At 42.5% G+C, this 270,185-nt stretch overlaps 3 protein-coding genes, 1 long non-coding RNA gene, 2 other non-coding genes and 1 pseudogene across 10 annotated transcripts; 6 read left to right on the forward strand and 1 right to left on the reverse strand.

Moving 5' to 3' along the window:
• The first annotated feature begins 1,611 nt into the window (after positions 1–1,611).
• On the forward strand, positions 1,612–83,090 carry GXYLT2 (glucoside xylosyltransferase 2). Its single transcript, XM_033210463.1, has 7 exons — positions 1,612–2,096; positions 22,540–22,732; positions 36,624–36,755; positions 60,146–60,397; positions 62,260–62,383; positions 73,499–73,671; positions 81,151–83,090. Exons 1-7 carry the CDS (start codon positions 1,822–1,824, stop codon positions 81,331–81,333), a joined length of 1,332 nt encoding a protein of 443 aa, XP_033066354.1. The 5' UTR covers positions 1,612–1,821; the 3' UTR covers positions 81,334–83,090.
• A 12,834-nt stretch (positions 83,091–95,924) lies between these two features.
• Positions 95,925–102,701, reverse strand: LOC117083147. Its single transcript, XR_004436970.1, has 2 exons — positions 102,150–102,701; positions 95,925–95,956 (listed from the first exon to the last, which is right to left on the reverse strand). It is a non-coding gene; the product is annotated as an uncharacterized LOC117083147 (long non-coding RNA).
• Positions 102,702–102,746: 45 nt separating this feature from the next.
• PPP4R2 (protein phosphatase 4 regulatory subunit 2) lies at positions 102,747–177,067 on the forward strand. Of its 5 annotated transcripts, none has more exons than XM_033210464.1 (9): positions 102,748–103,028; positions 104,041–104,122; positions 155,114–155,284; positions 166,929–167,022; positions 168,937–168,974; positions 171,578–171,652; positions 171,908–172,051; positions 172,734–173,023; positions 173,279–177,067. In XM_033210464.1, the coding sequence occupies exons 1-9, from the start codon at positions 102,995–102,997 to the stop codon at positions 173,602–173,604; spliced, it is 1,254 nt and encodes a 417-aa protein (XP_033066355.1). In that variant the 5' UTR covers positions 102,748–102,994; the 3' UTR covers positions 173,605–177,067. The 5 variants fall into 5 exon arrangements, with proteins under 5 accessions (XP_033066357.1, XP_033066355.1, XP_033066358.1 ...); XM_033210465.1 differs by lacking the exon at positions 102,748–103,028 and adding an exon at positions 103,310–103,347; XM_033210466.1 differs by lacking the exon at positions 155,114–155,284 and having other exon boundaries at positions 102,747–103,028.
• Positions 135,010–135,075, forward strand: LOC117084663 (annotated as a pseudogene).
• On the forward strand, positions 169,864–171,230 carry EBLN2 (endogenous Bornavirus like nucleoprotein 2). Its single transcript, XM_033210469.1, is given in 1 exon segment — positions 169,864–171,230. A coding segment is annotated over 1 exon segment (819 nt). The 5' UTR covers positions 169,864–169,994; the 3' UTR covers positions 170,814–171,230.
• A 12,650-nt stretch (positions 177,068–189,717) lies between the features above and the next one.
• LOC117084713 lies at positions 189,718–189,821 on the forward strand. Its single transcript, XR_004437615.1, has one exon. It is a non-coding gene; the product is annotated as a small nucleolar RNA U13 (small nucleolar RNA).
• A 29,085-nt stretch (positions 189,822–218,906) lies between these two features.
• Positions 218,907–219,096, forward strand: LOC117084763. The gene has a single exon (XR_004437659.1). It is a non-coding gene; the product is annotated as a U2 spliceosomal RNA (small nuclear RNA).
• Positions 219,097–270,185: the final 51,089 nt, after the last annotated feature.

Genomic DNA, 270,185 nt, shown 5'->3' on the forward strand with positions numbered 1-270,185 from the left:
CCCACACTGAACTTGCACCCTGCCATTTTCTAGATGTCTGCTTGGCAAGAGCTTCCAAATTACTAAATATTCTCATCCCTAGAACTTTAAATACAATGGGTTCTCAAGGAATTAAAATAAAATGCTAATATGAGAATAATTCAGAATATAACTGAATTTTAGATTATTTATAAAGCAACATGGAATCTTGTAGAAACTCAGCGACAGGCTGGGCACGGTGGCTCATGCCTGTAATCCCAGCACTTTGGGAGGACGAGACGGGTGGATCACTTGAGGTCAGGTGTTCAAGACAAGCATGGCCAATGTGGTGAAACCCTGTCTCTACTAAATATACAAAAATTAGCCGAGTGTGGTGGCGCAGCCTGTAATCCCAGCTACTTGGGAGGCTGAGGCAGGAGAATGGCTTGAACGCAGGAGGCAGAGGCTGCAGTGAGAGCTGAGATCGCACCATTGCACTCCGGCCTGTGCGACAGAGCGAGAAAAAAAAAAAACTAAAAAACTCAGGGACGTTGTTATAACTAGTGTTCTTTGTTCTGTGGTGTGCTGAAAAGAGAGTTAATGGAGTCCTGGCTGTCAGTTCACCGTGAGTCATAAGAGGATGTGTCCTAATGTTTCATATTTGTAACTGGGGATCCCCTGGAAGAATCCTCTGGAAATTATGACCTTTATCTGGCGATTGTAGCTGTTAAAGTCTCCAAAGAAGCCATTCTTACATTGTGTTGTGAAATTATTACTCTATCTCAAATCTGTGCCAGAAAGAAAATAAAATGTGTGTTTATGTATATATGATAAGCTATGTTTTATTGAACTAATCATTACAGAACTTTTATTGGGCACTGACTGTGAGCCAGGCACTGTGCTAGTTTCTTTGAAGGCATTATTTAATTTAATGCCCACAAAATGCCTCTGTAGCAAGCAGTATCATCATTCCCATTTTGCATGTAAGGAAGTTAAGGCTTAAGAAAGTTGTGCAGCTTCCTCAGGATCACCAAGCCAGTTAAGTGACAGTGTCAGATTTCAAATCCAAACTTTGAAATTCATTCTCTAACTTCTTCAGACTACATGGATCTGTTCTGGCCAGTCTAGCTGCCCCAAGTTCTACTTTGGTGTTTTGAGTCTGAAGCCCCAACTACTAATCACGTGTTACTTTTACTCGCTTTGCCTTATTGCATGTGTCCTTGTTGAATATGTCCTCCTCCAGGAAAAAGGGAGGTGGCAAGACAGAGGCGGCAATAGGGGTTTATTCAACAGATATTTACTGGACACCACCACCCGCAGATCCCTGCACTGGGCAAACAGGACAGAGATGTTCCTGCCTGAAAGGATGTGTGGATAAGTGCACAAATGTGTGGATAGATGGATAAAATAAATAAGGAGGAAACACATGGAATACATCAGCAAATAAGTGAATCATGGCATGAGACAATCAGCGGGAAGAGTGGATGGCATGGGTGGGTGAGTGAACGGGGAGGTAAACGAACGAACGAATGAATGAACGGAGTGGTTTTGAGTGTGAGCTACCAGAAGTCCCAGCGCCTAGCGGCGGGCGGGCGGGCGGAGGGGCGGCTACTCCACACAGTACGGTAGGCTCAGGCTGCTCCTCCTGGAGCCCCGCTCTCACCGCCTCCCCCTCCTCTCCTCCCTCTCCTCCTCCTCCGCCGTCGCCGCCGCCGCCGGCCGCCCGCCGGCCGCCACGACCCCAGTCCCCGGCGGGCGGGCGGAGGAGGCGACCGCCGCGCGCTGCTGCACTCGTCCTGCCGCCGCCGCGATGCGCAGTGGGACCGAACCGCCTGGGGGCCGCCGCCGCCGCCGCGCCGCACCATGAAGCTCCGCAGCAAGGCGGCGGCGCTGCTCCTGCTCGCGCTGGCCGCGCTGCTGCTGGCGCTGCTGTCCCTGCGCTCTGGCCGCGCTGAGCCCCCAGCGCCTCCCGCACGTCCCGCATCTGCCCCGCAGCGCCACCCCGCGCCGGTCCCCGCGCGCTGGCCGGGACCGGGCGCCCTCCCCGGGGCCAGCCCGGGAGTTCGGAGGCGCCGGCCCCCGCGTCCGCGCCCCCGAGCGGGCCGCCTGGGCGCTGCGAGACTGGAGAAGTTGGCGAGGTGAGTCGTGGCAACCCCAGAATCCCATCTGCGGACCCGTGTCTGGCTCCCTACACCCGTGCCAAGTCCAAGGGAGGCTTTGGGCTGGAGAGACAGACTTCCAAGTTTCACCCACGGGCTGCCCGCTTCTGTTTCTTAGCCCGATAGAAAAGAAGACCCACCTCGGTGGAGTCCCTCTAACAGCTCAGTGCTGATAATCACGTACATTTTTGAAGTGCCAAGGAAAGTGGTTTCGTACATTAAATTTTTTAACTGTCTTTTTTGCACTCTTGCAAACATGCACCCTTTGTTTAATTTGTCAAAAGCCATCACGATGCAAGAATGCTTTATCTAATTCTCATGTTTCACTGGAGAATTTTGCCGAAACCTTAGATCTGATTGAGTTGGAAAAGTTAGATGTTTACCAAGGACTGGCAGCCTTTCGTTCAACCTGGAGTACCCCCATGCTTAGAACAGAAGAGACACTTGACCTAAGTTTATTAAAAAGTTCTCTCCTTGAAAGGACTGATGCGTGGCACAGAAAAGACAGAGTGGAGGTTTCCAGATCCTCATTCTGTTTCAGGCTCAAGTGTGGTCAAAGGGTTCTCCTACAAGAAAAACGTCTTAACCTTCGACCTTATTTTGATACTCTCTTTCCCTACCCAAAGCTTAACACGCGGAGGCTTTTCATCGGAGCGCTTTATCTTTGGCCTTAGGGTTGCTGGAACGCGCCGCAGGTTAGGGATTTGGTTCATTTCCTTTGTTGTGGAGGGCTTTTCAACAATCCCCTTGTCTTCTAGCGAGTCTGTTTCATCTGCCCTTTCAAAACTGTTGTTTCTAACCTTCAATGCAATGTCCTCGTTTGCTGGGCTCCTTAATTTCAACCTGAAGGGAGTTGAAAAATTCCTTTTAACCATAATGACTAAATCTCTTTGGTGCTTTTACTGTAACTAAGAGAAAAGACATGAAACCTCCAGAAGTAGCTGTGTCAGCTTTTGTTTCCCTTCTGCCTCACTACAGATGGGTACTGACAAGTTGTAGAGGGAAAAAGACCCCAACGATCTGTCACTTTAAAGTACTTATAACGCTTTACAGCCCCTTCTGGATGTGTACAGTCTTTAAGGATATGTCTGTTAGGAAATTAATAGGATTTCTCCTCTTCTATACTGGTGTTTCTTATGATAGATTAATTAGGGTTTAACTGCAAGTTTAATATGATTGCTAAGTTTGATGGGACGACTGGTAAGATAATAATAATAATGTCACCCTTAACATTGTTAACCTATTGCCAGGGATATTGCTAACCGCAGTACATACAAATAGTCACAGTTAACACTTACATATACAACTACATAATCCACACCATAATCTCCCCCATGATCTCTGCTCACTGCAACCGCCACTTCCCGGGTTCAAGCCTCCCAGGTTCAAGAGATTCTTGTGCCTCAGCCTGCCAAGTAGCTGGCACACAGGCGTATGCCACCATGCCCAGCTAATTTTGGTATTTTTAGTAGAGGAACGGCGTTTCACCATATTGGCCAGGAACTCCTGAGCCCAGTGATCCCCCTGCCTCAGCCTCCCAAAGTGTTAGGATTACAGGCGTGAGCCACCGCGCCCTGCCCACACCATAACCCTTTGATAGTGGTTCTCAAAGTGTGGACTTTAGACCAGTTGCATGGGCATCATCTGGGAACTTGTTAGAAATGCAGATTCCTGGGCCCCAGCCCAGCCCTACAGAATCAGAAGCTTTGGGGGGGCGGTGGTCAGCAACCGTGTTTTAACAAGTCCCTCCCACTGTTTCTCATGCACAACAAAGTTTGATAACCTGCTTTGCAAAGTAAGCACCAATGGTATCCCCACTTTTCAGATGAGGAAAATATTGCACAAGGGTTAGCAATTTGTCCAAAGTTCACAGGTAACCTGGTAGAGAAAGATAAAGATCCAGGCGGTGTGGACTCAGGTTGAGCACTTACGTGCTATGCTGATGTCATGCCATAGACTTGCCTGCAATTCGTAATTTTACTGAGATGTTTTTTAAAGAAACACTAGATTTTTGGATCTGTCTCATTCTTCAAGGTGTTGAGAACAGTGGCGCAGCATCTTTTTGTCTCTGTCTGAACAAAGTGGCTCTGACTAGGAGGAGATCATGAACAGAATCCAAATGGGTGTTTTAGGGAAGGACTATTTCCAGGAGCAACAGTACCCTTGAAGCCATTTTTCTTTTGAACATATCTCTTAGATTATCATGGAAATCATGGCCAACACCATAGGAATAAAGAACAAAATTGTAAAACTGGAAAAGGAGTAAAAAACAAAAGCCACAGGAAGTCTCAGGCTCAAATGCATAAACAGTTGACATTTTCTGGGACTTATTTATTGTTTCTCTTGCTACCTCGACAGAAGTGGCAGCAGAAGACTCTGAAGTTGTGAGGGAGTAGGAGGAAAGATCTCTGCTAGGTCTCCTTTATTGCTTTCCTAATTCTGCTTGGGTTAAATTTTTGTGGTTTAGGAGGAATTTCATTTAGGGAGGGAAGAGAAAGCCTCGTGTTTTCAGAAAACGAGTGCTTTAATCTCTTTACATGGCTAGAATCCAGAAGAGATGAAGGCTACGTGATCTCATTTCTCTGGTCTGGGGAGGGTCAGGCTTGTGGTTGTAGTTAGCTGAGAGCCTGGAGTTGGATGTGACACAGTCCACCACCTGCTTACCATCCACAGCCTGTGCTGCCTCGCCTCCCACAGGGGGCTGCTGTAAGTGAAGTTCTGCCACGTCAACGCAGGAAACGTAGCACTCTCCTTCCACATCTTGTTTTCATTTCACAGAAGTTTCCAAGGACTTGCCTCGTTAGTAGGCAGACCCTTCAATTTTATAACTAGTCATTTGTATACAATCTGTCCTGTGGTGGCCTCCTTCTCTATAAATATAAGGCCAGGAGGTAAGTAAGGTCTGAGCTTTTCTGTCAAGGGGGGGATTTGAAAACGGACACCATTCTGGAAGCAGCAGTCCCAGTGCACAAAAGAAATGAAATCTTCCTTCTATTTTGGCTTATTGGTGATTTATAGCTGGCTGACTTCCAAAAAGAATCTGAGACGACGTATAGTAAAAGACACATATACAATAAGTCCATTGAAATGGTATGAAAAATGAAAAGTCATAAAGAAGAGGGGTAAGTAAATACTGTTAATCAAAAATAAACAGTACTTTTGTTAGTAGGATTAAGTGTTAAATTTAAGCCTGGCAGCCATTTCAAAAAGGGAACCTTGAGGGGCTGCCTCATTTTCACTGAATAAGAGGAAAGGTTTATCAAGAAAGATCTTTTTTTTTCCCTGAAACTGAATCATAAAATGAGAATTGTACTTGGGAATAGATTTTAGACATTAGAAGACTTGCTCTAGGTCACTTCTGAAAACTCCTCCTTGAGCCTACATGTGGAAAAGGAAGGTTAACTGCTAATCAGTGCAATATAGGAAAGAAGTTGGCATGTGGAGTTCAGCAAATTGGGTTCTAGTCCAAAGCCATTTCACCTTATTTTCTTCATCTGTGAAATGAGCAAATTAATCCAAAAGTTGTCTAAGATATCTTCCAGCTCAGACATTTGATGATCCTGTGATGAGATCATCAAGTTTAGCAGCAAAATCCCAGCAGTGGCTATTGCATGGCCCTTTGTGCTAACTCTTGCAAAATCACTGTTTCCCATTTATGGGCTCCATCCTAGGGCTCTTACTGATTACTCAACCACAACCCTGTCCTGAACTTTATTCTTTTTCTTCTGTGTTGGCCTGGATATTGCTGTTTCTCTTAAAATATGGCTTCTAAGGGAGACTTAAGCTACCTTTAAGCCCTGTAGTTTTCTTCTGCCATTTTGTTCCATAGTCATTCAGCAAATGTGATTGCACATTTACTCTGTCAGGCACTCCTGGTACAATGGTGAATGGAGTTGCTGCCCTCCCAGAATTTGGGGATGAGGGAAAGGAGACAATACAGAAACACATTACACTTGGCAGCCTCCCCAGCTACTCCAATGAAAGGAAGCATGTGTCTCATCAAGAGGCACCATTTCCTGCAGTTCCCTTTAGTGTTTGAGATAAATCTTCTCAGAGTGTTCAAACCTGAATAAAGGTCTCACTAAAAGGGATGGTGTTCTGCAGCAAAATGCTTCATCTATGTCCATCCTATAATTAGCTAATAGCCCCAGAGCACATTAAAGGTGTCTGGATCTTGAGTACCGTCTATGATACTATGTAGTGTGAGTCTTGATTCTATCCACAATTCATTTTTGTTGATTGGTCCATGAATCCCCTCGATCACCCTCCACACCTACTCAGTCAGTAAGCCCTATTGGTTCTGTCTCAAAAATATATCCCCAGTTCCACCATTTCCACTCCATAGTTACTTAATGAGGTCCTAACCACCATCATTCCCTAGCTGGACACCTACAGGTGCCTACTCTCTGGTTTGTGTGGTTCCACTCTAGCGCCCTCTACAGTCCATTTTCCTTACGGCCGCTAAAATAATCTGTTAATAGGTAGACCTGATGGGGTCCACCTATTTGCTGGTTAAAGCCCTCCAGTGATTGACTTCCTATCACACTAAGAATAACTTTAAGTTTCCCGGTGTGGCCTTTGAGCCCTTGCTTGATCTCAACCCCATTTAGTTTTCTGGCCTCCTCTTCTACCACTCCCCATTCACTTGCTCTGCTTCAGCCACACTGGGCTTCAAATACACCAAGCCCATTCCTGCCTCAGTAGTATGCATCTCTCTAGTGCTGGAATGTTTGCGCACATCCTAGCATGGCTAGCTCCTCCGTTTCTTTCAGGACTGTTCTCAGATATTTTCTCCTAAGGGTGTCCTCTCCATCACTCTCTTCTTCCTTACCCTATTTAGTCTTTTGTTTTTCAGAGCACTCATTGTGTGAATGTTGTATGTTATTTGCTCCTGCCCCCTCATGTACACCTAACAGTGTTCTCCTTAAATCACTATTTCACTGACTCCTAAAACAGAGATGATCTCATAGTAGATACTCAACACATATTTGTTGAATGAACTAATTAATGGGTGCAGGACCTGCCTGTGCCAGCCCTGTTCCAAGATTTACTTATAGTATTAAGTTCCTCATTATCTAGTAATATTCAAAATGGTCCCATACCCTTTTGAAGAACAGTGAGTGTCTTTAATAGTAACACCATTAAAAGAGAGGGACGTTTTTCCTTTTAAATAGGTTGTATTATTTTTTATTACTTTTATTATTTGGGTTTTTTTCTTTTTTGGGATAGTGTCTCACTGTGTCGCCCCGAGAGAGTCTAAGCCCACCATGATGATCCGTGCCTTTCATAATGTGAGCTTCTTGTATCCAGGACTAAGCCTGTCAATACACTCATTTCTCTGCCAACAGCTATTGGTCTTACAGGTGTGTCATATGACCCAAACTGGCCCAATCAGCCAGAAGGAAAGAACTTATTTTACATTATTAAACAAAAGACTCCATCTTCTAGATATAACCAAGGAAATAAATAGCCCCAGCTGCCACCATGATTGTAAAGGAATCATCTTTAGGATGAAGCCATCTGTTTGGGCAGTAGAGAAAGAAAATACAGGTCCTCGAGGACACCACTGAGTCCCAGAACCAAGGCATCCTGAGGTCTAACGTTTCTTGGGCCCTGTGTTGGAGTTGAGAGTTCTGTTGTTGCATCCAAAATCATCTTAGCTGAACCAGATGATTCTTTTAAATCAAAATCTTGGGACTATTGATGGAGAGAAAGGGGAATAGTTGGGTGGGGGCACCCAGGAAGTGAGCATCCACCACACCCCAGAGCAGCCATTATGTGCACTTGACCTTATCAAAGCCTGCGGGTGACTTACCAGGGGTAGGTTCCTGAGCAAAATCAGAGCTTTTCTTAAGGATTTTTAAAAATTGGGATCAGAGACTATATGGTAAATTAGCAATAGCTTGAGCATACCTTAGAATGACCCTGCATGCCAGATACACCTGAATATGTGTTCCAACCTAGGGAATCCTGGAGTGGCCAACCCAGAGATTCATGCTTATGTTCTATGAGGAACATCTGAGCCCTCGTCCTGCCCCGTGGAACACGGGCTATGCAGGGGATTAAGGCCTTGAGTTTTGGGTTGCATGAAGATTGCCAGGTGGAGGTTGTTGAGGGGAGGGTGGTAAGTGAAAACGCTATAATATGTAAACTGCACACCTTTTGCAAACAGTTGCGGTTCTTCTGTCCAGCCCTTCCCCACTGGGCTGTGCAGTCATCTTGTCCAACCCACCGCCACTGGACTGCATGTAAGGCGGTCCTCCTGCCCAGCCCACTGCCACTGGACTCTCTCCCTTATATGGAAGCCCCCAGTAAAACCCCAGGTCTCATTTGCTGGCTCTGGGTCTCTTCTTCAGCCTCTTGAACCTGGTGCCTTCCCCATTGAGGTTAATAGGGGTTTGGTACAACGGAGACCTAAGGGAACAGCATAAGGGCAGATTGTTTCTAGTGGCTGAAGCTGTAAGTTAAGCAACTCAGGGACTGCAACTGTATTTCTGCCAGTAGGGAAGGCTGTTCTGCAATAGGAGCTAATGGAAACCAAGATGGTATGGAGAGATGAGAAATGATGCAGAGCAACCCAGATGGGGTGGAGTGGGGTGGGGTCAGGTGGGCTGGCAGCGGTGTGCAGGCCAGCGGGGTGGGGCCGGAGCAGGGGGTGGCGCGGTGGGCAGCTCCCAGCACTGTTCCCAAGGCCAGCTTCATGCCTTTCACTGTCTCAACCATTTCTAGATTCTGTGATGTAATGAATTCCCCTTTTTTTCTTAATCTAGTTTGACTTGCATTTGTTACTTGCCACCAGAGAGTCCTGACTAATTTGAATATGTACCTTTACTAAATTCAGTAAATACTGGCCACATTGACACTGTTACTTTTTAAAACTCACAGGTGAGAGTCTTTGGAAGAGAATTTGAGAACAGATTTGTTTTCCTTAGGAATACTTCATTTGTAATTCCCTGTAAAAAAGACAAAATTTTATGTTGTACATATTTTAGCACAATTTTACAAATAATATAAAGAAAATAAGATACTTCTGTTGAAGATAATATTCATTTTACATTTCCCTTAAATATTCCCCAGCATTTGTTTCAGATTATGAAGTTCTGAAAACTCCTCCTGGAAAAAGAAGTTTTTTGACATGATACCTTCATTGGGAGTTGCTGATTTTGTGCCAGAAAAGAGTGCCATTCATATATTTCAAGTGACTTTTAGATGATCCCCTATCTCTTTTAGCAACATGAGATACTGTAATCTCATATGGTACAATTTATAAACCAAGCTTTACATAAGACAATAGAGAATACATAATCCAAAATATGACCCTCTTTTATGAGTGAGAAAAACTGACATCCGAGAGGTGAAATAATAATGTACATAAAGCACCTAGCACAGTAGGTTAGCTCATAGGAGTCACCAAATCATTTGCTGTTCTGAGTACTATTATTATCCATCATTGCATTGTTAGGAATTGAGCCATAACTAGACCCAGCTAAGTACCTGTGTGACTTTGAACAAGTCAGTCCTGAGCAAATTGTGGCTTTCTCAGAAATAAGGTCAGTGACAAAATGAGACAATGCAGGTAAAATGCTGACACCAAACATGCCATGCCAGAAACTCCCGGCAAGTGTTAGCAAGGGCCAAGATACAGATTCAAGGCTGGGCCTGGTGGCTCATGCCTGTAATCCCAGCACTTTGGGAGGCTGAGGCAGGAGGATCGCTTGAGCCCAGGAGTTAGAGACCAACCTAGGCAACATAGTGAGACACCCATCTCTATTTCAGTTTTATATATTTTTTTAAAAATGCAGATTCAAGCAGCCTTTTCTTATTGGGGTAGGTATGACTTGAGGAAGCTGAGACTCAGCTTCTGTATATAATAAAGGATACACCAATCTCAGTCTCCTGGTACTCATTAAAAGCTGAAGGAGTGTGGCCAGGTGCGGTGGCTCATGCCTGTAATCCCATCACTTTGGGAGGCTGAAGGCAGGCAGATTGCTTGAGGTCAGGAGTTCAAGACCAGTCTGACCAACATGGTGAACTCTGGCCTCTACCAAAAATACAAAAAGTAGCTGGGCATGGTGGCAGGCGCCTGTAATCCCAGCTACTCTGAAGGCCGAGGCAAGAGAATCGCTTGAACCCGGGAGGCGGAGGTTGCAGTGAGCCGAGATTGTGCCTCTGTACTCCAGCCTGAGCGACGGAGTGAGACCTTGTCTCAAAACAGAACAAAAGGTTTACTAGCAGTTCAAATCCGGTTTGTAGTAAGATAGAGTATTGATACATAAAATAATGTGCTTTTTGCTGTCCTGCCTAGCCTGGTTTTGGCATGGATATAACGTATTTAGAGGAAAATGAAGGCTTCTGATGAATTTCACATTAATACTTAATTATGATGATAACTAATATTGACTGATGATTTAAAATATGCCAGGTACCTTATTAAGCACTTCACTGCATTATTTCATTTAATCTTCATAATAACCTAGGAGGTAGGAACTCATATTGGATAAGGCAGAACTCTTTCAGTTGCACGTGATAGAATGCCAGCTCATCCGTTTGTATCGCTTAGTCATAAAAGGGGTTTTAACTGGCTCGTAAAACTGAAGTGCAAAGAGATAAAGCTTCAGTCACAGGTGAAGCCAGGATTTCTAACCATCTTGCCTCCTTTTAGCTCTGCTTCCTTCTGTGTGGGCAACACTCTCAGGTCAGTTTTCTCCATGTAATGATTCCCAATAGGTCTGGGTGTGCAACCTCCTCTTCTAGTAGCCCCTAAGGGAAAAATTCCATCCAGCAAAAGTCCCAGGGCTGCCTCCGTTGACCTCACTTGACTAACATGTGTTTCCAATCACCGACGGCTACACATGAGATGTGCCTACAGCTGGTGGGGTGAGGGGCAGCTGATTCATCCCCTCCAAGCCTCATGAGCTGAGAACAGAAAAAGAGTGGTGTCCCCAAAATAAAAGTAAGGCGCTTTTACCAGAAAGTCCTAAACATAGATGCCAGTGAGAAATCCCAAAACCCAAAGCAGATGTCCATTACCATCGGTATGCCCATTTTACAGATGAGGAAACTGAGGGCTAAAGGGGGTTAAAGCACTTGCCCAAGATAGGACAGTCAAGTGGCAGGCCTAGAATTTGAAGCCAGGTCTATGTGCTTTTAGAGCAAAATTGCTAACCACCATGCTGTAGCTGAGAACAAATGTCACAATTTGAACCATTTGATAGCTTTCTAGAACCTCTCTAGTTTTTTTTTTTAATTGTTCAGATTTGTAAGAAAAAAACAAATTATGAAAATGATCCTACTTCAAGTTGAAAAGTTTTTATATATTTACATATGTATATACACACACCCACGTATATTGGGTATAACTCTGGAAGACAGCATACCAAAATTTTAACAGTAGTTATGAAATTGGAATTGAGTGTCCCCCACTTTTGCTAGTGGTATTTAAAATTTTTTCTATGATATATGCACTACTTGTATATGCATTAAATAACTTAAAGTATATAAATTACCATAAAAATTAAAAATCCCTTGATGGCCTGAGGCTTAGGAAGCTGGAAATTAGTTGGGGAGACCACTTTTCTTCATTTCCTCCCTCTAAGCTTTAAAGTCCTTCATGTTCTTCTTCAGGAAATGAGACAGAAGTGCCCCTTTGCGGAATATGTAATCCTCATCTAGTTCTTCTCCCTCATATGTCAACAGCCATTTATTTCAAACTAGCACTGCCGATTCATATTTTAAAATCTCAATAGCATGTTAATTTGGAAAGAAGAAGGAGATGGAGAAATAGAATCTGCTATATGTCAGGAACAATCATAAGGGAAAAAACGAAATGAGAATAGTCCAGGTGCCTTCATAGAATTCTAGAGGGGGAATAAATCGACACAAACGTGAATAACCTCTGCGAATGGCAAATGGGTGGATTAGGAAGGTAGAGTTGGCAAAGGTCTGTTGTGGAGATCGTTCCCTGCACACGAGCCCCTGGGGAGGCATGGGAGACTGAAATCCAGTCCATGCCAGGAGCCCTGCGTAGGGGCTGCATCTGCTCAGAGAGGGCTCTTTTTCTTTTCTTTTCTTTTCTTTTTTTTTTTTTTTTTTCAGGTGCAGTTTCACTCTTGTTGCCCAGGCTTGAGTGCAGTGGTGCAATTTCGGCTCACTGCAGCCTCCACCTTCTGGGTTCAAGTGATTCTCGTGCCTAAGCCTTCTGAGTAGCTAGGACTACAGGCATGTGCCACCACGCCCGGCCAATTTTGTATTTTTAGTAGAGACAAGGTTTCACCATGTTGGTCAGGCTGGTCTTGAACTCCTGACCTCAGGTGATCCACCTGCCTTGGCCTCCCAAGGTGCTGGGATTACAGGCATGAGCCACCGCACCCAACCAGAGAGGGCTGGTCTTTTTCTAACTTACTTGTGTGTGGTTCCAAATGCAACATAATGACTAAAAGCATGGCCTCTTAAGTCTACCTCTCTGTGTTTGAATCCTTGCTGTGACACTAGTTTTAAAGCTTATGTATGTGCACAATGATGTCTAAAAGCAAACACACACACATATATACATAGTTGTAATTACCAACTTTAGGCTCTGAACACCTACCATGCGTTAGACCTAGACTTTGTTTAAGAATACAGCCTCATTTCAGATATCATGAGCCAAGGTAAATATGTACTATTAATAATTAAATGCATTTATCAAATAATGTCATGAAGCCCCCCATGGAGTTTTTTGGCACTCTCTTGGCATTATTCATATAACACCATGACTTCAAGGCAAATGCCAGCTCTTCTATCTTGAAAGATTTATGATATTTGATTTAACTCGAAACCATGGGTCATTAAAAGTTATTTAACTGTTAGCAAAGTCCTTAGTGTCATGTGTGGGTTCTGAGTGATGAATCTAATCATGGCATCAGGGGAGAAAATTTTTGTCAGGGGATTCATGCTTTCCAAAGCCTGTGGTTTGCAGGGAACTTTAGTAGTGACTCTCACTGCCAACACTTGACATGGCTATAATTATCGCTCTCCGGACTCTTCTTCCAGGGGCCATATCAAAGTGTTGTTTCCGCTTCCTGAACTGCCACTCTTTCCTCATTTGCAGACTTTCTCCATGTTAAAATAGCAAAAATGGTTTCATCTTGCAAAATACTCCACTAGGGAGGGGGACATCACTAATCTATTCTTCCCATAAGGTGAGCATATTCAGCTTCTTAAAATTCATGTTCTACCATTTTTCCCCCACGTATTTCTGTTTCCTTCTGTAAGTAAAACTAGTTGCCAACAGCGCAGTTTAGGGCTGTATTTGAAAGAAGTGCAATTTTCCATCCAACTTTCCCCGCCAGTCTGTATGGCAGCCTCAGGTTCACCTGAGTTAATTTAGCTTGACAGTTCAGGAGAAGCACTGATAAGAGAAATAGCAGGAGATGGCAGAAAAGAGGGTCTGAGTAGAACCAATTACTCGCTTTAATAATTCAGTGTGTTTTGCAGTAATAGGCTACAAAGTAAATAGCACTACACATAAATGCCGTATTTCATTATTTATACACTCCAGAAATTGAAGTTTAATTAAGTCGCACGCTTGAGACTTCTAAGCGATTAAGGAGACGCTTGTCTCAGGCACCATGGAGAGGAAGCATGGAAGTTGCTACTCCCTCCGAGCCTTCTGTGTTGTTCTGAATATCATTTTTCATTTGAGCTTGGGGAACACTTGAGCCAGGACAACCAGGGCAACGTTTTACAAACCTCACTCACTCCCACATGGCATCACAATTCTTTTTTTTTTTTTTTTTTGAGATGGAGTTTCCCTCTTGTTGCCCAGGCTGGAGTGCAAATAGTGCAATCTCGGCTCACTGCAACCTCCACCTCCCCAGTTCAAGCGATTCTCCTGCCTCAGTCTCCCAAGTAGCTGGGATTACAAGCACCTGCAACCACACCCATCTACTTTTTTTTTTGTATTTTTAGTGGAGACGGGATTTCACCATGTTGGCCAGTCTGGTCTCAAACTCCTGACCTCAGGTGATCTACCCGCCTCAGCCTCCCAAAGTGCTGGGAATACAGGCGTGAGCCACCACACCTGGCCCACAATTCTTATGATATTGCTATACTACCATTACCTGCTTTAAAAATTTTTACAACATCTATCCATGTTATAAATGTTAAGTGCATTGATGTATTTTATTTATTTAATAACAACTTTATTGCAGTTTAACTCAAGTACCTTTTAAAAGTATACAATTTGGGCCGAGCACAGTGGCTCACACCTGTAATCCCAGCACTTTGGGAGGCCAGGGTGGGCGGATCATGAGGTCAGGAGTTCAAGACCAGCCTGGCCAACATGGTGAAACCCTGTCTCTACTAAAAATACAAAAAATTGGCCGGGTGTGGTGGCTCACCCCTGTAATCCAAGCACTTTGGGAGGCTAAGGTGGGCAGATCACCTGAGGTCAGGAGTTTGAGACCAGCCTGACCAATATGGTGAAACCCGTCTCTACTAAAAATACAAAAATTAGCCGGGCGTGGTGGCAAGTGCCTGTAGTCCCACCTATTCAGGAGGCTGAGACAGGAGAATTGCTTGAATCTGGGAGGCGGAGGTTGCAGTGAGGCGAGATCATGCCACTGCACTCCAGCCTGGGCGACAGGTCTAGACTCCGTCTCAAAAAAAAAAAAAAAATTAACTGGGCATGGTGGCACACGCCTGTAATCTCAGCTAGTCAGGAGGCTGAGGCAGGAGGATTGCTTGAACTGGGACCCAGGAGGCAGAGGTTGCAGTAAGCCAAGATCACACCACTGCACTCCAGCCTGGACTACAGAGCAAGACTCTGCATCAAAAAAAAAAACCAGTATACTATTTGGTCGTTTTTAGTTTATTCAAAGAATTGTGCCTCCATCACCCCCATTGAATTTCAGAACATTTTCACATTTTCTTTTTTTTTTTTGAGACAGAGTCTTGCTTGCTCTGTCGCCCAGGCTGGAGTGCAGTGACACGATCTCGGTTCACTGCAAGCTCCGCCTCCTGGGTTCACTCTGTTTTCCTGACTCAGCCTCCCGAGTAGCTGGGACTACAAGCGCCCGCCACCACGCCCAGCTAATTTTTTGTATTTTTAGTAGAGATGGGGTTTCACCGTGTTAGCCAAGATGGTCTCGATCTCCTGACCTCGTGATCCACCAGCCTCGGCCTCCCAAAGTGCTGGGATTACAGGCATGAGCCACTGCTCCCAGCCATTTTCACATTTTCATTACCCTAAAAAGAAACCCTGTACCTATTAAGCCATTAGTCACTTCCCATTTGCCCCTCCCCCTAGTTCCTGACAACGATTAATCTACTTTTTTACCTTTTTTTTTTTTTTTAGACAGTGTTTTGCTATGTCGCCCAGGCTGGAGCGCAGTGGTGTGATTTTGGCTCACTGCAACCTCCACTTCCTGCGTTCAAGCGATTCTCCTGCCTCAGCCACACAAGTAGCTGGGATTACAGGCATGCACCACCACGCCCAGCTAACTTTTGTATTTTTGGTAGAGACGGAGTTTCTCCGTGTTGGCCAGGCTGTTTTCAAACTTCTGGCCTCAAGTGATCTGCCTTTCTCATCCTCCCAGAGTGCTGGGATTACAGGCAAGCACCACCACCCCTAGCTAATTTTTATATTTTTAGTAGAGATGGGGTTTCTCCATGTTGGCCAGGCTGGTCTCAAATTACTGACCTCAAGTGATCCATCCGCCTCAGCCTCCCAAAGTGCTGGGATTACAGGGGTGAGCCACTGCACCTCACCTCATTAATATACTTCCTGTCTCTGTGGCTTTGCCTATTTTGGACTTTTCATATATGTGGAATCATAAAATATGTGGCTTTTTACATTGTCATTACGTTCACAGGTTTACTGTTTTCAAGTTTCATTTATGTTGTAGCACTCATCATATCATACTTGATTCCTTTTTACTGCCAAATAGTATTCCATTGTATGGATATTTGATGTATCAGTTTACCAGTTGATGGACATTTAAGTTGGGCTTTTTGGCTATTGGGAATCATGCTGCTATTTGAACATTTGTGTACAACCTTTTATGTGGACACATGTTTTCAGTTCCTGTAGGTATCTAACTAGGAAAGGAACTTCTGGGTCATATGGTACCTTCTATATTTAACATTCTCAGGAACTACCAAACTGTTTTCCAAAGTGGCTGTATCAGTTTCTAATCCCACCAGCAATGTTTGAGGGTCCTAGTTTCTCCACATCCTAAGTACATTTTTTTTAAAGGAAACTTTGTATCAGAAAGCCAGAAATTGTCAGTAATAACATTAATAGAAGGTAATTGTCAAACACTAAAAACACTAAATGTTGTTCATTTTTAGCTTGTTATTCTTTCCTGCTGATGGTTCTGGTGTCTTTTCAATTGAAAGGGAGGATTAGACAATATCAGAAAAGTGTTCAAGACATGTAAGCAGCAAGCTGAGCCGAGTGCAGTGGCTCACGCCTATAATCCCAATACTTTGCGAAGCTGAGGTGGGAGGATCATTTGAGCCCAGGAGTTCAGTCTGGGCAATATAGTAAGATCCCATCTCTACAAAAAAATAAATAAATAAGAAAGGCCAGGCGCAGTGGCTCATGCCTGTAATCCCAGCACTTTGGGAGGCCAAGGCAGGCGAACCATGAGGTCAGGAGTTCGAGACCAGCCTGGCCAAGATAGTGAAACCCCATCTCTACTAAAAATACAAAAATTAGCTGGGCATGGTGGTGGGTGCCTGTAATCCCAACTACTTGGGAGGCTGAGGCAGGAGAATCGTTTGAACCCAGGAGGCAGAGTTGCAGTGAACTGGGATCACACCATTGCACTCGAGCCTTTGCCACAGGGCGAGACTCCATCTCAAAAAACAAAACAAAACAAAAAGGAATAAGAAAATATTAAAATTCTTAAAAAGCATCAAGCTGAGACTTTATTGTTGTTGCTGTTATTGAAAAAGCACTGAAAATGGAATAGCTTTCTCACTGTGTAACTCAGTGTTACTTGCTGTATTGGAGTCTAAATGTTTACTAACACCTATGCATCACCCCATTGGAATACATGGAAATTAGGAGGCAGTAGGTCTTACACAAGACCATTTCCACTTGCATAGTACAAGTAATCCAGAGATGGCTGGGGTAGTGTTTGTTACGCTTTTTGCTTTCTTCTCGTAGTCTGATGCTTTCCTTTAGAACTTGGGTAAATTTGAGAAACTATCAAAATTGCTACTTTCTTGAAAGGATCATAGATATTAACCCAGTAATTCCATTTCTGGGAATGTAAGTCTTAAGGAAAGGAGGAGAGGTGAGATATGAGCTCAGATCCCTGGTTCCTGACCATAGCTGAACTATGAGTGGTGTGTAGTACAAGTGTGTTAGTATGCAAACTCCAGGGCCTCACCCAAGACCCATGGAATCAGAATCTCTGTGGGTTGGGAGTCTGCAGAATAACAGACACTGCAGATGATTATGATGCATGGCCAGGTAGGGAATCCCCTGCCCTACATGGTGTCTGGCATCTCTTCCAGCCACAAAACTGGAAGAATGGTCAGGATTTGGGTAGGGGTCATAGCAGTGAGCAACGAGGGGGGAATGGGTTCAGTGGGCATTTCAAAAGATAAATCAAGTGAATATGAGCAAGGCAGGAAGAGTCAAAGTTGATTAGAAACATCTTTTTAGGACCTATGTTATGACTCATTATTTTGATTGCTAAGTTGTAAGTTCGTTTCAAATTGGTTTAAGCGAAAGGGAGTTTACTGGTTTAGTAACTAAACTGCCCCAGGTTAGGGTCAGGTGCACCTAGATCCACGTAGTATCACGGGAGATCTGCCCTGCCATCATCTGACTCTGCTTTTCCATTGTGATAGGTTGACTCCTATTCAGGCTGTACCAGCATGGTTACCAGGATCGTTGCCATCAACCCCTCCCTTAGAAACAGGTCCTTAAAATTTCTGGACAGCAAATGTTCACTCCAGTCCCCTTTTATAAAGTAAAAATAAGAACGTAAATATTAACTATCAGTCACAGCAGTGCTAGAATTCCTTATCACCCATTCCCTGCCCAATCCTAGTCATTCAAGGGGTTGAGGAGTCCTAGGTCCCTAGACTGCACTCCCCTGGATCCTCACAGTCTTGAGTGACATTTGAGAGTGCCATCAGTAGGAGATGGTGAAAGGCACACCACACCCGTGTCCTTAAACTTTATTATGCATTGTGACTGCACAGCACTAACACTGACTACCTAAAGCCTGAGATTTTTCATGTAATGTGAGAAGTAATAGGGTGAGGCCAGCAGAGGTCTCATTAAATCCCAACCACTGATACTTGAACTGGCACCAGGAGAGGTTTTATTTTTCTTTTTAGTACCTGTCACCAGACACTGTGAAAGATTGTCGTCCCTAGCCCCTGCTTTTTGTGCTGTGCAGACCCAAATCACTGAAGCCTGCAAAGAAGAGAAGAGGTGACCTGCTGTCTTGCAGGGCAGTGCATACTTTTTTTTAATTAAAAAAAAAAAAGTCAAATACTTTGGGGCCACAAAAAATAAAGATAATAACAAAATGAAGTGCCCACCACTCGACTTAAGGAATAAGATTTTAATCAGAAATAACCACTATCCAGCCAGGCATGGTGGCTCATGCCTGTAATCCCAGCATTTTGGGAGGCCAAGGCGGGCGGATCACTTGAGGCAAGGAGTTCAAGACCAGCCTAGCTAACATGGCAAAACCGTGTCTCTACTAAAGATACAAAAAAAAAAAAAAAACCTAACCAGGCATGGTGGCCTCCCACTTGTCCCTGCTACTTAGGAGGCTGAGGCATGAGAATTGCTTGAGCCTGGGAGGTGGAGGTTGCAGTGAGCTGAAATCGCACCACTGCGCTCCAGCCTGGGCAACAGAGTGAGATTCTGTCTCAAAAAAAAAGAAAGAAGAAAAGAAAAGGGGAAAGGAAAGTGGAAAGGGGAAAGGAAAGGGGAAAGGAGAAAGGAAAGGGGAAGGAAAGGAAAGGAGAGGAGGGGAGGAGAGGGGAGGGGAGGAGAGAGGAGAGGAGAGGAGAGGAGAGGAGAAGAGAAAGGAAAGGAAAGGAGAGGAGGGGAGGAGAGGGGAGGGGAGGAGAGAGGAGAGGAGAGGAGAGGAGAAGAGAAAGGAAAGGAAAGGAAAAAAATAACCACTCTCCTGCATTTGTTTTTGAGACAGAGTCTCACTCTCACCCAGCTGGAGTGCAGTGGCACCATCTCAGCTCATTGTAACCTCAGTCTCCCAGGTTCAAGCAATTCTCCTGCCTCAGCCTCCCAAGTAGCTGGGATTACAGGCACATGCTACCACACCCAGCTAATTTTTGTATTTTTAGTAGAGACAAGGTTTCACCATGATGGCCAGGCTGGTCTCAAACTCCTGACCTCAAGTGATCTGCCCGCCTCGACCTACCAAAGTGCTGGGATTACGGGCATGAGCCACCGCACTGGCCTGTTGTTTTTCATCCTCTTTGGCCTTATGTTGGTACATGTCAGTCTGGTTTATTTTTTTTCACTGCTCTATGGTATTCACTTTAAAAACATAGCAAATATATTCACTTTTCTCCTTTGCATAGTCACTGAAGTTTATTACCTATTTTTCATTATCAATAAGCAGCGCTGCTGTGAACATTCTTGCATAGGTCTTGTGCAAATGTGCAAGAGTTTCTTCAGGTTATATATGCAGGAGTTGGACTGGAAGGATGGAAGGTGAACATCCATCTTCACCTGTGTTAAATGTTGCCAAATGGCTCTCCAAAGTGTGCAGTCCAACTTACACTGCCCCCACCAGCGCCTGAGCTGTCCCCTGCCCCATATCCACGTGAAAGCTCAATATGGTCCAGCTTCTATTTTACTTTGTAATTTTTGCCAGTCTGAAAATAAAAATAAATCTCTTTAGTATTTGGATTTGTACTTCCCTGATTACTAAGATTAAAACTTGTTATTCTTGCAGAAGCCCAATATGTAAAGCTAAACTAGATGGAGTCGTTCTGTTTGGGGGCAGGTGAGGGTTGTCGTATTTAAGATATCTAAGTGATTGCCTTTATGGTCTTAGTCCATTTGAATTAGATGCATATCCCTAAATACTGGGCATAATTTTAAGCAAATGAGTTTGCATTAAATCTCTTTCATAGCGTTTTTCAGCTAGTGTCTTGACTGATTTTTAGAGATTGGCTGTCATTTTAGCATCATCTTTAACATCTCCTTCACATCCCTTTACATGTGAATTGGGAGTTGGCTTAAATAGCAAACATGAAAACCCACCCATGAAGCCAAGGAAGAGACCAGGCCTGTGAGTCTTGCAGGCAGGGGTCCTCACATTCTTCAGGCAGATCCCTGATTTAGTGCCTTTGTTCTGCCGTCCCCTCTGCATGGCATGCTCCTCCCCCCAGATGTGAATATGGCTCCCTACCTCCCCTCCTGTAGGTTATTTGCAGAGCTCACCTTAGTTAGGCCTTTTCCAACTTGGCACTGTCGGGAATATGCTGCCCCAGCCCGCCAGCCGCTCCTGGTACCCCCATCCTGCTCCACTATGTATTCCCTTCATAGTACTTATTACTGTCTAGCTTTCTATGTAAATTATTTAGTTACCATCTACTTTGACTCTTATTTATTTTTGTGTTTCCCTTATTCCTTGCAGAATGTAACTTCCTCCAGTGCAGGCGTCTTTGTTTTGTTCACTACTGTCTTTCTATTATAATGCCTACACATAATAGTACTTAGTAAAGATTTGTTGATTAATAAATGATCTGGAGTTAGCAAGGAAAAGAGGGCAGAGAAGAGCATTTCTGAAATAAAGAGAGACAGACAATGTATGTGCCAAGACCTGGAGGCAACACAGCATGGTCACTTGCGCTGGAAGTGAAACAGAATATGACTATGATTATGAATGGCCGCCTCTCCAGATTGGGGTACTGGGGGCAGTTGTGAGAGATGTAAGTAGCAACCATAGTCAGCAGCTTTGACTTGATCTTGGGGGCAGTGGGGAGCCCTTGCATGATTTTAATCAAGAGAATAACACAATCCTATTTGCATTTTAGAGGAACATCACCCAGGCACCAACCAGGAGAAAGCATAGGCTGGGGGTTAAAGATAAGATTGGAGACAGGTGGACCACCCAAAGGGCTGTCTCAGTGATCTAAGCGAAGGGAGATGGTGGCCTCACCAGATAATGAATGGCAGGGAGAATGGAGAGAAGTGGACAATTTCTAGAGATACTTGAGATGTCTCTACTCTCTTTTCTTGTGATCCCCGAAGTAGATGGAATCCAAGTAACTCTCCGCATCTGGTCTTAGCTGAGCCATGAGACTGTGCTTCTGCTAAGCATGCTCATAAGTAATCAAATTGGGAAGCTTTCCAAAATGCTCCACCCACATCTTCAACTTTCCTCCTGGTGAAAGAAATCTGGAGCAAGACTGCCATTATTCAACCATGCAGTGAATAATGGAGCAGCAAGCTGATTGAACTCGAAGTTTTTGGAAGGAAGGTAGCATTTGACATCCAAGTTCCCCTGGTCTCCAAATCTTTTGTGCAAGTAAATTAGTTTCATTTGTCTCAGGGCACCTTTTCCAGGCCAACTTCTTCCAACTTGCCTGCAAATGTTTCTCTGTGGTGTGTTTGAGGCTTGGCTGCATCCCCTGGTCTGGAACAAATCTTTTATTACTAGGAAATAGCTGGATGATGATTCTGGACCCTTGGACCCTATCCCTCTGTCAGCTGTTGACTCAGTATATGATACCTTGATCATTTTCAGTTTAACCTGCCCCCTCTCCTGCCTGTTTCTCATTAATGTGAATTTCATACTGGAAGATGAATTTCATACCCACCACCTCACCAGTATTGGCGAGACAGTCAGGATTAACACCTGTTTCTTCAAGACTCTCCTGAGATGTAGTCAGGGCACATATGTTGTTTTCTTTTCTCACCTCCCAGACTTGCATTGGTCCAGTGGTCATGCATTCCACCCCAACCTAAAAACATCCAGATGATGGGAATATCATGTTGCTCGTTTCACATGGGAAAGCCACAACCCACCCTGCTCTTGTTCAAGTTGCATTCAAATCTAATTTCCACGGCCTGTGCGAGTGGGAGCTCCACAGCCCTTGTGTCAGCTGTCGAAGTTTAGCAATACTATTTCCAAACATGGGCCAGTAGGCAGCCAGCAGGCACTAGACAGCTGAGTGCTGGCAGAAAAAGCCTCAGACACCTATAGCAGTCCAAACAGTGACTCATCCTGCTATTGCCAGGATAAATATGGGAATAAATGGTATTTTTCTCTAAGCAGGAGGAATTGTCAAAATGCTTATCCCTTTATAAAATATAACAGATTGTGCCTGATCAGGTTTTGAAGTGTTCTAACCATTCACTCACTGGTTTTTTGTTGTTTTTACTTTTTTGAGTTTAGTAATAGCTTTCACTTGTCTTCTTTCTTCCTAGGAGGCCTGGAGAACCCAGGAGTTTCCAAGCTGTGCTGCCACCCGAGCTCTGGATCCACCTGGCTGTGGTGGCCTGTGGCAATCGGCTGGAGGAGACGCTGGTCATGCTCAAATCAGCTGTGCTCTTTAGCCACAGGAAGATCCAATTCCACATCTTCACTGAAGACTCTCTGAAGCCCGAGTTTGATAAGCAGGTGAATTTGCAGAAATCATGGCACAGTGTTCACTGAGTACAAACAGACTACATTTTAGGAACTGCATATTCTGTTGACTAATGTATTTTGCTGCATGTTCAATTGTGTGACCTTGAACACTTGACTCTGAGCCTCACTTTTTGGTAATACAGGGATAATTACACCTATCTCATAGAGATATGGTGAGGATTGAATGAGGACAGGGTCTCACTCTATTGCCCAGGCTAGAATACAGTGGTACAATCTCGGCTCTCTGCAGCCTCAACCTTCCAGGCTCAAGTGATCCTCCCACCTCAGCCTCCCAAGTAGCTGGGACCACAGGCACGCACCACCATGCCTGGCTAATTTTTGTATGTTTTTTAATAGAGACAGAATTTTGCCATGTTGCCTAGGTTGGCTTAAGCAATCTGTCCACCTCGGCTTCCCAAAGTGCTGGGATTATAGGCATGTACCACTGTGCCCAGCCCCTGGTTCTTTTTTTTTCTTTTTCTTTTTCTTTCTCTTTTCTTTTTTTTTTTTTTTTTTTTTTTGAGACAGAGGCTCACTCTGTTGCCCAGATTGGAGTCCAGTGATGCGATCTTAGCTCATTGCACCATCTGTCTCTTGGGTTCAAGTGATTCTTCTGCTTAGCCTCTGAGTATCTAGGATTATAGGCATTCACCCCCATGCCCAGCTAATTTTTTTTTTTTTTTTTTTTTGAGATGGAGTCTTGCTCTGTCGCCCAGGCTGGGGTGCAGTGGCCGGATCTCAGCTCACTGCAAGCTCCGCCTCCCAGGCTTACGTCATTCTCCTGCCACAGCCTCCTGAGTAGCTGGGACTACAGGCGCCCACCACCTCGCCCAGCTAGTTTTTTGTATTTTTTAGTAGAGATGGGGTTTCACCTTGTTAGCCAGGATGGTCTTGATCTCCTGACCTTGTGATCTGCCCATCTCGGCCTCCCAAAGTGCTGGGATTACAGGCTTGAACCACCGCACCCGGCCCTAATTTTTGTATTTTTAGTAAACATGGAGTCTCACCATGTTGACCAGGCTGGTCTTGTACTTCTGACCTCAAATGATCCACCTGCCTGTCCCTGCCAAAGTGCTGGGATTCCAGGCATGAGCCACTGCACCTGACGGTTGTTTTTTTTTCCATATACAGTTGTGTATCTGTATGTTTGTACATATAGATATGCATATGTGTAATTACATACATATGTATATATCCTGATTAAATTGTATTTCTTTTACAAAATCAGGATGATACTGTGTATATTGTTATGGAACTTGCTTTTCTGCACTGAAAACTGTATCATCAGCATTGCTCCCAGTCAGTACTCCTACATTCTTACCTCATTCTTTTTGGTGACTACATACTATTTTATTACGGGGCTATATCCTCATTTATTTGACTATTCCCATACTGAAGAATAGGTAATGAGTTTTTCCAGTACACAAGAAGAGCTTTGGAAAGGTCTCTTCCCCCAGGGTAGGTACACACATGACCTTTGCAGAACAGGCTTTGTTTTCCTTGAGAGTTTTCTTTTGTAGTACGTTCCCAAATGGTGGCAGAGCGAGAAGCTGTTTTGCTTTGTGGTCTACCGACTTGAGTCAACAGTGCTGTATGCTGTCACCAGGCTAGCTGCACTAATGAGAAATGCCCAATAAAAGCATGTTGGGCAGAGAAAGGCTAATAATAGAAAGATAGAAAATGTGTTATGTTTGAGTAGGAAAGAAAATCACCTTGACATCTTTACCAAGAGAAACCATGGAGGAAATAGTCTTGGGGCTTTGGAATTGATTGGAAAATGCCTTGTAAAGGATCTGAATCAGGGGAAGGGTGAAGGAAAAAGGCTGCAACTCTATACAGTTAGCTCAGAGGCTGAAGTGTAAGGGAAATGATAATGCGAGTATATAGCATTTGTTAAGGGCTTATGATTTATGAGTTCATCTCATTTAATCCTCATAATCTTCAAAGGTAACCTTTGAAGAAGGTAACTATTATATCCCAGTTTTACAGACTGAGATCATTGAGCTTAGAGAATTTTAGCGATTTGCTCATCAGGGTTCAGGTCAAGTTTATTGGCTCAACCTTCCATGGAATTAGTCGATATACCGTACCACCTCCTGAAGTAGTAGACAGAAGACTCAAATTCAGAACTCACCTCCAGTATGTACTTGCTATATGACCTTGGGTTAGTCTTTTGGCCTTTTTGAGCCTCAGTTCCCCACCTGCAACTTGAGGCTAGCAGGTTTGCTAAAAGAGATGGTAGATCTGTAATCTGGATAGGTCAGGTCAGGCTTCAGTAACAACTCCCCAAAACTCAGATACTTTTCATGTGCCTGCAGCTTGTCTCCCAGGGGGCAGAGCCTCCATTCTGCACAGCCTCAGGTTTGGGAAGTAGACTGAGGCTATTCATGTGTTAGCTACACTTACCAGAGCATTTGACATCGTTCGTGGGATGCCATGGCAGGAAAGAGACTAGAGAGTCATAACCCCGCCTTTCATTCCCTCAGTGTGGCAGGGACACAGGTCTTTCCATGCATGTTTAACTTGCTAGTAGTCACAAGCCCATCCAACTGTGGGGGGCTGAGAAGTGCTCTATGGGGCGGAACGAAGGGAAGCTGGCTATGCGCAAACACTACTCATATCTTGTAAAATATCCGTCTACCAAGTACTTAGTGATTACCTGCTGCATGCTAAAAAGCAAGGATGTGGGGACGGAGCAGAACAAAATACAGACTTGGACTTTAAAAGGGGAAGGGAAGGGCCGGGTGTGGTGGCTCACACCTGTAATCCCAGCACTTTGGGAAGCCGAGGCGGGCAGATCACCTGAGGTCAGGAGTTCAAGACCAGCCTGGTCAACATGGCAAAACCCTGTCTGTACTAAAAATACAAAAATTAGCTGGCATGGTGGAGTGTGCCTGCAGTCCCAGCTACTCGGGAGGTTGAGTCAGAAGAATTGCTCGAACCTGGGAGGTGGAGTTGCAGTGAGCTGAGATCGTGCCATTGCACTCTAGCCTGGGTGACAGAGAAAGACTCTGTCTCAGAAAACAAACAAACAAACAAACAAGCAAAAGGGAAGGGAAGGAAGATGTGTACGTGTAACCATATCTGTTTGTAGGTCGTACATTCCAAGGAGGCCCCCAGTGGTCCTACGTTCTGTTATTCACACGCTGGTGTACTTCCCTCCTGCACTGTCCCAGGGTCCTCTGTGTGACTAATAGGACAGGGTGGAAGGGATGGTAGGTCACTTCTGAGATCGGGTTACAAAAGGCACTTCACCTTCCATCTCGGATCAGTGGGTCTGGGGGAAGCCAGCTACCATGTCAGAGTAGCCCTCTGGAGAGGCCTACATGGCCTCTGCATGGAATGGAGACCCCTTGCCAACACTTGTGTGTGAGCTGGGAGGAAGATCCTCCAGCCCCTTCAAGCCTTCAGATGACCATAGCCCTGTAATCTCATGAGAGGCCCTGAGACAGAACAACCCAGCTCGTACATTCTCAACCCTAAGAAACTATGTAAAGTCATACATGTTTGTGGTTTTATTTTACATACTTTTTATTTTTTTGAGACAGGGTCTCACTCTGTTGCCCAGTGCAGTGGCACAATCATAGCTCACTGCATCCTTGAACGCCTGGACTCAAGCAATCCTCCTGCCTCAGCATCCTCTCCATGCCTGGCTAATAAAAATATATATTATATGTATTTAAATATATATAATATATAAGGTGTGTGTGTGTGTGTGTGTGTGTGTGTATATATATATATATATTTTTTTTTTTTTTGAGACAGCATCTTGCTCTGTCGCCCAGGCTGGAGTGCAGTGGCATGATCTTAGCTCACAGCATTCTCCGCCCCCTGGATTCAAGAAATTCTCCTGCCTCAGCCTCCCAAGTAGCTGGGACTACAAGCCGCACCACCATGCCCAACTAATTTTTGTATTTTTAGTAGAGACAGGGTTTCGTCACGTTGGCCAGGCTGGTCTCAAACTCCTGACCTCAAGTGTTCTGCCTGCCTCAGTCTCTCAGAGTGCCGGGATTACAGGCATGAGTCACTCTGCCCAGCACTGGCTAATATTTTATTTTTTGTAGAGATGGGGTCTCCCTGTGTTGCCCAGGCTGGTTTTGAACTCTGGGCTCAAGTGATCCTCCTGCCTTGGCCTCCCAAAATACTGGGAATTTAGGCACATGCCACCACACCTGGCCTGTTTGTGATCATACGCTACTAAGTTTTGGGGTAATTTGTTGTAAGGCAACAGTTAATATATTACATATATATGTACATACACATGTACATACATACACAAACATGTATGTATGTATGAAATACATTATGCCAAATGTAATGCTATGTGACATAAAAAGGATACAGTTTCTGCCTGGCTCTTTGTGAGGATGCCTGCCCCTGAAAAGAACTGAGGCCTCTAGCCAACAGCCAACCCCAAAGTCTAGACATATGAGTGAATCAGCTTTCAGAAGATTCCAGCCACCAGCCTTCAAGGCTTCCAGCTGAGGCCCCAGACACTGTGGAGCAGAGTCAACCTGTCCCCTCCTCTGCGTTGTCTGAATTCCTGATCCGTGAAATCTGTAAGCATAATAAATGATTGTTTTATACCACTAAGTTTTGGAGTAATTTTTTATGAGCCGTAGGAACTGGAACATTATAAATTAAGAGCTAAATTGTATGGAAGAATTATTGCAGATACTTGTGAAGTTGTGCTAGGTGTTGAATTTTTCTGATGACTTTATCCCTTTGATGGTTCATTTCCTCATGTTTTTATTAAACCAGTGAAGCTCATCTAACGAAGGAAATTATGACAGGGTGTTAAAAACTAGGCAGTGGACAGGCATGATGGCTTACGGCTGTAATCCCAGCACTTTGGGAGGCCAAGGCCAGTGGATCACCTGAGGTCTAGAGTTCGAGACCAGCCTGGCCAACATGGCAAAACCCTGTCTCTACTAAAAATACAAAAATTAGCCAGGCATGGTGGCATGTGCCTGTAGTCCCAGCTTCAGGGGAGTCTGAGGCATGAGAATCACTTGAACCTGGGAGGCGGAGGTTGCAGTGAGCCAAGACTATGCCACTGTACTCCAGCCTGGGTGACAGAGCAAGACTCTGTCTCAAAATAAATTAAATAAATAAATAAAAATAATTTTTAAAAAAACTAGGTAGGGCATATACTACCATCCCTTTCTTGTCCATGCAGGGATTATGTTGCCAGTTTAGATGCATACTGCCTTTGCCCTTATGTAAGCCATAGAATTTCTCTCAGCTTCAGTTTGTCATCTGGGTTATGGGGCAAATGATACCCTGCTTGTGGTGGTGAGGCCGAATCAGGTAAAGTATTTTTTTTTTTTTTATCCCACAAAGATTCTCTGAAACATCTCCTATATGTTGGGTACTTTGTTAGGTCTAAAGAAATAGAACAGCCGTTTTGGTTCCTGCCAAGCCACTGGCACATGCTGAGGAGGTGGGCTGTCACCCTTTTCCAGGGCATTGTGGGCAACCCAGGGTTTTTTGGGGATAACTTCTGGGAAGTTCAGGGCCACCTATTTTTTACCTCAGGGTGAAAACGAAACAAACTGCCAGTTACCGTCATGATTCCTCTGAAGGCTGCAGTATGGGCGAGTTCTTCTGTATTTAATTAGACTTTTTAAAGTTGCATATGTACAGGATGTCTGGTGGTATTTGCCGTCTACACGGTAGATACTTCATATTTTAAAGTTTCATGTATTTTCGTCATCTCTCAACAGAGAAGTGGGAGATGCCAGCTAGCTGGTTTCCTAGCCTTTTCTGGCAACTCGGGATCAGGCATGTGGTTGAGATTCGGCTAAACTATACTCCTGCCCAAATCAGAATCAGGAAGTAGTAGGACACACAAATAAGGAGGCTACCAATCCATTCTGGTGGTAGGGGCAGCCAGTATATATTTGTATATGTGTATGTGTGTGTGTGTGTGTATATATATATATATGCATGTGTGTGTGTGCGCGCATGTATGTGCGTGTGTATATGTGCATATGGGTGCACATGTGCGTGTGTGTGAGGGGGTGGCAAGAAGAGAGCTGCCATGGGAAGAATTGTCATCAGGAGGTTTCAGTGCCTGGAATCAGAGGGGCAAACTGTGGCACTTGTGGTGATAGTAGCTGGGGTTTCCTTACCAGACTGGCTTGTGGTAGGCTCTGACTAACAGATGGAAAAGACACAGGACGCCGTAGAGCCTGGGTCTGGCTTAAGCTGGATCAGGGCATGGCCCCTGAGTCTGGTTCTCCAGCCCTCCCACTGGTCTTCTGAGCTACCTAATATCCTTTCATTAAATTCTTTTTGGCTTAAAGAACCTGAATTGGACCAGACATGGTGGCTCACACCTGTAATCCCAACACTTTGGGAAGCTAAGGCGAGCTAAGGTCAGGAGTTTGAGACCAGCCTGGCCAACATGGTGAAACCCCGTTTCTACTAAAAATACAAAAATTAGCTGGGCGTGGTGGCACACACCTGTAATCCCAGCTACTTAGGAGGCTGAGGCACGAGAATCGCTTGAACCCGGGAGTGGAGGTTGCAGTGAGTCAAGATGGCAGCACTGCACTCCAGCCTGGGCAACAGGGTGAGACTCCATCTCAAAAGAGCCTGAATTGATTTTATTGTGCGCAACCTAGCATCCTGAGAGTACCACAAAGTAACTAAAACATGGTGAGGAGATGGTTTTTTTGGGTTGTTTTTCCTTTAAAGAAAGAAAGAAAAAAAAGCACCAAAGGGTTGCTTTTAAGTAGTATCACATGCTTTTAGAGGACAGGGACCATGCCTCTTCATTATTCATTTCCTTTTTTTTTTTTTTTTTTTTTTGAGGATTTAGGAAAAATAGCCCAGAGAAAGAGATGATAAGGTATTCTTCAGTAGTTTAAAGACATATGCAATTGGAATTAGATTTCTTCCGTGTTGCTCTGCAGGACAAAACGAGGCGTGATGTGGAGGAGGTCTCAGGCAGCTGGTTCTAATTCCATGCAAGGAGCCCTTTTTAAAGGTATTGGGGGAGCTGGGCATGGTGGCTCATGCCTGTAATCCCAACACTTTGGGAGGCCAACGCGGGCAGATCACCTGAGGTCGGGAGTTCAAGACCAGTCTGGCCAACATGGTGAAACCCCGACTCTACCAAAAATACAAAAATTAGCCCGTGTGGTGGCACGCACCTGTAATCCCAGCTATTCAGGAGGCTGATGCAGGAGAATTGCTTGAACTGGGGAGGCAGAGGTTGCAGTGAGCCAAGATCGCCCCACTGCACTCCAGCCTGGGTGACAGAGGGTGATCCTGTCTCAAAAAAAAAAAAAAGAGGTATTGGGTTTCTCATTACTAGAGGAGCAAGCTGAGGCTGGCCCAGCACTTTCAGGGACGTCCATGGAGGACTTGGGAAAGGTAAGGGCTGCACTTCACTGTCACTATGTGGTCCTTGTTGTCTTACCTTCGTGGTCATTATTAGAGGTTTCCTCCTTTTAGATGCATGGTCATTTGGCACCTCCCTGACTCCTCTGAAGTTGGGTGTGATTGTGTGATTTGCTTTGGCCAATGAACGTGGGTGACAGTGATGAGTTTCACTTTTAACATAAAATATGTCACTTCCTGGTGGAAACTTAAGATCTAGTGTGTGTTTTGCCACACTTGATTCTCTTGCATCTGCGTTCACTGATGTGAGTTGAGATGGAGCCTCCATGAGTTTGGCCCCTGAGTGAGAGTACTGAGCACAGCCCCTTGCCAGTCTGAAGATGTAGCAGGAGCAAGATAAACTTTAGGAAAAAAAGAAAAGAAAAGAAAAGAAAAGAAAAACACCTTAAAATAAACTTTTTGGGGGGTAGGGGGAGAGATGGAGTCTTGCTATATTGCCCAGGCTGGTCCCAAACTCCTGGTCTCAAGTGATCCTCCAATCTTGATCTCTCAAAGTGTTGAGTTTATAGGTATGAGCCACAACACCTGGCCATAAATTCTTGATAACCCTAGTTTATCCTGACTGATGCAACTGAGTTTGTTTTTTTGTTTGTTTGTTTTTGTTTTTGAGATGGAGTCTTACTCTGTTGCCCAGGCTGGAATGCAGTGGCGTGATCTCCACTCGCTGCAACCTCTGCCTCCTGGGTTCGAGTGCTTCTTGTGCCTCAGCCACCCGAATAGCTGGGAATACAGGCATGCACTACCACACCCAGCTAATTTTGTATTTTTTAGTAGAGATGGGAGTTTCACCATGTTGGCCAGGCTGGTCTCGAACTCCTGACCTCAGGTGATCCGCCCACCTCGGCCTCCCAAATTTTGGGATTACAGACATGAGCCACCTCACCCAGCCACAATTGAGTTTTGACGGCTTCATTGTATCTAGTGTGTTATTGTAAGCCAGCCAAACCCTTGTGAAAGCAATGTAATGGATTTGAGATCCTAAAAGTCTTCTGTTCCGTAACATTTGTAGATGCTCAAAAATATTTTTTTTATAACTTCAAAAGAATGAATGAACCTGCAAGAAAGGAGGAGTTACCTACTGAGGTAAAGGATGAGGTGGGCGGTTAGATTGACAAAGGTAGTTAAACCTTTCTGAAGATAGGATGCTAACAATCAGAGTGACAAGGATTTTTTTGTTTTTGTTTTTGTTTTTGTTTTTGTTTCTTTGAGACAGGGTCTCATGTCGTCATCCAGGTTGCAGTGCAGTGGCGCCATCACAGCCCACTGCAGCCCCAACCTCCCAGACTGTTAGAGGATGCAGAGAGCCAAGGGAGCCAGTAGACCATGTGAATTTCCCATTCTTTTTTGAGGGCTGATTTTGGGCTGTTGTGAAGTGGTACATTTGTACTGGTATTTATACCCAGTATTTGTGCCAGTGCTCATTCTGACTGGTCAGTACTGTCATACTGAGAGTTTATGCCTAGTGTCAGTTCTAATGGGTCTGTGCAACTATACTGGGTAAATACTAGGTAATACCTGGTGTGGGTTCTAATTGGTCAGTGCCCTTCATATATCAAATGTCAAATACTTTCTGTCACTCCTTTCCTCATTCAGAACGTTGAAGTGTTTCCAATGATGTATTTTAAAAAATGTTTATATCCCAGCCTGGGCAACATGGCAAAACCTTGTCTCAATAAAACATAGAAAAATTAGCCAGGCATGATGGCGTGCACCTGTGGTCTCAGCTACTTGGGAGGCTGAGGTGGGAGGATCACCTGAGCCCAGGGAGGTCAAGGCTGCAGTGAGCCTTGATTGTGCCACTGTACTCCAGCCTGGACGACAGAGTGAGGCCCCATCTCAAAAAAAAAAAAAAAAAAAAAGTTTATGTGGCTATATAAACAATATATGTACATGGTAAAAACCAGTAAATTCATAAATAATAAATGGAAAAAAACCCATTACACTAATGCTCAGGGAGAACAGTTTTGGTGTATATATATAATACTTATTTCCATTCCTTTTCTTTTCATATCACCATCAGAAATGGGATCTCTTTTGTATCACTGACGCTTATATTACTGAGTTTCCTCTAAAGTGAGATGACCAGTGTTTCCTGGAAAACAGCAGATAGTAACTATTTTAGGCTTTGCAGGCTGTATGGTCTCTATCCCAACTACTCAATGTGCTATTTAGAGCAGAAGCAGCCACAAACAATATATAAACAAATGGGTGTGGCTGTGTTCTGGTAACATTTTACTTATGGGCACTGAGATTTGAATTTCATATAATTGTCACAAAATAGTATTCTTGTTTTGATTTTTTAAAACTATTTAAGAATGCCAAACCATTCTTGGCATGGCTTGTGTACTCTTTGTGGCAGGCTAGATTTGGCTCTGGTACTACCATAATTTGCTGACCCCAGTTCTGTGATATTATCACTGATCACTACATTGTATTCTGTTATATAGACAGACCCTGGAGCTTATTTAACCAATCTCTTCTTTAGATTGTTTCTAATTTATCATTGTTACAAACAACACTAAAACAAACAACCTTGTAATAAACAAGTGTCCATTTTTGAAATTTTTCCTTAGGAATAATTCCTAAAATTGTTGTAACAATGGGAAGGCATTAACTCAAAAAAATTAAGAAGGTCCAGCCACAGTGGCTCATGCATGTAATCCTAGCACTTTGGGAGGATGAAGTGGGCAGATTGCCTGAGCTCAGGAGTTTGAGACCAGTCTGGGAAACATGACGAAACTCCCATCTCTACCGAAAATACAAAAAAATTAGCTGGGCATAGTGGTGCATGCCTGTAATCCCAGCTACTCGGGAGGCCGAGGCACGAGAATTGCTTGAAACCAGGAGGCAGAGAGTGCAGTGAGCTGAGATCATGCCGCTGCACTTCAGCTTGGGCGACAAAGCAAGGCTGTCTCAAAAAAAAAAAAAAAAAAAAAATTAAGATACACAGATGGCAAAAAAGCATATGAAAAGCTGTTCAGTGTCATATGTGATTTGAGCATTTGTAACTTAAGATGACAATGAGACACTACTACACACCTATTTGAATGGCTAAAATCTAGAACCCTGACAACACCAAATGCTGGTGAGGATGTGGAGCAACAGGAACTCTCATTCATTGCTGATAAGAATGCAAAATCATGCAGCCACTTTGGAAGATGGTTTGGCAGTTTCTTAGAAAGCTGAATATAGGCTTACCATATAATCCAGGAATAGACCTCCTAAGTCTTTACCCAAATGAGTTGAAAACTTATATCCACACAAAAACCTGTACACAGATGTTTGTAGCAGCTATATTCACAATTTCCCAAAACTGGAAGCAACCAAGATATCCTTCAGTAGGTAAATGGATAAACAATCTGTGATAGATTAATACCATAGCATACAGTATTATTATTATTATTATTATTATTTTTGAGATGGAGTCTCACTCTGTCGCCCAGGCTGGAGTGTAGTGGCGTGATCTCTGCTCACTGCAAGCTCCACCTCCCGGGTTCATGCCATTCTCCTGCCTCAGCCTCCCAAGTAGCTGTGACTACAGGCGCCTGCCACCACGCTCAGCTAATTTTTTTGAGCATATAGTATTATTAAATGATAAATTAAAAAATGAGCTATCAAGTTACAAAAAGACATGTGGGAGACCTAAATGCATATTGCTAAATGAAAGAAGCCAGTCTGAAAAGGCAATGTACTATGTGATTCTAATTATATCACATTCTGGAAAAGGTAACATGAAGAGCCTGTAAAAAGATCAGTATTTGGCCAGGCACGGTGGCTCACACCTGTAATGCCAGCACTTTGGGAGGCCAAGGCATGTGGATCATCTGAGGTCGGGAGTTCGAGACCAACCTGACCAACATGGTAAAACCCTGTCTCTACTAAAAATACAAAAAGTAGCTGGGGTCATAGTGGCAGTCACCTATAATCCCAGCTACTCAGGAGGCTGAAGCAGGAGAATTGCTGGAACCTGGGATGCAGAGGTTGCAGTGAGCTGAGATTGCACCATTGCACTCCAGTCTGGGCAACAGAGTGAGACTCTGTTTCAAAAAAAAGAAGAAGAAGAAATTCAGGTGAGAGAGGGCAGGAATGTTGAAAAGTTGGAGCAGAGAGGATTTTTAGGGTAGTGACACTATTCTGTATGATACTGTAATGATAGATATATGATGTGCATTTGCCAAAATCCATAGAAAGTGTGTACAACAGAAAGAATTAACACTAATGTAAACTGTGGACTTTAGTTGGTAATAGCATATTGATATTGACTTAGCAGTTGTAACAAATATACCACATGAATGCAAGATGTAAATAATAGGGGAAACTGTAGGGCAGGGGGAAGAGAGAGGCTATCTGGAAACTGATTTCTGCTCAATTCTTTTTTGTTGTTTGTTTTCATTGTTGTTCTTGTTTTTAAATTTTTTTTTTTTTCTGTCACCCAGGCTGGAGTGCAGTGGTCCCGTTTTGGCTCACTGCAGCCTCCACCTTCCGTGTTGATATGATTCTCCTGCCTCAGCCTCCCAAGTAGCTGGGACTACAGGCGTGCCTCACCACTTCTGGCTAATTTTTGTATTTTTAGTAGAGATGGGGTTTCACCATGTTGGCCACGCTGGTCTCGAACTCCTGACCTCAAGTGATCCACTCGCCTTGGCCTCCCGAAGTCACAGGATTACAGGCATCAGCCACCACTCCTGGCCTTGTTTTTAATTTTTTTAAGAGGCAGGTCTTGCTATATTGCCCTGGCTGGTCTCAAATTCCTGGGCTTGAGCAATCTTCCCACCTTGGCCTCCCAAAATGTTAGGATTACAGGCGTGAGCCACCAACACCTGGCTGACTTTCTGTAGACATTAAACTGCTCTAAAATCTAAAAGTGTATTTTAAAAATTTTGTTATAAAATTAATATATGCAAGGAAAGTAATATATACTCATTGTAAAAGTTCTAAAGAATATGGAAATGTAGTCCGAGGAAACGAAACCACCATCACCAGCTATAGAGGTGCCCACTTTTAATAATTTGGTGCATATCCATCTAGATTTTTCTCTACATATAGAATGTACATACATATGTGTGTGTCTATGTGTATGTGTGTGTATATATATATTTTAGTTAGAGTCTCGCTCTGACCCTCAGACTGGAGTGCAGTGGCACGATCTCAACACACTGCAACCTCCACTTCCGCCTCCCAGCTTCAAGTGATTCTCTTGCCTCAGCCTCCTGAAGTAGCTGGGATTACAGGCGCCCACCACCACGCCAGCTAATTTTTGTATTTTTAGTAGAGACGGGATTTTGCCATGTTGGCCGGGCTGGTCTCAAACTCCTGACTTCAAGTGATCCACCCGCCTGGGCCTCCCAAAGTGCTGAGATTACAGGTGTGAGCCACTATGCCCGGCCTCATGCATACATTTTTTCCTATAAGACAGAACTATTCATTCAGACAGTAGTGAAGAAATTAAAAAAAAAAAAAAAAGAACCATATTACAAGTTTTTTGCACTTTGCTTTTTCCAAAACCGAACTATTTGTTATAACCATTTTCCATGTCAGTACCTAGCTACATAACAGAATACAATGCAGTCATTAGTGACAAGGATATAGAACTGAGGTCAGCAAACTATGGGAGTACAAGAGCCAAATCCAGCCTGCCACAAATAACACAAAAGACATCTACTTTATTCTAACTGGACATTATTCTGTGTTTATTTTTTAATTTAATTTTATTTTATTTTTTTGAGACACAGTCTCGCTCTGTCACGCAGGCTGGAGTGCAGTGGCAGGATCCCACTGCAACCTCCGCCTCCCTGGTTCAAGCAATTCGCATGTCTCAGCCTCCCGAGTAGCTGGGACTACAGGCATGTGCCACCGCGCCCAGCTAATTTTTGTGTTTTTTAGCAGGGATGGGGTTTTGCTGGGTTGGCCAGGCTGGTCTTGAACTTCTGGCCTGAAGAGATCCACCCGCCTCAGCCTCCCAAAGTGCTGGGATTACAGGCATGAACTACCACCTCTGATCCCTCTAACTGTACTTTATTATGTAGTTCTATCATACTTAATTGTCCCAATTCCTTATCATTGGACATTTTGATTGTTCCCAAGTTTGCTGGGTTTTTTTCCTCCTTCCAAGCTGCTAAGTTCTCAAGTTTTGTTATTACAAACTAGGTTGTGGTGAATGTCCTTGTACCTCCGTCTTTTGGGGTGTTGTTACCAGTTTCCAAGTTGCCCTTTTGGAAGTTTGTTCACATCTATACTCACCTCTGCAGTTTCTCAACACTGTTGCCAACTCTGAATGTTATTTTTTAAAATCTTAGCAATTTTAGTAGGAGCAAATACTCTTTCATTTAGTGAACATTCATAGTGGTGATGAAGTTAGACTTTCTGTGTAAGTTGCCTGAATAATTTCCATTTGACCATCCAGAAGCTTCCCAGGTGTTTTCCCTATTTCCTGGGGCCTAATCACCCTTCCCTTGCTTTCCATGTTTTTCAGTTGCGCCAGTGGCCTGACTCATATACAAAGAAGTTTGAGCACAGAATCTACCCCATCACATTTTCTGTTGGAAACCCTCAGGAGTGGAAGAAATTGTTCAAACCCTGTGCTGCCCAGAGACTCTTTCTTCCGGTAGGAACACCTGTTTTTAATAAGATGTAGCTTGCTCTTGGAAATAAGGTAAAATTAGCTGAGATGTGTGTAGAAACATTTAACCACTGAAAACGTGTGTCTCTTGGATTCTGGAGCTGATGCTCTAAGTCTGCAGCATGTAGAGAGGATCCCTGTGTTCTGGAGGTTGTCATACTGAAAGACTGAGGGACTGTGAGCATTCATATCCTGTCTTGGATCATTGGTCTTTGTGACTATGGCTGCATCATTTACTGGCCCCTGTGAACCTTGTTAAATCCCCCAACTTCACTAACTTCAGTTTTATCCATAGGCTTGGCACATAGCTGGCCCTCAATAATATTAGCTTTGATTATGGTTATTTCTCTTATAACAATAACAGCTACTAGTTATGGCCGTGCTAGGCTATCATTCCAAAAGGGCCCAGAATTTTGGTTTAGTCTTTTAGTTTAATGAATTTTTAAGTTGCATGTTATTGTTTCCTTTTTTAAAATATTGAGGCCAGCAAGGTGGCTCACACTTATAATCCCAGCACTTTGGGAGGCCAAGGCAGGCTGATGGCTTGAGCACAGGAGCTTGAGACCAGCCTGGGCAACATGGCGAAATCCCATCTCTACAAAAAAGACAAAAATGAGGCGGGGGGCGGTGGCTCACGTTTATAATCCCAGCACTTTGTGAGGCCCAGTTGGGTGAATCACCTGAGGTCAGGAGTTCAAGACCAGCCTGGCCAACATGTTGAAACCCTGTCTCTACTAAAAATACGAAAATTAGCCAGGCGTGGTAGTGTGTGCCTGTAATCCCAGCTACTCAGGAGGCTGAGGCAAGAGAATCGCTTGAACCCAGGAGGCGGAGGTTGCAGTAAGCCAAGATCACGCCACTGCACTCCAGGTTGGACAACAACAGTAAAACTCCATCTCAGAAAAAAAAAAAAAAATTAGCTGGGCATGGTGGCGCATGCCTGTAGTCCCAGTTACTTGGGGGGCTGAGGTGGGAGGATCATCCAAGCTCAAGAGGTTGAGGCTGCAGTGAGTCATGATCGCACCATCACACTCCAGCCTACGTGACAGAGTGAGACCCTGTCTCAAAAAAGTAAATAAATAAATACAATTTTAAAAATCAAATAATAAAAATAAAATATTAAGTAGAAAAAAGATATATCAAAAGTGAGAATAATATTGTGCAGGGATGGCAACTTTGAACTGTCAGTTGCTGCTCTAAATTTTGTGAGGGATTCGTGCCTTCCATAGATATTTGTTGAGTGCCCATTAGGGTGCTGGGCTCTGGCTCAGTGATGGTGACATGGTAATAGACAGCCATGATCCTGTTTCCTTGGAGTTTGAGTCTAGTAGGGCCTTGAACAAACAATTAGAAGTATGACCAGTACTAAGAGGAGATAGTCTCATGGATGTATGTAACATGGGGTTCCATCCTGGTCTAAGAGAGATCACAGAAGGTTCTCTTGAGGCAGTGGCATATTTTTTTTTTTTTGTAGAGATGGGGTCTTGCTATATTGCTCAGGCTGATCTTGAACTCCTGTGCTTAAGTGATCCTCTCACCTTGGCCTCCCAAAGTAGTAGGATTACAGGCATGAGCCACCATGCCTGCCCAGCAGTGGCATTTATGCAGAGACATGAATAAAGGAGAAGTAAGGGTTACTAGGTGACAAGGGCCTTGGAGGTCATGAGAGAAAAGAGGGTTCCAGGCAGATGGAACAGTATATACAAAGGCCCTAAGGTGGGGAGGGCCATGTTTAAGAAAATAAAAGAACGTCATAGTAACCAAAAAACAGAAAGTGAGATGAGAGTGAAGCAGTCAGTAGAGACTGGAGCTTGCAAATCAGCAAGCCATCTTTGTCTTTTTTTTTTTTTTTTTGGAGATAAGGTCACTCTCTGTTTCCCCTGCTAGAGTGCAGTGGTGCATTCATGGCTCACTGCAGCCTCCAACTCCCGGGCTCAAGTGATCCTCCCGCCTGAGCCTCACAAGTAGCTGGGACTACAGATGTGAACCACCATGCCTAGCTAATTTTTTTATTTTTTGTAGAGATGATGTCTTGCTATGTTGCCAGCCTGGTCACATACTCCTGGGCTCAAGCGGTCTTCCCACCTTGACCTCCTACAGTGCTGGAATTACAGACGTGAGCCACAGCACCCAGCCCAGTCTTTTTCTTAAGGGTAGTGGGAAGCCATTGGATGATTTTTTGCAGCAAGTGGCATGTTCTAACTTGCATTTTAAAGAAGACACTCTGGTTTATGGCAGCGTGGACAGGGTTGGTAAAGCCAGTTCACTAACTTGGCTTGGGCTTTGATGGTTGCCTTAGAGATGGATAATGGACCTGCCTGAAACAGAATTTACCAACCTTCCTGATTGACTTGTTGTAAGAGTTGAAGGGGAAGTGATATGAAAAGGATTTACCAGGTTTTTTGTTTTTTTTTTTAACCTGAACAACTGTTAAGGTTGATCCTTTTGAAATTGCCAATATTCAACCATTAATGACCTACAAAAAGGCAGTTTCTTATGGCTCAACCTAAGAAATAAATGGCAGGATCATTTAGGGATAGAAAAGACAGGGGAAAGCATTTTTGGTAAATGGGTCAGATGAGCTTAATTTGGGTCATATTTTGATTTTGAGGTGCCTGAGGATACTCAAGCAGAAGGAATCTTCACATCTATCAGTCTGGAAACCCTAACTGGGGAGTAGCACTTTTAGCATTTCCTACGCAGAGACCTGTGAGCAGAATAAACCCTGGATGAACTGTTGGCAGCAATCAGCTGCCCAAGTTCACTTGCTCATTACGTCATCTATTTTTCTTTTCTTTTTTTTCTTTTTGAGATGGAGTCTCACTCTGTCTCCCAGGCTGGAGTGCAGTGGCACAATCTCAGCTCACTGCAACCTCCGCCTCATGGGTTCAAGCAATTCTCCTGCCTCAACCCCCCAAGTACCTGGGATTTTGGTGCATACCACCATGACCCACTAATTTTTGTATTTTTAGTAGAGACAGGGTTTCAACATGTTGGTCAGGCTGATCTTGAACTCCTGACCTCAGTGTTCTGCCCACCTTGGCCTCCCAAAGTGCTGGGATTACAGCCATGAGCTGCTGCACCTGGCCACATCATCTATTCTTCACATGTCACAGACCTTTATACATATGGTGAGATAGGATTAGTCGCATAAAAACTGGGGTAGGAAAAGATTCCCAACAACTGACACGAAAATCTCTAGGTTGGTGATATAAAAACTGATCACTCTTTGAGGTGAGAGAAAATGTTAGGTTTCTGTTTCTTGTCTCCATTTTTGCAAAAAGTAAGTATTAGAAAACCAAAGGTAATGTTGGGAAATGGTCTTCCCATTCTATCCAAAATATTAGCTACCCAGTGGAACTACATTTGAATTTTTGTTGACCTTGAATTGTTACTTTAGTACCATTATTAAAAAAAAAACAAATTCATCACCTAATGGCTTTAATTCTTTCCCAGCTAAGTAAGTGCTTGGTTTTGAATGACAAATGGGTGCTGGTATTCCTTATCTGCTTCTGATAATGGAAACGAGCCCTCTTTAAAAATAATAAGGAGAGATTGTGGTTGACACAGGACATTTACCTTTTCCTAGTTGTATATCACGACAGCAGATTATGAACGTCGCATTTTTGGGCATCAGTGAGATGTATTGATCTTGAGCGTAATTTGAAATAAAGTCTAGGTCGTGTTTTCCTTGGAATTCATCTCTACAAAAGCATATCAGGTGTGCTGCTTCAGGAGCACAGAGAAAATGGAGATCCTAAAGTGCAAACATTCTATCAGGTAGTCAGTTGACTGAGGACCATGGTCCCACCCATTTTCCAAGAGGTTGTCATCTACCCAAAACTGCGGAAGAGACCCTTTCTCAACTAAGATTTTACTGTCTGAATAATATCAGAGCATAAGTCTTTGCAACTCAAGCCTAATCAGATTCTCAAGTGCAATTAGTGTGATTCAGATCCCACCAATTCAAAATTTATGAACTCCTAGAAATCAGTGGACAGTTACTCATCTCCTTCTGTGAATAGTGGTCCTGTGGTATGGGACCATTATGAATGCAAACTAAACTGCAGATGGCTTGATTAAGCATTCTAAAATGCATATTTCTTTCAGGTAATTCAGAAGCTTAAAGTATTTAAAACAATATGCCAATTACAAATAAATCAAATGTGTTCATTAAAATTGATTCTGGAATACTTTTCTCTTTTTTTCTTAGTAAAGCCCGGGTATGAATTCACATCACCTTTCCCCCAATTAATTGGAAGTAGTGAGATTTTATAATAGATCTGTACATTTTGCTACACGCTGTGCCTGTTTAATTATGAAGACTTCTCTCCTTAATAACGGTGGTCCTCTGGGAATCCTAGAGATAGGTGAAACATGACAAACATCACTGGATTGCAGAGCCTTTAGAGACATTATTTGTAAGTGGTACCCAATATGGTAATTTGAGGTAGGGTAAGGTTCTATCCATACCTTACCCAGGGAGAAATGTTTTTGTTTTTGTTTTTACCAAGTTTTAATAAGCTCCAAGCTTATAATAATGTCTGATGTCTTTTTTTGCTCCCAACATTCACCCTAGATATCTATATTTAAGGAAGGAGTTAGAGAGGGTCTTACTCTGTTGCCCAGGCTAGAGTGCAGTGGTGCAATCATGGATCACTGCAGTGTCAACCTCCTGGGCGCAAGTGATCCTCCCACCTAAGCCTCCTGAGTAGCTGGGACCACAGGTACACACCATCATGCCCAGCTAATTTTTAAAATTTTTGTAGAGACAAGAGTATCACCATGTTGCCCAGGCTGGTCTCAAACTCCTGGGCTCAAGCGATCCTCCTTCCTAGCCTCCTAAAGTGCTGGGATTACAGGTGTGAGCCACCGTGCCTGATCAAATTAATTATGGCTTCAGCCAGGCTTGGTGGCTCACACCTGTAATCCCAGCATTTTGGGAGGCCGAGGTGGGCAGATCACAAGGTCAGGAGTTCAAGACCAGCCTGGCCAACATGGTGAAACCCTGTCTCTACTAAACATACAAAAATTAGCTGGGCGTGGTGGTGGGCACCTGTAATCCCAGCTGCTCAGGAGGCTGAGGCAGGAGAATCATTTGAACCTAGGAGGCAGAGGTTGCAGTGAGCCAAGATTGTGCCATTGCATTCCAGCCTGGGCGACAGGGCGACACTCCCTCTCAAAAAAAAAAAAAAAAAAAAAAATGCTGGGATTGAGCCACCGCACCTGGCCAAATTAGTTATAGCTTTAACCTGTAAATGTATTCTTAAAGTTTTCTTAGTCCATATTTCCAAGAAACTTGTCCCACTCCTTAACATTTCAAAGGACTACCATGCCAAATAAAGATAAATCTTAGATTATCTAGCTTTTGGATACTGTAGTGAAAGCGACAACATATAATCTTCTCTTTTCCACTTATGGCTTGTTAAAGAGACCCATAACTGGTTCCAATGTTTTGAAATCTGCATGCTTACCAATGATGTCTTCATGAGTTAGCTGTAGGCTAATGGAAAAGGGAGGCTTATCATACTTTTTAGAACTTTTTATAATTGAGGTCAGACCTTTATATTATTATTAATATTACATCTCAGTATTTGCAATTAACATTGAGACATCCTTGCAACAAATCCTTTGGATATTAACAAATATTGACACACATATAGGAATATATTAAAAATCCTTATTAAGGGGAACATCAATTAGAATCACCATAAAAGATGTTTATACATTTCATCAGGCATCAAGAGGCCATAAATTATTTGGATGAGATTAGCTACCTAAGTGATGACATGAAATGACCCTAGATACCAATTTTGTTGAACAAGCTTTCTACAGTGCTTATCATTTACTCATACACTATTAAAAGTTTGACATTCAGGATATTAGCTACAACTCTTGGTTATATGTGAGAGAAATTCAACTCTAACTAGCAAAGAAGGAAATTAATTTATTGGCTTATCTAACTACATAGTCCACACTGTAGGACTGATTCCAAGCACAGCTAGATCTAGAAGCTCACATAATGTCATCAGGACTCTGTCTCTCTCTTTCAGTCCCTTGCAAGGCTACTCCATAAGCATAATGATTGCTCAAAGCAGCCTGAAATCCAAATTCTAGCAGCTTAGCAACTATGGCAGAAAAAGAGCATGGCAAGGTAGCAACTTCCAAAATGGTGGCATTAGGAACCCTGTGGTGGCCGGGTGCGGGGGCTCACACCTGTAATCCCAGGACTTTGGGAGGCCGAGGTGGGCGGATCACGAGGTCAGGAGATCGAGACCATCCTGGTGGCTAACACGGTGAAACCCTGTCTCTACTAAAAAAAAATACAAACAAATTAGATGGGTGTGGTGGAAGGCGCCTGTAGTTCCAGCTACTCGGGAGGCTGAGGCAGGAGAATGGTGTGAACCTGGGAGGTGGAGCTTGCAGTGAACAGAGACTGTGCACCACTGCACTCCAGCCTGAGCAACAGAGCGAGACTCAAAAAAAAAAAAAAAAAAAAGGAGCCCTGTGGAATTGCTCCCCAGTGAAACAAGCATAACTTGTGAAAATTATTTTTAAAATAACTATCTAAAAACTTTGGAAATTGTCCTAAGGACCTAGGCAAATGAAGGAACATTTATTCAAGAAAATCTACTAAAACTTGGTAAGAAGAGTGAGAATCTGTAACATTTGAACCACAGCCTCCCTCCTTCCCCCTTCCAGTTCAGTGTGATTAAAATTCACTTTCAGGTAGTTCATTCAAGAACACAGGGATTCCTCTCTCTCTCCAGCTCCCAGTTGAGGAATATGGTATCTCCTTGGGAGACTCAGGCCATCAGCATTTCTAATTGCTACTAGCTAGCTATGTGTTGTAGAGCCTAAATTCCATGGAGGTGTGGCCAGAAGCCAGGGTGTTTCTTAATTAGAGGAGGCTTGCAGCTTCATGAGAACAGCAAGCTAAACCATAGGCCAGTTAGTTTATAAGGGAGAGCCAGAGGACAATGCAGGTAAAAAGTGCCCTCCTGGTGTCATAACAGACATCACAGACTGGCAAACATGGTGAAACTCTGTCTCTACTAAAAATAGAAAAATTAGCCAAGTGTGGTGGACTATACCTGTGGTCCCAGCTACTCAGGAGGCTGAGGCAGGAGAATCACATGAACCCAGGAGGCAGAGAATGTAGTGAGTTGAGATCATGCCGTTGCACTCCAGTCTAGGTGACAGAGTGAGATTCTGTCTCAAAAAAAACACGAAACAAATTAACAACATCAAAAAGAGTCATTAATTCCAGGAAAACAGGAAAATCACTTGTACAGAGAGGGAAAGTATTGCTACTCATTTTGTGGCTTCACTGGAAATAATGTTTGCATGGCCATCATAATACTGTATATTGGTCTAAATGACATTTTGATATAATTGTATTGGAGGATGGGAAGGTGTATGTGTGGGGTTGGGAATTTGTGTGAAAGAGAGCTAAAACCTATTCTTCCAGCGTAGGAAGTTAATAGATAAGGTATATTATTTAGAGACATGGAGGTATATACCTACAGAATAAATTTAAATAATTGGAATTGGTGGTTTTTTCTGGGAAGAAAATGTTGGAGAATATGGTGGAGGACATAGAGGAAGGTCCATTTTTACTTCTTTATCCATATGTCTGCCTCCCTATGTATGTATATTATTTACTAAGCTTTGGTTAACTATTTGACTATTCTGAGTTTCCCCTAATTGTGGGGAATAACCCACCAGTGACTCTTGAAACCAGTTTAGTGGATCATTATCAGCTTTTTAAAAACAACATGAAATAGAATAGAATGAATATGCATTACATTTAGTAAAAACAAGTATTATTTTTGACATTTCCATCTTATATATTTACGTATGCATAAACTGGAGTTGTGATGAAAATGCATTTTTTACTATGAAGTACAGTTGAAAATAGTTTAAGAAATGCTGCTTTAAAATATGTCTTCAGAAGCCGGGCGCAGCGGCTCAAGCCTGTAATCCCAGCACTTTGGGAGGCCGAGACGGGCGGATCACAAGGTCAGGAGATCGAGACCATCCTGGCTAACATGGTGAAACCCCGTCTCTACTAAAAAAATACAAAAAACTAGCCGGGCGTGGTGGCGGGTGCCTGTAGTCCCAGCTACTCGGGAGGCTGAGGCAGGAGAATGGCGTAAACCCGGGAGGCAGAGCTTGCGGTGAGCTGAGATCCAGCCACTGCACTCCAGCCTGGGCGACAGAGCGAGACTCCGTCTCAAAAAAAAAAAAAAAAAAAAAGTCTTCAGGACATAACACTGAAAAAATAGGAATGTATTGTAGGTGACCAATGACCACCCAATGCCTACTGCACTTAACCCAGGCTGCGATCTTTAGGTTTATGATTTCATTAACTCTTCCCAACTCTTTGAGGAATATGCTCATTTGCATCCTCTTTACAAATGAGGAAACTGAAATTGAGGAAAATTAAATCCTTTTCCTGAGGTAAATCTTGGAGTCTGGATTGAAGCCCAAGATTCTCCTATAGAATAGTCATCCTGCACAACTTCTTAGAATATGTTAGTACCAGCGTTTTCTCCTCTACTTGTAGAAGACATTCCTAAAGTGTTCCCAAAATACCTCCTTAGGAAAATTCCCCTGAACCTTCCATTCTTTAACTGTTAAGTGGGTAAAGAAAAAAGAAATAGAACATACGTCTTTGCTCAGACTTGCCAGTTTAGTGAGGTGTTTGTATTTATAATTGCTCCCCATCCCTGCTTTAGTTTTCCATATCCTACCATCTTCAAAGTTGGAATACTACACACTTTACTGATTTGTTTTATTTTTGGGCTTTTCTTAGGAACATGTAAACCCTCTCAGGGCAAGGATCTTTAATCTTAGCCAGGCATGGTGGCTCATGCCTACAATCCCAGCATTTTGGGAAGCAGAGGTGGGAGGATTGCTTGAGGCCAGGAGTTGGAGACCAGCCTGGGCAACACGTGAGATCCTGTCTCCACAAAAAATTAATTAAAAAAAAAGAAAAAAAATGTAAAAGGTCTTTGATCTTCTGCCCCTACAGTAATATCTGGTACATACTAACAGAAGGCACTTTGTAAAACTCTTTGGATAGATGAATTGGTGGAAGGAAAGATGGATGTATAGATGGATGGGGAGATGGACAATGGATGGCAAGACAGACAAATGAATGGATGGTCTTATGAAAAGGGCTTTAACCACTGCTTCAAAAAGTGAGAGAGAGAATTTAAAGATACAATACTTATAAAAGTGCCGAGCCCTGAACCCATTGTCTACTCAGTAAATGTTGGCTATATTAGAGTCTCAAATGTAAGAAAAGGGAAAAGCTTCTTTGAAAATCAGTCTAATTTGAGTGAAGAGCTACAGTTCCTTGTGATCCAATGATCCTGTTTTCAGCAACACATTCCCTGGGGAGGCACCATCTGACTAAGAAACTAGACTCTGCTTTAAATGACAGTTGCCATGGCTAACGGAATGTCTACAGCCAACAAGGAAAGATACTGTGTGCTTGCTGGCTGGGATTGCAACACCTGATAAGAGGAGGAAGCAAGCCGAAAGCAAGCATGGAAGCAGATGGAAGATCTTAGAGAGCCATTATCTGAGAACATGCCGGAGAAACCAGATACTTTCAGTTACGCAAGGCCTGTGGAACACACCCTGCATGCAGTTCTAACAGTTGGCCACACAGCTGAAATGAAATCAAAGACCAAACACAAGTTTAATGAGCCAGAACTTTAGAAGAACCGTCTTGAACAAAGCCATCATTGATTCGCTCAACTCAGAAGCAATCAGAATCTTGTTTGCAAAGACTAAAGTGATCAGAAGAGTCTACTTCATTGATTGGCGCATGCCTGAATGCAGCCATGACATTGGTACACCCTGCTCTTTGTTAGAAATGTCACAAAAATGAATATGTAAGTTATATGTAATTCCACAAGGGGGCACAATAGAAACAAAAATAAAAATGGAAAGGCTTTAATTTTCTCCTGTGCCACCTCATTTTAAGGTAATAATTTAACAAAATGAGCAATCTTAAAATCTCAGATTAAAACAGTGTGGAACATTACTTAATTAAGAATGTGTATTTATTTTTCTACAGACTCTCAATTACATATATATTTTAAAACAGAAAAGAATGTGACCAGCCTGGCCAACGTGGCGAAACCCCGTTTCTACTAAAAATACAAAAATTAGCCGGGTGTGGTGGCACCCAGCTACCTGGGAGGCTGAGGCAGGAGAATTGCTTGAACCCAGGAGGCAGAGGTTGCAGTGAGCCGAGATCACACCACTGCGCTCCAGCGTGGGCAACAGAGCAAGACTCTGTCCCAAAAACAACAACAACAACAGACAGAAAAGAAAGCATTATATAGCAAGATTATTTTCCAAGTATTCATTATTCTCTCCACTATCTTAAACTATTTCAAGAATATCGAAGAGGATACTTGGGAATATGCAGCATCAAACAAAATGTTCTTTGTTGTCTGCACACATAAAATTAAAGAGAAGTATCCCAAAGTAGACAATTAGAAAGTATAGCGTGTATAGTATGATTCTACTGGTAATCTTTTTTTTTTTTTTTGACATGGGTCTTAGTGTATTGTCCAGGCTGAAGTGCAGTGGTGCTGTCACGGCTCACTGCAGCCTCAACCTCCCCAGGCTCAGGTGATTCTCTCACCTCAGCCTCCTGAGTAGCTGAGACTACAGGCATGCACCACCATACCCGGCTAATTTTTGTATTTTTTGTAGAGATGAGGGTTCACCATGTTGCCCAGGCTGTTCTTGAACTCTTGGACTCAAGCAATCCACTCCACCTGCCTTGGCCTCCCAGAGTGCTAGGATTACAGACTTGAGCCACTGCACTCAGCCAGTATTTTTTAAATGCAAAGAAATGGCCAGGTGCTGTGGCTCACGCCTTTAATCCCAGCTACTTGGGAGGCTGAGGCAGGAGGATTGCCTAAGCCCAGGAGGTGGAGGCTGCAATGAGCCATGATTGTGTCACTATACTTCAGCCTGGGTGACAGAACAAGACTTTATCTCAAAAAAAAATAAGTAAATAAAATGAAAATGCAAAAATATATGTGTTCATGTGTGTGTTTGTAAACATTTACACATACAACCATTTATTCAGTAATATTTATTGAGCCTCAATTATGTGACTGGCTCTAGAAGTATGGCTGTGAATAAGATATCCAAATATCCTAATCTCATGGAGCTTATATCCAAGTCAGAAAAGAATGACAAAAAAATAAGTAAATTTGTTAATTTCAGGCAGTAATAAGAATTACAGAAAAAATAAAAGAGTTTTAAGAGTGATGGATTGATTAAGTTGAGATCTGACTTTCTGGCCATACAAAGACCCCATGTACAATGCATAGGAACAGACTGGGATGATGTTCACTGTTAATGTTGGTTAATTCTGAAGAGAGAGGGGGTTGGTTATGGGGGTTTGGAGTGGTGGTGTGGTGAGGACAGGGACAGGTAAAGAGCAACTTGAACTTACTCTGTTGATTGCTGAATTGTTTGTATGTTTTTACAACACACAAGCATGAATTTGTGTCTTGTGGAATTCAGACAACTTCTGTTTTTTTTTGTTTTGTTTTGGTTTTTGTTTTTGTTTTCTGAGACAGGGTCTCACTTTGTCACCCAGGCTAGAGTGCAGTGGTGCAATCATGGCTCATTGCAGCCTCCACCTCCTGGGCTCAAGGGACCCTCCTGTCTCAGCCTCTCGAGTAGCTGGAATTACCCACACAAACTACCACGCCTGGCTGATTTTTAAATTTTTTGTAGAGATGGGATCTTTATGTTGCCCAGGCTGTTCTTGAACTCCTGGCCTCAAGCAATACTCCCACCTTGGTCTCCCAAAGTGCTGGGATTACAGGCATGAGCCACCGCCCTGGCCCAATTTTTTAAAATAGCAAACCAATCAGAAAGAGAAAAAAGACAAAAAGCATCAGAGCTTTACGTAATGTATGCAAGCTATCTGTTCACATTTGCAAAGACAGTCACATGCACCAGAAGTACAGAACCATGAAGGTATAGGCCTTTTTCTGATCATGTGTTCTGGGTCTGCATGTATTTACAATTAAGACAAAAAATAAAGGTGGCAATGATAATAGAGAAGAGGGTTATTGTATTGTCCTGTTTATTCATCTCCCTGCTACGTGTGTCTCTTTTCTCCTGTGTACCACGCCTGCATTTTTGGTTTTTGAATGCTATTCTCATCAGATGGATTCTGGCCCAGAGTCTTCCTAGAGTCCCTGTTGCAGAGTCAAGTCCAGACCTCTGGGCCTGGTGTTCAGGGCCCTTTGCATTCTGAGTTTATGCGCTAACTTTCAGCACTATTCCAAGTCATGAATTTCCCATTCCAGCTGCTCTGGTGTGTGCCACTCTTTCCCAGAGGCTGTGCAGGTTACCCTCTGCCATCCTGTTGCCTGGAGACAATACCCTGGCCATTTGACTCCCCTGCCTCCAGCCTCACTTATTAAAACCACACCTAGTTCTTCAAAACTTAGCCCAACATTCTAAGCTAATAATCTAACCTAAGCTCAGAATTCTCTTTGCCTTTAACAAATTATTTCTCACAGACAGACGGACAGACAGACAGACACACACACAGGCACAGTCCTGAGATCGGTGTCAATGTGGACTCATGTTTTTTTTAAATAGATATATAGGTACAGATAAGTAGAGAAGTAATTATGGATATTCAACACCTGTGAAAAAAGGAAAAGATAAAAATAATAAAAAGAAGTAATTATGGATATGTATGTATACGTGGGTTTGTATACATACATGTATTTCCTAGCTCTGTCCACTGTTAGGAGGCTAGAAGCAGTGACACCTGAGTGGCAGTGAACACACCTAGCCCGTAGATACTGGTTTCTGAATTCCATCCTCCAGAGGAACCAGGGCTCCTGGGAGAACTGTTCATTCCTGACCGAAGGCAGGGAAAATGCAAGATGCCCCTGGAGTTAACCTTATGGTGCCAGAAAGTAAGGATGTGCTAAAAAATATTTTTTAATAATAAAAATAATTTTTAAAAGGAGGGGGTTCGTATTGGAAGGGGACAGGAACCAATCTGAGAGAGCTCCAAATGACTTGAGCTGGAACAAGTTGAGCCACAAAATAAATGATAGTATTTAATTATAACACTTAATTTTTCATAAGTCCATACTAATCTAAATAAATAACTGAATTTAAAAAATAAATACATAACTGAATAAATAAATAAATGGAGAAAAATCACACCTCTTCCTTATAGAAAATTCCAATTAATGCATGTAAAAAGAATAAGGGAAATAGAAAATCACTGTTAGAACACCGTAGTAATAATTACTGCAGGTAAGATCTGTGAATGCTAAAATTAAGGAGTGAAAGTTTAACCAGAAACAGGATATTTGTATGATTTTTAAGTATCTCCTCCAAAATATTTAGTAAAGAAAATGGGGAAATCCTTAGTTTACTGTGGAAAATATTGGCAGACTCCACCTTTGCCAAGCAATCAAGACTGACATCACTTGGCCCAGTCAACATCGTATGCGCCCAGGTGTGTTTCGTCTCTGTTCTTCCCAATAAAGCATAACCTCAATCTAAACATGAGAAAACATCAGACACCCAAATTGAGGGACTTTGTTCTAAATAACTGGCAGGTGCTCTTCAAAGCTGTCAAGGTTATGAAAAAACAAGGAAAGGCTGAGAAATTGTTACAGATTGGAGGAGACTAAGGATGTGACAAATAAATTCAATGTTTGGATCTTGGAACTGAAAGAGGAGATTTGTGGAAAAACTGGTGACATCTGAGTAAGTTCTTTAGTTTAATTAATAGTATTTATACTAGAGTTAATTTCTTAGATTTGATTACTGTTCTGTTGTTATGTGTAAGATGTTAACACAAGAGAAAGCTGGGTGAAGAATACATGGGAACTCTCTGAACTTTTTACACCTCTTCTGTAAATTTAAAATGATCTCACAATAAAAAATTTAAAAACACAGCCGACGCGGTGGGTGAAAATCAGCACAGTCAAGCAACTTTGACAACACATTTTACCCAAAGATGTGTGTGTTTGTGTGTGTTTCAGGAATGATGGATGCTTCAAAAAGTAAAAGGGGGAAAAAGGAGGACAGGGACCTGATGTAATTACAGAAATTAAGTATTATGTTGGAATAGCTTCTCAAAATGTATTTGGCTTAGGGAAGTGAAAATGTACAAAGATAAAAATAGGTGAATAAATACGATAGAGTACACATAAAGCAATCTTTATTTTAACTGAAAAAATGCAGTAATGGTATTTGTATTTCTCTTTTTCCTTTTTTTTTTTTTGAGACTCGGTCTCCCTCTGTTGCCCAGGCTGGAGTGCAGTGGCATGATCATGGCTCACTCTAGGCTTGATCTCCTGGTCTCAAGTGATCCTCCCTCCTCAGCCTCCCAAGTGCCTGGGACCACAGGAACGTGTGACTACACCTGGCTCTTTTTTTTCTTTCTTTCTTTCTTTCTTTCTTTTTTCTTTTGAGACTGTCTGGCTCTGTTGTCCAGGCTGGAGTGCAGTGACACAGTCTCAGCTCACTGCAACCTCCAACTCCCAGGTTCAAGCAATTCTCCTGCCTCAGCCTCCTGAGAGCTGGCATTACAGGCGTGTGTCACCACGCCCAGCTAATTTTTGTATTTTTAGTGGAGATGGGGTTTTACCATCTTGGCCAGGCTGGTCTTGAACTCCTGACCTCTAGAGATCCGCCTGCCTCAGCCTCCAAAACTGCTGGGAGTACAGGCATGAGCCACCACACCTAGCCCCAGCTCTTTGTTTTTTATGTATGTAGGTGATATCTTTTCTTGGCACAAAAAGAGTGTTTCTCTTTTTCTTCTGAAACTGTTCTTTGCTCTTCTCTGTTTCCACCTCCTGCTTTAATCCTCTTTAATATTTCTTCTGTCTCCTGATTATCACCAGGATCATTTTCCAAAGGTTCCCTCTCTGAAATTCATTTCTGCTTGAATCTAAATGGCACCTCTGTCTTTGCTTCTGTTCTTTTCCTCCCCTAGCTCCCTTTCTGCCCTTTAGTTTGTAAGGCATTTTCGAAACGCATGAGAGGTAATGCAGTGGAATGATGTGTGAAGCAGCCTAGCTGTCTTGTCAAGAGAGGCCTAGAGGGTGATGTCCCAGGCCATGCAAGCAACAGCAGGATATTCCTGTGGTTGGCGTTGCAGTGGTTTTCCTTCATGAACTTGAGTCTTCTGCACTTCATTGGTTCACAGATCTTCTCATCACTCAGAACCTGTCCTTCTCGTCTACAATCAGCCTCGAAGCATATTGAAAATTACAGTGGTTATGAGCGAGCTCAACAGTTGAATTCCTTAGCTCATGTAACTATTTATTGGATGCCTAGCATATATTATGTCAGGCATGGGCCAGGCACACAGATTTTAAATGTTACCTAGATACGGAAGGTCCCAGCCCTCAAGGGGCTTCTATTCTAGTTGGAGGAGGCAAGCAACAAATGAGAAAATAATTGAACCAAAGGCCGCTGACTGTGAGACATGACGGAAGGAAGGAAGTCAGGTGGTATGATGAAGAGAAAATGGAAGGAAGGAAGGGGGAGCCCTCGGGAAAGTCTTTCTGAGAAGGGATGAGTCAGATGTGAGTGTTCAAGAGTAGCGAGTGAAATGCTGTGCCTGGCGTTTGGGAAGCATTTGGTGATACTTCACCAGCAGGTCTGGGAAGTTGCTTATCATGAACAGCAGGAGCTCCATGGGGCTTTACCTGCAGACTCGGGGAAAGAGGGCAGAATGTGCAGTGACTGCTAATTCACCTACATCAGCAGGTATGATTTGGGAAGCATTAATTTTCACATTAATCACAGTTTTAGTACTTGAGGCAATGATCAAAAACAGGAGTTCACAAACCTAGAAACTGACTAAAGCATCGGGGCAGTACATGTATTTCATAATCAATAAAGATGCCCTTTCTTTTGGCTGGGCATGGTGGCTCACACCTGTAATGCTAGCACTTTCGGAGGCCAAGGTGGGAGGATTGCTTGAGCTCAGGAGTTAGAGATCAATCTGGGCAACATAGAGAGACCTCGTCTCTACAAAAAAAAAAAAAAAAATTAAATTAGCTAGGCATGGTGATACATGCCTGTGATCCCAGCTACTCGAGAGGATGAGATGGGAGGGCCACTTGAGCCCAGGAAGTTGAGGCTGCAGTGAGCCATGATTGTGACAGTGCACTCCAGCCTGGATGACAGAGCAAGACCCTGTCTGGAAAAAAAAAAAAAAAAAAAAGGATGTCATTTTTAAGTGCATTTGAGGGCTTTATCATCTTCATGAACTTAGGAAGTGAAGTGAGAGAGAAGACATCCCAGTCGTAGAGAAGACTAAGTCATTCCAGAAGGCATGTCTTAGTTTAGGTTACAAGAACACAAGACCATTGTTTTTTTAGTTGGGTAGCTTATAAACAACAGAAATTCACTTCTCAATTCCAGAGGCTGGGAAGTCTAAGATCAAGGCACCAAAAGATTGATTCAGCATCTGTCTGGTGAGGGCCTGCTTCCTGATTCATAAATGGCGCCTTCTCACTGTGTCCTCATGTGGTGGAAGGGGTGAGAGAGCTCTCTGAGGCCTCTTTTATAAGGGCGCTAATCCTATTCGTGAGGGCTCCTCTTAATGCCATCACCTTGTGGGTTAGGATTTCAACACATGAACTTGGGGGAAACATAAACACTTAGTCCATGATAAGATGATTCCTTTGTTAAATTAGAAATTTATAGCTTTAATTTTGTTTTTGTTTGTTTGAGAGACAGGTCTCCATCTGTTGCCTAGGCCTCTGTGCAGTGGTGTGATCATAGCTCCCTGCAGCTTCAAACTCCGGGCCTCAAACGATCCTCCCACTTCAGCCTCCCGGGTACACACTACCACACCCAGCTACTTTATTATTATTATTGTTACTACTATTATTATTATTATTGTTGCAGAGATGAGGCCTCTGTACGAGAGACACTCGTACAGAACTGATGGGTCAAAGAACAAGTCACAATGGAATTAAAAATCCCTTTGACTGCTCTGTGAGGAGTGGATTGGAGGGGGCAAGTGCAGACACGGAGAGCCTGGGGAACAGAATTTGCAGAATTCTAGGAGAACTGTCATGGTGCCTTGGACTTTGGGTGAGGAAGCAGAGAAGGAGAGAAATGGACAGACTCAGACATTTTGGAGGTAGAGCCTATGTGACTTGCTGAAGATTAGATGCGGGCAGTATGGGTAGGCGAGGAAGCAAGGATGACCTTGAGGTGTTGGGGTCAAGTCATTGAACATATCTCCGTGTTGCTCTCAGGATTAAGTCCAAATTTGTCAACACAGTTGCTGATCGGGTCCCTGCCCACTTGGACAGCCCTATCTCTCACCCCTCCTCCCACTGTAAACTCCAGCCCCGCACAGCAACTGGCAGTCCTCCCTTTGCCATGCTCTCTCTTTTCACGTGCTCTTCCATGTTTGCCCTGCTCTCCACTTATTTATCTCTTAGCTTAGATGTCACTTCTGCTGGGAAGCTTTCCTTACTTTTCCTCCAGCCTGGCGGAGGGGCTCTGCTCTGTGCTTCTGTGCTACCCTTCTCACCATCACTTTGCTTTGCCGCTTTTCTGTCTCCCCCATTAAAGCTCCTGTGAACAGGGAATTTCTTCCTTCCTTCCTTCCTTCCTTCCTTCCTTCCTTCCTTCCTTCCTTCCTTCCTCTCTCTTTCTTTCTCTTTCTTTCCCTTCTCCTTCCTCCCTTCCTCCCTCCCTCCCTCCCTTCCTTCCTTTCCTTTCCTTTCCTTTCTGTCCCTCCCTACCTCCCTCCCTGCTTCCTTCCTTCCTTCCTTTGATGGAGTCTCGCTTCATCGCCAGGCTGGAGTGCCGTGGTGAGATCTCAGCTCACTGCAACCTCCACCTCCCAGGTTCCAGCGATTCTCCTGCCTCAGCCTCCAGAGTAGCTGGGATCACAGGCACGCGCCACCATGCCCAGCCAACTTTTTTTGTATTTTTAGTAGAGACGGGATCTCACCATGTTGGCCAGGATGGTCTTGATGTCTTGACCTCGTTATCTGCCCACCTCAGCCTCCCAAAGTGCTGGGAGTACAGGCATGAGCCACCGTGCCTGGCCTCGTTCTTTCATTACTACTACTACCATAGCCAGTTGCTGGTTACCTGGGCTGTCAGTCAGGAAACCTAGCCCTCATAAGAGTGGGATGAAAATAAGATCACATAGCATTTATTGAGTCCTTGCTGTGTGTGTGCCAGGGGCTTCACACACATGACCTCTTTTAATCATCCTGGCAGCATTATGAAATGGGTTATCAATCCCATTTATAGGAAGAGGAAACAGACTTAGAAGGCTTAAGCAGGCCAGGCATGGTGGCTCATGCCTGTAATCCCAGCACTTTGGGAGGCCAAGGCAGGAGGATAACTTGAGCCCAGGAGTTCAAGACCAGCCTGGCAACAAACCAAGAGCCTGTCTCTAAGAAAAACAAAAAAATTAGCAGCTGGGCGCAGTGGCTCATGCCTGTAATCCCAGGACTTTGGGAGGCCGAGGTGAGCAGATCACTTGAGGTCAGGAGTTCGAGACCAGCCTGGCCAACATGGTGAAACCCCGTCTCTAATAAAAATACAAAAATTAGCCAGTTATGGTGGCACACGCCTATAGTCCCTGCTATTCCCAAGGCTGAGGCAGGAGAATCGCTTGAACCCAGGAGGCAGAGGTTGCAGTGAGCTGAGATCACACCATTGCACTCCAGCCTGGGTGACAGTGCGAGACTCCATCTCAAAAAAGAAAAGAAAAGAAAAAATTAGCTGGGCCTGGTAACTCATGCCTGTGGTCCCAGCTACACAGGAGACTGATATGAGAGGATCACTTGAGCCCAGGAGGTCAAAGCTCAGTGAGCTATGATTGCACCACTGCACTCCAGCCTGGGTGACAGAGTGAAACCCTGTCTTTAAAAAAAAATGGGCCAAAAGAGCTTGCTCAAGATCACACAGTTAATGGTGGAAATGGAATCTGAACATAGGTAGTCAGATTTCAAACCTAAAACTTTTAACCACCAAGTCATACTGTCAAATTCAGACTAGAATTACAACAAATTGAAAATGAATTTGAAAGTGCACTGGTGAGCCCCTGATCATCTTGCTGCCTGTGGCCAGGCTTTGGCTCACACTTGGTGCAGATGGCTGAGCAGGGTTCACTGGAGGTGGGCGCCCAGGTTAGGGTGGTGCATGGAGCAGGAGCAGGAAGATCCATTACATTATAGCTGGCACATCGGGTACAGAGTGCTATTGTGTGCTGCCTTTTAACCCCGCCCCTTACTCTAGAAAAACAAAGGCCTCATTGCTAGTGCTGGCTAATTTCCATAAAGGAATTTAGAATGGCTAATTTTATATCATTTCGGTAAATATTCCACATCCCAGTATAACATGGCCAACAATGATCCTCTTCAAATTAATACCAGCAGTACTTGCTGCGGAATTAGCCTCCAGAGATGCAATGTTATCAAAAAGTGATTTTTTTTTTTTGGTCTTTTGTTTTTTCAGATAAAGAGTAAAAAGTCCTTATGTACTTATTTTCAGTCAAGGTACTGAGTGGATCATATTAGGAAGGTTCAAGAACTTCATTGCACTGCTCGACTCTGACTACATAAAAGGCTTTTTGTGGTTGACACATGTTTTGAAGTGCTGTGAGCATTGATGTGAATAGTAACTAATTATACTTGACATTTTAAAAGTGAAGACACCGAGACTTCTTACAAAACCACTGTTTATTGAGTACTTACTATGTGCCAGCCACTGTACTGAGTACTTGTGGGTTTCATTTCAAACCAAATTGTTGCATCCTTGTAACAACCTGGGTGGGTGGTAAACTGAGGAACTTGTCTGAAGTCATGGGGGTAGTACCTCAGGCTGCCAAGACTTGAACTCGGGAATACCAGACTCACGATTCTTAAGTGCCATTTTCTCACATTTCTCTGGGATGTACCACTGAGGCTACTTTTGTGTGTTCCTTTGAAATATGATCTATATACCAAAATGAGCATGCTGAAACTTTAAATGCTTAGTTTAAGAAGCAGTCAATATACAAAATTCTTCCTAATTTTGAAATTAGAATCTTCAAATTCTGTTTTTTTGTTTTGTTTTTGTTGTTGTTTTGTTTTGTTTTTTGTTTTTGAGACAGTCTCACTCTGTCTCCCAGGCTGCAGTGCAGTGGCATGACCTCAGCTCACTGTAACCTCTGCCTCCCGGGTTCAAGGGATTCTCCTGCCTCAGCCTTCTGAGTAGCTGGAATTACAGGCACGTGCCACCACGCCCAGCTTTTTCTTTTCTTTTTTTTTTTTTTTTGAGACAGAGTCTCACTCTGTCACCCAGGCTGGAGTGCAGTGCCATCATTTCGGCTCACTGCAACCTCTGCCTCCTGGGTTCGATTGCTTCTTGTGCCTCAGCCACCTGAATAGCTGGGATTACAGGCACACACCACCACGCCCAGCTAATTTTTGTATTTTTAGTAGAGACAGGGTTTCAGCATGTTGGCCAGGCTGGTCTCCAACTCCTGACCTAAAGTGACCTGCCTGCCTCAGCCTCCCAGGCACCGTGCCTGGCTTAGAATCTTCAAATTCTTAAAATGGATGTTAAGATAATCTTCATTTATGAAATGATAGATGATCAGTATTTTAATTTCATTTTTTTGGTTTGTAACATTCATTCCTCTGGTAGATGAAGAACAAAAGATAAATCCTGTGGCTAACTATGTGGACTTCAGAATTACTCAAGTCTGAAATTCCTTTGATACTTGTATCATGTAGCACCCATGTTCATCAGTTTTAAATATTAAGAATCCCAGTGGCCTGTGTTACTAGTCTGCTTGGGCTGCCATAACAAAATACAAGACTGGGTGGCTGAAACAACTGAAATTTATTTTTTCACGGTTCTGGAGGCTGGAAGGCTGAGATCAGGGTGTCAGCATGGTCAGGTTGTGGTGATGGAGCCTCTTCCTGGCTTGCAAATGGCCACCTTCTCACTCTGTCCTCACATGGCAGAGGGAGAGAGGGAGAGCACTCTCTGGTGTCTCTTCTTATAAGGGCACTGATTCCGTCTTGAGGGCCCTACCCTTCTGACCTCAGCTAAACCCAATTATCTCCTAAAGGCCCCTATCCAAAAGCCATCACATTGTGGGTTAGGACTTCAACATATGAATGCTGGGGACACAGACATTCAGTCCGTAAGTGTTATGGTGTTAGGATGATGTTAGGCCAGGGATCCAAGAAGATCCAAATCCTTCCTTGGTTAAGCTACCCCCAAGTTTGGGGAACAATGACAAAACAAAGCAAATAATGCTACCACTAACTAAGGCTTTGAAGTCTCAAATCCCTGAGCAAAGCTCTGGAAAGCTAAGCAGTTCGTACAGGAGAACTCATTGACCTAAGGCGGCTTGAATCATCCACAGCAGAGGTCAGCAAACCACAGCCTGTGAGCCAGGAGTGGCTTTTACATTTCAAATGGTTGAAAAATCAAAAGAAGGATATTTTGTGATGTCTGAAAATTATATGAAATTCAAACGTCCATGTCCTGAAATAAAGTTTTATTAGGACACAGCCACTCTCATTATTATTATTACTATTTTGAGACAGAGTCTCTCCCTGTTGTACAGGCTGGAGTGCAGTGATGTGATCTGGCTCACTGCAACCTCTGCCTCCCAAGTTCAAGCAATCCTCCCACCTTAGCTTCCTGAGTAGCTGAGACTACAGACGCATGCCACCATGCCTGGCTAGTTTTTCTATTTTTTGATAAAGATGGGGTTTCACCATTTGCCCAGGCTGGTCTTGAACTCCTGTGCTCAATCTGTCTGCCCGCCTCGCCCTCCCAAAGTGCTGGGATTGAAATTAGAATCTTCAAATTCTGTTGTTTTGAAGAAACTGCGCCCGGCCCACTCTCATTGTTTATCTGTTATCAATGGCCGCTTTCATGCTACAACAGCAGATTTGAGGAGTTGCAACAGAGCCTGAAATATTTACTATCTGGCCCTTTAGAGGAGAAAGGTTGCCACATGCTGATATACAAACAAAGCTAGCCGATGACTTGCATTGCCTAATCCCAAGACCAAATCTTAGCTAAAAATATCGTTTTAGGCAGGTCACAGTGACTTACACCTGTGATCCCAGCACTTTGGGAGGCCAAAGTGGGAGGATCACTTGAGTCCAGGAGTTTAAGACCAGCCTGGATAACATAACAACACCTTGTCTCTATAAATAATTTAAAAAGCCAGGTGTGGTGGTGCGTAGCTGTGGTCCCAGCGACTCTGGAGGCTGAGGTGGGAGGATCGCTTGAGCCCAGGAGATTGAGAGTGCAGTGAGCCAAGAGCATGCCAGTGCACTGCAACCTGGACAACAGAGCAAGACCCTCATCTGCAAACTATATATTTTTCTTTAATTTTTTTTTGAAATGGAGTCTCGCTGTGTTGCCAGGCTGGAGTGCAGTGGTGCGATCTCGGTTCACTGCAACCTCCGCCCCCCGCCCCAGGTTCAAGTGATTCTCCTGCCTCAGCCTCCTGAGTAGGTGGGACTACAGGCGCACACCACCACACCCACCTAATTTTTGTATTTTTAGTAGAGACAAGGTTTCACCACGTTGACCAGGATGGTCTCGATCGCTTAACCTCATGATCCACCTGCCTCGGCCTCCCAGAGTGCTGGAATTACAGGCGTGAGCCACTGCTCCCGGCCTGTGTGTGTGTGTGTGTGTATATTTAATTATATATATTTATATATATTTTAAAAGATTCAGGGCCCCCCATTAACACTGGAAGAAATAGATCCAGAGACAGAGAATATTTACCCCCAAAGCTTGGTATGAGCAGGTTTAGAGATTGTCCACTTCAGGTTGCCATGAGCCAAGATCAGGCCACCGCACTTCAGCCTGGGCGACAGAGTGAGACTCCATCTCAAAAATAAATAAATAAATAAAAAGAGATTATCCACTTCAAGTTTTCTAATGCCACACTGGATGTTCCAAGGAAAACCTGAGAGAGAAAAATAAGTGGCCTTACTGGAAGATGGAAGAAGTGAGAGCCACAGTAATTTGCTGATGTTTTTATTTTTTTGTAAGTTCAACCCTTATGAAATGTAGTCCAGGGTCCCAGAATTGGGCTAATCCAGACCAAGATTTATCTTAAATCTCTACCTCTTGATCGACACTCATTCCTCAAGTCAAAGGCGAAGGCAGGAATGGAAGCTAAGAGTGGTACCTTTCCAGAATTTAATATGAATCAGCAAACGTTGGTAGCATTATTTACCTGTCAGGCTACTTTCTTTGTTTCTGACCTGTTTTTGTTTTGTTTTCTTCCCTCCTCTCCCCTTTATGCCCACTCCTTACACACAAAGGTGATTTTAAAGGATGTGGACTCACTTCTCTACGTGGACACCGATGTTCTCTTTCTGAGACCTGTCGATGACATCTGGAAGCTTCTGAGGCTGTTTAATTCCACCCAGCTTGCAGCCATGGCCCCTGAGCATGAAATCCCCAAGATTGGCTGGTACAGCCGCTTTGCAAGGCATCCTTTCTATGGCTCTGCAGGAGTTAATTCAGGAGTCATGTTAATGAATTTAACTCGGATAAGAAGTACCCAGTTCAAGGTAAATGAGTGCTTTAAAATTCCTTGTTTAGAGACTGGGAGTTGGTCTTGTCAACAGTGGCATTCCCCGAGTGTCAATATGCTGATTTTGGAAATTAGGTGGCCTATAGGTGAAGATAAAAGGAACCAGAGAAAATTATTTAGAAAATTATAGAATATTTGTTTATTCAGGAAAAGCCCAGATGGCTGTGGAATTTAAAGCTTCACCAGAGTTACCATTCAGGAATACTATGTTGCATTTCTGAATTCCGTAATGTTTGAACCCTTCATACCCAATGCTTCAAAGACTATGTAAAATTTCTTCAAATTACCCTAGGGATATATTTATATAAGTCCGTGACGATATTTATATAAGGATGTACATGATCTCATCTTTTATCCTAGCAAAGAACTGGGAAGAACCTAAAAGAACATCAGTAGAGAACTAGTCCAAAAAAATTATCCTCCTGGCCAGGGGTGGTGGCTCACACTTGTAATTCCAGCACTTTGGAAGACCAAGGTGGGTGGATCACTTGAGGCCAAGAGTTTGAGAGACCAGCCTGACCAAAATGGTGAAACCCTGTCTCTACTAAAAATACAAAAATTAGCCAGGAATGACGGCACACACCTGTAGTCCCAGCTGTTTAGGAGGCTAAGGCAGGAGAATCGTGTGAACCCAGACAGCAGAGGTTGCAGTGAGCCAAGATCACGCCACTGTACTCCAGCCTGGCGACAGAGACTGTGATTATTTGTATGCTTTAGAAATTTCCAGAAGAATTAGTGGGGCATGCCGGGACGTGGTTGTAGCTCCAGCTACTTGGGAGGCTGAGATGGGAGGATCACTTGAACCCAGCAGGTCAAGGCTGCATTTAGCCACTGCAGTTCACCCTAAACAACAGAGTGAGACCCTGTCTCTAAAAAAAGAAAGAAAGAAAGAAAAAGAAATGTGCAGAAGAATACCTAAGAGACCATTAATTGTTAATTGTGGATACTTCTGGGGAAAGTGGGAATGGGATAGGGAAGAATATTTTTACTTTTTTATTTTATATTTTTATGTGCTGTTGGAATAGTTCAGTCTGTGAAAATGTTACTTTTATTTTAAAAGTAAATCATTGTTTAAGACAAGGAAAGGTATTTTTCCTTAAGATACCTAAACTCTGTTATCTGTATTTTGTTCCTTCACCTCACAGTGAGGAAATAAGCCTAAGAAAGATGTTCACCTAAGAAAGGTGAAGTAGAGTAGAGAATCCTGAAGTAGAGGCTGCTGTTCAGAAAGACTTTGCCTCTTTCTTAGGTGTGGTGCCTCACGCCTATAATCCCAGCACTTTGGGAGGCAGGTGGATCACTTGAGGTCAGGAGTTTGAGAACAGCCTGGCCAACATGGGGAAACCCCGTCTCTACTAAAAATACAAAAAATTAGCCGGCCGTGATGGCGGGCACCTGTAGTCTCAGCTACTTGGGAGGCTGAGGCACGAGAATCGCTTGAACCCGGGAGGTGGAGGTTGCAGTAAGCCGAGATCGTGTCACTGCACTCCAGCCTGGTGACAGAGTGAGATTCTGTCTCAAAAAAAAAAAAGGAAGGAAGGAAGGAAGGAGGGAAGAGAAGGAAGGAAGGGGTTCAATTCCAGGCATGGTTTTCTGAGTAGAAGCCATAGGTTCAACTGTAAGTTCCTGGTCCATCTAGTATCTGTGTGTACAACTGACAAAAGCGATGCAGTCAACAGCCCAAATTTTGCTTTGTTCTGTGCCCTGAGAATAACAGGACCCCTCCTGTACTTGTTTCCCTCCACTGAAGGGAAGAAAACCAGTCCCTTTACATTGTTTCTCAGTGGACAAAATGTATTTGCTTTGCTTCAGCTGTTCTGATGGTTTTCTCTTTTCCAGAACAGCATGATTCCAACAGGCCTGGCTTGGGAGGACATGTTGTACCCTCTGTACCAGAAGTACAAGAATGCCATCACGTGGGGAGACCAGGATTTATTAAATATTATTTTTTATTTCAATCCAGGTAGGTTATCTTTGGAGAATGCTTTTTGTGTAGGAGTACACTCAGCACGCCCCATGGAGCACATTCCATGCCCGGATTGCTATTGACTAGGCTTGAATCGTGCACAGAGGAGCCTGTGTTCCCCTGCGAAGTTTGCCCTTTCATCCACCCCCCTGGATATCTGATGGAGGCGGGGCCTTGCACTACTGACACAAAAGGCCAAATGTTGAAACTTCCAACACTGGACTCATTTTTAGAGGATATCTTTTAGATTTTGCTCTACCATTCTTCTAAGAAGTGCAGTCAAAATTGATGTGAGGCACGAAACTAAATGGAAATATTATAATCTAGGCAGGAGACCCTGTAGCCTGAACAACTGCTAGATTGAAGGGAATTGATTCTCAGGGTCCTTGGAGTTAAGGAACATATTCAGGGTCAAAACAACTAGAAAAAGAACTCAGATCCCCAAATCCTTTTTGCTTTTCATCTGGGGCAAAAGAAATTCTTATATTGTTCGGTGGATGATTTGGTGGGGTAGAGGGAGAAAGGGAAATTTTCATCTCCCTTTCTTTGTGTGTTTATATTAACACGTAAAGCTAATGAAATTCTCTTTTCCTCTTCCTTGTTAAAGCTTTTTTTTTTAACTAAAACTTTATTCTTATTAAAAATTAAAACTGCCGGGCGCAGTGGCTCACACCTGTAATCCCAGCACTTTGGGAGGCCGAGGTGGGTGGATCACTTGAGATTGGGAGTTTGAGACCAGCCTACCCAGCGTGGTGAAACCCCATCTCTACTAAAAATCCAAAAAAGCCGGATGTGGTGGTAGGCGCCTATAATCCCAGCTACTGGAAAGCTGAGGCAGGAGAATCACTTGAACCTGGGAGGTGGAGGTTGCAGTGAGCCAAGATTGCTCTACTGCACTCCAGCTTGGGCAACAGAATGAGACTCCGTCTCAAAAAAAAAAAAAATTAAAACTATGTTTTCTTCTTGAGAGAGATCTTTTGGCAAAAAAAGCAATCCTTACCCTACCCTTTTCAGGCCTTTCCTTTTCATTTAAAAATCCTGAAGTCGGCCGGGCACGGTGGCTCACGCCTGTGATCCCAGCACTTTGGGAGGCCGAGACGGGCGGATCACGAGGTCAGGAGATCGAGACCATCCTGACTAACATGGTGAAACTTCGTCTCTACTAAAAATACAAAAATTAGCCGGGCGCAGTGGCGGGCGCCTGTAGTCCCAGCTACAGGGGAGGCTGAGGCAGGAGAATGGTGTGAACCCAGGAGGCAGAGCTTGCAGTGAGTGGAGATTACACTGCTGCACTCCAGCCTGGGCGACAGAGCCAGACTCCGTCTCAAAAAAAAAAAGTCCTGAAGTAGAGACTGCTGTTCAGAAAGACTTTGCCTGTGTTTGTTTGTATGTTACCCTTGGAACACATACTGTGCACCTTTTTAAAAAAACAAAATTCTGGAATAAAACTCAATTTCATTTGTCTTTGGATCAAAAAGGATCAAATCGTCGAAAAGAAAGAAAAGCAGGTTGATACAGAGTTTCTTGGAAAGATTCCCAATACTGATTTAGTAGAGGAAAGGGGAATGTCTTAGCTGTTCACTTATAGCTTTTTTTTTTTTTTTGAGACAGAGTCTGGTTCTATCGCCCAGGCTGGGGTGCAGTGGCACGATCTCAGCTCACTGCAATCTCCACCTCCTGGGTTCCAGCAATTGTTCTGCCTCAGCCTCCCAAGTAGCTGAGATTACAGGAGTGTGCCATTGTTCCTGACTGATTTTTGTATTTTTAGTAGAGACGGGATTTCCCTGTGTTGGCCAGGCTGGTCTCGAACTCCTGACCTCAGGTGATCTGCCCACCTCCTCCTCCCAAAGTGCTGGGATTATAGGCATCAGCCACTGCGCCCAAGCTTTTTTTTTTTTTTTTAATGAGATGAAGTCTCACTCTGTCTCGCAGGCTGGTATGCAGTAGTGCAATTATGGCTCACTGCAGCCTTAACCTCCTGAGCTCAAGTGATCCTCGCACCTCAGCCTCCCAAGTAGCTGGGACTATAGGTGTGCACCACCACACCCAGCGATTTTTTTTTTTGAGAGGGAGTCTTGCTCTGTCACCCAGGCTGGAGTACAGTGGCATGATCTCATCTCACTGCAACTTCTGCCTCCCACATTCAAGCAATTCTCCTGCCTCAGCCTGCCAAGTAGCTGGGATTACAGGCACCCACCACCACACCTAACTAATTTTTGTATATTTAGTAGAGACAGGGTTTTGTCATGTTGGCCAGGCTGGTCTCAAACTCCTGACCTCATGTGATCCACCTGCCTCGGCCTCCCAAAGTGTTGGGATTACAGGCGTGAGCCACTGTGCCCAGCCAAATTTTTAAAATTTTTAATACAGATTGGGGGGCAGTCTCATTATGTTGCCCAAGGTCATCTGGAACTCCTGGGCTCAAGCAATCCTCCTGCCTTGGCCTCCCGAAGTGCTGGGATTTCAGGCAAGTCACCATGCCCAGCCTCTTAGGGCATGCTTTAAGCCATTTCACTGTGACAGTAGGTCTGCATCTCTTCCTTTTTCTTCTTAGGTATGTTTCATCTTTTTTCTTTCTTCTTTTTTTTCTTGAGATGGAATCTGGCTCTGTCACCCAGGCTGGAGTGCAATGGCACCATCTTGTCTCACTGCAATCTCTGCCCCCCAGGTTCAAGCAATTCTCCTATCTCAGCCTCCCATGTAGCTGGGATACAGGCATGCACCAACATCCCTGGCTAATTTTTGTACTTTTAGTAGAGACAGGGTTTTGCCATGTTGGCGAGGCTGGTCTTGAACTCCTGACCTCAGGTGATCCACCTTCTTTGGCCTCCTAAAATGCTGGGATTACAGGCATGAGCTACCATGACCCGTTTTGTGTTTATCTGGTTCTTTGGTTGTTTGTTTTGAGATGGAGTCTTGCTCTGTCACCGAGGCTGGAGTGTGGTGTGCTCACTGCAACTTCTGCCTCCTGGGTTCAAGCGATTCTTCTGACTCAGCCTCCCGAGTAGCTGGGATTATAGGCGCCTACCACCACGCCCAGCTAATTTTTGTAATTTTTGTATTACAGGCATCCTCCACCATGCCCGGGTAATTTTTTGATCCCCCTTGTGGATCACTTGAGGGATTACAGGCGTGAGCCACCACACCCGGCCCTTTTCTTTAAATACTGTATTTTCCTCTTTGTCATGTGGCCGAAACGATCTAATGTAAGTCTCTCTGTCCATGTTCCCAAACTGAGGAATCCAAAAGATTCACACAGTTGCCTCCCCAGTTCCTCTTAGCCTGTTGCTGATTATTTGAGGATGTGATTAGTGAGTAAATAAATAATACTCGAAGGCAGTCGTAAGCAGCTTTGCAATTAAACAGGAGTCCCTTGTCTTTAATTGGGGCTGAAACCAGAGGAGTTTAATTGCTTCTTCACTCTCCATCTGAGATCCATTGAGTAAAACAGGATATTGGAAAATAATCGTGACGTTGTTCTAAATCCTGGTTCTGCACAGTATCAAGTAAATAATCAAGTTTTCTGGTTTTAGACGAGTGATTGTTGGGTTAACTCCCTGATTGTTCTTTGTGCAGCCTGCATTTGATCTTCCTATTTCATACTTTACCCAGGTACTTGATTAAACATGGGATCTTTGAACTGAGATCCAGCAACATCCATCACATTGTAAGGTTTCTCTTCATGTATATTGATTGCAGAGTACTTTCCACAAACCAGAACAAACTGTATTTGAAAAAAGGATTTGTCAGCTTTATCCCTGGAAAGGAGAGAGGGAGACAGTATTAGCTATGGCACAGCAGATAAACGTGTATTGTTATGGTTCTTCAGGTTGCTATGGGTGAACCAATGCACATAAAACCTGTAGCACACATCAGGAATGTTGTCATTATTATAGTCTCTTGTATCTGATAACACCGCTTTTTAAAATGTGTTTAAAAGTCATTAGCTAGAAAGTGTTTTAAAACTCTTACTATAATTAGATAGTAAATGCCTATGGGTGTATAATTGCAGTGCTGGGTAATAGACTGACTTAAGACAGCTGAAACCCATGGGGGCATGCAGGTCGCTCAGCTCACAGGACATTTCCTGGCAGGTGAGTCAAGACAGCTTCATCAAGGGGTGGAAAACTGAGTTCACACCCTTAAAGGTGAGTCTGAGTCAAGAGCAGAGTTCTATGGAAGGGGTAAATCTGACAGGAACCAAAAGAGAATTCTATATAGGAAGATGTGTTTAAATGAATGCACTTAGGTTTCAGGGAACACAGCTGCACTCAGACCAGCTAAATGAGTGCAGATATTGTAAGAGGACAGGGGCAGTCTCATGACCACACAAGTCAGGTCAAGCCAGGCTTCATAAGAACTGACCTTGGGAAGTTGCCAAGGACCAAAGCAGTTTCTTCATCTCTCAGAGGCCTCATGGTTTCTGTCATCTTTGCTTCTCCACATGCCAGTCTGATTCTATTCTGTCTCTCAGACCACATTTTCTGTTTGCCCACGGCCCACCCTGTTTGTCAACCCTAAGTGAATACATCTTCACAAGTCCACAATCAGTGATGATGGAGCTCCTCTATTTCCTAATTCAAATTCTTAGCAAAAAAGAGACTGGCCCAGCCCAGCTGCGACTGAATTCTCTTTAATTTGGGAGAGCACCCTTGATCAGGCTCTAGCAGGGCAAAGTCATGTGGCAGTTTCCTCTCTCAAACGTCACCACATAGGTCTGCTCTTTCTTCAAGGGCAATTTCTAGAAAACTGAGATGTGGGTGGGGAAGAAAATGAAACCAGCCAAGTACAAATGACAAGGCAGGGCATCAGGCTAGAGTAGAGGCAGTAGAATTCTGCCTGAGGGGAGAGAGAAGAGCTGAAATGCCCATGGAATACACATAGATTGTGAGGTGAGTGTGTGGTACTAGGGAGGCAGGAGGAGTTCATGGGAACCTCAGGGAGCAGGACTCACTCACATGGGACAAGTCTCTTCAGTGGCCCCAGGAGGGCCTTATTCTCATCCTGCCTGGGGTCTCTGGAGCTCTGCCCTTGAGCATGCAACCACATTGTATATTCACCACACCAAAGCACCCAGCAACAGGCAGTTATGAGTGCTACGTTGTGGGGTTGACAGGCCCAGTTACTTCATATTGGGACTGTTCTAGGAAACTGGTAACAAATCCCTGTTTCGGGAGTCTGGGAAGTTCATGAGCCCTGATGTAAAACACAAGAGAAAGGTAAAAACTGTACGGTCTATGTGAGAAGGGGTTGTGTCAACTTTGTGTCTTTCACAGTGCAAGGCTTAGTGCTTTAAATGGAGTTGGTGTTCAGAAGTGTTGTTTGATTCAATGAATGGAATTAAGAAACGGGAGAGAAGGGGCAAAGTATTAATAAATGGAAGAGAAAGAGCCACAGCAAAGAAAATGAGAGAAAAGGCAAGTTCGGGAGAGAAAGGAGAGATAGAAAGCCGGAGAAAGGGAAAAGATGCATTTGGTGAAAGGAGGTATAGTTTGCATTTCTTTTTTTTTCTTTTCTTTTTTTTTTTTTGAGACGGAGTCTCGCTCTGTCACCCAGGCTGGAGTGCAATGGCCGGATCTCAGCTCACTGCAAGCTCTGCCCCCCGGGTTTACCCCATTCTCCTGCCTCAGCCTCCCAAGTAGCTGGGACTACAGGCACCCGCCACCTCGCCCGGCTAGTTTTTTTGTATTTTTTAGTAGAGACGGGGTTTCACCGTATTAGCCAGGATGGTCTCGATCTCCTGACCTCGTGATCCGCCCATCTCGGCCTCCCAAAGTGCTGGGATTACAGGCTTGAGCCACCGCGCCCGGCTGCATTTCATTCATTCATTCAATCTCTAGTTTTTGAGCACTGTGTGCCAGCCACAGGGCTAGGTGCCAGGAATATGGCATCAGACGAGTTAAAGAAAAGTTACTGGTTTCACGAAACCTACCTTTTGTTGGAAGAGGTAGAAGGTAGACTCCTAAAGAATAACTAGTTGTTCAAAATCACAAATTGTGGTAAATGAGATGGAGGAAACAAATGAGTGGTTGAGAGAGAGACCCTCAAGGCTGGAGAGAAAAGAGCTTCCTTAGATTGTGTTATCAGAAAAGTCTTCTGAACAAAATTGCCTTTTCTGGAACAAGGAGTATTCTGAAATAAGGAAAAAGAGAATGCTGGGAAATCTCAGTTCCAGGATGGGACATTGAAAAAAAAAAAAATTAACAGTGCAGTTGAACAGCCTCCATTCTATTGATACAGAGCATTAAGAGAGGCCGGGTGTGAGGGCTCATGCCTGTAATCCCAACACTTTAGGAGGCTGAGCAGGGAGGATTGCTTGAGGCCAGGAGTCCAAGACCAGCCTGGGCAATGTGGCAAGACCCCCATCTCTACTAAAAAATAAAAATATATAAAAGTGTAGCAAGCCTATATTACCATGAAGTTAAAATGATCAGGCATAAACTAGTTCATAATCTTAGAGATCCCAAGAGTATGAAATAATCAGAAATATAAGGAGAGGAGTAGGCTGGGCACAGTGGCTGACACCTGTAATCCCAGCGCTGGGAGGCTGAGGCGGGCAGATTACTTGAGGTCAGGAGTTCGAGACCAGTCTGGCCAACATGGCGAAACCCTGTCTCTACTAAAAATAGAAAACTCTGGCTGGGCATGGTAGCTGATGCTTGTTTTTTTTTTTTTTTTTTTTTGAGACGGAGTCTGGCTCTGTCGCCCAGGCTGGAGTGCAGTGGCCGGATCTCAGCTCACTGCAAGCTCCACCTCCCGAGTTTACACCATTCTCCTGCCTCAGCCTCCGGAGTAGCTGGGACTACAGGCGCCCGCCACCTCGCCCGGCTAGTTTTTTGTATTTTTAGTAGAGACGGGGTTTCACCGTGTTAGCCAGGAGGGTCTCGATCTCCTGACCTCGTGATCCGCCCGTCTCAGCCTCCCAAAGTGCTGGGATTACAGGCTTGAGCCACCGCGCCCGGCCGCTGATGCCTGTTAATGCCAGCACTTTGGGAGGCCGAGGCGGGCAGATCACCTGAGGTCGGGAGATTTTTTTTTTTTTTTTTTTTGAGACAGTCTCACCCTGTTGCCCAGGCTGGAGTGGAGTGCAGTGGTATGATCTTGGCTCAGTGCAACCTCCACATCCCGGACTCAAGCAATTCTCCTGCCTCAGCCTCCTGAGTAGCTGGGATTACAGGTGTGTACCATCAGGCCCAGCTAATTTTTTTTTTTTTTTTTGAGACAGAGTTTCGCTCTTGTTGCTCTTGTTGATTCCAGGCTGGAGTACAATGGTGCAATCTCGGCTCATCACAACCTCTGCCTCCCAGGTTCAAGCGATTCTCCTGCCTCACCCTCCCGAGTAGCTGTGATTACAGCCATGTGCCACTATGCCCAGCTAATTTTTTTGTATTTTTAGTAGAGACGGGGTTTCTCCATGTTGGTCAGGCTGGTCTCAAACTCCCGACCTCAGGTGATCTACCCGCCTCAGCTTCCCAAAGTGCTGAGATTACAGGCGTGAGCCACCGTGCCTGGCCAAATTTTTTATTTTTGTAGAGACGGAGTCTCGCTTTGTTGCCCAGATTGGTCTCAAACTCCTGAGCTCAAGCAATCCTCCCACCTTGACCTCCCAAAGTGCTGGGATTATAGGCATGAGCCACCATGCCTGGCCTTGGCTTCTCTTTACTGCTGTTAAATCGAGGTGAAATGTTTTTCGAACTCACCACAGTTAACAGAGCTAGATGGGGGTAGAAGCCAGGTTTGCACCACTGTACTTCTGATTCCAGAGTCTCTGCCCTTTCTATTTGTTTTCTGCCTTGGAGTGCCTCTCACTGGGCTCAGTCCTCTAAGGAGGTTGCAAAGAGAGAAAAAGTTTCTTTCTTTCTTTTTTTTTTTTTTCTGAGACAGAGTCTTACTCTGTCGCTCAGGCTGGAGTGCAGTGGCGCGATCTCGGCTCACTACAACCTCCGCCTCCCAGGTTCAAGCAATTCTTCTGCCTCAGCCTCCCGAGTAGCTGGGACTATAGGCACACGCCATCACGCCCAGCTAATTTTTGTATTTTTAGTAGAGGCAAGGTTTCACCATGTTGGCCAGGCCAGTCTCGAACTCCTGACCTCATGATCTGCCCGCCTCGACCTCCCAAAGTGCTGGGACTACAGGCGTGAGCCAGCACACACCCCGCCAAGAAAAGGTTTCTTTTTGTAGTAGAGCCCTAAACTACTTGGAAAGAGGCAAAAATTCTCATCACCAATCTAAACTCCATAAAGGCAGGGACTGGATTGTTCCATTATTTGCTTTGTCCACAGCAGACACTCAACAAATATTCATTGATTCGATCAATCAGTATATTTACAAAAACAGACTCAAGCACAGTTCATTCAACAGGAAACTTTAGAAGGCGCTTAAGCAAGACAATGTAAATGCTTGGGTGAGCACCATTAATGAGTGATGTGACCCATTGGGTGACAAAAGGAAGCAGTTGGGCTGTGGTCAGGCACAGTTCAAAAGCACTTTTAGATATTTTCCTTTATTTAATCCTCACATCCAGCCTCTGCATTAAATTGCAGAGAAGTCAGGCAGCTAATAGAAGAGTTGTGATTCAAATGTAGGTAAGGTGACTTGAGAATGGCCACTACTCCATCCCACTTACGGACTACGTATGTGCAAATGTTCAGGTAAATGCAAGTAAGGGAATGTCATGGTGGAATGGAGTTCTCCTGAGAAAAGAGAAATGTCACAGTGTGTTATGAGCAATTAGGAATTTGAAAAAAGATGCCTAAATGGATCACTGTCCTATAAAAGACTGAGCCATGGAAACATACACAGCCTACCAGACGGGATGTGTGACAATCACTTCATTATTTGCTTTCCATCTTGAAGCTTTCTGTAAGTAATCACTAAGCAATGATTTTTCCATGAGACAGGAGTGCCATCAACCCAATGAACAAGCACATCTTGAAGTTGCTTTTCCAATGGTGGTGGTGTTACTGATTTGCTGTAATCCTGCCTTGTGCTCTGTCACAGGGCCTTTCTCATGATCAGCAACACACATGTGCAGAGAGCTTTGATCCATACTTCTCTGTCCCCAATCGTGAAAAGCGTCAAGCTGAGAAGCAAGAAAGCTAGGGGGTCATGAATTTATTGCTAATTGTATCATTCTGGTCACCAAGAGGTAACTTTCTGAATCCAATAGGATTAGGGCAGAGTTTCTGAACATCAGCACTGTTGCTATTGGGGGGGATCATCCTGTTCATTACAGGATGTTCAGAGCACCCACGAGATGCCAGTTGCAGCCTCCCCCATGTATAACAGTCAACAGTGTCTCCCTCCAAATATTGCCAAATGGCCCTGGGCTCAAGGAGTGGGGAGGGGGCAAAATTGCCCCTGGTTGAGAACCACTTGTTTAGAGATACAAACACACCCATGTACATATGTGCACATATGGCCATAGTGCATGTAGTTACCATGGCACAGGGCTTTTGTTTTTCTTTGCTTTTTTTCTTTGGGGTTTTTCTCTTTCCTGTTGTAGGTGGGGTTTTTTGTTGTTGTTGTTGGTTTTTGTTTTTGAGATGGAGTCTCACTCCATCACCCAGGCTGGAGTGCAGTGGTGTGATCTCAGCTCACTGCAACCTCTGCCTTCCGGGTTCTAGATTCTCGTGCCTCAGCCTCCTGAGTAGCTGGGATTACAGGCTCCTGCCTCCACGCCTGGCAAATGTTTGTATTTTTAGTAGAGACAGGGTTTCATCACGTTGGTCAGGCTGGTCTCAAACTCCTGACCTCAAGTTATCCACCAGCCTCGGCCTTCCAAAGTGCTGGGATTACAGGTGTGAGCCACTGTACCCAGCCGAAGATAGGGGCTTTTGCTGTTTATTTTTGTTGTTGTTGTTTTTTATTTGTTCTTAATCTGAAGCAGAATCTTTGCTTTAATCTTGACTCCTCTTTTTTAGATCTGTCCATTTTATAAAACCTTTCCAAAGAGTGATTACAACTGCTAACACTATTTTTGACATTTTTTTGTGTGTATCTTTTTTTTTTTTTTTTTTTTGAGACAGGATCTCACTCCGTCACAGGCTAGAGTGCAGTGGCATGATCATAGCTCACTGTAATCTCTAACTCCTGGGCTCAAGGAATCCTCCCATCTCAGCCTCCCAAGTAACTTCAAGTGTGCTACCATGCCTAGCTAATTTATTTTTGTCGTTTTTTTCAGTTAGTTAGTTTGTTTGTTTGTTTTGTTTTGAGACAGAGTCTCATTTTGTTGCTCAGGGTGGAGTGTAGTGGTGCAATCTTGGATCACTGCAACCTCTGCCACCTCCTGGCAATTCTCCCGCCTCAGCCTCCTGAGTAGGTGGGATTACAGGTGTGTGCCACCATGCCTGGCTAATTTTTGTATGTTTAGTAGGGACAGGGTTTTGCCATGTTGGCCAGGCTGATCTCAAACTCCTGACCTCAGGTGATTTGCCTGCCTTGGCCTCCCAGAGTGCTGGAATTATAGGAGTGAGCCAGCATGCCTGGCCCAGCTGCTAATTTTTAAAATTTGTATAGAGACAGGGGTCTTACTATGTTGCCTGAGCTGGTCTCAAACTCCTGGCCTCAAGTGATCCTTCCACCTTGGCCTCCCAAACTCTGGAATTACAGGTGTGAGCCACCATACCCAGCCAGTACAACTGCTAACATTACTGAACCCCTACTATATGTTTGATACCCTGCTAACATTTTACATGTATGTTTAAAGTTTAATCATCAAAATAAGATAGAGGTTGTATTATTCTCATTTACAGATGAGAAAATGGAAGTACAGGAAGTTAAGTGACTAGATACGGATTTCAGCGGTTTTGAGTGAGAGAGTTGGGATTTGGACCCAGGCTACCTGATACCTGTGTCTGCTTTCTTATTTAAGATGCTATACTCTCTTCTTTTTATAGATGAAACCTACATCATCACTGTGTGCCCCTTCAATTCTTGATCTCAGAATTTTGACAAATGGGGCAAAATTTGATCTATGAGTAAAAAAATCACACTCCTGTACCTTGAAATTATATGGTGTGTACAGTTAGCGGAAACAGTTTAATCACGGGACATGTGCATGAGAGCTGGCACTGACTGTGGACATGTATGTCTTCCTCTTTTTACCGCCAGAGTGTCTCTATGTATTCCCCTGCCAGTGGAACTACCGTCCTGATCACTGCATGTATGGAAGCAACTGCAGAGAGGCTGAGCATGAAGGTGTGTCTGTTCTGCATGGAAACCGAGGCGTCTACCATGACGATAAGCAACCGACATTCAAAGCACTCTATGAAGCAATACGGGATGTAAGTGTGCCCTTGCTGCTGTTAGCAGATGTGCTTAACAGCATGAAGCAATACTGGCACTTTAGTCACCTGTCCCTTTGGAGGCCAAATATTCCCAAAGCATAGAGTTATACCAGTTATTCCCAACCTCAGTCATGTTCTGTCACCATATCCACTTGCCACCTTGTACTATATCGTATCTACTTGACTTATTTCCACATACACCATTCATTATCTTAACTAAATTTAGGAGGAAATTTCTGTTTTTTGTTTTTGTTTTTGTTTTTTGAGACGGAGTCTTGCTCTGTTACCCAGGCTGGAATGCAGTGGTGGGATCTCGGTTCACTGCAACCTCAGCCTCCCAAGTAGTTGTTGCCCGGCAACTTTTTGTATTTTTAGTAGAGACGGGGTTTCACCATGTTGGCTGGGGTGGTCTCAAATTCCTGACCTCAAGTGATCCATCCACCTCAGCCTCCCAAAGTGTTGGGATTACAGGTGTGAGCCCCCTACTTTAGGAGGAAATTTCATGTCACAAAGACAACTTCTGTGCCTTTTGCCACAGTGGAAGGTAACACATAGGATCAAGATTAGACAATAAAAAGAAAATGATATTATTCAGTTCTAGCTAAATATGTAGCCTGGTTGCCAGCTCCAATCTGTTACTGAATCAGGGGTCAAGGTGTTCAGTTAGGACAAGGAGCCAAACTAAAAGTAACAGTCAAGCCTTTATTTGCTTAACTGCAGAAGTACATGTAAGCAGCAGAAAGAGGCCGTGACTCCCCAGTCTTCCATTTTTCTCCACCAAAGGGTACAAGATAAGAGTCAAGTGCATACAGCACAGATGGCAGGAACCTTCTCACTGCCAAGGGGCACTGAAGTAAAGGTTCTTGGCCAGGCACAGTGACTCACACCTGTAATCTTAGCACTTTGGGAGGCCGAGGCAGGTGGATCACGAGGTCAGTAGTTCGAGACCAGCCTGGCCAATATGGTGAAACCCTGTCTCTACTAAAAATACAAAGATTATGCTCGGCACAGTGGCTCATGCCTGTAATCCCAGCACTTTGGGAGGCTGAGGCGGGTGGATCACGAAGTCAGGAGATCGAGACTTTCCTAACATGATGAAACCCTATCTCTACTAAAAAATGGAAAAAAAAATTAGTCAGGCATGGTGGCGGGCGCCTGTAGTCCCAGCTACTCGGGAGGCTGAGGCAGGAGAATGGCATGAACCCAGGAGGTGGAGCTTGCAGGGAGCCGAGATGGCACCACTGCTCTCCAGCCTGGGCAACAGAGCAAGACTCCGTCTCAAAAAAAAAAAGGAAGGTTCTTGCCTCTTTATGGACTCATGGGCTAGAGATGGGAAAAGAGAGGAGAAAATAGGGTAGGCATGCAGGTATGTGTATGAACCATGGCTAGCTGGAGCCCTTTATGCAATTTCTCAAGAAAACTGCAACACTATAAGACCCCATCTGTATAAAAAATTTTAAAAATAAGGCAAGCCTCATGCCTGTAATCTCAGTGACTTGGGAGGCTGAGGCAGGAGGATCACTTGACCCCAGGAGTTCAAGGCTGCAGTGAGCTATGATTGCACCACTTCACTCCAGCTTGGGCAATAAAGCGAGACCCTGTCTCAAATATACATACATATATATATAATTTCATGACACAAGAAAACTATATAAAATTCAAATGTCAGCACTGGTAAATCAAGTCATATTGGGAACCAGTGACACCTATTCATTTATGTATTGTCATTTTCCTTTTGGTGGAGATGGGATCTTGCTTCGTTGCCCAGGCTGATTTCAAACTCCTGGCTCAAGTGATCTTCCCACCCAGCCTCACAAAGTGCTAGGACTACAGGTCTGAGCCATCGTGCCTGCCCATTTATGTATTACCTATGGCTGTGTTGGCACTGTAACAGCAGGATGATTAGTTGTGACAAAGGACATATGGTCTACAGAGTCTAAAATATTTACCATCTACTCCTTTACAGAAAAAGTTTGCCAACCCCTGACATAAAACATGTAGAATGTATTAGGCTTTGTTGTTAAGGATTGAATTCTCTAAGTTTCATGAACAGGCTCTGGTAGAAGTGAGGTAGGTGGTAAATCCCATAACATAGTAACATTTTTTTTGTGTATGAAAATGTGCATTTGCAAAAAAAAAAAAACATTTAAGTCCTGGCACAGTGGCTCATGCCTGTAATCCCAGCACTTTAAGAGGCTAAGAAGTGAGAGGATTGCTTGAGGTCAGGAGTTTGAGGTCAGCATAGCCAACGTAGTGAGACCCCATCTCTATAAAAAATAAAATCAGCCAGGTGTGGTGGCTTATGCCTGTAATCCTAGCACATTGGGAGGCTGAGGCGGGCAGATCATTTGAGGTCAGAAATTCAAGACCAGCCTGGCCAACACAGTGAAACCCCATCTCTACTAAAAATACAAAAATTAGTCAGGTGTGGTGGCACACACCTATAATCCCAGCTATTTGGGAGGCTGAGACAGGAGAATTGCTTGAACCTGGGAGGTGGAGGTTGCAGTGAGTCGTGATTGCACTACTGCACTTCAGCCTGGGTGACACAGCAACACTCCATCTCAAAAAAAAAAAAAAATTAATTAATTAAATAGGCCAGGTACAGTAGCTCACGCCTATAATCCCAGCACTTTGGAGGCTGAGGTGAGGAGTTCAAGACCAGCCTGGGCAACATAGTAAGACCCTGTCTCTGAAAAAACAAAGTAAAAACAAGAAATGAAATGAAAAAAAGAAAGTATGCATTTGCTAGGGAGAGTCCTGGAGAATTCTAACTCTGAAATTCCCAGAATTGGCTGAGTGCCATGGCTCACGCCTGTAATCCCAGCACTTTGGAAGGTCGAGGTGGGTGGATCACCTGAGGTCAGGAATTTGAGACCAGCCTGACCAACATGGAGAAACCCTGTCTCTACTAAAAATACAAAATTAGCTGGGCGTGGTGGCGCATGCCTGTAATCCCAGTTACTCAGGTGGCTGAGGCAGGAGAATCACTTGAACCCAGGAAGCAGAGGTTGCCGTGAGCCGAGATCGTGCCTTGCACTCCAGCCTGGGCAACAAGAGTGAAACTCCGTCTTAAAAAAGAAAAAAGAAATTCCTAGCGTTGACTTCCGTACAAGGAAGGTATTTAACATGCATCCAAGCTTTTTCTTCTGCATTTCCTGCTGTTTGGTTTTCAAAGACCGGGTGATTTAATTACGCAGAAAATTTGTTCTGTGCTTAATGATATCCTCACATTTAAATATCCAAACACTGACTCCAGGGGCAAACTCGTTCAGGAGTACAAGCAGAAGTTAAATAAGTACACAGCAGCCATGTGTCTATCAGAGCCACTCTTGGGTTTCTTTTGTGATCTGTCACCCCTGGTTTGGAGTTGAGCAGTTGTGGTTCTTGAGTTACAACTCATCTTGTTTGTTTTCTGGGGGATCAGAAAGAGGCTGAACAACTTTGTTTCAAAAATGATTCTGCTTAGTACACTCCATGATTTTCCTCAGTTGGGCTTTCTAAAAATACAGTTTTCATTCAGGCATTTCAATCAGAAAAATCATTAACCCTGACCCAAAATGTGGGTAAATATAAAGAGACTCCATCATAAAAGATGTATTTCCCCATCCTCTACAATGCTGTGAACCATTGTGTAGTGGGTCAGAGCTTGGCTTTGGGCCTGGGCAGATGGGTTCAAATCCCAATTTTGTCACTTTCTGGTGATTCACCATTAACTGTGCCCTTACCTTACTGGGCCTCAGTTTTTTCATCTGTCGAGTGTAGATAATAAGATTATCTACCTCAAACAAGTGTTATGAGAATTCAACAAAATGATAGTCTTTACACTTTTAGTAAAGAGCTTGACTTACCGTTTGTGCAATAATTAGACGTTGTTTTGGCCAGGTGCGGTGGCTGACACCTGTAATCCCAGCACTTTGTGAGGCTGAGGCAGGTGGATCACTTGAGGTCAGGAGTTCGAGACCAGCCTGGGCAAAATGACGAAACCCTGTCTCTACTAAAAATATGAAAAGTAGCCAGGCTTGGTGGCGCATGTCTGTAATCCCAGCTACTTGGGAGGCTGAGGTAGGAGACTGGCTTGAACCCGGGAGGCAGAGGTTGCAGCAAGCCAGGATCGCGCCACTGCACTCTATCCTGGGTGAGAGAGTGAGACTCCATCTAAAAAAAAAAAACCAAGATATAAATAAGTTGTTTTGATGATAACAATTTCACACTTTCTCTAGCTTTTTCACATCTCTCTCTCTTCTTGCTTATAAACACTTTCTCTCTATATTTTTTTTCTTTTTCTCCCTTCATCTGTCTCTGAAAATTTCTGTCTCTCTCTATTTCTCTGTTTCAGGTGTTCATAGACACCCTAACCCGTGTGGTACGTGTTTGTGTGAAAGGGTAGTGCAGCCTCCCTGCAAGAAGGCATCTATCAGATAGACATTTTTGCAGTAATTCTCTTGACAATCATTTATGAAACATCTATTTTATGCAGGAACAATTCTAGTTTCTAGGAATTTGGAAAGTAATAAGATGGACAAAGCCCTAGTCTTTAAGAAGCATATGGCCGGGCGCGGTGGCTCAAGCCTGTAATCCCAGCACTTTGGGAGGCCGAGACGGGCGGATCATGAGGTCAGGAGATCGAGACCATCCTGGCTAACACGGTGAAACCCCGTCTCTACTAAAAAGTACAAAAAACTAGCCGGGCGTGGTGGCGGGCGCCTGTAGTCCCAGCTACTCAGGAGGCTGAGGCAGGAGAATGGAGTGAACCCGGGAGGCGGAGCTTGCACTGAGCTGAGATCCGGCCACTGCACTCCAGCCTGGGCGACAGAGCAAGACTCCGTCTCAAAAAAAAAAAAAAAAAAGAAGCATATATTCTGCTGGGGGAAGCCAGACAATACTCATTGAGAAAAAGAAAGAAAGAAAAATCCAGCCTGGGCAACATAGTGAGATGCATCTCTACAAAAATTAAAAAAAAAAAAAAAAAAAAAAAAATTAGCCTGGTGGCACATGCCGGTAGTCCCAGCTACTGGGCGGGGAAGGGTTGGGGTTGGGGTGGAAAGATCCCTTGAGCTTAGGAGGCCAACGCTACAGTGAGCTAGGATGGTACCACTGTACTCCAGCCTGAACAACAGAGCAAGACTTTGCCTCTTTAGGAAAAAATAATAATAATAACTGGGCATGGTGGCAAGAGCCTGTGGTCCCAGCTAATTGTGAGGCTGAGATGGAGGATCACTTGAGCCCAGGAGTTCGAGGCTGCAGTGAGCTGTGATTGCCCCTCTGCACTCCAGCCTGGGTGACACAGCAAGACCCTAGCTAAAAAAAAAAAAAAAAATCCTCTGAGATAGTGAAAGAGTTCAAAAGGTGTAAAAAGAGTGGGCTGATGGGTCCAAAGTCCTGGACTGGAGAGGAGTGTTCTACCAGCTGGGGGGAGGGGCACCAGGAAGGCTGCTTGCAAGTCCTAGACTTATCAGATGGAGGCAGTCCAGGGGAAATCTGGGGAAGATCCCATGAAACAGAAGCAATAACCAGGGGAAAGTCCCAGAGACGGGAATGAATTTGGTGTGCTGGAAAGACAGGAATGGCCAGATAAGAGGAGAGAGAAGGAACTGAGAGGGGAGAGTTTCCAGGTCACCTTGAACCTTTAGAACAAGGGAGGAATTGGAATTGCATTCTAACGGCAGTGGAAAGCCCCTTCGGGAAAGTGATAGGCTCTGATTTATGCTTTAAAAATATCACCTTGGTAACGTGGTGGAAGAGATGCAAGGGTGAAAACACAAAGGCTATTTGTGAGACTAATCGCAGCCACCCGGGTGAGCAATGGGGCCAGCATGGGCTTGCGTGGTGGCAGGAAAATGGGAAGAAGTGGCCATTATTTGGGATATGTTGTTGAGATAGAGTTTACAGGACTTGCTGATGAACTGGGTAAGGGTTGTTGGGGGAAACAGAGGAATTGAGGGTGATTTCAAGGTTTTGACCTATCCTGTTCCCATTACTGGGGCTACAGTGGTGAAAAGGACAGATTCAGGACTGGCCTCAAGAGGTTTATCAATGGTTTAAATTTCGTGATTAAAGAAAAAGTATCCCAAACCTGGTCTGGGACAGAAGCTTCTTGCATTACATAATGCATAATCTCCTTCTGAGAAGAAATTGGCATCTCTGATAAACCTGTGTAAGCAGTATTTCTGATTAATTTAAAAGGATTAACATTTGTTCTAGGAAAGCAGACACCCACCTCTACTGTTAGGCAAGAGTGTACTGACCTTTAACCATTCTTCTTTCATTTCTCGCTAGTCTTTCCATATAAAATGTCCTGACCAAGAGTGGATCTTTGACTTGATCTGCTAGCAACCTTTTCCCTTTCAACAAGATTGTAATAAAACTTTTGACACATGTGCCTAACAAGTAGTCGGAAAGATTTATTTTAGGAAATACTGCTCATAGACGTATTCCATGAAAAAAACAAAAGAATTTTAAAAAACGACAATGATGATCTCAAAAGCCCCATATTAGGAGGGAAGTAAACAACCACTAATATTTGGTACCTGAATTATTAAAATATGGTTTATTGCCAATAAATTTTACTAGTAATTGTTAAACCCTGAACTTCACGAGATTACCATAGACATACCCTAAAGTTTCTTCATTAAGATTCAAGGCAAAAAAGATGAAGAATTAATTGTTTTGTTGTAGTAGATTTCAAGTATCTTGAGCCTTACTTCTACTCAGCATAAACATGCTATAATATATGGACTTTCCTGTCCTTAGAGACACGCATCATTTTTAGATTGTAAGAGCCTTAAGGACCCAAATTTTTTAAACATTTTATTACTATTCTTTTTTAATGAGATGGGGTCTTGCCATGTTGCTCAGGCTGGTCTCAAACTCCTGGGCTCAAGTGGTGCTCCCACTTCCTCTCAAAGTGCTGGGGTTACAGGTGTAAGCCACCATGCCTGGCCTTTTTCTTTTTAAAGAGGTAAAGAAACTGGCCGGGCGCGGTGGCTCAAGCCTGTAATCCCAGCACTTTGGGAGGCCGAGACGGGTGGATCATGAGGTCAGGAGATCGAGACCATCCTGGCTAACACAGTGAAACCCCGTCTCTACTAAAAAGTACAAAAAACTAGCCGGGCGTGGTGGCGGGCGCCTGTAGTCCCAGCTACTCAGGAGGCTGAGGCAGGAGAATGGCGTGAACCCGGGAGGCGGAGCTTGCAGTGAGCTGAGATCCGGCCACTGAACTCCAGCCTGGGCGACAGAGCGAGACTCCGTCTCAAAAAAAAAAGAAACTGAGGTTCAGAGAGTTTAAATGATTGCCTGGGGTTGCACAGCTGAGACAGGATGTTAACTTAGATCCTCAAAGGTCTTTTCACTTGTCCAAACCTGTGCCTGTGTGCTTATCGTAATTCCTGTGTCATTTCTGAATAAAAATGATCTGCATTTAAAATGGCATTTCCGTTACTAAAATAAACTTTTTTTTTTTCGTCATTCTTTCAGTTTCCCTTTCAAGACAATCTCTTTCAATCCATGTATTACCCCCTTCAGCTGAAGTTTTTGGAGACTGTGCACACTTTATGTGGACGGATCCCGCAAGTTTTTCTGAAGCAAATTGAGAAAACAATGAAAAGGGCTTATGAGAAACACGTCATCATCCATGTTGGCCCCAACCAGATGCACTGAATATTTTGTCTTGTTGCAAGTCAATTACATGTCTTGTGACCAAGGAAATATTAATCTCTAAGCTGCCTGGGTCTTTTTGTGTGAATATTTAATGGTGCTCCATGACTGTTGAGTTTTAAAAACCTCGTTAAATTTTGCCAAATCAGTTGCCCCCAAAAGAGAATATGCTTTTCCTTATTTTTTTTTTCTAAAATGCTATTTATCTCTAAGAAAACAAAAAAGACTATTATGCATTTAACATTGTTTAAGCAGGTTGAACTAGCTGTGAAAATAGCTTTTGTGAGCCTTCCAATTCCTAAATGTCTGAGACCATTTCAGTGGTACCTGAGGTGTTATATTGATCTAGCATTCCTGAGACTCTTTCTATGCAACTGACTCCCCCACACCCGTGTTATAAAAGTAATACACACTTGTGAAACAGACACACTTGTAGAGCATATGGATCAAGGGCTCAAAATCGAGATTACATTAGCCATAATCCTGCTGACCAGTGGAAAAGATTGTTTCCATTTTAATGCAGTTCCTTACAGCCTTTTTTTCTCCACTTTTGCATTTTCCACTCTAACACACATCTAAAACAGGTAATTTCAGTAAAAACTGGCCTTTTTGCTGAGATTTTTATGTGGGAGACTAAAATATTAGATGAGATGATTATGTGTACAGAATTTTATTTAAAATACATCTGAGAGAAGGATTCAGATTTCACTTACTTGGGCAGTGTTAAAGGATGAAGGATATATCTGGGGATATTTCTTTTTCTTTCTTTCTTTTCTTTTCTTTTTTTTTTTTTTTGAGACGGAATCTCACTCTATCGCCCAGGCTGGAGTGCGGTGGCACGATCTCAGCTCACTGCAACCTCCACCTCCCGGGTTCAAGCGATTCTCATGCCTCAGCCTCCCCAGTAGCTGGGATTACAGGCATGCGCCACCACACCTGGCTAATTTTTGTATTTTTAGTAAAGACACGGTTTTACCATGTTGGCCAGGCTGATCTCTATCTCCTGACCTCAAGTGATCCGCCTGCCTCAGCTTCCCAAAGTGCTGGGATTACAGGTGTGAGCTACCGCACCCAGCCAATCTGGGAGTATTTCTAAAGAAAAAAATTGTTTCGATTTGTGGAAGACTAAATCATAACACATTTCTATGCAACAATAGCTTCTGAGAGGAAATTCAGGAATTTTTGTGTTTACCACAGACAAAAACATTTGATCTGTTAATCATCAGTAGATGGTCATCTCTCTTTTTTAAACTCTTGAGCAATGGGTGAAAATCAGACACCAACTTCAAATTTAATGTGTAAAAAGCAAATAGTTCAGCTGCTTCTATTGGTAAGAAAATTCAACTTCCTACCAGCCTTAGAAAAGTCTCTTTAAAGAATTTCTTTCCCCCTAGGGTTACCCAGCTGGTCCATACAGGTTTTATCACCTCACTGCAGGGAGGAAGTTGAATATTCTATTCCCCAAGGGGATCTGGCTTAATCCCTAGTTGCTCATATAGTTGGTATCAGCATAGCAATGTTTTGCATAATGCTTTATTTTTCTCAAATGACTATTGAGTAAATGATCTTGATATTTGCAACAGCCTAGTGGATTTAGTAGGGTCCTGAATCATCTCTATAAGGTAAACAAGGAAATTGTAACATAAGAAATAAACATATTGAATATAATTGCTATTCTGTAAGACATACAGTCTGTGTAAGATGCATCTTATTTACAGAGACATTTTTGAAAATTAAAATATTAAATACCTTTTGTTATATAGAGACAATGATCTGAAAGTATAAAATGAAAAATATTATCTTGTTAATGTAAATATGATATCCTTATATATATTAGAATCCAGTAAGATATCATGGGCGCAATATTAGCAAAAGAAAGTCAGTCTTACCCTGAAAAAAAATAGATATGAAAATCTCAGCACTACACAGAAATGTTTAGATGTCAATCAGTTTTGGTATGCAGCATGATTATAGTAGCAACAAATTTAAATCTAAAATTTTAGGGTAATACTTTCCTTCTGATCAGTTGCTCTGTGGTTATTTTTGTTAAGGAAACTACCATTATGATGGGAAACTCTTATTTTTGCTGTTATATTTTGTTTCCTTATTTCACCACTAGAGGTGACATCATTATTTTGTTAAGTTTAGTACTAGGCCTTCCATTTGTGGTATGGACACGTATGATATGGAGCAATTTCTGAATTGTCTTTCACATAGGGGAAAATGCATCTTATATACCCATAAATTGGTTTTAGTGAAAGAGCCAGATTGGAACATAGTTTCCTAACTTCCATCCCAGTTTCCTTTCTACTTGTTCAAAATGGCCAGTGAAGCACACAAATGGCACTCAGATTTGTTGATGGCTCACAAACTGAAAGAGGTTCCTTCCCTCGTTTGGTAAGTCCCACAAAAACATCTGTTGTAAAGACTTGAAATACAATGCCTTTCTTTTTTATGAGAGCCAATTTACCCACAACTCACAACTACCGGTACTGGTCTGACTATGCAGAAAAGGGTTGCCCGCAAAGGCCAATGATATCACCCTAGAACATTCTAGAATGATGAATTTTGAGAATGTGAAACCTTAGAACCTCGTGTGTTTGTCTGCCTCGGAATTCCTGTGCTGTATCCTGAAATTTTAGGTGAATTTGGCCGATAATTTAGGGAAAATTTGCTTTTCTAATCCTTGCTGCCTAAAAGTGCTAATTATTTTCCATAGCTAGGATATTACCATGCAGCAGTATTTTCTCTGCCTTTGATAACTCCCAGCAAATTACTACATTAACCACCTTTGAAATCCAGGAGCCACAAATTTTAATTCAGTGGCCTGCTAAAACATGCGCTCTCTGGTCTAAAGTTTGCCAAAGGTGGTGCCGCCCCATATGCTGCATTGAATACTGAGAAGGGCTGGGCGCGGTAGCTGACGCCTGTAATCCCAGCATTTTGGAAGGCCAAGGTGGGTGGATCACGAGGTCAGGAGATCAAGACCATCCTGGCCAGTATCTACTAAAAATACAAAAAATTAGCTGAGTGTGGTGGCGCCTGTGGTCCCAGATACTTGGGAGACTGAGGCAGGAGAATGGCGTGAACCCCGGAGGTGGAGCTTGCAGGAAGCCGAGATTGCGCCACTGCACTCCAGCCTGGGCGACAGAGCAAGACTCCGTCTCAAAAATAAATAAATAAATAAATAAATAAATAAATAAATAAATAAATAATAAAAAATAATACTGGGAAGAAGGTGGGCCGGTTCTCTCCTCTCCTCCGGCCCTGCCTTTTCTCTTTTCCCTCTCTTCTTTACTCATTTCTTTTTAATTTCTGTTTAATGCATATAATGATGGAGTTTCATTAGAGAAGGAAAGAGCACTTTCTGATAGCAAAATGTGACAGTATTTTTGTATGCATCGAGATTGAGGTTTTTCAACAGCAGTGTCACTAGAAATGCTGACAATATTTTTCTTGCTCAGTATTTCTCCAATATAAATCTCAGAAATCATGACTTACATTGAAAATTCTAATATTTAAACAATTAACTGGCTAAAAAAGCAATATAAGTTTTTCTTCAACTTCCAAAATGGCAATTTAGCACTTTGGATACAAAGCTCCAAGCTTTACTATTTATGGGATATGTCTAGTTCATATTCAGTGCTTCCATTGCAAATTACTATGACTTTTACCAAAATTGAAATGGGTATTTATATGGACTCAGACTTTTCAGAGTATTTCTTTTATTTGCAGTTATGGTGTGCATGGCGAAAACAAACCAAATCATACAAAACATTATTATTCACAGTGATTGAAAACAAAATAATGATCCAATAACAAAATAATCACTCCAGCCCAGCCTGAAAACAGGACATTTGTACAAATTTAGATTTATGTATAAATATTATCTGATATTTATACATATAAAAGATAAATTACATGTGTTTGATAAACCAACATGAACATGATTTCATCACTGAAATCAGAAATATGTTGAGTTCTATGACAGCACAAATCATATTTTCTTTCTTTCTCTTTCTCTTCTTTTTCTTTCTTTTCTTCCTTCCTTCCTTCCTTCGTTTCTTTCTTTCTTTTTGTCTCTCTCTCTCTTTCTTTCATTTTCTTTCTTTCCTAAGCAAGCTAACCCAAGACATACTCTCTATTTTTTTTTTTTTTTTTTTTGAGATGGAGTCTCCATCTGTCACCTAGGCTGGAGTGCAATGGCACAATCTCAGCTCACTGCAGCCTCTGCCTCCCAGGTTCAAGTGGTCCTCGTGCCTCAGCCCCCCGAGTAGCTGGGACTACAGGTGTGTACCACCACGCCCAGCTAATTTTTGTATGTTTAGTAGAGATGGGGTTTCACCATGTTGGCCAGTCTGGTCTCGAACTCCTGTGCTCAAGTGATCCACCCACCTTGGCCTCCCAAAGTGCTGGGATTACAGGCATGAGCCACTGTGTCCAGCTGACATATTCTCACTTAATATAATTATAGGGAAATTTTTCATGTTTTTCTTTTTTTCTCCCACTTTTTCATATTCCTCTTTTTCATTTTTGCCTTTCCCTTTCTGTCTATGATGTAAGCTTCTGAGTAGTACCAAGACACCTGGCTTTAGTGGTAGGATGACAGAAATTAGGGATCCCTTGCAGGCTAGAACTAAGTTCTAATCCTTAGACCAAATCTTTATGTTAAGAGTTTCCCAGAATGTATTTTAAAAAATCAATCAACACAACACACACACACACACACACACACACACACACACAGAGCCTTTAAAAGGAGGAGCCAACATTTGTTGTACCTGTGAACTGAGGAATTATATAGTTAAACCTTAGGTCAAATCATTTCACAATTGCTTTGGTGGTATTGAAAACTGATGAGATTTCTCTGACAAAGAGCTTTGTCCTAGTTATTGTTCTTCACAGGTCAAAACTGGAAATATTCTCTTGTCTGCAAGAAAAAGTGTTTGTGCTTGTATCACCATATGCATGAACATGTAAGAATCAGGTGCAATTTCTGCTTTATCAGTTTCACATGTTCATGTTGTCACTGAAAAAGTGCATCCCCTGTTTATAGCTCCCAAGGAGACCCCAAATTCATTTTTTTTTTCTTTTGAAATGGAGTCTCACTCTTGTTGCCCAGGCTGGAGAGCAGTAGCATGATCTCAGCTCACTGCAACCCCCGCCTCCTGGGTTCAAGTGATTCTCCTGCCTCAGCCTCCCCAGTAGCTGGGATTACAGGTGCCCGCCACCATGCCTGGCTAATTTTTGTATTTTTAGTAGAGACGGGATTTCACCATGTTGGTTGGCCAGGCTGGTCTCAAACTCCAGACCTCAGGTGATCCACCCGCCTCAGCCTCCCAAAGTGCTGGGATTACAGGGGTGAGCCACCGCACCTGGCCCTGTATTCATTTTTTATGTTGGAAAACTTTTTGTAATTTTTCTTTGCAAAGAAATGAGCATAAAAATAATACTCCAAAGAAAAGGAATTATTACAGCAAATTAAAAGGGACACAGTACTATGATTTAATTACTGTCTTTTCTTTTTAAAATGTCATCTCTTGTTTTACCCTTTTTTTAAATAAAAGCTTTAAAAACATGTCTTCGGGTATTATTTTGGAGGTATGTTTCTTTTTTATAAAATTTCAAGTTTAAACATTTATAATAAGTAATATTTAAATTCTTATAACAAGTAATGAAATATTTGGTTTAGTAATCAGCTTAGTCTATTTTTAAAAATCATTAAAATTTACTTTGTTTTTAAAAATGTCATACTATAAATGATGTTATTTGGTTTTAATGGTGTTTTGTGTTTAAGATAGAATAGAGTTTGAAGAATGTGAAAATCAGTTATCTATGTTCCTACATTTTATTTAACAAAATTGAGCCTAACTTGCTAGCTAGTACACATATTAAAAATAACTGACGAAGCCAGATGTCGTGGCTCATGCCTGTAATCTCAAACTTTGGGATACTGAGGCTGGAGAATTGCTTGAGGCCAGGAGTTCAAGACCAACCTGAGCAACAAAGCAAGCCCCCATTTCTCAAAAAAAAAAAAAAAATTTTTTTTAAATTAGGTGGGTGCGGTGGTGCACACCTGTAGTCCAGCTACTCAGAAAGCTGAGGTGGGCAGATCATGAGTCAGGGAAGTCGAGGCTATGGTGAGCCACGATCACACCACTGCATTCCAGCCTGTGCAACAGAGTGAAACCCTGTCTAAAAAAAAAAAGGGCCGGCGCGGTGGCCCATGCCTGTAATCCCAGCACTTTGGGAGGCTGAGGTGGGCAGATCACAAAGTCAGGAGTTCAAGACCAGCCTGGCCAACATGGTGAAACCCTGTCTCTACTGAAAATACAAAAATTAGTCAGGTGTGGTGGCAGGTGCTTGTAATCCTAGCTACTCAGGAGGCTGAGGCAGGAGAATTGCTTGAACCCGGAAGGTGGAGGTTGCAGTGAGCCGAGATCATACCACTGCACTCCAGCCTGGGCAACAGAGCAAGACTCTGTCTCAAAAAAAAAAAAAAAAAAGAAAAAGAAAAAAAGAAAAAAACCTTCTATATTCAGACAAACTTGGACTCAAATTCTAGCTTATAAATTATTAGTCATGTAACCTTGTAGAAATAGCTTAACCTCTCTGTGCCTTAAACAATAGACATTAAAATATCTACCTTATAGGGGTTATTGTGACAAACGAGATGTAAGACTTTTAGCATAATGCTGATTCAAAACACTCGCTAGTTTTAGAAGCATGCTTTATTATCACGTCCACATTATTATGGTAGAAAAGTAAAGTCTGGATGCATTTGAGTTAAACATGAGGCCGGGCATATTGGCTCATGCCTGTAATCCTAGCACCTTGGGAGACCGAGGCAGGTGGATCACTTGAGCTCAGGAGTTCAAGACCAGCCTAGGCAACATGGCTACAAAAAATTAGCGGCACGTGGTGGCGTGCGCCTACAGCTACTTGGGGGAACTGATCATTTGAACCCAGGAGGTTGAGGCTGCAGTGAGCCCAGATTGTGCCACTACACTCCAGCCAGGGTGAGAAAGTGAGACCCTTTCTCAAAAAGAACAAAAACAAAACGTGAAATTTCAGAATATTAAAAATATCTTGTTCGTGCTCCCTGAATCCACTAAATAAATGGCTATTAGATTTTTTAAATATCAGATTTAAGGAATGACAATTTACCAGTCTACCATAGTGTCCCACGTTTACTTACCAGGGGGTTCATATGCAGAAGTTCTGCCTTCCTTATCTTTTTAGAGGAACTTAGGTAGAAAAGCGTGACCCTCTGGCTGCACGTTACGATTTTCAGGGCAATCCTGTTTCTGTTTGCTTCCTAATCAAGTCCTTTAGTTGGAACACAGCTCAAAAGCAGCTTCACCCTCTTTCATCACAGTCTCTTAATATGTCCCTTCCTTCTCCTTCTTCATTGTTCCATTAAGTCATAAATGTCACTAATACCTACCCCCTACCTTATCCCAGAAACCTGGGCATTATCCTTGTCTCTTTCCCCACTGGTTTTACATCATTGTCATCACTAAATCATTACTTTGCCACTAAACCACTCCCAGTACCAATTTCTGTGGTAAGTTAAAACCCTTTGAATTTCCAGTGACAGCAAACACAGCTCAAACTAGCACAGAAAAGAAGATAATGGACTATGTCTACCTCCTGAATATTAACTGTGTCAGCTTTCTCTTTTTATCTTTACTGCTATCTCTGCTCAGAACCCTTTGAGTCCCTGTCATCTCCAGCCTGCATTGTGCCCTATGTCTGTCTTCTCTCTCTACATTCACTCTGGTTTCCTGTAAACCATAACCCACCCACCCAATATTCCCCTTTGCTCTTAGGATAATGCCTAAGCTCCTTTCCAAACGTCTCAGAGGCCGGGTGTGGTGGCTCACACCTGTAATCCTAGCACTTTGGGAGGCCAAGGCGGGTGGATCATCTGAGGTCAGGAGTTCGAGACCAGCCTGGCCAACATGGTGAAACCCCATCTCTACTAAAAATACAAAACTTAGCCGGGTGTGGTGGTGCAACCTGTAGTCCCAGCTACTCAGGAGGCTGAGACAGGAGAATCACTTGAACCCGGGAGGCGGAGGCTTCAGTGAGCCAAGATTGTGCCACTGCACTCCAGCCTGGGCAACGGTGTGAGACTCTGTCTCAAAAACAAAACAAAACAAAACAAAAACAAAACAAGGCTGGGCGTGATGGCTCATGCCTGTAATCCCAGCACTTTGGGAGTCCAAGGCGGGTGGATCACGAGGTCAGGAGATCGTGACCATCCTGGCTAACATGGTGAAACCCCATCTCTACTAAAAATACAAAAAAAATTAGCCGGGCGTGGTGGCGGGCGCCTGTAGTTCCAGCTACTGGGGAGGCTGAGGTAGGAGAATGACATGAACCCGGGAGGCGGAGCTTGCAGTGAGCTGAGATGCGCCACTGCACTCCAGCCTGGGCAACAGAGCGAGACTCCGTCTCAAAAAAAAAAAAACAAAAGTCTCAGAAAGTTCCTATCTATCTCCTATTATAGGAGTATAATCTATCTCCTATCTCCCTATTCTCATCTTGAGTTACTCTCCCCCACAACACTAATTTCCATTTATGCTGGTTTGTTTTCTCTTTAAGTATTCAAGCTTTTTTCCTCCCACGGGGGTTTTGTATGTACCTGGAATCCTACACCTTGCCTCGCACCTTCTTTCACCTGGCAAATTTCCACTATCCTTCAGGTCTGAATTTAAATGCCGTTTCCTCCTGGAAACCACCTTATTATGCCATATAAGGGCAGGTCCTCCTTTTATATTGACTCATATCACCCTGCACTTTTTAATTAGCATTATCTACTATAACAATAATAATACTTATTTGTATGAAATTATTAGTTTATTGAATACCTGCCCCAGTAGACACATAGTTCCTTAAGGATATGGTCCTTGCTGATCTTGTTCTCTGCTCTATGCCCATCATCAACTCAATGGCTAACACATTTCTCATGCCGAAAAAATATTTAAGGGCCGGGTGCGGTGGCTCACGCCTGTAATCCCAGCACTTTGGGAGGCCGAGGCAGGCAGATCACCTGAAGTCAGCAGTTTGAGAGTAGCCTGGCTAACCTGGCAAAACCCTGCCTCTACTAAAAATACAAAAATTAGGCCGGGCGCGGTGGCTCATGCCTGTAATCCCCGCACTTTGGGAGGCCGTGGCAGGTGGATCACGAGGTCAGGAGATTGAGATCATCCTGGCTAACATGGTGAAACCCCGTCTCTACTAAAAATACAAAAAATTAGCCAGGCGTGGTGGCACGCGCCTATAATCCCAGCTACTCGGGAGGCTGAGGCAGGAGAATTGCTTGAACCTGGAAGGTGGAGGTTGCAGTGAGCCGAGATCTTACCACTGCACTCCAGCCTGGGTGACAGAGTGAGATTCCGCCTCAAAAAAAAAAAAAAAAATTAGCTGGGCTTGGTGATGGGCACCTGTAATCCTCCCTACTCAGGAGGCCAAGGCAGGAGTATCACTTGAACCGGGGAGGCAGAGGTTGCAGTGAGCCAAGATCATGCTATTGCACTCCAGCCTGAGTGACAAGAACGAAACTCCATCTCAGAAAAAAAACAAAAAACAAAAAACAAAAAAACACTAAAGAATAAATAAATGAAATTATTCATCTGCATCATGAATTGGGACCAATTCCTATTGGCAAAGCTTCACAATACCCTGTTACCCTGTATTGATTTTGAGTGTTCTCAGAAACCACTTTTCCTGTAAATGTTGGTGCTGGGATATAATAACCAATCCTATCAAGTCTTGGCCAGGCATGGTGGCTCACACCTGTAATCCCAGCACTTTGGGAGTGAAATCCCGTCTCTACTATAAATACAAAAATTACCTGGGCATGGTGGTGCACACCTGTAGGCCTAGCTACTTGGGAAACTGAGGTGGGAGAATTGCTTGAACCAGGAAGTAGTGGTTGCAGTGAGCCGAGATTGCACCACTGCACTCCAGCTTGGGCAACAGAGTGAGACCCTGTCTTACATAAATAAATAAATAAATAAAGTCTCATTCAGTTAAAGTATATTGAGGCCAGATGCACTCCAGCCTGGGCAACAGAGCGAGACTCTGTCTTACATAAATAAAGTTTCAGTCAGTGAAAGTATATTGAGGCCAGGTGTGCTGCCTGATGCCTGTAATGCCAGTACCTTGGGAGGGTAGGCAGGAGGATCATGAGGCCAGGAGTTCAAGACCAGCCTGGGCAACATGGCAAGATCCCATCTCAAAAAAAAAACAACAAAAAAAAACTTCAGTTTGCTGGGAGTGATGGTGCATGCCTGTAGTCCTGGCTACTTGGAAGGCTGAGTCAGGAGAATCACTTGAACCCAGGAGGTCAAGGCTGTAATGAGCTATAATTGTACCGCTATACTCCCACCTGGGTGAGAGAACAAGACCTTGCCCCTAAAAAAAAAGAGAGATAATGTATTGATTGATTGTTTATTTACTTATTCATAAAATGACATGGTTAGGTCAGATGAGGTTAAAGTTCCTTATTATGTAAATGCTATTTCCATAATCTGTTTTTTATAGCTCTGTAGTAGATATTTGTAGGATTTTGGCTACCTGGAAACCACCCCACTCCTGGTACCAATTTCTTTAGTCATTAAAACTGTTTAAATTGTAAGTGACAGCAAACACAACTCAAACTAGTACAGAGAGAAAAAAGGTCTTGTGTAAGTGAAAAATCCAGACATAGCTCTATATTCAAAGGCTCAAATGATACCAAGGGAAATGTATCATTTTAACAATGCTTTTTTCATTAATATTTTATTGAAAACCACACATCCTTCTAGGATTCCAGCCATAAAATTTTCATGTCATTTTAATAGAATCATTCCATCTTTGGAAAAATACCTTGTCTTCATGTTCAGATGAAAAATGGTATTGCCAACCTGGGTCAAAATATCAAGAAAATTGTTCTCCTGGTGTTTGTCTTAAGACAACTATATCTTTTTCCCCTCATTGAAAACTATCATTAACCAAATAAACCCCTCATACCAGAAACAATTCAGTAATCTAAAATGAATGAATGATTTGGGAGGGGGTGGTTCCTTATCATAAATCTGATCTGTTGGACAAGAGTACTTTAACAATTCCTCAGTTCCACAGTCCCCATAGACTCCCAGAGGTGATAGTCAAAATCATAAATGTTGATGTATCCACTATACTCATATAGGCTCTATGTCATGTATATGACATATAGGCTATAACTATAAAGAGACACCTGGGAACACCTATGCCTGTCTCATTATGGAGCACTTAGAGTTTATCAAAACAATAGCATTTCTTTTTTCAGGATTGCTATTCTGGATCAAGTGACAATGCAAATCTAAATGTCATATTAGGAAATTGAATTCTTCTAAATTATTGTTATTAGGAAAGATTGTAAGCAGCCACGTGCAGTAGCTCACGCCTGTATCCATCCCAGCACTCCAGGAGGCCAAAGCGGGCAGATCACCTGAGGTCAGGAGTTTAAGAACAGCCTAGCCAACATGGCAGAATACCAGTCTCTACTAAAATTACAAAAAAAAAATTTAGCCAGAAGTGATGGCGGGCACCTGTAATCTCAGTCACTCGGGAGGCTGAGGCAGGAGAATTGCTTGAACCCAGGAGGTAGAGGTTGCAGTGAGCCGAGATTGCGTCACTGCACAACAGCCTGGGTGACAGAGTGAAACTCCATCTCAAAAAAAGAAAAGAAAAGATTGCAAGCACACAGTTGAAAGAAAAGTAAAAGGACTGATACTAGCTTAAAAAAATACTAAATGTTTAAAACTTGATCATTGTTTATAACAGCTTCTCTGATATTCTATTGTTTGTATGTGTATTGTGCTTTTAAAACATAAAACCAATATGTGCTCAAATGAGAGGAAATTCAAATAAAGTCAATAATTAAGAAAATAGTTGGTGTACTGCGTGTTGGAATTTAAGCTTCCAAAGGTTGCCATCTGCCTATTTAGAACCCACAATTTCTGGCATATAATAGATGACCAGCATAGCATGCCCTATCTTATTTCCTTAACATACATTATTTCCATGCATGCCAGTTCAAATTCTGATTCCCAACCTGTGCCTCTGTCTGAAGGCTCCCTTTTGCCACTGCAGCCTGCTCTGCTTACCTACAGAAAGGCTCAAAGTGTTGGGAAATTAACACCTCTGGGAGTAGTAACAATCGCTGACTGACAGGAGTTGAGGTAGATAAATACCTCAGCTCCTTATCTTCTCTGGAAGGTAACTCTGGTCTGTTCCATAATTGTGTCCCAGAATTTCCCAGTGTGAAGAAGCTCAAACTGCCCACAGTAGTAACTTCCTTAATAATATATATTATTTATTGGCCTTCTTGCCATCCCTATCTCACTTCCCCACTTCTACCAGTATTTCCTTGGATTTGGCCCCCAAATAGACCACTTGAATGCAAATATTTGTTTTGTCATTTGCAATTGGTAATTTTTTTCATGTGAATAAAAAATGGAATTTTGGCCAGGTGCAGATGGCTCATGCCTGTAATCCCAGCACTTTGGGAGGCCAAGGTGGGAGGATCAACTGAGGTCAGGAGTTTGAGGCCAGCCTGGCCAACATGGTGAAACTCCCATTTCTACTAAAAACACAAAAATTAGCTGGGCATGGTGGCACCCGCCTGTAATCCCTGCTACTTGGGAGGCTGAGGCAGGAGAATCTCTTGAACCCGGGAGGCGGAGATTGCAGTGAGCTAAGATCCCACCACTGTACTCCAGCCTGGGCCACAGAGTGAAACTCAGTCTCAAAAACAAACAAAAAAAGAATTTAAATAATAATACCTATATTGTATCTAAGTTTACTAACTGTAAGAATAATTATCCTCCTCCCCACTCTACGCCTTCTTCATGTCTGTTTCTGTTTTTTTTGTTGTTGTTGTTGTTTTGTTTTGTTTTTGAGACCAAGTCTCACTCTGTTGCCCAGGCTGGAGTGCAGTGGTATGATCTCAGCTCACTGCAACCTCCACCTCCCAGGTTCAAGCGAGTCTCCTGCCTCAGCCTCCCAAGTAGCTGGGACTACAGGTGTGAGCCACTACACCAGGCTAATTTTTGTATTTTTAGTAGAGATGGGGTTTCACCATGTTGGCCAGGCTGGTCTCGAACTCCTGACCTTAGGTGATCTGCCCACCTTGGCCTCCCAAAGTGCTGGGATTACAGGCATGAGCTACTGTGCCTGGCCCTTCATCTCTGTTTCTATTTTTATTTTTATTTATTTATTTATTTGAGATGGAGCTTTTGCTCTGTCGCCCAGGCTGGAGTGCAATGGCACGATCTCAGCTCACTGCAACCTCCGTCTCCTGGGTTCAAGTGATTCTGCTGCCTCAGCCTCCCGAGTAGGTGGGATTACATGTGTCTACCACTATGCCTGGCTAGTTTTTGTATTTTTAGAAGAGACAGGGTTTCACTATGTTGGCCAGGCTGGTCTCAAACTCCTGACCTCAAGTGATCCATCCACCTCGGCCTTCCAAAGTGCTGGGATTACAGGCATGAACCACAGTGCCCAGCCAATATCTGTTTTTATTTTGGAAAGTTTGAATTAACTCTGCACAAAGTATTTAGAATTTAGCATTCTTATACATTCTCTCATTCTTCTGTCATCGGATTTTACTAGCTATTATGATGTTACATATTCAAAGTTTATAACATTTCTCCTCCAGTTGGTAGCATGGCTATTACTTTAATTTTATTATGAATGATAACATAGTTGGGTGATTTATTTTTAACTCCAAAAATCCCCCAATGCTTTTATTATCCCTATTTCCCCTTTTAAGGTATGTACTTTAAATGCGTTGTATGCTAAACTAAATTTTTTTAAATTTCTGACTTGTGTTTAGGGAGTCAATATTTTTGTACAACTCTTTTAAGATATAATTGAAATAGAGTAAGCTACATATATTTCTTTTCTTTTCTTTTTTTTTTTTTTTTGAGATGGAGTCTCGCTCTGTCACCCAGGCTGGTGTGCAGTGGTGCAATCTCTGCTCACAGCAAGCTCCACCTCTTGGGTTCATGCCATTCTCCTGCCTCATCCTCCCAAGTAGCTAGGACCACAGGTGCCCACCACCACGCCCGGCTAATTTTTTGTATTTTTAGTAGAGATGGGGTTTCACCGTATTAGCCAGGATGGTCTCGATCTCCTGACCTCGTGATCCTCCCGCCTCGGCCTCCCAAAGTGCTGGGATTACAGGAGTGAGCCACCACACCTGGCCTCAATTGTTGTATAATAATACTTGGTATACAATTATGTTTAGCAATTATATACTAAAGTTTTCAGGGGGTTGGGAGTATCTCTTCAGCAACTTACTCTCAAATAGTTCAGGAAAAAAAATGTTCATTTTCTTTTTCGCACTTGCAACATGTTTGTTTGTTAGTTGGTTTTGAGATGGAGTTTTGCTCTATCACCCAGGCTGGAGTGCAGTGGCAAGATCTTGACTCACTGCAACCTCCAGCACCTGGGTTCAAGCGATTCTCCTGCCTCAGCCTCCCAAGTAGCTGGGACTACAGGTGTGTGCTACCATGCCTGGTGAATTTTTTGTATTTTTAGTAGAGACAGGGTTTCACCATGTTGGCCAGGCTGGTCTTGAACTCCTGACCTCAAGTGATCTGCCTGCCTCAGCCTCCCGAAGTGCTGGGATTACAGGCTTGAGTCACCACGCCTGGCCTGTACTTGCAACTTTTATGTGAGTTTGAAATCATTTCAAAAGAGAAAGAAAAACCATAAAGATTATTTTTGTAATTCTTAACCTATGTAAGTAAGAACAATACCTAACATTGATTGAGTCAGATCACTGGCTTAATTCTCTCAGCAAACCAATGAGTAAGTCACCACTATTAACTTCAATTTAGACATAAGGAAACTAAGGCATTTTGATATCAATCATTCATCTGAGTTCAAACAGCTAGGAAGTAATAAGCCAGGAATTAAACTAGGTATCTGATTTTAGACCTTTTTCTCTTAATACACTATTCAATTTTATCATATTCAATTATTGAATATACGTGTGTGTGTATATACAGTCATGCACCACATAATAATGTTTCAGTCGGACAGATCACATACATGACAATGGTCTCATAAGATTATAATACTGTATTTTTACTATGCCTTTTCTATGTTTAGGTATGTTTAGATAAACAAACATTTACCATTGTGTTACAATTGCCTGCAGTATTCAGGACAGTAACATGCTGTATTGCTTTGTAGCCTAGAAGCAATAGAAAGTACCACAGCCTAGGTGTGTAGGAGGTTATACCATCTAGGTTTGCGTAAGTACACTCTACGATGCTTGCGCAACAATGAAATTGCCCAGCAGCACATTTCTCAGAATCTATCTCTGTTATTAAGTGACACATGACTGTATATGTATTAGTCAGGGTTCTCCCAAGAAACAGAACCTATAGGATGTGTCGGTGTGGGTGTGGAGAAAGGGAGAGAGAGACAGAGAGAGAAAGTGTGCAGAGTTGGAGAATGGCTGTTGGGTTCAGTGAGCATCCTTTATCTGTGGAATACCCTACTCTCCTCATAAATTCCCATTTTCTTTCACACAGCCTGAAGCCAACTTCCACTATTACAGTCAGACCTAATCAAGATGGCCACCTAGGCAGCTTCACTCTGCCAGTTCCCTCCTTTGACACTGCTCTTACACCCAACATGGCCACCAGCAGCCATCATACCTGTGGTGACACCAGAGAAAACAACCCAGAGTTTTTTGCGTAGACCCTTTGTTACCCTTGTTTCCACTAAAAAAGTGGAAAGTCTCTGGGAAAAAAGTGAAGCCTGATGGTTTGTGAAACTGCCCTCGTACTTGTTTAGAAAAGTGTATTCAGTTTAGTCTATCTTCGTATCCCAACTTTATTTGGTACCCATTATGTATACAAATGAGGACTTCAGGGTATGAATAAAAAGCCAAGAGAATCAAAGAACATCTAAAGCTTTGTGTAGTGGTATTGTAACCCAATCTGTCCTCTGTTCTCCAGCTCGTTTAGACTGGATATTGGTTTTTCTAGATTTTTCTTCAATCTCTTCTTGTCCCTTCCCACAGACCCATCTCAGAAGGACAGCCAAGCTCCAGTACTTTTCCCTGGGGTTAAAAAAAGATCCACCCACATGTTCTCTGACATAGTTCTGGTTATTTTCTCCCTCCCATCTCTTTCTTTCTCCGTGTTCTACAGCCTACTCTGTGTCTCCTCCATGTTCAGGCCTTTTCCCTCTTGTGCACACCCAGAACATGGGCCTTCATCTTGCCAGTCTTCCTGAATGTTCGTATTTATTTAAGGTCCACCTCCCCACTAGACTATGGGCTCCGTGGGGGAAAGAGAGACTATGCACCAACTTTTCCCCAGCACCTTGGAGAGCCTCACAGACTGTTTACCTTGTTAATATTCCCTCTGCCTGGAGGGCTCTTCTGTCTCAGTACAAATCTTTTCTGGTCTTTAAGCGAGACCCTTTCTAAAAAGCAGCTTCCATCTCTTCCTCGAAGAAATTTTGCAGGCCTCTAAATATCTGATATACGGCCTTGCTTTCTACCTTGCATGAGGGCCTACACTTACATCTTATCTTTGCTAGAATTTTGCAAACTTCTTGAGGACAAGGAAGTGTTTGGGGGCTTTGAAGCCAGTCTAGGTTCTTTTTCTTTCTTTCTTTCAAGATGGAGTTTTGCTCTTGTTACCCAGGCTGGAGTGCAGTGGCACGATCTCGGCTCACTGCAAGCCCTCCCTTTTGGGTTCAAGCAATTCTCCTGCCTCAGCCTCCCAAGTAGCTGGGATTACAGGCTCCCGCCACCACGCCCAGCTAATTTTTGCATTTTTAGTAGAGATGGGGTTTCATCATGGTGGCCAGGCTGGTCTCCAGCTTCTGCCCTCAGGTGATCCACCCGCCTCGGCCTTTCAAAGTGCTGGAATTACAGGCGTCAGCCAATGCGCCGGGGCTCTATATTTCAGTTTTCTTTTCTGTTAAGTGAGGAGGATCCTCATAGGATTTTGTGAGGATTCAATTAAATACTTTTGTAAACTGCTTAGGAGAAACTTTTTGATAGTTTTGTAAACTGCTTAGGAGAATGCCAGACACATGAAAGTATTTAATAAATATTGGCTGTTACTATTAAATTTCTTATTTCTTGCATTAGTTTCTAAAATTTAGAGGCTTAGAAGAGTTATAGACATTGTCACTTTTTACAGTTTCTGTGGATCAGGTACTGGGAAGTGACTTAGATGGGCCGCTCTAGTGTAGGATGTCTGCTAAGGTTGTGATCCAGATGTCAGTTGGGGCTGCAGTTACCTGAAGGAATTCCTGAGGTTGGAGGATCCACCTCCAAGGACAGGTTTTCTCTCTGTGGGGCCTTTCCACAAGACTGTCTAATGTTCTCATGACATGGCAGCTGGCTTCCCCCATGGAGGCCCCATTCACCAATTCAAGAGGCCAAGGCAGAAGTCCTAGGGCCTTCACAAATCAGCTCTGATTCAATGTGCCAGATTATACTAGGGCATGAATCTCAGCACGTGAGGATCATGAGGGGTAATTGTGGGGGCTGGCTGCCACATTTGTACTCTGTTTTCTTCCCAGGAAATTGGCATCAGTAGGAGGCTTTTTACTTTTATTTTTTATTTCTGAGTCAGGGTCTCACTATGTTTGTGGCCCAGGATGGATTACAGTGGCATGATGCCGGCTCACTGCAGCCTTAAATTCCTGGGCTCAAGTAGTCCTCCTAGCCTCCCGAGTAGCTAGGACTACAGGTGTGCGCCACTACGCCTGGTAATTTTTTATTTTTTGTAGAGACATGTTGCTAGGCTGGTCTCAAGTGATCCTCCAGCCTTGGCCTCCCAGAGTGCCGAGAATACAGGTGTGAGCCACCATGCCCCACCAGTAGGAGGCTCTAGTAATTGCAGATACTGCAATACAGGCCTGCTGGAGAAGAATTCAAGGAAGAAGGAATGAACCAAACGAAGTTATTTCTTCAGCCTCATCTTTTGCCTCTTCTCCCCTTGCAATCTTGACTTCCAGACACTGGATAAGGTCTATGACGGGCGACAAAGTGCACACAGCAATGACAGCCTAAGGGAATTGTGGAAAGTATACCAGAGGAAGTGGTGTTTAAGTAGAGATCTGAATTTGCAGACGAACATAGCAAAGTAAATTAGAGAGGAGGAGCTGGCCAGAGGGGCACAGGCCTTGATTATCTGAAGACCATGTGAGATCTGAAAAACCATAAGAAATTCAGTTAAGCTGACAGCAATGAAAGGGACAAAACAAAGTGTTAGAAATTAGCATAACGTGTTCTCCAACAGAAAGTTCCAATAGAACTTTTTGCAATAATGAAATTTTCTTTATCTGAACTATCCAATACAGGGGCCACTAGCCACATGTAGCTATTGAGCACTTAATGTGCTCAAAATGTGGCTGCTGTGACTGAAGAATTGGATTTTTAGGCTGGGTGCAGTGGCTCACGCCTGTAATCCCAGCACTTTGGGAGGCCGAGGCGAGTGGATCACGAGGTCCAGAGTTCAACACCAGCCTGGACAATATGGTGAAACCCTGTCTCTACTAAAAATACAAAAATTACCCGAGCGTAGTGACTGATACCTGTAATCCCAACTACTCGGGAGGCTGAGGCAGGGAACTACTTGAACCCAGGAGGCAGAGGTTGCAGTGAGCTGAGATCACACCACTGCACTCCAGCCTGGATGGCAGAGTGAGACTCTGTCTCAAAAAAGAAAAAAAAAAATTGGATTTTTATTGAAGAACTCAGGAACTGAATTTTAAATTTTATTTAATTAAATTTCAATATTCACACATGGCTAATATCTACGGTACAGCACAGCTCTTACAGTAAGAGACCCTTCTGAATATGGCCGGGCGCGGTGGCTCAAGCCTGTAATCCCAGCACTTTGGGAGGCCAAGACGGGCGGATCAGGAGGTCAGGAGATCGAGACCATCCTGGCTAACATGGTGAAACCCCGTCTCTACTAAAAATACAAAAAACTAGCTGGGCGACGTGGCGGCCGCCTGTAGTCCCAGCTACTCGGGAGGCTGAGGCAGGAGAATGGCCTAAACCCAGGAGGCAGAGCTTGCAGTGAGCTGAGATCCGGCCACTGCACTCCAGCCTGGGCGGCAGAGCGAGACTCCGTCTCAAAAAAAAAAAAAAAAAAAAAAAAAAAAAAAAAAAAAAAAAAAAAAAAAAAGAGACCCTTCTGAATAGTAGAGTGGCAGACAGAAGGGGAGGCTAAGCTTTGCCATGTAGGCAGTAGGCCCTTCAGACTGCAAGGGACCTGGATAAACTAAACCTGGTGCCTGGTAAGTGCTGGCCAAGTGCTTGATGATGCTACCCTATTCCCTTTCTCTGCAAGGATATTTGTAATTGAGCTAGATCCTCTGAACAATGAGGTCTAAAAACACAGGGGACTGGTTCTCTGATGGCACAACTTAAGAGACCTATTTTGGGTGTGTCTTTTGCCTACGTCTACCACCTAGGATCAGGGTCAGACCCACTCTCTTTTAAGAGGGTCAACAGTGTAATGACTGTGTCCAAACTTGCATCTTCTTAGACTAAACAATAACCTTCTTCCCTCCCTCTCTCAGTCCTTCTCTTCCCCTCCTTCCTTCCATGACTTTGTGCTGGCTGGGTTTTTGGAAGAGGAGGTGGAACAATTTAGTACCTTTTCTTTTCTTTCTTTCTTTTTTTTTTTTTTTGAGACGGAGTCTCACTCTGTTGTGCCCAGGCAGGAGTACAGTGGTGCTATCTTGGCTCACTGCAACCTCAGCCTCTCGGGTTCAAGGGAGTCTCCTGCCTCAGCCTCCCGAGTAGTTATGATTACAGGTGCCTGCCACCACGCCCAGCTTTTTTTATTTTTATTTTTATTTTTTATTTTTATTTTTAGCAGAGACAGGGTTTTGCCATGTTGGCCCGGCTGGTATCAAACTCCTGACCTCAGGTGATCCGCCCACCTCAGACTCCCGAGGTGTTGGGATTACAGGTGTGAGCCACGGAGCCCGGGCAGTACCTTTTCTTTCAAAGGCTCACAGATAAAGAGTATAAAAATGTCCACGCACTGGCTGGGAGCCAGGTGTTTTGGGTTCTGGGTTCTAGTTCTGTCTCCCCAGACTTGCTCTCTATGACACAGCTTTCCCATTTGTAACATGTCAAGGCTGAAGAGGACTTCTGAGGTTTCCACCCTCTCCTACTTCCTGGGTGATTATGTAATGTAATAATGATCACAGTGGTAATAAAAACCGCAGCCACGCTGAGTGTTCCAGGTTTCACGCACTGTGCCAAATGTTTCACATTCGCCATTTCACTCAATCCTCTTGGCCGTTTTACAACCCCCATTTTATAAATAAGAACCCTGAAGCTGCCTGAGTTTAGGTAACTACTTCGGGGCCACAAAAGGAGTAAGTAGTTGAGTTGGGATTTGAATATTGATTCCAAACCTTGAGCTCTTAATCACTTTGCTGTACACATTACTTCTTGCCACAGGTGGGGCCAGTGAAGAACGAACGTTGGGTTAAGCAGGGAGGTATCTTGTTAGGATTATTAGTAATGCTGGGCGTATGTATGTATTTTTAATTTTATTATTATTTTTTGACCCAGAGTCTCGCTTTGTCGCCTAGGCTGGAGTGCAGTGGCGCGATCTTGGCTCACTTCTACCTCCGCCTCCTGGGTTCAAGCGATTCTCGTGCCTTAGCCTCCCGAGTGACTGGGATTACAGGCACGCGCGACCACGCTCGCTAAATTTTGTAGTTTTAGTAGAGACCGGGTTTCGCCAATGTTGGCCTGGTCTTCAACGCCTGACTTCAGGTGCTCCGCCCGCCCCAGCCTTCCAAAGTGCTGGGATCACAGGCTTGAGTCACCGCGCCCGGCCTGTATTTATTTTTAAATAGAGAAGGGCGCGGGGGCGGGCTCACTTTGTTGCCCAGGCTGGTCTCGATCTTCTGGGCTAAAGCGATCCTCTCGCCTCGGCCTCCCTCCTTAAGTGTTGGGATCACCGACGTGAACCCCCTGCCCGGCCTCGCTGAACATTTTTTAGGCGCATTCTGAACGTGAAGTGTACACACTGAATTCTCACAGCAACTGCATAGGGTATCGGTACCAGTGCTCTCACTGTACAGATGGGGAAAATGAAGCTCAGAGAGACGAAGTAAATAGCTTAAGTTCACATAGAGAGCAAAAAACGGCAGGGTTCAAAGCCTAGGAGTCCGCCTGCAAACCCGTCGCCTGACCGTTCAGTCTTCAGCTCCGCGGAGGCTGGGCCCGGGGCCGGGGCTCCGGCAGCCGCCGGGACACAGCCGCGACTGGCTGCGGCGCTGGGCCCCAGCGTCACGCCTCCGCCGCACACGCGCTCTTGGGTTCCGGGCCGGGGCGCGCGGCGGGAGCGAGGACGGCGGCAGGGAGCGTGCGCGCGGTGACGTGCCGGGCGCCATGTTGGAGGGTTGGTGGTAGCGGCTTGGGGAGGTGCTCGCTCTGTCGGTCTCGCTCTCTCGCACGCTTCCCCCGGCTCCCTTCGTTCCCCCCCCCGGTCGCCTGCGTACCGGAGTGTGTGCGAGGGAGGGGGAGGGCGTCGGGGGGGTGGGGGGAGGCGTTCCGGTCCCCGAGAGATCCGCGGAGGGAGGCGGAGGCTGTGAGGGACTCCGGGAAGCCATGGACGTCGAGAGGCTCCAGGAGGCGCTGAAAGGTGGGGGTAGCTGCCCCCTCTCCATTCCCCCTCACCTTGTTCGGCTCGCTCGTCTCTCCTTTCAGGGCGGATGGTTCCGAGGGCCGGGGCTGGGGCCGGGCGCGGCGTGGGGAGAGCGCTTCCCGGGCTCCCATCCCCCTCCACCTCCCCAGGGGCGGGGAGCCCTGTGGGCAGCTCCCTCCCGCCCCGCTCTGGCTTTGTGTCGGCCGCCGGCGTCTGGGCTGGGGGAGGGGAGCCGGGGAAGCTCTTGCGGGGGGCCCAGTCTTTCTACCACCCGTTCGAGGGTCGAGTCGCGGACCCGCAGACTCCTCCCTCCCAGGTATCCTCCTTTCTCCGCCAGGCCACCCGCACGCCAGGCGTTGGGGTGGGAGGAAGAGTAAAAGGTTGGTGGGGGCGGGAGGTGGAGAGGGGGGTGGCATCGCAACTTTTAGGTTGTCTCAGGATGCCTTTTTCAGGGCTTTTGAAGTCATCCTTCCGCGCCCTAATTTCAAGGTGGTTGCCTTCACTGTACTTGATTGCACGCCTTCCACGCAACAGGCTTGAGAACAGTGGCTTTCAAACTTCGAATAGAGAGATTTCAGCGTTTTGAGAATTATTCTTTGACATACAGAATCATTTGGGGACAGCTACTTGGGGTAGTTGGTGTTTCTTAAAAAGGCAGATTTATGGACTTAGATAAACAATTGGTGGGAGTCGGGGCCTGGGGATTTTTATTTTCCCTGGATTCTCAGCTTAATATAATACTGGTGTTCCCCCGGACCACACTTAGAGAAGCACTGCGTTAAAAATGGTTTGTGAAGTTGAGTGCCCCCTTTAGGAGGATTCTTGTTATCTGTAAAAGAGGATGATATGTTAGAAGTAGAACTTGGAGGGTTGAGGTGGTTATTTAGTTGAGAGGCCTTTTTTAAAATTTTTTGTTTAATTCTTATTAAGGGAAAGGACTGGGAGGAAAGTTTGTTTTTTAGAGGGCTTTTGAGAAAACTGATAACTTTTTTTTTCTTCCTTTATCTAGATTTTGAGAAGAGGGGGAAAAAGGAAGTTTGTCCTGTCCTGGATCAGTTTCTTTGTCATGTAGCCAAGACTGGAGAAACAATGTAAGTTGAAAGCATGCATTTGTCGTTATAGACCAGTGCATTATTCAGAATTGCTCAGGAAAGGGAAAAAAGTGTATTTTGGGATAAATAATTCATTCTAAATTGTAGAAGTCCTGGTCATTTAAATAATTTATATATAAATTTACATTTAAAGAACGTATACACTTATTTGCTGTATAATGGTCTGTAACGGATTTTAAAAACTTGTGTATGTTAAAATTGTCTTTGCAGCTAGGCACGCTTAGAGAACGTATTAGTCTTAACGAGCCAGAGAAAGGAAGAATGCCTATTCCATTATGACCCTTTTTGGCCATAACAAATAGGCTTATTTCTAGAATTTTGTAGCTTTGATTCTGTTTCAGAGTCTTGGTGGTATTTTCTCATATTGTCGTGTGTCCAGCCCTTTTTTGTCGTATTTGCATATGTAGGTGTTTGAAGTGTCACTTCTATTTATCGTCTTGAGGACTCTGATTATCTGACAAATTCCAAATGCTACAGTTTTGACTGACCTGTAGACTTTTAGGATAGCTGATTTGTTACATATGCTCAGCATTTTATTAAGCTCGTTTCCAAATGTTCTGAATCTGAAACTTACGCTATAAAGTTAGGGCTGTGTTCAGAAGGAACATTCCAGGTCATTGTTTTGCAGTTTGTGTGGTAGAGGCACTCTGGCTAAGTTTATTTGTAGAGGACAGTGCATCTTTGATGACTTCTTTTTGTAGTCTTTGGGTGGGGGCTGGGGCAGCAGGAAAGGGGTGGGTTTCTGTGGGTTCAGTGTTAATATGTGGGTTTTCTGCCTAGTATGAGTGTAGCTTTCAGCAAGTATTGTATAATTTCTCTGGCTTTAGGCCGGGCGCGGTGGCTCAAGCCTGTAATCCTAGCACTTTGGGAGGCCGAGACGGGCGGATCACGAGGTCAGGAGATCGAGACCATCCTGACTAACACGGTGAAACCCCGTCTCTACTAAAAACTACAAAAAACTAGCCGGGCGAGGTGGCGGCGCCTGTAGTCCCAGCTACTCGGGAGGCTGAGGCAGGAGAATGGCGTGAACCGGGAGGCGGAGCTTGCAGTGAGCTGAGATCCGGCCACAGCACTCCAGCCTGGGTGACAGCGCGAGACTCCGTCTCAAAAAAAAAAAAAAAAAAAAAAAAAAAAAAAAAAAAAAAAAAAAAAAAAAAAATTTCTCTGGCTTTATTATTAGCAAGTGTTCATTTCTCACAAGATTTGCTTATGATTGTAGTCTAGCCTTTTAACAGCCTAATTTTAGAAAGGAAAAAACCTTTGCTGCCTCAGTGCTTGATTTAATGGTCATGTCTGCAAGCTGAATCTCGTTAGTATTCTATTAAAATATACCAGTCATTTTGAGAACGTCACTGTGATGTGTTCAATCTTGTATTTCTGTTGATTACATTAAAAAATGGGAGCTTCTGGGGCGGAAGTCATTTTTACCTTCGAATTATAGTCTCATACAGAACATCTTGATTTAAAACAATGTAAAACTGTTAATTTATGCTTATACAGATAAGCCTAAAAATGACCATATGCCATCTTTCAAAAATAAATTAATCCCTAAAACATAAATGCTTAGACTGCCACTATATTCCTCTTGAACTGCTAGTTGGCACAGACTTAGCCCTGTCAACAATGTCAAGCCAAATAGCATTTTACTTTTGGCTGTTTTTTGATATACAAGATTATATCAAACTATTTGGAGATGAGTGCTTAAAACCTCTTATTCAGTGTATCAGGTTTGTACACACTGCTTTCCCTTTATGATAAAATACATTGCCTATAAATGTATAAATAGTTGAAAGCTTCTTTTTTTTTTTTTTTTTTTTTTTTGAGACGGAGTCTCGCTCTGCCGCCCAGGCTGGAGTGCTGTGGCCGGATCTCAGCTCACTGTAAGCTCCGCCTCCTGGGTTTAAGCCATTCTCCTGCCTCAGCCTCCCAAGTTGCTGGGACTACAGGCGCCCGTCACCGCGCCCGGCTTGTTTTTTGTATTTTTTAGTAGAGACGGGGTTTCACCGTGTTAGCCAGGATGGTCTCGATCTCCTGACCTCGTGATCCGCCCGTCTCGGCCTCCCAAAGTGCTGGGATTACAGGCTTGAGCCACCGCGCCCGGCCAGTTGAAACCTTCTAAAAGATAGCTTTTTAATATCCTGTCTTACTGGAACACCAAGTGCCTGGGGAAGTTATCTGATTTATTTTGGACAGTTATTTTATCCTGGTAGAAGAGGACTTAAAATTCCCAATCCCCCACCCCATATTAGGTGTTTATATATTCACTAAGCATGTTTTGTACTGAAATGATTGGTATACTTAGATTCTTATGTTAAATGGAATTTGGAAAATAGTTTTTAATTTATTATGTAAATAGCCAGTGTTTATGCATTTAGCTTTAAGCTTTGATTTCTTTTTATCAACATGGCATATCTTTGATACATTTGCAGAATTTCTGTTACCCATTTATGGCTAAACTAAGCTTTGTCTAGTATGTGAGTTTGTAACAAGATAATTAAAATTTAAAGAACAGCAATTTAGACTTTTCTGATGTTTTAGGATGGGTACATTGCTTAAGATAAGCGTTTCCACCGGATGTGGTGGCTCATACCTGTATCTTAGCACTTTGGGAAACGGAGGATCACTTGAGCTCAGGACAAAAAATTTAAAAGTTACCTGGGTGTGTTGGTACATGCCTGTAGTCCCAGATTCTCCAGAGGCTGAGGCGGGAGGATTGCTGGAACCTGGGAAGTTGAGGCTGCAGTGAGCCATGATAGTTGGGGCCACTATCCTGCAGCCTGAGTATCAGAGTGAGACCCTGTGTCAAAAAAAAATTTCACAGTTGTTTTTATTTTCACTGATGCGTTATAGCAAGAAAGCATTAACAGAAGTAGTATGTGAAACTGTTTATGGATCAAAATCAGTGACCCCCCCCCCCGGGCCATTTATTTTTCTTTTCAAAAAACAATTGTTTTGAAGCTTGTTTTTAGCTTTAGAGAGGTAGAATTTTAAGTGTAGGCTTTTACAATGGAGGAAGTTGTAGGAAAAATTTGAACAATTTTACTTCTTAGTCTATTAAAATTACCTGTAAACGTCTGATGTATGAAGTTAGGAAAGATGCCAAGACATACTAAATTGATGTGAAGAGGGAAACTATATTATATATGTATATAACTAAAATAATTAATTCCCAAATGAATTGTTTCTGGCCACTTCAAAGAATTGTTTTTATGTTGCAAAGATTACTTTCACCTGAAAATGGGACATTTTCTGGAGCAACACTCTTCTGAAGGTAACGTGGTTCCTGACATCATGCTAAATATATAGTATGCGCTGAATAAACAGGAACATATGGTGTGTTTCAATCATGAATATAAACATTTCATGCGTTTCAGTCATGGATTGAAATGTATTTGATGGGTTTGAGTTGCAATTATTATCCTTTTTGATGGTCAAGTTGTCTCCCATTTGGCCAGTGGTATAGCCTTTTCCAGTTGGCTCCAGAGTCCTTTTGACATGACTTTAGTAGTCCCTGATAGTATCCTTATTTTCTGGTATAAGAATATATTCCAGGCTCGTTTCCTGCCCCAGATGTGAATCAGACATTTCTCAAGAAGACCTGCCTTTTAGTGGGAAATGGTGTTTCAAGACTACAATCCTGATGGTAGAGATGTTTATTATTACTCAGCTAGATAAAATACTAAGACTTGTATTTCAGAATCAGGAATACAGCGTTTAAAAATGATTTTTTTGTTGTTGTTTAGGTAAAATATATAATTTGCTGGCCAGGTGCAGTGATTCATGCCTGTAGTCTCAGAACTTTGAGAGGCCGAGGCAGGTGGCCCAGGGTCACTTGAGCCCAGGAGTTCAAGACCAGCCTGGGCAACATGGTGAAACCCATCTCTACAAAACATTAGCCTAATGTGGTGGCATGCGCCTGTAGTCCCAGCTACTCCCAGCTACTTGGGAAGAGGAGGCAGGAGGATCACCTGAGCCTGGGAGGTTGAGGCTGCAGTGAGCCATGACTGTACCACTGCACCTCAGTCTGGGCAACACAGTAAGACCCTGTCTCAAACACACACATGCACACTCACACACTTATAGAATTCACCATCTTTACCATTTTTGTTTTCTTTTTTTTTTTTTTGAGATGGAGTCTCGCTCTATCGCCACGCTGGAGTGTAGTGGCACGATCTCAGCTCACTTCAACCCCCGCCTCCCGAGTTCAAGCAATTCTCCTGCCTCAACCTCCCAAGTAGCTGGGACTACAGGCACGCCCAGCTAATTTTTGTATTTTTAGTAGAGACAGGGTTTCACCATGTTGGACAGGATGGTCTTGATCTCTTGACCTCGTGATCCACCCCATTGGCCTCCTGAAGTGTTGGTATTACAGGTGTGAGCCACCATGCCCAGCCCCATCTTTACCATTTTAAGAGTACAGTTCGGTGGTAGTAAATACATATATATTCTTTTTTCCCCCTTTTATCTCTCCTGTGCCTTGCTCAGTCTCTAGTAATCACCAGTCTTTAGACTCTTATCTTCCTGAGATCCACTGTTTTAGCTCCCACATAAGTGAAAATGTGATATTTGTCCTTCTGTGCTTGACTTAACTTCAGTTAACATAGTGGCCTACAGTTGCATCCATGTTGCTGCAAATGACAGGATCTAATTCTTTTTTACTGCTGAATAATATACCATATTTTCTTATCTGTTGATGGGAACTCAGGTTGGTTCCTTTTTTAAAAAAAATGTATTTTTGAGGCAAGGTCTTGCTGTCGCCCAGGCTTTAGTGCAGCAACTCAGTCATAGCTCACTGCAACCTCAAACTCTTAGGCTTAAGGGATCCTCTTGCATCAGCTTCCTGAATAGCTAGGACTTACAGATAGGGTACGTGCCACCATGCCTGGCTAATCTGTAATTTTTTTGTAGAGACAAAGTCTTGCTATGTTGCCTAGGCTGATTTCCAACTCCTGGCCTCAAGCAGTCCTCCCAAAGTGCTAAGATTACAAGGCATGAGCCATTGCACTGAATTGGTTTCATGTTTTGGCTGTTGTGAATAGTGCTGCAGTAAACATGGTAGGGCTTTTTTTTTCTTTTTTCTTTTTTGTGACGGAGTCTCTGTCACCCAGGCTGGAGTGCAGTGGCACGATCTTGGCTCACTGCAACCTCCGCCTCCTGGGTTCAAGTGATTTTCCTGCCTCAGCCTCCTGAGTAGCTGGGATTACAGGCATGCACCACCATGCCTGGCTAATTTTTTTGTATTTTTAGTAGAGATGGGATTTCACCGTGTTAGCCAGGATGGTCTTGATCTCCTGACCTCATGACCATCCACCTTGACCTCCCAAAGTGCTAGGATTACAGGTGTGAACCACTTCGCCCAGCCCAGGGTTTTTACTTAACTTTTTGCATACCAAAAATCCTTGTTCTCTCAAGAACGCAGGCAGGGGATGATAGAATCAGGATGTCTTGTAATTACTGACTGTAACCAACATTACACATCAGAAAGTCTAAAATAATAATACAAATATTACTGCCATGAATATAATTACTAGGAATGTTAAATTTTTTTTTTTACATATTCTCTATTTCTATCCCCCATTTAAAAGTTTTTCTGTCTACATTGTCTGAGCATATTGCTGTTATATAACTTTCCCTGTTGTTTTTTTTGAGACAGAGTCTCACTGTATTGCCCAGGCTGGAGTGCAGTGGTGCGATCACAACTCACTGCAACCTCTGCCTCCTGGGTTCTAGCGATTCTTGTGCCTCAGCCTCCCGAGTAGCTGGGGTTACTGGCACGTGCCACCATTGCCTGGCTAATTTTTGTGTTTTTAGTAGAGATAGGGTTTCCCCACGTTGACCAGGCTATTCTGGAACTCCTGGTGTCAAGTGATCCTCCCCCCACCCCCCACCTCTGCCTCCCAAGGTGCTGGGATTAGGGGCATAGCCACTGCCCCCGGCCGACTTTCTCTTTTAACTGTCAATCTTAGTTTTACAGTAGGTATATATCTCATGCATACAGTCAGTCCTTATGTCATTGTATTGTCTGTGTCTCTAGTCAGTTTGGTTGTCTGAATGAAGCTTCTTCTCTAATAGATTATTGAAAAGGGGCTAACTGAAACAGTATTTATGGAGTTCTATTTTTTTTTTTTTTTTGATACAGAGTCTTGCTCTGTTGCCCAGACTGGAGTGCAGTGGCACGATCTCAACTCACTGCAACCTCCACCTCCTGGGTTCAAGTGATTTTTCTGCCACAGCCTCCTGAGTAGCTGGGATTACAGGTGCATGCCACCACGCACGGCTACTTTTTTGTATTTTCAGTTGGGACGGGGTTTCGCCATGTTGGCCGGACTGGTCTCGAACTACTGACCTCAGGTGATGTGCCTACCTTGGCCTCCCAAAGTGCTGGGATTACAGGCATGAACCACTGTGCCTGGGCTTACGTTTATATTTTTAGTAGAGATGGGGTTTCATCATGTTGGCCAGGTTGGCCTCAATCTTCGGACTTGAAGTGATCTGCCCGTCTCGGCCTCCCAAAGTGCTGGGATTACAGGCATGAGCCACCACTCCTGGCCTGGAGTTCTTATGTATATGTCTTGTATGTTGTCTGTGCCTTTTATTCTTTTTTTTTCCTTTTTCTTTTTTTTTTTATTCTTTTTTGTGGAGCACAAGGTCTCACTATATTGCCCAGGCAGGTCTCAAACCCCTGAGCTGAAGCTATCCTCCCACCTCTGCCTCCCTAAGAGCTGGAATAACAGGCATGAGCCATCGTGGCTGGCCTGTGCCCTTTAATCTTGAAGGTCACTTTGGCTGGAAATAAAGTCTTTGGTTCACATTTTCTATCCTTGAGTATCTTAAGTTTGTTAATTTTGTTGTTTCCCCCAATAAAACTGTTAAAATCTATTTATTTTTGAGACAGAGTCTTGCTCTTTTGTCCTGGTTGGAGTGCAGAATCTGGTTCACAGTAAACTGTCTCCCACCTCAGCCTTCCAAGTAGCTGGGACTACAGGCACATGCCACCACGCCTGGCTAATTTTTGTGTTTTCTGTAGAGATGGGGTTTCACCATGTTTTTAGGCTGGTCTCCTGAGCTTGAACTTCTAAGCTGAAGTGATCTGTCCACTTTGTTGGCCTCTTGAAGTACAGGGGTTACAGAGGTGTCACCATGCCTGGCCAGCTGTTAACATCTGATATATTTTTTTGCCTTATTATAACTGCCCACTCTTTTTGCCTACCTTCCTAAATGATTTATTTTCTTTAAAATACAGTGTGGTTTTGTGTGTGTGTATCTGTGTATTTTTTTTGAGTTGAGTCTCGCTCTGTTGCCCAAACTGGAGTGTAGTGGCGCCATCTCGGCTCACTGCATCCTCCGCCTCCTGGGTTCAAGCCATTCTCCAGCCTCAGCCTCCTGAGTAGCTGGGATTACAGGTGTCCACCACTATACCTGGCTAATTTTTGTGTTTTTAGTAGAGCCGGGGGTTTCACCATATTGGCCAGGCTGATCTCGAGCTCTTGACCTAGTGATCTCCCTGCCTTGGCGTCCCAAAGTGTTGGGATTACAGGCGTGAGCCACTGCGCCAGGCCAAAATACAGTGGTGTTTCTAGACTAGATCTTTAAAAACATTTTGAAAATCAGTGTTGGATATTTTGTAGTCATTGTACTCAGGTATATGTTGTGGTCTTTTTTTTTAATCCTCTTCTCTGCACACTGGTGGTGTAGTCTTTCAATATGAATTTTTAAATTTTTTAAAAATTAAGGTATTTCAAGAAAGTGATTGAATTTTTTTGTTGAGGGCAGGGAGACTATATTGCTGCATCTTTGCAAATCTTCAGTACTTGTCATTTTGTCTTGAATTCTTCTTTTTAAAAAAATCCTTTTTTGAAAAAGCAGTGTTATTGGCTGCGTGCAGTGGCTCACACCTGTAATCTCAGCGCTTTGGGAGGCTGAGACCGGTGAATCACCTGAAGTTGGGAGTTCAAGACCAGCCTGACCAACATGAAGAAACTCCATCCCTACCAAAAATACAAAATTAGCTGAGTGTGGTGCTTGCTTGTAATCCCAGTTACTCGGGAGAATCGCTTGATCCCGGGAGGCGGAGGTTGCAGTGAGCCGAGATCCCGCCGTTGCACTGCAGCCTGGGCAACAAGAGCGAAACTCCATTCAGAAAAGAAAAAAAAGCAGTGTTATTGAGGTATAATTGAAGTACAGTACACTGTATTTATTAAAAATGTACAGGTTGTGAAATTTTAATATCCACCCTCAGGAAACCATCAAGGACAATCAAGATTGTGAACATGTTCATTCATTACTCCCAGAAGTTTCCTCATGTCCCATTGTAATCTTCCCTCCCTATGTGTGCTTCCTTCCCTCCAAGCAACTTTTTGCCAATGTAGATTAGTTTGTGAGTTCTAGAATTTTGTGTAAATGGAACCATACAGTATGTATTCTTTGGCTTCTTCTATTCAACATAGTTTGCATTTCTTTTTATTTCTGAGTAGATGCATCGTATGAATATGCCACAGTTTTTTTTTTTTCTTTTTGAGATGGAGTCTCGCCCTGTTGCCCAGGTTGGAATGCAGTGGCGTGATCTCGGCTCACTGCATCCTCTGCCTCCAGGTTCAAGCTGTTCTTCTGCCTCAGCCTCCTAGGTAGCTGGGAACACAGGCGCCCGCCACCACACCCAGCTAGTTTTTGTATTTTTAGTAGAGACGGGGTTTCACCACATGGGCCAGGCTGACTCCTGACTCCTGACCTCGTAATCCACCTGCCTCGGCCTCCCAAAGTGCTGGGATTGTAGGCGTGAGCCACCACACTCAGCCCAGAGTAGCTTTTCTAACTACATGGAGCACTCTCATTGCTTTTGTGAGGTGTTTTAAGAACATGGCAGTTTGCATTCTGAAATTCCAGGCTGTGTTTGCCACTCCTGCTTTTTTTTGAACCTTGTCTTCATTTCTCTTGGCCCTTTCTTATTGTGGGGCTTACTTCTAGATTGGAGCACTGTTGGGTCACTTTCAAGAGCTCAAGTGAGCAAGACCTGCTTCATCTTTTCAAACTCATGACAGTCTATTCACTCACTGCTAGAGTTGGCAGAATCCATCTCAGTATCAGCTGCTGTTCTCAAATTGGTATGCAGTGATTTCTAGTGAATACCTGTTGGCTATTTTATGATTGTCCTGTTCCTAGGCCTTTGAGATACACCTTGACTTCTCTCTGTCACAGATCCCAGTAATGTTCAGTCATGTGACTGTCAGTTTTTCCTCATCCGCTTACTTTTTGGGGTCTGTGGAAATACTGTGTCAGTTAGTTTTGTTGTAAATATGGTCCACTGGTTTTTGGTTCTGCTCTCTAGTTTGGTCGGCCATAAGGTTTTAGAGAGATGAATAACTGTAGCACCACTGCCATCTTCTTAGAATTCTGCTTTTTAGGAAGACTTTTAAATCCCTGTTAAGTCACTTCCATCATTTGTAAAATGGGATAATAATAGTACCTTGAAGTATGGACAGGCAATACATAGGAAGCTCAGCACAGTGCTTGGTACGCAGAGTAAATGCTCGATAGATAATACTCATTGTTAGGTTGTTGATAATGCATATTTTGATGCTGCTTTTTTCCCCCCTCTCTACAGTTTGAAGTTCCTTGTGTTCAGGTATTTTGACATAACAGTAAGAAAATAAAAGGTTGTTTAAAAGTAGTTAACAACTAAGACCCACATTATTATAAAGAAGTTCTCCTTAAGTCCATGAGGCTGCTAGATCCTTTTGTGGGGTTTCTTTTTTCTTTCTTTTTTTTTTTTTTTTTGGTGAGACAGTCTCACTCTGTCACCCAGGCTGGAGTGCAGTGGTATCTCGGCTCATTTGAACCTCTAGCTCACGGGTTCAAACGATTCTCCTGCCTCAGCCTCCTGAGTAGCTGGAACTACAGGTGCGCATCACCACACCCAGTTAATTTTTATATTTTTAGTGGAGATGGAGTTTCACCATGTTGACCAGGCTGGTCTCAAACTCCTGACCTCAAGTGATCCACCCGCCTCGGCCTCCCGAAGTGCTGGAATAACAGGTGTGAGCTACTGCACCCGGCCTCTGTGGGGTTTCTTTAGAGGGAATTTTGTGGTGTTTTGTCTAACATAATAGTTCTTGAACACTTTGAAAATTGTTTCTAAAATGTCAGCCAAATACTACCTTTATGAATTTTTCCACATTCTTGTAACATCTGTACATTTACTTCTTTAATGCTTTTCTTCAGGTCAGCTGATTTTTTTTCCCCTCAAATTTGTTTTTAAGTGGAAAGAATATTACAGATAAAGATCAAACCCTCAGCCACTGGCCCCGGCGCCCCCCCCCCATAACCACTGTGTTAATTTTTTACCCTTAATGTTGTTGTGGCAAATAAGATCTTAAGCCATTGGCTTAGTGTAGTAGTTATGTTTTCTAAGTCACTTTACAATCTATAAATACTAAAATTACTAAGATATGAATTATCTGTGTGTCACCTAAAGGCCTCTCATGTGCTATCATCACAATGGTACACAGAGGAAGCACAATATATTTTCAGTAAAAGTTGAATGGATGCCCTTTGGCTTCTAAATATTCCAGTGAGTGAAGTTATTAAGCTTTGAACATGAATAAAATTATAGTTTCTTTTTCATCACATCATGTAAACCTGAATGGTACAATGGAAGTTAGGCATGCCAACTTTCTGAGTAGAGTTAATTTTTCTTATCTTCATTGTTTTGGGTGCCCAAATAAACTCATGTTTTCCATGGTCAGTTTAGTTTTTACTAGTTGTTGGCTACTTTCCTAATTGCATGTGAGTTAGCATGTGGTGATGGTGGAGTAATGTCATGTCTTGGAGAGAGCATTGCTTGAGTTCCAAACTTAGCTTTGCTACTTCTTGGTGAGACTTTGGACAAATTATTTGTGAGTTTGTTTCCTCACTTTAAAAAATGGGGTTTGTACCTTTAGTTGTTTCAACTGTTGAGAGGACTTGAATAATAAAGTACATAGCTCTAGATAAGAAAATTTGAGGGAGAGTAAAAATTATCTGTATGCTGGGCATAACTAGAATGAATATGGCTCAAGAAACAAGTCTAAAGTACTTAATCTTGTGGAATGAACTCTGATTGGACAGTCAGGAGAGCACAAAACAGATTTAGGTTTGAATTCTGAATTTTATCATGTAGTTACTATATGACCAAGGCTGACTTCTCTCCCTTAGTTTCCAGGTGTGTAAATATAGGTAATAAAGTAGGTCTATTTAAAGTGTTGTTATGGGGATTAAATGAGTTTATATTTATAAGGTGCTTAATGCAGCGACAGGCACATAGTGAGTGTCCCGTAAGTGGGAGTTACTGTAACTAATTATTCTACTTTTAATGATTTTCATCACTTAAATTACTATTGGTCACAGTTTCCTCAGATCCTACATGAGAGGCTTGTAATAGATGATCTCCAAGGTTCCTTCCAGCTTGAAAGCTTAGAGGAATCTCTGTGCTGCAGGAATCTTTGGAAGTGGTGGTGTAGCAGTAGCGATTAGGAGTGGCGAATGGGGCATGGTGATAGTGCTTAGTGTTACAGTGTCTGATAATGTGAGATGTTAACTGTTAGGGAGTAATTAATAATGGTGAATGGTTTGGAGACATTAAAAAGTTGAGAAGCAGTTGTCTATATTGCATGAGAAAGAGCAGTCACTGCTACTACTAAACTCCTTACAGTCATAAAGAGTTTCTGAAAATACCTATGTTAGTGTTACCTGTGTGCACATGTGTATCTATATCTACAGATCCACTTGTGTCTGCCAGTGAATGTATGGGTTCATAATGTTTATGGACTATTACTGTATATGACATTACTGGACACCTGTCAAAAACTTCATGTTGCTTCAAAATATCATTAGTAAGCTTCAGATCTAATTAGTAAGAAGATAAGGAATTTGTAGTCCACAGAACACCATGCTTTCTCTCTGCTTGTAGACTGAAGGTCTTTTCCCTTTTTGATGTAGAAGTTTATTATTCAGGATCCATGGCAAAAAACAATCACTGACTAAAACATAACAGTGTAGATAGTTGAGGAGAGTGTTTGCTGTTTAATTACATGTGCCTATGAAAAATATTGTATGTTGAGAAATGTATTTTAGATCTTCATTTTCGCCAGCTCTCTGATGTGTTCGGTTGCTTGTCTTCTCTCTGGTTTCACCCAGTAGCAGTCCTGTTGATGTGTCAGGCTGCCCAGGTTTTGCGTTGCTGTAATACATGTGTGTGGAATCTACTTGTAACCACTTGTACATTCCATCCCTGTCAGATACCTTGGGTAACCTATTACCTGAATATTAAATATTTTTGAGAACTCACACCATTGACTATAAAGTGAAAATAGCTAATTTAAGTCTCACATTAGTAATAATATAAAATAATAGTAATAATGCCCTTAGTGGTTTTTTAAAAAATGTGGCATACATGTGGTGGGGAAGTAGGGCGTTTTTGTTATCACTTACCACTTGATGCAATGAAATAAACTGTTTTGTTTTGTTTTGTTTTTTTGAGACAAGGTCTTGCTCTGTCATCCAGACTGGAGTACAGTGATGCAATCATGGCCCACTGCAGCCTCGACCTTCTGGGCTTAAATGATCCTCCTGCCTCAGCCCCTGCCCCCAGTAGCTGGGACCAGAGGCATGTGCCACCATGCCCTTCTAGAAACGTAAAAAGCTTTGTTGAGAGGCTCTGTAGAGTGAAGAGCCATTTGGAGCTATACGTGTCATAGTGTCTTTCTTGTCGGTATGCTTATAATCTGTTTGACCGTTGCTTAGAAGACAGTCATGGTTAAAACTCTACTTTCATTATAATTTACTTGTGTCTCTCTCTCTGTCTCTCTCTTTTTTTTTTTTTTTTTAAGACAGTCTCACTCTGTCTCCCAGGCTGGAGTGCAGTGGCACAATCTCAGCTCACTGCAGCCTCTGCCTCCCAGTTTTGAGCGATTCTCTTGCCTCAGCCTCCCAAGTAGCTGGGATTACAGGTGCCCCACCACCATACCTGGCTAATTTTTGTATTTTTAGTAGAGACGGGGTTTCACCATGTTGGCCAGGCTGGTCTTGAACTCCTGACCTCAGCTGCCTCAGCCTCCCAAAGTGCTGGGATTACAGGCGTGAGCCACTGTGCCCAGCCTTTCTTTTATTCCTAAATGCAAATATTTAATGAACATTTATTTTGTGTCAGACATTATCAAATATTTCATATGCATAACCTGATTTAGTCTTTACAACTACTATCTGAAGTAGGTCTTTTCTCTTTTTTAAGAATGAGACTGTTGAGTCTTAGAAGGCTTAAATAATTTGTCCAAGGTTATACGGCTGATGAGTAATGGAACTGACTGCAAATCCTCTTGTAATTTGCATTTTATTAATATATACCACTTGCTCCTTTTTCAGTTGTCTTACATCCTCCTCCTCTACTGTAACAGTGCCAGAATCTTTTCAAAACCACTGTTAGAATTGGGAACTTTTAGGCCAGGCGCAGCAGCTCACGTCTGTAATCACAGCACTTTGGGAGGCTGAGGTGGGTGGATCATCTGAGGTCAGGAGTTCGAGACTAGCCTGGCCAACATGATGAAACCCTGTCTCTACTGAAAATAGAAAAAATTAGCTGGGCATGGTGGCAGGTGCCTGTAGTCCCAGCTACTCAGCAGGCTGAGACGGGAGTATTGCTGGAACCCGGGAGGCAGAGATTGCAGTGAACTGAGATGGCACCACTGCACTCCAGCTTGGGCAAAAGGGTGAGACTCTGTCTCAGGAAAAAAAAAAAAAAAAGGATTTGGAGCTTTTTGCTTTTGGTAGGACTCTTTTTTTTTTGAGACAGAGTCTTGCTCTGTTGCCCAGGCTAGAGTGCAGTGGCACGATCTTAGCTCCCGGGTTCACGCCATTCTCCTGCCTCAGCCTCCCCAGTAGCTGGGACTACAGGCGCTTGCCACCACGCCTGGCTAATTTTTTGTATTTTTATTAGAGACAGGGTTTCACCGAGTTAGCCAGGATGATCTCGATCTCCTGACCTTGTGATCCGCCCGCCTCGGCCTCCCAAAGTGCTGGGATTTACAGGCATGAGCCACTGCGCCCGGCTGGTAGGACTCTTATAATCGTTATTTCTGTGATTTCTGAAATTTTCAAGTGGCTTACCTAAGCTTGACCTCATGTACTGTGGGGGATTTTGGGGCAATTATGAGAAGGTTGAATGTGGAAGGGTCAGTAAGATAGATGACTGATGTACCCTTAACATTTGTAATTTTGACTGTTTTCCAGTCACCTCAAGAAAAAAAAAACTTAAGTAATTGTAATTTTGTAGAGACATAAGTTTGAAACATACAGGTGATGAGACTGATACATGTATTTTAGCTTGAAGTGACTCTCAGCTTTCTAGTTAATATATGCATCTTGGATTTGTTATTCTCAGTTAAGTAAAAATCTTACCACATCAATATTGGGAAGTAGTTCTGATATTCCCATTTGTAGGTGATGAAACTGGAGAAAAATATATGTTGTGGAAGTATTTGAAATTTAAGGAAAGTGCGGGGTCTTAAAGAACATTTGTAGTTTTTGCACTATTGCGTATATCTGGGAGGAAGGGGAGGGTGAGATAGCTTTCTGTCAACTAATAGCAAAGTACGGTTGTCTCATCTGTGGGGGATTGGTTCCAGGACCTCCTTTGGACATAAAATCTGTGGATCATCAGTGCCTGAGGTAAAATGGCATAATATTTGCATGTAACCTTTGCACATCCTTGGTGCATCTCTAGATTAATTATAATGCCTAATGCAACGTAAATGATACGTAAATAGTTTTTATACCTTGTTGTTTAGGAAGTAATGATGAGAAATGTCTCCACATTTCAGTACAGTTTTTCTCAAATATTTTCAATCTGTGATTGGTTGGATTTGTGAATGTGGAACTTGTAGATACAGAGGGCACACTATATTTCTATTTAAAATTGTGCAACTAAAGGAAATTTGATATTTTTATCAAATATCAAAGGAATTTTATTAGGGATGCTGTTGTCTATGGTGACTTCCAGGGTGGCTTTTGAGGTGGTGGCCATTTTTGTCTCAGAGTGATTTGTTAACTGGAGACTGGTCCACCTTTTCTAGGGCTTTTGCATACTAGGGTGTTTCTTGCTGTAAGGAGCAATCTTAAATGTAGGTAGAATGTAGGCTTGTTTTTGTTTGTTTGTTTGTTTGTTTTTTAACCACCCTTACCAGTGAATGCTAGTGAAATTGAGATTTTCATGTTTGTAGGGTCTAGTCGTGTTTCTTTTCCTCTTGTGTAGATATTGATACTTCTCTAGTCTTGCCCTGCTTGTTCATATTAGAGAGTTTTGGGGGATGATACCTTGTTAAGTTGTCATCCAGTTTTCTTGTAAATATTGTGCGTGGTCTTTGGTTTTGCTATGTTGCTTTTGGTAGGATATGGCTAAAATCAGTGCCATAGCCAGCATGTGGTTACTTTAAAAATTGTTTCTGACGAAATATTAGATTGTTAGATGAACAGGTAAGATTTTAAAAGTAGTTTTAAAAACTTGGATTTAAAATATGGAGACTATCTTGATACATGAGGAATTCGGTGAGAATAACTGCATTTTGAGTGTAATGGATCGCACGAATTAAGTAATTTTTGTGCCTATAAATGTGGAAAACCCATGTGCAAAGATAATTGAAATTAATACTGCTTTAGATGTTTCTGTCTCATTTCACAAAAATACAAGAGAAAAGAAAAATGGAACTGTACTGTTTCTTGTATATTAATAGAGTTTTCTGTACACATAAGTGTATGTGTGTTAATTAATCCTCTTGTTAAAAATGGCATGAAACTTCTGCAGTTGCCTTTTGTTATTTTCTTTATTTAGATACCTTTTTTCTTTTCTTTTTGTGTTTTTGAGACAGAGTCTTGCTCTGTTGCCTAGGCCGGAGTACAGTGGCACAACCTCAGCTCACTGCAGCCTCCACCTCCTGGTTTCAAGCAGTTTTTCTGCCTCAGCCTCCTGAGTAGCTGGGATTACAGGCACGTGCCACCATGCCCAGCTAATTTTTTTTAATTTTTAGTAGAGATGGGGTTTTGCCATGTTGGCCAGGCTAGTCTCAAACTCTTGATCACAAGTGATCTACCTGCCTCAGCCTCCCAAAATGCTGGGATTACAGGCGTGAACCACTGCACCCAGGCTTGCATTTAGATACCTTACCAAAACACAAAAATTTACCTAAAATTTAAAATAAAATAAAATATAAAAATATTTTATTATTTTGGGTGTTCTTTATTTAACCTGTCTTCTTTGATGGTTTTTTGGTCTGTTTACAGTTACCAACCAATTCAAACAGTGCTTAAGTTAACATCCTGGCGCAGATGTAAGAATGGGATTTATGGGTTCATGATTATGTACATTACTATGTTTAACAGATAGTGCTAGCTGGCCTTCCAGAAAACTTGTTCAGTATGTGCTTCTGCTAACTAGCAGTGTATGAAAGTTATCTCTATATCCACGTCAGCACCAAGCGTTACTCAGCTTTTAAAATTATTTTTATTTTTATATATATTTTTGAGACAGGGTCTCACTCTGGCCCAGCCTGGATTGCAGTGGCATGATCATAGCTTACTGCAACCTCAAACTCCTAGGCTCAAGTGGTTCTCCCACCTGAGCTTCCCCAGTAGCTGGGACCACAGGTATGCACCACCATACCCAGCTAACTTATTAATTTTTTGTAGAGATGGGGTCTTGCTATGTTGCCCAGGCTGGTCTCAATTGAGAATTGCTGAACTCAAGCAATTCTCCCACCTTGGCCTCCCAAAGTGCTGGTATTACAGGTGTGAGCCATTGTGCAGAGGCCATTATTAGGCTTTTAAATCTGAAAATCTGGTAGGTGAAAAATGCTTTATTTAATTTGCATTGTTTTATTTTGTGCTAACTTCTGATTCCTCATTGATTCCGTTGTTCCTTTTTCAGATTTTTTGGCTAGATTTAAAAAACTGCCTGTATCATTTCTTTCATTGGAGATTTGAAAGTGATAATATTCTAAATCTAGCATTACTTTGTCATTTATTAGTTGGAATCCTTGTTTATTTATTCATTCATTTCTTTCTTAATTTTAATGAGATAGGGTCTTGCCGTGTTGCCCAGGCTGGCCTCGAAACCTTGGCCTCAGGTGATCCACCTGCCTCAGCCTCCCAAACTGCTGGAATTACAGATGTAAGCCACCTCACCCAGCTGTAATTTTTTTTCCGCAAAATATACTCCTGGCCTGTTTATTAATAAACATGCCAAAGCAAGCCATTTAGGATATAGGAAGAAAATAAATACTGAGAGCACTCGGAGATCTCAGAAATGTCATAAAGTCCTGTAAAACAGAAGGAATGAAAATAGTACCCACAAGATTTAAGATTGCCCTTTACTATCTTTTTTTGAGACACAGTCTCTCTCTGTTGCCCAGGCTGGAGTGCAGTGACTTGATCTCAGCTAACTGCAACCTCTGCTTCCCTGTTTCAAGCAGCTCTCCTGCCTCAGACTCCCGAGTAGCTGGGATTACAGGTGTGCGCCACCATGCCCAGCTAATTTTTGTATTTTTAGTAGAGACAGGGTTTCGCCACGTTGGCCATGCTGGTCTTGAACTCCTGGCCTCAAGTGATGCACCTGTGTTGGCCTCCCAAAGTGGGGATTACAGGCGTGAGCCACCCCACCCAGCCTACTGTCTTTTTTTTATTTTTTGAGAGTCTTGCTCTGTCACCCAGGCTGGAGTGCAGTGGCACAATCTCAGCTCACTGCAACCTCTTCCTCCCGGGTTCAAGCAATTCATGTGCCTCAGTCTCCCAAGTAGCTGGCACTACAGGCGTGTGCCACCATGCTCAGCATTTTTTTTTTTTTTTTTTTTTTTGAGGTGCAGTCTCGCACTGTCGCCCAGGCTGGAGTGCAGTGGTGCAATCTCAACTCACTGCAAACTCCGCCTCCTGGGATCACACCATTCTCCTGCCTCAGCCTCCCGAGTAGCTGGGACTACAGGCACCAGCCACCACGCCTGGCTAATTTTTTATATTTTTGGTAGAGACGGGGTTTCACCGTGTTAGCCAGGATGGTTTCGATCTCCTGACCTCGTGATCCACCTGCCTCGGCCTCCCAAAGTTCTGGGATTACACAGGCGTGAACCACCGCACCTGGCCTTTTTTTTTTTTTTTTTTTTTTTGAGTAGAGACAGGATGTCACCATGTTAGCCAGGCTGGTCTCAAACACCTGACTTCAAGTGATCCGCCTGCCTCGGCCTCCCAAAGTGCTGGGAATACAGGCGTGAGCTGCCGTGCCTGGCCTCTACTATCTTAAAAATAGTATTAAATGACATATTTTAATCTAAATACAAATAAAATATTTAATTTGGCCTGTGCTGTCTAATTAAGCTAATAATAACCCTTGACAATAAATTAGATCTGAAATTATTTGAAGATGTGTGAGATTCTTTGAGATGTGGGTTTTTTTTTTTTTCCACATTTTCCTTTAATTCTATAATATTCTTGTTTACTTTTTTTTTTCAATGCCTTATAGCAGCGGTTCTAAACCAGGGCTGACAATGTCTAGAGATCTTTTTGGTTATTATAGTTTGGGGGCATGCTGCCGGCATCTAGTGGGGTAGAGGGCAGGGATGCCGCCGAACATCCTGTGTTGCTCAGGACACTCCCCAGCAATGAAGGATTGGCCCCAAATGTCAGTAGTGTCAAGGTTGAGAGACTGTGCTTTATAGGAAAAAGCATACCTTCAGATTTTAGAAATGTCTTACAGTTTTCTTCTAGGATGTCTGAAATTAAAAAAAAATGTTAAGACCACCAGTTAAGGTCTTTAACCAAGTCTTTTAGTTTTACCTATCAGAATTCTATTTGAGACACTAAGTATAATTTTTATAAATAAATAATATGAATGTCCCAGATGTTTTTGTGTTTAATTAAATATGGTGTCTGTTAACTGGCTTCATTGGTTCATTGTTTTCTTTTTTTTTTTTAAGATGCGGAGTTTCACTCTGTTGCCCAGGCTGGAGTACAGTGGTGCACTGAAACCTCCACCTCCCGGGTTCAAGAGATTTTCATGCTTCAGCCACCCGAGTAGCTGGGATTACAGGTGTGTGTCACCACACCTAGCTAATTTTTGTATTTTCAGTACAGATAGGGTTTTGTCATGTTGCCCTGGCTGGTCTTGAACTCCTGAGCTCAAGTGATCTGCTTGCCTTGGCCTCCCAGTGCTGGGATTAATAGAGAATGGGGTCTGGCCTGTGTTCAGGCTGCCCGAACTCTTGGGCACAAGCTGTTTACCCACGTCAGCCTCACAAAATGCTGGGATTACAGACACCAGCCACTGTGCCCAGCCAGGTCATTCTTTATACCTGTGGGGAGAGAGCCTTTAATTCCTCACTTTCTTGATGGATTACTAACCTCATGGCTTCATTAACCACAGGTAACTATAGAGGTAACTATGAGGAAACTAACCTAACCTTTAGTTTCCCATAAACTCTGCCTTTTGTTAGCCTGGCAGCTGTGTGTATTTTACAGACCAGGTCAAAGGCCACTGCTGGATACACCAACCAGTCTTCAGTGACAGCAGTGCTGACCACTTCCCCCACCCCCAGTTAGCACCCAAAGGAGCTAGCTACCCTGCATACTGCCCTTGAAAGGGAATAGTTAGATACATTGAGTCTAGAAAGAGTGAGATAAAGTGAGATTAGTTATTTCTGTCATCTTTCAGAATTAAGTGTATGTTAAAGTGAAGACTCTGTTCTTTATATATGCATCATATACACGCATTTTGGAAACTTGACAAAGTTGGAAGAACTTTGGAAGAAGCTGGAAGTATAAGGTGGAGAAGTCTCCTAAATCCGTACCAGCGTTGTTTTGGTTTGTTTTTGTTTTGTTTTGTTTTGTTTTGTTTTGTTTTTTTGAGATGGAGTCTTGCTCTGTCGCCCAGGCTGGAGTGCAGTGGTGCAATCTTGGCTTACTGTAACCTCCGCCTCCTGGGTTCTAGCAATTCTCCATGCCTCACCCTTGTGTAGCTGGGATTACAGGTGACCACCACCACACCCGGCTGTTTTTGTATTTTTAGTAGAGACAGGGTTTCACCATGTTGGCCAGGCTCATACCAGCATGTTTTAATCCAACTATTAACAGTATTTTGTTAATGTATGGTAGAGGTGGTAAACTGGCTGGGACACCGGGCGTGCCGATGCAGACTAGGATGGTTTTGGGGAAACTAGGAGTATGGTCACTCTATTTTGTTTGCTTTGATGTCTCCTTTGTACATCATTGCTAGTTAATATCTTTCTTATATTTTTATCCTATCTTCCTTATACTTTTAGCCAGGTGGATACACTTGACCCTTAAGCAACACAGGTTTCAACTGTGGGGGTCACCTTAAACGTAGATTGAAAGTACAGTATTTGTAGGATGTGTGAAACCCACCTACACAATGGACTGCTGTTTTTGTATTCGTGGGTTCTATAGGGTTGACAGCAGGATTTAAGTATGTGCAGATTTTGGTATACACAAGGAGTCTTGGAACCAGTTCCTGAAGTATAGCAAGGGATGACTGTGCTGTTGTGGTGTTTATTTTATTTTATTATTTATCTGAAACAGGGTCTTGCTCTATTGCCCAGGCTGGAGTGCAGTGGTGTGTCCACGGCTCATGGCAGCCTCAACCTCCCAGGCTGAAGCAATTCTCCTGCCCCAGCCTTCCATGTAGTGTCTTGGTCTTTAAAATTTTTTCTTCACCTGGGTTCTTTTTACCTTTCCAGTCTGCTCTTGCCACCATTCGTAACTTTTCCACATTACTTGAAGTTCACTGAATATGCAGTGCTCTATTGTGCTGGTGTTAAATTCTCATAGCACCTTGTTGTTAATTGCCTCATATGTTCTTCCTTATGGATACCTTCAACTTGTGTTTTAAAACTGTTCAGATGGCTCCATTCAAATATATTTTATTTACTGAAAAGTTTTCTTGAATCTCCTTTTCTCAATCGAAACTGCCATATTTCTGACATGTATCAGTTGCATTTTCTGTTATAGCTGTTTGCTTACTAATCTGTTTCTACTTGTGGTTCTCTAAGTTTTGAGGGGGCGAACTTCCCTTACTCAGAGTGTGTCACACAGTAGGAGATGGGTTAGGTAAATGAGTAGAGTTTTGTACCATATAATGACATCTTAGTCTTCGATGAACCGCTTATATGATGGCGGTCCTATAATACTATAATACCGTATTTTTACTGTACTTTTTCTATTTTACATATGTTCAGACATGTGAATACTTACCATTACAGGTTTATGGCCTAGGAACAATAAGCTATATACCATATAGCCTAGGTGTATCGTAGACTATACCATGTGGATTTGTGTAAGTGCACTCTGTGATGTTCATACATTGGAATCACCTGATGACACATTTCTTAGAACATACCCCTGTCGTTAAAAGATACATCACTGTTGATGAAAAATAAAACCCTGTCTTCATCTACAAAGGAACTATTATTTCTTCTTTGGGGGGGAGGGAACAGAATCTCACTCTGTTGCCGAGGCTGGAGTGCAGTGGTGTGATCTCGGCTCACTGCAACCTCCCCCTCCTGGATTCAAGCGATTCTCCTGCCTCAGCCTCCCTAGTAGCTGGGATTATAGCCATGTGCCACCACACCCGGCTAATTTTTGTATTTAATAGAGACAGAGTTTTGCCATGTTGGCTAGGCTGGTCTCGAACTCCTGACCTCAGATGATCCACTCCCCTTGACTTCCCAAAGTGCTGGGATTACAGATATGAGCCACAATGCCCGGCCCCTAGGAGCTGTTGTTTCTAACTCTAGAAAATAATAGAAATTATTACTGAGATTGGAGTCATGAGTGTGAGTGGGTGAAAGGGTATTCTGAGTGAAGTAAACTTGCTTTCTCTCTTCTCTCCCAATTTCCATATGTCCAGATTCTGTCTATTCTTTGTCCACTTGGCTCTTGTCTAAGAACTTCCCAGATTTTCCTAGAATGTAATAGCCTTGCCATTTAAAATTTTGTCATATTTTCCACTCGATATTAGGGGTATTTGGTTATAAATATTATTTTGCCAAGGTATAGGCTTCTTCTACAGGGCATAATTTGGTTGTTTTATCATTATTTCCTTCTGCATCATATGTCATTATTCCTTCAAAATACAGATTTACTGTTTTAGCTTGGGATGCTATAACAAAATACCATTGACTGGGTGACTTAATAGAAATTTATTTCCTCATGGTTTTGGAGGCTGGCAGTCTAAGATAAGTGTGCCAGCATAGTCGGGTTATGTGGTAAAGCTTTCTTCCTGGCCCTGCTTTTTTGTTTCGTTTGTTGTTGAGACAGGGTCTTGTTCATCACCCAGGTTGGAGTGTAGTGGTGGGATGTAGAGTGTACAGGCTCACTGTAGCCTCTATGTCCTAGGCTCAAGCAGTCCTGTCCTCAGCCTCCTGAGTAGCTGAGACTATAGGCACACGTCCCCACACCTGGCTTATATTTTTAAAAAATTATTTTGGCCGGGTGTGGTGGGTGGCTCATGCCTGTAATCCCAACACTTTGGGAGGCCGAGTCAGGTGGATTGCTTGAACCCAGAGTTTTGAGACCAGCCTGGGCAACATAACATGCTGAAACCCTGTCACTACAAAGAAATGCAAAAATTAGCTGAGTGTGGTGGTATGTGCTTGAAGTCTCAGCTACTCAGGATGCTGAGGTGGGAGGATCACTTGAGCCTGGGAGGTCAGGGGTGCAATGAGCCAAGATGGCACCACTGCACTCCAGCCTGGGCCACAGAGTGAGACCCTGTCTTTTTATTTAAAAAAAAAAAAAAAATAGAAAGGAAAGAAAGAAAAGAAAAGTAGAAAACTTTTTTTTGTAGAGACAGGGTGTTGCTGTGTTGTTGCCCAGGCTGGTCTTGAGCTCTTGTGCTTAAAACAGTCCTCCCACCTTGGCCTCCTAAAGTGGCCAGTTATTATAGGTGTGAGCTACCATGCCTGGTGTTTCTGGCATAATTGATGTGTCCTCACTTGGTGGAGAGAGTGTAAGTTCTCAGGTCTCTTCTTATAAGGGTGCTAATCTGATTATGAGGGCTCCTCCAAAAGGCCTGAGCTCCAAATACTATCATATTAGGGGTTAGGTTTCAACACATGAATTTTAGTGGTGTGGGGAGGGCGGGCGGGTAAGGCCACACATTCAGTATGTAACACTTGTCAAAGATTTGTGCATTAGTCTTATCTTGCTTAATGTTTACTGGTTAAATTCAGGTATGAGTTGCTTTATGCTGATATGTTTTTGAAACTTTTTGTTAACTAAGTTGTGCGTAGTAAATGTTTTAAGTGAACTCATATAACTTAAAAAGAGTGGGAAGGAGAAGGGGTTGGGTTTCATTTTATTTCATTAAAAAAAAATTTTTTTTGGGGGGGGAACAGGATCTTACTATTTCACCCAGGCTGGGGTGCAGTGGCAAGATCACTACTCACTGTAGCCTCAATCTCCCTGGCTCAGGTGATCCTCCCACCTCAGCCTCCTGAGTAACTGGGACTACAGGTTTGCACCACCATGCCTGGCTAATTTTTATATATATATATATATATATATATATTTTTTTTTTTTTTTTTGAGACGGAGTCTCGCTCTGTCGCCCAGGCTGGAGTGCAGTGGCCGGATCTCAGCTCACTGCAAGCTCCGCCTCCCGGGTTTATGCCATTCTCTCGCCTCAGCCTCCCGAGTAGCTGGGACTACAGGCGCCCGCCACATCGCCCGGCTAATTTTTTGTGTTTTTTTAGTAGAGACGGGGTTTCACCATGTTAGCCAGGATGGTCTCGATCTCCTGACCTCGTGATCCACCCGTCTCGGCCTCCCAAAGTGCTGGGATTACAGGCTTGAGCCACCGCGCCCGGCCAATTTTTATATATTTTTTTGTGGAGATGGGATTTTGCCCTTTTGCCCAGGCTGGTCTCAAATTCCTGGGCTCAAGCCTTCTGCCTGCCTCTGCCTCCAGAGTGCTAGGATTGCAAGCATAAGCCATCATGCCCAGCCTGGAATTTATTAAAGGTATACCAAGTGACAAGTTAGATACTTTCAACATAAATTACGAAAAAAAATCGGTGTGAATTTTCTCAAAGAGAAAGCTCTGTTTATCACAGTATTTGTGTAATTCCTGATTTTGCATTGTTTGTGCACATTCCTTCTCATGTTTATTAAGGTATCACTTAAGTCAACAAATATTTATTGAGTATATACTCTGTTCCAGGTAGTGCACTAGGTACTGAGGATGCTGTGGTGAGCAAACCACAGTATCTGGTAGTAATTTTAAAAGTTATTTTAGGCTGGGCGCGGTGGCTCAAGCCTGTAATCCCAGCACTTTGGGAGGCCGAGACGGGCGGATCACAAGGTCAGGAGATCGAGACCATCCTGGCGAACACAGTGAAACCCTGTCTCTACTAAAAATACAAAAAAAAAACTAGCCGGGCGAGGTGGTGGGCGCCTGTAGTCCCAGCTACTTGGGAGGCTGAGGCAGGAGAATGGCGGGAACCCAGGAGGCGGAGCTTACAGTGAGCTGAGATCCGGCCACTGCACTCCAGCCTGGGTGACAGAGCAAGACTCCGCCTCAAAAAAAAAAAAAGTTATTTTAATAGTAAAGTATTATATTTATATATATATGTATATATATTTTTTGAGATAGTCTCACTCTGTTGTTCAGTTTGGAGTGCAGTGGCTCAATCTTGGCTCACTGCAGCCTCCACTTCCCAGGTTCAAGTGATTCTCTTCTCCTGCCTCAGCTTCCCAAGTAGCTGGGTCTAAAGGTATCAGTTACCACGCCCGGCTAATTTTTGTATTTTTGGTGGAGATGGAGTTTCACCATGTTGGCCAGGCTGGTGTTGAACTCCTGACCTTAGGCTATCCATCTGCCTCGGCCTCCCAAAGTGCTGGGATTACAGGCATGAGCCACTACGCCCGGCCTGTTTCTTTTAATATTTTGTTTATTGCTTTTATCAGCATTGGCCTGTACCAAATACATTAACTTCATTTTAAAAATTAGCCTTGGAGGAAATCTTTTATAAATGATAGCCCTTTAAGAGAGTAATTTCTTTCAACTGATTTTTAAATAAACTTAGGTTAGGGCCCTAAGACTGATGAGGTATAGAAGGTCAACAAACAATTATTACTTTTGTTATGCATTGGAAAGTTTTGGTTGTGAGGTGAAAGTTACAGTATCAAGTGATAGTAGCCTCATAATGTGTGAAGTGCTTAGTTCACAATGTGAGAGAGCTTGGTTAGATAAGATGGGAGTAAAATTGAAATTTAAATTTCCACCTTCAGAATTTTTTCTGCTATATATGTAAACTCCAAAGATTTGGACATAATTACGCACTTTAGTAAAATGAAGTTTAATCCTATAGTATCTTTGCTACCAATTTTAAGAACTTCAATAAATATTTATCATCATAATGTTTTTCTCTGCATTTTAATATCTCTGAAATTGGAAAGCCTTTGAAACATCAATAGTGCCCTAAAATTGCAGCTTGCAGCATTTCTTCTTTAAAACAATGCAGTCTTACAGTTGATGCTGACTTCGATTTAAAGGATGCAATATTAATAACTCTTGGAAGGCTTAGGATATTGGATAGTTAGAACAAGCAACTTGGAAGAGACGTTCACTCTTGAAGGAAAGACTTCTGAGTATTCCGTGTAAGTAGGCTGATTTAAATAATGGTGTGTTTCAAGTAAGAAAAAGTTTTAAGAAACATCTTAGTATGTTGCTTTTATATTTAGTTGGTATTGTTTGCTCAGAAGTTCAGGTCATTATGAGGATTTGTGGATAAAATTGCATCCTTAATTTGTGACTGTTTAAGAGATTTTGCCTTTTTAAAATTGTTAATGGAATAATACAAAAACTTTACATTATGGAATCATTATGGAATGAGGTTTCTTTTCTTTTTTTTTTGTGAGACGGAGTTTTGCTCTTATTGCCCTGGCTGGAGTGCAATGGCACGATCTCGGCTCACTGCAACCTCCGCCTCCTGGGGTCAAACGATTCTCCTGCCTCATCCTCCCAAGTAGCTGAGATTACAGGCATGCGCCATCACACCTGGCTAATTTTATTTTGTATTTTTAGTAGAGATACGGTTTCTCCTTGTTGGTCAGGCTGGTCTTGAACTCCTGACCTCAGGTGATCCACCCGCCTTGGCCTCACAGAAATGCTGGGATTACAGGTGTGAGCCACAGTGCCCAGCCGGAATAAGGTTTCTTTAATGTGCCCTTTTAAAAAATCACTGAATTTGGTATTGAGATGAGGCATAGACTGTTAAAAAAACATGGCTGGATATTTAAAATACGTTTTTTATTACAAAAGTAGGAAACTTTGTTTAAAACAATTTAAATAGTGCAGTAGTTCATCAAAGGAAGACATGACAGTCCCTTCATTTCTATCCCGAGTAATACAGCACATTAATTTAGAATATACTTAATATTCGTGTGCACTCAGTAAAATAAAAAATGGAAGTGGATCATTTAGTAAGTTGCTTTTTAAAAAGTCACCATGAAAAATGAAAGTACACGTGAGCAAATCTTTGTATGTTAAGAGATTTAGATTTTTTAGGTACAATATGCTTGGAAGAGAAACACCAGAGGCCACTTAAAAGAATAATTTGGATTACCTTTGCTTTTTGGTATTCAGTTTGAATGTTTTTGTTTCTAAATTACAAAGTTTCATCATTAGTAGCTTAATTTTTCTTAATTTGTATTTTCAGTAAGCATTTACTTTTTTTTAATACTTTTAAAAGGTAAAAAGCTTATATTAAAAATACAATAGTTTTTATAGATATGATTGGCTGAAATGAACAGCCTTTTTCAGACTAGAAACTTAAATTCATAAATATATACATAGTAAATTCAGATCTAATTTCTATGTAGGGAAATCAGTGTTTGGGTCTGATGCAGGAGCATTTATATATTTTGAAGATCTAGGATACTTACGTTGGAAAAAGGTAAAATTCATCAATTTATAGTCAAGAGTAGAAAAGAAAATTTATCAAACTAAAATCAAGGGATAAATTTCTAGGAAGAAAGGAAAATAGCAATAAAGTTACTTTATTGGTAGTGATCTGTCTTAGGAGGATTGCCAATGTGTATAACAACATAGAGAATCTTTTACATTCTGTAGGATTACCTGCAGAGAATCACACTAAACCTAAATTCTCTGAATACTTAGTGAACCTTAAGGCGTTGGGTTGTCTGCTGGACTGAGTGTTTTAAATGGTTCATTTGGGAATGTCCACCCAGATATGAATTAATTTAGTAGTCTCAGCACTTTAAATATTAATTAGGAAATAAACTTATAAATTACAATTTGAAAGCCCAAAGGAGTCTCTTTTCTCCTTCCTTCCTTCTTTCCTTCTTTCCTTCCTTCCTTCCTCCCTTCCTCCCTCCCTCTTCTTCCTTTCCTTTCTTCACAGCTCAGATTTCTGCTTTTAAGCTAAAGCATTTAAGATTTAGTCCCAAAATAATACTTGGCTTTTTGAATGCATCAAATTCATTTAAAAATTGTTGCTTCCAAGCAGCACAACTGATTGTGGTTCACGTAAGCCCAAAAGAAAACTAGAAAAGAAGGGAAAGAAAGATTTATTAGAAGGATATTGAAGTAGCACTTAGAAACAAGGGTTGAGCTATGCTACCAAGCGAAAAGGTATGAGGATGGAGCCCAGGGACCTCAGCAGCAGAAGTTGTTAAGACTTGTTCTTCAGGTTCTAGCAAAGGACTGAGTTCCAGTCTTGGTATCTTCCATATTTCACATTTTTGGAGGAAAATAACTGATTGGCCTAGCCCTGGTCAGGTGGGATGATGAGAGAAACACAGCTGGCTACTGGAGGCCCATCCATATGTATTCAGTACCTTTTAAAGAAAATGGGAACCGTGAGCTGGGGAGCTAACTCATTAGTGTGTGCTGTAATCAGCATATATGTGTATACAGTACCTGTAATTCATCATACTGGTAAAATGTGTTAAAATTACTGTCTTTAAACTGTTGTGAAGGTTATAATGACAACTTACTGTGTCAGTGGGAATCACCTTCTGACCTTTAAAGGTCCAGATAAACTTAGCACTGACCTTTGTTCTATTATTGCGAGACGTTCATTGTTCTTACTAAGATCTTTGAATTGTTGAAATGCTTGTATTTCTTGATGCGGTAGCTTCTGTTAGCCTAGTATCATGGAACCTGATCTTATAAGGAAAAAAAGACATAGAACTAGGGATTATGGTCTGAGGAAGAATATAATAGTTGCTTTAAGGAAGTTATAAACAAAGTGCTTTGGGAGCAGTAACTTAAAAAGTTTATTTCTGGCAAGGAATATTTAGCAGTGCATCATGGTGCAAGGAGGTGTTTCAACTTAGTCTGGGCAGAGGGAACAGTGAGCAAAGGAATAGTAAAGTTCAGACCTGTGGAGGAAGAATTAGGATAAATTAGAAAGGGTCTTGCTAATGCATAGAATTTTGGCTTTAGAAAGACATTAGAAATTAACGAAGACTTTTGAGCAGAGAAAAGATAAATCCGAGCTTTGCCCTGGAGAAATTGACTCTAATTCAAAGGAATTAGGAAAATCACTCAGGAGACTATTATGATATTTAAGCTAGAGGAGATGAGAATTTGCAATGGTGCAGCATTATGTGGGAATGAACATGAAGGTTCACAGACAACATTGGGTTATGGATCTGTAGATAATATCTGTTCATCCTCACCTTGCCTGGGTTTTGTGTAGGTTTTCCTAACTTGATTTTGCTTGCCCTTTCTAGTCTTGTCTAATACATGCTATTAATGGTAGTCATGGTACAATGTAAGTGTGTTATTCCCATGAGTAAAATCTTTATGCACCTTCTCCCTTGTTCAAGTTAAAACTTAAGTTTCTTATGAGATTTAAGGCATAAATAAGTAATTGTGACTCTGCTTAATTTGGTAATTTTCTATTTGTTCCCTGTGTTTTTCTTTTCTCCTAAATTACTCAGTTCTCTGGTATAAATTCATACTCCCTCATCCCAGTGACTTTGTACATATTGTTCATTCCCTTTGCTGGAACAAAGACCTTACTTTTTCTTTGTGCACATTTTTTCTCTTGTCTTCTGTGTTGCTCTTGACTTTGTGCTGTATGTATGTATGTATGTATGTATGTATGTATTGAGACAGAGTCTCACTCTGTCACCCAGGCTGGAGTGCAGTGGCACGATCTCGGCTTACTGCGAGCTCTACCTCCCGGGTTCACGCCATTCTGCCTCCCGGGTTCACGCCATTCTGCCTCAGCCTCCCGAGTAGCTGAGACTACAGGCGCCCGCCACCACGCCCAGTTAATTTTTTTGTATTTTTAGTAGAGACGGGATTCCACCGTGTTAACCAGGATGGCGTCGATCTCCCGACCTCGTGATCCGCCTGCCTCAGCCTCCCAAAGTGCTGGGATTACAGGCGTGAGCCACCGTGCTCAGCAACTTTGTGCTCATTTTAAAAGATACATGCTAGGGGTCATTTTAGAAAACCTCCATTGACCCTGAATTAGATGTGACTCAGCCCACTTCCGTCATCATATATAAAATTTGCTGTGCCAATGTTTTTTGTTTAGATTGTGAACTCCCTTAGGACTACTAAATTCTTTATGTATCTTTTCTTACCACGTAATAGCTTAGGGATGCGTGTTTGCATTAACTTTTCTTTGGCCTATACCAAGCTTATACAACCTGCAGGCTGCGTGCAGCCTGGGGCACCTTTGAATGTTACCCAACACAAATTCATTAACTTTGTTGAAACATTATGAGACTTCTGCGATTTTTAAAAAAATAGCACATCAGCTGTCATTAGTGTTAGTGTATTTTATGTGTAGCCCAAGACAATTCCTCTTCCAGTGTGACCCAGGGAAGCCAAAACATTGGACACTCCTGTACTATAATATTCCTATAACTAGATGTCATGATGTATTTAGAGTATGGATTCTGAAGCCATAATGCCTGGGTTGAAATCCTAACCCTGTTACTTATTAACTGTGCAATTATGGGCAGCTTATTTAACCTGTTGCGAAGTTGCTTATTGTTAATAACATGGGGAGAGTAGTACCACCTAATTCATACATATGCTTCTGAAGATTGAGTTAATATGTCCGAAGTGCATAGAACAGTACCTGGCATTTGTGGTTATGTATGTGCTTGCTATTTTTATTATGCATTGCAGTTTAAGTATGAATCTGTTCCCCTATTTTTTTGTTTGTTTTTGAGACGGAGTCTTGCTCTGTTGCCACGCTGGTGTGCAGTGGCGTGATCTCAGCTCACTGAACCTCTGTCTCACAGGTTCAAGCTATTCCCCTGCCTCAGCCTCCTGAGTAGCTGGGACCACAGGCGCGCGCCACCGTTGCCTGGCTTATTTTTTGTATTTTAGTAGAGACAGGGTTTCACCATGCTGGCCAGGATGATCTCGATCTCCTGACTTCATGATCCGCCCACCTTGGCCTTCCAAAGTGCTGGGATTACAGGCGTGAGTCACTCCTCCCGGCTATTCTCTTATTAATTGCCAGAACAATTCTACACATAATTCCCAGATCTGCTTAGAAGGTGGCATTTTTTCTACCTGATTTCTTTTTTCTACTGTAGATGGTTTGTAAACATTATTCCCACAGAGTGGGCTTCAGGATATTCATTTATTCAATCACCAGATAATTAGTGAGTGCCTACTACTTGACAGACTTTGCATTTGTTTTATATATGTGTGTGAGTGTGTGTGAGAGAGAGAGAATAAATATGTGGACAGACAGATTAAATAAATTATATATTATGTTACTGGATAGTAATGGCAATGCAAAAATAAGAAAAAGAGTAAGGGAAATGAGAGTTAAGAGTGGAGAATGTTATAGCTGTTTTAGAATTTGTCTAGTAGACTTTCTGGGAGGTCTTTACCAGAAAGCCTCCCCGCCGCTCCCCTCAAACTCCCATGTTAAATTTTTTGTGTGTTTGTGTGAATAGGTAGTTGGATTTTTTTTTTTTTTTTTTTAAGAGATGGGGTGGGCTGGGCACTGTGACAGTGGGTCACACCTGTAATCCCAGCACTTTGGGAGGCTGACACAGGTGGATCACCTGAGGTCAGGAGTTCGAGACCAGCTTGCTCAACACGGTGAAGCCCCCATCTCTATTAAAAATACAAAAATTAGCCAGGCATGGTGGCGCATGCCTGTCGTCCTAGCTACTCAGGAAGCTGAGACAGGAGAATAGCTTGAAAACCCGGGAGGCAGAGGTTGCAGTGAGCTGAGCTCATGCCACCACACTCCAGCCGGATTGTCAGAGCAAGACTTAGTCTTAAAAAAAAAAAAGAGAGAGAGAGACGGGGTTTTACTATGTTTCCCAGGCTGATTGCAAACTGTGGGTTCAAGTGATCCTCCCACCTAGCCTCCCAAAGCCTGGGATTACAGGTGTGAGCCACCATGCCTGGCTAGGTAGTTGGAATTTTAAATAAGATGGTCAGAGGAGGTCTCATTTAGAAGGTGACATTTGATCGAGGCCCAAGAAGTAAGGGAGTCAGCCATGCAGTATATAGAAGATAAATCCAGGTAGAAGACTTTTTTTTTTTTTTTTTTTTTTGAGATGGAGCCTCATTGTCTCACCAGGCTTGAGTTGCAGAGGTGCAGTCTTGGCTCACTGCAATCTGTGCCTCCTGGTTTCAAGCAATTCCCCTGCCTCAGCCTCCTGAGTAGCTGGGAGTACAGATGCGCGCCACCACGCCCAGCTAATTTGTGTATTTTTAGTAGAGACAGAGTTTCACTATGTTGGCCAGGATGGTTTCAATCTCCCGACCTTGTGATCCACCCGCCTCGGCCTCCCAAAGTGCTAGGATTACAGACGTGAGCCACTGCGCCTGGCCAAGGTAGAAGAATCTTTCATTGCAAAAGCCTTAAGTAGGACTAGTGTGTCTAGCCCTTTCACAGACTAACAAGGAGGCCACTGTGGCTAAAGCAGACTGATCAAGGAGAGGAGGAGGTAAAGGAAATGGGGGAAATACAATGTAGGGCAATGTGGAGCACTGTAAAGGCTTTGGGCTTTGAAATCCAGAGCTGTTGCAGTTTTTTTGTTGTTGTTGTTTGTTTGTTTTTTGAGACAGAGTCTCACTCTGTCATGCAGGCTGAGTGCAGTGATGTGATCATGGCTCACTGCAGCCTCGAACTCCTGGGCTTAAGCAGTGTTCCTCCCTCAGTCTCCCAAGTAGCTGAGACTACAGGCTTGCGCCACCATGCCTGGCAAATTTTTAATTTTTTTGTAGAGACAGGATCTTGTTGCCCAGGCTGGTCTTGAACTCCTAGATACAAACAATCCTCCCACACTGTCCTCCCAAAGTGTTGGGATTACATGCGTGAGCCACTGCACCTGGCTAGGATTACAGAGTTTTGAGCAGAGGTGTGACACTATCAGACTTAAGTGTTAAAAGAATTGTCCGATGAATGGCTGTGCTGAAAATATATTTGAGGTAAAGTAAGCTAGAAGCTTACTTCTAGGAGAGAGTTGCTCAAGTGGTGCTCTTGAGTAGGTGATCAAATGGCAAATCTAGTATATAAATAGACTAGAGTATGGATAACTCCATCTATGATAACAGGTGGGAATTCAGGGTGTGTACATGTACATGACAGTAGGTAACTGGTGGGACTCTGGAAATTCCTTATTTCAGTTTTATAAGTGCAACAGGAAGCAAGGTCATTGAGTGTGAGGGAGGGAAAACTCAATGTAGGGTTGAGCTGAGAAGATATGAAATAGTTACTGGGAGAGTCAGAGAATGAAATAGACTGGATATAATGTCTGGTAGCATTTATAGTGTACTCAAGATCAGCCAGCCATGGTTGTGGATTTTTCTTTGTCTTTGCTTTCTTCCCTATGTTTGTGTAGGCCCAGATTTGGTGGGGATTGCATTGATTTTTTTTTTTTTTTTTTTTTTTTTTTACAGTGAAGCCAGAGAAGGGCTAGAGAACCAGCTGTATCTGAGGGAGTGATTATAATTTCTTTTTCTTTTTTTTTTGTTTTTGTTTTTTGTTTTTTTGGGACGGAGTCTCACTCTGTTGCCCAGGCTGGAGTGCAATGGCGTGATCTCGGCTCACTGCAACCTCCGCCTCCCGGGTTCAAGCAGTTATCCTTCCTCAGCCTCCTGAGTAGCTGGGATTACAAGCACACGCCACCATACCTGGCACATTTTTGTATTTTTAGTAGAGATGGGGTTTCACCGTGTTGGGCAGGCTGGTCTCGAACTCCTGACCTCAGGTGATCTACCTGAAATGCTGGGGTTACATGTGTGAGCCACAGCACCGGGCCTGATTATAATTACTACAATTGAAGCTGGGTAATGAAGGGAGAGAGGTTGCCAGAGGGGTGAGGGACAGTAAAAAGGTAATAGAATCAATGGGTAGGAAATCCTGGTGGAGTCAAAGAATTTTTGAAGTAAGTCTAACATATGTAAATGTCTTTTAGCTCATCAAGAACTATAAAAATGTAGCTAGCTAAGGTTTGACAAAGCTAAGTGATATAACTCTTCTCTGTACTTTTCTGTTAGTTGAAATGTTTCATTTATTTTTATGGCTGAGTACGGTGATTCACGCCTGTAATCCCAGCACTTTGGGAGGCCAAGACGGGTGGATCACCTGAGGCCAGGAGTTCGAGACCACCCTGGCCAACATGGTCTCTGCTAATAATACAACAAAATTAGCTGGACATGGTGGCACGCACCTGTAATCCCAGCTACTTGGGAGGCTGAGGCAGGAGAATCACTTGAACTGGGAGGTGGAGACTGTAGTGAGCTGAGATTGTGCCATGGCACTCCATCCTGGGCAACAGAGTGAAACTGTGTCTCAAAAAAGACAGGAAAAATGAAAGAAAGAATTATTTCATTTATTTTTAAAAACAAGCAGTTTTGTGAATGGGTGGAGAAGCAACGTTGGGTAGAGATTTTGTCCTCTCTGATTAAAGAGGATAAAGTGCCTTTAGAAGTATTTCTAGGCCAGAGAGAATGCCAACATAAGCCCAAGCATCTTATTATGGTCTAACACAGGTCTTTCTCACTGTTCCAGTCTTCCTTACTAATGCCGTCTCAGGACACTACCCTCATCCCCAAAGCTGTCTGCATATATCTACTGTATTACTCAGATGTTCTTCCCATCTTGAGTTTCTTGAGGAAAAACAACCATTGGGTGCTTACTAGGTGTCAGCCACTTTACTAAGCACTTTGCTTACACTAATGTTAATCCTTACAGCAACAAAAGTAAATACTATTATCCCCGTTTCACAGATGGGGGAAACAAGAGAGGCTAGGGTTATCTGCGTTAGGCCCTACAAATGAGAAAGTGGTTGAAATACCATACCTGGTGAGGCTTCCAGACTCCAGACCTCCACCTGACTCTTTTTAAATTGATTTTTTTTATTATTTAGTTTTTACTTTTATTAAAGTTATATGCACACGCTTTAGTGAATTCATTAATATGACAAAGGTCGCAAAAAAGTCTCGGTGTACTTTCTTTTATCTCTTACTCCTGAGAGACAACCACTTTAAATTTTTTTTGTTTTTTATTTTTTGAGCTGCAAGTAAAACTGCTTTAAAATCATTTAGTTGTTGCTTTTGGTGTTTACCTTCCTCTTTTCTTCTCTTTTCTCTTTTCTTTTGGTTTCTTTTCTTTTTTGAGGCAGAGTCTTGCTCTACTGCCAGGCTGGGGTGCAGTAGCACGATCTCGACTCATTGCAACCTCCAACTCCCTGGTTCAAGCGATTCTCCTGCCTCAGCCTCCCGAGTAGCTGGGATTACAGGCACACACCACCATGCCCAGCTAATTTTTGTATTTTTAGTAGAGGTGGGGTTTTACCATTTTGGCCAAGATGGTCTTGATTTCTTGACCTTGTGATCTGCCCATCTTGGCCTCCCAAAGTGCTGGGATACAGGCATGAGCCACCGCGCCTGGCCTACCTTCCTATTTCTAAGGTGCAGTCTTTTTACTAGTTATTTTTTTCCTTAATTTTACAGTCTACTTTTTCCCTTTTTCCTTACTTACTTCAGACAGTAAGAAATGTCTGATTTCTTACCAATGAAAGTTAAGACTTAGTTTCTTTTACGTGCTCCTTCTCCAAGCATAGACACATAAGCTTCCCACTTTAACTGCTCATGTTTTCCAATATAATTACATTGAAATTTTGGTCACATTAGCATTCAATATGTACATTGTCTCTGTTAATGCTATTTTTTCATTTAATTTTCTGTATCCTTATGACTAATTCAACTCAGATTTTAGTTGTTTATATATCAATTACATGTTTAAAAAAAATCTCTTGTAGAGCCTTCTTAACTGCTCCATTCTGGACTGGTTGCTCGCTAGACCTGCCTTAATCCACCATGTTATGATGAAGATGGAAATCCTACCATCTTATGATGGGAGACCCGTTTTTATCATCCTGTAATTAACTTTTTGTGTTGGAGTCTCAGTTTTCTAGATACGATGTCATGCTCTTTCTTGGTGTACATCATTGTTTTGGTGGAATGAGAGAAGGCACAATAACACTTTTTTTTGTTGTTTTTTGTTTGTTTTTTGTACTTTCAGTGTCTGAAAATGTGTTTATTCTACCTACTTATTTGATAGTCTGGTTATTCTAGGTTGAGAATTACTGTCTCTCTGAATTTTGAAGGAATTTTTTCATTGCTTTCTTTGACACCTGTTGATAAAACTGGAGCCCTCTTTGTATGTGACCTGGTTTATGTCCCTGGAGTTTTGTAGAATCTTCTCTTTGATTCCAGAATTACACAGTTTTACTACAGTGTGCTTTGCTGTGAGTCTCTTTGTCAACTCTTGTGTTGGTCACTCTTCAGCAACTCTTGTGAGTTCTCTTAATTTGAAAACTAGTATTTTTTAATTCTGGAAATTATTTATGGATTGGTTGGTTTAGGCAAAACATGCATAAAATGAAATTTACCACTTTTTAACCATTGCTAAATGTACAGTTCGGTGGCATTAAGTACATTCACAATGTTGTAGAGCTGGAAATCACTACTCATTTCCAGAACCATTTTATTGTCCCAAATATAAATTCTGTACCCATTAAACAATAATGACCATTCTTCCTTCCTCCCAATCCCTGTCTAGCTTTTGTGTCTTTGAGTTTGATGGATTTTAGGTACCTCACTTAAGTGACATTATAAAATATTTTGTGTCTGGCTTATTTTACTTTACATAATGCTTTCAGGGTTCAGGGTTGTTTTTACCTTTTAGCCATTGTGAATAACACTGCCGTGAGTGTTGGTGTGCGAGTGTCTAAGTCTCTGCTTTCACTTCTTTTGGGTATAAACCTAGAAGTAGAATTGCTGAATCATACGGTGTAGTTCTGTGTTGAACTTTTCGAGGAACTGTTTTCCACTATGGCCGCACCATTTTACGTTCCTATCAGCAGTGCCCAGTGGTCCCAGTTTCTCCATATCCTCGTCAATGCTTGTTATTTTCAATTTTTAAAAATGTTTTTGATTTAAAATAATTATTGGTTTCTTCTCCACTTTGTGTGTATTTTTTTCTTTTTAAACTGGTCATTTAGACTTTGGACCTCTTGTACTACTCTTACAATTTTCTGATCACTTCTTCCTTTTTATAAATGTCTTTGAACAATGCACCTTTTAAAAAGAATGTTAAATAGTGCCATCATTAAATCAGTAGTTTTGTTTTTACTCCTCTTCCCTCCACATCTATAGTTTTCTTGTGTAGAATTTTCCAGGTAACTCAGAAAACTTGCTGACTGTTATTACTCAGGGTGTGGACATTCCTGCCAGTTAGTGGACCCCTATTTTCCTGCAATTTCTTAGTCTTCAAGAATCCTAGCTCCGTTTGATAACTATGAGTAGTGCTTTTTGAATAACTTCTTTTGGAGGGATGAGACTACAGCAAGCTGCAGTTTTGTTTTGTTTTTTAGAGACTGTTCCTCTTTCGCCCAGGCTGCAATGCAGTGGCACAGTCATAGCTCACCGCAGCCTTGAACTTCTGGGTTCAAGCAATCCTCCTACCTCAGCCTCCCGGGTAGCTAGGATTACAGCTACATGCCACCATGCCTGGCTAATTTTTAAATTTTTTTGTAGAGATGGGATCTTGCTATGTTGCCCAGGCTGGTCTCAAACTCCTGGGCTCAAGCAGTCTTCCTGCCTCAGCCTTCCAAAGTGTTGGGGTTATAGGCATTGACCAATGTGCCTGGACCTAGTTTTGTTCTTAAAAAAACATTTCCAACAATTCAGATCATTGGTCTGGGCAAACCAATGAGTGAGACGTCAAAAGCACAGACAACGAAAGCAAAAATAGACTAATGGGATTACATCAAGCTAAAAAGCTTCGGCACAACAAGGGGAAAGTCAGCAGAGTGAAGAAAATGGAATGGGAGAAAATATTTGCAAACTATCTTTCTGACAAGGGATTAATAACTAGAATATGTAGGGAACTCAACTCAAAAGCAAAAAACACCAAATAATCCAGTTAAAATGGGCAAGTTATCAGAACATTTTTCAGAAGACATACAGGTATATGAAATATGTTCAACCTTGCTAATCATCAGGAAAATGTAAATCACAGCCACAGTGAGATGTTATACACCCCAGTTAAATGACTGTTAACAAAAAGACAAGCCAGGCATGGTGGCACACACCTGTAGTTCCAGCTGTTTGGGAAGCTGAGGTGGGAGCATCACTTGAGCCCAGGAGGCAGAGGTTGCAGTGAGGTGAGATTGCACCACTGCACTCCAGCCTGGGTGACAGAGTAAGACCATGTCTAAAAAAGAAAGAGAAATAGCAGATTCTGGCAAGGGTGCAGAAAAAGGGAAACACTGGTACATTGCTAGTGGAAATGTGGATTGGTACAGCCACTATGCAAAATAGTGTAGAGGTTCCTCAGAAACCTAAAAATAGATCTGCCGTCTGACCTAGCCATCCCCACTGCTGGATAAATGTCCACAAGAAAGGAAATCAGTATGTCAAGGAGATACCTGCACTTTCTTTTTTTCCCATTTTTGAGATGGAGTCTTGCTTATTGCCCAGGCTGGAGTGCACTGGTGCAATCTCGGCTCACTGCAACCTCTGCCTCCCGAGTTCAAGTGATTCTCCTGCCTCAGCCTCCCCAAATAGCTGGGACTACAGGCACACACCACCACGCCTGACTAATTTTTGTGTTTTTAGTAGAGACGGGGTTTCTCCATGTTGGCCAGGCTGGTCTTGAACTCCTGATCCACCCGCCTCGGCCTCCCAAAGTGCTGGCTCTACCTGGCCGATACTTGCATATTTATTGCAGCACTGTTTACAGTAGTCAAGATGGAGAATCAACCTAAGTATCCATAAATGGATGCATGGATAAAGAAAATGTGGGGTGTATATATATATATATATATATATATATGTACACATATATACATCTGTAATACGCATATATATACATATACACATACACATACACACACACCATGGAATACAATCCAGTTCAGATATAAAAAGAATGAAGTCGCGTCCTTTGCACCAATGTGAATGGAACTGGAGATCATTAGATTAAGTGAAATAAGCCAGGCACAGAAAGACAAATATCACATGCTCTCATGCATTATGTTGGAGCTAAAAAAGATGAACTTAACGGAGGTAGAGAGTAGAATGAGGGTTATCAGAGGCTGAGAAGGGTGGGGGGCCAGGGATGAATAGAAGTTGGTTAATAGGTACAAAAGTACAGTCAGACAAAAAGAGTAAGTTTTAATATTTGATAGCACAGTAGGATGACTATAGTTAATAATTTATTGTATATTTCAAAATAGCTAGAGATTTGAAATGTTCCCAACACAAATGATAAATGTTTGAAATAGATACCCCAAATACCGATTTGACCAATACACATTGCATACATGTATCAAAAGTATCATATGTATCCCATAAATATGTATAATTATGTATCAGTACAAATTTCCAGTTTATCTTTTTAGTTTTGTCATATGTAGATGGAGATTCCCAGGAAGGGTTAATTCATTTAATATTGTTGACATGTTCATTTTCCATGTATTCAGTCCTTAAACCAAAGTACAAATTGTACTTTTGATGGGTACTTTGCTTTTAATGGTTTTTTTCTTTTTTTGAAAGTATGAGATACAGAGAAAATGCATTCCAGATAATTATAACTTACTTGATTGGTAATTTTAAAGTAGTACATAACTCTGGGGTGTACTGTAAAATAGCAGTGAAAGTAATCTGTATATAAAATTACACAAAATAAATGAATACCAAAATATTAAAAGCCAACATAGCAGACATTGTTAAGATACTTTTGTTTTACTTTCAAACTCAAGATTCTTCAGGATAAAACCTTTGTATTAAAATATACAGTAATCTCTCACCACTTGTGGCTGTGCCAATTCATTTTTGTATTTCAGTAACAGGTTTTAAGGTTTAATCGCTTACATATGCCTTTCAGTCTCCCTAAATTTAAAAATGGAATGATTATTGTCTTCTTTGCTGTATATCACATGAATTGGTCTTTGGGTTGGATGAAAGGGGGATTTTTTTCCCCCTCCACTTAATACACAGGTGACTATACCCAAGAAAAAAATTCTAGATTAGATCTTCATAGCCCGTCATCCTGTACAACTGAAAGTGAGTCATGAGATAGATTTTAATGCTAATGAGTATTTATTTTTTAAATGAATCATCTGTATATTAGGTTTAGATTATTTAGATTTGTCTCTGTTTCTTTAAAAAGATGTATATACACGTGCCACAAATTTTATTCCTCAAATTTTGTGACTTTGATCTTGGCAGTTCTGATTTCCCCAGCCTTTTATTTTAAGGTAAGCAGTAAGCAATAAGATGTTAACAAAAGGGATTGTGTGTTGTAGTGTGCTCCACCAGGGACCACTTCCCTCCCATGGGTCATTTGGCAATGGCTTAGAGACATTTTTTTTTACCACTTGGAGTGAGGATTGCTACTGGATAGAGGTCAGGGATGCAAATACCCTACAGTGCACACAGACAGCAGCTCATCGCAAGCTAAAACCCTTTGGCTCAAGATGTCCATAGTGCAGTTTGAGAAGCTCATTTATTGTCTATATTAAACACCTGCTCCTTGCTTTACTTTAGTCAATATATTTCCAATTCCTTTTTCTGTAAGGTTCAGCTTAAAGTTCCAACTTTGTCCTGAGGCCCTTCCTTGGTGAGCCCTAAACCTACATTGTGATCTCTAGGTTCTGTTGTAGCATCACTGAAATCTCTGCAATTAAGATGCAATTAAGTGTTTATGATGTCTTATTTTTTTTATTTTTTTATTTTTTTCTGTTGAGACGGAGTCTTGCTCTGTCACCCAGGCTGGAGTGCAGTGACACGATCCTGGCTCACTGCAAGCTCTGCCTGGCAGGTTCACTCCATTCTCCTGCCTCAGCCTTCCCAGCAGCTGGGACTACAGGCGCAGCCCGCCACACCCGGCTAATTTTTCTGTATTTTTAGTAGAAACGGGGTTTCACTGTGTTAGCCGAGATGATCTCGATCTCCTGACCTTGTGATCCGCCTCCCTCGGCCTCCCAAAATACTGGAATTACAGGTGTGAGCCACCGTACCCGACCATGATGTCTTATTTTCCATTTAATATCTATAAGTCTGGTTTTCCAAATGAATTTTGTTTTACTATTTAAGCACACCTGCTGGCAGGAACAAAGTAATTTTGTTAGTCAAGGATTGTCGCATATTTCTTCAGGACTTGCTAACTGCTGTTGACCTTGATGTTAGGGCTGAGTTGGTAGAATGAATAAAAGGGCCCAGGTCTGGCACATGTAGGGGTGAAGGGATAGATCAGTCCCTGTTGATGGCAGATTGGGATTGGTATTAACTAGATCTTAGAGGAGGTGGTAAAAAGTGGTAGCAAAAGTGGTGAGAAAAGTGACTCCCTAGTTGCAGGGAGGAAGGTAGATCCACTTCAGCCATTATTAAGCTAGTACAAGTTTAAAAAGTCAACATCTCTTTGTTGGCTGTGGTCATTGTGAGCCCTGCTGTTAGAAGAGTCGTCTTTGCTATAGCACTTAACGTAGAAGGGAGGAGTCCGTGTTGGTATAGTAACAGATTCTAGGGACATTTTTCTTTTTCTTTTTTTTCTCTTTTTTTTTTGTTTTTTGTTTTGAGTTGGAGTCTGTCTCTCTCTCACCCAGTGGAGTGCAGTGTCACTGATCTCCACTGGGTGGAGGCTGTGAGTGCAGTGGCCTGATCTCAGCTTACAGCACCCTCCACCTCCCAGGTTCAAGCAATTCTCCTGCCTCAGCCTCCCGAGTAGCTGGGACTACAGGCGTGCGCCACCATGCCCGGCTAATTTTTGTATTTTTAGTAGAGACAGGGTTTCACCATTCTGGCCAGGTTGATTTTGAAATCCTGACGTCGTGATCCACCCAGCCAGGGACATTTTCAGTAAGGGCTCAAAAGGCTAAAAATTAAGCACAAGTCAGGCTAACCAGAGCATACTGTTGGTTGGACTTTTTGTTTTAATTGGTAGGGAGAGGTGAGTGAGTAGATAGTAATTTGAATCTTTAGGCATTTTTAGAATCCTTATCATGAATATGTAAGTTGCCAAGTAAGAAACCCGAGTTTACACTGAGCTATTGTCTGAAAGTTTGTGTTACCTTCTGAAGCTTTCTTTTTCATCTGATTGGATCGTTTATGTGTACAACCATTTAGCAGTCTAATTTGAAAAATTCACTTTCAGTGGCAAATACTTTCCCTTCACAATTGTTGTCAAAACTTTATTGCTTCGAAGCAGGTATCATGCCATCTTCAGATAGAAGTTTCTGAGTGAGAAAATATGTAACACTTCAAAGATAATTTCAAAATAGGAAACGTGAGAAATATTTTAGTGTCATTTCATTTGTATCAAAAACAATACTTTTTTTGATGAGACTGAGGTTTTTCTTTTGTTGCCCAGGCTGGAGTGCAGTGGCACCATCTCAGCTTACTGCAACCTCGGCCTCCTAGGTTCAAGTGGTTCTCCTGCCTCAGCCTCCTGAGTAGCTGGGATTACAGGCATGCACCACCACACCAGCTCATTTTTGTGTTTTTAGTAAAGATAGGGTTTCACCGTGTTTGCCAGGCTGGTCTCACTCCTGACCTCAGGTGATCCACCTGCCTGGGCCTCCCAAAGTGCGGGGATTACAGATGTAAGCCACTGTGCCTGGCCAAAAACAATACTTTTTATCTTTGAAGCAATCAGTGCAAAATGAGAATCCAAAAATTATGTTCATACTTGTATCACATAATTTACTTTTTCCGTAACACAAAAATAAGCAAAAGACAAATAATTTTAGAGAGGTGGGGAAGGTGCCCATGGTTCTTAACTGGGGACAATTTTTGTCTCCCAGGGAACATTTGATAATATTGGGAGACATTTACGGTTGTCACAGTTGGAGTGGGTGGTGTGCTATAGGTTTCTAGTAGGTAGAGGCCAGGGATGTAGCTCCACATCCTACAATACAAAGGACATCCTTCTATGACAAAGAATTACATCCAACTTGAAAATGTCAGCAGTGGCCGGTGCTGGTGGCTCACGCCTATAATCCCAGCACTTTAGGAGGCCAAGGCGGTGGATCACCTGAAGTCGTCAGGAGTTTGAGACCAGCCTGGCCAACATGGCGAAATACCGTCTCTACTAAAAATACAAAAATGAGCCAGGCATGGTGGCGGGTGCCTGTAATCCCGGCTACTCAGGAGACTGAGGCAGGAGAATTGCTGAAACCTGGGAGGCGGAGGTTGCAGTGAGCCGAGATCACGCCGTTGTACTCCAGCCTGAGCGACAAGAGTGAAACTGTCTCCAAAAAGAAAAAAGAAAACATCGGTAGTGCCAAAATTGAAGAAGCCCTAGGAGGAGGGATTGCAAAGGACCTATTAACACAAAAAACAAGCGTCTTGTGGCCAAAATCAGGTAAAAATATTCAATTTCACTAGCAATGAAGGAAATGTTAATTAAACTGTTTCTCTACTAGCATATTGACAGAGTTTTTGAAAGATTATCATACTCAAATGAAACATGTTGGTTTATAGTACTGATGACACTATAAAGTGTGGTACATTGTGTCTGGGGAGTTTTTGAAGGTCGAATCAAAAGTCTTGATACATGTACTTCATACTTTGGACTCAATAATTTCACTTACAGAAATCTATCCTCAGGTGATAAATAGATGCCTACAAAGTTTATTATTAGGCTGTTAATCACATAACTACATAATTAATTGTAATGAAGTAGATGTGACCAAATTTTTTCTTTCTTTTTTTTTTTTTTTTTTTTGAGACATTCTTGCTCTGTCAGTCAGGCTGGAGTGCAGTGCAGTGGCATAACCTTGTCTCACTGCAACCTCTGCCTCCTGGGTTCAAGCGATTCTTCTGCCTCAGCCTCTCAAGTAGCTGGAATTACAAGCGCTCACCACCACGCCTGGCTAATTTTTGTAGTTTTAGTAGAGATGGGATTTTGCCATGTTGGCCACGCTGGTCTCCAACTCCTGATCTCAGGTGATCTGCCTGCCTCAGCTCCCCTAAAGTGCTTGGTTTACAGGCGTGAGCCACCGCAGCCAGCCCTAAATCTTTTTTTAAACAGTGATTAATAAATAATGGCACAAATACGTGTTGCAGTTAAAAATCTTGCTTTCAAAGACTATTTGTCCCATGCAAATACCCATAGTGAGTAAGGAGAGGGGAAAAAGGAATGTTAAACTAGAATGTCAAATTTGAAAAATATATTCAAATGTTACTTTAGTGATGATGGTTGACTGCAGATTATGGATACATTTTACTTTTATGTTTTTCTGTATTGCAATTTCTTACAATGGCTGTACTATTGATGTAATCAGAAAAAACACGTTACTTAGTTTTTAAATCCTATTAACATTTTGGAGTAGTCTCAGTATTTTTCAATTGACTGGCTAATCTGTCCTTTACCATATATCAGATTTTCATTTATGTGTGCGTCTGCTTCTTCGCTCTCTTCTGTTCCACTGATCCGTTTTAATGTTCAGTTAATCAACAAGACGTAATATGATGTTGAATGATAATGTAAAAGAATCTCTTGTTTCGTGCCCCACTTATAGAGGTAGTAATTTGTGTTTTTAAATTAGTCCTTAAAAAGTCAAAATTTTGTGTAAGCAACTCAGTGTTTTCTTACTTTTGAAAATCTTTCACTTATTTAATTCAGTATTCAGATTAAATACACTTATTTTGTTTGCCTCAGTTATATAATTAAGACTGAATTATCTGACATTTTAAGTCTTCTGATTGAAATATCTGCCTTTAAACATTAAGTGTATTTTAAGCCTGTCACTTTTAATGAATGATCAGATCCATTAGATTTTATTTATTCATTCTTCTCAAATTTCTGTTTGATGTTTATAAATGGTGCAGTATTTGCTATCCTGTGGAGTAGCTAATAGTAGTAGGACTCTCCTGTGCTTTGTTGTGTTCTTAGTGTTCCTCCCACTTTGTGTGTAATGCAGATAGGCTGAGTAGAGAGTAATCTTAATAGAACTGGGAATGGTAGGAAGCAGTACTTAAGGTGGTTGGCCGCTGGCCACTAAATTGTTGTAGCACCACTTGGGAAAAGAAAAGGTGGACTTTCTGTCCTTAAGTCTCTGGAAAATACTTTTTTTTTTTTTTTTTTTTTGAGACGGAGTCTCGCTCTGTCGCCCAGGCTGGAGTGCAGTGGCCGGATCTCAGCTCACTGCAAGCTCCGCCTCCCGGGTTTAAGCCATTCTCCTGCCTCAGCCTCCCAAGTAGCTGGGACTACAGGCGCCCGCCACCTCGCCCGGCTAGTTTTTTGTATTTTTTAGTAGAGATGGGGTTTCACCGTGTTAGCCAGGATGGTCTCGATCTGCTGACCTCGTGTCTGCCCGTCTTGGCCTCCCAAAGTGCTGGGATTACAGGCTTGAGCCACCGCGCCCGGCCTGGAAAATACTTTTAACCTTTAGAGAATTGTGAGAGAAACATGTTTGAATATGAACTTATGAGCTCCTATGGAGAAAAAAGGTCTGTAGAATCTAGCACTAGGGTATATTTATTAGAGATATGAATTGTACTTTCCTACAGGAGAAACTACAAAAATGGGAAAATGGAAGGGGAGCAGAAAAAGAAAATGAAGGGAGGTGAAGCTACTTAAAGTTAATGGGTGATTAATTTCAGTAAATTATTGAGTTAATTTCAGCAAAGTAGATTTAAATTTTGAGTATGTATTTTATTGGAGGGATTTTATGTGGAGAAATTTGTTCTGAAGTTGAAAATGTGTTTGTGTTTCATGAGCATCTTTTTAGAATAATTTGATTTTCGTATTGAAAACTAAGGGTTTTTTTGTTGTTGTTCTCATTTCTACTCATCCAGTGAACGTATGTTCCTAAGAAATTGTTTTTGTTGCCAAGTTTTTAGTTGATTTCCTCATGGCCTATTTTTTGTGCCTGAATATAACTTCTTGTTTTTGGAGACGGAGTCTCGCTGTCGCCCAGGCTGGAGTGCAGTGGCGCAATCTTGGCTCACTTGCAACCTCCGCCTCCCAGGTTCAAGCAATTCTCCTGCCTCAGCCTCCTGAGTAGCTGGGACTACAGGTGTGTGCCACCACGCCCAGCTAATTTTTGTATTTTTAGTAGAGATGGATTTCACCATGTTGGCCAGGATGGTCTGATCTCTTGACCTCATGGTAAGCCCGCCTCGGCCTCCCAAAGTGCTGGGATTACATGCTTGAGCCACCGCGCCTGGCCTCTGGATTATTTAACTTTTAGGGAAACATTTTCTGTTTTTGTTTTTATCAAATAGCTGTCCGCCATCAAAAAGCTGTATCTTTCACATTTTATGAATGCCCTCCCCATATATATATATATAGAATAGTATCACTTGAATTGCATCGTATTGATCTAGTTTAGAGTAACTGCTTGATTTATTTGAAAGTTAAGACTACAGTGTGTTCATAATTCGTGCCAATGTATGGGGCTTAATTTCTGTCTCATGAGTTAGTACCATAGAGTCTTTTAATCTCTTCAGAATTTCCATTACCTGGGGTACCATACCTCTGGTCTGGCTGTTCCCATTAATGTGCTTTTTTTGGACCTCAAAGATGTCATGTCAGATGGTAAATGGAAAGATGAGATTAAAACACGCCACAAGACCCTATGCATATGTAAATCTGAACTCATAAAATACTATGAATTAGTGGGTGATTATTAAAAGTACAAAAAATTATTAAAGAAATGAAAAATATAAACATCCTATTTCAGTATAACTTTCCCTGATATGTTTATGAAGTACATGTGGAGAGTCTTATAAAGTTTAAAGATAAATTTTAGGAACCAAAAGGAATTATACATTAATAAGAATTCTTATTAGGCATATCAGAAATTCTGTGATGTGCAGATCTGCCTGTTAAACCTCAAATTCCCCTTTCTAAAATAGGATAGGGAAAGGAAAAAAGTAATCATGCAAATAGCTTTTCATCCTCATCATTTTAAAAAGTAGTAGTGGTAAAATACATTATTGACTCATTTAATAGAATGGAATTGTTGGATTACAAGTCTGCATTTACCTTCCTGAGGAACTGCCAAGTACTTTCCAAAGCAGCTACACCATTTTACATTCCCACCAGTAATGTATGACATTACCAGTTTCCCCACATCAACCCAGCACTTGTTTTATTATTCATCTTTTTGATTACAGCCACCCTAGTGGGTGTGAAATGGGTGTCTCATTGTGGTTTTGATTTGCATTTCTGTAATAGATAATAATGCTGAGCATCTTTTCATATGCTTATTTGCCATTTGTGTATCTTCTTTGTGGGGAAATACCTATTGAAATATACGTAATATAAACCTTACCATTTTAACTATTTTAAGTGTACAGTTTATTGGCATTAAGTACACTGACATTGTTACATTACCATCAAAATCATCCATCTGCAGAACTTTTCATCTACCCAAACTGAAACATTGTACACATTAAAGAGTAAGTCCCTGAACCTTCCTCCCCACAGTGTCAGACAACTGTCTCTAAATTTGACTATTCTTGATACCTCATATAAGTAGAATCATACAATAGTCATTCTTTTTGTGTCTGTCTGATTTCACTTTGCATAATGCCATCAAGCTTCATCTGTGTCGTACCACGTTGGAATTTATTTCAGATTAAAGACTGTGTGTGTGTGTGTGTGTGTGTGTGTGTGTGTGTGTGTGTATATCTCTCACATTTTGCTTATCCATTCATGTGCTGATGGCACATTTGGGTTGTTGGGTTTTGGGGATCTACCGAGAAATGGGATTCCTGAATCATAGGGTGGCTTCATAATTTTTATTTATTTATTTATTTATTTATTTATTTATTTTTGAGGAACCAAACTGCTTTCAACAGTGACTGCCTCGTTCCCACCAGCCATGCACAAGAGTTTCAGTTTCTTGGCCGGGCACAGTGACTCGCGCCCTTTGGGAGGCCGAGGCGGGCTGATCACAGAGGTCAGGAGTTCGAGACCAGTGTGGCCAACATGGTGAAACCTCGTCTCTACTAAAAATACAAAAAAAATGGCCGGGCGTGGTGGCTCAAGCCTGTAATCCCAGCACTTTGAGAGGCCGAGAGAGGCGGATCACGAGGTCAGGAGATTGAGACCATCCCGGCTAACACGGTGAAACCCCGTCTCTAATAAAAAATACAAAAAAAAAAACTAGCCAGGTGAGGTGGCGGGCACCTGTAGTCCCAGCTACTCAGGAGGCTGAGGAAGGAGAATGGTGTAAACCCGGGAGGCGGATCTTGCAGTGAGCCAAGATTGTGCCACTGGACTCCAGCCTAGGCGACAGAGCGAGACTCCGTCTCAAAAAAAAAAAACAAAAAAACAAACAACAACAAAAAAAATTTAGCTGAACGTAGTGGCAGGCGCTTGTATTCCTAACTACTTGGGAGGCTGAAGCAGGAGAATTACTTGAACCCCAGAGGCGGAGGTTGCAGTGAGCCGAGATTGCACCACTGCACTCCAGCCCTGGCAACAGACTGAGACTCTGTCTCCAAAAAAAAAAAAAAAAAAGTTTCAGTTTCTCTCCATCCTTGGCCAGCCAATACTTGTTCACTTGTTTTTTGGATAATAGCCAACCCTAATGGGTATAATAAAGTGGTATCTCATTGTGAGTTGAATTTACATTTCCCCAAGATTGATGGTATTAAGCATCTTCTTGTGTGTTTGCTGACCATTTTTGTATATCTTCTTTGGAGAAATACCTATTTAAGTACTTTGCCCATTTTTAAATTGGGTTTTCTTTTTTGTTGAGTTGTAGGAGTTCTTTATATATTCTGGATATTAACCCCTTATCAGATAAAAGATTTGCAAATATTTTCTCCCATTTCACGATTTGACTTTTTACTCTGTCGATAGTGTCCTTTGATGCACAGTTATTACTATTATTATTTTTTTTTGAGACAGAGTCTCGCTCTGTCACCCAGTCTGGAGTGCAGTTGCGTGATCTCAGCTCACTGCAAGCTCCGCCTCCCAGGTTCACGCCATTCTCCTGCCTCAGCCTCCTGAGTAGCTGGGACTACAGGTGCCTGCCACCACGCCTGGCTAATTTTTGGTATATTTAGTAGAGACAGGGTTTCACCATGTTAGCCAGGGTGGTCTCCATCTCCTGACCTCGTGATCCATCCGCCTTGGCCTCCCAAAGTGCTGGGATTACAAGTGTGAGCCACTGCGCCTGGCCGATGCACAAAATTTTAAATTTTGATATAATTCAGTTTATCTATTTTGTTGCTTGTGCTTTTGGTATCACACAGTATCTTTATTTAAGACACAGAGTCTTGGTCTGTCGCTCAGGCTGGAGTGTAGTGGTGTGATCTTGGCTTGCTGCAGCCTTCACCTCCCGGGCTCAAGCAATCCTGTTGCCTCAGCCTCCTGAGTAGCTGGGACTACAGGTGCATATCACCATGCCTAATTTAAATTAATTAGTAATTAATTATTTTGTAGAGATGGGGTATTGCTGTTTGCCCAGGCTGTCTTCCAGTTCCTGGGCCCAAGTGATCTTTCTGTCTCAGCTTCCTAAAGTGCTGGGATTACAGGCATGAGCCACCACACCTGGCCCCATATAATATTTTTACGTGGACACTGGTTGCCTTCAGAATATTTTGGGAATATATCAGGAAGCTTTCAAGCTCTCAGTGAAGAATAAAAATTTTCCAGACTTTCAGTTTTTTGCTTAGAAGTTCAAATTTTTATCATTGGTAACAAATACTGTGAGTTATTTATCTTGCAGTGACAGGTTCACTTTATTTATTTTTGAGAAAATGCCTACCACATTCTCCTATTTTTTTGTTTGTTTGTTTGTTTTTGGAAATGGAGTCTTGCTCATCGCCCAGGCTGGAGTGCAGTAGTGCCATCCTCAGCTCACTACAACCTCCATCTCCTCAGTTCAAGCGATTCTCCTTGCCTCAGCCTCCTGTGTAGCTGGGATTACAGGCATGCACCACCACACCTGGCTGATTTTTGTATTTTTAGTAAAGACAGGGTTTCACCCTGTTGGCCAGGCTGATCTCAAACTCCTGACCTCAAGTGATCCGCCTGCTGAGATTACAGGTGTGAGCCATCACACCCAGTCTGCTAATCTAAATAAGCTTTATTTGTGTGGCAGACCTTTCAGGTAAAAATGTTGTTTTATGAAAAATAGCTAGTTCAGCTGGCAACAGTCTAAAGGTATTGTTCTTTGAGAATGCCATACCTCTTTGATATGCAGCATAATTTTTTAATATATATTTCTCATTTTTGTTACATAGAGTATTTAAAAGATGTATTCAGGGGTTGGGATTTAATGAAATTAGTAATTTTTATATCTTTTACACTTTAAGTGAAACAGATTTTTTAAATTATGAGTTTGTGAAAATGATGGCTTCTACTACAGCTAGTAATACAGTTTGGTGCTACTGTCTTGACTCTTGCTACATGGATATCAGTTTTATCCACCTTGCTTTTATACCATCAGTGTAAATATTAACAGTGAACTAGTCAGCCCTTATTCTTTTGACAATAGCTTTGACTTCTTGGACCACAGTTTGAAAGCTGCTACCTTAGTTTATAGGGTTGCTGGATGGGATGGAAGATGGTTACAGATTGGCTCCCGTTAATTTGTGTAAATTTGTTTTAAGTAGTCAACCTATGTAAAGAGATTGATCTGCTGTCACTAATGGTAGTACTGTCTGCCTGAGGAAATGGTTAGCATTCCTGAATGCTGTGTCTCCTGGAATTTACAGTATTCAGGCAGGTATCCTCACAAAATTTCCTTCTATATTAGTGGTAAAATGTGAGGAAAAAGGGATAAAAAGGTGTTTGTGTTAATTTGATAAATTAATAGATATGAAAAGTACATAAGCAAAGTATGTATTTTTATCGTGCAAGTACTGATTGGATGGAACCTGTGATTATGTGCCTTAATCATAGGTTCATAACTTTTGTCTCTTAAGTGACAGAAGAGCCTGAAGATACTAACTGAAAGGGAAAGAAAAAGGAGAAAGTAAAGTTTATTTTGTTATTTAGCAGATAATAGACAAATTTTGCGAATCCATGCAAACATGTAACTTGTATGATTAAGGCATGGATTCATTCTGACTTAATAAGATAGTAACTAACGCCCCCCTGGTTAGGTTTGTTATGAGGGAAAGAGTCAAAATACTCTTTTAAACATACTAAGAATAGGACCTAACACACCATAGACTTTCAGGCAGAGGTAGTTCATTTAAAAGATTTAAATCAGAGATCTGGCTTTTGTTTGGGTTGGGAGTTGGATAGCATCAGGATGGAGCTTGTGAGATAAATGAGGCATGATGATGCATGCTCCTGAATGACAGCATTCTCATTACTAATTATTCACATATTAATTCTGTTAGTATTAGTGTCATAGTATATTCTGTATTTGTGTTTTGTGTTCGAGAATTGTAAAGCTACATGGTATTATATATTTTTTAATTTTTTGCTTATAGGATTCAGTGGTCCCAATTTAAAGGCTATTTTATTTTCAAACTGGAGAAAGTGATGGATGATTTCAGAACTTCAGCTCCTGAGCCAAGAGGTCCTCCCAACCCTAATGTCGAATATATTCCCTTTGATGAAATGAAGGAAAGAATACTGAAAATTGTCACTGGATTTAATGGGTATGCACTTAATACTGTTTTAAAGATTTAATTTTTAGCAGAAGATTATAGATTTTTCTTTTAGTTTTGATGTGTATGGTTGATGATTGATTATCCATTAGAATAAGTTATTTGTTTCTAGTGACATGTACTTGATGATTTTTAGCTTACAACTATTTAAAATATTTACAGCCTCTTAAAAAACTTGAACCACCTTTTTATAGGTGTCAATGGAAACATTCATTTATCAGGAAACATTTTAATGGTTTTTCTTTCCTGTTTTATATTTGGTGTTATGTCTTCATACTTTATACAGAACCTTTATATCATTGAGAAATCACATTTCTTTTAAAATGAAGTACTAATTTATGAAAGTATTTTAGTGAGTTTTTGTTTAGACTTCTGGATCCTCATTTTTCTCCCAAGTAACTGCTTGCTTGTTAGTTACAAGTAACCATTTTTGGCCCCTTGTAAAACATTAAAAAAACCCCAAAAAGATATTCTGTACACAAGTAAAACTCCCTTTGTTTTGTTTTGTTTTTGAGACAGTGCCTCGCTCTGTCGCCTAGACTGGAATGCAATGGCGCGATCTTGGCTCACTGCAACCTCTGTCTCCCGGGTTCAAGCAATTTTCCTGCCTCAGCTTCCCGAGAGTAACTGCCACCACACCCAGCTAATTTTTTGTATTTTTAGTAGAGATGGGTTTTCACCATGTTAGCCAGAAGGGTCTCGATTTCCTGACCTCATGTTCCGCCCACCTCAGTCTCCCAAAGTGCTGGGTTTACAGGCATGAGCCACCAAGCCCAGCAGTACTCATTTTTAAAGAAATGTTACTGTTTCTCATATTCTGTCATTTTAAATTCTTTGTTTTTAGGACTTTTGTTTTGTTTTTTGTTTTGTTTTGTTTTGTTTGGAGACGGAGTGTCGCTGTCGCCCAGGGTGGAGTGCAGTGGCATGATCTCAGCTCACTGCAACCTCCACCTGCCGGGTTCAGGCAATTTTACCTCAGCCCCCCTAGTAGCTAGGCTAGGACTACAGGCACGCACCACCAAGCCCGGCTAATTTTTTTTAATTTTTAGTAGAGATGAGGTTTCACCATGCTGGCCAGGCTGGTCTCAAACTCCTGACTTCGTGATCCGCCCACCTCATCCTCCCAAAGTGTTGGAATTACAGGTGTGAGCCTCCACGCCCAGTCAGGACTTTGTATTTTTATGGTTTCCTTTATTGAAGGGAAGAAGTGTTTGTGAAGTTGAATTACTCATTTTTTAGTTTGACGTTAATTTGGGCTGTGGAACAACAACAATGCTAAATACAATGAATTGTGGTTTTTCTAACCAGTGAATTCATAGTTAGAATTAGATATTATTTGAAGGGTTTCAATTGTATTTTTAGATGGCATAAATGGCTTGATTCTTTAGGTATTTAATTGCATGGGATTTCAAAATAAGATAGTGTAATCCAGTTTTACTTTTTTTTTTTTTTTTTTGCTTTACATCATATTCCACTGTTTTTAGGTTTAAGAATTTTGCTTGAAATGTCAAATCCTTATGCCTTGACTTTGGGTCTGTTACGAAAATATTTTGGGGAAAGAAATCACAGCTTTTGTCTTTGAGGTTCATCAGTTATAGTTACCCCTGGGGGCCTGGGATGGGAAGGAGAGACCTATTTTCACTGTGCACCCTGTTGGAGTGTTGAAAGTATTTAACCATGTGTGTATATTTCCATATCGGTCTTAATTTTAAAAATTTTCAGAAAAAGAAAAAAAAAACATTTCAGAGGCACTTATCCAAGAAATAGCCCCGATACGTTTTAGAAGCATGTTGCGTAAGATTTACTGTTGAACTAAATGAATACGTTCAAGATAAGAATACTTCTCGGGGTTATTTATAAATTGTACATATATATAAATAGTACTTAGATATAGTGACTCATCTTTTATTTCAATAAATTATGGCTGTCATTCAAAAATAAAAGTTAAGGTGAAACAGGTCAAATTATACCGCTGCTTTGTAAGTAGATTTACTTGTGATTCTGACTTAGTAATAGCAAATACTATTTTCACTTCTTTCATATTAAGTTGGGCTAGAAACAAATACATGTATTATATAATTATGTATACATATTATAATAAAAATATAAATATAATTGTGTATTATGTATTTATTACATAAATCTAAATATTTGTAATTTCTTAATCTGTAAAAGAGGTAATTCACCTACTTCAGAAAATGATTTGAACAGTCATTAAATGCCTGAGCATTCTTCTTTTAAAACTTCTTCTTTTTGAACCGTTTTTATTTTAGTTTAGTTTAGTTTAGTTTATCTTACTTTATTTTATTTAGAGATGGAGTCTTTGTCACCCAGGCTGGAATGCAGTGGCGCCATCTTGGCTCACTGCAACTTCCGCCTCCCAAGTTCAAGCTATTCTCCAGCCTCAGCCTGTCAAGTAGCTGGCATTAAAGGTGTGCGCCACCACACCCAGCTATTTTTTTTTTTTTTTTTTGAGGCGGAGTCTCGCTCTGTCGCCCGGACTGGAGTGCAGTGGCCAGATCTCAGCTCACTGCAAGCTCCGCCTCCCGGATTTACGCCATTCTCCTGCCTCAGCCTCCCGAGTAGCTGGGACTACAGGCGCCCGCCACCTCGCCAGGCTAGTTTTTTGTATTTTTAGTAGAGACGGGGTTTCACCGTGTTAGCCAGGATGGTCTCGATCTCCTGACCTCGTGATCCGCCCGTCTCGGCCTCCCAAAGTGCTGGGATTACAGGCTTGAGCCACTGTGCCCGGCCCACCCAGCTATTTTTTAATTTTTATTTTATTTATTTATTTTTGTATTTTTAGTAGAGACAGGGTTTTACCATGTTGGCCAGGCTGGTCTGGATCTCCTGATCTCAAGTCAGCATCCAGTGCTGGAATTACAAGCATGAGCCACTGCACCTGACCCGAACTTCTATTTTTTAAATCTGATTTTTCAGAATGGCAGTTTATGAATCACTTTCTCTGAGCAGGCAGAATCTAAGTCTTATTTAATCAGTGATACATTAAGATTTTTCTGTTTTTAATTTACTCTTTTTTTGTCTGTATTTTAATATATTGGTATGTTGAAACATGTCTAAAATTTTCAATTTTTGTGTTTTTTATATATATATAGTTTTTCAAAATATTTACTAAGAAGTGACATTTTGTTGGTTTTCCACCAGTTTGAGGATTTGTCCATTCTTATACATTCCTCCCCCCATTTGTAATAGATTATCTTTAAATTACGAAAGTGGTGTATGTTCATGCTTTTAAAAAGATCCCCACTGTTACAGAAGTACATAAAGAATGAAAGTAGAATCATGCTATATGCTAGTTGTATTTTCATTTTAGAGAAGCTTCAACATGTCTATATTATTACATTTAAAGCTATCTTCTTATTTATTTGAAATGGCTGCATTGTTTTCTATTATGTGAGTAGATTATAAGTTTTTATTTGCCTGTCCTGATTGGTGGTAGACATTTATTTTTTTGGCTGTTAACGAGCAGTGCTTGTAGTGAGCGTCCTTCCACATATGTTTTGTTGATGAATGTCATGTTTTGAATATATGTCTAGATTGTTGCCTCTTTTTTTTGAGGTGGAGTTTCGCTTTTGTTGCCCAGGCTGCAATGGAGCGATCTTGGCTCACCGCAACCTCCCCCTCCTGGATTCAAGGGATTCTTCTGTCTCAGCCTCCCGAGTAGCTGGGATTACAGGCATGTGCTACCATGCCCAGCTAATTTTTGTATTTTTAGTAGAGATGGGGTTTCTCCATGTTGGTCAGGCTGATCTCGAATTCCTGACCTCAGGTGATGCTCCCACCTTGGCCTCCCAAAGTGCTGAGATTACAGGCGTGAGCCACCACACCTGGCCAGATTGTTGCTTTTTTTAATTTGTAGAAATGTAATTCCTAGGTTAGCTTATGAACACTTAATTTTCAGTTTATCAATACTGCAAAATCGACTTAGCAAAATGTGGTTGTTGATGCTTTCGTTTGTAGTAAGTGCAGATACTGTAATTCTTCAGTACTGTATATGTGTATTTGTGTTTCTTTGATTGCAAGTGAAATGGAACATCTTTTTATGTACTTACAGCCTTTCTGTGAATTGCCCTTTATATCCTCTTTTGGCTTTCTTTTGCTAATTTTCTTATTGGTAAGTTTTTGTTATTTTTGCTTTTAATTTGTGAAAGTTTTATATTAAATGCTTCCTAGTATTTTGCTATAAGAAAGATTATCTGTTTTCTGAATTATTTAAGTGTGTTATCATAGTACAAATGGGGTTTTTTTGTTTGTTCTGTTTTTTTTTGTTTTGTTTTTTGAGACGTTCTGTTGCCCAGGCTGGAGTGCAGTGGCGCAATCTCAGCTCTCTGCTACTTCTGCCTCCCAGTTCATGCCATTCTCCTGCCTCAGCCTCTGGAGTAGCTGGGACTATAGGCGCCTGCCACCATGCCCGGCTGATTTTTTTGTGTTTTTAGTAGAGACAGGGTTTCACCGTGTTAGCCAGTATGGTCTCGATCTCCTGACCTTGTGATCCGCCTGCCTCGGCCTCCCAAAGTGCTGGGATTACAGGCGTGAGCCACTGCGCCTGGCCAGAGTACAAGTTTTTCCCCCTTTGAAATGGAAATTGTCCATGCATTCGTATACTTGATATCCTGAACTATTAGCTTCTGGAGAGCTGGGGTAATAGGCTTTTCCAAACAAGGCCTAGAAGAGTGAGTGCCTGAATATAGTAGGTTCTCAAACAGACGAGTATGGATTGACTAGATGCATGGATTGATGGATGAATGAATGAGTAAAGAAAAGAATAAATATTGAATAACTGAGCACTAGAAAAAAAGAATTAAAGAATAAAAGTGTATTTATATCTGTATTTTGTGTATTGAGGCATAGAAGAATCACAGTGGAATGCTTAATTTCTTTTTTTTCCTTTTTCTTTTTTTTTTGTCATTTTCTTGTCTTTTAAAATTACTTTGGAACTGCAAAATTTCATAAAAGGATTATAGCTACTCTGCAAAACTGAAGTTACAGTTTGAGAAACACCAAAAATTAAAATGAACGAAACTAAAAATTATAATGAAATGGTCAAAGACCATTTTATGCCATTTTATGCCCTCTGATTGGTATTATAATAAAAAACAGTGTATGGGTTTACTCAAACCAGGGCCATTTATGAAAATCCTCTTCCTATTACAGAGACCATGAATATAATTTAGGAATTGCTAATAGGTAATGGTTCATTCCTATAATGGCATATACACGAAGAGGCATTTTGAGGAATAGAGAGCGTGTAAGTTACATTCCTGGAAGTTTTGAAAGATACCATTTTATGTTCTCTGTAGTTTTCAAAATGAAAGAATATAAAAATAAATTAATCTCTCAAGTCTTGACCCTTTCTTGTCAATGCTGTTATCTCTAAGACCTCTCTAAAGTAGGCAACCTCCTCACTCTGTGAATAGTAGACTAAAATAGCATTCTTCTATATTTATGAGGAGGTCTGGAAAGTGGAAAACTTTTTGATACCTAATAATCTTTATATCATCTGTTAGGCAGGTAGTCAGTCACAGCTGAGAGTATTGCTCATGATCTTTTAAAGTTATATATGAGACTTTTGTACTCCAAAATCTGGATTGTAGAATAAAACATAACCCCCATTTGATTTTCAGTTTGTGTGTGGTTTGCTTTACGGTTAGCTGCAGATAATTCGGGGACTGAGAGAATGGTTCTTTAGCCATTTATTACTTTGTTCTCTGACACTGTTGATCCACTTTATTGTTTCCTGATTTTTGTGCTCCCCAATTGACTGGGGAAAATAGGTTTTTGTGCTGTTAATTATTTGTGTCAGTGTTGAGTATATTAGTTAAAATGTACTTATTTGTGGCAGATTTCTGTCTCTCTCACACAAACCCACACCCACCCACCCCTACTTGTTTTTTCTTTACCCCCTTTCTTTCTCTCAGGATAATTACTTGAGAAATTGGCATTATTTTGTAACCATCCCTCCTTACTGTTCCCCACCTGGTCTTGTCTAGTGGTAATATGGCTTGATGTAATACTCTCTTTAATAAACTTAAAAATTGAAAATAACAGAAGTTAATTGACGTTTTCTTGCTAGTTATATTTAATGTAAATAAAATAACTTCATATTATAGAAACTCCCAAGAGATGATTAACTTTATTAAAAGTTTTGACAATTGCTGTAGATGAATTTTGGGTTAAGGAGTGGTGCAGACTTTAGTTTACTTACATCATTGGGGTTCCTTATTATTCATAAAAGAGGCAAAATTAGGCGTGGTGGCTCATGCATGTAATCTCAGCATTTTGGGAGGCTGAGGCAGGCAGATCACGAGGTCAGGAGATTGAGACCATCCTTGCTAACACGGTGAAACCCTATCTCTACTAAAAATACAAAAAATTAGGCGGGCGTGGTGGCAAGTGCCTGTAGTCCCAGCTACTCAGGAGGTTGAGGCAAGAGAATCGCTTGAACCAAGGAGGCAGAGGTTGCAGTGGCCGAGATTGTGCCGCTGCACTCTGGCATGGGTGACAGAGCGAGACACTGTCTCAAAAAATAAGTGAAATCTGTCATTTGATTTGAGGCTTAAAATTGTAGGTGTATGAATTTTTTTTTGGTGGGGACAGAGTGTTGCTCTGTTGCCTGGGTTTAAGCAATTCTCCTGCCGCAGGCATCTGAGTAGCTGGGATTACAGGCGTGCATCAACCACACCTGGCTAATGTTTGTATTTTTAGTAGAGACAGGGTTTCACCATGTAGGCCAGGCTGGTCTCAAACTTCTGACCTTAGGTGATCCACCCGCTCCGGCCCCCCAAAGTGCTGGGATTACAGGTGTGAGCCACTGCCCCGGGCTAATTTCACCTCTTTTAATAATGATAAGGAATCTCTATGATGTAGGTAAACCAGTGTCTGCACCACTCGTTAACCCAAAATTTGTAAATATAAATATTTATGAATGTATATTTTTATGTAAATATTAAAGCCTGAGTACAGAAAGAGCATATTGCTTCAAGTAAAGCTAATATCACAGGATTCTAATGGTATTTCTGACTTTTGTAAAACTTTGTAGGTGTAAACAAAATTATAAACTTATTCAGTCTTTGATAACAGATATTATTAGTTTCCATGTAGATGGTCAAGTTTAAATCAGTATTTATGTTAACTAAGACACCACTAATGTCATTTAGTCAGAAAAGACAGTAAAATCTACTTATACATGAGTAAAACGAAAGTGAATGACTGTTTTGACTTTTTATTTAGTAGGATGTCGGATTTTATGGTCATTTCTTTAGCTTTTTACTCCAGTAGCCTCTGTGCTACATGTTACATTCCTTTGTCTTTTTCATGTTGAAAAGTTGCTTATATAATATAAAGTTAGGATAGTTAACTGATTTTCTTAGAGTCTGAATGAAGTGTGCATTTATTTTTTGAGTGTCTTCTTTTCAACTTAGTACTTTTATAGAAATTTAGGTTAAAATACATACTTAGGACATTATTTTTTTAGTGTTTAGCCTTACGACTTAAATTTTATTTTTTAAAAAAACAGCATTGAATTGCTACTTATGTTGAGATGTCTTGCCCTGATATTCAGCAACTTTCTTGGTATTTGAATTTTCATAGCTTTTAGGTATACAAGACTTCTGCTTAAAAATAAATAAATAAATAGGGACAGCTTGTATTCAAATTAAGATATATAAGGTAAAATGTACGATCCTATTAATTAGGGTTAGTTGTTTTCCTTGGAATTAAAGGGAATATTTTTAAAGACAGAGCTGTACTTTTGGTTTTGTTGGTCTTTGGACCATTTGTGCCTTCCCACAATCTCTGTCAAAGAGTAGACGGAATGATGACAATAAGAACTAAGATTTTTTGAACTTTCTAAAATATTTTAGGCACTGTTAGATGATTTAATATGCCATATACATTATGTCATATTTAGCCATCATGATAATCTTTAAAGTGTACTTGTTTAGAACCCTTGTTTTCAGACAAGACTCATAAGACCCATGAAGACTTAGGTAAATTCAGTTTGTGTAAGGTCTCCTAGTGGGGTACTGTACGTGTGTGTGTGTGTGCATTAAAATATGTATATATTTAGCAAAGGTGGATCCTTAATGTGTGTGTGAGGATTTTAAAAATGTTACTGGATTTTGTAGGCACAGTTTTAAAAAATTTGAGCTGCTATCTAGTCATGTCCTTTTTTCAGTTCCTTATATCTTCTTAGTTTTCCATTTTACCATGAATAAATCAGATGATATATCTGCAGAGTAAGCCAGATGCTGCTTTTTGTTTGTTTGTTTGTTTGTTTTGGAGACAATCTCTCTATCACCCAGGCTGGAGTGCAGTGACTCGATCTCGGCTCACTGCAACCTGCAACCTCCACTGCCCAGGTTCAAGCAATTCTTTTGCCTCAGCCTCCCGAGTAGCTGGGACTACAGGCCAGGCTGGTTTTGAACTCCTGACTTCAGGGGATCCGCCTGCCTCGGCCTCCCAAAGTGGCGTGAGCCACTGTGCCTGGCCCAAAGCTTTTTGTTTTACAGTATACCTTTGCTAATGAACATCTGGTCACCACTCCCCACCAAATTTAAGGATTTCAGTTCAGACTTTTCATTGAGAATGAGTGGCATGTGTATTTAACACTCTTCTCCCTATATTTGCTTTTCTTAGTAGGTGTGGAAAAAGTCTTAGTATTTTCAGAAGTTAGAATAAACTATTTTGTATGTTGTGTCTAATGGATGAGTATCAGAGAGCAGAGCTTTCATATACTTGTACCAAATGCATTCATTTTGTACTGGTTTATCTGGTTTATTCTTGTGCCTCCTTTTAGAGGCCTACCTCAAATTAAGTTATCCGTAACCGTGTCATGCGTACTAAGCTTGGCATACAGTTTATTCTGTCTTCGTAGCACTTTTTATACAACGTTGTTATTTATTACTGTAATTGTAATTGTTTACATGGCTTTCCACTGTGCTGTTGAGCAAGGTTGGTATTTCTAGTTTATAATAGGCTCTTATATTTATGGAATAAGTTTAAAAGTACAGTGTGTATGTAAAGAGACCTTTCAATGCTGTTGTTACATTCATCATGCTAATATTTCCAGTAGATGCATTGATTTGCAGGAAGTGTTTGGTTGGGTTTTAGACTGTCATGTGAGAAAAGGAAGTGTTGTGTGACATTTTAGTGCCATCTATTGGATACTTGGTAAAATGACTTTTAAAAGCTTCTTTTACTTTTTGAAATAACAGTCATTTGAAAAAAGTTTCTGAAATTGTCTAAGAACTTAAACTCGTTTTATCATAGGCTGTTATTGCTAGCATTGCTATGTAAACGCATACCCCCCTCCCAAAGCATTATTAATATTAACTAACACATAAAATATTAATAATTGGCTACAATTTAACTTAGATTTCTAAAGAAAATTAGCCAAAACATTCAGTGTAAATGTTAAACAAGAAGTTTTAAAATACTCATCTGTTAAAAGTAATTTTAATTAGTGAGAAAACATTAGGTTTTAATGTGGGAAAGAATTTTAGTTGGAAGAAAAAGCATAACGACTAGACGGTATTTTTCAGTTAAGTACTATTTGAATACCCAAACACTTGTTGAATACCCAAACTGTTGGTGCGATTTTGTATATTTTGAATAATAAACTTTTAATTACACTGTCACTATGGGGTGATTAATGAGGAAATGGCTTAGGTGTGATGTGTGTGTAAGGTTTGAAGAGCAGTGAACTAGAAGAGGAGCTAAGGTGAGTTATACCACTAACATTCTGAAATCCACGATAATACTGGGTTTCATGGACAGACAGTTGAGAAACTGATACTGTTTGTTATACATATGGAAAATGCTTAAACATTTTAAAAGTGGAGTTAGTTTTGTGTATTAGCTATAGATTTCCAATTATGTGTTGTCTTTATAGGAATGAAACAGAAGATGTGTAAGCTTATTGTTTCATAATTAATAATGCTGTTGGTGTGCTTTGTACTTCTCCATTTAAAGGGATTCTTCATTTTGACATTATACTTCACTCTGAGTAGATTTTCAAAAGCAAAAAAGTATTCTTCCTCAGAAACCCAGAGCAATTTCTAGTTGCTTCTGAATGTTTGTGTTTTCAGGCAAACATTGAATCTTTTATTCTGTGCCTTGTCTTTTGTTAGAACAGTTTTCTCACTTTTAGGTTTGGTTTCGATTTTAGGTTTGAGACAAAAGATTGATTCTTGGACTCTCAAATTTATCTAAAAACATTTGTTCTCATATCAATAACATGTACTTTAAGCATCTTCAGAATTTTTTGCACATTATACTCTGAACATAAGAATAGTATTGACACAAAGAATATGAGAACCAAATATAGTTTATCCAGTTAGAAAATAAACAACTATAATTTTGTAAAGTATGTGTGGTACAGTGGAAAGGACATGAGATTTGAAGTTAAACTGGGTTTGAGTTCTGGCATTATAACTCACTAGCTGATATACCACAGAAAATTCTGTGTCACACTGCCTATAAAAAGTGAAGACCTTTGTGAATGTTAACTTAATTTGAGGCTTTGTAATTCTTTTCATTAAAGAGAATAAATAGATTGATATGGCAGACACTGAAGTCTGAAGATTTATGTTTGTACTTCTTAGCTTTGTCGTACTTCGTGCTCATAACTGCTGTTCTGTTCAGTTTGTAATTCTTATGAATGCTAATAGCTACATGAGCTCAAAACTTTTAAAAATACTTATAAAATGATTTTAGTTCCAACTTATATCAGTTTTATATTTACTATAATCAAGCAAAAATTGAAGTATAGTGAAAGTATTCGGTAAAGTTAAATAAATATTGTGTATATTTTAAGTTGGATTAAACGTGTAGATTATATATGAAATTGTAATAATGGAGCAGAACCACATTTAAAATACTTTATTTGTAGTTTTGTGTGAACATTTTAAAGAAACCTTTCAGTGCAGAATAATACTTGAGGAAAAATTTCTATATTAAATAAACCCCAGCTTGATTATTATTTGTGTTACCTCTGTTGTAAACTTAAAAATCAAATTATCAGGATTTAGAATATTACATAAAAATTTTTTCCTCAGTTTTGAAGCTTTCTGTTGATTTTGGGTGTTCTAAGTTGCTTTAAAAAAATTGCGTGGGTAAATAGTAGGTTTATATGTTTATGGGGTACATGAGATATTTTGATACAGGCATACAATGCATAATAATCACCTCAGGGTAAATGGGGTGTCCATCACCTCAAGCATTTATGTGTGCTTTATGTTACAAACAGTTCACTTATACTCTTAGTTATTTTAAAATGTACAATAAATTATTGTAGTCAACCTATTGTGCTATTAAATACTAGATCTTATTCATTCTATCTAACTATATTTTTGTAACCATTAACCATTCGCCTCTCCCCCGCTGCCTTTATTGCTTTTTAAAGGAAGGGAGAGTTGGATTTTTTGTTACATAGAAAGGTATGTTTATTTTATTGTCTACTTTTGAAAGACTCATCCGTTTATTTCCCTATTATAGCATTTTCTTTCGTAGCTTAACACATGGGTGACTAGATACAGCTTTATCTAGCGAAAGAAATAATGTTCCTAGTTTTCTTATCAGTGATCTCACACTGTAAAATTGTATATTTTTGCAGTATCCCTTTTACTATTCAGCGACTATGTGAATTGTTAACGGATCCAAGGAGAAACTATACAGGAACAGACAAATTTCTCAGAGGAGTAGAAAAGGTATTTATTTTATTATTGGAATTATATTATGCTGTGGTGTAATAGCTTTTATTTTAGAAAAGAACATTGAGTAAGATCCGTTTCAGGTACCACTTCTTGAAATATGTTTTCTAGCCTACCTTGAGTTTCCCAAATTGCTTTCCAAATTGCATTCTATGTTTTATGGAGAGATTTAATAGGAGCGGGTAGAGGAGGGTTTGTGTGTTGATCATTAAAGTTTGGGGGAAAGCAGCTTATTATTTCTTGGAAATTTATAGTGTACATCAACTTATTAAAGGTTCTGAGACGTTATAATTGCTATTTTAACTTTATAGAGCGTTTTATAAACTTACCCATGGAATTCATTTTCCCAATTCTGGAGTTCAGAGGTACATAACTTTGGAAACTTGTTGGTGCCGAGCATGTAAATGAGGTATTGAGTAGAAACATGCAGGTCAGATTTAGAGATAAACATTAGTGTTTGTGTGTGGAGGGGGTTGAGGGAGTGTTAGAATAAGGGAAGGGTATTCTGAATAAAAGAAATGGTGTGGGCCCGGTGCAGTGGCTCATGCCTGTAATCCCCGCATTTTGGGAGGCTGAGGTGGGTGAATCACGAGGTCAGGAGTTCGACACCAGCCTAGCCAACATGGTGAAACCCTGTCTCTGCAAAAAATACAAAAACTAACCGGGCGTGGTGGTGCACACTTGTAATCCTAGCTACTCAGGAGGCTGAGGTAGGAGAATTGCTTGAACCTAGGAGACTCAGGTTGCAGTGAGCTGAGATGGCACCATTGCACTCCAGCCTGGGCAACAAAGCGAGACTCTGTCTCAGAAAAAAAAAAAAAAAGGAAATGGTGTGAAGAACAAAGACTCAAGGTGTTTAAGGGAATGAAAAGTAAGATATTGACTTGTCTTGAGTGAAAAATGAAGGAGCCCTGTGAGAACCAAGATTGGACTAATGGGTTCTAATTTTCAGTTGATGATTGGTCCAAAAACACTTCAGTGTTGATTTAAGAATCTGGTTCAAATTCACTTTATTTTACCCTGGGAACAGGAATCAAAAACCATTACATAGTGATTTACAATAGTTCTTAAGGCCATACTGGATTAATATATTTTGTTGATCCTCTGTACACTCAATTGAATAATATTCCCAAAGGCCAGGAAACTGAGATGGCTCATCAGTACTTATTTTTCAGCTCCAGGAGTTGTAATAATTACATTTTTGAGATCTTTGGATAAAGAAGCAATATGTTACAGTAGTCATACCAGGTGCCCTGCCTTTAAATCAGGGTTGCAGTGCTTCATAGTTGTGTGACCTTGGGCCAGTTAGTTTTCTCCTCTGTAATATGTGGTTAATAATAGGGCTATGAAGGGGATTAAATGCAGAACACTTACTGTGACTCATAATAAATAGCGAACACTGAATGTTAGTAAAGTTATTTTTATCGGGAAGATCATATAAATATATTACAAAAAAGGTTTGAGTCTTTCTGTGGGATATATGATGCAACACAACAGGCTGTGGATTGGGTGTTGCTTTGTAAGGAAAATCAATGACATGTGTCCTAATTCGATTACATGTGTCCTAAAATCAATTACATGTGTACTTTAATCTCTCAACATCTTTGTTGATTCCATCTGAGCTTAGTTCCTCTACTACATATAGTATATGATGTTGGGGTCTAGAATAACTAGGACAAAAAAAAAGTAGGAAAAAAATCAGTGGCTGAGTAGGATATTCTCTTTTGGTCCTTTGTAATTGTTTTAGTTTTAGTTTTACCAGTTTTCATTTTTTAACCATTTATTTTCCTTCATTAGCAAAATTAGAATCAATGGAAATTTAACCTACCAGAGTGATTTTAGAAACAAATGATTAAACTTTATGTTGTAGTACTTTTCTTCATACTAAATCACTGATTTTTGTTATTGCAGAATGTAATGGTTGTTAGCTGTGTTTATCCTTCTTCAGAGTAAGTATATTTTTTCTATTTCTAGTATATTATTTACTATATTTAATCATTTTATTGCTTCTAATACATTATTCTTAAAACAGACTGAATTTTATATGTAATAAAGTGTGATAACATATTTGTGAACCTACCATTCAGTCCCCAAAGTAGAATATTACTGATAACATTATCTGTATGTTTTTTCCGGTAAAGAGATTTGGATTAAAGCAATTGATTTACTGTAATTTTAATATTGTTGGATTTACATACTGTGGTGGCACCCATGTCCCTGAGATGCCATTCTAGATGCCTTTCCAGGGTATCTCTAGGGCATAATTCCCATGTTTAGAATAGTTACTTGATGACTTTTCTCTTTATGATGGAAAATATTTCCAGTTGTCAAGATTTATATATGGCAAAGTAAGAATTAAATTTGGACACAATTTCCCAACCTTGGAACTATGGACATTTTGTGCCAGATAATTCTATTGTGAGTGGGTGTCCTGGGGATTATAAGAGGTTTAGCAGTGTCCTTGACCTCTACCCATTTATGCCAGTAGTGTTCCCCTCCAAATACCTTTAGACATTGCCAAATGTCCCCTGGAGATGTGAAAGGCAGAGAGGGGAGGTTGTCCCCTGCTGAGAACCATTGGTTTAAGGTTAATCTGACTCTGCTTTCATAGACTACTGAGTTACCCAGGCTGGAGTGCAGTGATGAGTGATCATAGCTCACTGCAGCCTTAAACTCTTGGGGGCTTACGTCATCTTCCCACCTCAGCCTCCCAAAGTGCTGAGATTGCAGGTGTGAATCACCACACCCAGCCCAGTCAATTTGTTTTTAGAATGTTCTCAAGAATATACTTACGTTGCTAAATAAGATACTAAAATAATCCCATACTGTATTTCTTGACAGAAAAACTATTAAAATATATATGATAAAAATTTCTTTTATGAACCAAAATATGTTTTGTTTTGCTAATGAGTGTGAGGTATTTTGCGAAAAAGGTAAAGAAGTGCAGAGTCAAGTCATAGTGACTAATAATGGATTCTTTTCTTAAATTGTATGCCTGTGTCAATTCTCACAGTCTTTTTGTTTGGGTCTGTGACAGATCTTACAAAAGATCTTTTAGACCCATGATTCTTACCAAAATTAAAGAATTAAGTCGGAACCAATCACCCACAATGTCTCATCTAAGAAAGGACTCACAGACCAGCAGCCCAACAGATGACGCGATGAACAGGAGTGGGCTCCCTGGCCTTCAAGGAAGTTTTGAGCTATCCGGGAAAAGCAGATAGTATCCACTGGATGCATTGGAACCCCAACCCAGCATTGGGGATGTTAAGGACATTAAAAAAACAGCCAAGTCTGTGCTAGACCCGGCACATAAATCTCATTTCCACCCTGTGACCCCCAGTTTAGTATTCTTGTGTTTTATATTTGATGGGTTACACGAGGCATTACTGAGTGTTGTTGTGAGCAAGAGGTCTAATATTGTGGTTGGGAACAAGAACAAGGAAATGGATACTCCTTGTGCTAGCGGATTCAAAGATATGCCTAACTTTATTGCCCTTGAGAAGTCATCAGTTCTCCGCTACTGCTGTGACCTTTTGATAGGTGTTGCCGCTGGATCAAGTGATAAGATTTGCGCCAGCAGTCTCCGAGTTCAGAGATCATTCAAGGCAATGATGGCATCTATTGGAAGACTTTCACATGGTGAGAGTGCTGATCTGCTAATGAGCTACAATGCAGAATCAGCCATAGACTGAATCAGCTCAAGACCGTGGGTCGGAGAATTAATGTTCACATTTCTTTTTGGAGAGTTTGAATCCCCTCTACGCAAGCTACGCAAGTCAAGTTAGTTGTCAAGAAAACACAGATATGACAACCTATTATGCTGTGAGAATGTTTCTAGATCAGTGCATGGATGGCTCCATTGCTCTACCTGCCATTGTGTCTGAGATCCCAGTCTTTGAGGAGGAAAAAACAATGGTTAAAAAGACATTGGGGAAATATTTTGAGTTTGGGGGTGTACTTTGCCACCCCATTTTTAGGCAGCTATCACCACGAATGTTCCCAAACTTAGCAGCAACGGCAAACTGCTGGGCCAAGAGGAGCAACCCCACATTTTCGGGATTTAAAGCTCCTGATATTATACCAGGATCAACCATCACACTTCCTTTGCTTCAGATGGCATCTACCCTGTAAGATCTTGAGCGGGGAGCGTTGAGTGGAATCATGGATCCTTGCGCTCTTAACATGAACTAATTCTCGTTATTAAAAAAAAAAAAAGGGGGTGTGGTCGTTTACGCCTGTAATCCCAAAACTTTGGGAGACCGAGGTGGGTTGATCATTTGAGGTCATGAGTTCGAGGCTAGCCTGGCCAACATGGCAAAAACCCCGTCTCTGCTAAAAATACAAAAATTAGCTGGGCCTGGCAGCGCACGCCTATAATCCCAGCTACTTGGGAGGCTGAGGCACAAGAAACGCTTGAATCTGGGAAGTGGAGGTTGCAGTGAGCCGAGATTGCACCACTGCACTCCAGCTTGGGTGACAGAGCCAGACTCCGTCTAAAAAAAAGAAAAAAAAATTAAGTCATCCACAAGTATATTTTCTTTTCTTATAGGAAAAACAATTCCAATAGTTTAAATCGAATGAATGGTGTTATGTTTCCTGGAAATTCACCAAGCTATACTGAGAGGTGAGATTCTAGATTTTTGATACCTACAGAGTTTGCATTGTCCTGATTTTGAGTAGCAGGCTTAGTGTACTTTCTAAAAATTGGGCATTTTATGGATACTATAGGATGAACTACATAGAGTTAGTTAATTTGGTAAGGCATGGGCCTGAAAACAAAGTTGCAGCAAATACTTCTGTGATATATTCACATCAGCATACCTTAAGAGGGATGACTTTTTATAAAAATAAGAAATGATGTTCATTTATCTTATTATAGGTCTAATATAAATGGGCCTGGGACACCTAGGCCACTTAATCGACCAAAGGTTTCTTTGTCAGCCCCCATGACAACAAATGGGTTGCCTGAGAGCACAGACAGCAAAGAGGCAAATTTGCAGCAAAATGAAGAGAAAAATCACAGGTTTGTATGTTTTATATTTATTAAAAGTTAACATTTAATCAGGACTTATCACTTACTATTTATAAGTCCTGAGGGACAGAACAAGGTTTTCATGCAGTTTATAGGAGCACTGGCTTCTCTTTGCAGCTGTAGCAAATGTTGAAGGTGGACACAGACAAGACTTTAAAATTGATAATTTGTGGAGACTGTTTATGTAGGGTCTAAAAGTAAAGTAGATATGATCCATTCTATTTGTTATTTCTGAAAGTTACTTGAAAAGAGAAAAGATCTTTATAAATAAGTTGGTTTTGTGAATCGTCTCTCACTGTAGTTCATAAAAGGACACCTTTTATTTATATCTTCAAATTTTCTGTATCATTTTAAGGGAAGGAAGACTAATTGAAGGAGAGGACTTAGAGAGTATGTCCGTATGGAAGACTTGTGGGTTTGTTGTAGGAGAATATTTAACTTACTGGAGAATTGCACAGAAAGGTCTTACAGCTTTTCTGAGTCCTACTGGGAATTATTCATCAAACAGTTTAGGTTACCTTGATATTATTCTCTTGTGTTTTTCTTTGCTCAGGTGTTATAATTTAACTTTGACACTGAAATACAATTTAAAACATTATTTAACCTTAAAAATGGGGATGTAGAAGATGGGGAAAATAATCTTATTAATGACACTTTAAAAAAACATTTACAGTGACTCTTCGACATCTGAATCAGAAGTTTCCTCAGTGAGCCCTTTGAAAAATAAACATCCAGATGAAGATGCTGTGGAAGCTGAGGGGCATGAGGTAAAAAGACTCAGGTTTGACAAAGAAAGTGAAGTCAGAGAAACAGCCAGTCAGACAACTTCCAGTGAAATTTCTTCAGTTATGGTGGAAGAAACAGAAGCATCATCTTCATCTCAGGATAAAGACAAAGAAAGCCGTTGTACCCGGCAGCACTGTACACAAGAGGATGAAGAAGAGGATGAAGAGGAAGAAGAAGGTATTTAGAGACCATCTGTAAAAGGGTGGAGTAAGGAGATCCTCAAATTCTTGTACTTCATTTTTTTCGTGAAAGAATTTTACATAATGGAACTCCTTATAATGCTGATGTTGGGCTTTTCTCCCACCTGTATGTAGTTGCTGCTGAATTTCAGGGGATGTGATTTGAACTATAGAATATCAGAATTCATGAAACTTAACTGTGGAGGTATTTTGAAAATAAAATTTAACTACAACAACATTTGCTTATTTTTAGAGTCTTTTATGACATCAAGAGAAATGATCCCAGAAAGAAAAAATCAAGAAAAAGAATCTGATGATGCCTTAACTGTGAATGAAGAGACTTCTGAGGAAAATAATCAAATGGAGGAATCTAATGTGTCTCAAGCTGAGAAAGATTTACTACATTCTGAAGGTGGTGAAAACGAAGGCCCTGTAAGTAGTGGTTCTTCTGACTGCCGTGAAACAGAAAAATTAGTAGGATCCAGTTCCAGTCAAACTGAAGAGATTCTTTCAGAATCATCCATGGAAAATGATGATGAAGCCACAGAAGTCACCGATGAACCAATGGAACAAGACTAACTATTTAGAAACATTTAGATGCAGTATTTTACATACAGTTCTGGTTTTAACACTGTATAAAACTTTTATGTAATAAAGTGGACCTTTAGTTTTACAAGAGAAGCAGGTTGTAAAATAAAGTACTTTATGGATAATTCCTGAAAGAGTTGTACATGTAAGAACTGTGAATATCAGCTCCTCTGGGTCCTGCTTACCTTACCGCTGACTTTTCTTTCTTTCTTTTTTTCTTTCTTTTTTTTGGTCTGGGCAAATCAGTGGTTTGTGTATAGATTTTTTTTTTTTTTTTAAATTTAGGATTAAAGTTTTTAAACTGGAAGGTAATTATAATTTTGAAAAGTTTTTTTGAGATTATCACTTTTAGTTTATACGTATGCAAGAAGCTTTTTGTCTTGTCTCTTTCTGATAGCTCTAGCAGTTTTCATATTTTGGTCATAGTTTCAACATTTTAACATGTGAATTGTAGGGTTTCATGCTGGTTTCCAGATTTTATTGTTTGGCTACGTACAATGGAACTTTAAGTCATATATACATACATATATATATATTCTAAGGGGGGAAATGTTATATTTTTCTGTTTCTATAAGAGATGAATACAGTGGATACTTTTTCTATTGGTAATGATTGAGTTCACCTCTTTCAGAAGACATTTTCTTTCTCTTCTGAGTAATTGAAATAAAATCTGGCCCTTGTGAAACCCTGGAAATCTTAAGTCTGTTGAAATACCAGGTTAAACACATTCCAAGAGATCTGTTCAAACTCAAATTCTTTTGTATACTTCTGAGGTGCCTGAGAAAAAGACTTCATTATTTATGAGAAAATATGCTTTATCTTGGAAATTGTGTTCAAATGTTAGCTTACTATTTTGTAGAATGAATGTTTATGAAGCTGATATGAGACCATCTCAGAAGAACCAAGCAGGTTCCTTGACCTTTTGCTTGCTTTTCTGAACATTGTGAATATTACACGTGTCTTTCTAAATTATTCTAGAGTATGCAAATGTCAATGGTATGAAACACCACTGTACTGGAAGAATTAATATATTACTTTAGTATGTACCTGAGCTAAATGACTGAAGCTTTAGGGGTGCATAGAAACCACCATAATTTGTATGACATTTTGGAGTGAATTAAATATTTTTGAACATGCTTCTTCGACAGCCAGTGTTATATTTTTCAGATCAACACAAAGCACAATGATTACTCTAAATTCAATATTTTCAAATTTACATATTTAAAGTCATGCAAACTGCAACTTCCCTGTCAAAATTACTGGCTGCCAAATTTATACCTGTTTCTTCAACTGTACCTTTTGATATTTAGAGTTTTTAAATTTCTGTAAAGTAGATTTTGTAGAATGTAATGTGTTCACTGCCTTTGTGAAGCGGTATATAATTGTATAATTTCTGTGTGTAAACTGAATGCTTGGGCTTTCAATACAGTATTCATATAAAGCAATAAATATTAATGTTATGAAATATTCGAGTACATTTTTATCAAAATATGGAAGAATCCCCTTTTTTAAAGTTTCAGATACCTGAACTACACAGATGGGCTTCTAAAACTGATGCAAACAGTTTCTGACACTGTATCATATGCTTTTGGGTGATTTGGGGGGCAACCACAAGTTTTGCATTTTGACTACTTAAATCGTCATGACTATAAATATCAAAACTATTTGGATCCATTTATGTTTGTAGGATAGTATACTACTGACTTGACTGTCAAGTTCACAACAGCTAGATGATATATTTATGACTATGTCTAATAGTTGAAATAAAATCTGAATATTGATTTACTATATCCAAGAGGGGAGAAAAATTAAACATTGTAAATTTTAAAAAATTTTTTCAAAAATGTTAAAATGAAGCAAATTTAAGTTCAGAAATTTTGAAATTTTCTTTTGAATATTTATGAAATTGTCAGTAAACCTACCTAAGATCCTGTGACCATTGATATTTTTTATTTTAATTGTAGTGCCATGGACCATTTGTAAACAAATTGATTTACTTTTGTTGGTTTCAAGTTGAAGATTTAGCATTATGACTTTGAGGTCTGTGGTTTTATTTGTAAACTTGCAATTGCTGTATTTGCAAGGGCAAATGTATTTCTTTATTAAATAAAGTACAATAATGGTGAATGTACCAAAATGACATCACTTAACTCTATGAGAGATCTGCATTTCAATCTATAGTTTAATAGTTTAATATTTATTAGATATTCATATGTTGATCATAGATCAAACTTGTTGCTGTTTATACAGATAATTGTAGAATGCTCATGGAATATCTTTAGGGTAGGTGGAATACTTCTGTAGTTAAATTGGGAAAGCTTGTTCAGCTGGTTTTAGATAATGATGGCCATTTGGAAGTAAATTTCCGCAAGTATTCATAGGTGCACTTAACACAGACTTTGCTTAATGAAAATGTCAATTCTAATAATAACTGATTCACTTACGAATTTTTAAAAGTCTGATTTTACGCACATTTCTTAACATACATCAAGCAAAGTCCTGTTAAAAGATCTAAATGAAGAATGGAGACCTCAGTGATTAAAGATACTTTGTTTCTGACCTTGAGCAGATTACTTACCTGTTCTCTAGACTATAACCCAACATGTAAAATAAATTTGAAGATGCTGATGAGGAGAGAGAGAGAGATGTATTATGTTTTTAGCACTTTTCCCTTTTAAAAAGTGAAAATATCCTTGTACATTTTTGAAAAATATATATTTTCAGTTCTGAAAAATGTAGCAAAAGTAGTGAAAATGTCATATTTTAAATGTTGATTATTAGATAAATTTAACCTGCTTAGGGTTTATTGTAATTACACCTTTCAGAAGTGTGTTTTCGAGCAGTGGAATTGCCAGCCAGGTCTTGTGGCTTGGAAAGGCATCCCAGAAATCCTCGGCCAGAAAGTGTGGCCTGTTAAAGCGTTGAGATTCAGAGTATTTTGTTTTGCCGGTGTAGATAGGCATGTATTTATGCAGTTTTGCATTTGTAAAATCAGTGATTTTTCAAATAATGTAAATGTAATATACTAGTTGACTTAAAGGTACTTGGGCAGAATCTAAAGCTGCTACAATGTTTGATTATGAAAAAATGTAACATGGTAAGGATGAAAATGCAACTTATAAAACCAAAGGAATTGAAAATTTTCAGTAGTGTTTCAAATTGTCTTCTGAACAGGAATTTAACATTGGTTTTGATAAAGTGAGGGTCAGTTCTCAAGATTTGTGCTAATCATAAAATGAATGAATGCAAAACGCCTTGTAATTTCATATGGAATTATAAAAATTAGGTTTATTGGGTTTTGGCCTAATAAGAGTGCTAGTATGTATTGGTTAGAATACATCTACTATTTCACATTTTAAAAATCAGTACACTCTTCAGAATTTTATTTCAACTTGGAGCCTAGATTACTTTGCCAAATGTATTTTCATAATGCAATAAAATATAAATTAGAATATTTTTATGTGTGTAATTATTTTATGTACCATAATGGTTTATTTACCCTGCTGCCGCCCCTACCCCACACCTCACCCCACCCCACCCCACCCTATGCCACCACCCACCTCAAATCCTCAACTGAGGAAACTTAATGCATGACTTTGTTACAGCCCTGTTTCTTACGTGGTGACAAGGTGTTCCAGCAGAGGGTGCATCTGACTTGACAGTTGTGGTTCTTTGCCAGGCAAGTCATGCTGATTGTCAACAAAATCCAGACCTAAATAAGTTTCTCCATTGCCATAATTTGGCACTAGCTTGCACGTATATATTTACAATATTTGTGTTAAGCATTTTAAAGGCTGGGAGCAGTGGCTCACGCCTGTAATCCCAGCACTTTAGGCCAAGGCAGGTAGATCTCTTGAGGCCAGAAGTTCGAGACCAGCCTGGCCAACATGATGAAACCCCGTCTCTACTAAAAACACAAAAATTAGCCGCTTATGGTGGTGGGCACCTGTAATCCCAGCTACTCAGGAGGCTGAGGCAGGAGAATTGCTTGAACCTGTGAGGCAGAGGTTGCAGTGAGCCGAGATCGCACCACTGCATTCCAGCCTGGGCAACAGATTGAGGCTCTGTCTTTAAAAAAAAAAAAAAAAAAAAAATCATTTTCGAAATCCCACCTTCAGGCAACTACATGGCAAGAAGTGTAGAATTACCTGAAGTGGAGAGGAGGGTTCTGTTTTCAACTCTGGGTCCCTTTTCTGTTTTTTGGGGTTTTTTGGGGGGGTGGGGTGGGGGGAACGGAATCTTCCTCTGTTGCCCAGGCTGGAGTGCAGTGGCACGATCTCGGTCTTGGCTCACTGGAACCACTGCCTCCTGGGTTCAAACAATTCTGTCTCAGCCTCCTGAGTAGCTAGGACTATAAGTGTGCACCACCATGCGTGCCTCATTTTCGTATATATATATATATTTTTTCACAGAGATGGGTTTCACCTTGTTGGCCAGGGTGGTGGTGAACTCCTGACCTCAGGTGATCTGCCCGCCTCAGCCTCCCACAGTGCTGGGATTACAGGCATGAGCCACCACAGCCGGCTCTCTTAGGCATATTACCGCGCAGTAGCTACAGTAGAGGGTAAGATCTCTACTGAAGATCTTAGTAAGAGGCTCTGAACTAAGGAGAGTACTTGTCAGTATGTTTCTAACCTCAAGAATTTTTTAGTTTTCAGCTTCTCATATTTGATCTCTTACCCCAACTCAATTTTATTTACTTAATAGTATAACTAGTACATAGTTCAGGGCTAATGATGGGAAGACTGATTTTTCCACTGGCTAGGAATAAGCTGTGTGAACTCTTCCCTGTTTAAAATGAAGAGTGTGCAATTCCTTTTTATTCTTCAGAACGTTTTAAGTTTAAAATTTAGCAGTAGAGTTTGTGGTCTAGGTTTTATTTGTACATTTTCAGAGTTTTTCTTCCCATAACTAAAAGTAATGAATATTCCAAAATGCCAGCCAATTACCTGTATACTAGTCTGACAACCCCACTGTTTTACTCATCTTTGTAACCTCACAGGCTAGCCCCGTGCTTGACAAGTGATAACAAAATCGAAAGCAAGTGGTAGGTCTACAGCCCACTTTAGATTCCTATGTTTTACCGATCCTGTATCTATGCCCACTTGAAGTGTGCTAAGGTCACCCCTGCAACTTTGCTACAAGGTTTGTGGGATTGGGAGCAGTACATTCTGTTGAATGCCCTTGCCAGGAAATTAGTGGGTAGTTGGTTGGTATCACCAGAAAGTGAGCATCTTAACAAAGGAAATTTCTGTGAATGAGACCAGCTACCCCTTACCTATAGAAAGCACAACACACCCACATATTGTAGGGGATAGGTGCTGCCACAGGGGAATGTATCATTAAATTGCCCAAGTCCTGCTTTAGACATGGTGTAATGGAACTTGATAATCAGTAACACTTGCAGCAAGAAATTTTTGCAGTTGAATAGGCTTGTGAGGCTTTTGACGCTGCCTGTAATCGCTGAGAATTTGAGAGATAAATATGGGTTCAGTATTCTGTCTTCATTTTGGATCATACTGGTTGTTTTGTTTTGTTTTGTTTTGCATTGCATGCAATGCTACAGAATGGAAGGGTAAGCTTAGTTGGTGACTAACAATTCCCATGTGTATTTAGGAATGCATGCAATTTCCCACTTTTAGCCTGAAAACATTGCTACTTGATGGGAACTCAGAATACAGTTTCTCATCTAAATTATTTAAAATGTGGCTAACTCTCAGGCTATTATGTAAGAAGCTGTTTAGTCCTTCATGTGAGTGTATTACTGTGGTTAAATGTAACAATTGTAACATTTCTATTGAAATATGTGGGTTAGTTTCCACTGTGGGTTTGTCAAAAATGCCTGTCCCACAGCTCTGGCAGTGCAAGTAAAGACTCTGAAGGTGGAAATGTGTTAAGATCCAGCAGCTTGCCAAATATGTCAGTTATTTTAAAGTCAGGGGTTTAGCATAAATAAATGTATCTCAATACTGGGTGATTCAAAATGCAATAGAATTTGCAGTGTCTTGGGATCATTATCATGATGGTTTTGTATTGAATATTAGAAGTGTATCCAGGTATAGGAGGTAGGGAAGATTTTCCAGTATATTTCATAAGTTCCCTCTAAAAAACAACAGAGCACAGAAAGAATTCCAGGTGTTTGAGTATTCAGTTGGAATTTCATGAAATGATGACTATCAGATTTCACTTAATCCCAACAAAGGGAGGTAAGAAGAGGTACACACAACATACAGAGGCAGAAAAGCATGTCTCTTGTTAGGTAGCAACTTCTATGAGTTGTGTATTCGGGGGCTAAAGAGAGTACATTTAGTCCAATTTCATATTTGAGGAATTCAGTCACCCTGAAGAAAATAATGCAAGATTTTAACTAAAATTGGTGTGTGACTTGCATAGATGCACAGGAGAGTCGTATTAGTGCATCTGTGGCAGTCTGGGAAGGCTTCTCAGCTGAGGCAGGTTCTGCTTGGCCTTAGGTGAGCAGGACCATCAGGTAGCATGGTGTAATGGGCAAAGGAGAGCGGCATGGGAGTTGCATGATATGGGTTAAGTCACAACTTCACCATTCCTAGCTGAGGCATCTCGTGTAAGTTACAATATTTCTTTGACCCTTAGTTTTCTCATCTGGAAAATGGGTATAATTAAATCTACCTGGTAGGATTGTTGGAAACATTAAGTGACTATGGGTATAAACTAGATCTGGTCCAGCAGCTGATGTTTCTTTTAAGGGAGAAAGGAGAAACATGAAGGGAGGAGGGAAGATACTGGCTGTCCCTGGGGAAGACAACAGTTTTTTTGGAATCAAAGTTGGGATTTCAATCCTGGTCAATGCTAGGATAATAATAGCAAGCACTAACTGAACACTTACTTTATGCATGACTTTATCCTTAGCACATATCATGTATTACCTAATTTAACCATACTATCAACCTGTGAGGTGCTTAATCTTATGCCCATTTTATGGATGAGGTATTTAAGGTGAAGAAAGGCAACTTGCCCAGGGACCCTTTAAAAGTGGAGGGTCAGAATGAGAATCAGTGGCTCTGACTCCAAAGCCCAATGGTTGTTATCCATTATGCTTAGGTGCTGGCTAGGCTTGGAGGGCTTGTAAGAATTAGGGGGAGGGTGACCCTGAGGAGGTGGACAGCAGAGAGGAAGCCATTCCTGGTGGCTGAAGATTCTCAGAGCCACTTCCAGTTCCAGCTTCCAGTTGCCCACATTCAGAACATCAAAAAGCTTCCTCATCGTTCACAACAAACCCAAGCTCTTAGTTTCGCGCTCCATGTATTTCACCATCTGTTTTCACCTGATCCTTCTAAATGGATCACCTTTTTTTTTTACATTAATTTAAAAATTATTTTTAAAAAAGGTAATGTTTACACCTGACAAAAATTCAAATAGAACAAAATAGTATATACTATTTCCATGCTCCTACCCTTGCTTCCAGATCCCTTGGTTACACCCCTCTCCCCTATGCCCCGGGCCAGTCTTAACAGCGGGGCAGAATGCTCCAGGACAAGGAGTTAGATTCCTTAGGTTTTAATCCCAGCTCTGCCATTTTCTGGCTGTGTGATCTCTGCATCTGTAGAATAAGGGCGATGAGGCCCTTACCTCACAGGGCTGTTAAGAGGATTAACCATTAGAAAAGGATTAACCATTAACTACTAGAAAGAAACATACTTATGCACTTTCAATTACTAACTGGTGGATAGTAAGCCCTACCTACAAATGAGTTCAAAAAACAGCATTTTGCAGGCCGGGAGTGGTGGCTAATGCCTGTAATCACAGCACTTTGAGAGACCAAAGTAGGTGGATCATTTGAGGTCAGGAGTTTAAGACAGCCTGGCCAACATGGTGAAACCCTGTCTCTACTAAAAATGCAAAAAAAATGAGTCAGGAATGGTGGTGTGTGCCTGTAATCCTAGCTACTCAGGAGGCTGAGGCACAAAGAATCGCTTGAACCCAGGAGGCAGAGGTTGCAGTGAGCTGAGATCACGCCCCTGTACTTCAGTCTGGGTGACAGAGTGAGACCTTGTCTCAAAAGAAAAAAAAAAAAGCATTTTGCAGAAATATCCTGTATCCTCCAACCCGGGTGACAGCAAGACTCGTCTCACCAAAAAAAGAAAGAAAAAAAAAATGTGCTGTATCTTTCCAGAAATAACTGTGTACCCTGGCAAACACAAGGTAGCCATCACTCCCTCTCCCCCACTCCCCTTTTATTTTTTTTTTTTTTTATTTTTTTTGTTGAGATGGAGTTTCGTTCTTGTTGTCTAGGCCGTAGTATACCCACCTTGGCCTCCCAAAGTGCTGGGATTACAGGTGTGAGCCAATGTGCACAGCCTACCCCACTCCCCTTTTCATAGTGAGTGCACACTGAACCCATTGAGGTAGATGCACCTGGTCTTTTTTTCCTTCCCCATTTACTAGAGTTTTGTGATATTCCAAATCACTACCTAGAAAGTGCCCTAGTCACCTTAACAGCTCCATAGTCTTTCAGTGTATAGATAAACCAAAATTTTCAGTTTTTCTTCCCATAACTAAAAGTAATGAATATTCCAAAATGCCAGCAATTCCCTGTATACTAGTCTGCCAACTCCAGACTAGTATACAGTCCCCCTCTAAGTGATCTCATAGTATTTTGACTTGTGACTATTACTGGCTCGGTTCAAGCAGTTTGAGATGGAGACATTTAAAATCAGCACCCTCTCGAAAGAAAAAAACAATTGAACAAGTCATTAAACTTTTAAGTGTTCTTTGTCGAATTATTAGGTAATGTGAAATAGACAGCCTTGCACCTAGGGATGTGGTTGGAGGTGAGAATGGAACCTTATCTGGCAGGCAGACCACATGCTATATTCCCAGTCATCTAAGATGGTAACATACACCATTATTTTATGTAAAGTAAGGAAATAAGCCACCCACTGAAACAGGACACGTGCCTGCACAATGCATGGACCGGTGACAACAGCCTTTCCTGGCTTGACATTTTCATTTCTTCTGAGGAAATTTGTGGGTATTTTCCCCTCTTAAGCTCTGCAAAGCTCTTGGTTTTGGCTTGGCAAGAAAATACGGAATTTCAGTCATCCCCATAAATGACAAATACTTGCTCTCCTAATGTCAAAGTTACTCCTTGCAGCTCTGTTTCCTTCACTTTTGGAAGGACATGCTAACTTTTTGTCTAACTGTGGAGTCAGTATAGTCCTCCTAAAGACATTTCCAGTGGTGGTTAATTTCAATATGTATGCTATGCCAGCAACGCACATAAGCTCGATTGGATCAACGGCGATGATCAACTTTGCATACGTTCTTGCAACGGCAGCAGCCACAGGGATTCATGCATCGAGATTTCTGAGACAACAAAACCAGCGTTCTGGAGTCAAACATCTTGAAAAGAGCCATCAATCAATCCAGGCAGCGATCTGCTCATTTGTTCATCCACAGATGTTTATTATGGGACTTCTTATGAGTATGGCCCTGGGGTAGTTAATGAAGACAGATAAACAAGCTAAGTAAAAATATATGTAAGATGGTGATAAGTCAATGATCCTAAATAAAGCAAGAAAGAAGGAAGGGTTGTTGTGGGAGAAGGTAGTTCTATTTCAAACATGGGGTCTCTGAAATAACACTGTATGTTGAGTGCAGTGGTTGTCCCCCACAGAGGAGCTCGGTTCCCTTGAAGGCAGCGACTGCCATCTCTGAGAACTCACTTGCATCTCGAATAGGGTCTCTAATTCTTCCATCTCTCTTTCTCATACACATGCACTTTCAATTACTAACTAGATTTGGTTTCTTAATCATGTAACTGAATTATTTTCCATTGCACCAAAGCAGATATTTAGAGATATATTTTTAACATATAGAAGTATACATATTTACGAGCATACTGTCACATTCTCTTTTCTTTTCTTTTCTTTTTTTTTGGAGACAGAGTCTTGCTGTTGCCCAGGCTGGAGTGCAATGGTGCGAGCTCTGCTCACTTCAACCTCTGCCTCCTGGGCTCAAGCAATTCTTCTGCCTCAGCCTCCCGAATAGCTGGGATTACAGGCACCCACCACCAGGCCCGACTAATTTTTTCTTTTGTATTATTAGTAGAGATGGGGTTTCACCATGCTGGCCAGGCTGGTTTCAAGCTCCTGCCCTCAAATAATCCGCCTGTCTTGGCCTCCCAACATGCTGGGAATATAGGTGTGAGCCACTGCACCCGGCCTACATTCTCTGCCTGCCTCCACTCCTCATCCACAACCAGGTATTCATGAACGCCTGGGGCATAGCTCAATTAAAGTTTGTTAAATAAGTGAAGTCATTAAAAGAAAATTTGACAATTTTAAATGGTTAAAATGACACAAAATTATCCTTCCCACCCTTGTCCTTATGCCCCTTACTCCCAATCTATAGGTAACCATTTTTATTAGTTTCTTGCTTTTTCTTTTAGTATTTCCTGATGCAAATATAAGCAAATTAAAATATATAGTGGCTGGGTGCTGTGGCTCATGCCTGTAATTCCAGTACTTTGGGAGGCCAAGGCAGGAGAATCACTTGAGCCCAGGAGATTGAGGTTGCAGTGAGCCATGATCGTGCCATTGGGTGGCTGGGCAAGACCCTGTCTCAAAAAGAAAAAAAAAAAAAAGAATTAAAACATATTATCTTAGAGCTGAGTTTTGTGGCTCATACCTGTAATCCTAGCACTTTGGGAGGCTGGGGCAGGAGGATCACTTGAGGGCCAGCCTGGGCAATATAGCAAGACCCCCATCTCTACAAAAAATAAAAATGACCTGGGCATGGTGGTGTGCACCTGTAGTCCCAGCTACTCGAGAAACTGAGGTGGGAGGATCACTGGAGCCCAGGAGTTGGAAGCTGTGATGTGCGACAATCTTGCCTGTGACTAGCCACTGCACTCCAGCCTGGGTGACACAGCAAAAACCCTGGTCTCAAAAACACCCAAAACAGTAAAAAGAAAATGTCTAATCTATCTATCTATCTATCTATCATCATCATCATCATCATCTATCTGTATCTCTGTCATCTATATCATCTATATTTCTGTCATCTCTGTGTATCATCTATATCTTTATCTATCTATCTATCTATCTATCTATCTATCTATCTACCTACCTACCTATGTATCTATCTGCCTTATTTCTTTTCCTTATACAAAAGTAGCATACACCTTGCTTTTTTCACTTTTTTTTTTTTTTTGTGAGACATTGTCTCACTCTGTCACCCAGGCTGGAGTGCAGTGGTGCGATCTCAGCTCACTGCAACCTCCGCCTCCTGGGTTCAAGCGATCCTTGTGCCTCAGCCTCCCGAGTAGCTGGGATTACAGGTGCGTGCCACCATGCCTGGCTCATTTTTTTGTATTTTTAGTAATGACAGGGTACCATGTTGGCCAGGCTAGTCTCGAACTCCTGACCTCAGGTGATCCACCCACCTCAGCCTCCCACAGTGCTGGGATTACAGGCCTGAGCCGCCACGCTCGGCCTTTTTCCAGTTAATACATCCTGCTGCTCACACCATACTCCCTGAAGAGATCACTCTTGTTCTTTCTTTCCTGTAGTCTCTAGAGTGGATGTACACTCCACTTGTTTCCAATCAGGATTCCCAGAAGTGGGTCCTCTCAAAGTAACTGCTTCAGTAATTTGGGTAGTTCCCATCAATTCCCCTTCCTTGGGGTTTATGCTGTTCTGTTCTCCCACCAGCTGTGTATGGGGGTGCCTGTTTCTCATGGTCTCACCATCAGTGTGGGTTTCCCCAGGTGGAAGGGCGATTGGTATTTTTCTGTGACCTCTCAGTTCATGTCCTTTGCCCATTTTCCAAATTGGGTTGTTGGTCTTTTTTCTTTAGAATTTCTAGAACATTTCAGAATTTTCTTTAGAATTTCTTTTATAGGTTATGGAAATTAATCTTTGTGATGTGTTACAATCATGTTGTTTTTCCAGTTTGTCTTTTTCCTTTGATCTTTGCATAACAAAAAAAAAATCCTAAGCAAAATATTTTTATATATTTGAATTTGTGAGTTTTTTCTTTTTAACGGTTCTGGATTTTAAATTATTTTTAGAATGGCTTTTCCCATTTTATTTTATTTTGAGACAGGGTCTCACTCTCACCCAGCCTGGAGGACAGTGGTGTGATCACAGCTCACTAGCCTTGACTTCTGGTGCTCAAGTGATCCTCCCACCTCAGCCTCCTAAAGTGCTGGGATTACAGGCATGAGCCACTGTGCACCATCTGACTCCTCCCATTTTAACTTATATGGTTTCATTTCTTACATTTAATATTTGGTTTACTTGGAGTGCTTTTTATCCTGATGCATAGTATGAGGTTTGGATCTGTTTGTCTTCATGGCCCAACACCATTTATTAAAAACTTCATCTTTAGCACCTTGATTTGATATGCTGCCTTCATCACACAGTAAGTCCTGGGTTCATTTTGGATGTATTAATATTTCTGGATGTGTTCTGTGTGTCCATTCGTGTGCCGATACCACACTGGCTTAGTTGCTGATGTGCATAGTGTTTTACATTCTAGTACAGCTGCTTCCTTTTTGTTCTTCTTTTTCTGAGTTTTCCAGACCTAATCTTGCTTATTTATCTTTTCATATCAACTTCAGAGTCAGCTGTGTGATTCCAGAAAAAAATGATCTCTTGCTACTTTAATTTGGATCATAATACTTTATTTATTTATTTATTTATTTATTTATTTATTTATTTATTTATGACAGACTCTCACTGTGTCGCCCATACTGGAGTGCAGTGGTGCGATCTTGGCTCACTGCAACCTCTGCCTCCCAGGTTCCAGCAATTCTCCTGCCTCTGCCTCCTGAGTAGCTGGGATTACAGGCACCCGCCACCATGCCTGGCTAATTTTTTATATTTTTAGTAGAGATGGGATTTCACCCTGTTGGCTAGGCTGATCTCAAACTCCTGAACTCAGGTGATCCACCTGCCTTGGCTTCCCGAAGTGCTGGGATTACATGCGTGAGCCACCATTTCCGGTCTCGTAATACATTTTAAAATTAGTTGTGGAAGAATTTGCATCTTCATGATGTTGAATCTCTCTAACCAAAAACATGGTATATCTTTTTATTCAAGTTAACTTTTGTGACTTCAAAAACTTTTAAATTTCCTCATGGAGCTTTGCGTATTTCTTGTTAAATTTGTTCCTGAGTGCTTTATCTGTTTTATTTTCTAGTTCAGGGATCATCAGCAAACTACAGCCTGTGGGACCACTGCCTGTTTTCTTACGGCCTGTGAAGTAAGAATAGTTTTTATATTTTAATGATTGGAAAAAAACACAAAGAAAAGTAGTATTTTGTGACTTGTGTAAAAATTGCTTGAAATTCAAATGTCAGTATCCATAATGAATTTTTACTGGAACGCAGCCACTGCCATTTCTTTATGTATTGTCTGTGGCTCCTTTCTTGCTAGGACTGCAGTAGAGCTGCGACCATGTGGCCCACAGAGCCTGGAATATTTATTATTTGTGCCTTGACAGAAAAGGTTACTGACCTCTGTTCTTTTTTATTTTTTATTTATTTTTTATTTTTTGAGATGGCGTCTCTGTCGCCCAGGCTGGAGCGCAGTGGTATGATCTCAGCTCACTGCAACCTCCCACTCCCGGACTCGAGCAATCCTGCCACCTCAGCCTCCTGAGTAGCTGAGACTACAGGCATGCACCACCACTCCTGGCTAATTTTTTATATTTTTAGTGGAGATGGGGTTTCGCCATGTTGCCCAGGCTGTTCTTGGACTCCTGGGCTCAAGGGATCTGCCCACCTCGGCCTTCCAAAGTGCTGGGATTACAGGTGTGAGCCACCACACCCGGTGACCTCTATTCTAAGTAGTGGATTTGTTTGTTTGTTTGATTGATTATTTTTGAGACGGAGTCTTGCTCTGTCACCAGGCTGGAGTGCAGTGGCGCGATCTCGGCTCACTGCAACCTCTGACTCCCTGGTTCAAGCAATTCTCCTGCCTCAGCCTCCTGAGTAGCTGGGATTACAGGCGCCACCATGCCCAGATAATGTTTGTATTTTTAGTAGAGACGGGGTTTCACCATGTTGGCCAGGATGGTCTCGATCTCCTGACCTCGTGATCTGCCCACCTCGGCCTCCCAAAGTGCTGGGATTACAGGTGTGTTTGAGCCACTGTGCCCGACCAGTAGTGGTTATTTTCATGTGTATTTCCGTCCTCCAAATTTATAGTCACTCATAACTAGCTTGGTCCTACTTTTGAAAATTCAGAACGCAACTGAAGAGGTTGAGGGAAAATTAGCAGAAAAACTGTCTTGAAGGGCTGCTGCCAATAATCAAAATGCCTAGAATGTTCTCAGTGGAGAAATATAAACCATTAATGACCGATTTCAAGTCTGCTCTTCCAGGCAGAATTTGCGTTCTTCCTTTAAATGGGATGTTTGTTTGTGAGAGGTACAAAATCTTCTTTGGGAAAAGGAGGGAAAGAGTCAAACTCCCTAGCCACGTGACCTACTCACTGAGGAGAAATGACATCACGTCCCCTTGAAGCTATCATCCCACCATGGTTTGCGTCGGAGTTTGCGTGAACCAGATGCCTTGAGTGGAGTCAGCGGTTCCCGTCCTGGGAGGGCCAGCTGTCTGCACTTGCTGTCAAGACCTGCCCAACCTGCTGCTGCCTGTGTGAAGGCCTTCCTGTGGCTGACAGCTGCTCCTCATGTATCCTTCCTGAAGACATTTCCCCTCCCCCCCACCTTCTACTTCTCATTCCATTTATGACAGCTCATCTAAGTTTGCAATAAGACTTACTTCCACAGTCGTTTGTATGAAGAAATCCGAAAAACATTATTTTTCCAGTTTCTGTCTCCGAAAGCCATAGGCCCTTCAGTGTTGTGGTTTACGCATCTCGCTGCAAATGCAGGACCACCATCCCTCAGCACCACTCCCAGGACTGACGTTTCACTGAAAACATCTCAGAAACTAGGAGCAATGGGGGGAGTTTTGCACCAAAAGAAAGCGATAGTGCAGTGTGTGGGTAGATCATTATTCTGAGATTGTCTTTCCTCTTTTGGCAGGTTTTTTTTTTTTTTTTTTGAAACAAGGTCCCTCTGTCGCCCAGGATGGAATGCAGTGGCGCAATCTCGGCTCACTGCAACCTCCTTCTCCCAGGTTCAAGTGATCCTCCCACCTCAGCTTCCTGAGTGGCTAGGACCACAGGCACCCACCACCACATCTGGCTAATTTTTTTTTTTTTTTTTTTTTTTTTTAGTAGAGACGGGGTTTTGCTATGTTGGCCAGGCTGATCTTGAACTCCTGGCCTCAAGAGATCCGCCTGCCTTGGCCTCCCGAAGTGTTGTGATTACAGCATCTCTGCCCGGCCTTGGCAGTGTTCAAATACCCTTTCTTTTAGGAAATGATAGGGGTAGTAGGTGAGAGTTGCTGGTAGTGTTTTAGTGTCTGGAATTGGCAAAAGAAAACACTGAAAACTCTTGGCTGAGTCCCTTGATAGACCATTGATTGATATCCCAAAGCTATTATCTGTCACTCTCCGCTTGCCTAGTTTTTTTTTTCTAACAGGGTCTCACTCTGTCGCCCAGGCTGGAGTGCAGCGGTGCCATCTTGACTCACTGCAACCTCCGCCTCCTGGGCTCAAATGATTCTCCCACCCCAGCCTCCTGGTAGCTGGGATTACAGACGTGCACCACCAAGCCCAGCTAATTTTTGTATTTTTGGTAAAGATGCATGTTGGCCAGGCTGGTCTCAAGTGATCCGCCTGCCTCAGCCTCCCAAAGTGCCAGGATTACAGGCATGAGACACCGCGCCCGGCCATTGCCTACCTTTTCTATAAAGGGTGGAAAGGCGACCTGCTGGCCACCCAGCTTCCTAGGAATAGCCCTGTGATACAGCCCTGGCTGATGAGATGAAAACAGAAGTCTGGAGTGATGTTTTCTTCCTGGGAGAAAGTTCTGTGTCCTTGGCCCCTTTACCTTTTCCCTTCCCTGACCTCTTCTTCCTACACGGAACTCAGACTTCGGTCTTGAAGTGAACAGCTGCTTTCTATTTCTGAGGAGACTAGCCTGAGGATGAAAGCATGAAGCGTGGCAGAGCAAAACCCAGAAATGTGCTTGTTAATAAAACCTGGGATCCTTTGGTAGTTCATAAGCATGATGATTGGGGTTTCACGCTCGTGTGTGAGATGTGCCTCCCTCAGACTTTGTTACGATGTTGGCACATTCCCCGTTTGACGTGAAAAAAGAAAAAATGAAAAAGGTATCCCAAATCGAACTGGTATATAAAGTGATGAATTTGCCAAAAAGCCTTTTACACGTGTTGGACACAGACTCTTGTGGTCGATACAAACCCAAAATTAGAATTTGTGGATGTGATTCTTCCAGTGAATGCTTGAGGTATCTGTTTGTTATCTTTTTAAAACTCCTGTATTAATTATGGAGAAAGACTTTTTGAAAGCAGGCGGTGGGTCTTGAGTCTCCCTCTTCCATCCTCTCCTTGACCAAACATGGCACTCCAAGCAGGCTTGGATGTTCTGTGCAACTCATATCATTCAATTGCTTTGTGAAGTATTTTGAAGATGCTTTTATTTCAGCCATTGATCTGACATTGATGTCAACAAAGTCTAAAAGCAGGTCCTTGATGACATCTTGGTCCCTATGGTAGCAATGTCTGAGGCAAATGGCAATGATGGAGGTGTTATAATCATTTTCATAAATTTATTTGAGTTAAAAGCTATTGAAAGCTTTCCTGGTATCTTTTGAGGAACTTCAAAGGGGACCCAATTAGTAATCCTTAATAACAGAGACATTTCTTTTAAAATTGACATCAGAGAGTGGGCTTCTCAAGTCATACAGCCGGGGATGTGAAATAAATGGTCATTAGTGTAGCGATTTTGGCATTTTATGCACCAGGTGATTTAGATTTAATTTCCTGGCCTGGCACAGTGGCTCATGCCTGTAATCCCAGCACTTTGGGAGGCCAAGGCAGGCAGATCACTTGAGGCCAGGAGTTCAAGACCAGCATGGCTAACATGGTGAAACCCCGTCTCTAGTAAAAATACAAAAATTAGCCAGGTGTGGTGGCGGGCACCTGTAATCCCAGGCTGAGGCAGGAGAATCACGTGAACCAGGAGCCAGAGGCTGCAGTGAGCCGAGATGGCACCACTGCACTCCAGCCTGGGTGACAGAGTGAGACCCTGTCTCAAAAAAAAAAAAAAAAAAAAAAGATTTAATTTCCTAATCCTTACACTCCCAAAAGTAGGGACTGTTATTATCTCCATTGTAGAGGTAAACAAGATGGTGGCTCAGAGAGGGAAATTAATCTCTCTGACACACAGCCAGTTAACTGTTGAGTAGAATTCTCTGATGCCAAAGTCTCCGTCTCCCCTTTGCCTCAACCCTGTGTAAGGGCAATTTACAAAAGTTTATGTGCAACTTATTTATTTAACTTTCTGTTTTTCATCCCCTTTTATGTAAAAACTGTCAATATGTGCATATTGAAAGCCTTTTTCTTCCTTTTTTTTTGAAGCAGAGTCTCACTCTGTCACCCAGGCTGGAGTGCAATGGTGCCATATCGGTTCACTGCAACCTCTGTCTCCTGGGTTCAAGTGATTCTCCTGCCTTAGCCTCCCAAGTAACTGGGATTACAGGCGCGTGCCACCACACCTGGCTAATTTTTTGTATTTTTAGTAGAGATGGTTTTTGCCTTGTTGGCCAGACTGTTCTCGAACTCCCGACCTCAGGTGATCCATCTGCCTCGGCCTCCCAAAATGCTGGGATTACAAGTGTGAGCCACTGTACCTGGTCTTGAAAGCCTTTTTCTATTCTCCTTTCCCCACTTCTTCCAAATCCATCAAACCATCTTATTTACAGTATTACTGAAGGTCAAGTGTTCTCTTTGAGGTTGTCATTGATAAAACGGATGGAGAGCCTGGGGGTGGTGGCTCACGCCTGTAATCTCAGCACTTTGGGAGGCCAAGGTGACCGGATCACTTGAGACCAGGAGTTCCAGACCATCCTGGGCAACCTGGCGAAACCCCGTCTCTACTAAAAAGACAAAAATTAGCTGGACGTGGTGGCACATGCCTGTAGTCCCAGCTACTTGGGATGCTGAGGCAGGAGAATCACTTGAACCTGGGAGGTGGAGGTTGCAGTGAGCCGAGATCGTGCCATTGCACTCCAGCCTGGGCAACAGAATGAGACTCTGTCTCAAAAAATAAAATAAAATAAAATAAAATAAAATAAAATAAAATAAAAATAAATTGACAGGGGTGAATGACTTTTTTTTTCAAGGTCTGACTCGCCCACACTCAAGTTCTCTGCCCTCTGCCTCACACCTGTGCATGTTGCTCTACCATGACTCCTACCTAAGTTTAATTTTGGGCTTACTTTGATGGAAAATCATTGTCCCAGAAGGGCCACTGTTACAGAGCATGTCAGAATCAAGATGTCTTTGGGTTCTCTGATTTCATTTCACATCAAGTGAAAAGGTCCTGTAATATAGCAAACAATACACTGCTTCAGGTGAATTGCAGATGACTTACACAGGCTTTGATCAGATGATGTAGATTGAACCACTATGTGAGTCAGTGAGTCTGTGGAAGAAATGTAATGTTGTAAGCCACAAGAGTGCAAGAAAATATTTGGAAAATAATGTTTTATCAGTTAAATTTGCCTATAATGTAAAACCTTTCCATGATCTTGTGCATTTGTTCAACTGGAATACAGTATTGCCCAATTGTGGTAGGCATCAGATAATTCACTCACATTATTTAAGTAGATTCTATTTTTTTTTTTTTTTTGAGATGGTGTCTCACTCTGTCACCCAGGCTGGAGTACAGTGGCGCTATCTTGGATCACTGCAACCTCCACCTCCCGGGTTCAAGGGATTCTCCTGCCTCAGCCTCCCGTGTAGCTGGGATTATAAGTGTACACCACCATGCCCAGCTAATGTTGTATTTTTAGTAGAGATAGGGTTTCACCATTTCGGCCAGGTTGGTCTCGAACTCCTGACCTCAAATGACCCGCCCACCTCGGCCTCCTAAAGTAATGGGATTACAGGTATGGGCTACCGTGCCCAGCCTAGATTCTAAATGTTTAATAGCAGGGAGCATAGTTTCTATTTGCTTTGCTACCTTTGGTATGGTATATTGAATAGGTGGGTAAAATGTAGGTACTAAGTACACTTCTTGTTTAGTAGAAGAATGAAGTATTTTTAAGCTTTGTTCTGAATTCAAGGGAAACTATGACAATAGATAGGCGAAGGAGACAGACTGCTAGAATCCATGAGGCAGTGAAGTGTCACGGTTAGGAGCACAAATGCAAGGCTTTATCTATGCCACCGCCATTCAGTAGAATGCTCCCTGATGATGGAAATGTTCTATATCTGTACTGTACAATAGAAGCCACAGGCATCATTTGGCTGTTGACCTCTTGAACCTGTGACTAGTGCAACTGAAGAACTGAGTTTGTAATTTTATTTATTTATTAATTTATTTGAGATGGAGTTCCGATCTTGTTGCCCAGGCTGGAGTGCAATGGCGCAATCTTGGCTCACTGCAGCCTCCACCTCCCAGGTTCAAGTGATCCTCCTGCCTCAGCCTCCCAAGTAGCTGGGATTACAGGCATGCGCCACCAAGCCCAGCTAATTTTTTGTATTTAGTAGAGACGGGATTTCACCATGTTGATCAGGCTGGTCTCGAACTCCTGACCTCAGGCGATCCACCTGCCTTGGCATCCCAAAGTGCTGTGATTACAGGGGTGAGCCACTCTGCCCGGCCTGATTTTATTTAATTTTAATTAAGTTAATTTAAAATTTAAATATGTGCACATGTGACTAGTGACTCCCATATTGGGCTGTGCTGAACATGGAGTGTAATAGCAGAACACAGACACGGTATACACAGCTAGGGTTTGCGTCCCAATCCTGTCATTTTGCTAATTTTTTTTTTTTTTTTTTTACTTCAATAGAGGACATTTTCCTGAAGTCTGTCATTACAGGAGTTTCAGATTTCTTACATTTTTGCTCACAACTGTTGGTCCATACGCTTTTACTCAACCCTGATAAAAATTATTTAGAACAAAGTATATCTGAGTAAATGTGCTTTTACAGTTTCTACGAACTGGAAGACATTCATAGCTTATTATTAATTATTATTATTTGTTAATGTTGTACCAGTATTTGATTTTCTCAGCCTGCTCCCCAAAGGGTGTGTTACCACTGGGCGGTAGATCTTGGAATGAAGAAAGAGATTAAGAATAAAAGTCCCAGAGTTTTGCACTGTCGCCATCAGGTCTCTCAATTTTCCACCCATTTTGCGTAGAGCAGAAGTGCGGCCTTATGGTGCCCTCCTGTGGCCATACGTTTAGTTGCACGATGACGGTAGAGTTTTTCTTTTTTTTTTTTTAAAAAAAAAAGAGGAGAGAAAGAAAAAGAAGGAAAAAAGGTCCTGCATATGTTTTTAGTCAGCAACACGTTTTGAGACGTGACAGTTCTGTCAAAACAATATAATTCAACAAACTTCAAAGTAACCACAACAGAAGATATGTAGACACAATTTGGAGCGCTGTCTCAGAGCCTTACCGTGAAATGTGCCACAAACATTTTGAGGGACGAACAATGACATCTGCAAGGGAAGCAGGGTAAGTCACACTCAGGTGTGTGAGAATCAGAACAGAGACCCAGAAGAAAACCAGCTTAGACATGGAGGCAGAGCATTAAAGAAAAGGCAAAAGAAAGAAAATGGAAATTTCTGGTGCTGGAAGCTGTTAGCTGCCCATGCTTGAAGAAGGCAAGCTCTGCAATGCCTTCACTTGTATTCATCTAGGCAGGTGTGAACCAGACAATGTCCCTGTCTTCAGGGAGCTTACATTTTAGAGGAAGGGGAGACAGAAAATCAACACACAAGGAATTGAACAAACGAGATACTTTCAGAAAGCAAAATGCACCGTGGAGAAAATCAAACAATGTTTGATGGCAATAGATAGAAATTAAGAGCCATGAGGAGGAAGGGGAGAGGGAAAGAAAAGAGAGAAGGTCTCAATGAAAGAAGTGGTTCAATTATGGCTACATTAAAAGAAATTATTTCTAAAATTTGTTTATTTATCTATTTTGAGACAGAATTGCTCTCTGTTTCTCAGGCTGGAGTGCAGTGGTACATTCTCAGAACCTGAAACCTCTGCCTCCTGGGTTCAAGTGATTCTCTTGCCTCACCCTCCAGAGTAGCTGGGACTATAGGTGTGTGCAACTACTTCTGGCTAATTTTTTTGTTGTTGTTGTATTTTTAGTAGAGATGGGGTTTCGCCATCTTGGTCAGGCTGGTCTCGATCTCCTGACCTCAAATAATCCACCCGCCTTGGCCTTGCAAAGTGCTAGGATTACAGGCATGAGTTACCATGCCTGGCAATTTTTCTTTTTTGGAAATTGAGGCAGAGTCTATGTTGTTCTGCTGCTCTTGAACTCCTGGGCTCAAGTAGTCCTCCTGCCTCAGTCTCTACCTAGGACTACAGACTCAGCCTCCCAAGTACCTGGGACTACAGATGCACCCAGGTAATTTTAATTTTTATGTATACATAATGTTTGCACATACTTATGGTGTAAGTGTGATATTTTGATACATGTACACAATGTGTAATGATCAAATCAGGGTAATTAGCATATCAGTCACCTTGAACATTTGTCATTTCTCTGTGTTGGGAACATTCCAAATTTCTTTCAGCTATTTTGAGATATGTAATACATTATTGGCCAGGTGTAGTTGCTCATGCCTGTAATCCCAGGACTTTGGGAGGCCAGGACGGGAGAATTGCTTAAGCCCAGGAGTTTCAGACCAGCCTGGGCAACATAGTGAGACCCCATCTCTGTATTCACACACACACACACAAAATAATTATTTTATTTTTTGAGACAGAGTCTCAAATGCAGGTTCTGGTTGTGGAGGGTGCGTATACCCTGAGGTGGTGAGGACAGGGATGGAGTGGGGACACAGAAGGTATCCCATCCACTGATCCACTGGTGCCCTAAGTGCAGTTCGGCTGCTGCTCCAGGGCTTCCTTCTCCAAGGAAGCTCTAGGCATGCTTAATATTTCTCCTTTGGGTGAAGCCCCAAAGCTACCTTGTCCTACCCGGTCACGCTGCATCTGAGACCGGGATACCCCTCCTGCAGCCCATCACCTATTTGATGACAGCTTTCATTCCACTTCTGTCACCCAGACTGGAGTGCAGTGGCGCCATCTAGGCTCACTGCAAGCTCTGCCTCCTGGGTTCATGCCATTCTCCTGCCTCAACCTCCCAAGTAGCTGGGACTACAGGCACCCGCCACCATGCCTGGCTAATTTTTTTGTATTTTTAGTAGGGACGGGGTTTCACCATGTTAGCCAGGATGGTCTCAATCTCCTGACCTCATGATCTGCCTGCCTTAGCCTCCGAAAGTGCTGGGATTACAGGCGTGAGCCACCACGCCTAGCCAAAATAAATTATTTTTAACTATAGTAACCCTATTGTGCTATTGAACATTAAATCTTATTCTTTCTAATTGTATTTTTGTGCCCAATAATCAATCTCTCTTCATCCCCTGATTTTCTTCTCAGACTGGTAACCATCATTCTACTCTCTACCCCCATGAAATCCACTTTTTCTTAGTTCCCGCAGATGAGTGAGAACATGCGATATTTGTCTTTCTGTGCCTGGCTTACTTGACATAATGACCTCCAGTTCATCCATGTTGCTGCAAAGGACAGGATTTCGTTCTTTTTATGGCTGAATAATATTCTACTGCATAAAATTCTGGATACATTTTGCACATGGACCTGACAAGACTTGTTGACCGATTGGATATGGACTATGAGAGAAACAGGAGCCAAGAAACATGAGCCAAGCAAGATTTATGGCTGCAGTCATTGCCCTATATTGAGGTGGGGACAGCTCCACATGGGGCCACCTTTGGGAGCTGGATCTTGAAAATGTCAGAAATGCCTTCTGGACACATACCTGAGCTGTTGCGTAGACAGGGGACATACAGGTAACTGACACAAGCCACCTCCTGCCTTTGGGCTTACCTGTTGGCTTGCTATAGGTGGGAGCTCCTTACTTGAAGAGTCCTGGTGAAGAGGAGAAACAGAGGGAGGAACGTTCTAAACTTGTAAGCGCACGATTGCGTCAGGGTTCAAGAGAAGACATGGAAACACACAGAACAGGTGATCGCCACTCAGAAGGGAGCTGAGAGAAGAGACAGAAAGTGGATGTGCCAGTCTGGATGGAGACCCCGAGCAACCCCAGGGAGGGAGAAGGAGGCCGAGGGAAACCATCTGAATCACTGGATTCAACTCAGAGAGATGGAGAAATCCCCAGAAATCATGGAGGGATTTGGAATGAGATGAGGTTAAGTCTTCTTTCAGGTGGCATGGAGGAGTCAGACTCAGAGGATAAATTTCCACTCAAAAATGCAAAGAAAAAAAATTATTATGCACTTGATTGCAAGCCTATATAATTTTTTTTTTTTTTTTTTTTTTTTTTTTTTGGTCTGAGACAGTGTCTCACTCTGTCGCACAGGCTGGAGTGCAGTGGTGCTATCTTGGCTCACCACAGCCTTGACCTCCTGGGCTCAAGTGATCCTCTGACCTCAGCCTCCCCAGTAGCTGGGACCACAGGCATGCACCACCACAGTCAGCTAATTTTTGCATTTTTAGTAGAGACGGGGTTTTGCCATGTTGCCCATGCTGGTCTCAAACAGCTGGCCTCAAGTGATCCACCTCCCTTGGACCCCCAAAGTGTGATTACAGGTGTGAGCCACCACATGTATAATTATTAAGGTTTAAAAATTTGCAGAGCCTGGGAGTGAGTGCTTTTCTTGGCTCACCCTTGCTTGGCCCTGCTGAGGAGTTCTTTGGTGTAGACCACACCCTGCAGAGCTATTCTCCCAGTGGGGACACAACTGGGACAGTTACCTACCAACACGGGTGAAGCGCTGCTTCTGAGGGAGGTTAATTACCTGTGCTTCTGACCTGCCTTGTGAGTGGGCAGAGCAGACAGTGGCAGCCAAGGAAGCTCCCAGGTAAAGAAATGCAGGACACCTGGACGTGGTGGCTCACCCTTGTAATCCCAGCACTTTGGGAGGCCAAGGCAGGCGGATCACTTGAGGTCAGGAGTTCGAGACCAGCCTGGTCAACATGGTGAAACCCTATCTCTAACTAAAAATACAAAAATTAGCCGGGCATGGTGGTGGGTGTCTGTAATCACAGCTACTCAGAAGGCTGAGATAGGATAATCTCTTGAACCAAGGAGGTAGAGGTTGTAGTGAGTCAAGATTGTACCACTGCACCCCAGCCTGGGTAACAGAGCGAGAAAAAAAAAGAAAAAAAGAAAGAGAGAGAGAGAGATAAAGAAAGGAAAGAAAGAAAAGAAAAGGAAAAGCAAAGTAAAGCAAAGCAGGTTCTGGCTGTGGAGGGTGCATATGCCCTGAGGTGGTGAGGACAGGGATGGAGTGGGGACACCGAAGGCATCCCATCCACTGATCCACTGGTGCCCTAAGTGCAGTTCGGCTGCTGCTCCAGGGCTTCCTTCTCCAAGGAAGCTCTAGGCATGGTTAATATTTCTCCTTTGGGCGAAGCCCCAAAGCTACCTTGTCCTACTCGGTCACGCTGCATCTGAGACCGGGATCCCCCTCCTGCAGCCCATCATCTATTTGATGACAGCTTTCATTCCACTTGGCTCATGCCGTCTAATCCCAAATCTTCTTTCCTCAGGATCTATGGCCCCAAGTTTTTCAACATTCCTCCCATCCTGCCAACAGACTGATGGCATCCCAGTTCGCTGGTTAATATTCCTCTTAACACAGGTACCCCAAGCTGGACACACCCCTAAGCTATAGTGAGATCACTGCAGAAATGTGGAGGCCATCACCATAGACCAGGAGTTGGCCGATTACAGTCCTGTGAGCTAAGAATGGGTATACATTTTTAAACCATTGGGGGAAAAATCAAGTGAAGAATGCTTCATGACATGTGAAATTTATATGAAATTAAAGTTTCAGCATCTTCAGTAAAGTTTTGTTGGCACGTGGTCACACCCATTGCTTTATTTACTGTCCATGGCTGCTTTTGAATTTCAAAGACATTGCTGAGGGTGGTGGTGATTGAGCTGTTATTAGCCTGAAAAGCCTAAATATTTACTCTCTGGTCCCTTGGGAAAATATTGGCCAATCCCGGACATGGAGTGATCCTGGATTTCTTTTGCCTATTCAATTAAAAAAATTGACCTTGGCAGGGTGCGGTGGCTCACGCCTGTAATCCCAGCACTTTGGGAGGCTGAGGTGGGTGGATCACAAGGTCAGGAGATCGAGACTGCCCTAACATGGTGAAACCCCGTCTTTACTAAAAATACAAAAAATTAGCCGGGTGTGGTGGCAGGTGCCTGTAGTCCCAATTACTTAGGAGGCTGAGGCAGGATAATGGCGTGAACCCAGGAAGTGGAGCTTGCAGTGAGCTGAGATTGCGCCACTGCACTCCAGCCTGGGCAACAGAGTGAGACTCTGTCTAAAAAAAAAAAAAAAAAAAAAAAAAAATTGACCTTAATGTTTATATTGAAAGGCGAATGCAATATGTGATTCAAAATGTTAAAGACACCGAAAAGATCCCATTTTTTGCCCACCCAGTTCTCCTCTGTGAGGGTGTCCAGGGTTCCCAGCTCATACAGGTCCTTCTAGATATATTGTATGCAAATGTAATCAAATACCTGGACCTACCTCTTATCTCATTCTTGTTTACACAGTGGAAGCATCCAATAGAATTATTCTGAGCTGTGTCTTTTTTTTTTTTTTTTTTTTTGAGGCGGAGTCTCGCTCTGTCGCCCGGACTGGAGTGCAGTGGCCAGATCTCAGCTCACTGCAAGCTCCGCCTCCCGGGTTTCCGCCATTCTCCTGCCTCAGCCTCCCGAGTAGCTGGGACTACAGGCGCCCGCCACCTCGCCCGGCTAGTTTTTGTATTTTTAGTAGAGACGGGGTTTCACCGTATTAGCCAGGATGGTCTCGATCTCCTGACCTCGTGATCCGCCCGTCTCGGCCTCCCAAAGTGCTGGGATTACAGGCTTGAGCCACCGCGCCCGGCCTTTTTTTTTTTTTGAGATGGGGTCTTGCTCTATCACTCAGGCTGGAGAGCAGTGGCGTGATCTCCGCTCACTGCAACTTCCACTTCCTGGGTTCAAGCAACTCTCCTGCCTCAGCCTCTCCAGTAGCTGGGATTACAGGCTTGTGCCACCATGCCCAGCTAATTTTTGTTTTTTGGTAGAGATGAGGTTTCACCCGGTTGGCTGGACTGGTCTTAAACTCCTGACCTCAAGTGATCTGCCCGCCTTGGCCTCCCAAGGTGCTGGGATTACAGGTGTGAGCCACTGCGCCCGGACCCTTTTTTCACCCCTTACGTCTAACAATGTATGTTGAAGATGATTACACAACAGTTAATACGGACCCTCTTTATTCTTTCTTACAGCTTCAGCATATCACATTATACCTGTTTAACTCCTAACAGTACAGATTTAATCTATGATTAATTTATCCCTTCCAGATGAAATTTTAGGTTCTTGTCAATTTTTATTTTTATTTTTTGCTAATACAAATAGTCTTTTAATCTTGTATATGTATCATTTCACAAGTGGACAAGTGTGTATGTAAGATGAGTTCCTAGAAATAGGAATCCTGGTTCCATGAGTATATGTTACTTGCTTTTTAAAAAATATATATATTTTTTATATATTTTTTATATATTTTTATATATTTTTTATATATTATATATTTTTATATATATATGCTGGAATATAGTGGCATGACCTTGGCTCACTGCAACCTCAGCCTTCCTTCTGCTTTTGGAGAAGACAAGCCTTGAACACAGGATTATAATATAAAGGGCCTGCAGGATCCTGAAAGTTATGTTTCCAAAGGTTTATACCAGGAACAATATTCACCCTCACTTTCTTCAGAAAATAGACAAAACATAAATAATTAATAATTTTTGGGGGAGCCATTCGTTAGGTGAATTGGAAACATGCCAGGATATTATCATAAAATGAAAAACATAGAAGAAAACATAGTTTTGAGACCAGGCGTGGTGGCTCATGATGTAATCCCAGCACTTTGGGAGGCCAAGGAGGGAGGATTGCTTGAGGCCAGGAGTTCAAGGCTAGCCTGAGCAACACAGCAAGAGACCCCCCCCCCATCTCTACAATTTTTGTTTTTAATTAGGTGGATATGGTGGTGCAAGCCTGTGTGTGGTCCTAGCTATTCAGGAGGTCGAGGTGGGAGGATCATTTGGGTCCAGGAGGTGGAGGCTGCAGTGAGCCGTGATTATGACATTGCATTCCACCCTGGGTGACAGAGCTGGAGTCATCGTCTCTCTCTTTTTCTCTCTCCTTTAAAAAGCTTATAGGCCGGGCACGGTGGCTCACGCCTGAAATCCCAGGACTTTGGGAGGCCGAGGTGGGTGGATCACGAGGTCAGGAGATCGAGACCATCCTGGCTAACATGGTGAAATCCTGTCTCTACTAAAAATACAAAAAAAAATTAGCCAGGCTTGGTGGCGGGCGCCTGTAGTCCCAGCTACTCAGGAGGCTGAGGCAGGAGAATGGTGTGAACCTGGGAAGCGGAGCTTGCAGTCAGCTGAGATCATGCCACTGCACTCCAGCCTGGGTGACAAAGAGAGACTCCGTCTCAAAAAAAAAAAAAAAGCTTATAAAAGCAAAATTTTCAGTGTGCCACACAAAAGCAGGACTTGAATTAACTCAGTTGCACAAGTTTTCCTTGTTATTGAGGGGTGCTCTCCCAATTCTACTCTAGAATATTAAAGGAATGGGCTTAAAATTAAAAAATAATAAAATAAAAATGCTCTTATACTCACAGTTTTATATTTATGTAAGAATTCCTGGAATTCGGAAAATAATTTGGTTTAATCAAAACTTTGCTAACCTTTTCTGTTTTGTTGGTCAAGGAAATATATGTTTGTCTCCCCTGACAGAGTTCTAGTCAGTTCCTGTTGTTTACATTTATGATAAATTTTCAATATGCTGCAATATTATTTTTTTGTCCCATATTTTATGACATCGAGACTGGATGAGAGAGAATCCATAGCAGAGGCTTAAGTTTTTTTTTTTTTTTTTTTTGAGACAGAGTCTCTACTGGGTTGCCCAGGCTGCAGTGTAGTGGCATAATCTCGGTTCACTGCAACCTCCATTTCCCAGGTTCAAGCAATTCTCCTGCCTCCGCCTCCCAAGTTTAAGCAATTCTCCTACCTCAGCCTCCCAAGTAGCTGGGATTAAGGCGTGCATCACCACGCTCAGCTAATTTTTGTATTTTTAGTAGAGACGGTGTTTTGTCATGTTGGCCGAGCTGGTCTTGAACTCCTGGCCTCAAGTGATCCGCCTGCCTCACTCCCAAAGTGCTGGGATTACAGGTGTGAGCCACCATGCCCGGCCAGGCTTACATATTTGATGTTTAGCCTATGACTGAATGGACCATGTGAGTTTGTGCTTGTGTGGACTGTTAATGGGCTGTGCAATTATCAGGTGAGTGTGCTGATGGTGGCCACACCTGTCGCTGTGCTCGCAGATACGACCCAATGAGGTGCACGTGAGTCTCTTAGAAGCCTTTGTTTTTCAGCTGCTGGGGAATTTCGGTATTTCAATTAACAAGGACCCAGGGCAATCATTCTCTCTCCCGGTGAAATCCCATTCCCTGCTGCAACGTCCCTGCTGCTGGGGTGCACTCCTTGTCTTCCCCTCCTGGTCATCTCTCCTCGTCATCCCTCCTCTCCACTCAAGTGTGCACTGCTTCCTCCCAGACACCCATGAGGCATTTCCTGTGCTTCCTGCCACCACCATGCCTGCCTTTTCTTTTCTTTTTTTTTTTTTTGAGACAGTGTTTCACTCTGTCACCCAGATCTTGGCTCACTGCAACCTCTGCCTGCCTGTGGGGATTCTCCTGCCTCACCCCCCGCGTAGCTGGGATTACAGCACCCACCATCATGTCCAGCTAATTTTTGTATTTTTAGTAGAAACGTGGTTTCGCCATGTTGGCCAGACTGGTTTTGAACTCCTGACCCCAAGTGCTCCCCCAGCCTCGGCCTCCCAAAGTGCTGGAATTACAGGCATGAGCCACTGTGCCCGGCCCCACCATATCTTTTGAGTAAGCTGCTGGAAAAGGAAGAGTTACATCCATGAGACTCAGTAACTGCAGGGAGCAGGAATGGCAGGTGGCTGGCGCTGAACAGCGGAACATGTATTGAGAAGGATTCTGAGGCTGCATCCAGGCTCTGAGAGGAATGGAGGGCAGCTGGCTATCTGCCATCGCCGGGTGTTGATTCAGATATGTGGCATAACCTCTGCCTCCCAGGTTCAAGCGATTCTCCTGCCTCAGCCTCCCAGAAAGCTGGGATTACAGGCGGGCGCCACCACGCCGGGCTAATTTTTGTATTTTTAGTAGGTGCCCCGTTTAGCAGAGCACACCCTCGGAAATGCTACGCTGCACTCACTATCTCAGGACCAGCTTGGGTCTCCCCGAGGGGCAGAACAAAACCTTTCCAAAGGTAAAGCCTCACTGTCAAACAGGGAAGAGGCCAGCAAATGACAATAGCTGATTGAAGAGTTTCAGTGGAAAACACCTCACTGGTTTAGACTAAATCCCTTCAGGGGACGGGACTGGGAGTAAGCAGAAGCCATGCTTCCTGCCTGGCTTGGCAGGAGTGAGGGGCTGCTGGACGCCCCCGGGGTTGCTGGCTCTGGAGAGGGAACTGGTAGTGCTGGAGGGTGATCCGGGGGAGCAGCCTCCACCTCCGCCATTGCACAACCACCTGCCTGCTTTCTGCTCAGCTTTCAGCAAAGGCCTGCTGGCGGCTTGCTGCGCAGCCGCGAACCAAAAGGCCTCTTTGTAGATCCTCTCCAAGGAAGCTCAGGAGGAAACAGCTCCCCTCGGAAGCGGTATTCACCATTCACTGCAGTCTGCCGAGTCCCTGTTGGGTGCCGGGCCCAGTGCCGGGAGCTACAAAGGTGAGGTGTGGATTGCAGGTACTATTTGTTTTCAGGAGAGGCTGAACGTTTCAGTCTTTGTCATGTGGAGTTGGGTTTAATTGCATTGAACTGGATTATTGGAAGACCTACAGTGTGCCCGCCGCTGTGCACGTGCCTGGCATTGCAGAAAAATGGTGTGCAAAACCACACTTATTTATAAGTTACTAATAAGTAGCTTATAAGTTATCTATTAGTATATGTTACATATAGAATGTAAGTTGCCCATAGGGAGCTTACATTCTCCAGATGAAGGCAGTACACTGTCCATATACTGGTTTTTTTGGGACACAGTCTCACTCTGTCACCCAGGCCAGAGCCCGTGATCTAGGCTCATGGCAACCTCTGCGTCCTGGGTTCAATTGATTCTGCCTCAGCCTCCAGGGTAGCTGGGATTACAGGCATAAGCCACCATGCCCAGCTAATTTTTTTTTTTTTTTTTGTACTTTTTAGTAGAGATGGGGTTTTACCGTGTTGGCCAGGCTGATCTCAAACTCCTGGCCTCAAGTGATCCGCCCACATCAGCCTCCCAAAGTTCTGGGATTACAGGTGTGAGTCACTGCACCCTGCACCCAGCCTGTCCATATACTTTAACGAGAGCATCAAAGCATAGGCGCCTGTGCCATTTAGCAGCTGTGCAAATTTGGTCAAATAACTCACTTCTCCAAACCTTGGTTTCCTAATCTCCGAAATGGGTAGAGCAATGGGCCTTCTGCTGAAATAATTAAATACCACGAAGAATGAATAGCACCTGACAAAGCACCTGCTGCAAAATAGGCCTCAATATATGTTTGTGTCAGTGGATCATCAGTTAAATAGGAATAATAAGGGTATATTTAGTGTGACATAGATCTGACCCAAGTACCTTAGACTTTGTAAAAGGCTTAAACCGGTGCCTGGGAGGTGAGCTTAGCTATTAAGGAAGTGAAGGCAGCAGTGCTGTGGTGACTTAGTTCTATTTGAGCCCAGCTAAAACAGATGTCTTCTCAAGGTCTCTGTGTCCCAATCTGTGAAATGGGCATGACTGTAATTTAGCCTCTTGGCCTGTAGTGAGAATGAAAATAGGCAACATGTATGATTGGAACAGCTTGTCCTGCACCAAGGTCTGGTGGCCTTTGTGACTTTGGTCTGGAAATTTGTTGTTGCCATTCATTTATTATAAGCAGCTCAGCCTGATAAACCAACAAGCTCATGGCACACGTTGGAGCAGAGAAAATGTACTTTAAGGAAATCTTAGGGAGGCTGCTGGGGCTGGGGTCCCAGCCTGGCACTGACCTTCTGGGTCACTATGTGGGGACTACTTGCACCCCTGGTTCTCTGTTTACCAGCTGCATATTGGGCCTCATACTGGATCACTGGTTTACATTCAGGGTGGTGAACAGAGTCACGTGGGGAGCTTTTAACACGTGCCAGGCCCCAGCCTGAGGATTCTGAAGCTCTGGTTGGGGATCCTGGGAATTTGTATTTCAAAAAAAGGTTCCCAGGATTCTGATGCCAACAACAACCCGAGGTCTCTAGGGTCCCGTTCACTTTTCTATCCAGTAATTCAGGGAAGTCTTGAAGATACTCTGTGCAGGGCTGGGCACGGTGGCTTGCACCTGTAATCCCAGCACTTTGGGAGGCCGAGGTGGGTGGATCACAAGGTCAGGAGTTCAAGACCAGCCTGGCCTAGATAGTGAAACCCTGTCTCTACTAAAAACTACAAAAATTAGCCTGGTGCAGTGGCAGGCACCTGTAATCCCAGCTACTCAAGAGGCTGAGGCAGGAGAATCACTTGAACCTGGGCAGCAGAGATTGTAGTGAGCCAAGATCGTGCCACCGCACTCCAGTCTGGGCGACAGAGTGAGACTCCGAAAAAAAAAAAAAAAAGAAAACAAAGGAAAGAAAAGAAAATGCTCTGTGCTTGGACTCCACTGACTTGGATCTCATGTGGTTGGCGTGTTCCTGTGAAGTAGGGAAGGGGAAGGGTAATTGTTTCTGCTCTTCAGGTGGAGGGGAAGAGAAGGAGGAAGGCAGGCTCATCTGGTCCTCCTGGGATCCAAGTCCCATGACCTCTGGGCTGTCTCCATGCTGAAAGTCTGAGAGAAGCTCTTTCAGCTGGGCAGACAGCAGCGGGGAGCTTTGTGTCCTCCCAAGGTCCTGGAAAGTTGATTGATTCTTGCTTGTTAGTTCGCCTTGTTTCTCATAACTGCATTACGCAGAAATAAAAACCAGCCTTATGCTTGGGAAACGTAAAGTAAGAATGTCCCTTACTGAGAACCCAAAATTACTAGTAGTGGATGAATAAGTTATGGGAATTACTTTCTGAATATGAAACATTATTATTATTATTTTTTTTTGCATTTAGCCACTTTGAATTATTTTTAAAAATAAGCTTGAGTATAAATGAATTATACACACACACACACAGTATATACATATAGATTATCTATCTATCAATCAGTCATGTAATTTAGAGTCTGGGAGACCTAGGATTAAGTCTTCACTTTGCTAGTAACTAGCTGAGTGCTCTTGGTCAAGTTACTTAACCTTTCTACGTCTTAGTTCTAATACATTTAAAATTGAGAACAATAAAATCGATTTCAGAGGGGTGCTGGGGCAGATTGTATTTTCCAAAGATGGCTGCAGTGCTATCTCCCCTCCCACATGTTCTTTATGTAATGTGACCTTGACAGTCCTGCCATCAAGAGGTGGGGTTCACATCCCCTCCCCTTGAATGTGGTCTTGGCTGTGGTATGGCAGAGTGATGCTGAGAGACTGCTGAGGCTAGATCATAAAAAGGCCATGTGCTTTCTCCTAAGATGCTCACTTCTGGACCCCAGCTGCCATGTTGTGAGGAAGCCCAAGCTAACACGTGTCAAGAGACCTCAGGGAGTGACATCCCCACTGCAGTTCCCAGCTGACAGCCAGCATCAACATCACACCTGTGAATGAAGACACCTGCAGGCAATCCTGGTCCCTAGCCCTCAGTTGCCCCAGCCTTGGCATCGCCAGGCTGAGGCCCCAGGTACTGTGGAACAGAGATGAGCTGTCCCTACTCTGATGGACAAGAATTCCAGACTCATAGAATCTGTGAGCATAAGAAAATGGTGGGGTTTTTTTTGGCCATGAAATTTGGGGTCATTTACTACATAGTGATAGTAACTGGAATGATTACTATGATAAGAGAGATAATGTATGTAATGTGCCTAATTGTCACACATTTGTCTACTATTAATCACACAATGTCTACTATTATAGTGGGAGATTTTGCCACAAGCAAGTAGACAAAAATATAATAGGAATGTAGAAAGTTTCAATAGCATCAGCAATAAGCTTGATTTAAGGGGCATTTGTGGAATTCTGTACTCAACAGTTAGCAAAGACACATCCTTATTGATATTCAGGAAACAGTTATAAAACTGGACCATTACCAAGCCATAAAACAAGTCTCAATGAACCCAAAATTACTGATATCATAGTTCATTCTGTCACTCCACAAATTATTCTTGAGGTATGGTATGGTCCAAGCACCCAAGGAATAGCAATGAGCCTAAGCGATCAAGTTCTCTACCTCCTGTCGTCTTCATTCTAGAGGGAGACAGAAGACAAGCAGCAAAGTGGGTAAATACCTAATGTTAGGTGGCAATTACCATTATGGAGACAAAAGCTAGAGCAGGGTAGAGAAGACACGAAGTGTTGGGTCGGGCTGCAATTAGGTATGAGGTGACCGGGAAGGCCTCTCAAAGGGTGACATTTGAGCAGAGATTGGAAGGATATGAAGGAGTGAGCTGCTCAGCCTTCTACTCTATTCCATGCAAATCCACCCTTGTTTTTCTCTTTATCTTCCATTCTGGTGGTATGTTCTGTTCTCTGAAGTTTGAAATATGTGAAGGTGAATCAGTAGTTCCCAAACCTGGCTGTGCCTTAGACTCACTTGGGGGAATTTGTTTTAAAAACACAGATTCCTGGGCTCCACCGTCAGCTTTGGAGGGTGACCTTCTTGGAATCTACGTTTCAACACGCTGGGTGGGCCTAATTCTGATGGGCAACCAAGTCCCAGAACTGTTGGTCCAATCTCCCTTTTCTGTTTGTAATGTGTCCCTTTGCTTGAAATGGAGTAATTTACCCTAAGACTATAGGACAGCGGTTCTCAGCAGATGATCCCTGGCCCAGGAGCATCAACATCACCTGAGAAGCTACTGGAATGAGCAAACCTCAGATCCCACCACAGACCTACGCATTCAGAAATTAACAAGCCCTCCTGGTGATGCTGCTGCCTGCTGAAATTTAAGAACCACAGCGATGCCCTGATGGTTCTCTCTATTTAGTTCTTTAATTCAATTGGAGTTCCATTTGTGGTGTGCTTCTAAGTCATTCACTTCTCCCAGTTGTTAGGCAACATTTACTAAACGTTTCTTCTCATTCCAGAGAGTTTGAAATAATTTATTGAGCACCTATCGTAGGCCAGGCTGACCTAGATACAGGGGCTACAAAGACATGTCCATGCCTTACAAAGTTCAAAACCTAGGGCAAATAGGACTGATGTATGAGTGCTAAAAATATGCCACGAGCCATGAGCCACGTTCCAGTGAAAGCTGACAACACAGCTCAAAGGGGAAATCAAGGTGGGAGCGGGGGAAAGGCGCCACGGAGGCACATCTGGGATCCACCTGGCAAGAGCTGGATCCTCTTCTTACCAGACTCATGACACCCAGGTGTAGAAAGGACATGCCAGTCTCCCCTCCCTGTCAAACAACCTGGCTCCCTTGAAGTAGCAAGTGCTGACTATTTGGGGTGTGTCCTCTTGTTCATACAGATAAGTTAGAAACCTTGCTGGCCACTTACAGGGTGTCTGGCATGGAACTGTACAACTTTTCGCTGTGTTTTTTTTTTCTCACTCAGTATACCTGGCCATCCCTCCAGGCCCAGGGTCGAGGCTTACACACCTTCTTTCCCATCCTGGGCCCACTCCGTGGTGTGGAATGCCATCACCCTCTCAACTGTCCTCCCGTGGATGGGCTTCAGCCTTGTGTCTGGGTTGTGGCCATTTATGGTGAACAAGGGGTAGTCTCCATAGGGAAGGAGGGAGGGGAGTTGGAAAGAGCTGTTCAGAAGAGGACAAGAAGGAAAGTCGGGGACTTTTCAATTTAGCAGCAGAAAATCCGCTTTTATCAAGAATGATGGGAAGACAGTGTTTCTAGTAGGAAATGTCTACAACTAAAGGTATGGTTGAAACGAGTGAGCCTGATGGGGTCTTGCTAGTGATCTGATTTTGGGCCTCACTGACCTACCCTCCCAGCCCTGTATTCGAGTGACCAGGGACCCGCTTCTGCAGCCTGGGGAAGCGTCCCCCTGCCGCCCTCTGTCCCAGGCTTGGCGGCACCCCAGCCCCAGCTTTCTGCCTCAAGCCTCAACTTCCCTCAATTCTCAGCCCGGTGGATTTCCAGGGAAATCACCTCTGTGAAGTTTCATTAATTTGCGCCAAGGCCATCAAAGGGGGTTGTGTAAGATATGTTGGCAGCCCACGGAGGCTCTGGGAGTTTCAGATCCGGCCTTCTTAGCAACAGGAAGCCCTTTCTTGCTCAGCATAAACAAGCCCAAACACTCCCCTACTGCCCCTTCCCCTCAAGGTGCCAGTTTGCTTTGAAATCCACAGCAAAGGATTTCGAGGTGTGGCCTCATTTTGGCAAAAGCCTTAATTACCATTATCTTAAGAGTCTACACTCCCACCTCCCATGTATAACTTAATAAAAGTCATATGTGACAGGGGATTATCTTTCATTCAGTGGAGTAAAAGGTCTTCTGTCTTGTGTCCCCATTGTTCCTAGTAACAGACACTCAGGAGGGGGCTGATGTGGATACTGGAGTTGCAGTTTAAGCAATGTCCAGCAGAGGGAGCACGATGCTTTGAGAACAACCTGGCTCCTAGCTTTACTGGAAGAGGAAAGCCTGTTTGCTACCAACCCCATCCATGTAGGAGTTGTCTTCTCTGCATGTGCAGCAGCAGCTAATGAAAGAAATCCAAAGGTTTCTCGCTGGGAATTTGAGAATTCAAGGATAGACACATCCAACAATGGTTAAATTCTGTGAAAATTAATCCTGCTCGTCAGCTCATGGGTGTGCCCTAGTTGGCTGTAATAATTGGCATTTAAATCTGTAAGTGGACAGTGGAGAGAGGCTGGCTTCCCACCTTAATGAGTAAGTCAGAGCCTGCCTCAGAGGCCCTGTTAATTGTTAAAAACTGATCTTTGAGCAGGGTTGGAAAGAAGTGACAATATTTTGGTCCCCAGAACCTGTTTGATAATTATCTTCAACTGTCTACAGCAGCCATAAAGAGACCTGTGCTGTACCTGTTCCAGGTAGAATTATGGATTTGGAAGCCCAGGGAAGAACTGAATGTGGCACTGGTGCATGAAAAGGCCAGGTTTCCTCTGGAAAGACCTCTGTTCCCTGTTGTTCTGTACAAAACACTTCCTGCAGCTAGCACTGGGATTGGGGCATGACAGGCGTCATCTTGCTTAATCTTCATGACCATCTAGTGAGGTGGGAGCTTTGATCATACTCATTTTAAAAATAAGGAGCTAGCTTACAGTCGTTAAATATTTACCCAAGGTCATATAATGGCAGAGCTGGAATGTGAACCCGGGTCTGTGTGACACCATTCTTTCATTCTTTCATTAATCAGACACACATTGTGGGTTCCTTGTCCCAGGCAGTGTGCTGGGCAACGAGAAATAAGAAAGAAAGACCCCAGTCCTCACAGAGTCTTCATCCTAGGAAGGGATGGTGGACTCAGAGCAGGTAAAGTAAAAACCAAGATGCTTTTGATAGGTGCTGTAAGGAGAATAAAGAGGGAGATTTGACAGACAATGTGGGAGTTCTGCTGGGAAGAAGGACGGCTTTTTGTTTTTTTTTTTGTTTGTTTGTTTTTGTTTTTGGGATGGAGTCTCACTCTGTCTCCCAGGCTGGAGTGCAAAGGAGCCATCTTGGCTCACTGCAACCTCCACCTCCTGGGTTCAAGTGATTCTTGTGTCTCAGCCTCCCAAGTAGCTGGGATTACAGGCACTCACCACCACACCTGGTGAATTTTTGTATTTTTTAGTAGAGACGGGGTTTCACCATGTTGCCAGGCTGGTCTCAAACTTCTGACCTCAAATGGTCTGCCTCCACTTCTCAAAGTGTTGGGATTACAGGTGTGAGCCACCATGCCTGGCCAGAAGGACTGCTTTAAATAGGATGTTTGGTGAAGGCGTCATGGAGATGGGACAGAAGAATGAGATCTGAGGATGAGAAGTCTCCATCCATGGAAAGATGTGGAAAGAGCATTCCAGGTGGAGGGCCCAGTCCATGCAAAGGTCCCGAGGTGGGGCAGGCTGGGCAAGGCAGGATAAGAGATTGGAGGGCTGCTGAGGCTGGGGCACGGTGGATGAGGATGGGTGAGATGGGCTGGGTCTCATAGACTCTGTGCCCCTCTCCACTCTAACACAGGCTCCCCTGAAAAGTGTACACGACAGAGTCTAGCTTCCTCGGACATATGTGCTGCTGTCAGATGCAAGACGAGCCCATGGCTGGATTCCAGCTCATTTCACCTTTTTTTTTTTTTTAACATTTAATTCATCCTCGCTGGCCTCCCTCACTCCCAAAGGAAGACCCAGCTGCCAATTCCCTCTTTATTCTAATCTCTCTCCAGGTCCCTCCATCTGCTTTGGACCAGGGTAGAAACTGCCATCTTCACCCCTGCCAAATAAAGCCATACGTCTTGTTTAGCCCCACTGGCACTCAGATCTAAACCTTCAGATCAAGGGCAGGCCACGCCTTGGGATGACCACATTGTTGAGGAAAAGGGAATTCAGCCACGCTGAGGCTGAAGAAAAACTGCAGTGGTGTATGCGTGAGGATGGCACTGTCGTGGTGTCCACAAAGGGAGGGAGAACAAGGCAACCCCGATGTCCACTGACGGAGGCTGGAGAGCCAAATTTTGACCCTTTAATGTCATGGAACAATAAGCAGCCATTAAAGTAATGACACAGAGCTACATGCATTGACCTGAAGTGATGTCCACCATGTATGGCTAAGAGGAAAAAGCAGTTTGGAAAAAAGGCTGTGTCGTGCGGGTCTGCATTAGAAAAAGCAATAGCTCTATGCTTGTGAACGCAACTGCCTGGACCCAAGTTGCAAAGGACACACAGCAAGGCATGTACAGTTATTCTGCATGGTGGCATTTGGGTGATTCTAAGAGATTCATTCTCTTGCTTGTAACTCTTCAGCGGGGCCCATCGTTCTAAGGAGGAAGCCTCATGGACCACACAAGATATGCTCATGAGGCCTCATGTTGTCTGACCCATGCCTGCCTTGCCAGCCTGAGTTGCTCCCTCTGTCTCTGGGCCCATCTCTCCTTTCCTCCAGCCTCGGCCCTGGCAGTCTCAGGACCTTTGTAAGCTCTTTCCTCCACTGGGAAGCCTCTTCCCTGACAGCCCACTTTCGCTTTGCTGCCTCTCCTTTTCTTCTTTTTTTTTTTTTTGAGACAGAGTCTCACTCTATCGTCCAGGCTGGAGTACAGTGGCACAATCTCGGCTCACTGCAACCTCTACCTCCCAGGTTCAAGCGATTCTTCTGCTTCAGCCTCCTGAGTAGCTGGGACTACGGGCATCTGCCACCATGCCTGGCTAAATTTTTGTATTTTTAGTAGAGACAGGGTTCCACCATGTTGGCCAGGCTGGTCTCGAACTCCTGACCTCGTGATCCGCCTGCCTCAGCCTCCCATAATGCTGGGATTATAGGCGTGAGCCACCGCACCTGGCTGCCTCTCCTTTTATCAGCTCAGTCTTCACTTCTTTAGAGAACCTGCCCTGACTCCCCAAGGCCAGACTCTCCCAGCCCCAAATGTCTCTCCTGGAGGTCGCTGACCCCATTAAGAGGAAATGCCTAGTCCTTCTCCCCTGCTCAATTCTCAGTTCCAAGAAGGCAGGGACGATGCCGGTGTGCCTCCTCTGTATCTGCTCTATGTGCCACCAAACAGCAGTCCAGAGCTTTACTGAGTGAATGACACGAATGCCTTTCTAGATAGCCTGCATTTTTTTTTTTTTTTTTTTTTTTTGTGATATGGAGTCTCACTCTGTTGCCCAGGCTGGAGTGCAATGACACAGTCTCAGCTCACTGCAGCCTCAGCCTCCTGAGCTCAAGCAAATCCTCCCACTTCAGCCTCCCGAGTAGCTGGGATTACAGGTGCCTGCCACCACGCCCGGCTAATTTTTGTAACTGTAGGAGTGATGGGGTTTCACCATGTTGGCCAGGGTGGTCCTGAACTCCTGACCTCAAGTGATCTAGCCGCCAAAGTGCTGGGATTATAGGCGTGTGCCACTGCACCTGGCCTGGCCTGCCTTTTTACAACTAGCTTTATTCCTCCTTTAAGGAAAAAACCAAAAATATTTTTTTTTTCCAGCAATGCAGGATCATTGCAAGAATGTAAAATAATCCAGAGGATGTTAAATTATCCCTATTATATCTTTGTTTTTTTTGGAATCAAGACACTAAAGCAGAAAAAGGAAAGAAGTGAAGGCAAGACATTTCCATATCTTCTTTTTTCTTGAAAGCTGTGGTGTGGTGGAATGTGGCTCTGGAGTCAAACTATCTAAAGTCAATCAATCCTGTTCCAGCACTGCTCTCCACCAGCTGTGTGACTTTGGGCAAAAGGCTTTAACTCTCTGAATCTCAATTCATATCTATTAGGTGGAGATAGTCATGCCTGCCTAGGGTTATTGTGAAGACTCAATAAGATAATACACATAAAATGCTTAACACAAGACCAGTGCATAATAAGCATTTAATAATGAATGTTCACACAACCATCCGCCTATCTCTCTCTGGCTAATGTAGAGCCCAGAGTCAATCATTTTGACAGTTCCATGTAAGCCGGGCATCATCTGTTTTGCTCCCTACCATAATCCCAGTCCTAGGATGGTGCCTAGCACATAATAAAAGTTCAATAAGTATGTTTTGAATTCATTCAAAGACATTGATGAGTCTCTTAAGATCCTAGTCAGCATTACTCATTTTTCTTTTCTTTTTTTCTTTTCTTTTTTTTTGAGACAGAGTCTCCCTCTGTAGTCCAGGCTGGAGTGCAGTGGTGCAATCTCAGCTCACTGCAAGCTCCACCTCCTGGGTTCATGCCATTCTCCTGCCTCAGCCTCCCGAGTAGCTGGGACTATAGGCACCTGCCACCACGCCCAGCTAATTACTCATTTTTCTTAGATGGCAGAATTGGGAAAAACCACTAACACGTCTTTTCCCCTGTTTATTTTATTTTATTTTATTATTTATTTGTTTATTTGAGATGGAGTCTTGCTCTGTCACCCAGGCTGAAGTGCACTGGTGTGATCTTGGCTCACTGCAACCTCCACCTCCCAGGTTCAAGTGATGCTCCTGCCTCAGCCTCCTGAGTAGCTGGGATTACAGGCCCTCGCCACTATGCTCAGCTATATTTTTGTATTTTTAGTAGAGATGGGGTTTCGTGGGCCAGGCTCGTGTTGAACTCCCAACCTCAGGTGATTCACCTGCCTTGGCCTCTCAAAGTGCTGGGATTACAGGTGTGAGCCACCATGCCTGGCCTATTTTATTTTATTTTTGGAGAGAGAGTCTTGGTCTCTCACCCAGGCTGGAGTGCAGTAGTGCAATCTCGGCTCACTGCAACCTCTGCCTCCCAGGTTTAAGCAATTCTGCTGCCTCAGCTTCCCCAATAGCTGGGATTACAGGTGCACACCACCACGCCCAGCTCATTTTTGTATTTTTAGTAGAGATGGGATTTTGCCATGTTGACCAGGCTGGTCTCGAACTCCTGACCTCAAGTGATGTGCCCACCTCGGCCTCCTAAAGTGCTGGGATTACAGTCATGAGCCACCGTGCCCGGCCCCTCTCTGTTGTTTCTATCTACATATTTGGAGACCATTCCAAAAGGAATCTATATCCAGGGGAAATCTAGGGAAAAACGGAAGAGCAGGCATATAGGTAGAGGGCTCCCAGCAGAATGATGAATCCACACTTGCTGCTCAGTCAGTATCTAGTTAGGCTTTAAGAAGAACAGTTGGTTCTAAACTTTTTCCTTTTAATAGGAACAGCCCATTGTCCTTTTCTTTGCGTTTCAGACAAACGTAAGGTCGTATTTCTTACATTTCCAAACATGTGCTCAGTGGACTAGGCTCGGCAAGATGTTGTATTAAACTGATACGTAATTTTTTTTTTTTTTTGAGGTGAAGTCTCACTCTGTCGCCCAAGCTGGAGTGCAGTGGTGCAGTCTCGGCTCACTGCAACCTCCACCTCCCGGGTTCAAGCGGTTCTCCTGCCTCAGCCTCCCGAGTAGCTGGGACTACAGGCATGCACCACCACACCTGGCTAATTTTTGTATTTTTAGTAGAGACGGGGTTTCACTATGTTGGCCAGGCTGCTCTCGAACTCCTGACTTCATGATCCGCCTGCCTTGGTCTCCCAGAGTGCCGGGATTATAGGCCAAAGTGCTGGGATTACAGGCATGAGCCACTGCGCCCCATCCTGATTAAGTGATTTTTAAAAATGTAACACACATCTAACATGGATTGAATATGTGCTAAGTGGTGTAAGGCCTTGTATTTGCTGTATCTGCGTTAACTCAGCTGTCCTCATAAGGTCCCTCTGAACTTGGTCAGTTTTCATCTTCATCTCTCAATGAGGAAACTGAAGTACAGAGAGGGTGAGTCACACAGCCAGGAGCTGAGTCAGGTTACGAACCCAGATGCTGGTTCCAGAGCTCGCATTTAACTGCTGGGCTCTGCTGCCTCTTAAGTAAGTTTGGAGTTTGTGACAGCCTGAGTTGGACACAGTGAAGCAGGGTTTTGTGCTGCAGGATCTCTCAGAGCCTTTAATATGCGAATGTGCACTGTGACTCTCCAGAAGGTGGGTAGAGGAAACACCATTTCTCAAGTTCAATTGTCCACCACGCCCTTTTCCCAGACATTCCTAGTAACATCTTCAGGAACTAATACTCCATTAGTTCCTGAAAGGGACTGAAAAGGGAATCCCATGTGCTAGGTTGGGGTATTTTGGCTGTTTCATTGGAATTTGTTTTTAAAATGAGCCTCTACTTTCAAGAGTTTTGTCCCTGGAATTGAACTAAAGCTCTAAACCCAGTATAAAAATGAACATAATTTCAATTCTCTACCTAACTGCTTTTGTTAGTAAATTCACATTGGGTACTGAAAAAGGGACAGATTTGGAAGGCAGTGGAGCCTGGGGATATTTAGGAGATTTATTTTTGGCATGGCCCCTGAATCTCCTCCTGTTTTATCATGGGGAAACATTTGCTGGTTTGGGCTCAGCTGGTCTGGTGAACAGGAGCACCGCCCCACCCAGGCCTCCTGACAGTCAGGTGAAGATGGATGCATCAGGCCTGCCAAGGCCTCTCCCCTGCCAAGGTGATCCAGCCCAGCTCTCTGCACTGTGCTTTGGGGGGAGTCCATACACCTTGAAAGAAAGGGCATCCTGATCCCACCTTGGCTGCTAAACTTGGGTGCGTGTGATGAGTTCAACACACACAAACTCACACCCACATGAGCCCTTGAAGTCCTAATATCAAGGAAACCACAAATACTTTATTTCCACATGAAATGTATGGGTTGAGATTGGCTGAGTGTGATGGAGAATAAGACTCATGTTGATTTCTGGGCGGTTCTCCTCAGACTTCAGCTCATCTGAGTCGCTTGGGGGGTCTGTGAAAACACTGATGGCTAAGCCCTACCTCCAGAGCTTCTGATTCTGTAGATCTGAGGTGAGGCCAAATAATGAGAATTTCTAGCAGCTTCCCAAGTGATGCTGCACTGCTGTCTGGGATTGCACTTTGGGGAATCACTGGCATCAGAGTTTCTTGGTTAGAGTCACCTAGCTTAAACTCCCAGCTCTGCCATAAAAAAATTATTGAGCAGGAAGTTCACATATCATAAAATTAACCATTTTAAAGTGAACAATTCAGTGGCATTGAGTGTACTCACAATGGTTTGTAAGCACAACCTCTGCTCAGTTCCAAAACATTTCCATCACCCCAAAGTGAACTCATTCATCAAGCACGTTCTCCCCATTCCCTCCCTCCCCCAGCCCCTGGCAACTGCCTGTTTCAGTTCTGTGTCCATTGATTCATCTGTCTGGATATTTCATATAAATGTAATTGTACAACATGTGGCCTCTTGTTTTGGGTTTTTCACTTAGCATGATGTTCTTGAGGTTCAGCCATTTTGTAGCATGTATCAGTACTTCATTCCTTTAAGACTTTAGTAATATTCCTGTGTGCGTGTGAATGTGCGTGTGTGTGTGCGGATAAACGATTTGTTTATCCTAGCCATTCATCTGTTGATGTCTGCCATTTTTTAGCTGTGTGTAGTTGAACAAATTACTTAACCTCTCTGATCCTCAACTTTGTTGTTGTTGTTCTTGTTCTGTTACCCAGGCTGAAGCGCAGTAATGTGATCATGGCTCACTACAACCTCTGCTTTCCAGATTCAAGTGATCTTCCTACTTCAGCCTCCCAAGTAGCTGGGACCATAGACATATACCACCACTTCTGGCTAGTTTTTATACTTTTTTGTAGAGACGATTTTTTGCCATGTTGCCCAGGCTGGTCTCAAACTCCTCAGCTCAAGTGATCCATCTGCCTCATCCTCCCAAAGTGCTAGAATTACAAGCATGAGCCACTGCACCTAGCCAACCTCAACTTTTTACCTGACGATAATAACATAGCTGCTCCCTTGTGGAATTGTTGTAAAAGTGAGTGAGATAATGCATGTGAGCTGCCTGGCACACCATTTCTCAAGTTCAAGTTCAAGGCCCATATTTAAAGCCTCAATCAATGGAAGTGACTGTTGTTAATATGCTTTGTCTTAACTTAGTATTTCTCATAAATAGATCCTGTGATGCAGAATGGCCTCTAAATAGTTTATTTGGGAGGTAATCCCAATAAGCCTTCTTTTTTTAAACAGAGTGTCGTGCTCTGTCATGCAGGCTGGAGTGCAGAGGCACGATCTTAGCTCACTGCAGCCTCCGCCTTCCGGTATCAAGCGATTCTCCTGCCTCAGCCTCCCGAGTAGCTGGGATGACAGGCGCCCTCCATGACACCCGACTGATTTTTGTATTTTTAGTAGTAATGGGGTTTCGCCATGTTGGCCAGGATGGTCTTGAACTCCTGATCCCAAGTGATCTGCCCTCCTCAGCCTTCCAGAGTGTTGGGATTACAGGCGTGAGCCACTTCGCCCAGCCCTAAGAAACATCTTTAGAGGAGTTAGGAACATTTCAGGTGTGAGCCACCGCGCCCGGCCGAGGGCATCAAATAGTCTAAAGGGAGACATTCCAACATCAATGCTGTGACTCCGTGATTCCACAAAAGATCCAAGCATTGTCTCTCTTTCCATTCTATTAGTCTTCAGTGTTGGCTTGCAGCCTCATGATCACAAAATGGTTGCTGCACCTCTGGGTATTACATCTATATTCAAGGCAGGAAAAAGCTGAAGTACATCTGTCCACTATATCAGGAAAGCAATTTTTATCAGACTGCCCCCTTCCCCATCAGATTTTTAGCTACTCTTTAGTCAGAAGTGGGTCATAGACATATCCAGTCATGAAGACAGCTTGGGAATTCATGCACTTAGCTTTCCAGCATCTATAGCAGAAGCAGATAAGCAAGAAAAGGGTGGGAAAAAGGTGTGGAGTCAACAGTGTCTGCCAAAGGAGAATGAACCTAAAAGCACTTCAAAGCCATTTAACAGCAAATTTTGTTACCAAATTATCTTTCCAAAGCACTTATCTTAGTTTTCTTAAAAATGATCATGTTGGCGTGGACAGCTCTCCGCCGAGAGATCTGTTCCACAGACCCCTCTCGCTTTAGCCCTCAGTCTCAGTTCTCTCTTTTCTCTCCGTTCATACAAACAAGGAAGTCGCCCCCAGTGGAGCCCCGGCTCCCCAACAGGAGGCGGCCCCGGGGGCGGAGTCAACCCTGGAGCCACGCCCTCTGGGAAAGCGCGGGGCATGCAAATTTGAAATGAAAGCCCGGGAACGCCGGAACAAGCACGAGTGTAAGATTTCCCTTTCACACGTGGAGAATAAGAACTCAGCCCGAGTGTGTAATGGCATCAATAGTGGTGTGGACGAGACAAAGGGAATGAGGCAAGGAGCAAGGCTGGGGCTCTCACCGCGACTTGAATGTGGATGAGAGTGGGGCGGTAACCGGGGTGGGGGGTGGGGGTGGGGGTGGGGGTGGGGGTGGGGAGGCGAAAACAGCAGTATCACTTTTCGGCCTTTTATCTAAAAGCAAGTGTAGTATCTGGTTTTTATCAGTTTAACATCAGATACATTCTGTATCTGAAGACAGTATGCTATATGGGTCTTTGGAGCAGGGAGATGGAATAGGAGCTTGTTCTGGTTACTCCACGTATGCACAGGAACGGTGCGCTTCCTTGAGGGATACAATGTCTTTGCAAGATTAGAAAGGAAGAGCACTGCAGAATAGCTCGCACACGTGGTATCTGTGATACGCAGGTTTTCTCCTTCAGCTACCTTAAGGTTCCTGGTCTGCGGACACATGGTGGGCTTTTCAGCACTTCCATTTTCGCTGTGAGTACAGCGCTTTGGGAAGACTAGGACCCGAAATGAGACTACCCGTTTCTGTATCTGCAGGCAGAGAGTGCGTGTTCAATGTTTCTTGGAGGTCCTTAGATCTCAGCTTGGCAGTCAGGTGGTGGTGACTTTTTAAAGGAAAGGGGTCCACCAGTGTTGCTCAGCCTGGACTTGAACTTCTTCCTTTTCTTTTTTTCCCCAAGTTCTGTACACATGTGCAGAACGTGCAGGTTTGTTACATAGGTATGCATGTGCCATGGTGGTTTGCTGCATCTATCAACCAGCCTTCTAGGTTTTAAGCCCCACATGCATTAGGTATTTGTTCTGATGCTCTCTCTACCCTTGCTCCCAACCCCCCTGTCAGGCCCTGGTGTGTGTTGTTCCCCTTCCTGTGTCCATGTGTTCTCATTATTGAACTCCCACTTATTAGTGAGAACATGCAGTGTTTGGTTTTCTGTTCCTGGGTTGGTTTGCTGAGAATGATGGCTTCCAGTTTCATCCATGTTCCTGCAAATGACATGAACTCATTTTTATGGCTGCATAGTAATTCCATGGTGTATATGTTCCACATTTTCTTTATCCAGCCTATCACTGATGGACATTTGAGTTGGTTCCAAGTCTTTGTTACTGTAAATAGTGCTGCAATAAACATACGTGTCCGTGTGTCAAAAAAAGAGACCGTGTTTGCACTTGTGTCTAATTAGATGACATAATGTTCAATTTAATTCATTTATTATTCAATGCACTTAATTTAGTTGATTTATTCTAAATTATATCACAGCTGACATAAGCAGGTTTAGGCACAAACACAGGACACACAAGGGGAGCATCGAGTCAGCAGTGGAGCATCGAGTCAGCAGCAGGGAAGTATAGCAGGTGCCTGTGCACTGGGTGAGCGAGGGGCCTCAGGCAGGGGCTTCGCTGAGGGACTCTACATCAGCAGCTAATCAGGAAGTAAGCTAGGTAGGGGTCAACTGAGAGAGCTTCTACCCATCAAAGCACCGTGCTAGGCTCTGTGAGAAATACAGATAAGTGAGATTTATGCTGTCCTGACAGCACTGCCTGCTCATCAGGAATATGAGTAAAGGAAGGAGTAAGCTTAGATGGGCCTGAATGATTCAAGAAGGTGGGGAGAGAGGAGTGCTGAGTGCTGGACAGAACAGACTGTCCAGGTGAAAAGACTACAGTGGACACTGCCCATAGCCAGCCCACATCCTCTCTGCCTTGCATTGCAGTACACACAGGCCTGATTGCAACGGCCAGCACTGGCATCCTTTTACCTGAGGGCTTTCTGACTCAGGTAAACCAACACACCTTACTCTGACCCAAAATACTGGAGAATTAGCACCACCCCCTTCCACCCCCAGATCTGCCTCCCAGATCTGGCAGGAGCCAGTGTAGAAGCCCCCCAGCCCCTTGCCCTTGGTGGGATGGCTCTGGGGTATGCTCTGCACTCCTTCCCAGAGCTGCCCAGCAGGGTTAAGCTCCTGGTGCCCACAGTGGTAGCTGGCCTGATAATGCCATCTAGACAGACTCCTTTCTTCCCCATCTCACTTCCTAACTCCCCTCAAAATGTTTCTTGGGGCTGGGCACAGTGGCTCACGCCTGTAATCCCAACACTTTGGGGGGCTGAGGAGGGCAGATCACTTGGGGTCAGGAGTTCAAGACCATCCTGGCCGACATGGTGAAACTCTGTCTCTACTAAAAATACAAAAAAAAAATTATCCAGGTGTAGTGGTGCATGCCTGTAATCCAAACTTGAATCCAGAATTCAGAGATGGTGCATTATGGCTGTGGTTTATGCGAGGAGGATGTGCAACTCCAATTAGGGAACCCATCCCCAAAGGTATTCATCATTCATCAAAATACTGGCTAGTGATGATACTCTATATGTTTGAAGTTAAAACAAAATGTTATGTATGTAGCCCCAGTATAAGATGAGAAGAGCATCAGTCAAACACACAATGGGAGATATTCTACAGGATACCTGGCTAGCACTCCTTAAGACTGTCAGGGTCATAAAGAATGAAGAAACCTTGAGAAAATCTCACAGTACATGGGAGATTGTGGGGACATGACAACTCAATGCAATGTGGTAGCCTAGACTGGGTCCTGGAACAAACAAAAGGATATGAATGAAAAAACTGGTGAAATGTACCAATGTCAGTTTAGTTTTGACAAATCATAAGATGTTAATAAAAGGGTAAACTGGCCTGGGGCAGTGGCTCACACTTGCAATCCTGGCATTTTGGGAGGCCAAGGTGGGTGGATCACTTAAGCTCAAGAGTTGGAGACCAACCTGGGCAACATGGTGAAATCCCATCTCTATAAAAAGATTCAAAAAAATTAGCCCGGGATGGTGGTGAGCACCTGTAGTCACAGTTACTCAGGAGGCTGAGGTGGGAGGATCACTTGAGCCTAGGAGGTTGAGGTTGCAGTGAGCTATGATTGCACCACTGTACTCCAGCCTGGATGACAGAGGGAGATCCTGTATCAAACTGAAAAAAAAAAAAAAGGGGGAAACCAAGTGAGGAGTATAAGGAGACATTCTGTCCTGTCACTGAAACTTTTCTGTAAATCTAAAATCACTCTACAATAAAATATTTATTTTCAAAAATATTGTGTGTATATATATATATATATTTTTGTTTTTGTATCTCATCTGGACAGATTCTTGATTGATTCACCACTTCCCAGCCATTGGAATAAGAAGTGCCTCTGTAGCATTTGCTGGTGCCCACTCAGACCTCTGCCTTTTTGGGGGAAAAAGAAAAATTTACAGGTAACTTTTTCTCCCTTTCTAGTCTACAGCTCATAGCCCGCCTATCATAAAGCTGCTCATAGTTTCAAAAAATTATTTCATTCCTATATTTAAACTTTTCCTTTATATTCTTTATTTACATATTTTAAATGTAAATAATTTAATTTTTACTATTTAATTTATAACAATTATTTTTACTAACTTTACATTTAATTTTAAAATGTTATTTTATTGTATCAGTCTGGGAGAGAAGCTAAACAAATATGGTAGCCAGAGTTGAAGCCTGCTGTCTTTGCCTGTTGGTGGCCAGTGCCTTGGGGTTCATCCTTTTTCTCTTGAGGCCCATGTCCGCTCGGGGAGATTGATCCACAACTTCATTCTCACCTACTGGGGTGGGAAAATGACCCAGGCCAGTCAGACACACAGCAGTTTGCTTAGGGATAAGAGTCAAACTCAGGACTTTGTTGGAGTTCCTGGGAATGGTGCCCTCTTTTTTGGCCGGGGATTCTAAGTTGCAAGATGTGCTCCTGGAGCTGGTGACATCTGTGCCATCATCAGAGCAGACGCCTGCCTGGCAAGGAACCAGAGGAAAGCGGAACCCAGGCTTAGAGATGAGCCTTCCTGACATTGTTTGAGCATCTGGGATCCAGCCACGTTCAGATGCCTGGGCTTTTCCATATACTGAGCCAATGAATTTCCTTTCTCTCTTTTTAAAGCCACATTGAGTTGGATTTCCATTTCTGTCACTTGCAACCCCAGGAGTTTTGTTGGAACAGTGACCCTCACTGCTGTTTGATTATGGTGTGTCCTTTTTGGCCCTCCCATCATCCTGGGTGTGAAACCATACACTGTCTGGTCTTGCTCAATATTCCTAATTGTGTTGGGTGGGCATCCTTGCTCTGCCTTCTCTAGCTGATAGCAAGTTAGAACCAAGGCAAATTCCTTAATTGCTCAGAGCTGCAGTTTCCTTGATTGTAAAATTGCGGGGTAGGGTGGGGGTGGGGAAGAAACCCTCTAGCAAGGGGCTGTTGGGAGAATGAAATGAGTAATGTATATGTGGCATTAACAGAGTTCCATATTTTTTTTTTTTTTTGAGACGGAGTCTCGCTCTGTCTCCCAGGCTGGACTACAGTGGCCAGATCTCAGCTCACTGCAAGCTCCTCCTCCCGGGTTCACGCCATTCTCCTGCCTCAGCCTCCCAAGTAGCTGGGACTACAGGCGCCCTCCACCTCGCCCCCTAGTTTTTTGTATTTTTTAGTAGAGACGGGGTTTCACCGTGTTAGCCAGGATGGTCTTGATCTCCTGACCTCGTGATCCGCCCGTCTTGGCCTCCCAAAGTGCTGGGATTACAGGCTTGAGCCACCAAACACAGTTCCATATTAAACATTCGCATTTGAGTAATTTTTATCGGTGTTACTATAAATAAAAGGCAGGTTATCATAGGCAGCAATCCTATCTTTCTTCTCCTTGTATCTTCCACAATGCCTGGCATATAGCTGGAGGTTGGAAAAAATTTTCAAGTGTTAAGGGCTTCTGTGCCAGTTTCTAGGAATAAAAAGGTAAGTGAGACACAGTCTGTCCGTTCCAGTTCCTCAAGGCTGGGAGGAGCCATGGCCTGATTGAAGACCAATCAAGATTAAAGATATGGCTGGGTAAGGTGGCTCATACCTGTAATCTCAGTACCTTGGGAGGTGAAGGAAGGAGGATCACTTGAGTCCAGGGGTTCAAGACCAGCCTGGGCAACATAGTGGGACCCCGTGTCTATAAAATCTAAAAAAATTAGCTAGGTGTGGTAGCACACCCCTGTAGTCCTAGCTACTCAGGAGGCTGAGGCAGAAGAATCATTTGAACCCAGGAGGTCGAGCTTGCAGTGAGCCATGATTGTATCACTGCACTCCAGTCTGGGTGACAAAGTGAGACTCTGTCTCTAAAAATAAGAAATTAAAAAAGAATAAAAATAGAACATAACACATGGCAGTTCACTAAGGCAGCACACATTGAGCCGCTCCTGCCTGCCAGGCATCATGCTAAGAGAGCTACAGTGAATAAAGACAGGAGGCTCCTGCTCTCAGCCAGGGCCCATGAGAGAGGTGAGCAACTTGCCCATATAATTTTAGGAACAGGTAAAGAGGTGTTTTTTTTTTTTTTTTTTTTTTTTTTGAGACGGAGTCTCGCTCTGTCACCCGGGCTGGAGTGCAGTGGCCGGATCTCAGCTCACTGCAAGCTCCACCTCCCAGGTTTACGCCATTCTCCTGCCTCAGCCTCCGGAGTAGCTGGGACTACAGACGCCCGCCACCTTGCCCGGCTAACTTTTTGTATTTTTTTTTAGTAGAGACGGGGTTTCACCGTGTTAGCCAGGATGGTCTCGATCTCCTGACCTCGTGATCCGCCCGTCTCAGCCTCCCAAAGTGCTGGGATTACAGGCTTGAGCCACCGCGCCCGGCAAGAGGTGTTGTATAAATGGAGTAATCCCTGTGCTTGAAGACCTCTTATCCAAAAAGCATGTGAATTTTATGAAATGTTGGGTAGATGGTCCAAAGCAAAAAACCTTCCCAAATAATAGGATGGGCCAAACGGCCTCTCTCAGGTAGACCCTCCCTTTTTTTTTTTTTTTTTTTGTGAGACACAGTCTTGCTCTGTCACCCAGGCTAGAGTGCAGTGGTGCAATCTCAGCTCACTGCAACCTCCGCCTCCTGGGTTGAAGCAATTCTTAGTCTCCGAGTCATGCCTGACTCATTTTTGTATTTTTAGTAGAGTTGGGGGTTTCACCATGTTGTCCAGGCTGCTCTTGAACTCCTGACCTCAAGTGATCCACCCGCTTCGGCCTCTGAAAGTGCTAGGATTACAGGTGTGAGCCACTATGCCCTGCCGCCCCACTTTTAAATTCTAACAAAAACAAAAGCAATAGTTTAAAAATCATGATTTTTTTGATGCATGATTGTGTGAAAAAATATTGATACAGGAACAAATAAGGTCTCTGTTACTACTTCTAGAACTTGCCTAAAAACAGTAGATTTCCTTTTGTGTTTATTGTTTATAAAAAATCACTTAAGAAGCTAAATGTAAGCCATTTCAGAGTTGCAGATGTGCAAAATCTTTATGAGAAACATTTGACCTGATTTGTTTTACTAATTAACAAATAACCCTCCCCTGAATGGTATGTTTCACCCGACAGCACATTTTAAATCAAGGCATACATGGTAGCAAACCAAGGTTTCTAGGAAAACCGTGAAAAGTCACCTCGGCTGGAAGGATGGAGTGTGTCACAACAATAACACAGCGGGAACCTGGATAAGAGGAGTGGAGAGTTAATTTGTGGAGGGGAATGAATAGTCTGCTTGATGGAAGAACAACTTTCTGCCCTGTCTGAAGATGTGACAAATGGCCATGAGGAGATTGCGCCAGGATGGCTCCCCGAGGGGCTCAAGGTGAGGCCTGATTGTTGCCCAAGGGCTGAAGGGGTCCAGTGGCATGAGGAGTGATCAGAGGAGAAGTAATCCGGAGAGAAAAGATGTCAAAGAAGCCCGTTTCCATTGAGCCGTGATGGTTGGGCCAAATAGTCTGAGTGTCTCTTTCAAGACACAACAGTTGGAAATATCAGGGGTGTAGGGAGAGAATTCGCTGTCATCCTGGCGGGGAGGTGGGGAATGGGAATACTGAAGCCGTGTGGGCTCTGCTAGGCCACAGGGCTGCACCGGGACACTGAAAAATGTGTCTTGACACACAGGCGCAGCTCAGGAACCTCAGAGAGGTGGGAAGGAGAGGCCGTAGGAGGAATCCAATTCCCCCAGGCACTTAGGGAGAGAGGCTGTGTCTGGATATAGGGCCTTTTATATTTCAGGACATTGCTGCATTTCATCTCCAACTTTAAAAGTTAGCCTTTGATAGTTTTGGTTTGTGCACGTAGTTGAAAATAATCCTAGGGCTCAAAGTGATTATGATTCTACATTAAAGAACGAGCTTAGTTTAGTCCTTCTCTCTTCCTCCCTGTCTCCTTTCCCCTCCTCTCCCTCCTTCCCTCTCTTCTTTCCCTTCTTCCCTCCTTTCTTTCTGAGGGAGACCTCAGGTGGAATTTTAAATCTGAATGACACCTACATTTCTACGAAGTAGATTTAAAAATTTTTTAACCCATTTCTGTTAATAAAAATTCAATCATTATGGAAATGTGTATGTAACCTTAAAAGTAAACATCTCTCGTGATCTCACTTCCCATGGATTATGACTTTTTATGGTGGCATATAGTCTTTCACATATTGATTGATTGATTGATTGAGACAGGATCTCACTCTGTCACCCAGGCTGCAGTGGCACAATCTTGGCTCACCGTAACCTCTGCTTCCTGGGTTCAATAATCCTCCAACCTCAGCCTCCCGAGTATCTGGGACTACAGGTGTGCACCACCATGCCCAGCTAATTTTAAAAAAATTATTATAATGGCTGGGTGTGGTGGTTCATGCCTGTAATCTCAGCACTTTGGGAGGCTGAGGCAGGCAGATCACGAGGTCAGGAGTTTGAGACCATCCTGGCCAACAACGTGAAACCCCATCTCTCCTAAAAATACAAAAATTAGCCGGGCAGGGTGGCAGTCGCCTGTAATCCCAGCTACTCAGGAGGCTGAGGCAGGAGAATTGCTTGAACCTGGGAGGCAGAGGTTGCAGTGAGCCGAGATTGTGCCACTGCACTCCAGCCTGGGTGACAGAGTGAGACTGTGTCTAAAAAAAAATTATTGTCATTATTACTATTATTTTTTTGTAGAGATAGGGTTTTACCATGTTACCCAAGCTGGTCTTGAACTCCTGAGTTCAAACATCCTCTCGCCTTGGCCTCCCAAAGTGCTGGGATTAGAGGTGTGAGCCACCACACCTGGCCTTCAGATTTATTTGTAAGGTACATGCTAATATATTATTGTCTTATCAGAAATGGGACTGTTCATACATCTTTGCTTTGCTCCATGTTGGTGGATATTGGTATCTGTGACTGCCCATTATTATTATTATTATTTTTTTTTTGAGATGGAGTCTTGCTCTGTCGCCCAGGCTGGAGTGCAGTGGCCGGATCTCAGCTCACTGCAAGCTCCGCCTCCCGGGTTACGCCATTCTCCTGCCTCCGCCTCCCGAGTAGCTGGGACTACAGGCGCCCGCCACCTCGCCCGGCTAGTTTTTTGTATTTTTAGTAGAGACGGGGTTTCACCGTGTTAGCCAGGATGGTCTCGATCTCCTGACCTCGTGATCCACCCGTCTCGGCCTCCCAAAGTGCTGGGATTACAGGCTTGAGCCACAGCGCCCGGCCGACTGCCCATTGTCTTTGAACACCCTTGTTAACTTTTGAAAATTTTCCACGGGCCAATTTGCTTTGCTTGCTTAATGACCTATGGTGGAGACTTTTCCATACCGGGACTTGTAGATCCACTGCTTGCTTTGTTTAACGACTGTGGCTGTGAGTTATCCCATTATATGGCTGTATAACTGTTTTTTTTCACCCATTTCTCACTAATGGATTGGAGTAGAATTTATAAATTTGGAAACTTTCTCTCTCTCCATACACACACATCCTAAAAAAAGTTGGAGTTTATAGCACTTCTTTGTAGGGTTTAGGAAGAGAGAAATCATGCCGTGTGTGTGCGTGCATCTAGGACCTGCACAGTTGTCCATTTTTCAATGGCAAAAGAATCTCTTTGTATATGCATTACTTATGTATGATTATATATTGCATGGGTTATGAGAAAGCTGTGCTGGTGAAGATGGTGAAGACCCTGCTCTTCCTGGAAAGCCTTGATAAATAAGAAAGAGGCTGCAGGCTGCAGATCCATGCTTTGAGCTATGCAGGAGCTGGATGTGCACAGAATAAGGTAAGATCCCTGCTTGCAAAAGAGAAACAGAGTGGCCACAAGGCCCTGAGATTGAAGAGCAAAGTGTAGTAACAGGGGATGTTAATAAATGATGTTTTAACCATGGCAACATTTCAGGAACTTGGGGGTACAGGAAGAAGGATGCTAGGAAAGAAAGTAATGTTATTCCAAAGTATGTTGAAAGGAAAGTTGGATAGCAATAGAAAATAAAAAAATCATCTAGAGGTCAAAATAATCAGGGTGATACTCTCTTGTCTAGTAATTTGGGGTTAAAATTAAATTATCTTTCCTTTGCCCGTAACAGAGACATTGTCAATTTATCATAGCATCTTTTTTTTTTTTTTTTTAATCTTTCAACCCAGAGGCAGCTTCACACATCTTCTTTCTTTATTGTTTTAGGCCAATTTAAATTAGTCAGAGCTGACTAGCAAGGTAACTGTTTGCCATCCAGGTCTGTGGAGATCTCCTCTACATGAGGGGCCGGATGTCTGGGTGGAGGGGCTTAGCAGAGGCCTTGATGAATTCTCCTGCTGTTTCTAAACCTTTGTCTTTCCAGGGGGAAAACAAAACAGCATGGAATGGTGGCACAATTGAAGAGTTTAGCATTATCCTGAGTAGAAGTGAAGCCACTTGTCCATTTGGGAACTTTGGGTAAGTTACCTAATTTATCTTGGATTTAATTTGCTTGCTTGCAAAGTAGGGGAAAGAATACCCTACAAGACCACAAGAAACATGAAAAAGTAAATGGCATGCTATTTGAAACAATGCGAGTGCCAGACACATTCTTCCTTTGACCATCATTTAAAAAATTCATTCCTAATAGTTCTTATATATTAAGAAATGCATCCTAGGGATGTCTACACACCTTCAGTGATCAACTCATGCCGGTGTCTTCCTCTCCTCCTCCTGCCACACTTTAGCCTTTTTGTTTTGTTTGGTTTGGTTTGGTTTTTGTTGTTTTTTTGAGACAGAGTCTCACACTGTCACCCAGGCCGGACCGTAGGAGGGCAATGGTGCGATTTCGGCCCACTGCAATCTCCGCCCCCTGGGTTCAAGGAATTCTCATGTCTCAGCCTCCTGGGTAGCTGGAATTACAGGCACATACTGCCACGCTCAGCTAATTTTTGTATTTTTAGTAGAAATGAGGTTTCTCCATGTTGACCAGACTGGTTTGGAACTCCTGACCTCAAGTGATTGTCTGCCTTGGCCTCCCAAAGTCCTGGGATTATAGGCGTAAGTCACTGCACCTGGCCTGGCCATTTGATCTAAATAACAGAACCATATCTCTCTAACCAGAGTCATGGTTGGAAGGGTTGGTCTCTTACCCAGGTGGGCCAATCAGAATATCCCATTCCCTGGCTGCTGTGATTGGTCCATGAGTGAAGGCAATTGGTCACCCAAGCTGGTCCAATCAGAATTTTTCCTTGGACTTTCTCAAATTGGACTGGGAAGAAAAACGCCCTGTTTTCTCTGGCCAAGGATATAGGGATGAGAGTCTGGGAGTTGTCATGTGTCAGGCCTCTGTGATCTCTGGCATTTGACAGACAGTTCTGTGGGAAGAGAGACTACAGAAGTGCTGCAGAGAAATGCAGAGGCAGGAGATGGGTGGGAAGTTGAGAGAGCTCCAATTCATGGCCTTAGCCATTCCTGGGCCCATGCCCACACTGCTGACCCCCTGATTTGGGAATGTGAGCCAGTAAATCCCCCCCTTTCTCCTGAGCTGCTTTGAGCAAGGTTTTTTTTTTTTTGCCATCCATAACCAAGAGAATGCTGACTAATAGAGTACCCAGGCAGCTGGTGTTTTCATTTTAAAAATAAGACTCCTGGGTTTAATGTAAATATTGAGGCAGGACTGGGCCAAGGATTTTGTCCTGAGCCTGCTGCCCTGCCTGCTCCTTCTATCCACCCTCAAAGACCTCATGTGCACCAGCCCAGAGTAGGACACGAAGGGGAGGTGGAGAGTACTGCTCTATTGGGAAATACCAGAGTAAAGAGGAAGAGGGCTCTCTCTCTTCCTTTCATATTAATGTCTTTTACAGTCTGCCTGCTAAAAGAAAATACTCCCATGTATTTTATTGGGAGTATGTAGGTTATAAGCAATACATTCAATTTACTACAAGGAGAAGATTTATTGTAAAGATACAGAGAGAGGAACTGGGCCTCTGAGGCTAACAATAATGAGAATAGTAAATACTGTCTAGGGCCCAGCTAAAGAGGTAGCCACTTCTTGGTTCCTGTAGAGTAAGGGAATAGATGGCCTTATATGGCCAGTTCTTCAAATATTTCTGTAGAGGCTGAAATTCCACATTTTTAAACCTTGGCTCTGATGCAGGATAGGCAAGCCACAGAACTGAGGCTTAGCCTGGGAGGGTTCTTGGCTTTGCCCAGGAAAGAATTCAGGGGCGAGCCAGTGGTGTTAAACAGTGACTTTGATTGAAGTGGCAGTGCAAAGCAGCAGAGACGCTACTTCTTGTGGAGCAGAGCTACCCCATAGGCAGTGTGCCCAGGGTAGCAGCTCAGAGGCAATTTTATAGTCATATTTATACCTACTTTATTGATATGCAAATTAAGAGGTGGATTACACAGAAATTTCTAGGAAAAGTGTAGCAATTTCCAGGTTGTTGGGTTGTTGCCATGGAATGGGGTGGTAGTATCTGGGAGTTGCCATGGCAATGGTAAACTGACATGGCCCACTGGTGGGTGTGTCTTATGCGAAGCTGCTTCCACCCGCATCCCTGTTTTAGCTAGTCTTCAATTTGGTCCTGTGTCTGAGCCCCACCTCTGGAGTCGAGCCTCACCTCCTACCTCAGCTCCATTAAAACAAAGCCACTTTGTGGGCCAACTAAAAGATATACACACCCCAGACTGTGGGTTGAAGGGTTTGTGACTGTTCATAAAATCAAGTAGGCAGTCTTTATAGAATGTATGAGTGATTCAAAGTTTCCTATCTTCTTTATGGCTTTGCCCCTTAAAAGGAATCCCCAACCAAAAGCACAAGCATCAAAAGAAAAATTAGATAAATTGAACTTCATTAAAAAAAAAAGTTGGTTCAAAGTGAAGAAAAATAAAATAAATGGAAGAAAATATTTTCAAATTATATATCTGATAAGAAACTAGTATCTGGAATATATAAAGATATCTTACAACTCACTGGGCGCAGTGGCTCACGCCTGTAATCCCAGCACTTTGGGAGGCCGAGGTGGGTAGATCACCTGACGTTGGGAGTTCGAGACCAGCCTGACCAACAAGGAGAAACCCCATCTCCACTAAAAATACAAAATTAGCTGGGTGTGGTGGCATATGCCTGTAATCCCAGCTACTCGGGAGGCTGAGACAGGAGAATTGCTTGAACCTGGGAGGTGGAGGTTGGGGTGAGCTGAGATTGTGCCATTGTACTCCAGCCTGGGCAACAAACGCGAAACTCCATCTTAAAAAAAAAAAAAAAAGAAATCTTACAACTCAACAATAAAAGACAAATAACCCAGTTTAAATATGTACAAAAGATTTGAACAGATATGTCTCTAAAGATTATATATATATATAACGTACATATATATAATATATGGCCAATAAGCACACAAAAATATATTTAATGAATCAAAACCATAATAAGCTACCACTTCATACTCACAAGAATGGCTATAATAAAAAAGAAAAACAAATGCAAGTGTTGGTGAGGATGCAGAGAAATTGGAATTTTCATACTCTGCTGTTGGGAATGTAAAATGGTGCACATTGGAGAACTGTCAGTTTCTCAAAAAGTTAAGCACAGAGTTACATATGATTCTGCAATTCCACTTCTAGATATATATACCCAAGAGAATTGAAAACATGTGCACACAAAAGCTTGTGCATGTGTTTTCATGCTTGTGTATGAAAATGTGCATGCAGCATTATTCATACGAGCTAAAATGTAGAAACCAAAAAATGAAGGATGCAGCACTATTCGTATTAGCCAAAATGTAGAAACAAAACGAATGTCCGTCTACCAATGATCAGATAAATAAAACGTGGTGTATCTCTACATTGGAATATTATGTAGCCGTAAAAAGGAATGCAGTATTGGTACATGCTATGACATGAATGTATCTTAAAAACATGCTAAGTGAAAGAAACCAGGCACAGAAGACTACATATTATCTACTTCCGTTTATGTGAAATGTCCAGAATGGTCAACTCTCTAGAGGCAGAAGTAGGTGACTATCTGCCAGGGGTAGGGAGGAGGGGATGGGGACTGGTAGTAGCTTTATCTACTTCTGAGCCTATGTTCTGGAGAAGTTCTTACCAAAAATAAGCCATTTCTAGCTAGGCTGATGATGCCCACTGTAGCTCTTAGCTTCCCTATATCCCATTAATCCTTGGCTATGATGACTTCGTGTTCTTTGATTAATGGCTTTCAAGAAGGATTTCATTTCTGCTGGATTTTGACAAATTGTGGGATGGACTGAGGCCACAAAACCTGGTTTATCTTGTGGCGTCAGTGAGGTTTGAACCTAGGTCTTCAGAGATGAAGAATTACTTATTTAGCCCACTCTATCAGGAGGCTTCCCTTGATCTAATCCTGTGTGGCCCAATGTGTGATGACCACACAGCCATGGCAACCATTGACTATTAATCCAATACCCACAAACAGAGAAGAGAGCTGCTCTGTACACACTGAAAGACTTGGTTGGCTCAGCTGTGGCGTGTCAGTAAGCCATGTGATCAATGGAGGAATGGCCATAAAGCATCCTTTTGAAACCTTGAAAGGAATTGGACATTTACAATCATGAAATGGGATGTTAGGTATCAAAGGATCAGTCGCTGTAGCTGTTAAAATCAGGATTTAGGAATTTATGATGCTCTTTAGTTATTCCCTCTCAATTGCCAAGGGATGAAATTTGACATATGGCCTTTCCTTTGTTAAAACTCACAGGTCAAATGTTGTAAATTCTGTCTTCTTCCACCAGGAGGAATGATGAAGCAAAGAATTTCTTTATGCAAGCAGAGGATTAAAGAATTAATAATAGGCAACATATACTGGAAATTGTTATGCTTTAGACATTGTTCTAAATGCTTTACACACAGAATAACTAAGTCTTCACCCTGTGAGATAGGTGCAGTTACTATCCCCATTTTACGGATAATTTCAATGAGGCACAGAGAGGTTAAATGATTTATCCAAGGTTACACAGAGCCTGGATACAAGTTGAGCCTGCCCCTAAGCCATTGTGTTGTACTAACCTGAGTGATGTGCTGGGTTAATCCCACATACACAGGTTTCTGCACTTCAGGACTTTTGGAGCTTTAAATGTGGTAATAGACATTAAAAAAATCTCTTACTATCTGGATATAGGATATGTCATTTTTCAAATTAATTAATTGCTCAACTCAAGAAGTTTGTAATTTTGCAGAGAAGCTGAGTTCAAACCCACACAGTCTAGTTTTAGGGTCAACATATTTATTATTAACTATTTTGTTACACGGACTCTCAATGTGGTCTACTTTCCGAAAGCTGTTCTCCCCTAAAAAATGATTCAAAAATTGGCAATGGTGAATTCTAAAATCTATTTTAGAAGTGAATCCCTCACTCTGGCATAAGTAATTACTACGCGTTGGTCTTGGCAGAGGACATCTTTCGTTTTTGCCTGGCTAGGGGCTATTATCCCTTCTTTTATTGTATTCTAGTTTTCCTTAGGGGGTCCCATATTCATTGAGGACAGAATCTGAGCTAAGCCAAGCAGACAGTCCCTGAGATTTTGAAATTTTTGTACTTGAGCCACAAGAGTCAAGTACAAAAAAATGGTGGGAGCAGCTGTATCCCTATATGGAAACCCCATGGATGCCTGCATCCATGGAGCTAACTTGGCTGTGTATTTTCTGAGACTGGGCTGTTGTATCAGTTATCTATTGCCATGATAATGATGTATAACAAACAGCCACAAAACCCTCAATGGCATTCAGCAGTAAGTATTAGTTGCGTTTGTGTTCAGGGTCAGCTGGAGCTCGGCTCTGCTGATTTTGCATGGGCTTCCATGTGACTGGGGATGGGTTTGCTGTTGACAGATCTAAGATGGCCTCAGCTGGAGCACCTAGGGTGATGGGCTCTGGTGCACATATCTTTTATCCTCCACGCTGACTAATCCAGGCATGTTTATGTGGCAATGGCAGAGGCAAAAAAGAGAAGGTTCTGATACACAAACCCATTTGAACACAAAATGAAATTCTGTTTTCCCCTTTCCTAAAAAAAGTATTTGAGATGATTATAGATTCACATGAAGTTGTAAGAAATATAGTGAGATCGACTGGGCACGGTGGCTCATGCCTATAATCCCAGCACTTTGGGAGGCTGAGGTGGGTGGATTACTTGAGATCAGAAGTTTATGACCAGCCTGACCAACATGGTGAAACCCCGTCTCTACTAAAAACATAAAAATTAGCCAGGCGTGGTGGCACATGCCTGTAATCCTAGCTACTCGGGGAGGCTGAGGCAGGAAAATCGCTTGAACCCAGGAGCTGGACATTGCAGCGAGCCGAGATCGTGCCATTGCACTCCAGCCTGGGCAACAGAGCGAGACTCTGTCTCAAAAAAAGAAAGAAAGACAGAAAGAAAGAGAGAGAAAGAGAGAAAGAGAGACAGAGAGAGAGAGACAGAAAGAAAGAAAGAAAGAAAGAAAGAAAGAAAGAAAGAAAGAAAGAAAGAAAGATCCCATGTATCCTTTACCCAATTTCCCTCAATGATGATAGCTTGCAAAACTATAGTACAGTATCACAACTAGTATATTGACATTGGTACGATGCACTGATCTTATTCAGGTCTTCCCAGCTAACTTGTACACATTTATGTGTGTGTGTGTGTGAGTGTGTATTTAATTTTATAATTTTATTTCAAGAATGTTTGAGTGTGCATTTATATATATATATATATATTTTTTTTTTTTAATTTTTTATTTTATTTTATTTTTTTTGAGACAGAGTCTCACTCCATTGCCCAGGCTGGAGTGCAGTGGTGCCATCTTGGCTCACTGCAACCTCCACCTCCCGGGTTCAAGTGATTCTTGTGCCCCAGCCTCCCAAGTAGTTGAGATTATAGGCACACACTACCACACCTGGCTAATTTTTGCATTTTTTAGTAGAGATGAGGTTCGCTATGTTGTCAAGCTGGTCTCGAACTTCTGACCTCAGGTGATCCGCCCACCTCGACCTTCCAAAGTGCTGGGATTACAGGCAGGAACTTACTGTGCCTGGACAAATTTTATAATTTTATTTCAAGAATGTTATATGAATAAAATCATACAGTCTATAACCTTTTGAGATTGCCTTTTTTTCACAGTATCATTCTCTGGATGTTCATCCGAGTTGCTAATCAGTAGTTTGTTCCTCTTTATTGCTGAGTAATATTCCACGGTGTGGATGTCCTATAGTTTGTTTAACCATTCACTGATTGAAAAATATCTGGGTTTTTTCTGGTTTTTAGCTGTTACAAATAAAGCTGTTATGAACAGCTGTTTTTTTGTTGTGTATAGGTTTTTGTGTGAATATAAATGTTATTTCTCTGGGATAAATGCCTAAAAGTGCAATTACTGGGTTGTACATCAGTTGCATGTTTGGTTTTTATTAAAAAAACCTGCCAAACTCAGAACGGCTGTGCCATTCCACATTCCCACTAGCAATGTATGAATAATCTACTTTCTCTATCCTTGCCAGTATTTGGTTGTCACTATTTTTAAAAAATTCTAGCCATTATGATAGGTGTGCAGTATTATGTCATTACAGCTTTAATTTCCATTTTTCTTAATGGCTAGTGAAGTTGAAAATATTTTAATGTCTTTTTAAATTAAAAAATCCAAATGTGGAACAAAAATTTTAATGTCATTATTTGCCATCTGTGTACTTTCTTCAATGAAACTTATGTTCACAGTTTTGCCCATTTTTGAATTAGATTGTTTGCTTTTTCACTGTTGGGTTTTGACAGTTCTTTAAATGCTCTATCTTTTGTCAGATGTATTGTCTCCTAGTCTGTGAGTTGTCTATCCATCCTCTAAACAGGGCCTTCTGAAGAGATGTTTTTAATTTTGATGGTGTCCAATTTACCAACTTTTCCTTTCACGGATCATACCTTTGGTTTTAAGTCTAAGAACTCTTTACCTAGCCCCAGATCTCAAATATTTTCTCCTATGTGTGTTCTGAATGTTTTCTAGTTTTGTATTTTACGTTTATGTCCAGGACCCATTTTGAGTTGATTTTCATATAATGTGTAAAGTTTAGGTCAAAGTTTATTTTTAGCCTACAGATGTCCATGTGCTCCAGCACCATTTGTTAGAAAGGTCATCCTTCCTCCATTCTTTTGCACTTTTGGGAAAAATCAGTTGGCCATATTTGTGTGGCTGTATTTCTGACTTCTTTATTCTGTTCTGTTGTTCTATGTATCTCTCCCTCCACCAATACCACATTGTCTTATGTAGCTATATAGTAAGCCTTAATATCAGGTACAGTGAATCCTCCTGCTTCATTCTTTTTTTTTCCCAAGATTATTTTGGCTGTTCTAGGGCTTATGCCTTTCTATATAACTTTCAGAATAAGCTTGTCTATGTCTACCAAAAACCTTGCTTGGATGCTTTGATAGGAATGGCATTCAACTTACAGATCAGTTTGGGGAGAACTGATATCTTTAATATATTGAGTTTGTCAATTCATGAACATGGCATGTATCTCTCCATGTATTTAGGTCTTATTTGATTTCTTTACTAAGAGTTTTGTGATTTTCAGCACACAGATCCTGTATGTATTTTGTTACACTTGTATCTATGCATTTCATTTTCTTTAGTGTGATTGTAAATGGTATTGTGTTTTTAATTTTGGCTATCATGTTAAGTTTTAATACAGTCATACATCACTTAATGGCAGGGATGTGTTCTATGAAATGTGTTACACAATTTTATTGTTGTGGGAACATCACAGAGTGTACTTACACAAACCTAGATGGTCTATCCTCCTACACACCCAGGCTAGATCATGTAGCCCATTGCTCCTAAGTTACAAACCTAAACAGCATGTGACTGTCCTGAATACTGTAGGCAATTATAACACAGTGCTAAGTATTTGTGTATCTAAACATAGAAAAGGTACAGCAAAAATACGGTATTATAATCTTATGGGACCACGTTTATGTATGTGGTCTACCATTGACTGAAACATTGCTATTCAGCATATGACTGCATATAAAAATGCAACTGGGCCGGGCACAATGGCTCATGCCTGTAATCCCAGCACTTTGAGAGGCCGAGGTGGGTAGATCACGAGGTCAAGAGATCAATACCCCAGCCTAGTGAACATGGTGAAACCCTGTCTCTACTAAAAATACAAAAAAAAAAAAAAAAAAAAAAATTAGCTGGGTGTGATGGCATGCACCTGTAGTCCCTGCTACTCAGGAGGCTGAGGCAGGAGAATTGCTTGAACCTGGGAGGCGGAGGTTGCAGTGAGCCAAGATCATACCACTGCACTCCAGCCTGGTGACAGAGTGAGACTCTGTCTCAAAAAAAAAAAAAAAAGCAATTGATTTTCTATTTTTGTGTAATCTTGTTTTCTGCAACCATGCTAAATTCATTGATTAGTTCTAGGAATTTTTTTTTTTTTTTTTTTGATGGAGCCTTGCTCTGTCATCCAGGCTGGAGTACAGTGTCTTAGCTTGCTGCAATTGCTGCTTCCTGGGTTCAGGTGATTCTCATGTCTCAGCCTCCCGAGTAGCTGGGATTACAGGTGTGCGCCACCACACCTAGCTAATTTTTGTATTTTTAGTAGGGACAGAGTTTGCCATGTTGGCCAGGCTGGTCTCAAGCTCCTGACTTCAGGTGATCTGTCTGCCTCAGCCTCCCAAAGTGCTGGGATTACAGGTGTGAGCCACAGTGCCTGGCCTAGGAATGTTTTTTTGTTTGCTTGTTTATTTTGGTAGATACCTTGGGGCTTTTTTTTTTTTTTTAATGTAGAAAGTTCTATCATCTACAAATAGTGACAGTTTTATTCCTTCCTTTACAATCTGTGTGTCTTCCCGTACCCGCTTGCTTTGTTGCCGTGGCTAGACCTTCCAGTACAATGTTAAAGCAAAATCATGAGAGAGAACGTCTTGTCTTGTTTCCAGCGTTAGGGGGAATGCATTCAGCTTTTCATCATTAAGGATGGTATTAGCTGTAGGTTTTTGTAGATGTGCTTTATCAAGTTGTGGTAGTTCTCCTTTATTTCTAGCTTGCTAAGAGTTTTGATTATAAATTAGTGTTGGATTTTGTCAAATATTTAGCTGCATCAATTGAAATGATTATATAATTTTTCTTCTTTAGGCTGTTGATATGTTGGATCACATTGATTGGCTTTCAAATGTTGAACCAGCCTTTCATGCCTGGAAGAAATCCCACTTGGTTATGGTGTATGATTTTTTTTTTTTTTTAACACATCATTGGATTCTATTTGTATTATTTTGTTGAGATTTTTACATCTAGGTAGCATGAGAACTAACTGGCCTGTGGTATTTTGTTTGCGTGTTTGTTTTCTTTTAATACTGTAGTTCTCTGGTTTTGGTGTCAAGGTAATACTGGCCTCATAAAATGAATCGAAACGAATTTCCTCCTCTATTTTCTGGAAGAATAGATTGTGTAAAATTTAAATTAATTCTTCTTTAAATGTTTGGTAAAATTCTCCAGTGAAGCTATATGATCCAGAGGGTTTTTCTTATTTGTAGCTTTTAAATTATATATTCAATTTCTTTAATGATTATAGGAGTATTTAGGCTATCTGTTTTAGCTTGGTTAATTTTGGTAGTTTGTAATTTGCAAGAAATTGGTCAATTTCTTCTTCCTTTTTTTTTTTTTTCTAATAGATGGAGTCTTGGTCTGTCACCAGGCTGGAGTGCAGTGGTGCGATCTCGGCTCACTGCAACCTCTGCCTCCCGGATTCAAGTGATTCTCTTGCCTCAGCTTCCCAAATAGCTGGGATTATAGGGGTGTGCCACTACACTCAGCTCATTTTTGTATTTTTTAGTGGAGACGGGGTTTCACCTCATTAGCCAGGCTGGGATTTTGATCTTCCAACCTCAAGTGATCCACCCACCTCAGACTCCCAGCGTGCTGGGATTACAGGCAGGAGCCACCATGCCTAGCCCCATTTCTTCTAATTGTTAAATTTGTGAGTGTAAAGTTGTATTTAGTATTCCCTGATTAGCCTCCTTTTCATGGCTTCAGGATCTGTAGTGATAGCTCCTGTGTTTGATTCCTAATATTGGTGATTTGTGTCTCCTCTCTTTTTATTTTTTTAGTCTTGCTAGATGTTTATTACTTTTATTAACTTTTTTCCAATAATAAGTTTGGGTTTCATTGGTTTTCTCTATTTTCTTCCTATTTTAAATTTCATTGATTTCTGATTACTATTCTTCTTTATTTATGCTTACTTTGAGTTTTTCTTTTTTTCTAGTTTTTTGATTTAATACTTAAATTATTGATTTGAGATCTTTCATCTTTTTAAATGTAAGCACTTGGTGTTATAAATTTTCATCTCAATGTTGCTTTAGCTATGTTACACATATTTTTAAATGTTGTATTTTAATTTTCATTCTGTTTATGTTTTTTTCAAATTTCCATTGAGGTTTCCTCTTTGACCTTTGGATTGTTCAAACAGGTGTTATTTAATTTCTAAGTGTTTGAAGATTTTCCTTTTCTCTTTCTGTTATTGATTTTTAGTTTGATTTCATTCTTGGTGGAAAACTCTATGATTTAATTTTTTAAAAGTTGTTGGAAGTTGCCTTATGACCCAGAATATGGTTTACTGTGGTATTCTTTTCCAAATTGTTATCGACGAAAATAATGTTTATTATGCTGTTGTTGTATATTCTAAAATGCCGATTAGTTCCTGTTGGTTGAAGGTATTGTTCAGTCTTCTATATTTTTGCCTAATTTTTGTCTAATAACTCTATCAATTGCTGAGAGTGTGGTGCTGAAGTCCCCAACAGTAATTGTAAACTTGTATATTTCTCCCTTCAGCTCTATCAGTTTTTGTTTTATGTGTGTCTTAGTCTGTTTGAACTGCTATGATATAACACCTGATACTTGCCAATTTATGAAGAACAGAAGTTTGTTTCTCACAGTTCTGGAAGCTGAGAAGTCCAAAATCAAGGAACTAGCATTTGATGAGGTCCTTTTTGCTGTGTCCTCAGATGATGGAAGGCAGAAGGCAAGAGAACAAACCCACTTGTGCCAGCCCTTTTTATAGTGACATTAATCCATTCAGGAGAGAGGGACCCTCATGATTTAAACACCTCCAAAAAGGTTCCACCTCTCAACACGGTTGCACAGGGGATTAAGTTACCAACATGTCAATTTTGGGGCATATATTCAGATGATAGCAATGTGATTTGAAGCTCTGTTGCCTGGTGCATATACATTTAGGATTGCTGTGACTTATTGGTGAATTGTTTTATCTTTATGTAATATCCTTCTTTTTTCTTTATAGTTTTATTTGCTCTCAGTTCTGCTTTATTTGGAGTTATCATAGTCACTCCTGTTTTTTAATTATTATTAATGTTAGCATGATATATTCATTTCCAGTTTTTTCCTTCCAAACTTTGTCATTGTGTTTGAAGTACATTGCTTGTAGACAGTGTACTGTTGGACTATGTGTCTTTATCCACTGTGTCAATCCCTGTCTTTTAGTTGTTACATGTAGATCACTAACATACATAACTATCAATATGTTAGGCTTCAGTCTACATTTCTTTATTTTTTGTTTGTTCCTCTGTTTCTCATTCCTCTGTTTCTCTTTTCTTGCTTTCCTATGGATTACTTGAACATTTTTTAGGGATTATTTTATTTATGCTGGCTTTGGGTATATTTATATTGTTTGTATTATTTTTTACATAGTATTCGTAGAATTTTTTAGTGGTTGCTCTAGATATTACAATGTATGTTTACACTTTTTCACAGCCTACTTATATCAATGTTTTATCACATTGTACGAAGCACTGAAGCCTTACTTCTATTTAGGTCTCTTTACCCTCCGTGCTTTTTAAATACAATTGTCTCAAGTATTTCCTCTACAAACATTAAGTGCCACATCAGTTGGTATTATAAACTTTACTCCAACCATAAAATATGATTTTTAAAACTCAGGAGGATAAGGGTAGTCTATAATTTCTGTCTTTTTTTTTTTGAGATAGAGTCTTGCTCTGTTACCCATGCTGGAGTGCAGTGACACAATCTCAGCTCACTGCAACCTCCACCTCCTGGGTTTAAGCAATTCTCCTGCCTCAGCATCCTGAATAGCTGGGATTACAGGCACACGCCACCCTGCCCAACTAATTTTTGTATTTTGTTTTTAGTAGAGATGGGGTTTCATCAGGTTGGCCAGGCTGATCTTGAACTCCTGACCTCGTGATCCACCCACCTTGGCCTCCCAAAGTGCTTGGATTACAGGTGTGAGCCACCGTGCCCAGCCAATAGTCTATAATTTTAATTCTCATTTTTATCTATTTCATGTAGTCTGTCTTAGTATGTTGGGACTACTATAACAAAATGCCATAAACCAGGTGGCTTATAAACAATAGAATTTATTCTTTGCAGTTCTGGAGGCTAGAAAGTCTAAGACCAAGCTGCTGGCAGAGTCAGTGTCTGGTGAGGGCCCACTTCCTGATTCGTAGATGGCTGTCTTTTTGCTGTGTCCTCAAATGGTAGAAAGGGTAAGGGATCTCTCTGGGATCTTATATATATATATATATATATATATATATGCATAAATATTATATATTTTATATATATGCATAAATTCCATTCATGAGGTCTCTATCCTCATGACCTAAGTACCTCTCAAAGCCTTCCACTTCCTAAGAGTATCACATTGTGAGTTAGGATTTCAATATATGAATTTTGAGGAGACAAATACTCATTTTATAGCATCTTCTTTCCTTTATGAAGTTCTAATCCTTTTCTTTTCTCATTCTGCTTGAAGAGATTCCTTTAGCCATTCTTTAAGGATAGGTCTGCTAGTGAGAAATTCTCATAGTTTATATTTCACCTGGAAATGTTTTTATTTCTCATTTATTCTTAAACAATGATTTACCAGATCCAGAACTCGTAGTTGACAGTTATTTTCTTTCAGCATTTGAAAAATATTGTGCCTCTTCCTTCTGATCTCTGTGTTTTCATCTGTTGTTTAACTTGATGTTCTCTTATAATAATGCATCATTTCTCTCTGGTTGCTTTTAAGGTTTTTCTTTGTCTTTGGTTTTCAGGAGTTTTTGCATGGGTTTCTTGGTCCTACTTGGGATTCCATCATCTTCTTAAATCTAGAGGTTTTAAATCAAATTTGGGAAGGTATTTTGGCAAATTTAGGAAGTTTCACCTATTATTTCTTCACATATATTTTTCAGCTCCACATTCTTTCTCCTTTTCCTCAATAACCCCAAAGATACAAGTGTTTATTATTGTCCTATAGGTCCCTGAGTCCCTGCTCATTTTTTTTTCAGTCACTTTTCTTTTTTGTTCAGATTGAGCAAATTCTATTGATCTGTCTTCAAATTTTCTGATTCTGTATTATGTCATCTCCACTCTACTCTTGAGCCTATCTGTTGAATTTTTTATTTCAGTTACTGTATTTTTTAATTCTATAATTTTCATTTTTTAAAATAAGTTTTATTGATTTGCTGAAGTTTTATATAATTTAATTTGTTCAAGGGAATTCATAATTACCTATTAAAGCAATTTTATGACAGCTGCTTTAAGATCTTTGTCAGACAGTTACAATATCTGATTCATCTCAGTGTTGGTGCCAGTTCATTGTCTTTTCTTATTCAAGCTGAGATTTTCCTGGTTCTTGATTCTGTTTCAATCATCTTTATTTTAGCAGGAAAACTCCCTTTTTAGGTTGAGTGTGTAGGTTCTGGCCTACTTTAATAGGCTTGGGTTCCAATGACAATTTAGTTTTTTAAGTTCCTGCAATGTTATTCTGCTTTGCTTTGTTCTCCTGGCTCCCTTGAGCCTCTGCTGGGTCCTTCCTGGTGCTGCCCAGGAACGGGGAGTAGAATTTGAGAACAGGAGTGGGTAAAAGTGCTTTCCTGGCCATCTGGTGTTGCTAAGTTGAATCTAGGGTTGCTGGACCTGGAGGACAGAGAATATTTCTCCTGGCCCTTTCTTTTGCCACCTGGTACAGGTGAGCTTCTCACTCTATCTCTGTTGGTGCTCCTGGGGAAGAAAAGTGCCTACCTAGGCCACCTTCTGTAGCTGGGTGAAAAGCCAAGAGCTACAAGGTCTGGTGGTTCCCTGCCATTGAGTAGGGAATCAGGAGGCCCTGGGCCTGGTTAACCTTCCGCTACTGAGTGGAGGGCTGGAAGTGCCAGACCCGGGTTGCCTTTTGGGCAGAGGGCTGGGAGATGCTGGGTCTGCTGGTGCAGCCTGGTGTGGGGTGTGGATGGGGGATGATTCCCCTCTCCGAGTTTCTTTGTTGCTGATGCTGTGGGTAGATTAGGATGGTTGTTTTCTGGAGCTGGTGCTGATGCTGAAGGTAGATCAGGCTGCCAGTCTCGCTGGGAATGGGTCTCCTTTCTAAATCCCTGGTGGTAACTCTGGCCAGAGTGGGCCTTTTCTGTTTCTTTATTAATTTTTCTCTTTTTATTTTGGTCCATGCCTGTTAGTTCTGGGTTGCAGGCTCTCTGGTACCCAGTCTGGGATACGTGGGAGATAAAATGAAAACCCAGGGAATTTACTGTTGTTTCATTCTTCAAATCCTGAGATCCCTAGGCAGTCCAGTTTCTCTCTTCACCTTTTATCATCATCTGTTGAATTATTTCCAGGGTATTTAGTTGTATTTAGAGGGGAGGATTAGAAAAACTGAGTCTATGACAGCTTGCTACCCTCAAGTCCTTTTTTTAGCCTCTGCTAATGTCATGCCTGCTAATATCCCAGTGGCCAAAGCAAGTGACACAGGTAAGCCTCATGTCCAAGCAGGAACAACTCAGCCAAGCCATGGCAGGGGGTGGGGTGGGTACTGCACAGTTACATGGCAAAGGGTGTGGAGGTCGGTGGGGGTGAGAAATCAGGGACATCTTTGTAAACTACCACAGTGTTATACTTCTGGTAAAGGCCTCTTTTCTTTCTTAGAGTCCATCTCTCTTGCTTATAAGCAAAGAACCTGGATAGCATAGTTTTGTATCCCATGGTTAGGTAAAAAGATAATTCGTTTGCAGGTTGTAAGTCTCATGGAGGTTAAGATCATGTTCCCCAGTTAGTTACTGTAGCCTTAGTGTTTAGGGGAGGCAATTCAGCAAAATGTGTTGGATTGAATAGCACTGGATTGCAACCTCCATCTTCTCTTTTCGGATACATAGTCAACTTGATGTAGCTTCAGTTTTCTTCACAGTAGGTCTCTTGTTGGGGTTTCTTAGGCCCAGACTTGAAGCCAAATATCCCATCTAGCTCTACTTCTGTGACCTGGCAGTGATTGTGATCCAGATTTAAGTTTTCATTTTTACTATGTAATGTGGTTGAGTGAGATGCAAGTAACCCTTGGAGTTTGTTAGGATGACCACCACAGACCCCGAACCCTCATGTGGAGGAGTCTAGTAAACTGGACTGGTACATGTGGAGTTGCCTAGTTCTCTTTGTTCATTTGGACCTGGACCAAAGAAGATTCTGAGACTTTATCATATTTAATCTCCCCAGTACTGGAGACTTGGATTTTACAACTCTTTAATCAGCTGCATAGAAGGAAGAAAGAAGAGAGGTAGGGATGGTGGTGGACTGCTGTAGTCTCAGCTACTTGGGAGGCTGAGGCAGGAGGATTGCTTGAGCCTGGACAACATAGTGAGACCCCCGTCTCTTAAAAAGAAAGAAGGCAGAAGAGAGAATTGAGGCACAGCCTCCTAATACACAATGACCAAGTGGCTGCAACTGTGGAAAGGGAATGTAGTGGGAGGATATTTTGCCATGTGTTAGTTTCTTACATTATTGTTTTATTCTGTATTTTTTTTTTTTTTTTTTGAGACAGAGTCTCATTCTGTTGCCCAGGCTGAAGTGCAGTGGTATGATCTCAGCTCACTGCAGCCTCTGCCTTCTGGGTTCACACCATTCTCCTGCCTCAGCCTCCCAAGTAGCTGGGACTATAGGCACCTACTACCACGCCCAGCTAATTTTTTGTTCTTTTTTTTTTTTTGAGATGGTCTCACTCTGTCACCCAGGCTGGAGTGCAGTGGCACGATCTCGGCTCACTACAACCTTTGCCTCCCGAGTTCACGCCATTTTCCTGTCTCAGCCTCCCGAGTAGCTGGTACTGTAGGCTCCTGCCACCATGCCCGGCTAACTTTTTGTATTTTTAGTAGGGACAGGGTTTCACCGTGTTAGCCAGGATGGTCTCGATCTTCTGACCTCATGATCTGCCCGCCTCGGCCTCCCAAAGTGCTGGGATTACAGGTGTGAGCCACCATGCCTAGCCTATTCTGTGTATTTTTAAACTTTCATAGTAATGAGGATGATATTGTTATGAGTAGTAATAATAGCAACTAACACTTGTTTATTCATTCATGTAACAAATATGTGTATGAACTTATTAGAGTCTAGCAACCAGCCTAAGGAGTAGGAGGTGTTATGCCTATTTCCACTTTAAAGATGAGGAAACAGGCACAGAACATTTATGTAACTTGAATACAGTCTCATAGCTAGTAAGGAGTGGAACCCAGAAAAATGCTGTAGTTCCCAGCTCTTCTATAGAACCCCAGTCTTGGCCGGGTGCAGTGGCTCACGCCTATCATCCCAGCACTTTGGGAGGCTCAGGTGGGTGGATCATGAGGTCAGGAGTTGGAGACCAGCGTGACCAACATGGTGAAAGCGCACCTCCACTAAAAATAAAAAAATTTAACTGGGCATAGTGGCGCGTGCCTATAATCCCAGCTACTCAGGAGTCTAAGGTAGGAGAATTGCTTGAACCCGGGAGGCAGAGGTTGCAGTGAGCCAAGATAGCACCACTGTACTCCAGCCTGGGAGATAGAGTGAGACTCTGTCTCAAAAATAAATAAATAAATAAATAAATAAATAAGACCCGTGTCTTTAGAGAAAAGGATGCAATAGATAACTGAATTCTCAAAGAAATCACTGCTCCTTTAGGCACTTGGGATGTATGCTAGCTGTAGTCAGCATTTTATCTTCTTCAGCAGTTTAGTCAAATCAGACTATGGCCTCTGATTCATCTGCTACATCTGAATGCCAATTCAGAGCTGCATATTAATTTCCTCATAATTTTTGCTTTTGCCATCTACTCTCAGAGCACAGCCTGTCCCCTATAAGTCACTGTCAGCCACCTGTCCTTTCAATCAGACCCACACTCAGTCCTAATGGGGAAGTGGAGGAAGTCGTGGAGCAGCTGCAACATAATTGCTGGGAGTGCTGGGGGGAATTAATTGAGAATCAAATATTTGCCTACTCCAGAGTGATTTATCACAATTAAAAGGAATAATTATTTGCCCTTTGGGTCAAGTCGTGGATTTTGAGGGGTTGACGACTGGAACGTGTAAATAAATCAAGCTAGGGAGGAATCTTCCTGGATTTTGGTTTGAGGCAGCAGAACTTTCAGATTGGGGTGCCCAGAGGAGTTAGTGCTAAAGATGGTGTTTGGGGCTGGGTGCGATGGCTTGCGCCTGTAATCCCAGAACTTTGGGAGGCTGAGGCGGGTGGATCACGAGGTCAGGAGATCGACACCATCCTGTCTAACATGGTGAAACCCCGTCTCTACTAAAAATACAAAAATTAGCCAGGTGTGGTGGCGGGCGCCTATAGTCCCAGCTACTTGGGAGGCTGAGGCAGGAGAATGGCGTGAACCTGGGAGGTGGAGGTTGTAGTGAGCTGAGGTCGCACCACTGCACTCCAGTCTGGGTGACAGAGCAAGATTCCATTTCAAATAAAACAGATGGTGTTTGGGAACACATTAGGGGAGCCCAAATTATCTTTGACATTCCCTTAAGAAGGCACTGCTTTTTGGAAGTTAACGTTCTGTTTCTTAGTGAGTCTAACACAGTTAACTTCTCATGAATTAGAACTCATTGCAGTTTCTTCAGCTGAGCAGCAGGTAGGTGTGAGTTGGTGCGGAGCTTAGAGCGGCAGTGGGGACAGCTGAATCATATTTCCAATCTCGTGCCGTCTCCGGGACACGTGCTCATCAAGTGAATGGATGGCACAATCATTTGCACTATTTGAATTATTTCCTTTTTCACCCTCCCCTACTTATTTTTTTGGTCAGTGCATGTAACTGAATTTGCAAAAGTCAAACCCACTGTGATACAGCTGCTCTCTAGTGAGATACCAAGAAACCGCCATGACTTTTCGAAGTTAAAAAGCACTTTTGTGGCAGGTCTGGAAAATGTGTCCGATAAACCATGATGACAACTGAAATTGATTAACTTTCACTAATAATTCAAATCAGGCCCAGGGCTGGATCATATGATCAAAGCAGATTCTAGGAGTTAAAATGTAACATTGTGTTGGTGGCATAGATATTTATCTTTGGCGAGGCTCTTACAGATCAAGTCTTAGGAACATTGTTTTTAAGTTAGGAGAAATTGTGTTTAAGCTTTTTCAGTGAGAAGGGGGTTTTCCTGATGTTTGTAAAGGGTCTGCAAATGACCTATTTAGAGGTGAGAACTTGCAGCTCCAGGATATTATAGGCTTTTGGAAAGTGAAGAGGGTTTATTTGATTCCAAAGAAAGTGGGTTGTGTACACAACAGTCTGCATGTCTGACTACAGGCTAGCCTGGGCTGTAATAGAGTCTTCCAATTAACTAGACACAAACAGCTCTCACCTGCCTTCTGGCTTCCAAGGCCTTTGCCATCCCCTAAACCCATGACCCTGTGCTTCTCCTCAGGGAACAACTTGAGGGCCGTTTGCATTCAGATAGGAGAAAGGGAACTGCTGGGAGCTGCCCTGGGATGCCCCAACCCACAGAGGTCCACTGCTCTGTCATTTTCTTCCCGACTTGTTCTGCTTTCTGCTTTAATGACCAGTGCTACCTTTTGGGCTAGCTCGTTCCTAATGCCGCCTGTAATTGAGACTCAAATAGTAAAATACACATAACCGGCCGTTTTACCAAGTCATCATTTATGAATATAGCTCGATTAATTTGTTTAGTCAGATGTAGAGGTGCAATAAAAAGTGATTGACTAAAAACAATTAAAACAGTAAAAGTAAATTGTTTGTGTCCATTAAAACCTGCTGAGGCCGTCAGTTGAAAATTGTGGGCCTCAATGTGAAAATTAAACCTATCGATTTTCCCCCATATGTTTGTGAATATCAGAGTTCTAATTTGTTTTTTTTTTTTTTTTTACTGGCTGAAAGCCCCTGAGGTCAAAGTGAAGGTAGGGCTTCAATAAGCTCTTTTGGTGGAGTTAATAAAGATTTGGAAAGACAAATAAAAGAAATGGTCTCGATGTTTTAAGGGAGAATTATGTGTCTGATCTGTATCCATGTCACTGCTACATGCTAATACTTTGTAATTTATTGCATTTTGAGGATGAAAATGGAAACTCAACTGCAGAATATATGATATTCAGAGGGTTGAATTTTTAGGGCTTTGCCTTAATTTATGTGAGTGAGGTAGGTTTTTTTTTATTATTGTCATTTTATTTTTTTATAGGCTACACTAAATCTTGTATTCCACGAACTATTATTTTTTAGTGTTCAATTAAAATACCAACATAAAAAGAATTTTACGTGGACAGATCTTGACTCACAATAAGAAAACTTGGGGAGAAAAGTCTCTGGATCAGATGAGGAAGTTTTCAATCAAGAGACAGGATTGAATTAAGCCCCAGAAGGCTGTAAAAATCGTGTAACATGTTTGAAGTTTCCTATATAAGGCTCTTATGGTATTAAGTTGAGCATGAGTTAATATTAAGTTCATGTCATTAATAAATCATATTGAGAATGCAAACTGTTATACTTGGTAATTAAGTGAATGATCAATAAACAAGTCAGACTTCCTTTTAATCTTTAAATAGAAGTCAGGCATGAGTTTTTGAAGAAGGGTTTAAAAGTTATACACTCAGTTTCAATATGGCATTGAAAAAGCTATTACAATTGTGGCATTATCTGCATTTGACTGTCACACCCTGATTTTTAAGGGAAAAGCAATTCCAAGGGAAGTTCAAACACATAGCACTTTATTTCCTTTTTGGGGAGTTTTTGGTTCATTCACCATCCCCATGAGGTTTCAAAAGGGGATATATACTACTGTCAACCTAAATAACAGACAGAGAGAGGCTCTCTAAAAGAAAAGATGTATATCTGGGAATAGAGCATTGCAATGAGAATGCTGTGCCTAGTAAAACGATATGTGCATTCAGAGAGGTAAAGGAAGACAAAGGTCTTTAAAGGAAAAAATGAGGAGGATTACATCAGTGCTTTGAAATAATTATCCTTGCCTTCAGTGATCAATAGCAAGGGTGACACCAATCCAAGGGTGAACAGGCAGATGTCCTCACAAAGTATTTTTTGTGTAAGGTTGTCATGGCCTTTGTGCAAGGTTGTGGTTTTTGCAGAGTCTTTTTCGTTATCAGGCCTACAAGCGTGAAAACTCTCTCTCCATAACCTGCCCTGGATCTGTTTGTCAGTTTTCTTAACCTTAGTAATCTCACTTTGATTCTGGCAACTTACGCACTACTCATTGAGTTCATACCGTAGCTTCTGAATGCTTCTGAGAGCAGTGACTCTAAATTGTTAGTGAAGTGAGTGGGAGAATGGCTTATTTTACAGGTGGATTCCTAGGCCTCCGGATACTCTGAAGGAGGCACTTCCTATTCCTTGCAGGCATAGGGATGTGCTTTTGAGAAAAGTGCTCCAGGTGGTTCTGCATGGGAAGCTACAGGACCACACATGGAGAAACTGCTCCAAAGCCATGACACTTAAACCTCTAGGGGTCAGAAAGCCTTTTGAGAATCTGCTCAAAACTATACATCTTTTTTTTTTTAACAGAGGTGGGTAAGCAGTTTCACCTGGAAGAGGAATTAAGCAGAGACACACCCAGGAGTTTTTTGTTTGGTTCCCATGCGAGGCCTCCTTGTGGGACCTCGAGCGTTCTCTCAGTTTGTTCATTCTGCTGGAGGGCTTTGGGACTTACTTGGTGGCTGCCGGCTAGCGTCTGGATGTAAATGGTGCCAAGTGGGTGGCTTGCTGTGTTCCAATCAGATCATTTTCTTACTATGCAGATTACTTATTTGGCCATAATTTTGGCATTATTTAGGAAAATGAAATCCTGTGCACTTTAAGCTGGCGAATGGTGAACAGGGTTTGAAGTGTGGTTGGGATGGAAGTGTTTAACCCTTGTGCCCAGTGGGGAGATCACACCCTGTGAACCAACCCAGCTCTTTGGAACCCATAGAGGAGACAAGTGGGAGTGTTGGTCTGACCCTGCGGAGTCACAGGGCCCCACTGGACTAAGAACAGGCAGATGTGAAAGGTCAACTGCAAACTTGGCAAGTTTAATGCAATCCTTTTTTGAAAACAAAAGTAAGAGTGAATTTAATGATTTAGATCGGCAATTCGATCTCACGGTTCAAAACTCTAAAAGTATAAAAGACAGTATGGTGAAAAGCCCTCTCTCATCCCAGGGTTCTAGTTTGTTGTATAACTTAGAAGGAATTTTATGCAAATGACAGCAGATAGAGGTATATATATAGAATTTTTTTTAACACAAATGGTAGCACACTACATACACTGAGTTTTAATCTTTTTAAATAGATGTTTGTATTCCTTTCTGGGGCAGAATTTAGGAAGGGAATGTGATAATGCCTGTGTCAATTTTATTGCTTTTTCCCTCATACTAAACACGGCATAATCCCAAACAGATGTGTACAAACATCAGCTCCTTCCATGAGATTTGGAGCTGCTTTGGAGCCATGCTCTGGGGTTAGGCTGGAGACATGGGATTGTGTAATGTGCCTTTTTTTTTTTTTTTGAGACAGAGTCTCACTCTGTCACCCAAGCTGGAGTGCAGTGGCACCATGTCAGCTCACTGCAACCTCTGTCTCCTGGGTTCAAGCAATTATCCTGCCTCAGCCTCCTGAGTAACTGGGATTACAGGCACCCACCAAGACGCCCAGCTAATTTTTGTATTTTTAGTAGAGACAGGGTTTTACCATGTTGGCCAGGCTGGTGTCAAACTCCTGACCTCAGGTGATCTGCCCGCCTCGGCCTCCAAAAGTGGTGGCATGAGCCACCACTCCTGGCCAACGTGCTACATTTTGAGTATCTACCAAAGACTCAGTGGTGGAGGGGGATAGGCTCATGAAGAGCACCAAATCTCCTCAAACTGATGCTTCTGCTTTCCTTTTCCCAAGGCCAGCCCCCGGGGCAGAGGTGGTTTTCTGCATGGCTAACAGCATCCTTCTGTGGGCACCGGATAGAAATTCAGGGCTCGTGTCTGTGGGCATGCCACTTTCTTTTTCTCATATGGAAGATACAGTTTTTTGTGGTTCACAAACCTGATCATCACCAGAACCGCATGGGGTCTTCTAAAAACCATGAAGTCTAGGGTCATACTCCTGGAAGTTCTGCAGTCATCCTGGCAATGGGGTCCAGGAAGACACATTATTAACAAGTCATCCAGGCGATTCTGGTGCAGGTGCACCATGTCCCAGAGGCCGGCAAGAACCAGAGGCTTTCTGAAGTCTTGGCCAACTCTAAATAGAAGTTTCATCAATCTCTATAAGAACGTGTCTCACCTGGACCACTAGGAATTAATGTCAATTTGACTATTTACCTTCAGGTGGAATCTACAATGGAATAAGTGTTGTCATTTGTCTTAGACTAAACAGAACTCCCCAACGCATGAACCACAGGACCCAAAACATTCCCACCAATTAACTGCACCAGCTGTGGTTCAGACACCCTCCTGTTCTCATTAGGAATAGGTCTATTCCAAGTAAGCCACTTATAAACACCCCATCACCATCTGGGAATCACATGTTCCGGGCCCCTTGCTATACAACTTAACGTGTGTGTGTGTGTGTGTGTGTGTGTGTGTACGTGTGTGTGTGTGTGATCTGTTTAGGAGCAGACAAGGTTTACTACTCACCCAGCTTCACCTTGGTAGTTCTGAGGTGTCTCCCTCAACCGAGTGTGAGCGCACTTCTAACGTAGCACCATTTCCCCTTGATTTCATACTGTAATTGATAAACTGTGCGGAGTTTATTATAGTGTGTTTTGGGACTCTCTGCCTCAGAATCACTTGGGGTGCTGATTCACCCATACAGGTTCCTGGGCCTTGCCACAGCCCATTGATCAGTGAATTCAAATGCTAACACCTTCTCCACAGTGACCATCACCATGCTTACACCAACGTGTTGCTAATGTCCCACACGTGTGTTTGGTCTGTTTTACTGTGTTAAGCCAATGAATGCAAGCTAGGTAGAAACTTAGCTTAATGGTCATTTTAATCAAGGGCTCCTTCCAAATCAGATCAATAGCCTTTGCCTAACTGTAGAACTTGTTTCTGCTTGTACCTATTCTGTTTGGTAGATCTCTAGCACGATATTTCTCAAACTTCACTGTGCTTGTGAATCACCTGGAGAATCTTGTTAAAAGTCAGATTCTGACTCAGTAGGTCTGGGGTGGGGCCTGAGACTCTGCATTTGTAACAGGCTTCTATGTGATGCTGGTGCTACCAGTCTGGGGACCACACTTTGAGTAGCTCTGTGTCAGGTAGATTTCTGTCTCTTACTAGAGGACCCTTCCTATGGCCTGTTTCATGCAGCTGCCTCCCCGTGGTGGAGTATCCTTGTGCCCACTCAGGATCCCTCTGCTTTTATTCTTTTTGTAGATGAAAGGGGAAAAAACAGCCTGAGACCCCTGGGAGGGAGACCCGGCTCTGTCCCCATCCCTCTGAACCTGCGGTGGAGGAAGGCGACATCACAAGCCACAGGGTCTATTGATCTGGTGCAATGAGATTGTATTGAATCAGAAACAGCAGGCTCCCTGCGTTTCAGGGGGAGCCTTAGGAGAGCTGAGACCGTCTTTGCTTTAGTTTATTTTGTAATTAAGGGGAAAGGAACCCAAGCTAAAATGTTGCTTGAGGGCCTGGGCTTTTAAATTTATGTCACTGAGCAGCCTATGAATCAAGCCACCCACTGTGAAGCTGTCAGTTCTGATATAGTTTCTCTCTGTCCGTGGCTTTATGCAAATGCTTTCCCTTCTCCAAGTATTAGGCTTAATGCGAATGGCAGACCGCATCCGTGTCCTAAGCCGGGGTGTGTGTCATTGTCTGTGTGCTTGTATCTGATTATGGGGCTCCTCCTGCTTGTCTCAGCTTGCAGAATGGAGGTGACTCTGTTATCTCAGAGGCCTGTTTGAGGGGAAAGGATTTGGAAGTTCTTGTAAGTGTGAAGACTGTTGGTGGAATAAAAAAATACGTATACTTTATTGCATGGGAACCCAGTTTGAGAAGTCTTTCCAGATGAACTTGGTTGGTGACTCTGGGTCTAGTGAAGCCCCTTGATCATCCAGAGTTCAGTGTAAATACCTTGCCTTGGGGGATCCATCTCAGAACACTCCAGAGGAATGAATCTAGGACCCTAGCCTGTGCCCGTATGGCCCCTGGACTATCCTTTGTGTAGCATGCTTGTTGTGTAATGTGGGTGTTACTGAAGCTCTGGGAGGTGCAGGCCCTGTTTTGTTCCTGGTGGTGCGCAGTGCCAGGCATGTACCTGGTACATCATGAGCTCTCGATACGAGCTTGGATGGGTGTGCATGCTGCAGGCAAACAAGTGCTTCTTATGGAATCTAATGGGCATTGTTCCAAATACAGTGGAAGATGAAACTTAATAAAACACAAACTTTTGATTTCATTTAGAAAGAACTTTTTGCTCTAAACAGCAGAACTAGCTATTAGGAACAGAATGATGATTATGTACAGTAATATCAATCCTGTTGATGGATGGTATCAAGCTTTGTAGCCATATTGTCCTCAGAGCTACTTACAAGTTAATCATACGCCTGTCACAGAGATACCAGTTATTACTCTAGTATCTTTATCCCTTAAAAATAGAATTTCCAGTTTTTGGTTGGACATATGGCCACCTAGAATAAAGGCTGTATTTCTCAGTCTTCCTTGCAGCTAAGCATGGTCACATAATGGATATAAATGTGTGATTTCCAGGAACTGTCATTTTATTGTCTTCCTACTTCCTGCTGATGGATTATGGATATGATGCCTGGAGTTCAGCAGCCGTCTTGCCCTGTGAGGATGGTAGATGACAAGATCAAAGGATTCTGTGTACTTTTCTGAAGCTGCGCTACCAGCCCTGCCCTCTCCACCTCTAGGCTTCATTTATGTGAGTTAAGCTACTATTATTTTGGATTTGATATCACTCTCAGCTGAACAGAATCCTACCTAAGACAAGGATAGAAGAATTATAATTCTTACAAAGGGCTTCTTTAAGGTCGTGCTTGGAGTAAATTCTATAGTTCAAGGTATTGGTAAGGATGTGTTTGTGATAAGATTTTGGGTAAAGCAATCTAGTGTGAGCATTAAGAGTGTGGGCTTGGAAGCAGATTGGCTTTCAGTTGCTGTAGGTCCTTGGAGAAGCTCCTTAAGCTCTTTAAACTTTAGTCTTCCTGTCTATGAAATGGGAGCTATAATATAGTTCCTAGTACCTGCTGCTTCTCTTCTCAGTACATGGAGTTATTGAAATTCCACAGAGCTAGTACTCTAAGGGCCTTAGAGTATACAGATGCCTTCTCTAAGTCAGGTTCCTGTACAAAGAAATTTCACTTCAGCAAAATTTCTTGGGCAGTTATTTTTTTTCTTAAGACAGTCTCACATCATCGCCCAAGCTGGAGTACAGTGGGGCGATCTCCGCTCCCTGCAACTTCCGCCTCCCTGGTTCAAGCAATTCTTCTACCTCAGCCTCCCGAGCAGCTGGGCTTATAGGCGCCCACTACCACACTCAGCTAATTTTTGTATTTTAAGTAAAGACAGGGTTTCACCATGTTGGCCAGGCTGGTCTCCAACTCCTGACCTCAAATGATCCATCTACCTTGGCCTCCCAAAGTGCTGGGATTACAGGCGTGAACCACTGCGCCCAGTCCTTGTGTGGTTTTTCCTTTCTTTTTAGAAATCAACGAAATCAAGTAACCCTAGATATATAACTAGTTTCATATATATATATATATGTATAATCGGTCCTTTTTTGTGGTTTTAAAGTTCAAGTATAGTTTGTTTTTACCACTTTAAAGACAATTAATTCATTTGACCTTGTTAATTTGGCATCTTCCCAAGTACGAGGCATTTTGCTAAGTCCTAGCAACAACAACAACAAAATAGTCAAGACATAATTGCGCCATTACAGAATTTACAGCAATTGTGTGCAGGCCTTTCTGTTTACAAAGCAATTTTCTGAAGATAATATGTTCTGTGGGGATAGAACGTTTTGGAGATTCAGATGCTGTAATTATATTTTTCAGTCCCATCTATGTAAGTATATGTAAACGGATTCCAAGGAAGCCAGGGGCATCAGATGTGCATTGCAGATGTCAGTTGCCTGCTCTATGGAGATCTGACTAAACTTGACTGAAACTCTTCATTTCTTAGCCTTCTGAAAGTGCAGAGACGTGTTCCCTCTTCCCCGGAGTTCTAAAACTTCCTGAGCCTTCTGTTTGTGTTACATCCCTCCTGTGTTTCTGTTTTCCAAGTGTGCTGCTATGGTTTATATAGGAATTTATTTAGTGCTTTCCAAAGAGACTAAGGGATTTGAGGGCAGGGACTACAGCTACTTCTTCGTGTTTCTTTTTTTTTAGGCAGAGTCTCGCTCTGTTGCCAGGCTGGAGTGCAGTGGTGCAATCTCAACTCACTGCAACCTCCGTCTCCCGGGTTCAAGTGATTCTTCTGCCTCAGCCTCCCTAGTAGCTGGGACTACAGGCGTGCACCATCAGGCCCAGCTACTTTTTGTGTTTTCATTAGAGACGGGGTTTCACCATGTTGGCTAGGATGTTCTTGATCTCTTGACCTCGTGATCCGCCTGCCTTGATCTCCCAAAGTGCTGGGATTACAGGCGTGAGCTACCGCTCCTGGCCTGACTATGGCTACTTCTAAGATTTGCTCATGGTTCTTAGGTCAGTGTTTTATTCACAGTCCCTCTGAAGCTTGACCGATTCATAGTTGGCAGTAGGATATTCAGAACACATGATTTCCATCCCTGCTATTGAGGTAAGACCTGCAAATGGTGTGCTCCAAAGTCGGTAAACCACACAAAGGATCCTGAGTTCTCTCCAGAAACCCAAGTGGGTTGGAGATCCCATGGCAGAGAACTTGCCTTCTCTTTTAAGGTCAGAACTTTATTTGCTTCATCTTCCTTTTCCTTCTTGGGTTTATTGTACCTAATAAAATGGAGTGGTTATTTTACTATTTAATAATTTCTAAGATCAAAGGAAGTTAAGTAGTCATTTCTGCTCTTATTAATTAGTCTTTTCTTTTTCAAATTAGTTTTTCCTTGATGTTCTCAACAGATAAATGTAAAGTAATTTATTCCTCTCCATGGAGGCCATTTAAAGTCTTAGTGGATTTAGCTTTTGATTTATTCTTGAGTTTTAAATAAGGGGAAGAAAAAGAGAATGTAAGTTAGAACAGATATGTTTAAAAAGATATATAAGCTGCTTTTTCTCCTTGGACTCTCATCTTTTTTTCTTTTTGTATTTTTAGTAGAGATGGGGTTTCACCATGTTGGCCAGGATGGTCTTGATCTCCTGACCTCGTAATCTGCCCGCCTCGGCCTCCCAAAGTGCTGGGATTACAGGCATGAGCCACCGCGCCCAGCCTTATCTTTTTCTAAATTTTATTTTGAGATGAAGTCTCTTTGTCACCCAGGCTGAAATGAAACGGTGCAATCTTGGTTCACTGCAACCTCCACCTCCCAGGTTCAAGCGATTTACCTGCCTCAGCCTCCTGAGTAGCTGGGACTACAGACACGTGCCACCACGCCTGGCTCATTTTTGTATTTTTAGTAGAGACGGAGTTTCGCATGTTGGCCACACCAATCTTGAACTACTGACCTCAAATGATCCGCCTGCCTCTGCCTCTCAAAGTGCTGGGATTATAGGCATGAGCCACCACGCCTGGCCGGACTCTAAAATTTCTGAACCAAGCATACCATGCAAATACTTAAAACTCATGCGTTACCTGCATTTTACCTCTATGTATTTTCTGTAGTTTGTAGCTGAGTTGGGGGTGAGAGGAGAGCATTGTGCCTAGGGAGTAAAATAATAAAATCTAATGATTTTCTAATATTGGTGACAAATGTTCTAGTAATGTTTTATTTTAATAAATAGTACTTTATTCCAATTTTTTTTTCTTTTTAGCAGTCTTAAAATTTGGAATCTTACGTGTTTCCCTTATCAAGGAGGCACCGACTTCCTTGGAAACAAAAATCTCTGTGGAATTTCATTTAAGTGTCAGACTTCTGAGCAGGAACTGAGACATTCAGCAATTCCTGTTCTGGTGGGAACCATGGAATGGCACCATCATTGCAAATAAATCAAGCAGCTGTGTTTTAAATATGATTACGGGCCGTGCCATGCTGGGCACACTCATTAAAGCAAGAGCAAATGTTATCTCTGGTTTAGGAAGAGGATTGTGTTGCGTTGCTTCTTATAAACCAGGCTGTCCGGCGAGCCCATCTATCAAAGGGAAGCTGGTTTGCATGGTTTTTAAATCCTATTAAGTTACCTGCCAATTAGAAATGAAAAGATCTGGAACTACCTTGAAAATGAAGGTGGGTGAAAAAGTTGACACACTGTGTTACATGAAAGTCTTCTTTGGCTGTCTGGAGTTAGGTGTTTCTATAGTTAACACTTGAAAAAACTGAGAATATTCAGTGATATCAACATGCAAATATTTGTAGGAAAACAGCAACAGACCATATCTTAAGCACTTCAAAGGATGTTTGGCGGGCATGATCTTCCCAGAAGCTAAAGGCTTAGAGCCAACCTGGGCAAAACCTCCCAGTTTGAGACACAAACTTCTCTTGGAAAATGCTCACAGCAACAAATATGTCCAGATCCTTATTTTCCCTTTGATTTTTTTTTTTTAAACTGCAGTGTTGACTAATGACAAACATATTGGTGTTTGGCTTGTGAGGTGTGGTGCTTTACTGCTCTTTCTTGGTGAAGGCTGGACCATGGTGGCAAACAAAATCTAATTAGTCCGTTTGAAGTACACCCCACTTCTTCTGTTTCCAAGTCCCTCTCTTTTGTTGTCTAACATTAAGTGTGTGGTCTTCTGGCGTGTGAACGTTTTTTCGTTATTTTTATCCATTTAAAAGTACATTGCATGCTACACATATGGAAATATTTAGGAGGAGGTACACTCATGCCTGCAGCTTTGAAATACATAGAAAAATAAAATGGATCGAGGAACAGAGAGTTGGATAATCATGTCGTAAAGCAAGGATAGTAAAGGATTAACTGTAGAATTGATATAGTGGGCATATAGATGTTCACTGTCAAATTGGACTTTTATGTATGTATGAAAATTTTTATAACTAGATATTGGGAGAGAAAAAGGTCAAGTTTCTGTCATATAGGAGTCTCACTTATAAAAAACCCAAGCTCTAGGAAAGAAATCACTCTTAGACCCACAAAAGTCCTGATTTACAGGCAAACTCAGAAACTCTGAAGTTTGGGAAATTCTCAGTCAACATGAATTCGTTGTCTTTCTTTTTTTTTAAATGTATATATTTATAGGCTGGGCATGGTGGCTCACGCCTGTAATCCCAGATCTTTGGGAGGCTGAGGCGGGTGGATCACTCACGGTCAGGAGTTCATGACCAGTCTGACCAACATGGTGAAACCCTGTCTCTACTAAAAATACAAAAAATTAGCTGAGTGTGGTGGTGCACACCTGTAATCTCAGCTACTTGGGAGACTGAGGCAGGAGAATCACTTGAATCTGGGAAGTGGAAATTGTAGTAAGTCGAGGTTGTGCCACTGCACTCCAGCCTCGGTGACAGAGCAAGACTCCATCTCAAAATAAATAAATAAAATGTATATATTTATAAATTCACTTATTATAAAAAACCAATGTTATCTAAAAATGTAAGAATTACAGTCACGTATAACTTAAAAAGTGAAACTCCCCCAGTGTCTCTTTCTTCCCATTATTTCTTTTTTCCTCCATGTAACCACTATCTCTCCAGACTTGAAAAGTCTACATGAGCCAATATAGAACTTTGCCATTCGTTAGGATTATGCTATGCATGTACTGACAATTTGTTTTTATCATGCAAGACACTGGAGACATCTTTCTATGGCACTACATGTGGATGTACCATCTTTTTCTTTTCTTTTTTGAGACAGGGTCTTACTCTGTCATCAAAGCTGGGGTGCAATTGCTCGATCATAGCTCACTATGACCTCAATCTCCTGGGCTCAAGCAATCCTCTGCCTTGGCCTCCCAAGGTGCTAGGATTGCAGGCGTGAGCCACCGCACCTGGCCCCATCTATTTCTTTAGAATTCTCCATAGTACTCTAGTTGTATAAATATGGGGAAAGTTGTGTAATCAATCTTTCATTGACAGATGTATAGTCCAGCAGCATATAACAATGTTTTGATCAAGGAGGGACTGCTTATGCCACTGTGGTCCTATGAGATTATAATACTGTATTTTTATACCTTTTCTATGTTTAGATACACAAATACTTACTCTTGTGTTACAGTTGCCTACATATTCAGTACAGATTTATAGCTTAGAAGCAATAGGCTGTAAACGTGTAGCCTATTGTACAGGTGAACAGTAAGTAATACCATCTAGGTTTATGTAAGTACAGGCTATGATGTTCACACAATGGTGAAATTGTCTAACAATGCATTTCTTGGAACATATTTCCATCATCTTTGTCATTAAACAACGTGTGGCCATATTCACCTCCTAGGTCACCATAGCAACATACCACAGACTTGGGTGGTTTAAATAACAGTTATTAATTTTTTCACAGTTCGAGAGGCTGGAAGTCCATGATCAAGGTGCCAGCAAATTCAGTTTCTGGTGAGAGCTCTCCTTCTGGCTTGTAGATAAGCCACGTCTCCCTGTGTCCTCAAATGGCCTTTTGTCTGTGCTTGCATGTAGAGATCTCTGGTGTCTCTTTCTCTTCAAATACCACTTATACAGGATTGAGGCTCCACCCTTAATTATTAAGTCATTAAAAAAATGACTCAGGGAGTTTTTCTTGTATCTTTTTTTTTTGAGACAGAGTCTTTCTGTCTCACCCAGGCTAGAGTGCTGTGATCTTGGCTCACTGCAACCTCAGTCTCCTGGGTTCAAGTGATTCTCTTGCCTCACCCTCCTGAGTAGCTGAGATTACAGGCATGCGCCACCATGCCCAGCTAATTTTTGTATTTTTAGTAGAGACAGGGTTTCACCATGTTGGCCAGGCTGGTCTCCAACTCCTGACTTCAGGTGATCCACCTGCCTCGGCCTCCGAAAGTGCAGGTATTACAGGCGTGAGCCACTGCATCCAGCCAGTTTCCCTTATATCTTTTAAAAATATGACTTAAATTGGCACACATAGTTTCCCTTTACATCCTGTTGGTCAGAAAGCCACATGACTGTATGAAGCACATGGGAGGCTGGGATATGTAGTTTTGAGACACGTGGCCTCATGCTGAGCCAAAACTATTAAAGGATAGTGGGGAGGATAGATACTGAGCAGGTAGCTACTCTGCTACAGGGAGTATAGGAAAACATTACATTTTGAGTGTCCCAACACTGCCATTTATTTATTTATTTATTTATTTATTTATGAGACAGAGTCTCACTCTGTTGCCCAGGCTGGAGTGCGGTGGCGTGATCTCGGCTCACTGCAACCTCAGCCTCCTAGGTTCACGCCATTCTCCTGCCTCAACTGGGACTACAGGCACCCGCCAGCATGCCTGGCTAATTTTTTTGTGTATTTTTAGTAGAGATGGGGTTTCACTATGTTAGCCAGGATGGTCTTGATCTCCTGACCGTATGATCTGCCCTCCTCAGCCTCCCAAAGTGCTGGAATTACAGGCGTGAGCCACTGCATCTAGCCAGTTTCCCTTATATCTTTTAAAAATATGACTTGAATTGACACACAGTTTCCCTTTACATCCTGTTGGTCAGAAAGCCACATGACTGTATGAAGCACATGGGAGGCTGGGATATGTAGTTTTGAGACACGTGGCCTCATGCTGAGCCAAAACTATTAAAGGATGGTGGGGAGGATAGATATTGAGCAGATAGCTGCTCTGCTACAGGGAATGTAGGAAAATATTACATTTTGAGTGTCTAAACATACATTTATTTATTTATTTATTTATTTATTTATTTATTTTTGAGATGGAGTCTTGCTCTGTTGCCCAGTCTGGAGTGCAGTGGCATGATCTTGGCTCACTGCAAGCTCCACCTCCTGGGTTCACACCATTCTCCTGCCTCAGCCTCCTGAGTAGCTGGGACTACAGGCACCCACCATCATGCCTGGCTAATTTTTTGTATTTTTAGTAGAGATGGGATTTCACCATGTTAGCCAGGATGGTCTCGATCTCCTGACCTCGTGATCCACCTGCCTGGGCCTCCCAAAGTGTTGGGATTACAGACGTGAGCCACTGCACCCAGCCAAACACTGCCTTTTAAATATTTTATTGATTGATTGAGACAGGGTCTCACTCTGATTCCCAGGCTGGAGTGCAGTGGCACCATCTTGGCTCATTGCAGCCTCTCTCTCCCGGGCTCAGGTGATCCTCCCGCCTTGGCCTCTCAAGGTGCTGGGATTATAGGCATGAAGCACCACACCCGGCCAAATATTTTACTTTAAAAATAAAAAGAAATGATAGCAAAAGTTACCTTCCTGTGTGCCTTTACATCTTAGGGGAATGAGAAATTTTACCTGTGTATTAGAAATGGTATTCTTAATAAAGTTTCAGTCCATATTCTGTTTTAATGTGTGAATTTCTTTTTATGCCTTAAGATGAGAACAAAATGGCTACATATGGAGAATGAAGAAAATTCAGTAAACTTTGTGGTGGTGATCACCAGAAGATTGAGAAAATGGTTTTAATTGGTTGCCTCTGGGGGTAAAAGAGATGTTGTGTCCGGAATTGGTTCCTTCTGGTGGGTTCTTGGTCTCACTGACTTCAAGAATGAAGCTGCGGACCCTTGTGGTGAGTGTTACAGTTCTTAAAGATGGTGTGTCCAGAGTTTGTTCCTTCAGATGTTCAGATGTGTCTGGAGTTTCTTCCTTCAGGTGGGTTCGTGGTCTTGCTGACTTCAGGAGTGAAGCTACAGACCTTTGCAGTGAGTGTTACAGCTCATAAAGGTGGTGCGTCCGGAATTGTTTGTTCCCCTTGGTGGGTTCATGGTCTCACAGACTTCAGGAGTGAAGCTGCAGACCTTCACAGTTAGTGTTATAGCTCATAAAGTTAGTGCCAGACCCAAAGAGTGAGCAGCAGCAAGATTTATTGTGAAGAGCAAAAGAACAAAGCTTCCACAGCATGGAAGGGGACCCCAGCAGGTTGCCACTGCTGGTTCAGGTGGCCAGCTTTTATTCCCTTATTTGGCCCTGCCCACGTCCTGCTGATTTGTCCATTTTACAGAGCACTGATTGGTCCATTTTACAGAGTCCTGATTGGTGCATTTACAAACCGTTAGCTAGACACAGAGTGCTGATTGTTGCGTTTTAACAGAGCGCTGATTGGTGCGTTTACAAACCTTTAGCTAGACACAGAGTGCTGATTAGTGCATTTTTACAGTGTGCTGATTGGTGCATTTACAAACCTTTAGCTAGACAGAGAGCGCTGATTGGTGTGTTTACAATCCTTTAGCTAGACAGAAAAGTTCTCCAAGTCCCCACCCAACCCAGAAGCCCAGCCAGCTTCACCTCTTAATCTCACCTCTAAACTGGACACCACAACTGCTGTTGGGAATTGGATGATGACTGCTCTAGCTACTTCCTGCTGGATGGGGTGAAGAAAGGGCCCTGTAGTTGTAGTGTCCTCCAGAGGGGAACTCTATTTAGGCCAGTGAAAGGGCCAGCAGTTCGGTCCGGGGGTCCTTGCTAAAAGTTGTTAGTTGAACTCATTTTGGGTTCCATTTATAAGACCATCTGTAGCTTGATGGCCTCAATTCTAGAGGAAACAAATTTGACAAGGAGGTTAAAAATGCAGGGCCGAAGGTGAGTAATAGCAAGATGACTGCCACGGGACCTAGAAAGGGGAGAAGCCATGTTGCCCACCTCCAGAGGTTGGTATAAGAGTTTGAAAGGCATTGTCTGATTTCAGAAGCCTGATTTGTTTTTCTAAGACCACCAGAGCGAGCACAAAAGAACCAGCGGGTAGGCAAGGGTAGGAGCAAAACTGCAAATTTATTTTTGGTCACCTAGCTTCAGGGAAGAAGGTGGGTAGGGAGAGGTCTGTTGGCCTCCGGCAAAGGAGGCCAAGAGAGTCGCCCGGTGGAGCTCTCAGATGGAGTTCCTGCAGTCCTGACGGGGGGGCGGGCGGGCTGGGAAGTCCGCGCCGCGCGTCTGCCGGGAGTGGCTTTTCTAGGAGTGGGAGGGCAATAGGCGGGGCACGGGCGTGTCGGGGGGCGTTCTGCAGGTGCAACCAGGTAAATCTTGGTCTCTTCAGATTGACGTCACCTGGCACATGCCCGGTTGGTCTGCACCGTCCCAGGCACCGGCTGCATTTTCGCACGCGTGGGAAAAGTTGGTGATGAAGAACCCGGAAGTGCGCCATCTTACCTCCGTTCATCCAAACAGTCCAACCTTTTATTGATAATAGTGATAAGGGGCGCCGCGGTCTGTCTGGCTACTTCCTGCTGTTAAGGGGCGTCGTTAAGGTCGGGGTCTATGGTTGGTATTTGGATGTACGGATGAAGAATAAAATAAGGCACAGTATTAGTATAGGAATGAGGAATGGAAGCATTTGTTGGAATATGGGAAAAACCCAGAAGGATGGTCCTGGCAAGGTTGGGGAGTATGAGATAGTTAAGAAAATTTAGTAAGTGTGAGGCGAGTGGGGGAAAGTTGAACTGATTTCTCGGCCTAGTAAGGGGGTAGGGCATGAGGGTATAATGAGGAACGAGTGCGCAAAGTAGTTGTTGGCCAGGCAGCAATTAAGGAGTGGAGTTTTTCGTGGAGTGGATGGCTTTCCGCTTACTCCTACTACAGAGATATTGGATGGAAGGCTAGGTCCAGAGAACGACAGCAAAACAGAATAGGTAGCCTCGTTGTCGATTACAAAATTGTCTTACCCGCTACCAGGAGAGTTACCCGTGGCTCGGCGAGGGTGATGAGGGTCCCCAAGTCTCGGCACCTTCAGTTGTCGTCGTCCAGATGTAGGAGCTGGAAGGAGCTCCCAGGATCCTGGGAAAGGGGGTCACGTGGAGACGCGGCACCTGTTCTCAGGGTGGGGCAATCAGACTTCCAGTGTCCTCCCTGTTGGCAAGCAGGGCAGGGGGTTGCTGGTGGACGAGGGTTAGGACATTCACTGTCCCAATGTCCTGATGCCTTGCACTTATAGCAAGGCTGCGTTGGGGCTTGGGGACCTTGCAGACACCTGTTGGCATAGTGTCCTGCCTTGCTGCACTTATAGCAGGCTCCTTTTGTAGCCTTGGAGTCTGCGGGGTGTGTGCTCTCTGGTCTGGGGTTACGACTGGGCTGTAAAGCCGCTGCTAGGAGTTGCACCTTCTGTTCGAGGCGAGCCTGCCATCTCCTCTCTGGAGTTATAGACCTTAAAGGCTAATTTAACCAGGTCTTATATTGGTGTCTGAGGACCATCCTCTACCTTTTGAAGTTTTTTACAAATGTCAGGAGCTGATTGAGCTAGGATGCGCTCCTGCTCCTCAGGGTTTAGGGTGGAAGTTAGGATAACCTGGAGGTCATGCCAAGTTAAGTCATAGGCCTGACAAAGGTATCTAAATTCCTTTATGTATATGGTAGGATTAGCTGAGAAATCACCTAAACGCTACTCAATTTTGGAAAGATTGGCCAGTGAAAAAGGGACATGTACTCTGACTACCCCCTCTGCCCCAGCTACCTCTCGCAAAGGCGCTAACACTGTAGGAGGGTGTGGGGCAGGAGTGGGGGTGTCAGCAGGGCACTTAGAGCGGGTGTGGGCAGAGACAGGAGACTCAAGACAGCCAGTTGGGGGCCCCGAAGGAGGCACGGGACCGAGTGGATTACTAGTAGATAAGGAGGAGGAAGGAGGAGTCTGGATGGGGGGAGGAGGAGGAGTCTGGGCAGGAAGGGAGGGGGTGGAGAGAGCAGGGAGAGAAGGAGGAGTATAGGGCAGATCGGGATGAGAGCATAAGGCCCAAAAGCCTTGTATGTAATTAATTTCAGACCACTTGCCTAGCCGCTGGCAGAAATTGCTGAGGTCGATCACGCCACAGTGGAAAGGAAAATTAACCGCTTCCTCCTAAGGTCTTGTTCAAGCTGTAAGGCTTTTAAATTGGCTAGGAGGCACCCTAAGGGGTTGCTCTTTGGAAATTTGGACTGGGGGGTTTCCCATTTGTTTCCTCTTTACTTACACAATGGACACAATGGAAATGGAAGTGGATCTCTGCCTGGCTTCAAAGCGTCCTTTGGAACCAGCAGAGACAGACTGGAGGCTCTTGGAGCCAAGGTGGAGATTACCTTCAGGTGGACGTCTCCGTCCTGAACAGGTCTCCCGAGCCACATGGTGGCTCAGAAGTGGGCCTCGGACCTGCGCAGGATTTTTGGCCGAGGGAGGTAAAGAGGAGACAAGGGCACTTAGAGAGGCCGTGAGAGTGAGGGAAGCGGGTCTCAGGTCCTGGTCCGTCCGCAGCGTGGAAGCAGGAGGAGGTTCCTCAACCCTTAGAGGCCTGAGGAGGGGTCTCCTCCCGGGTTCGGCACCAACTGATTTGTTTTTCTAAGACCACCAGAGCGAGCACAAAAGAACCAGCAGGTAGGCAAGGGTAGGAGCAAAACTGCAAATTTATTTTTGGTCACCTAGCTTCAGGGAAGAAGGTGGGTAGGGGGAGGTCTGTCGGCCTCTGGCAAAGGAGGCCAAGAGAGTCGCCCGGTGGAGCTCTTGGACGGAGTTCCTGCAGTCCCGACAAGGGGAGGGGGCTGGGAAGTCTGCGCCGCGCGTCTGCCGGGAGCGGCTTTTCTAGGAGTGGGAGGACAATAGGCGGGGCACGGGCATGTTGGGGGGCGTTCCGCAGGTGCGACCAGGTAAATCTTGGTCTCTTCAGATTGACATCACCTGGCGCATGCCCAGTTGGTCTGCACCATCCCGGGCACCGGCTGCATTTTCGCACGCGCGGGAAAAGTTGGTGATGAAGAACCCAGAAGTGCGCCATCTTACCTCTGTTCATCCAAACGAAGCCTTTTCCTTTAAACACCAGGTGGCATCTTGTACTATCCCTGACTGGTTAGTGTAAAAACAACACTCTTCCCCTAAGAAGGTGCAGAGTCCTCCTTTCTCAGCAGTGAGAAGGTCTAGGCCTTGGCAGTTTTGGAGAGTCGCTGCTGCCAAAGAGTCTATTTGGGATTGTAGAGTAAGGATAGAGTTTGTTATTTCTTACCAACTGTCTGAGAAATCCTTTGAGTGTGTGGGATTGTAGAGTAAGGATAGATTTCGTTATTTCTTGCAAACTGTCTGAGAAATTCTTTGAGTGTGTGGTAGTAGGATAATGAAGTACATAAACTGGCTATTCTGGTTCCTGTAGCAGTAGCCATTCCTAACCCTATAAGTAGGGGTATTAGTTGTATGGCTCTGTGCTGACAGACTTGAGCTTTGAGGGGTGCTGATAGGGTCTGATTTCCACAAGATTAGAAGTTAGGATAATATATGTTTACACTGTTAACTTTTAGCAAACTTTACTTTTGTTGGAAACCTTGTAAGTTTGGGATTTCAGTTATTCTTTGCTATTAGTAAGACCTCGTTCAGTCCATATTAACTTAGAATTGGTATAGATGGCTCCTTCCTGATTCTGTGAGTACTTTAATGTTTGGCTGAGTGCAAACAGCTCCCACATTTGAGCAGACCAATTATTAGGCAATTTTCCTAACCCTGCTTCTACAAGAGTTTCTTTATCATTTACTGAATACCCATTATGTCTTTTTTCCTTAATCACCCAGGAGGAACCATCTATAGTCCTGTTCTGAAGGGAGTTCCTCCTAGATCTGGTCGCACCTTTGTATGGTAATTAATTAAGATTTAGATCCCCATTAGTAAACCTGCTGGGTGAAGGATTTTTGATAGGAAGGCTATGGCTTGTCAGTGGCCTCAGTGCTTTCGGGCTATGCCTTTGTTTACACTGGTAACAAGGAGGTATTGGAGTGTTGCAGGGTTACAGAGAAGACCTTCAATTATCAATTATAGCTTTTAAATGTACCCTGGCTTTTAAAGGAATAGACTACACTGTTTTTTCTTTACTACTTCTATCTCTTTTTCTCTTTGATTTTGTCTTTGTCTCTCTCTTTCTGACTCCCTCTTTGTCTCTTCCTCTCTCTCTTTGATTTTTTGTCTCTCTCTCTCTCTCTCTCTCTCTCTGACTCCCTCTTTGTCTCTGTCTCTCCCTTTCTCTGTCTCTTTGACTTTCTGTCCCTTTCTCTGTTTCCTTTCTTCTGGTCTTTCCCTGCCTCTGCCAGTCACTTATGCTACTGTTCTCCCCTCCTTCCCCTTTTGATGGCTTTGGCAATGTAAGACTTCCACCTCCTTGGGGTTTTGCACTGCATGCAATAACTCCATGGTTTCCTTGTGGCTTTTAATGGGGGTTCCCCCAGAGGTTAGGAACTCCATTTCTTTCCATATTGCAGCATGGGCATGTAGGATTAGATAAACATACTTGCTATCTGTATACACATTTATTCTTTTTCCCTTTCCCAGTTCTAAGGCTCAGGTAAGTGCCACTAGTTCTCCTAACTGGGTGCTGGTCCCTGGGGGAAGAGGCTTACTTTCAAGTACAGTTACATCACTAACTATGGCATAACCTGCCCTTCGTATCCCGTTCTCCACAGATGAACTTCCATTGGTATATAGGTTAAGGTCAGGATTAATTAGGGGGACTTCTAAGAGATCATCTTGGGCGGCATAAGTCTGGACTATAATTTGTTGGCAGTCATGCTCGACTGGTTCCCCATCCTCTGGGAGAAAAACAGTAGGGTTGAGGGTCACACAAGTACGTATTTGAAGTACTGGTCCCTCAGGGAGTAGCACCTAGTATCTAAGTAGGTGGTTGTCCGATAGCCATAAACTTTCTTTGGCACCTAGTAAGCCATTTACATCATGAGCAGTCCAGACAGTGAGATCCTTTTCTTGTATTATTTTGATAGCCTCTGACGCTAAGATGGCCACTGCCGCAACTGCCTGTAAACAGTGAGGCCAGCCTTTTGCTACTATATCAATTTTCTTACTTAGGTATGCCACTGATGTGGGGTTGTCCCACCAATCTGAGTAAGGACTCCAAGAGCTATTCCTGCTCTCCCTGTGACATATAAAGAAAAGTTTTGCCCTATGGGAAGGCTTAAGGCTGGAGCTTGAGTTTGTTCCTTCCAATGTCCAGACTTCAGGGTTGGTTCCCTACTCAAGCAGGGGACAACAAATGGGTAACTTGTTCATCATATTCATGTAGAAAATAGCTCCAGGTTTGGCTAATATATCCCTCCCTAATAAGGGTGTGGGACTTTCAGGCATAACAAGAGAGGCATGTGAAAAGAGCAAAGTCTCCCAATTACAACTGAGGAGGTGGGAGAAATACCTGGTTACAGGCTGTCCCAGGATTCTTCGGATGGTAATGGATCTTGAGGACAGGCATCCAGGGCAGGAGATTAACACTGAGAAGGCTGTGCCAGTGTCCAGGAGGAAGTCAATTTCCTGGCCCTCAATGGTTAAGCGTACCTGGGGCTCAGTGAGGGTGATGACATGAGCTGGCACTTGCCCCAGGCACCCTCAGTCCTGTTGTTGGATCATCTGGTTAGGGGCTTCTGGCCCAGAGAACCATTGCACTCTGGGGCAGTGTGCCCTCCGGTGACTGCCTCAGCATAGCAGACATGGACGAGGGGGCAGCTTGTTTCTCATTGGACAATCTTTTTTAAAGTGTCCTTGTAAACCACACTGATAACAAGCCCTACCAGGTGATTGGCCTGCTCCATTTTCTGTCCTTTCTGAACCACCAAGGTTTGTTTGTCTGAGGGCCATGACTAAGGCTGCAGCCTTTCTCTGAACTTGCTTTTCCTTTTGGGCCTGTTCCTCTGGGTTCCTATTACAGAATACCAAGGTTGTCAGGTTTAATAATGCCTCCAGATTTTTTCAGGGCCCAGGGCTCACTTTTGGAGCTTTCTCCTGATATCCTTGGCTGATTGGGTAATAAACTTATCTTTCAGGATCAGTTGACCCTCTAGTGAGTTGGGTGACAGGGAAGTATATTTTCTTAAGGCCTCCCGTAGCCACTCGAGGAAGGCAGTAGGATTTTCTTCCTTTCCCTGAGTTATGGTGGACATGGGCTTTTTCCTAATCGTCCTTAGTCCTTCTAGAACACAGGTCAACAGATGTTTGTGACTCCAGTACCCATGATCTGAGTCGAGGTTCCAGTAGGGATCCATACTGGGGATGGCTTGCTGAACCGGTAGGGAATTTGTCCCTTTCTTCAGCTGTCATTCTATCATTTACTTGACTAAGATACCCGGTATCTTCAAACTCTCAGGCTGCAGCTAAAGCCACATTCTTTTCATTAAAGGCTGGGGTTTGATCTAACAATAGCATGACAACTCTATAAGTGAGATAGAAGCTTTATCCTAGACCCTGTAGGACATCTGTATATCTATCAGGATCATCTGAAAACTTCCCCAGATCTGCCTTGCTTTGCTTTAAATCAGACAGGGAGAAAGGGACATATACCTGGGTTGGGCCAAATTCCCCTCCCCCTACAGCTTGAAGGGGACATAACTGATAGCCTGGGGTTTTTTTGTGGTCCTTTGGAGACTTCTTTGCTTATTTCCTTCTGGGCGGGGAAGATTAGAGGAGGCTTATCATTAATAGGAAGGGGAGCTATAGGGATGCTAGGATATGGGGGTAAGCTGAGAGGTCCTCCTCTGGGTTGTAAATTGCAAGCTTTGCATAGTTGTGGATTCTCCTTCAATGAAAAGAAAGCTTGGACATAAGGTATTTCACTCCATTTGCTTCCCCTCTTACAGAATAGGTCAGACTGCAGGATAGTATTATAATTTATACTTCCCTAAGGTGGCCATTTTTTCCCATCAGAGAGAGAATATTGGGGCCAAGCCATAGTGCAGAAAAAAATGAGCTGCCTCTTTTTCAGGGTTTGTGGGTCAAATTGGTCCCACTGGCTTATGATGCATTTCAAGGGTGAGCC

The sequence above is a fragment of the Trachypithecus francoisi genome, unplaced genomic scaffold (genome assembly GCF_009764315.1).
Source record: "Trachypithecus francoisi isolate TF-2019V2 unplaced genomic scaffold, Tfra_2.0 Lachesis_group0, whole genome shotgun sequence".
Taxonomy (NCBI): Eukaryota; Metazoa; Chordata; class Mammalia; order Primates; family Cercopithecidae; genus Trachypithecus; species Trachypithecus francoisi.

Coding starts and splice junctions, on each gene's coding strand:
- GXYLT2 (XM_033210463.1), top strand. CDS start 1,822: ATGAAGCTCCGCAGCAAGGCGGCGGCGCTGCTCCTGCTCGCGCTGGCC. Junction 36,756..60,145: donor CCCAGAGACTCTTTCTTCCG/GTAGGAACACCT, acceptor TTACACACAAAG/GTGATTTTAAAGGATGTGGA. Junction 60,398..62,259: donor TAAGAAGTACCCAGTTCAAG/GTAAATGAGTGC, acceptor TCTCTTTTCCAG/AACAGCATGATTCCAACAGG.
- PPP4R2 (XM_033210464.1), top strand. CDS start 102,995: ATGGACGTCGAGAGGCTCCAGGAGGCGCTGAAAG. Junction 104,123..155,113: donor GCCAAGACTGGAGAAACAAT/GTAAGTTGAAAG, acceptor TTTTGCTTATAG/GATTCAGTGGTCCCAATTTA. Junction 172,052..172,733: donor AATGAAGAGAAAAATCACAG/GTTTGTATGTTT, acceptor AAACATTTACAG/TGACTCTTCGACATCTGAAT.